Below are 225,869 nucleotides of genomic sequence, written 5' to 3' on the forward strand. Positions count from 1 at the left end.
CCACCATCAACTTTTGAAACTAACGAACCAAGCCCGTTTATTATAACCACAGCATAAAGCAATAAGATTTCATCTGTGACTGAAGATAACATTGCAAGTTTTTGCCGTTTAACAACTCAGGCTGAAGGACCACGAATATTATATAAAGAGAACAGAATCTGAGAGAAAATGGAAGCCTGAAAAATCTGCTTTACATTTAAACCTCTGTAATATCATACCATTTAAAAAAATAAGTATTACACCAAGTATGTTACTAGCGTGACTTTAAAATATTTTTCTACCCAATGTTCCATAATTGCCAACTGAAACTGACCAAGCGCCCCATTTCCAATCTTCTGAAGTCCAATCCACCTCTACCCAACCCTATAAGTCTGCAGTAAAATTGCCAGACCAAAGACCACCCTACAAATATGTTTGTTTACATTATTCCATAATTAAGCACAGAAGACACAATAAGGCAGGAGTGAGTGTATTCATAGCTCGCCAATTTGGAGCCAGTACGTTATAGTTCACCCCAGTGAACGAGGGTCCCCAGGCATTGACTTTGAATCGGAGGATGAGCTCTGACTGTTGTCTGTGTGTACACGCCAAACACCAGTTAAGAGAATCAGGCTTTGTGGAGACTTGAGCAGGGTGTTAGAAGGCGACTCTCTGGGGAGGCCATTGTTCTACTGGGGGACTTTAAAGCTCAAATGGGTAATGACAGTGAAACCTGGAAGGAGGATCTCTGTTAGCTTCCGAGACTCCAAAAGTATCTGACAGGTACCAGCAGGCTAAGGCAGCTTTGGCAGCTCCGGAAAACGGAAAGTGTGGGACAAGGTTGGTGCAGCCGTCGACTTTGTCAGCCACGAAAAGATTCCAGCAAAGTGTCAGGCGGCTCAGGATGGAAAAGCCGGGCTTTATCGATACTGTTTACAGCATGGATGGAACGGTGTTCACCTCAGATGGGAACATCGTCAGGCATGTGTATGGAGAACTTCGAGGACTTCCTGAAACTCTCCGACATGCCTTCCTTGGATGGAAGTGGAGGAGGAAGTCTCAGAGGAAGACCTACCCACCATTAGGGCGGAGGTCACTGAAGTAAGGTGGTAAGGGTCCAGGGGAGGATGAGATTCACCTGGAGTTCTTCAAGACTCTGTTTTTAGGCTGTCTTGGCTTCACGACTCTTCAACATCGCATGGACGTTGGAGACAGTGCCTTTGGACTGGCAGACAGAGGTGGTCCTACTCTGGGACCCAAAGACGTATACCAAACTCAGCGGGATCACAAACCTCAGCCTCCCGGAGGTCGTCTATGCCGGGATTCTGGAGAGGAGGGTCCATCTGCTGGTTGAACCTCAAATGCAGGTGGAGCAATGTGGAGTCCATCCTGGTCGTGGAACAATGGATCAGGTCTTCACCCTCACGAAGATACTGAGAGTTCATGGGAGGTTTCTCACTGAAGCTACATGCGTTTTGTGGACTTGGAAAAAGCATACAACCGTGTCCCTCGGGGGGTCCAGGGGGGCTGCTTTGGGAGTGTGAGGTATGGGGTCCATTGTTACAGGCTATCATGCTCCTGTATAACTGGAGCGAGAGTTTGGTTCACGTTACCAGTTGTAAGTCAGACTCGTCCCCGGTTGGTGTTGGACTGAGGGCTGCAATCTGTCACCAATTCTGTTCCCAACTTTTACAAGCATAATTATTAGGAGCAACGAAGAGGTGGAAGGGGTCCAGTTCAGTGACCTCAGGGTTACGTCTTTGCTTTTTATATGTCGTCCTGTTGGCTTCATCGTGCTGTGGCATGCAGCATGCACTGGGTCGGTTTTGTCGCCGAGTTTGAAGCAGTGGGGACGGGAATCAGCACCAAATCTGAGGTCATGGTTCTGCCCTGGGAACACCTTGGTACCCACCAGAACAAGCTGGAGGAGGTGGATGGTGAGAGGGAGGTCTGGGCATCCCTGCTTAGACTGCTGCCCCCACGACCCGACCCCGGATAAGCGGCAGAGAATCAATGGATGGATGAATGTTTATTAACAAATGGTTAGTATCTACAGGTACAACATATGTCCAAGACATAGAAACAAAATGCCCGTGCATTCTTGCCAGAAGTTCAAATAATCTTGTCTTCATCTCTCTGAACTCATACAACTGTGGGTCAAAAATAAAAATCCATTAAACGAGAGCGTCGTTTCCTCAACACAGACCAGAGAGACGAATTATAACACTCCTTTTCACCTAACAAAACAAAACAGAAATTTGACTTTACTTCAATGGGTGAAATGCTAGTCTATGCCAGCCTTCCGAGCCCATAGAGACTGAGCCCTGTCACATATACATCAGATGTTATGTAGAGACCTATGGCTCACTGGATCCACATCCAAAGCAAGCCTTATATCTTCCTTTTACCAAAAAGCCATCACTCCGCCTCTATGGTCATGTGACATTTAAGCCACGCCCACCTGAGGATCTGGGAGCCAGCCGAAACACTGACTCCAAGACTGTTCATGATTAAAAGAATGCTGGGAAATCTCAAAGGAGGGGGGAGGGAGGCTGGAGTTCAAGTGGTTTCAGGATACACCCCATCATGTGTCTTCGTAGGCCCAATCAGCAAAGAGAGTTCTGCGACCAGGTTAGAGAGGGCACCTAACACCACAAACACGAGAGAGGGGGAGTATCTTAAATGGACAACCTCAGAACCCAGTCCTGCCCCGCGTCCATCCTGAAAGACGCCCTTCTCAGAGGTGGCTGTCCAGCGGGTGTCGCTCGAAGTTGAAGAGGTCGCTGATCCCCTTGTCGTCCTCCAGGATGGGGAGGTACTGTGTGCTGTTGGGCGCTGAAAGCGTGACAAACAGCCCTTCAGAGCTGACGGGGGGGACACCAGGACCCCCCCGCATCTGCCGGGTGGAGCAGTCTGACTCTGCAGGGTGGGATGGATGAAAGAGTACACACTGTTACACAAACTGTAGCAAACTCTTACTAAAGGATGCCTACTAGTTACTAGATTGTTAAACATGCAGAACTGGTTCACTTTTTAGGTTGGACAAGAACAAGTGACCTGTTTAGCTTTATTGACACTATTTCTTTGTTGCAGTTTAGTGTGCCTTCCCATCCACCCATCCATCCCCACTTTCCCAGCAAAAGGCAGTGTGGGGGTCTGGAGGTGGGACACCCTGGATGGTATGCCAGTCCATCAGAGGGCTCACACAGACCCATACTGTCATACTATGGGTGACACATGCACCATTTCACTTAGCTCCATACTTTTTGACTGCAGGAGGAAACTTCTGAAAACATGGAGGACACCATGGGGGGGGGGGGGCATGACCCCCTTAACCCTGTATATACACCCCAAAACAGGCAGTGGCAGGCTGTTCTTAAACTACAGAATTCCATTTAAAGAAAAAGAGCATAACCAAATAATCACAGAATTTCTGTTAAAAGCCTTGGCTGAACCCACTCATTGTTGTGATTGTTTGAATTATGTCGTATTATGTTATTCCTTTTGTGTATTCTGTATTGTATTCATCTATATTGGTGTATTATATCTACATATAGTTACTGTCCTAAGTTCTACCCTGGACCAAGTCTGGGAGCGCACTACCCACAAAAGGGATTGCGGAGTGATGTTCATGTGAGGCAGGTGGGTTTTTCAGCTTCAGTGAAGCGGTTTGCAGCAGGGAGCTGACCTTCCGGGGCCGGTACATTCCCGTTCACGACACCCTCCGGGAGACTGTTGGCCGTAATCTCATCCGGGCACAAGAACACATTAATGGGCCCCTTGGTGCTGGTTAGGTGAATCTGAAATCTCTAATAGGAAATTGCAGCATCAGCAGCATTTACCGCCACTCAAACCAAGCTTTGCGTGGGGCCCCTGAGGTTTGAGGCCCCCTGCTGGTCACAAACAGTCACTACTCTAAATATTAAATAGACACATTCCATATTTAGGAGGTGCAGCATGCTCTGCTAACCAGCTAGCTTGGCTATGATCTGACGCTACTCGCTAGCTATTTATTTAGTTTCTGAAACATCTGAGAACCAGCAGGGGGAGCCCTAAGTGGATTATTGAATGGGGCACCAGAAACAACAAAACCTCCCCTGGGCATCGGCGTATCTCGTCAATGTCGGCGCACCTCGGGCATGGCGGGTAACTCCAGCTTGGTCTCGTAGGGAGCTTTCACCACCAGCACAGTCTGATCTCCAAGGCTTCCGATCAGCCGGATGTCCTGGGAGGTCACATACGCCAATGTCACAAGGATTAAAGAAAAGAATGAAGAAAAAACAGAGAGCGCAGGACTCTGACCAGAGATTTAAAGCTCACCACTTCCCAGCTAAGCGTCACTCATTTTTGTATGTTCATTTAAATCAGTGGTTCTCAGTCCTGTTCCTGGCAGCCCCCCCCCACCAGAATGTTTTCATCCCAAGCCTTAATCATGCTATTATGGTGCTAAATAGGCTAATAATTAACATGGCAGGTAGAAAGTAGTGTGGGTTGGAATGAAAACATTCTGGCAGGGTGGGCGCGAGGAACAGGATTAAGAGCAACTGATCCAATTCTTCATTTCTCTCAAATATGTAATTATATACATATACACACATATGGATGGTGTGACAGCAAAGCCCAGTTTACTGATCTGCCCGGGCATCGTGAGTCCCTGAGGACAGCAGCGCCGGCTCGGCGATCGGCACCGAAACGTGACGGAAACGGAGGTCAGACCCTGAAGGATATTTCTGGAGGTTGGTGTTCTCAGCCATCTGCCTGATGCTCCGGACGCTGCCCTGGATGAGATGGTCCAGCGTCGCCTCCTGCTGGACAAGCAACCCCAGCTCTCGCCTCAGGGCGTGACAGCGGCTCAGCACACCCCGGGCCCCCGGCGCTCTGCGGCCGCTACGGGCGGAGGGGGCAGAGCTAAAGCGGGATCGCCATGGCACGCGGACTCCCAGGCCACTGAGTGCCCTCCACCCTTTATTAATAAACCACATCTTTAAACTTAGGTTGGACTATACCACCATCCCACCCCCCCACCACGGCCTGGACACGCACACCCACTGGACCTTGTTCTTCAGCGTCTTCTTAATGAGGTGGATGCCCGTCAGCACATTAGTGATGTCATACAGGCGTCTCTTCTTGACCTCGAGCGTCTCCGCAGCCTGGTTCAGATCCACCTCTCCGTCCGCAGACCGGTCCATCATCTGGAAGAACTTCTGGGTCAGAATGCCCAGAGACGTGTCATGGCGACTCCCTGCCGGTCGCACCGGCGAGACAGCTGCAGGGGACATGACCGCCTTCGTGACAAACGCGCTCACGGCTTCACCCAGAGCTGAAGGCAAATGTCAAGGACTGGCACACACTCTGACGGCAATACTGCTGCAAAACAGCGTGAATGACAGGTGATTGGTCACCTTCAGAGCCAATTGCAGGACTCGGAGCTGTAACATCGCCCTTCTGCCGTTTGGACCCGCGATTCCCACTCTCTCTGTCAGACTCGTCCATCTCCAGCTGCCGTTTTGCCTGTGGGGGGCATTAATGGGAATAAGGTGGGGGCATTTGGCTAATTTTGTCCCCCCCTTGGTCCACATCCCACATATCTGACCAAATGCTTGCTTCAGGGGCTGCAAACAGAGGTTCACCCTAAAATTCCAGCAGGTGATGTCTGAGGAGTTCAGGAGCTCATCTCTACAGTCCCACATATAAAACAATCCCCCACCGGCCCCAAACTCCAAAGCTGGTAGATATTTCACTTCTTTGGACTCGTTGTTTTTGGCCTATAGTGAAGAGTCAAAACAATTCAAGCTGAATTCAACATTTTATACTCTGGACAGACAAAGCTCACAAGGAACAACCGGCGATATTCACCAGTCTTGCATCCAAGCCCAACAAAGCTTCATGAATAAGTCAAGCCAATTTAAAATTTGTAAAAACACCATCTCTGTCCTTCCTGAAAACTCCGGCCTCAATGATGCATTGGGAAAATCGCCGCCGTTACCGTTCTAGTCATGGCTGTCCAGTCTGCTGCTTTTTCATCGGTTGTTAAGTCAGTTAGTACTCAGAATGAACAACGAATCCTTTTCCCTCATTCCTAAAAGCACTTAAAACAGAAACAAAACATAGACTAAAGCGCCTAAAGTGAGCACAGCAGACTTAATGAAAATGCAGCGTAAACAGTCGACCACCATGTGACAGGAAGTGTGTCATCACCGCCCTCCAGCATGACGTAGCGGCTGAACAGATTGCTGTCACCGAGCCATTGACATTTGTGATAAAGGTCTCATATTAACAGGCAAAGCAGGGAGGTGTTCCACCAGGGAGGGGACGGGAAAGATTACTAATAAACAGCAGCTGGTAGGGGTGTAGGGGGCTGTTCCATCATTATGCAAGTGCACCCCTCCTTACTGGAATGCACCAACTCACTGCGGGTACAAGTTCCTGCTTCTGCACGTTCTCCTGACCTCAGTCCTGCAGCATGTTTCCCATCGCCTTACTAAAATAACTACCGAGGCACCTCCTGTAAGAGGCGCACCATGCAGTATGCAACAGGGGGAACCGGGGTGGGGGGGTGAATAAATAAACTATCACAGATAGGGAGATTAAATTGTAACACAGACAATACGCAGAAAAAAAAACATTAAATACATTTTCTGAAAATGTAATTCCAACTACAAATCGTTACAGGAGGTCATTCCTGCCACCATCTATAGCGAGGAGGAAGAGCCTCCTCCTCTAAAGCAATACATGGGACAATTTTACATTTATTTTGCACACATATTTATACATTTTGCATATTTGTATACATATTATATATACACAAACATTTGTAATTTGGCGTTACGTCTGCCCTTACGCCTCCCTCATGTTTTTGTGTTTCTGACATTTTCGCTACCGCAGCACGGAAACTTCCCCATGACGATAAATACGGTAATCGGAATCTGAATTTAATCATTGCCATTCAATACCAATGAGACTTCAACACATACATACCATTCCCTCACCATTATGATAGTGGACAAACAACATGTCCTTCATAAGAGCAAATCTGATGAAGGACTTCAAGGTAAACGCAGAGTGCAGTCTGCAAGCCGGGATGTAACCCACATTACGGCAAAACAGTCCAGTAAAATTATATAATGGTCTACAGATTCAGTTTCCATTTCTGATCTTCCTATTAACGGTGTGCGTCCATCTTTCACACCCAGACAGCTGCACATGATGTGTCGACCAACGGTGCAACAAGAGTTTAGATTGTCATTTCCAAAGGTAAATTCAGAACCGCACAAAGTATAGTTAAGAAAAAAGTTATGGCAAAGCAGTTCCTCTGCCTAATGACAATGTCATTATTAAAACAGCTATTCATTACCGGCTGGCGTCTTAAGGCGGGTCCCGGCGCAGGATCGGTATAGATCGGATTCGGGTGACTCCTGCCGGCTGCCAGGTCCGACACACAAACTGGCTTTGTGAGGCATGATGTCGACGTAGTAATTTCTTTACGAGCAGAGCTGGAGAGGACAGACCTAACGCGACGTGACGACCTAGTTACAGGCCTACATTTACCAGCTTTAGATCCCCCACCATTTTTTAGTATCGCTCTTTTGGGGCCTGATGAGATCCGTTTTCTCATCTTCATAGATTTGAGGCTAACAGCCCTTCGCTTCTTCTTTACACCGAAGTCGTGTTTTCCTGTAATACAAATACCTGCAGCAAGTGTAACATGCAGATCTAATATGCCGATATTTTTTCAGCTTAATGTTATATGACTTGTTAGATGCATTAGATTGAGCTAACTAACACTACACCCTCCTGGGATTTTCAAAAATTGCCCCAGGAAGCAACACAGCGAACTGACACATAGTTGAATGCTGATTACGCACTGAAGTCCCTCCCGCGAAGCTCAAATTTCCCGGGAAAGGCTCTAATTAGCATAAACACGCTCATTGAAAAACCAGAAGCCAGCCCCGCCTTCTTTTAGCTGTAACACTAACTAGCATGAATACATTCATTGGCTCCGCTTTCAATTGACCCTAACTATAATTAGCATAAACACTGTCATAAAGCCATCCAATATACCGGAATATGCAGGGCCAGGGTAGTTAGATCGTGAAAAGATGACAGATTTAATTATGTGATATATTTATGAATTAAATATTGTATGGCAAAAGGCAAATGACATTGTCACCATTTACAAATTAACTCTGAGAATAGTAATGGTTAAAATGGTCCTTTCTATAGGACTATACATGTACTCTAATTGTGTGTAGACGTGTTGATTGATTGGTTTGAGGACTCGAAAACTGAGTGATTAGTTCCAGCCTCAGAATCATTAATAATTAAATCTCAATTATTTCATTTATACCATGTCTTGAAAGGTGTGTTACATGCATATCTCTGGGAAGATGAGACTGGCTTCTATGAAATCTTATTACGGCGTGGTTTGTGATTGTCTTTATTTCAATAAATCAAGGCTTCTTCAAAAATGGTTTACTTTCTAAAGCCTACATTAACGAAAAAGGACCCAGGCCAAAAAGTAATAAAATATCAAGCTGCACTTTCAAAACTTGTCAGCAGGTGGCAGTCAGGTACAATTGTGGTGAACAGTAATGAATGCTTTATATTTATTTAACATACAGACCACTCAAAATATGCAGTTCCGCCAACACAGCAGAAAAAACACGTGCTTTGATGCGTGTTGCTCATTAAAACAAGCCTATAGCTGAGATTAACTGCAGTTGAGTCTGACACACATTCAGTCACTGAAAGAGAGACGCCGCATGTAGCTTAAACCATCCCCTACAGATTACGCGCTTGCGTCTGTCTCTCAATGTACTTAATTGCACTGATTTTAAAAAAGTTGTACAAAAAATACACGTAAACGTGAAGCACTAATTTCCTCATTATTAAGACAGAATGAAACATTGCTGAAATACGCTTATCCCCGAGCTTGAACTGAATTAAAAACTCTCTTGTGCTTATAAAAATAGGCCTAATGCTAAAACTTTTGTGCTGATCGTCAGTACTTTGCTCAGTCGTCAAATCACATCCATGATCCAATAATTTGGCGGCCCATTTCATCCAAAGCGGCGTATATAGGGAAAGCGGGGTCAGACAGTCCCTAAAGCAGCTGGGGTTAAGGGCCTTGCCCAAGGGCCCAATGGTGACTCAGCCGGTATTACTTCTGGTCCTTCTTTCTGGTGTATAATCAAAGCAAAGTTTATTTATCAAATGCGCACTACAGCATAGAGCAGCAGAAGCAGGCAATGAAATGGATTTACTGTAAGCCCCTTGTAAGGCTCAGGCTCTGTCCCGGTTCTGGAAGCAAAGGCAGCGTTACGTGTTTCATTCTTGTCTGACCTACGGGTGTCGTCTTCCTGCATGGTAACAATTCTCCGCGATGACAGCAATTAACAGAAAAAAAACGAAGCAGAATAAGAAGTCTGTGCAGGCGCGCCCGGGGTTGCGAAAAGCGGGAATTCGCAGTGCGCTTTAATTCATTTAAAGAATCACCACGATCACCAACTTCAACACGGATTCCGTCTAAAATAGTCAGCTTTCAACGAAACTGACACAAGCCTGATAAAGGATCAGTGAACACGAACAACGATGAAAGAATCGAATGCAATATCTTTATCGTCATTGGAAATGTACGGAATGTGCTTCCTCCACCAATGCTACACATCGTTTTAAAAAACAACTATAGTAGTAGTAGTAGGACATTAATAATAATAATAATGATGGTAATAATATAGAGATACAGTATAGGCCTATGGCTGAATAGTGAACCAACAAATGCAGTAGTGAAATTTGCAACATCAAACGTAGCCGTGACGATTTGGCGGAAATGGGAATGAGTAGGTTGAACAGGAATTTGACAGTTGACATACAGGCTTGCGGGGAATGACAGCGGGATGGTGGTGACCCATCCCAAAACAGAGGAGTGAGATCGCTCAGACTTCCGCAAACAGGCGCCGAAAGGTGACTGTTAGTTTCTGACAGACCGATTTTCAATTCAATGGGGGGCGTATTATGTTTCATACAAATCAGAGGGACAGCAGAGGTGTGGTTGCTTTTTCTTTTTCTCTTAGATCGGTCGGCTGGTCTAACCTGACCACCCAGGAAAATTCATGACCGCATTGTGTTTAACTTGGAAACTAAGCTAGCGATCATCGGTCGAGATAAACCATTGACACTATAATACACATACTTGTCTCAAAATAAACACAGGTTTTACGAAAGAGCCTTGCATTTTTGTACCACTGGTTTCTACAACTGAACAGACAGACGGAGATAATGACAGCAGAGGGACAATAAAATGCCATATAGCATGAATTAAATATCTTGGCAGTTAAACAGAATTTGATTTTAGCGCTGACTTAAATTCGATCAGTTATCAAACTTTAAGTTAACACTGCTTACTGTTTGTCGGGGGAGGGGGGAGCATGTATCCTAATGAATCAGTGCATTTATAGGCTACTTGCTCTCTGTATGTACTAGCATATTTATGAATCAGTTTTGCTTATGTTATTGCACAATAAGTCATCAGTTCGTCCCAAGTTACTTTGACCTGAAAGCAGAGTAAAGCCAGGGATCCCATTATAATGAGAATTAGGGTGTAGCTTGGGTTAAAGTGAGGTCCGAGTAGCGCTGTGAAGCGTCAGTCCTGAAAAGGCAGTTATCTCGCCTTGACGACTCCGCACCGACGCCGCACTGGTCCGTGCGCGCCCCGCCTTTGCGAGGCACCACCTCGCCTGCGATAAGGCGGTGCCAGGCGCCCTGCCTGGTCTCTCCCAGGCTTTTTCAGCCGGCGCAGGACACCATACCCAGTAAATTTAAACAGCACGCCATGGACACCGACTTTCAGGGATGGACGGGGAAGGGTTTCTATCGCTTCGCGAATGAATGAAAGATTCGGGCGGCGGTGGATCGGATCGGTCTCGGCCAGCTGCCTATAGTCCCGACACCGAAGAGTTGCTCTGCTCCCTCGGTCGCTTCTTTCCCATGCATCGGCAATGGAACAGACAGGCATTAAGTACAAGACGACGGGCTGCACTTGGCTACAAAGTGTCAGCGAAGTCGTGGGGTTCCCTTTGGACCAGGTAGGCGAGCGGTCGCACTTTTAATAAGGGGGGGGGGACTCTCAGTATTTTAAATAAATCTTTTACCGATCCTCGCAGATCGGTGACGCCTTATCTCTGGGAAAGAGCGACACGTTTCAGAGGCAACAGTTGCCGTGATGTTTGTAATGAGATGCTTCATGCTTTGATCTGCACTCCAGTATGTAGATGGAACTTTATGACAGGTGACAGCCTGCGACCACGCCAGGAAACTCGAATCTGGGCAGGTCTGCTGGTGCTGGTGTAAAGAGCCGTAAAGTTAAGCACATTGAAACACAATATCGTGATCGGCTCGCTAAACAAAGGACAACTCCTTTAATTTATTTAAGATTTTATTGTAACACGCACCCTAACCATTTAAACTGTTAAACTTTTAATGAGGCGTATGGGGAAATAAATCAAAATGGTCTGAAAGCCCGAGCAGCCTGTCCTACCCACCATAATATTAAATACTTTTTAAATAGTTTTTTATAAAATAATAATAAAAAAACATTTCGTCTCGTAAATAATGCATAAAGGTTGCCAGCGCTGTAAGGGAATGTATTCTGTATTTATAAACGCGTTTAGAAACAATTAAAGTCCGGTTATTATTTTCGGTATTTCTGACTCTGCTAGCCTCCTCCGAAGTTGTGGTTTCCCCTTTTAGACATGAATTAAAGTAGATAGTAACTGGCCTCCTATGTTTTGTTTGATTTCAGGGTGGATTTAGTTGTGCGCAGCCCACCTTCACCGGGTTGGGCTGACTGCGTGAATCACGGCCCAGTTATACCTAAGTAACAGATTTTTTTTTTTTTAACTCAATGGCCTGTATTATCATAGATTTACTCGTGCTTTTCTTTGCTTAAACATGCTGGGTTAGGAGATCGGCCAGACGAAGTTAAGCTTCTTCGTCACATGGTTCCGGTCATAATGTCGTTTGGGCCAAAAGAATGTAAATGAATGAAACGTGGACAGAAAGACCCCAGCTGCCCTTATAATGGGCTGCATTCATATCTCCCTAAGAGTATTCAAAGGCATCCAGCTATTTGTGGTATGCATTTCAAACAATATCTTTCAAACAATGTGGATGTTGTGGTGGTATCCAGGAGTATTGTCTCAAATGCCCATTCCACATAGGGGGCAGTCTTAGGATTTCATGTTGCCCTTTCCATTCCTAATTAAGGTCCAGATAACCCCCACCCCTCTATTTTCACAGGTGAACTTCCTGGCCTGTCAGTCTCTCGCCCTCCTGGCTGCCTTCTGGTTCCGCTTGTACCTGAGCCCCCAGCATGTCAGCCCCCTGGTCCGGCACGCCGTCGCCGCCCTGCTGGGCATGTCTTTCATCGTATTTTGCTTTGGCTGGTAAGGCACCTCTCGCCACCCTGGACGCCTGTGTGCCCCTGGGGACGCTTAGCTCACAGGTGTCCGGCTGACCCTCCCCGGTGTGTCATCTTCCAGTTACCGCCGGTCTTGGCAAACGGCACACTGGCATCTCCGCTGAGTTCTCTTCTTGCAGAGCTTCCCCCCTCCAGAGTAACCCGATAATGGCGACTTTGTGGCCAAACAAAATGAGCGTGTTTATCCCGGGCCGCACAATGTAGGAGGGAAAGAATTAATCTTGTCAGACGGGAATGTAGCCACACATGACTCCGGCGGTATTGAGAAAGCTGCGATGCGAGTTTCCCTGTCAGCCTCGGAGCTCGCACTCCGAAGCAGGCAGAGCTCAGCCGGTGCCCCCCATTCTGATCCACTTTACAGCGGTGTTTATGTAACCATTTGTAAAGCACAACAACAAATCCCGGCTAGGGTAAATACTGCCTTCTTTTCACGATTGCAGAAATATCGCTAGACAAAACAATGTGTCCAGATCTCAAAATTTGTTGCACATTTCCTTACAGGAAATTGTACAAAAACACAGCCAGGTTTTGCCTTTAGTTTAATAAGAGTCACTTTGGATTGCTGCTCTGAGGCCCTGCTGATTACTAAACAACAGAAGATGTCGTATAGCATGACTACTTTGGAAACTAGCTAAGTGTGCAGCTTTTGGGTGCCCGTCAATGGTTCAAACCACCATTCTCTTGGACAGTGTTTGCCAATGTGGTCTGAAAGGAACCCATAGAAATTCCATGTTTTTGCTCCCTCCCTGGAAGGGAGCAAAAATGTGGACTTTATGGCAGGGAGCTGAGAAGGAGCGAAAACGTTGGCCGCCTGTGGGTCCCCGAGGGCCGGGTAGGGAAACACTATTCCCGGAGGGTATCGTCTGATATCCCTGCTGTAACAGGAGGCGAGAGCTCTCCGCAAACATGCCATAATATCACGGCTCCATTGCTTGCGTTTTGAAAATAATAAATCATATTCTGACGAACAGTGCCAGGACGGATGGCTAACCTTAAGGCGGTTAATGCACGGCCACTCTCGGGAAATCCAAAACACTCTCAACACTGGATTCAATGGTAAAGGTAGCACTAATGATTGCGTTGATCAAGGTCATTGGATTGCAATTAATTTCTCCTTATCTTTTACTCCGCAGGTACTCATTACATATTTTTATGCTGGTGTTCTCCTGCTACTGCATCATGATCAAAGCAAACGCAGACAACATCCACAGGTAACCATGGTGAGACACTGTCACTAGGGGTATTATTTTAAAAAAAAATAAAAAAAAAGAGGATCTTTAGCTGGAGTGAAAAAAGAGTAACACATTTAACGTGAAGTGATATCTTTACTTATGTCTTTGGATTAGATCTCATTTCCTGTTTGATGCTTGTGAAGTGTAGGTCTTTAAATATCACGTTTGTGAAGGAGTTCTGTGATCCTCAGTCCCACTGGGAACTGTCTATTATATCCCAGCCTTGATTACACAGTTTTAGCCCTGAAAAGCAGAACTGAAGAAAAAAAAAAAAAAGTATGATTCAGCTGCCCTGGGAGGTGTTTAATAATGAATGATGTATTAACCAGTTGTTCCAAATTTACTCAGACATCAGAAATACTCAGCAGTGTTTTGGGTGCATGACTTCATGTGAGAGTCACCGGCATCTGTCCAAAGAACCTTTGGCAAATTTTCAGGGTAGTTTTGTTCACAATGTCTTAAATCTGCTTGGTTCACCAAAAGGCCAGGTGGCTTTAAACCTTAAATCAGACCCTCCCTTCCCCCCCCCTCCCTCCAGACTTACGACATCACCTCAGTTTAAAATACTGTGTGACCCACATTGATGACGAATGGGACAGGGGGATAGAACTCATCAGCCGTGAGTCATGTTCTCCAGAACGTCCAGAGACAAACCCAGAATCTCCTCTCGGCTCTGTGATGGAAACTCAGCCTTGCAGACAGAACTCCCCTGCACTCAAACGGCAGTGATTTCGACACTGACGTACTCTGACAAACCAGCCGTTTGCCCGTCACTGTTAATCCGAACCAGTACGGCTCAGTTCTTTCATTCCCTCACACTTGTTACATACATCAGCATCATGGCCACAAACTCAAAATTCTAAATCTCAAGCCAGGAAATATAATCTGATAAAAATTCTCCACAGTGACAAGAAAGGTTAGAACGTGGGTGTCTGTGCGGGGGGGGGATGGCAGTTCTATTCACCTAAAATTCAGATTACGGAGTTATTTCTGCGCTCGCAGACAGACCAGACAGGAAAGGCCTGTTTGTGCGTCTTCAGGTGACAGCATGTTTCATTCAGGGTTTGTCTGGTTACCCCGGTATTATATTCATAGCCTGAACTTCTGTTTGGTGTGTTAGCTTTTTATTGCCTGATAAATCGCACTGCTGTTTTAAGGTTAAGATGAAGCATCATTGCTGTTGAACTGAAAGTAAACCTGGATTAGGCAACGACTCATATAAAAAGGTCTGACAAACGTGGGAACCTGCATCAGCTGTTACTGCTTTCCAGCATAGTTGTCGCTCAGGAGGTTAGACTCTGGTATGAAGCCCATCCTGAGGAGAAGAGTCACATCACATAAGGGCCTTTGAGTAAGGTTGTTAACCTCCCCCCCCCCCAAAAAAAAAATGCTCCAAGGGCAGTGGATAAATGGCCAATCCTGTTCTCAGACGCCGGGCTTCTATCTCACCTGTGGGTCGTGTGTATATATTATTTTGTGGGGTCCCCACAATGTGATAAAAACTTGTTATGACGCTGTGGGGATATTTTTTTCAGTCCTCATAAGGGCAAAGTCATTAAATTTAATAATAAAAAAAAAACTAACTGTAATCAAAAAATTAAAAATGTCTTGTATTTTGTTTGGTTACTTATGGGTAAGGTTAGGGCTGGGTAGGGGTTAAGGTTGTCGTTGTTGGGATTAGAGTTTTTCTTATAGAAATGAATGGAGAGTCCACACAAAGATATGAATACAAATGTTTGTGTGTGTGTGTGTGTGTGTGTGTGTGTGCGTGCGTGCGTATGTGAGAGAGACAAAAGAGTCACACAGAATAAGTGGTAACTAAAGAATTCCAATGTACTTGTAGTCTTGCTCGTGCAAATGTCAAAGAAAGCGTAATTTGATTTGCGTTTCAGATACTCTTTGATGGTGGCGATGGGCTACCTCACAATCTGCCAGATCAGCCGTGCCTACATCTTCAGCTATGGCATCCTGTCCACCGACTTCTCCGGGTGAGTCTGGGAAGCCGGCTGCAGAAATGGAGACGTGGAGACCAGCAACTGCTGAGATTCACACTCAAGGGGATATAAAGGTGGATATGCGGTGCCTATAGAGGATGACAGTTCACGGCTGAGACAAATCAGTCAGTTAGCCTGGAGACATAGATATTTTGTTCTAGATTTGCCTCAGACAGCAGACAAAGATCTTTGCTTGTTTCAGCTTGTGGACAGTTAATGGTTTGCTTCTCTTTTCTACATTTCTGTAGAGATCTATGTCCCCTATTCAACACAAAAGAACAAGTGTCACCTTTCACTATCTGCTTGGGTAAAATAAAAAAAATAAAAAAATCTGAATAACCGAAATCACATCCAAAACAAAGAAAATCAGCAAAGCAGCCCCCCCGCCCACCAAGACTCGGAGAGGAGAGCGTTTGAGTGTGGGAAGGAGAAGATGATTAGTTAAAATACCCTTTGAGTCTTTAATTCAGGGATCCTCATTCACAGGTTAAGTAGTTGCTCAAATGTACTGGGAGGTTCACTGGTGTTTTTATGGTTGGTGAGACTTTCTTTCCTATCTGCTGTTTTGCCAGTTCCCCCCGTTAAGAACACGCCCTTAATTAAATACAGAATTAATAAAAAACCTGACCACTGTTGACTCAGCGTCAGCCAGCCTATCGCAGAGCCTGTGTAGACAAAGGGGCTTTTCTGCAATCTGTGCCACAGAGGAACACAGCTGAGGGCAATTTCAGGTGGTGGAGTGCAGGGGCCATCAGCTGAAACATATTATGTTGTCGAGCCCCGATGATGATGATGATGATGATGATGGTCATGTGACAGCTGTCCTCCAATTACACTTCATATCTCTGACTCACATTAAACTGATTCTTCCACTCCTATCCTTGAGCCCAATTACCCATAGTGCACCACAGCTGTACGGATGAGCCAGTTAGGCTCCAGGATACATCCTCTTTTCCTCTGGGTACTCCGGTTTCCTCCCACAGTCCAAAGACATGCTGCAGCTTATTGGAATTATTAAATTGCCCATAGGTGCGCATGTGTGAGTGAATGGTGTGTGAGTGAATGGTGTGTGTGTGTGCCCTGCGATGGGCTGGCCTCCCATCCTGGGGTCTTCCCTGCATCGTGCCCATAGCTTCCGGAATAGGCTCCGATCCGCCCGCGACCCAGAAGGATAAGTAGTTTGGAAAATGGATGGATACATCCCGTTGCTGTCATGAGCTTGTCAGAGTTCTGCCATAGTTGACCTCACTTGAACCTCAGGGTTGTTTATGTGAATCTTGGTATATTACTCAGCATGTAAACAATAAACACATTTATGTTGTAGCTTTGTAGCCTCATAGTGTTGAAGAAATGTATTCAAGGTTACATACATAAGGTCCATGCGATTATGGTGAAGATGAAACCCTGCCCAGTCACACTATGGACCGCAAATAGCATCACCTGCAGATCCCAGCAGAATCACGGATTTCTATGGCAGTGTTACCCAACCTGGGAGGAGCTGGGATGGAGCAAAAACGTGGACTGTCTGGCAGGGAGCTGGGAGGGAGCAAAAACGTGGACTGTCTGGCAGGGGGCTGGGAGGGAGCAAAAACGTGGACTGTCTGGCAGGGGGCTGGGAGGGAGCAAAAAACGTGGACTGTCTGGCAGAGAGCTGGGAGGGAGCAAAAACGTGGACTGTCTGGCAGGGAGCTGGGAGGGAGCAAAAACGTGGACTGTCTGGCAGAGAGCTGGGAGGGAGCAAAAACGTGGACTGTCTGGCAGGGAGCTGGGAGGGAGCAAAAACGTGGACTGTCTGGCAGGGTGCTGGGAGGGAGCAAAAACGTGGACTGTCTGGCAGGGTGCTGGGAGGGAGCAAAAACGTGGACTGTCTGGCAGGGAGCTGGGAGGGAGCAAAAACGTGGACTGTCTGGCAGGGTGCTGGGAGTGAACAAAAACGTGGACTGTCTGGCAGGGTGCTGGGAGGGAGCAAAAACGTGGACTGTCTGGCGGGAGCTGGGAGGGAGCAAAAACGTGGACTGTCTGTGGGTATTGAAGCCCGGACTGAGAAACACTGCTCTGTGGCACAGTTACGGCTGAACCTCTGATTGCAGGCCCCTGATGATCCTGACCCAGAAGATCACCATGCTGGCCTTTCAGGTGCATGACGGTGAGCAGAGACCTTCTACACATGCTGTACGTCACCTTGGGGGTTCATTCATGCAGACTGAAGTCCTCCTACTTCCTACCTTCTTATAGGGATGTGTGGAAACCCTGGGGAGCTCACGGCGGAGCAGAAGCGTCTGGCTGTGCCGTATGTACCTGCTGATGCACCCCATACTACACTTTCTGGATGCATGAAGTTCTCCCAGCCTTGGTTATTTGCAAACAAAGCAGACAGAAGATGACAGACATAGGTTTAGCATGGCTTTTGGTCTGACTTGGATAAACCAATCATATGAACACCTGACTCTGCCTGGGGGGGGTAGGGGGGGGCACTGGCAGGTCTGAACTGACATAATTAATCTGTTACACAAACCCTTGTGTAAGTCGGTTTTACCTTTGTATATCGTTGAAGACACTTCAAAGCAAAAAAACAAACAACACATAAGCCAAAAACATACTAGTGGTGCCTGCTGAGATGCATGTAAATTTACTTACAGGAGTATGTTACCTTTTTGCATTAGTGCTTCCGTAAACTAACTTACGTCGGTTTAAGTACGTGGAGAGCTGTCTGTAGACTGGATGGGCCCCTTATTGTTGGGTGGAAATGTTTGCACTTATAGGAGAATGTACTCTGCCGGTGTGCAGGACCAGTTGTGTGCCATTTTCTCGGTTGTTGGTTGTCCATTCATTTAGTGGTTGATTCCAGTGCATCAGAAGCAGAAGTTCTCAGGTGTGATGTTTACACCGCCGAGTTTCCAGAAGGGAAAAATAAACAAGAAACGACCCTTTAAGTAGTTTGGGAGGGAAAAAATTGAATTCCTGCCCCATTAAATGGGAGAGATTATTCTGCTTATTCTAGAAGGTCCATACAGGGATCATTGAAGGTGTAAGGGCAAGCCAACATCAGCTCAGATTATTAGAGATATTAAATTACTTGTTTACGAACTGAAACAGACACAAACATTTCATGTTCTGAAGTCAGCTAGAATGAGCTTGAATGTAACCATATAAAGAAATGTTATGCAGTGTAGGGCAGAATAGCGAATGCTATGGGGTGAGTGATTTACCTGAGCTGGGGAGCAGCAAATCAGAGGCCCCGATGTCCTCTAGGGCTGCCTCTACAGGAGCTACGAGAGGCTGTGCTCCCCTTTGTGGCTGGAGGCGGAGGCATAAATCATAGTGAAGGCTGCCAGGCGACTTGACGGGGGGGGGGTGAGGCACTAGAGGAGGCTGGCTATGGAAGCAGAACATTTGCTCAAGCATCTCTGAAATCCGAGGGGAAGAAAAAGGCATTTACAAGTGTTTCCTCACCCTCCCAGTATGAGTACCGCTCTAACACATCACAAGGCAGTGTTTCAGGAGCACGACCAGGCTGGGATATTTTCGGATCGCATTCATCACAGGCAAAATTTTAAATGGTGTAATTAACACCATTAAATTGTCACACGGGCTGAGGGGGTGGAGTTTCCAGGCCAGTAAGCAGAAATAGGCGCTGGTACCCAGAAGGAGGCACCAGCATACAGCAACGGTGTTTACCACTACTGAAACCATGTGTTTCTGTGAGGCCCCCCAAGGTTTAGGTGCCCCCTGCTGGCCATGAGCAGTAATACACTCAGGGGGGTGGGGACTTTTTGAGTGAAAAAACAACAAACTCGCCCTGGACCGGATATCCCTAACAAATGTGTGAAATCACACTGCAGCTCCAAGCCGTGCCTGCTGGAATACCTCAGCTACAACCTCAACTTCCTGAGCGTCCTGGTTGGGCCCTGCAGCAGCTATAAGGACTACGTGGAGTTCATCGAAGGAAGACACATCCGGGGAAGACTGTCGCTGGCCAACGGCAAGCAGAGTGGTCAGGACTCGTGGCCGGAGCCGTCCCCGATGGTAGGTCAAGGCCCGATTAACTCAGTTGAACTGCTGAACGGAAGCTGCAGAGTCGAGTGGAAACCACAATGCTAACTGCTGCATTTTTATGGAGAATGAATGGAGCCGTTAATGGTGCAATGTTTTGTTTGTTTTCTTTCCCCCAGAGGGCTGTCACTCATAAATTACTGGTCTGTCTCGTCTGTTTATTCCTGTTTCTGACCCTCACAAGAGCCCTCCCCATCGCCCACAACATTGACCCCCAATTTCTCAGCGAAGCATCCTTTATGTCAAGGCTGACATACGCCTTCATCTCTGTTCAAGCTGCTAGACCAAAGTTCTACTTCGCATGGACCTTATGTACGTAACCGTGAATGAACTTTCATGAATTCATTTTCCGTGCTCCAGGTCCACGTTTATGTCTGAAGGTCCTCATCAGATTGGGTGAAAATGGGCAACGCTGGCAGATCTCTTGCTAGTGTTCTGTCCTGTAGCACCATGCTAGCTGACACCTTGTAGCGAGTGTGTCCCCTACAGTGGACTGGGGTCCCATCCAGGGTGTCTCTTCCCTTATTCAATGTCCATCCTGGATGAGGCACTAGGGTCACCCTGACCCTGTACTAGATAAGTCATTATAGAATAATAATAATAATAGTAGTTGCAGGTGAATACCTTAGCGCTATAATACAGGATAAGTAGCTCACTTGAGGGGTTGCCCAACAGAGTACTTGTTGGGACTTGAATAGATTGCAAATATATGTCCTTATACACTTATTCTTGTCAAATGAACCAATTTGTTCCACCCAGGCTTATATATTCTGTGTCCATGAACTCATGCATTCCAGTGTTTAACATGAGGGCGTCTTCAGAACATGATCAGTGATGTCCTGTAGAAGGTGGCCACATGGCTGCGTTTTAAATGACATTTCCTCGCCCCCTTTCTAAGCTGACGCCATCAACAATGCTGCTGGTTATGGCTTCAAAGGAGTGGATAAAAATGGACTGGAGTCGTGGGATCTCATTTCCAACCTGAATATCTTGGGGATTGAGGTGAGATCTCTGTTACAAGCAAATTAAATGGAAAAAAATTAATGGATTTTATACCGCTGGGGATTTTGTGACAGTGGTCTCTATTCATCCAGATGGCAACAAGTTTCAAAACGTTTATCGACAACTGGAACATTCAGACAGGAGTCTGGTTGAAGTGGTACGTCCCAATCACCGTTCATCGCCCTCGGCATGCAGGAGGAGGTCGAACTTCAAACAGTCACACGATGCCTAGAGTGCACGTTACTTTGGCAACGCTTATGCTTATATCTGTTAGGCTCAGCTAATGCAAATAGTCATTCAAATGTTAACATTAGTTCTAGTGAATAGTCATTAGTGAATAGTCATTGGACACACCTGGTGACACTGTATAATGTCTGTGTGAATAAATGTAATCAGCTGTTGTGCCTTTAACTGTAAACTACACTATGTTTTTAAATTTAAATTTTATGCACGCGGCTCGGTCCATTGTAAGCTGGGGTTTGTTGTTGTCTCGCGCCCCAGCGTGTGCTACGACCGGGCCCCACGGAACCGCATGGCGCTCACCTTCCTGTTGTCGGCCGTTTGGCATGGCGTCTATCCTGGATACTACTTCACCTTTCTCACCGGCATACCCATCACCCAGGCAGCACGGATCGTGAGTGCAGCCGTTCTACCCTGGAAGAAACAAAGTTCAACTCAAGATTCACGAAAGCCGACCTCTATCCCCATGCCGTAATCAGTCTGCATTAGCGACACTCTCACACTAAGTATATTAAAGGTATGCATGATAATCTCCCCGCTGATCGTTTTGGAACACCAGGTGAGGAGGAACTTCCGACATCACTTCCTGTCCTCTGCGGCGCTGAAGCTTGGCTACGACGTGCTGACCTGGGCAGCAACGCAACTGGCCATCAGCTACACGGTGATGCCCTTCCTGCTGCTGGCGACTGAGCCCTCCATGCGCTTCTACAGGTAGGCTCTGATTTCAGTTGCATGCATTTAATGCAACAACCATCACGTTTACATAACAGGGATATGGCCAGAACGAGAGAAGGGATTTATTTTGTGAGACATCTGTGCTCTCTGTAGACTGATGGGTTGCTGTCCGTTTTGGGTTTAATTTTGATCACAGTGCGATAAGATAAGTTGAACTTTATTGATCCCCGGAGGAAATTCTGTTGCATACAGCAATGAGGTGCGTAAAGTTCAGAAAAACAGACATAAAATACAGTACTCCTAGTGCAGACAGGCGAACAACTGAAGTGATCAAAATCTTAAAATAATTTGGATGCAGGCGCAGCACCGGTGAAATGTGACTTTTTATATCCTGACAAAGTGATGGTGACGTCACGTAGGTGGAGAGCTTGTTCTGGCCGTGGTATGTCCAGGATTCCCCAAGACCAGGGGTGTGTTTCCAAAAAGCTCCCTTTAGCAACTCAAATGGTTGGACCCATTAAGTTGCATGGTTCCAACTATGTTAGTTGCTAATGCGCTAATGCTATGCTAAAGTTGCTAATGCTATGCTCTACGCGAAACGCACCCCTGGGTGGGCTTGCACGTCTTCTAGTGAACAAGTTTGTCTGGTGCACACTGGATTTACGCCTCTCCCCCCACCCCCCCCACAGCTCCATGTACTTTCACTTTCACATCATCAGCATTCTGGTCGTGATTTCCGGGCACCTCGTCGCGGGGGCCACCAAGCGGCACTCGTACCAGGCCCACCACTCCAACAACAACGTGAAAGAGAACTGACACGGAGCCCCGCGCCCACCACCGCCGCCGCCACGCCACACAAAGCCATCTGTGTGCAAAGCAACAAAGAGCATTCAGCGGGACCTGCAGCTAACGGCCACGGGCCCTGCGAAACTCCCAGAAATCCCAGCTGGTCAAGGGGCGTTTGAGACCCTGGGACCACACAGAACTGGGCGCCGGGGGGTGGGGGGGGGGCTGGGGGCTGATGGATACCAAGCTTCAGAACGGAACTGAAGGAGATACTGTTGGCTGACTTGAACATCTGGGTTCGCCCGAAATGAAGATCTCAGACATCCCCATGTTTACGTATCATGATTACAAGGAACCCGTCCTTAAGTCAGCCTTGCCTTAACATGGACTGATGTTATTTGAGGGCTGATGGACTTTTAAACACTGGATAACAAGCAAACAGGTCTTTAACCACTTATTTGATATGTTTTATACAGTATGTGTGAAGAAGTGACGCAGGTATAAACGTTTGATTTGGTGTTATTTTCATGACAGACTACTTGAAAGTGAAAATGTGCTGTATTTTCAGATGAGGTAAATGCTATAATTACCAATGACGTCTGAGAATCGTATTAATGAGTACTCGTTTAAACACGTCCTTCACGTTGTAATAAAATTCTTTTTTTTTTTCCATCACTGACTACTATCACAGATTCATTAAGTAACATTATTCACTCAGAAGTCACTTGGTGAAATTTACTGTGTTTAGTCCTCGAATGGAGAAAGTTCATTTAATATCCTTCTGATGTGTCAACATTTTGATGTAAATAGGTTATGGGATACCTGAACAGCTGAGGTAAACAAGGTTAAAACACTGTGCGACGCGTTACATTGTAATACTCGTCTTACTTGTACTGAAGCTGATATTAATAGCTTATGGTAGAATGTGAAACAGAACCTGGCATTACATCATCACCGTTTTAATGGAAAAAACATGGGCGTTGCACAGCCAATGTTTACCTGACTCATTTCACGTAGTACTGTAGGCCCATGACCCACATCCTCAACGTGTTTAGAAACACCAACACTCAAATAATATTTGACACCAACCATATAGGTTATTTGCAGACACTGCTCGAAGGAGCTAATCATATAATTAATTTTATGATCGCTACCACTATCTTAATCATTGTACGTACTGTTAAAACTCAATCGGAGACCACTATTTCTTTGTGTTTTCTCAAGAGTCAGTGAATGTTAATATACACTGCCTGGCCAAAAAAAAGTCACACTTTAATATTTCATTGGACCACTTTTAGCTTTGATTATGGTGCACATTTGTCAATGCATTGTTCCCACCTGCTTATGCAATTTGTCAACATTTTTTTTGCATTTGCATTAATTTCTCATCAAGATCTTGTATTGAGGATAGATGAATTGAACCATAAAGTTTTCTTCAACACATCTCAAAGACATTCAGTGGGATTAAGGTCAAAACTATGTGGTGGCCAATTCAAGTGTGAAAATAATTCCTCGTGATCCCTGAACCACTTTTTGACCGGATGAATCTTGTCACTATCGTCCTGGAATGTTCCCATGCCACTAGGAAAAAAAATCCATTGATGGGATAACCTGGCCATTCAGTAGATCCAGGTGCTCAGCTGATTTCACGTTATTGTTGCATAACGTTGCTGTAATAATGATTCGGTCATTGGCTCTTAAGTGATTGTTGATTTAAATTCAAACGGGGATTTTTTATTCAGGCTGTATTAACCTCTCCAGGTTTTTAATGTCAAATCCTGCAAATGCTGCTTGTGGTCTGCAGGGGGCGTCGTGGTCCATATCAGCTCCAAACTTACTTGTTTGGAGAGAAAAATGTGCTTTATCTGCACTGAACAGTCATTTGATCACAGTCTGCTCTCCCGCGTAATCCTAGTCGCTGAAGGACAAGATTTGGCAAGTGCTCCGAGTCTATTTTTTATCATTTACGTTTGTACCAGATGGAGTCCATTTACATTCACGCGATTCATAAACAGGTTTAACCTGACAACGCATCGCAGAGAACTAATTACACATAACCAAAACCATTGTTGTTCCTTTGAAACATGTACTACTAATCTTGTTTTGCTCCAGTGCCCTGTCAGCGTGTTAATGCAATATGCTTGCAAATTAAAGCAATGTGCTGCAATACCAAGAATTAAGATCGTAATTTCAAAAATGAGCCAGTCACGCGACCGGAAGTTTTGCCGCCAGTAAAGCAGTGGGGGGTGTTTACTGTTCCATTTTGGGGACAAGATCGTTCGTCGTTTTCGTCGTAACGAAATCCTATTTATACGCACCTCGCAGCATTTTAAATGCCAGGAAAAAGGCGAAAGACAAATATTCACGGAGTATCTGTTTCTCCGCTTTTAGAGAAGCCCTGTGATATTGCAGTGGATTATAATCTATTCTGGATTATATATCGATTTCTGCTCAAGCACAGTAAGAAACGATGAAGGGCATCTTCAGTGGGAATATTAGTATTTGCAAGTTTCAGCTTGTGTTTAAATACCCAACAAAAAGGTGATTATGTGAAAAAAAAATTCACAGGTATGCACAATCTCCATAACTGCTTACCAACTGATAAAGATATAAAATCACATTACAAAAGAAGACTCGTGTTTTTGTAAAACACTGATATCTGCGGGCAGAATTTGCATATTCAAAAAGGCAACCAGCCAAACTAGCAGTTATTTAAATGTGTACAATTGACTGTGTTGAACAAGGAATCAGTGGCAGAGTGACAGGACAGAAAGGGCAGGCAGTGGCCTGGGGACCCGAGCTGGGAGGGGCTCCCTGAGGGCCGCTGATTATATAGTATACATTGCAGCAACAAATTTGCTTTGTTTGTGTATTCTGTTTTTCACAAAAGTGAAAATAATGGTGTTGTGTTTATTAAATTCTCTTTGTTGATATTATTAATTTACACTTCACAGTAAAATAAAAGTAATACATTTTACCTTGCCGGGGGAGGGGGAACTGGAGGGCACCCAGAGTCACTAGAATCACCTCTGCAAGGAATACATGATTAAAGGGGGAAAAAACATGACTTCATAATTCAAACAGATAGGCCTATTGGGACATTAGATAATTAATTTAAAAACGACACCTTCCTGATCTGATCTTCTCATCTCCTGCCCGCCAATTTCTACTCTTATCAAAGCCAACAGCACTTTAATTGCATGCTAAGTCTCATTAAAATTAAAACAGGGCTTTATTGCAGCAGGCTCCTGTTTTATCATTGGATACAAGTCCCTTTACAGAGTAAAGTATTACTTTGTGTAATTACTTTTTAAATGAGATTAAACTCCTTCCTTCCCAGATGTTTCAAAAGCTAAATACATAGCTAGCTAGCTGAGTCCTAAGATTGTAAATAGTTAGCTGGGTATTAGAGCATGCTGCTTTAGTGTCTCATAACATGCTTATTTAATATTTAGTGTAGTGCCTGTTTGCCCCAGGCCAGTGCCACTGGATTCACCCACAGGAACCCACTGGATGAACCCACAGGAACCCACTGGATTCACCCACAGGAACCCACTGGATGACGCGATTAAACACCTCAGCTGCACGCAGCTGTGTGCCAGTGTTCCTTCTTCGTTGTATTAATTTCAATTATAAGAATTCCCCCCTGGGGCCAAAGAAGTTCACCTTCTCTTAAATGCTGAACAACCTAAAATGAGAATAACTGGTGCCTGGTTGCTTTTAATCTTCCCCACCAGCACGGATGTCCGTCTGGAAAGCTTCTGAAGAACATTTTTAGCACATGATACCAACAGGAGATCATAACTGCAGGAATGCAGACATTATGACGTTTACATGAATGCTCAGTGGGGGGCACTGTGGCCACATACCTCTGGGGTTGGGGGTTCGAATGCTCTCCCCAGGTTTCCTCTCAGTCCAAAAATAGCAAGGGGGGTGGGGGCTTTAATTCCAGCTGGAATATACTGGCTATCGCTGCCTCCTGGTGGCCTCTTGTGAAGCCTGCAGAGATTGATACTCTGTCCTCAGACTGATGCAGGAGAGGTGTGAGGTGTAGAAGAGCTCAAAGTGGGGGGCAGGTTGGCTTGGTGTGGGTTTACTGGAGAATTCACTGTATTTACTGTGTACCTGCCTTCAGGTCATCTACTGGGAATGAAGCTAATGCGAGATCGGTTACTCTAAAGTAAACATAAACAGAACTGTTTTGGATCCAGCCACTGGCTGAATGTGTGGGCTGTGGTGACAGTCGTGTTTAAAATACGGGTGCCGCGTGGGGTGACTTTGGCAAACTATGCAGGGGGACGAGCAAGTCCCTGTCACCGTCACGCCTCAGCGAGCCAGCTACCAGAGGAGAATGGTTCTGGGGGAATTACGATCGGGTCTGACGGACTGTCACCCACAACGATACAGTGACCCTATGGCACAGAGCTCTACTGAATCACGCTGACTTCTGGTGGAGGACTGACTGAAGGCTACGTAAAGGTCATGCAGTGCGGTACGAAACAATAAAAGCCTCAGCCTTGTCACATCTGGGAGGCCATGATTGTGCTATAATTCAAGAGCCCTGCAGTACCACCAAGATCACTTGCCTCTGTAGCACCCAACAATGCCCCCTTTGGGTGACTTTAGGGCAACCCACTGGTCCCGTCCCAGAGGGATGTCCAATCCAGTTGGTGTTATGGTGTGTAAGCACACAAACCTTGAGCAGAAAAAAGGTGCATCTCGCACACTCCTGCTAAAAATCCAGCGATGGAGAGGGAGGGATGATGGAGGGGGGAGAAACAGAGACATGGAGAGAGGGATGTAGGGGAGGGAGAGTGACAGAGAGGGATGGAGGAATGAGTGGAGAAGGGGGTTCGAGAGGGAGATGTAGGGGAGATGGAGGGATGGATGGAGGAGTTGGATAGAGAGAGAAATGGAGAAAGTAGACAATGGAGGGGGAGAGGGATGGAGAGATAAGGGAGCAGGTGGGAGTGAAAGAGGGATGGAGTGGGAGAGGCACAGGGAGAGGGATAGAAAGAGGGAGGGAGTGACAGAGACATGGAGAGAGGGATGGAGAGGGGGGTGGAGAGAGGGGAGGCAGCAGGACCCATCTTGAGCATTTACATTTCAAAGATGATCAGAGGAAAAATGGTTTGTTTTGGAAGAAAATCTCCGTAAGAAGAAAGTCTTCAGAAGAAGTGGATCCTGCTGAGTTCTGAAAGCACAGACATATTTCTGAGAAAATGCATCATTATCAATTTTCTGTTTTAACCGCAGTACATTTTTCATTTAAAAACATTATGGAGACACAAGTGAAATGCTTAGTGCTGATGTTCTGGAAAATAAAGGATACATTTTCTATTCTGAAAGTAAACGAAAAATATTTTGATCTACATACATAAGAATTAAATCTTCTATCGATATAACAGCCAAACTGTTTAGCATGCGAGACGCATTGTGTGGCTCAGCGGGTTAGTTTGCCGTGTCTGAGCAGAAGGTCACCGCTCCAAATCCCAGCGTTAGCATGCGTGGCTTCACTACCGGGCCCTAGAACGACGCCCGTAACCCCCAAGTGGGGTAGGAACCGTCTGGCCAAGTCAACTCAAAGCATCTCCTGAATAAATAAAACGCAATGAGAAAGTGCAGCAGGCTGCTTTTAATTATTAACTGGAAGTTTAACAGAAACACGCAAAATACCTCCCTGTCCTCAAACAGAGGGAACAGAACCGCTGCACCCCGACGCCCTCGGGAGTAACACACAGCCTCCTCCATTCGTACAGCCAGGTAATAAATCACAAGTGAGGAGGGGGGCTTGCCCCTCCCCCCAAATCATCCCCACTATCCCCACCTTCCCAACCACAGCTTTGCCTAGAATTGCTATAAAGTCGTGTAACATTTATCATTATTCTCTGGGCATCACAAAAACAGGACAGAGTAGCATTCTGAAAGGGCACCCAGTTCCGTTCCATATTCACCCCCCCTAACAGCTATCCGGACGTGGCCAGACACGGCCACACCTGACTGGGCCTGAGCCAAGTGCGACTGGACACACTGGGAAAGAGTAGGCGCACCTGTAAGCAGATAATCAGCTCTTCTGTTGAATTTAGAACCAAAACACAAGCGATTTCAGACAAACATACAACATACTTATATAAACACAGTAATCAGAGACACGCTGGGGGGGTTGGGGGGGAGGTGCCTGGCCCTTTTACGTGAACAACTGAAGTACCTCTTTTGAGGTCCTCAGTACCCATGTTCGATTTCCAACAATCACTAAATCAGCAAACTGCAACCCAGTCAGCAAAATTTACCACACCCCCCCCCTCCCCGTCCATTGAGATCCTGCCCCTTGAAAAGACTCTGCACAGCCCTGATAGTTATTACGCCCCCAAAACGGCTTAACGCATTTCCCATAAGAAAGTCAGAGGGTTTTACACTGGGAGGTGTCTCTCCTGGATTTGGATGGAGCTGCGGGATTTCTGTGCCAATGAGGACAGCGGCTGAGAGCTCCTACATACCACACCGCCAGGACCAGGCTGCCAGGAGAGGAGATGTTTCTACAGCTAGGGTGATCGCACGGCTTCTCACCTTCGCACGAACATCACTCATCTCCACCACACTGATGACGGAGGGATGAAATAATGTTCTCTCTGTACTTACCCTCGTGTGTTAATGGAGGATGCAGCATCTTCGAAACCTTGATTTTGCTCCTTTACACACAAGCGCACACACACACGGATTCACCACAGCTTTGACGGCCGCAGAAAGCTTGAATCCACCTCTGTCCTGCTCGCTTTCATGTCACCCTTTGGGCGTCTTGGGACAAAGGGGGCACCTTACAGTTAATCAGGACCAGGAAGAAGCCGCCCAAGGAATGAGCTTAGCTTTCCGCAGCTAATAAGCTATCGAGCGACAAACAAAGTGAAGACAGACTTTGGACGGCAGTTGCTCTCACCTGGGAGAGGTAATAGGGGAACCTGTTAATCATTTGATATCACAAACAGGTTCTAACAATGTCTGGGGATTTTTTTTAACATTGTGATGAGCTTTAAAACCAAGGTGTTGGTCTAGTTTTATCACTAATACAAGAATTATGATTCCTTTCCAAACTGCATTATTAAAAACCTGTAGAAGTAGAATGACTGCAAACAAATTATAACAGTAACAAAATTAACAATGAATAGTCCCAAATGAAGATGGTATCAAACACTACATTATAATCAATGGCCCCATATCTTTCAGATACAAATGGGCCAGACAGTGAGAATCACTCCTTGCCCCCCCCCCCATTCTCTGAAGAAAATCTCGTTAGAGATTCATCAAGTCCATTTCCTGTCATCACGTGTCATTTGGAGATTCTATCACCGCTATGCTAATTGCCGAGCTGCTGTGGAATTCGCCTCGAGGGCCCGATGCTGGCGAAGCGAGGAGCCGCTGAATACCGTCACCTCTCAGAAACGCAGCGTGGGACGGCGATTAGGAACAGCTTCATTGTCGATAGGGTTTCTACCGGGAATCCATGACGTGAAGCTACTTTAAAAATCTCAAACTGCCAGCGTCACGCTTCCAGTCATTATTCCTCACGATAAACGCAGTCTCACCCTGCTCTCTCAACACCGCACAAAACAAGCCGCCGATAAATTTGCAGGCAAACACAGCGACCTAACAAATAAAGACACACGATAGTACTTTAAATAGACCTCACACCTCTGTATATTCTTGCTGGTCTTCTCAAAACTACGTAGTCTTGTTTTTCAAAGTTCTGGTTCTTCCAAGTAAATGGGGTAGGGCCCAGAACCAGTCCCAGCAAGTCCGGGACACATCTGAGTGCCTCTTTGGTCACAATTACTGAGCCACATAGCAAATCTCGAACAAAAGGAATAATCACATTTTCCAGGGCTCCGCCCTAGGTAACAACCCAGAATTCAAATAAAAAGTATCCAGATAGAAATTGTTAAAGGTTGAATGATGCACATCTTTATGCGATTCCCTTCGTTGTACATTATACTCCCCAATATACGATTAATGGCATGTTATTACCAGTCTTTTATAGGTTGGTTGCTTCCCCGACAGAATCTTTATACTTGAAGATGGGTGTGTTTCCAGTTTAACCCTGAAGCCATGGACTCTGGGTCTAAGCATGTGTGTGTTTTACTGTGCACCTGTAAACCACCGCCCCGCCACCACCCCCCCACCTCAGAGACTTACGTAACACACACAAGACGAGAAAGGTCTCATCCAAAGCTGGAGGCAAAAACAAAAATAAAATAACAAGGGCTTCTTTATTTTAGTCTTTAATGGGGAGGACAAAGAAAGAACTGGAAAACCAGTGGGGGGAAAGAAATAAACTTAAACTTAAAACATTTAAGGCATGATACATTCTGTTGGTTTTGTGTTACTGTTCTCTCATAGCACAATGAATTTAACTAACGTACATAAACATCCCCTCAAATCTGCCACTCTTGTGTTTATGAGAAACAAAAAAAAAAAAAACTTTACTTCAACAAACCTTAATTTAGCAGCCTCAAATCCCTTCTAGAAAGTTCTCTTGAGTGTGACTGCACATACATCGGTGTGTAAGGCTTCGGTTTTTACAAAGCTTTCGCACATTTCTGTTGTTTCACGACTAGAATGACCTCACCACGAGCACGGCACTTCTGGAAACACAGGGCATCAAGAAAAGAGAAGGAGAATGTCATCTGTGACTCGGATGACACATGGTCATGCTCGTGGCAGCTGGGAAGACAGACTGGGGGCTGTCCAATGTGAGAAGCTCCAGTCCAGACAGAACTCCCACACACCTGAGGATCATGCAGGAATTTTAAGTTAAAAGCACGATCATGTGAGCCAAACGTCAATGAGCCTGTGACAGAGTGAGAGCTGCATGTCCCTGGGACCAGACTGAGCCGATAAACATGCTAGACTTCACTGGGAAAAAAAATAATAATAGGAACTGCTATAGTCAAGCTGAGCAGGGCTCTGTGGACCCCAGACATCAACTGATGAACTAATACCCCAATGCTGATTGGCTAACAATGGAAAAACACCGTAGGCCAATGAGGGCAAGGGTGACGGCTGCAAACTGGCAGCTGAATGGTCCAAGCGACCCATGCAGAATGAGCGAACGAGCGTCATCTTGGCTTAATAGAGAATGAAGACACTCGGACATGCGGTCCCATTTCGAGGCAGTAGGGGACATGGTTTGGTTAATGAAGCAAACGCTTTGCAGGCGACCCAGTCCACAACGAACCAAAACACAGAAACGTTAATATAACATATAAATCACTTCATATGTAACGGAAACCTAAAAACAGCAAAATGAGGTTAAATTAAAAATTAAATAGTGACAGCAACATTTTTTAAAACTATATATAAATACAAGTTGTAGCTGAGCCTTGACAGGGTTACTGAACAGCTTCAATATTTGTTCTAATACTCTAATATTGTTCTAGGATACAGTCTGTTACTCTACAGAGTACAGATACTCTAAGAACCAAGAGAGAAGCTAAGCATGCATTTTCAGAGGAACTCAGAGGCTCAGAAGCGCCCCCTAATGGCGGGGCCAGCTGAGCGGTTTTGCATTCGTCAAGCAAAGCCGTTCAGCAGTGGCCCAGGTGCCCTCCCAGTCCTGGTCCGGTCCGGCCCGGCTCAGAGTTTGTGCAAGTGAGATGGCTCCAACCTTGGCCGCGGAAAGGGATTTGGGTTTTCCCAACAACAAACGTGGGTTACGGGCCGATTTCCAGGCAGCTGAGATCCCGAGGTCACAGTCACCGGGTCATGAAATCACTCCTCTGCAGCGACAGATCAGAGCCTGCAGTCAGTGCCACACACTACAGGCATCCAAGAGATGGTTTAATCCAGTGCAACAGATACAGACTCTTCATAAGACATGCATATGCAGGCTGGACCTTAACACATTAGGGGACGTCAAGGGAGCAAGCTGGCTTTTGTAGGCGAGTGTTAGCACAGCACAGAACGTGTGTATAAAACCTGGAAAAATGGTAACATGCTGCATAACGGCCAAGGGGCTGTCAATTCCGTCCCGACCTTGGTCTTCAGTCAAAGGTCAAACAGCATGATGTGAAACTACATCAGTCCTACTCTTGCAAAAAAATCCCCTGCTTTCTAGCCCCTGTAACTCTTCCGCTAGTCCACCTTTTAAGATATGGCTTTGTTCAAGTTCGAAATACTAGGAACCAAGAAGTATTTCGCCCCAGATCAAGACACAGCTCAGAACATAATAATGTCTGCGCACTCAGTCACTGGCCGCTCCACGCGAAATCCCAGATGCGACGGTGCATTCGGAGCCTCATCCTTTGCCAGAGTACCAGCAATAAGACCTAAGCGATAACCTACAGCTGTTTCAGCTTCTGAAGACAAAGCGTGGGACTCCAGCCCCTGAGATCTGGTTTACTTTCATTCATGGGATGCTTCTTCAGGGCTCTCTCACGGAGATACGGCGGCGATGCGTGCAAAATTAACAAAATAGTGTCTCTGCCAGCGTGAGTTTTCTTCTTCTCTGATTGTTGGCTGTTTTTATTATGAATAGTATATGCAGGGGGAGGACAAAGTAATGAAAACACCACATGAAAAAAGACTGGGGGGGGGGGGACATGTGTGGCCCAGCGGGTTAGTTCTGTGCCAGTGACCGTTAGGTCATTGGTTCAAATCCCAGAGCTGGCAGACTGATGCTGCAGTTAGACCCTTAACCCCCAGCTCCGGGGGCGCTGCCTGCTGGCTGACCCTGTGCTGCGACCCCCCCAAGCTCTCACCTGCATATGTGTCTCTCTCTCTCTCTCTCTCTCTCAAGGGGAGCAAGATGGGGTAGGTGAAAAGAGAATTTCTCCATGGGGATAAATGAAGCATCGCTGTTCTGTTCTATACTAAACACTGAAATAACCATATCTCAATATAAGGGTGGGGGAAATTACACTGAATACTGGGTAGTAGTGTGTGTCTGCCGTAAAACTGTGGGTGTAGGTTCAAGGTCCCTAAGAGGAAGAGAGGATGCTACACAGTGCATCAGTATGACCTCACAGGACCGGATCAGCACCACTGTGACCCAAAGGTGCAAAACCTGGACCCATAAGGAAACGGAAAAGGCGGGATTATCTGACAAGCCATCTCACGCACTTTTTTTCTCTTAAATAGCTTGGGGACGAGTAATGTGAGCAGCTACATCATGGCAGGAATGAGGTCCAGTCTATGCTCTGCATGGTCATGTAAGAATTTCCCTGCAGGATTAATAAAGTATCACAATTCTATTCTATTCTATTCTATTCTATTCTAAACAGCCATTTTAAAGGTACAGGAGGGTTCTAAACCCTCCACCCTAATAACGCTCCCATTCTCCTGTGACATTAACGCACTGTTCTTAAGCGTTTTCCTTATTTTGTCCGTCCCCTGCACATTCCGTGCTTATATAGTCTTCCGAAAGCATCTTTACGTTTTAATTTGACAAAGCTAAGCTGGGAAGTGCTGATGTCCGAGCCAGGCGGCCATAGGCTGTAAACCATTTCTGAAATATGTGGACATCATGCTTAGTGTTAAACACAAAGAGAATAAAGAACTCAAAGGCAGTGTCAGTGAGCAACCGAGTCTGCAGACCACTGCTCTGGCCTTATAGCATAAGGCAGAAAGCAGGATGGGCCATAAAAGGGGAATACGGAGTATACAGGCCATGAAATGGTTTACAGCCTCGAATAAGCTGCCGGGCAGAATCAGAGCCACTAGTGGCAAGGAGAAGTGGCACAATGGTTTGGGCACAGAGTCCCACTAGTAAGCGCAGAGGCCTGTCACCCCCTCAAGTACAGGAAGGTGGCAAGGGCCTTACGGGTCACACAGCGGCCTCTAGTGGTGGGGGGTATGAAATACAAGGGAGCCACATAGCTCAGATATTTGGGGGGGGGAGTGTTTAATTCTGCTTAATTCTGCAAACATGTTGCAAATTTATTGGTCTCATAACAAAAGTCAATTGACAAGCGATGTTTAACATCTCCGCACAGACACTCTCTTTTTTTTGTCATTTTTCTGACTGACTCATTCAGTTCTGTTCTTGCCATTTTGCTTAATTGCAGTTGTAGTCACTGGCTCCCAAAGGGAAACTAAACAGAAATATATGGTATTTTATGTCACTGCAAAGGTGTCACTAATTAAAAAGCACCCAGTGAGGATGCTTGTCAAGGAACTTTTTAACAGCTCTTTTAAAACTATAATTCATTTCAATTCATTACTACTTGAAATGAACGTTTTACTTAAAACTGCTGCCTATTTCTAGTGTTATGTCTTTTTATTGTAAGCAAATGAATAAAGTAATATTTTTTGTTATAAAAACCAATAAATTTGCAATATTTTGAATTAAGCAGGCGACCCGTGACTTTCTGTGAGGACTGTGTGTCAGAAAGCAGGGACGCCATTGCCCCCTACAGGCAAGCAGCAGTCCCCAGTGTGCTCCCAGGGGCTTCCTGAAGGCTAGAGAGACATCACCAGGTGGAGAACACAAGGCATGACATCAAACAGGCAGGGGGGGGGGGGGTCAGCGGCCGCCGGGACCGGGCCAGGGGTCCGGCCGAGGACGGGTCTTCATTGCAGGAGGTTATGCTCATGGTGTTAGTGTCCTAATGCAGTGCAGGTTCCCCTGCAGGAGCCCAGCAGTGTGTCCGGACACTAGTCTGTCAGTCCAGGTGAATCCTTGTGCCAACGTGTTTGTTTTCCTGGGGGGCGGGGTGGGGGGGGGGCAGGGGAGGCTCACTTGGAGTCCTGCAGTGGCTGCTTGGGTCCGTCACCCCCTTTCGTGTCCTGCTCGTCGTCGTCCTTGAAGAAGAGTAAGGGGAACATCCCCAGCACACAGCCAATACCGACCCCTATGGCTTTTCCCTGGGGGGGGGCACAGAAGAGGGAGGGAGGGGTCAGTCTAGGTGACCCAAGCACAGGTATCTGTGACTAACTTCCTCTGAGCCAATCACCAAGAGACAACAGAGGTCAGCTCAATACTGAATGTCACAGGTAATGATATCAGCGTTAAGGATAATCTGTCCGCATTCCCCTCTACCCTCCCCCCAGCCCGTCCATCGTAAAGGTGCACAACGGCACCGGGCTTCTCGAACCCGCAGCCGGATGGGTCTGGCTCATCCCAGACAGAGCTGTGCAATCATGCGCACAGCGAGCGAGAGCCCAGGCAGAGGCAGACAGGACAGCCATCTTTTTCAGTCAGATTTACGTACATGAGCTTCTGCTTATTCATTATTACTGCCTCAGCACACGGGAACTGAGAAACGCCTCAAACACCCGCAACCAATTTTGTCACTTGGTGGATTCTAATTGGATAATTAACGTGTGAGAACCTCGGGAATCCGATAGCTGACGACGGGCATGAGGTATGTAAATTACAGGCTACACTCCGAGGGGGGGGAGGCTCTGGCGTTCTGCTGCACCGTGCCACGGTGCCATCAATCCGCCCGGCAGCGGCCCTGCTGCACGGAGCCACTTACCGCGTGTGAGCTGACCCTGGTCTGCCACATGTCCGCCTGCTTAGGCGACAGGTCGGGGATCTGCATGCCCAGTCGGCTGGCCAAGGCCTCTACGTACCCGGCAAGGCTGGAAGGGCGGGGCAGAGGGAGAACACAGCTCACACACCAACTCAGGCATGCACACAGATACACACACATAGTGGTAAATAAGCAGAGCAGGGAGGCCGGCTGTCTCTGGCAACCCAGAGTCATGGCGATGAGGGACAGACGCCCCAGCCGACAGGAGGCACTGCAGGGGCACGGCCGAGCAGACCGCGGGTGCAGTGGAGGCGCAGATGGCCCGCATTTCCCATAATGCCCTTTTCCGTTTCACAGGCAATTGGACAAGCCTGGCAGGTACCACAGTCGTCTCATAACGGCACACGGTTCTATCCTCGCATGGGCGGTGCCTGGGGGAAAGTGCTCCACTCACTGCAGCTGGGCTGGAAGGTTCCTGCTGACGTCACACCTCCCTGAAGGTCATTCAGAGCCCGTGGAAAGATTTGGAGAAACCCAGGACACCAAATGTTTGCAGCAGCGTATAAATGTGTAACACTGGAAATTATATCAGTCGTTGCCAGAAGAATAAAAAGGACGGAAATGTTAACAGTGAACAGAAAGCGATAAAAAAAAATTAAATAAAATGAAATAAAACATCAAACAAAAGCACGAACGCGGTCAGAAACACGACGCGGAGAGCGTACGCGAGCGCGGTCAGAAACACGACGCGGAGAGCGTACACCAGCGCGGTCAGAGACACGACGCGGAGAGCGTACACGAACGCGGTCAGAAACACGACGCGGAGAGCGTACACCAGCGCGGTCAGAGACACGACGCGGAGAGCGTACACGAACGCGGTCAGAAACACGACGCGGAGAGCGTTCACGAACGCGGTCAGAAACACGACGCGGAGAGCGTACACGAGCGCGGTCAGAAACACGACGCGGAGAGCGTACACGAGCGCGGTCAGAAACACGACGCGGAGAGCGTACACCAGCGCGGTCAGAAACACGACGCGGAGAGCGTACGCGAGCGCGGTCAGAAACACAACCTCAGTCAGACAGTACAGAGAGGAAATGACACCCCAGGGATAAACAGGAGAAATCATGCACTTCACAAGCGTCCTGAGGAGTATCACTTTACAGCATTAGAGCCTGTCGATATCTGTGAGGAAAGATGGAGCTCCGTTCAAGGCGAGACCAGACTCCATACCAGTCACACGGCACCTTCTGCTGAAGAAGCACCTTAACGGGTAAAGACAATGACACTTTGGGGTGGGAGGTATGCGGGGGGGGGGGGGGGGGGTAATGGCTTTGGTAATGGAATCCGTTCAGAGATGTACATCTGGCAGAATTAACATCGCTCACAGCTCCAGTCCTGTGCAATAAGTCGGGCCGGGGAGACAGAGACAACCTCACATTCCCTCCCCTAACACACGGGAAATCACGCAGCTGTTCCCCCATTAGAGTAATGAAGCAGGCCAGAGGCAGTCTGTCTGTGAGGAAGGAGTTTATTTACAGATGATGTTCTCTGATGCAGATGGTGTGAGTTAGCAGCCTTTTTCACAGAGTCAAAGGCAATAAGCGAAGTTTGATCATGGCCAGTCAGAGATCGGGACCCAGAATATGACGATGAGCGTTGTTGTTTCATGACCGTCCTGCCCTGCTTGCTGCCAGCGTATCTGCATGGTGCAGCACCTCGCCATTTGGTCACCGTGGGAGGCGAGGACTGGTTAGCTTCCTAATTATCGTAACTATCACTGGCTTGATTACAGGAGGTCACACAAGCTGCGATATCCGTGTTACAAAGTAATATAACAAGAAGTAATATAACCAAGTAATATAAGAGAAGCCCGCAGTGCCCAGGACGTGCCGGCATGTTTGCTTACCCGAGTCCGGCCAGATCTGACACCAGATTCCCCAAGGCTGCGGCTGAAACGACAGAGACAGACACGGGTGCGTAAGACCGAGCAACGTAGCCGTACCCTCTGGGAGCTTTGGGGGGGCATCGGACAAAGGGCTGTTTTAGGCGATAGTCAAAGACAGAAATTCAGATGAGATACACAACTACCTTCAGTGAAACAAGGACACACAAAGCTGGAATCCGCTAGGAATAAAAAAAACCTGTTTACTGGCTGGTGAAATTACACGCAACGACCATCCCTCTCTCTCTCTGGGTAACATGGTGAATTAATCATGACTTCCTAATGACTTCCTGTTCTAATTTGGTTACTTGCAGCTTAAACCTAATTGAGGTAAAGAAGGAAATGCATCATGTGGGTTTATACTTAGCCAGTCATGGGATTTGAACCCACAACCTTCCAGACACAGATGAAGGAAATGCATTATGGGGATTTATACTTGGCTCACCACGGCATTTGAACCCACAACCTTCCAAACACAGATGAAGGAAATGCATTATGGGGGTTTATACTTAGCCAACCATGGGATTTGAACCCACAACCTTACAGACACAGATGAAGGAAATTCATTATGGGGGTTTATACTTAGCCCACCAAGGGATTCGAACCAACAACCTTCCAGACACCGATAATTGAAATGCATCATGGGGGTATACACTTAGCCAGCCATGGGATTTGAACCCACAACAAGCCACACACTAGGCCAAACAGACAAAAACTGTGTCACATACAGTCACATACAGCTAACCGAAAAGTTAGTTTCGATAACTGCTAATCTGCTAACTCCAAAGCTTAATTGAAGAACACTAAACCAATAAACCACTAAAAAAATGTAGCGGAAGCTAATGATAACTGCTAGCCGCTAACTTTATTACATGAATTCAGCTTTAGTATGGCTTTGGGTTCTGAAACCCTTAAACATACCAAGTTAGTTGAGATTCTACCCTGTTTAGTAATTTATTTCCAAAGGGCTGGAGTGATTACCTGGGGATATTACGGATTTACCCACCTGGGAAGTGTAGGATTCTGTAGAGTCTCTGGAATAAATGTTCTTTTAATGATATTCCCTTTGCGAGACATAAGCATTTTTGTCAGAGGAGCCCTATTCCGCCACTGGCTCATGCTGACATTTTGCCCTCAGTGAAGCCACTTGGGGACTAAAAACATAGCGCCGTTTACCTGGAACTAGGAAGGAGGGTCTCAACTCCTTTTTGGTCTATCAGTCATCTAGCTCTGTCAATCAGAGCCAGGAAAATAACCAGGGGCCAAAGCAAGATATCTTGCTTAGCTGGAATAACTTGTCCATTTAAACTAGGGTACCTGAAATCCGACACGTTATGCAACTAAACAAGAAACCCAGCTTTGAAATACCCCAGTTCTCCGCCTAGTTCAGGGTGTCCCAGGTTCATAGCTAGAACAGCACAAGGAGCTGCGAGTCATGCTACGGGGACCGGGGTCTGATCATCACGCCTTTCATCAGGAAGAAGGGCGCGCTGCATCGAGACGATTTAACAAGGCGACGCGTGTCCTTCACCTCAAGAGGAGTTATGAGTGTCAGGCAGCCGGACCATGAATCACAGAGCTGCTAGATGACAGGTGCTGAGCCAGTCCATCCGTCTGCCTGGGCAGTAATTCACTTATAGGGAAATGAGCTCAGAAAAGCAGGTATCTACCACTGGCACAGACACACGCATGCACACACGCATGCACACACGCATGCACACAGGAACGTGTTCCTATCCCAACAATGACGACATTAATTCCTACCCAGCCCTAACCTCAATTAATCCAGCCAATTCTCTCAAAAACTCTCAAAAAAAGCTGTCTCTGCAACTACAGGCACCCGTGCATCAGCCACAACAGACAGGACGCATTCACCAGCGCAGTTAAAATTTACACATGCCTACTTGGATTTACAACCTGAACACTGATTAGCAGAGCTGGCACGACATATCATACTCAATTAAAAAATATACGCTGCTTTACAAAGGGCTCTTTGCATCTACATAAACGCATTAATGATGGAATTACAGCGGTTTCTGATGGAGCACCTGCTCGTCAGAGAACCCCGCGGGGGTATCCGGAGATGAGATAAACTAACGTGCCCTCCAACCCCCCCAGCTGGTGCCAGCGGGCAGCAGCACCACACAGTACATGTGCACGCACCTGGTCTACAGGCCCCACCCCCCCCAGATCCCAGCAGTTGCACCCAGGAAACGTCACATGGACACAGAAGTGTCTCTGCACCTGCTCAACTGTCAGGTTCTCCCACATTTCAACCTCCTGGAATTTCACTGTAGCTGAAACTACAGCAGACTGCAGGCAGTAGGTAAGACAGCCCACATGGTGTCAGGGGTCCTTCAGGGTCCTTAGTTCACCTATTGCATCACACTCCTCTAACAGAGGGGCTCCGCTTACCGTCTGTCACCCAGAAGCCTAAGGCTATTACTATGACTAGCATACATCATGTTCTGTCTTCTTGTAATACGTCTCAGGTGTAGCCCACGCAACGACTGCTGTCATTGTGATGCTACGGTCTTTAAACGATGTGCCCTGTAAACATTTATTTACCATTTACATTAATTATTTAGCAGATGCTTTTAGCCAAAGCAACGCACAGTTGAGAAAGCAGAGTCAGACAGTCTCTGGAGCAATTGGGGATTAAGGGCCTGGCTCAAGGGCCCAACGGTGACATCACTCTGCCTGGGATTTGAACCAACAACCTTCTGGCTACAACAGAGCCAGAATGCGACCCACTGAGCCCCAGACCACCCCCCTTATCAAACTGCACTGGAATGACTGTGGCTTCATCACTGGTCACCTATTCTTCCTCAGAGGACAGCTCGGCCAATCAGCTTGCTAGAAAACACTGCAACACTGTTGACAGAACCTGGAGGTTAATGACTAAAGCAGGGGTGGGCAAACTGATCCGCAAAGGGCCAGTGTGTGCAGGTTTTTGGGTCAGCTGTTCAAACCCAGGTGTGAGGACTTCAGCCAATCAGTCCGTAATTAGTAATCAAATTGGGACACTGCAGCAAAATGCCACATACCCAACAGCCCTCTCTGAATAAGACTGGGGTTGTGTTACTAACCACTACAGCACCTGCTGGAATTGGGCAAAATGTGTCTCAAACAATCATGTGGGAAGGGAAAAAAAGACGATGAGAAAGAGCACAGATTTACATACCTGCCATAGTGGAGATCCCCAAAATGACCCCTATGGACAGCTCAATCTGCGTCCCCTGTAAACGGAAACAACGTTCACTCAGCCTTTGATTAACAGACTTACAGAGCAGCTAAGGCATCATCTCTGCCCACTCACAGGCCAGAATAATACGCAGATGGATAATCTGTTATCATCAGGCCTGAATAATCGATAATGGAACAGTAGCATGAGATCTCAGAACAGTGATCAATAAAGGAAACGCTTCATTTCAAACGCAATGGTATTATGATGACTGAAAACATTTCAAGAATAATTAACAATGAAATAAAACAGCGACAACTACAGCATATCGGCAAAGTACTTTTAATTACAGACTTAAAGTGCAGCTTATAAACTCACAGCCACGATCATGATGGCGTTGTCCAGAAAGCCAAATCCAACAAAGGGGATGGCGTTGTGCAGGAGTACTGGGAACGCAAAGGGTTAAACAGACGACAGGCACAGTTAGCGACGCTCTGCCAGAGACGCGTCTGACAAGAAGATTCCGGAAGGTGGCCTGATGAATCTGTCACCGCCGTCAACCCGAATCTCCTCAGAGCTTCTATAGCATCTCGAAACGTCCGTAACTCCAGCTTTGCCAGGTTGTAATGAAATAAAATGTTCCTGTGCCAGAAAATATCTAATAAATCTACAGCGACCTGGACAAACCGAATCAATGGGCCAGTTCCTTCATTCAGGGTGAACAACAACTGGGCATGAGCCAATAAAACGTAACTGGCAGATAGCTGAACATTCGGGGGAAAATAGAGCATCAACAAACGCAATAAATTTTGCCACCAGAATATTTCAGCCGAGTTCATTTCATTTTTACTTAGCACCCTTCCTGACCTATGAATGCACACGGCAATAGAAAAATCCAGAAGGCAGCTGAGGACAAGAACTATGCAGGTTCTCAGGCAGCATATCAGGCGTGCATGCCGAACACCTGGATCTGCGAACCCCTGCATGGAAGCAGGTAGAACATCACACATAAGCTATAAAAAAAACTGAGCAGCGGAGATAGATTATGGCCATTTTATGAAGTACAGTACGGCAGAACACCAAGAGTGTCGAGATGCTGGACCTGGCGCACAAATGGAAGTCGGCTCGCAGATGTTAGCTGCCAATTGCATTAGCTTTAGCATTAGCAGCAAGAGCATCTGCGTAATGCTGCCTGAGAGGCGGATTTCCCAGAAGAAAACGTCTTAGGAGATCGGGCACTCTTACCGTATCTCAGCTGAGCTGCTGTTGGAGGGGCCATTTCCAGTTTCTCTGAAAGAAAAAAAAGGGGGGGGGGGGGAGTGATGCAAATGAATTACAGGCCTTCTTGAGCATGACAGGAGGGCAGGAGATACGGGCCCGACTGAAGCCGGCTTGAGACTTCGAGGGAGCGGAGTCAGAGCGGGACAGGCGGTGGTGGAGTCCTGCCGGGCCGCAGATAAACCCTCCCCGCTGTCTGAGACCAGCCCAGCACCCAGGAGATCATTCCCTGGGCCATCTGCTTACGTCAGCGCTATCAGACTTATTCAGCAAGACCTTCAAGTGACTCGGGGAAAGTTCAAACTGGAGAATGGGCTTGTCGACACTGGGAGAACCATAAAGAACCTGGCAGAGTGCTTGTTACCTTCAGTAAAGAACAATAAAAAATAGAGAACCATAAAGAAGAGAGAAGCTGGCAGAGCGCTTCTTACCTTCAAGAAAGAATCATAAAGAATAGAGAACCATAATGAACAGAGAACCTGACAGAACACTTGTTACCTTCAATAAAGAACCATAAAGAATAGAGAACCATAAAGAATAGAGAACCATAAAGAGAGAACCTGGCAGAGCACTTGTTACCTTCAAACAATGGAGAGAACCATCCACCATGAAACCCAGAAAATCCCTTGAAGCCATTCCATTATTTACCAGTGCTGTTTTTGTCGTTTTTAATGATAATTTATCATAATTTTCACAGAATACTTTCAGATAAGGCTCCTTTCACAGGAGGCGCTCCTATGGGAGTTAACCCCACAACCCCGCTGGATGGGAGAATGAACTTTTTCATACATTTATTATTCTGTGATTTATTATGCTTGGGGTCAATAAACTCAGTCGGGAGTCCTGGAACAACTGCAGTTAAGGGCCGCGCTCAAGGGCCCAACAGGGAAATGAATACACTCTTCCAGGTAGGGGATTTGAAACTGCTGAGCAAGAAAATTTCACTGGCCAATGCCTCACTGACTAAAAACTGAATGAAGGTACAACACACACACCGAGTGTAATCGTAAACTTATTCACATATGGCTGCACATTTGAAGATCAGTCTGCCGGATCACGACCTCCCTCATCATGGCGTTTTGTTTAATCTCTGGAGGTATGTGTAGTGTCCAGAGTGTGACTACACAGTCAGATTAATGACGGCCAGAGGCCTCACCGCTAACGCCGGTGGCACCTAAGTTCTCTCTCCAGGCAGGTCTGGGCCAGGGAGGTGCAGATGCAGTTTAGATGCAGTCCTTTTGTAGACCATGACTGCTATGCTGCTATGCATTCTGGGAATGTATCCAGGTCAAAGCTAGAAATTTATACTGGACAACTGCCCTGGGAAACAAACTGAGAGCTGGAACTAGCATACCACGGTGTGATAATCGGTGCCTGAAAGCACGGTCAGTCACGGTCGACCGTGGTAAAAGGGGGGGTCACATGACAGCAGATGCCGTCAGCTCAGAGGTGCAGCCGCATGCATCTCCACGCCCATCAGGAGGTACACAGAAGGTTCGAGGACGAGCCGGTTAAAGACCCGGGAGCTAAACTGATCAGGCAGGGGAGATGCCGTAAACAGCAGTCAGAAGGGACGGGGGTACGGGGCTGGGAATCCGGTCTCCATGACGACAGGCCAGCAGGAGCGAGGTGGTGCTGGCCGCAGTCCAGCTTCTGTCTGAGCGTACGGGAGCCGGGGAGGGCTGACCCCACGGTCGATATCCCTGAGGGGAAATACGAGCAGAGACGCTGGGGGGCCGAGACAGACTGGCCAGCTCCTACGGGCCCCACTGCCATTCAGAACATATGGCTCTTAACACTAATATAGGCAATTAGTATTTGACTTGGACATTATTGGAAAAGGGGCTTAAAAAGAAGTCCTTGTTAATGCTCATCTCACCACGGTGTGCTAGGGGGCGCTATGGGGGGTCTTTTCTACCTGCTGCCATTGTTATAGTACGACGTTACCCCCCCCCCATACTCGCAACCATGACATGCATGGAAAGACAGATAGACACCATAGATTACCACATATTATGATGCCTATCTCATGTATGCATTTCTTTATGCATTTTTACAGAACCTTTTTCGCACATCAATTCTTCTGTCCGTCTTCTGTCCGCCTGACGGAATCGCATCTTGTAAAGGGCATTTTTGAGAAGCATTCTGGCCAATCTGGCTTCCCCTCCAGCAGTGAAGTGTGATTTCAATCCAGCCAACACATGCAGACTGGATTTCGAAAACACTTTCAGCCCCGCGCCCCCTAAGGCAGTAACACAGGCCGCGGAGTATCCCCACCCCCCCAGCGTACGATCCATCCCTGTCTTCCAAGAACCCCTATGATAGTTTAAGTCTGGAACGCATGAGGAGAATTATGAAAAGCATGAGCACCTTCTGGAATGTTCTCCTCCCTCAGCTGTCACGGAGGATGATCTCAAAACTCCCGAACTTCCAAAGGTGGGTGAGTGTGTGTGAAGTGGAGTGTTTACACAGGAAGGGGATCATCTAAGGTCTGGATCGAGTTGGGTTTGCGGCACTGCTAACAATCACTGCTATTACAGCTGAGCGTTATGACGTCTTAAGGTGCTGCACAACATAGGCTTTTAGGGCCACCGGGAGCTCCGCCTTCTCCGCTCGCCCCATGTCTCCGCCTCCTTCATAGTCTCCATATTGGCGCTAAGCAAAACATCAACACCAACTTTGTGATCATGAAGCATCTTGTTCGGGCTAGAAGGGGCACGTAAGGTAACGATCAAGGGGGTCGCTAGTAGGGTTGGGTATTGCCAGCAACCTCGCGATACGATACGGGGCAACGATACGATACGTATCACGATACAAACACCACCTGCATTTACAAAAAAACACCTAGGATTAATATATCTCATTATATAAGTTAAAGTTTTTCTCTAACAGTTTTTATTTGGAGAACCCTAACCTCCGTTAAAATGGTTTATTCTAGACTCCCGCTCCGGCTTGCAGACGCTCATTTCCAAACCCGCAAGTAACGCACTTAAATTACCATATTAGTAAAAATGAATAACAGTAAAATGGAAAGATATACATTTCACTTCATATATTGTAAGTATAACAGCAATAGTTTACGGGAAAAATGAACTGTACACAGCATGACCACTGAATCGCCTTATAAGGCGACGTGACGCCACACCTCTGACCCCGATGTACCCGCCCCCCCCCCAATGTTAATATCAAACCTATGCTCCTAGCTGGCACCCTGCAGCTGCACTGCGCACTGCACTTTCACAACTGCCGTTGCACCACTGCAACACGTCTGTATCGATGCGTGTATTGTCTAAGAGTCTGTCACAATATTTTGCCGTATTGACTTTTTGAGTATCGACCTAGTCGCTAGTAAACCAAAGGTACGCGCTTACAGCCCAGGACAGACCCCCCCCCCCCCCCCCCACTGTGTCACAGATCGTGCATCACTGCCATCAATTAGCAATCCAGGGCGTAACTTCTTTAATGAGTCGGCAGCCAGGTTCAGTGGAGCTGCGGGGCCACACTGATGGATGCAGACAGACGGGGGTCGATGCCCCCAGCCCTCCCCAGTGGGTATCGGCTCTGCCTATCCAGCTTCACGGGGAGGGAGGCTCCATCCTTTCATCCATTCTTTCACTATCTGTGTCTGATTTCATGTATTAAAAAAAAAAAAAACACAGATCAGCGTCACAGTTTTCAGACCATCCAGCAATCGGGGGTCATTCGGCAGGTATTAAAATTGACAGCGAAGGTTTCTGCCGGCTTCAAGAGAGGTGACCTTCTGCTCTCAGCATCCAACCGCAACCCCGCCTCGGATTCTGGTCTGTTAAATCCGCAAAAGGGCGGGGACACGGCTTTGGCACCATGGAAACGCCCAGTGCACCAGTCACACCTCCCAGCAACAGCGGCGAACACGACTCCATCCGGGCAAAGGTCCCCCAGTGTTAGTCATGCCCAGCTAGACATGAACGTCTCGTGAAATCCAACACAGCCACGTTTGAGGTGGCCAACAGCGCCCCCTGCACTGTGCTACACCCACAGAAGGTGTCCTTTCTGGCGTCAGCTCAACGTCCGAAAAGTTTCTACATACAGATGAAGACCAGCCTGCGGGGGCAGCGAGGAGCTCAGCGACATCCACAGCATTCCAGTCGATTAGAGCAGAGCTTTATCAAACATCTCACCGGGAAGGGGGGGGGGTCACTCAGAGGCTCAGGTCTAAATTTAAACAGGGAGCTGCAAAGCCAATCGCTTATTCCCTGCCTGCCCCCACGCCCCCACGCCCCCCGAGGAGGACTCTCCTGGCATTAAATGAATCTTCCTCATGTAAACAGTGTGGAAGGCTGTCTCTTCAATCCACGGACTGAACGATGAGAAATGTCCGAACTCTTTAAACGCCACGGCACCTGCACAGTCTTGCATAAGACAGCAGCCACAAAACTGAGAAGCAACAGGACAACAGATGCTGTTATTTCACACATCGCGTGCAGTATGACCTTCTGCACCCTCCAGCATGCAGAGTGACACAACGCAGCCATGTCAAGATGGCTATTAGCTAGCCAAATGCTAACAGATCTGACGCATCATCGTGTAAGGCACACAGACGCACTGGAAGAACAGCCGTCCATCTAACGAGACAAAGCCATGTCGGGACGAATGTTTGCTAGCCAAATGTTAAGAGATCTCACACATCACCGTGGAGCTAAGAGATCTCACAAATCACAGTGGAGCTAAGAGATCTCACACATCTCCGTGGAGCTAAGAGATCTCACACATCACCGTGGAGCTAAGAGATCTCACACATCACCGTGGAGCTAAGAGATCTCACACATCACCGTGGAGCTAAGAGATCTCACACATCACCGTGAAAGGCCGGGTTTCTCAACCCAGCCCTCGAGGAGCCAAGCTTTTGCTCCCGTAGCAGCTTGAAGGGAGCAAAAATGTGGACTGTCTTGGCAGGAGCCACACTGATGTAGGGGCATGCAGACACAATGAACACCCATCCATTCATCCATCCAACCTAGTCCAGCTTGCAGGGAGGGCCGGACCCTCTCCCATGCAGCTACAACCTGGATGGGATTCCAGTCCATCGCAGACAGACAGAGCGCAAACATCCACTATCTCAGACTCCTCCTTAACAAGACCATTGCCTACGATGATGATCATCATCCGAGTTATTCCTGCGCTCCCACCGCCCCCGGCACTGGCACCACACCGCCTTTACAAAGTACAAGAATCACCAGCGGACAAGCTAAGGGCAGGGAGGCCTCGTGCTCTTTAAGAACACATATGTACATCAGGACATAACGGTGGTCGTCAGGATTGACAGGGCCGAGGAGGTAATGACGTGGATGAGCAGACAGTCTTTCACACAACACTGACACATCAGTCTATCCAAAACAAATAGGTCCCAGAGACACAGCAGTGCCCATCGATTCAGCGTTCCTTATCTAGCAGTCAGAGTTCCAGATGACCCAGCACTTCACAGCTGGTGAACTGACAGTCCCCAAACATGTGGTAATCTCTGCCTCACGGGCCCCCAGAGACGCCGGGTGTGATTCACACCCCATTCCTGCGAAGGCGGTGTGTTAGCCTGCCCCTGTGGGGATATCCGCTCCGCTCTCTGGGCAGTGCTAATCAAAGTCGTCTCGTATAATCGAGGGCTCCCCACCCACCAGCGGAAGCTTAGCCCAGGGCTTAAACCCAACACCCAGCGCGGCAATTAAAGCCCGAGCCCACAAAGGCAGGGGAAACAAGCCGATAACAGTGATATCCCAGGGAGCTCTGGGTGCTCGAGGGCAGCCAGGCAGGGCCTGCTTCCAGCGGAGGATGCACCAGAACCGCAGCCAGCCTGCACCTCCAGCCCCGCAGGAGAGAGATCTCCGGTCCATGCGCTCCTTCCGCTTGCTGGCTTTCGCAGGTGGCTCAGAGACGGTCACCATTCCAGGCAGGAAACAGGGATAACCTGCTTCATTTTCAGTACTGGCTTCATACCTCCAGGGTTGTGGGTTCGAATCCCATACATCACTGGGTAGGGCAGTGCTTCTCAATCTGCTCCTCGGGGACCCCCAGACGGTCCATGTTTTTGCTCTCTTCCAGCTGCCTGCCTGACAGCCCACATTTTTTAATGGAGTTGGGAGGGAGCAAAAACCTGGTCTGGGGGGTCGCCGAGGACTGGGCTGGGAAACACACTATGTGCGTGAAGCTTCAATGTTATCCCAATGTCACATGGCGCCCCCCGCCTTCCGCCCCTGACTGAGAGAGGGCGCCCCCCCCTGGTTGCCTCGGGTAGGCTCACCGTGACGTCCCGCATGAGTCATTGGAAGATGGACGGATGAATCAGGGCCGATTCAAATGTCATTATGAACAAGAAGTTCCACCCCGCATCATGTGTCCAGGTCGTACTGTACAAGTCCTTTTTGAGGGACATAGACTTGGGCCAGGAAGACAGACAAACCAGAATGGCAGGGTGGCGACAGAGTGATCCGGCACTTTATCGACAGGAATCAATCGTGCAGCGAGGGTGGGGGGCAGCTTTTAAGCGGTCCTGTTACCATTTTGCTGTGAATCAGGCCTTTATCCCGCAGTTAATCAATCGGCTTAAGTGTGCTATCTGACAAGTCATTTGAGTCATTAATTTCAGAGAATTTCAGTATGTTTGTGCAGATTAAGTTTAACAAAAACCCCAACACAATTTTGTCAACACTGCAAGCCAACTGATTCCTGTTATCTGGGTCCATATTTTGGTTCATCTAAATAAACATGGGAACCAGCAGACACCTTAAAACGGCAGAAATATTATTCTCCACTCAGCTATAAATTATCGCAGAATTTCCATAGCTCACAGCACTGCACAAATAAGTCAAGCAACTTGTGTTTGCCAATTTCCAGTAGTATGTACTGCAAAGGTCACAGCAAGATCGAAAGCATTTTAGATTAAAAAAAAAAAAAAAACACAGAAAAACAAATAATGTCTTTTAGCAGAACATCTAAACATTCATTCATGAGTTAAGCCTCAGGTTAAAACCCGTAAACACTCCGGTTGATCTGTGAGCCATTCTCTCACAACGTGATGGGCCAAAACAGTGAGAAGACATCACTGAGGAATCATCACTGTGGAATCGTCACTGAAGAACATCAAGAGACGACGAGACCTCAATAAAAGTCACCTAGTCCTCTTAAAACACAGGGACTTATACAGAGAACGATCAGCATCCCAGGTAGAATTCATTCTGGGATTAAGGAAATCCTGCCAGACATTTAGCTGCTGAAGCAGCCAGGAATAGCAGCCTAATAACTCACAGATGCACATGACAGAGGAGTATTCACCTCAATGTATGGTCACGTGACGGTAACCATGGCAACCACAGAATAAAACCAACACGGCGACTACATGAGAACTGAACTGAAATCAACTGCAATTTAACGGTCCTGGTTCAAGCAAGCAACCCAATTACTATACGCCTTCGGCTTGCGGTTCTGAGAGGAGATAAAAATGTACACAGCAGGCATCTGGATGACCCCCCCCCCCCATCTAACTGCCTCGGCAGGTGCAGGGGTGATTCTACTTTAACCATAAAATCTGCTTTTCACGGCAAATCATCAGCGATCCAGTGAAACAAATACGGTGAAAATTCCGTCTTGAATATTAACAAATCAGATTATAGGGGCAGATTTAACCTTAAAGAACCGCCTGAGACAGACAGGAAAACGGACTTCTACCATGACCACTGGACCATGACCACTGGACCATGCAGCATTTCAAGTGCTGAAATACATTTAACTTCGGAAAAATGCTGTATACATTTAAGAGGCCAGACTGAAGAACTCATGATACAGAACTCATATAGAAAAACTCATATGATATCAGTTCTGACAAGACAGCGATTACGGGAGGAACATGAACACTAATTCATTAATACTTACCAGGTAAGAACAAAAAGAAACACACACTGATTACAGGTTTGTCAGGTACGTCTCTCTACCTCCTGCCAAAAACCTTAAGACACGGAGGCAGCAAGCAGAGGAGCGTTGAGAGCACAGGGTCCACAGAGGAGATACAGGAGGGGGATGGGTGGGGACACTGAGCTCGGCGCGGGGAACCCTGCACTCCGGAACCGGAGCGGAACACGGCCGGCCGCGTCTGCCAGCAAAGGCAGGAGCGCAACGCAGGGGGACCTCAAAAGAGTCTGCGGGCTTCTGGCTGGCTGGGGTGAAACTGAGCCCATGGGGGCTTAAAAACAGAAATCAGCCACCGGCGGGGGTGGGGGGGGGCATCAAAAAGGCTGGCAGGCGGAGAGCATGTGCATGTAATCATTTAGCCTGTAAAACTCCACAATGGTCGGGTTAATTTCACCTTTCCGTTGAACCCTGAATTGCTTATTCCGGAACCCTAATCCTTTTATCTAATTACTATGGCAACGACGGTAATTAAACCGGTACTAATGGGATTCAGGCTGGGTGTAGCACACTGCCTTGTTCGAAACGGATTTCGTTAAACACACTTGGAAAAGTGCACTGAATACAAGCAAGCAGCATTATGTTATAGGCGAGAACACATCAGCTAACCCTGGTCAGGGTCCCAGGAGGACTGGAGGCTATGCAAGGGCAGCACAGGGCACAGGTAGGGTGGGGGTACAGCCTGGACAGGGTGCCAGTGCTTCACAGGGCTGGGGTACACGCTGGATAGGCGACCAGTTCGTGACAGGACTCACACACTGTTACACTATGACAAACTAAGAGTCACCAATTACCTAAACCGTCCTTGGACTGCAGGAAAAGACCAGAGTACCAGAGGAAACAAGAAGAACAAAACGTGGAGAATAGGCAAATTCCATGCACGCAAGGTGAGGACAGGATTCGAACCTCCCACCCTGGAGGTGTGAAGCAGCTCTGCTACCCACCAAACCCCCGACACGCCCCTCCAAAGTCTATAATATAAAGGTTATCAGTCGAAGTAAATACTTTGAAATGATGCGACAGTGAGCAGCTCAGCAAACAGACATGGCGGAAAATAATTACTGCATCATCCCCCAGACTCTAAGCTTCATCAGGCGCTAAAAATACACACCAACCTCGGTGCTCCGACTGGGAGGACAAGTAGGACGGCAGTGCGGCGGTTTAACGGGGACATGATGACGGCGGGATTCTTCAGCCAGCAAACCGCTACCTGCCCGCTGCTTTAGCACCAGGAAACAGAAGATCTGTGTACAACTGCTAACATTTGGAGACCATATATTATGTTATTTTAGCCTGGATGAATAACAGTTAACTGCACATATCTATAAAACTTCACATACAGCGTTTCACATTTTTTATAATTCCTAATGTAACGCTGACTTCACCTGATGTCACAGGTGAACATTATCAATCCTGCATTTTACTCCAACTACAGGTATCCCTCACTTGACAAACGTTCACTTTGTGCCACTTCGCTTTTACGAAAAACCTACATTAGCACCTATTTTCTCTAATCCAAAGAAATCCCAAGAAAATATTCACTCACACAGACACCCCTACGCTGTAGGAAATTCGGAGTCATCACAATCGGCAAAATTCCTCTTTCCAAAGCCAGGACACACTATGGGCGTTTTTGCACAGCATCAGGTTCCGAACTTTTGGTACGGTACTTTTCGGTACTTTCCTTTTCCATCGACATCTGGTTGAGTACCAGCACCAAATGTTCCTGTATCTAAAGTGCCAAACCAACTCGGGTACTTTTTTGGTACTTCGGGGTGGGACTTAAAACGCTTTCTTCGTCGATTGGTTACGCAAATAGCCTGTCTCTGAAACACAATACAACCGCTGTCGTGAAAAAAAGATATCAACTCAGAAAACAACTATAAACGAAGTAAAAAAAAGGAAAGTAATAATAATGAATGCATGGACAAATGAAGTAACACAACCTTTAAATTACAATCTGGTCGGACGAACAGATATAACGAGATCAGGACGACACGACAAGAAAGAAATAAAATAGGCCTATTTTGTATAATATATTACGTAGGGCTGCCACTAATGACTGTTTTTCTATGGGTTAATCTATCGACTATTTCATTGCAGGGCTTTACAAAACGGACATCGGCGTTTCCGCACTATACCGACATTACTTACGCACACTATTCCATAAGCAGATTGCCTGCCTAAATGAGTAATATGATGTGTATTGTGACACCCAAAAGTTAGTAATCTGTATAAAATGCTTATTAAATCCATTTAGCGGGGCGTGCCACATGCTACTGTCTTGGTACATCACGGAAGCGATAAGCACTGAAGTGGCGATGAAAAGAGGGACAGCTCAGCAGCCGTTACATCTTTTACAAGAGGAGATACTGTAGTAATACAAGGTAAAAGACGTTGGTGGTGTGGCGATACCTATTGCAGATTCACGTCCGTCACATTGTTTTGGTAAATATACTTTTCTTTTTTATTTCATGAATTCTTTTCTTTTTTTTTCGTGTCCGTTTGTTTTAGTTTTACCTTATGATAACAAGTCTAGTCCCTACAAGCCCAACACACATAAACACACACAGGCACCGTCAATCAGAGTAGAATAAGCTCAGAATCTAACCTAAACATTTTCACAGACACTTTATTCAATGGAGATTCCAAGGTAGCAAGTAGACAACTTTACTCATTATTAAAGCCACAGATTTAGCAGCTATAAGGACAAACGATATTCCAAAGCCTTTCGCCTTTTCCGGTGGTCCATCATCCAGAATAGCACCTGTGTGTTTTCTCTTCTGGTGCTCGTACACAGCTCTAGTACTGCTGTGCTATGCCATCGAAACTTTGCACAGTGTAAAACCATCTTTTTCGCTTTGTGATCATTTGAACAACTCCCATAATTACATAAAATTAAAGGAAAACATTTGTTATAATGAATGGAAGTGTTTTAGAAATAATGAAGGTGTTTTTTTTTTTTGTTATTTTAATAAAATTACCAGTGGAAAACAAACACCTTGAAGTACCGAACTTTTGGTACTTTCCTGAAGTACCAAAGTTCATACCTGTGCAGTGGAAAAGCGCCCCAACACAGCTAGGAAGCATTCCACAGATTCCGTTTTTGAGGAAATCTTGGGAAGAAAGGCTGTGTCCTTTGGTACACACCACAGGAAACAGGAAGTATGCAGTCAGAGGCGCGCAGAGCTCTGAATAAAGCATGAAAGAGAGGCGGGGGTGGAGTCACATGACCCCCCGCAGGTGGTCTGACCCACTCGGTATTCACTCATCACAACATTCAGGCTGCTAATTCATCTGTCTTCTAACCACTTATCCTGGTTGGGAGAAATACTCAGAATGTAAATTTGTGTCTCACTCAGATAGAATGAGCTTGTAACCTTTATTAGGAATCTGGAAAAATACTGACATCATTTGATGAGTATCACCCCTTCACATAAAAATAAAAACACCATTCTCTCCATTTTTTATGCTTTATTCATAAGTTATAAGTATCACTGCTAGTCAGCATGTTAAGTCTCCTCCACTACTGCCTTCATCATCTCCAGCACTGGCTTGATCTCCTCCATCAACACTGCCTTCAGGTCATGCTCCATCTCCTACACAGTATTTAACACCTCTTATCTCCTCCAACAACACCTCAGTCTCCAACTGCCGCAGCTCTGCCTTATCCTCATTCCTATCCGCTTTCACCTCCACCGGTGCCATATTCACTGTAATCTCTTTCTCTGTTGCTCTCGTGTCCTCATCATTCTTTTCCTCCACCACAAACATGGCTCTCCTCTCTCTCCCACCACAAACATGGCTCTCCACTCTCTCCCACCACAACGTGGCTTTCCTCTCTCGCTTTTCAGGTTCTTCCCCTGCTTCCTCTGCCACCATTGGGTTAGTTATACAACAAAGTGTATTATTAAATTATAGCAGCAATTCATATTGAAAATACACCATCTCTCATGCTATAAATAAATGGATATGATCAAAAACGTCATGTGAGCATATAAAGCAAAAGTTCACGAACACCGAGGCATCTGAAACAGGACCCATCGTAATTTAAACATAAGCTCATCTGATGTAGGACTGTTATGCAGCAAATGAAATAAGAATAATTAAAAGTTAAGCAATACATAATAATAATGTATACCAAACAAATCGCGATTAACGCCGGCGATTTTCCCAGGCTTATCGGGGCTCTCAATCTGCAGCTTCCAGCAGTTTCTCACTGCCAGCATCTATCTAATGCGATGACCGATTACAGCAGAAAAAACTCCAGAGAAAGCAGCTGAAGAATGGGCGGTAGAAATGTATTCATTTAAAAAATAATACTGTATTTCAATCTAGGTGTCTCAGATGATGCATAAACTAATTGTTATGAATGCAAGTGGCTATTAATGCTGAGTAATACTGAATGGCGAGGAACCGAAAGTCAGAGAGACATATGATACACGGAAAGCTGGGCTGGCGGCTCTCACGCATCTGGCGTGACAGTCACGCCTTCAGGCTCTTAAGCAAGCAATCTTACGGCAAATATATATTATTCCATTGTGAATCCAAAATTAGCTACAACAGAAGCGTTGGGGTAGTTTGCAAACCCTACAGTTTAAATTTTAAATGTGATCAACATGCAAAATACTGGTTTATTTCTCTGACATACAGTATACTGGGATTTCAAATACTGGGCTAGTTTCAACTTCCGCTGGGCGGATTTTAAGCAGACCTTGGGCTGGAGATTTTTGCTGGACCTGGCAACACGGCACCGAGGGAATTAGCGTGTCCGACTAAAACACAGGAAAAAGCAGGGCGGCACTGGCTACATGGCATTCCGGACATTTTCCCGATGGGTCTGTGGATCCCAAATCCCAGGGCCGACTTGTAATCTTAGCCCAGCCCTGTTGAAAAGTACATCTAATGCATTAACTAAGTATTAATGACAGGCAGCATTAAAAGGTAACTGTCAAACAAGCTGGAAACGCCCTACAATCATGACTAAGTAGACATGCATCTAGCAATCCGTTGCTGGATTTGCGGGAAATAATACTAGTCCATAAAATCCATAATATCCAACAGGCGCGGGGCTTTTCACCTCAGCCTGAGATCACTAGTATTGTTTCTGTTCATAACTGATATAACGCCCATATTACTGCGCAATTAAATAAGACAGAAAGGCGGCGGCCGGGTGCTTAAAGGGTGGGTATGTGTGTGTGTGTGTGTGTACACTTGCATTTCTTAACACGTTAAACAGTTTCTCAACTGGGGGAGCACGCACTCATTACAGAGCACATGTGCACATAAGTCCCAAAGTGAAAGGCGCAGAGACGATGTCGCAACATCCTGGTGCCAAGTTTAGCGTCCCGGCTGCAGGCGCCGGTCACAGGCGTTGCTATCGACGTCTCTCACCTTGTGCTATAGCTATGGACTCGAAGCGGTGTAGCTCCCGCAGCAGGCACGTCCGCTCCGTGGGATGCAGGCTGTAGATGAACTCCCGTGCGCCCTGCGGCGAGTTCAGCGGCTCCATCGGTTCCTTGTGGGGGTGCGTGCCCAAGCCGCGACTGTGCACGGGGGTCGGCGTCTTGGGCGCCGTGCGGAGGTCGCTGCCGCGGGGAGCTCTGCAAGCTAGCCCGGATCGAAGGGCAAGGGCGGGTCGCAGGGCTCTCTGCAGGCGGGGCAGCATCGTATTGGGGTTGGGGATCCTGCAGGATGGGACATAAGCCAGATAAATCAAAAGCGCCTGATAAGCTGGTCTAAACGCATCTGTCCGTAACTTTCTTGATTAGAATACAACTTACAGGGTGGCATTAAAACCATTATATTTATCTCTTATTCATCTAATTAAAGATAAATCGGGCTCTGCTAAATATTTATATATATAAAAACACATGAATGTGACTAAATGCGAAGTAGCAATGACTGGTTACGAAAATATGCATGCTATGGCCGTTCCGTTACCCAAGCAGATACCAGCAGCGAGGACTTGACATGACCTTACTGCGTCTCTTACTACGAAAAGTTCATCTCTAATAAGTGTTTGCTCAAGAGATAATAAACCCTCCCAATGTCAAAAACTACTTCCGAATTTATTATTATGCCAGTGACCTGGCAACAGCACTCAGACTTACTGGCTGTCAGCAAGATATCGCCGGTTGTTTGTTATCTATGCTTTGTCGCCGGGCATTTAGCTCCTCGGGAGCGTTTTCACAAAGTCTCCCCCGTCCTAAAAATCCGCGATCGGGGTAAGAAAAAGGAACCGATCCGACACATTTCCTATAATGACCATCAGCTATAGTTTCCACTCGCCGGGATGAACGCTTTCCCTCTGGATGAGCCGTTTAAATCGCCGTCTGGTGTCTCTCCTCAGCGCATCCGCCTTTTACATAAACCTGCAAAAGAGTGTTGTCGATTATTTCCTCCCGAGATCTGCTTTTGCCCTCGCCGTTCCCGAATATCATCTTCTCAAGGTAACGTTCTTCCAGTATACCCACCACTGGTCCCCGTAACCCTAACCATCAGTGAGTATTGCAGGGCATCGAAATACGCCCTCTCCAGTAGAGGGGTTATGGGAAACGTAGTTCCGAGCAGCAGTCTAACTCTAATGTGGGATGGAATGCATCCGTGTTAGACTACAATTCCCACAATGTCGCTGAAAAAAGGTTGTGCGTCACTTCCTGTTACCGGCGCGACTGGTGTATGTTTATACAAGAAGAAAAAGACGTTGTAAAACATTTGGGCGTGTTTGGATTCTATAGATTTTGTCATTATTTTCTGTCTAATATAGTTAGTATAGTAGTTGTTAAATAGTTTCAAAATAACCCCTTGGACAGAGGTAGCAGCATGCATGCTATAAAAACTTAAAATACATATTACCATCCATTGTCCACCTTAATAAAACCCAGTGTACTTGATTTATATGTTTCAAAACATATTAATGGAAAATGTATTTTAAAAGCCATTCTGTCATCACCGAGACGTTGCTACGAGCTGTATAATTTTTTTAATTAATCAAATAGGCCTTTAGTACGTAATATTACTTGTTTGTCCTACAGTTACTGTCACAACCTACACTTTCTTTAATCTTACACTTAATTTTACACTTTAATCTATCTATTCGATGACAGAGACAGTGGCATTCAAGTCAATTCACAAAATAATCGCTGTGCATAGTATCTAGTACAGACAATAACACAAAACAGATTAAGTGTATATATTTGCAGATGTGAATACATAATTCTAATAGTGTGAATATAACGAAAATGAAACTACTCAGAATATTCACTCATGTGTCCCTAACTTTTCGTTATTTAAAATGGTTATGCGGTCTAGAAATGGAACATAATTATACATATTTAGCCTTAGAAAGTGACTCATTTCGTTTTCTTAGACACTGTCATCCCCGACAAAAACATCATCTGAGTAAAATAACACAAGCTTTAAAAAGACATGGAGACCGGTATGTTTTATGATACATATTATTATCAGACCTGTTTTTGAGCCGCTTCGTCGAGGAGAAACTGGGACGAATCATTTTACACCGAACTATTAAGTAACAGCATCCAGACAAGATACATATATCTGATTTGAATGACCCAATATATACAACTATTAGGTTAAGTAAGCGTTTTTGTGTTTGTCCTCATCGCAGACTTTAACAACGATTTTGTCGTCAGTTTAACTACGTTTTAAATTACCGATAGGCCATATTCTTTACCCGTAGTGAAAGCCTGATTGGAAAAATTGAGCACGTACCGAATATTTTTTATTTAGTAAGCCCGAGTTTCATCAGCAGTGCGTCTACGAGAAAGACGGTACATTTTAGGTACATATTTTAACGTGGTTCTATACGCGTATACCTTCAATGGGAACCTTCCTATTAGGAAACACCACCACCTAGCGGGAGACATACTCAACTGTACACACTCAGAAGTTCATAGAAACGGGTCTTAATCCAGCTACTAATGGGAGACGCCACCGATTTTCTTTTCGCTCCGATTCGATCCATTGCCAAGGTCTGTCTCGCTGATATCGAACCCGATGGGGGGGGGGGAGCAGCGGATTGATCATTACATTTCCTTGGTCGGCAGTTAAAATCGGCAGGCCTATTTTGTCGTCAGAAACAATTCTCAGAATGAAACATTTAATATCGAAACAATCGATATTTCAGCATCCATTCAGTCGCGTTCGCGGTCTCTGCATTGATTAATAAAAATTCATGTGAAATACACGTAAATTTTGCTTAGCTCTCTCCTGTTTTTGATTTTACCGCATTCACACACTGAGGTACCAGGTGTGATGTGTGACACCCCGGATCATACTCGAACCTGGCTCACTTACATCTTCAATAATAACAAAGAAGGTATCCTAACAAATCATCTGGAAATAGGGAGACCAGATAATCCATGTCAGGGAGGACACTGAGTCATTTCAGTTTTTACAAACTATTTTAAAGCTGAAAGGTTCCTACATGTGCTTGATCTCAATTTGTTCGCAAGGGCTGGTCGTAACTCAAGACTATTTTTCTCATAAGAATTAATAATGGAAATACCCATTATGTGTTCCGAACCTCCCAAAGCACGTTACCTAACCTTTTCATAATAATAAAGGGTTGTACTATGTGCGATGTGTGTTTTGCTTACAACTGCACAAGCGGATACACGTTTTGGCCTCGACCGGGATTCGGGTCCTAACTCAAGACTTTGGTCATAAGTCAAAACTAAAATTTTGGTCATTACCCAAGTTGTTCGTACGTCAGGTCAGTCGTAACTCGAGGGTCCAGTGTAGTTCAATTTTTATTGTGTTTTGACTGGTTTGTTACCTTGGCTGAAAAACTCATCCAGCTGTTTTACATCAACATTAGTGACACATGCCTGATTATAGGAGACTGACCAATCAGCACACAGAAATAACTCAGCGCTTAAGTGAAAACTAAATTTTAGTGTCCTTCCTGACATGGATTATCTGGTCACCGTAATGGAAACACTTAGTGACAAAGAGAAGGGCTGGGTATCTTTCAGCAACTACACAGTGAACAGGTCAGATAAGCAGGTGCTGAGTAAGGAGAGCAGTGCAAACATGCTGTTCTATATCCAACAGGTAAATAGAGAAACACTGAATATACTCTGCCATATTACATCCAGCAGCTAAATACAGATATGGTGAATACATCTTCCCCACTCAAAACAGTTACACACCTCATTGCAATATGCCAAACCGTCATAAATATACAACAGAGTGTTTTGTATTTCATGCTACACTATGAAACACAGGATGCCATGGTGGGGCAATGGTTAGCGACCGGGACTTCAAGTCTCTGCTATGGCTCTCTGTGTACTCTGGGTACTCCAGTTAAACACGCTGAGATTAATTGGAGCTACCAAATTGCCTGTAGGTGTGAATGGTGTGTGTTGGTGCTCCATCCTGGGTTGTTCCCTGCCTTATGTCCCCCACAACCCTGAATAGGACATGCAGTTATTGAAAATGGATGGATGGACTATTAAAGGCTGCAGGTTAGACTTCTTGATGCATGTGTAAAGTAATGCCAGTAATGGCATCCCGTAGGGGAGTCTGTCCCAGAGGCTAAGGGTACAAGGCGGGGAACAACCCAGGATGGGGCGCCAACCCATCACAGAGCACACTCACACGCCACACACACACAATAATGTGTTATTTTGTAAGAATTCTTATTCTGATGCCTCCATTTTGGTGATTAATACTTACAAAGTAGCTGTATACCAATGAGTGTCAAATTACAGGTACAGAGGGTGATGGAGGAGCTTCAGAGACACACACTCTCTGCATGTACCTGCATCGGATGTCACTATCGACTGGGGAGAATGAATTTCAACAAAGGAAATAAAGAGGAATAGATTTATAAGGACAGAAGTGTGTGTTCTCTTATTAAAGCGGTTATACTGTTTTTTAATTAGCATTAAATTACTTGCATGGCAGTATAAATGGAATAGGAAATACTGAGTGACTGGATGAAATAACAGCTATGGGCAAGTTAGTACGCTTCCAAATGAGCTGACAATGAAATTTGCGGTGCAGGCAGATTGACCATCATATTTCCCTTGTCACCCATGTCGGGGCCCCAGAAAGTGCTCACCTTTCTCGACACTTGAACACTTAAGGGCGGTATACCTTACTCACACACGTGCCGTTGCAGTTGTGAATTCTGCTTCTGTTGTCGTTGACGCAACTGCAGCGTAGATGTTGAACATTTCTTGGTGGTGATGTTAATGAGCCTTACCATTTCTTAGCCTTGCATTTCTCTCCCCACGTCGGCAACTTCTCTGCCACTGGTACATGCAGAGCCTAACACTTTCTGAGGTAATACGCCTTTTATAAAGTTTGCAAAGCACCTGTGACATGTTTTTAGATGCCGATCCTTCGCTCTCCACAGACATTAACAAATGATGATCAGCACCACTAATCAACAGATTCAACACTGGCAATATTTTTAAGTGCTCTACTCGGTGCCGTGTACTTGTTTTTAATTAAATTATTTTTTGGACATCGCCCAGCCATAAATTACACCAGTAACTAACAACAAGGATCAGGCTAATCATAGTTAAATATCACATATACAAGGTCCTAACATGAGAATTTAAAAATATGTGAAAAATATCAGTTTCCAGAACCCAGTAAGTAAAAAGGCTAGAAAATGTGAAAAGCCAGTTTGAAATGAGAAATTTAGAAATATTATACGGTTATATCATATTTGTCATTTAAACATATGATCTGGCTGTCAAGTTTAGTTGATCACCATATATCCTTCCTGTTCCACACATCACCCATTCACACAGTAAAAACCATATATTTAACTAATTTTGACACAGTATTCTTCTCTAAGGCATAATAGCAATGTCCATTCCAAGGGCTAGCATCACAAAGATCGAATCCTTGCTTAGCCGGATAACTGATCAGCTCAGACTACCTCAAATCCAACAAATTAAGTTATCCGGCTAAGAATGAAATCTTGCTTCATGATACAGGCCCCAGGATGGAACTAGCAATGCTACAATTAGAAGTGAAATACTTTAACTTGTAATTGACCTTATCATAGCATTTTAACTGAAGTTTAACATATTGTATTCACCAAAATCAATCCTTCATTTTGTTTACTGACAATCAATAGTATTTTTAGGAAGGATGAGTTAACCAAAGCTTCCCTTGCTTTGGTAATACATTAAATACCTGCTAGATCTGACTGAATACCAAAACCAAATAAAGGCTAATATGAATGTAACGGATTGTGTTTTTCAGTCAACACAAACCATTAACCTGGAACAGACATTTCCAATGCAGCATTTTAAAGGAAAATCCATTTTATTGCATGTACAATAACGTACACAATTCCAGTAAGGTCACACAAGAGACCAGTAACGACGATCAGAGGTATATCTGTGGTTACAGCAGCCCGTCACATTAAATTAATTCTTTCTGCTTGTCACAGGACTGTCTTGGACGAGTCACCTTCATGATAATCCTTAACGGGGATTTGTATTAGGATGTTCTGCTTTCTCTAAATATTTAACCTGAATAGTTGAACAAAATAAATAAAATGAACTTAATATTACTGAGAAATAAACAAATACAAACAATCATATTTTTCTTTAAAATATATATTATTCAGTCATTTTACACCGAACTATTAAGTAACAGCTGGCAGCCTGCTTGGATTCCTCCCCTTTTCTTTTTAGGTAATATCGCTCGGAACACTGTACCACAACCTTCGCCTTTACTGCGTGAGCCCTTGAAGGGGGAAAAAAAGAACGCCCCTGATTTTGCCATAAATGAAAGTCAAATTACGTTTGGGTCATTCCCCGCTGGAGTCCGTCTCATCATCGACGTAGTCTTCCTCTACGGGAATTCCCCTGTTTTGCATTTCCCACTCATCCTCATCATACTCTATGCTGTCGTTGTCCTCCAGAAATTCGTCCTCGAGGTCTGTGGCAACGGGATCCCCCCCCTCGGCAGCGTCCGGCTCGACCGCATCCTCGTTGGGGGCGACATACCCATTATTGTTGGAGAAGGCGAAGCTGTCCTGGACATCCTCCTCGATGTAGACCCTCTGGTGGCACATGGGACAGGTTTCCTGGATGTATAGCCACTTGCGCAGGCAGAGGGTGTGGAAGTAGTGCCGGCAAGGCGTGAGGCGCGCCGAGGAGCTGAACTCCTGGTAGCAGATGGCACAGACGTCCTCGATGTTTCTCAGCTGGCTGCCCTTAACCTCTGGCAGGGAGTTGATCTTTTTGACGGCGGTCCGGCGGTTCATAAACGTCTTCCACCCGTTCTTGGCCTGCAGGTAAATGTTGAAGTAGGCATGGAGGCACATCATGCAAGCGCGGATCTTGCTGCCGGACTCAAACACCATGGTGTAGGCCCCATTCCCGAACATGACGACCCCAAAGATGAACTCGATAATGTTTCCTGCAGAGCGCACATAGTACACGTAGTCGTCCAGCTTCTCCCAGAGCACACCATAGTAGCCATCAACCATGAAGAGCACGTAGACTGTCAGTGACACGACAACCTTGAGGCAAAGCTCCACGCAGAAGGCCGTGACGGCGAACAGCCAGGTGTTGAGGGCGTAGAACTGCCAGAGGGCATAGCTCAGCACCACAGGCAGGACGAAGAGCAAGAGCGACACCAGCAGGACGGGAAAGTGCCTGCGGAAGGACGACACGTGAGAGGCACTCAAGGACATGAGGACCGGGTCGGTCATCCCGTGAATGAAATGCAAGATGGCGGTCAGCAGAAGGCACAGGTTACGGCTGAGCCGCACCAGTCTTTCCTCGGGATTTAGCCCGCTCAACCCTGTCTGCAAAGCCAAGATGAAGAATAGGACCGGGGCAACGAAGCCAAGTCGCTTGTCCTCCTCTTCCGTGGAGCCGATGAATGCCAAAATCCCCAGGCCAAGGTAATGCGCAATGGAGGAGATCACTGCACTCATACCCAGCACCGTCAGCGTGGAGTCGCAGCCACTGATGATGAGGTTACTGAACAAGTCCCAGAAGACGTCCCCAGTGAGATAACTCTGGCTGCCATCCCGGTTCCCTGTCGCCCCAACCACGTAGAGCAGGATAACGGCCTGCGCGGTCATACGGGTGAGCCAGAAGACCCGGAGCACGTCAGGAAAGCGGATCCTCTTCCAGGTGTCCTCCAGCAGCATCTGGACACCGTAGACCCGGTGCAGGTGCCGGATAAGCAGGTAGACATAGCGACAGGAGAAGCAGAACCACTTGACTTTCAGGGTCAGATATGCAAGTGTGTGGGCGGCCAGCACCAGGCCCGAGGCCGCGGCCACTAGCTGCCGCGCCTCCGGCGGTAATCCGACTGCCAAAGTCCCGATGGGCAGCATCGCGGCCAAAACCACGAGGGCTGCCAAGGCCGGCCGCAGGCCGAGCAGCATCACATAGCCGGCCCCCAGTGCCAGCTGGACCGTGGCCATCCCGAGCCAAAGGGTGGGTCTGTCGCCAGGGAAGACATGCAGACCGAAAGCATCATATCCGCCGTACGGGTTTGCATGCCAAGCCACGTAGCAGTTCAGCCAGACGGCCATGGCTCCCAGGAGGACGGCGAGGAACAAGGCGTAGAACCGGAAGAGTGCCCGCTGTGACAGAACCAGGACCATGCTGGAAAGCAGGACACCTGCATGGGAAACAGGGTGGCCGATTACAAGTGTCACACACAAGGGTCACAAACGCTGCACGGCCCAACCAGCCAGACAGAGCAATGAAGCAATGAAAAACTATTATTAATTATTACAAATTATTTCAGTATTATAAATACTTTTATTTTAATGTTCCATGAGCAGGGTGTTTCGGGTTCACTTGAACTAACTAAATGAATGCAAGACCTCTGATTAATAATGAGAAATTATATTCATCTAAGGTATTATTCCATGCACCCATATTCCATTATTGCTTATCAGCTTTGCCTTTAATTCCTGGCCCGCTTTACTAAATGCTGGGGAAACAAAGAAGAAAAAATGTGAGGCTGGGAAACAGAAATGAAATCGAATTTAAGATTTAACTTTGAAATTAAATCCCTGATAGAGAATGTTATAAAAGCAAAGTATTAGTAAACAGATAAGAACACACCTTTAATCAGGAGACAGTAAAGATTTAAACACAACTTGACTTCCTTGGTACTGATAGGGTGTCAGCCTCGCATCCGTGAAGATCTGAGGGACCACCCACCCGCACACCAGCCCTGACTTTCCTAGGTCTGGTCTATTTTTAGTTTGTCAGTCTGGTTCAAAAATAAAAAGTTTAAATCTCCTGCTATAGAACATAAGTGGCATTTATACCACTGGAAAGTGCACTATTACCTGACTGTTTTGGTCAAATGTTAACTGCATGTAATTGGCACTGTACTTGCACTCTGCATGATGACAGTAAACTGAATCTTAAAACGATGTATGAAAGAGTTACAATTATAAATTTTAATCGGAAAACTGCATTTAAAAATACAATTATTTTAACGGGGTAATTGGGATGGCGGCACCATCACAGAAGCAGACAGATACGTCCGAAAGTGTAAAATATTTAGCACTAGTAATTGATTAGTGTATAGAGAAAGATTTAAAGGAAAGACTTTGTGGGGCGGATTCATCATGCGTATTATATTGCTTTATAAGACAATGCGAGACTCAGATCAGTATTGGAAGGCAATAGAAGTACTGTATGTACAAGTGAAGAATCTGGATGCTGAAGCAACGGCCTGGCATCTGAATAAGAGGCTTTACCGGTACTAAGAGGATGAAGGAAATTTCGTAACGAAGGGTAAAATGTACCATTAGGGACAGGCGAATTAAGCGATCGTGATGCCATTATTGCAGCACACCCTGGAAGTGTCAGTGTATGGGAGGACAATGGATTTGAATGGGTACATCCTAGTTGACAGGTGACACAGACAGATAGGCAGGTACTGTCACACACTGATTTACCTAGCAAACTGACAGCCCGTATACGCTGCGGGCCACACAGGACCGGGCAGTGCAGAAGCCGTGCGCGACCTTACCTAATACTCTGATCAAAATCCTCCCGACAGCCTCGCACAATCCGCCTCCCAGATGAGCTTCGGTGTGAGAGGAGTTAAAAATGGCGTCGATGATAAAGATGCAGGGAACCCGGAATATCACGTCCACTACAGCTAAGGCCTGCTGGCCGATCCGAGCTGGCGGGGACGCCATGGGTTACTGGGGAGGGGAGGAAGGACACGCGGAGATCAACACATGCCTAAAAAACTCGTAAAGTTATACTGCAGGGGGCCCAACACTCAGCCATCTTCTCCGCGGCGTTGCTATGCAAGGAACGCGGAAGTAACTGTCCGGCTCGAGCGGTTCAAAGGGACGTAAAGTGCTTTGCAGCATGACGCAATACGCTTTACTACAGGACATAAAGTGACGTGCTCCTCAGTTTCAGTGACGCTCGCTGCTCTTTGGTAGATACTGACATGGTTAACATGCAATTAAATAGGTGTGTGCGCACTACGTATTTACCACATAAATACATAATCTGAATCATAAAAAACATATAACACTGCTTTTCAAGCAACTCTAAATAAAATAGGATTATGTACCGTTTTTTATTTCAAAGTATATATGTTCTGTGTGTATTACTGTTATGCTTATTTCAGAAATGTATGTGTAAAATATTGCATATATATGCAATTATCATAATAAATACTAAATACTACCAATTTCTATGAAAAGATCATATAGAAATTGCTAAATACAAAGTAGCAGAAGCTTAGTATTTCTATATATAGCTGCACGTCTGTACATCAGGGCAGTTTTATGATACCGCATTATTTTTTATTATTATTTATGTCACGGGTTGCAACAGAGCACAACACTGGCAGCCTATACCGAATATACGCTATTGTTGATGCTCTATACAGACAAGCCATGCAGAGCCAAAAAATAAATAAAAACGCAATTTTACTGTTTTAAATAATGTCAAAAAATTACCTTTCCCTGGCTTACTTCAATTACAGCAGACTACAATGACATTGACTGCAAACAGTGAGAAACATAATACATATAAAAATATTATAAATGACAGATATCATAAAGATTATGAAAAATAGCAGACTTTGCCACGCCAGTTACCATAGATGGTGCTGGGGCCAGTGGGGTTTGGGTCACAGATGATGGGTCACAGCATCGTTTACAAATGGGTCTGAGTATATTTAAGGGAGGCGAGGTTAAGTGACCATATTTCGCTGCACGAAAAGACGACCCCGGGGGCGGCACGCAAAGAGACGAGTCAAAGAACACAAATATGCACAGAGGAAATATTCTGACTGTAGAAAGCAAACGTCAACATGAAACAAAGCGAAATCAAGGAGATTTCAGGCATCTTAGGTCCCAGAAAAATCCGGGAAAAGGAGGACGTATGGTCACAGAGGACATCATCCCTAGCAGCAGGGACAAAAGGAGAATTTGGTTAAGAAATTTCATAACACAGTATAGATAACACAACTGAACGTTTCTTCCTCACCTGCCCCGTAGGGGGAAGCAGAGCTCCCGAGGGCTGGGAGCGCGTCAAGGAGAAGAAGGGCGCATGCGTGAGCGAGAGACGTAGAAGGACGCATGCGTGAGCGAGAGACGTAGAAGGGCGCATGCGTATGGGAGAGAAGGTGATCCCGGTCGGGGGGCCTGCCGGACGAAATGGCCTCTGCGTATCTCACTCATCAGCAGAAAGTGCTCAGGCTTTACAAGAAGGCTCTGCGGCACCTTGAGTCCTGGTGCATATTCAGGTAAGGGCAGCATATTAACGGAGATGCTTGGTGGTGTGGGGACCTACCGCTTTATTTTACGTTTTATGCAGTGAAGGCCCGAACCCGTTAGCTAGCGCAGGTCAGGAGACGTCAGTGTCAGCGGGTTACTTCGGTGTAAAGGTCTATACGGAACACAGCGTGTATCAAGCGTTTTGTGCAGCAGTGCCATCACGCTTGTTGATTAGTAGTTATAAGGCGGTTATTTCTGGCTGTTCTGGTTAATGTTAGAGGCTTGCTTCGCTGTCTGTAGCCTCTTATGCCGTGGTTTTTCTAGATTAAATTAATTGATCTTCTGATTAGCCGTGTGTCTATAGATACTATAAACACCAAAGAATAGTAATGAAAGTTTCACGGCGTATTATTGACTTAAACTAGAGAATTTCGATACACGAGTACACGTACATTATGGAGACCCAGTGATTAGCCTTCCAGTGCCCCCATGAGGACAGCACGAGTCATTGCTACCTTTTAAATATATGCCTGCATGTAGTGACCAGGTGTCTTGGGCTTGATGTGATTGACACTTTGGAGCGTGTGCCTCTAGGATAGTATAGTACCTAATGATCTAGTGCATGAGGGGTATTGTATTATCATCTTAGTTTTGCAAGACTTCCTGTGGAGCAGTTCGTTCTTGGTCATTAGATATATTACCCTGGACTATGATGTGAAGATAGGGGTCACAGTGTCGAATAGAGGATTTTTGCTTTATTAGGCTTTTTATTGCTGCTCCTTCGCTATAGAAAAATTACTATAAAGAGTCCATGGTGAACAGCCTGCTTCAATACAGCATACACTGTCTGCTGTTGTTGTTTCCCCCCCCTGCCCCTGGTGTAATTTTATTGCAGTCTATTTCTGTCAGAATCTACGATTCAGATGGTCACACCATTAGTGTTATGTCGCACAATGAACGCCTTTGGGTCAACAGGGATAAGTACCGCTTCTATGCCTGTGTGCTGCGATCCCGCTTCGACGAGAACAAGAATGAGAAGGACATGGTGAAAGCCACGCTGATGCTGAAAGCTGGAGAGGAGGAGTTCTGGGCAAATCAACACCCTCAGCCCTACCTCTTCCCAGACTCCCCTGGGGGCACCTCCTACGAGCGATACGAGTGTTACAAGGTAGGGGACCCTCCCTCTCTGAGCCGATCATTGGGCGTTTAAAGGGGTGGTTTGGCCACCAGTGCCCAACGCCGTTGTTTCTGTACTCAGGTCCCCGAATGGTGTCTGGATTACTGGCATCCCTCGGAGAAGGCCGTGTACCCGGATTACTTCTCCAAGCGGGAGCAGTGGAAAATGCTCCGGGAGAAGAGCTGGGATCGGGAGGTCAGTGCGAATCCGTTTCATTTTTCGTGAATTCAAAAGTATAAGTTTTATAGTAAATCAGCGATCGAGAATGGTCACTTTGTTCGGTTGCACTTCGCAGGTGCAACAACTGCAGGAAGAGACTCCTGCGGGGGGCCCCAAGACTGAGGCCCTGCCCCCGGCCCGCAGGGAGGGCGATCTCCCCCCTCTGTGGTGGCAGTACGTCACTAGGCCCAGGGAGCGGCCAGTCTGAGCGCCCCCACTACAAAGGGGAAGTTGAACATGCCTGGATGTACATAGAACATGGGTATTCAGTTTCAGGAACTGACCCCCTAAACACATTAAAGTACCGTTATGATGCCATCCTGCGAGCAGCTCGTGTGTTCCTCACCTGTCACGAATACCTTTAATGTGTGATGTTTAACGAACAATTACCTGATCTATCCTTCACTCATGGTAGGGAAGGTTGTGGAAGACAGAACTCTGAGTGAAAGATGTTTTCCACTAGGATCAAAAGTGACAGGCTGGAAAAAAAATGGATTTGCATAATCTTTAATACAGGGCTGAAGCAGTTACACAAAAAAAGGAAATTGGGGGATTTACAGCCTGTTTGAACAACTGTACAGGGAAAGAGGTCAACTGAGTACAAACTAGCAACTAAATTATTAGGAACAAAATCTAGTATTCATCTGACAGTCTGCTTTTACAATATGCAAAAACACATTTTCTTTTAAAGTACTTAAATTGGTTTTACACATTCTTACAGAAAATTTGGCAACTTTAAGAAGAAGAAAAAAAACCTCTAGATATGCTCTGATGTTAAATATCTAAACAGCTGATTCACAGACAATATCAAAACTTCGGTAATGAGGGGGAACCACCAATACGGTTTTAGCATCATTTGCACATTGCATCAGCTGCAGATTCCACATTTTTAAAGCATTCTTAAAACGGGGCCTTTGCCCGCTACAACATCTCAGGCCTGCAACTGAGAAGGAAAACCTACAGGCGGCTGAGCATTTGAAGTTACCTATGTAATATAGACTATACAGCTTTTATATTATATTCACATTGAATAGATAGGCTGAGCTCCTACTCTCCAAGTATCACCACAAGTAGCAATGGTGTGGAAACTTGTAGATCTTCAATTTGCAAATCCAAAAAAAAAATGTACAAAAAGTAATCGGTAAAAGATGAGCATTAAAGCTAGAGGTAATGGGTGTTTGAAATGCTTAAATTAATGATGGTAAGGTAATTACTGCTAGTTCATCCTTTATAATCGCGCGTGATCCGCTTGTTCGAGGTACAAAGAACAGTTCATTTCGGCACCGTCGTAGCGGATCGCTGCTTCGTACCCGGGTGGCTGGGGTGCATGTGAAGGACCACTGGGACTGTCTGGCCCTTTTCTGTCCAAATACCCCCCCAAATCAGAGAGTTCTGGGAAAACACGGCGGGATGCTATGACTCAATGGAAAGCATGCAAAATTATAAAAACAGAATAATAATAATAATAATAATAAACGCATGTACAAAATCAAGAATCCCACACCCTGCAGGAAAGACTGCAAGGCAGCCCACACTCCCTCTGCTAGGATTAAACGTCTAACAACTCTCTACATTGGGGGTTAGTGGTGGCTCTATGACAACTGACTCCACTGGTCGGTAGCGGGTACGACGGCGGACATTAGGGAAAGCTACGTACGAGTGTGTAAACGGCTAACTACAGGAACTAGCTACAACGTTCTGTGCTGCCACGATACAATACTGTAGGTGTGCTTCTGGGAGTAACCATGACTGGGTCATGTGTGCAGACAGCGTGTGACATGCAAGGTATGTAGAGTTTGTGGGTCTACACACACTCCGGTCATACAGAACTCCGAACAAGAGGCCGATAACAGAATAATAATAATGATAAAAAAAATAAAAAATTTACAGCTTCGGTGAAATACGCTCCATTTAATGGCTTGCATAATTAAATGCTCACCTGGGCACTGAACTCTGTTGCCCTCTAGAGGGCATTAAGAGAAAGAGTCAGAAATGACCCGTACAGGGAGGTGCGTAGCTGTACACAGATAAACAAAAAAACAAGCAGCTGGCCGCAGAACTTAACTGTGCTGTGTTAATTTCACAGCAAAAGGCCTCAAGACTCCAACAGGTTTATATATATTAATATAACATAAACAGAACATATGAGAAAGCATTAATTCAGCTGTAAGGATTAAGGTTTAAACCAAAGAGAATAAATTAATCCCAAAAATTTCGACTGTTAAGTATTTACAGTGTTGCTAGGCTTTGTTGCCACTGCCGAGTATCCAGTTCAGGACAGTATTAGAGATAATGACAACAATAGTGCATGTTTTTGTGAAGAGAAGCTTGTGTGTATCATGAATTTTACAACTTCTTTACAAGAGCAAACCAGTTAGAGTGGTCAGGCTGCATGCATGTCAGACTCAATTAAAATAGAAAAAAACTACAAATGAAAAACAATAAAAGCAAAGCAGCCTCTTCTAAAGCATTTTAACATATTTATAAAGCGTATACATTTGGATTTTTCTCAAGAGCTGGCTATATTTTTTATATATTTTTTTTAAATATCTGAGTTTATAACCGTATATCTGTATCACGGGAGTCGGTAGTATTTGGTGAATTACCCGCAATGCACCTGCTCGCCATTAACTGGCATGTGCTCTGAGAATTATGCCACCGCTACTGAGTACATGGTCTATCTGAAGTGGCCTTCTGGAGAATGTAGAAATAAAACTTAAAAATAAAAAGCAAATAAAAAGAAAAACATTCGTAGGCTACATTCTCTGCGCCGAACCGGCCTTAAGAATTGAGGTTCACAAAGAACATCCTGTGTGGAAAATGTGGGAACCTTGAACTGGGATACAGAGGCATTGAGGCGACAGAATGATCAGACACTTGCTTTCTACAGCTGATGAAAACGAACAGAAGTGACGTCAGCCTCTTAAAAGGATAAATTGTTCCTCTCCCTACCTTCAAAGCGAAAATCAAAAGTTGAACTTTATATAATAATTATTATTATTATCATGACCGTAATAATTACTTTGCCTCCTCCAAACCACACTGGAATGGACGATGCCTCAGGATGGCCTGTGAATACTGTGGAATTCTGGAGTCTGGCTCGCTGGTGCCCCCTACGCGATGCGCGGCGCAGAGCGGTCATTGGTTGTTGTCCTCTTCAGCCTGACACCCCGGCGGATAGCCAGAAGCATGTCATCTCCCTGAACGTCAAAAGAGTCCGCCTCCTCCAACTGCTCATCTGGATCCTCTGGTGTCCCTGCATCTCCTGGGGGGGTGGTGGGCTGGGGCAGGGCTCCCGGGGGGTTGGTGGAGGCCTGGCCGCTCCAGGAGGCCGAGGGCAGGACCCCCAGCTGGTCGCTCTCCCCTCCGGGTTCCGGTGACCCGGGGCTGGCTGCTTCCTCCCCTTCCTCAGATCCCCCGCCCAGGCTGGAAAAGCCGGGACTTGGAAGGTCAGGCACCGTGGGTGTTTTTACCGGAATGACCGGTGTCTTAATGGGGATGGGGCCCCCAGCACTGGGCGCCCGCCTCACCGACGGCTTGGTGGAGGGCGTGCGCCGGATGGTGGCCACACCCGGGGTGACGATGACGGGGCCCCCCGTGGAGGGCAGCCCAGCGGTGGAGGCCGGTCGCTTGGCCTGGAACAGCTTGCGGTAGGACTGGCTGATGTCGCTGTTGCGTGGGATGGTGGAGGACTTGTCAAAGTCCGGCTGGTCCACCTCCTGCTCGCTGCCCACGGAGAAGTAATCGTAGTCAGACACTGGAAGAAAGACAGACAGGCTTGTTTGGGGACATTACCATGGGCATCAGGTCACATGGCTGCAGTCATGTGACCTTGGATGGTGGTTTCACAGGGTAGATTTTTCTCACTCCACACAAACTCATATCTTTCACTTAAGACCCACATCAAAACAGGTCAACTATGCTCATAAAGTTCTACCATTACTAAGTATTTAAAATAATCAGAAAGGGGTTAACGCCCTTTCCTTGTTAATGGTGTTCTGATTGTATGTCTGTAAGATTGTAACTAGCTAGCTGGTTAGCAGAACCCGCTGCTTCAGCTTCTCATTAATAAGAAACATGTTTAATTTTTAGTGCAGTGACTGTTTGTGGCCCACATTGCAGTGACTGTTTGTGGCCCACATTGCAGTGACTGTTTGTGGCCCACATTGCAGTGACTGTTTGTGGCACACATGAATGCATGGTTTGAGTTGCGCTCTGTGTGGGTGACTGAGTGGGACCGCTTACCCTGGGAGGGGATGGTGTCCTCGGAGCAGCAGGGCGTGGTGCTCTGGGTGCTGTAGCCACTGGAGCCCTGCAGGGAGTCCCGGCTGGAGCGCTGGGGGTCCAGCTGGAGGCCGCGGGACAGGGCCAGGGCCAGCTCCTCGTGGGCCTCGGTCTCCTCTGCCTGGGACGCGGGGAATATGGGGTAGGGCGCATTAGCAAGGCTGCCCACTTACACAGCTAAAGATGGGAGATGATACCAACAACCAGCCATGGGGATGTGAGGAACACTCTCTTAAACACCCATAAAGGTATAGGGCTAGCTAAACTTGTTTTATTTGCTATACTCTGATTAGACACCCGATCAAGGTCAAACGGTCTCCGCATTACCTTGGGTGTGGTGGGCGCAGCCACACTCCTGGCCTTCTGGGGGTCCTCCGAGTGGGCTGGGCCCCCCGTGGCACCGGGCTCGCCGACATCCCGCTTCTCCTTGTTCCTCCTCAGGGTGTTTACCATGGGCTGGTCGTAAGGGCCCGGTTTGGCCCAGTCCTGCAGAAGTGCCAAGAGAGAGTAAGCCTGAGACGGGGAGTGCTTAGCGAGGAAGCAATGCTACCAGAAATACTCTCGCTATACTACTATACTCAAGCCTAGCAGTACACGCTACACCTGCCCTACAATACATTAAGCAATACCACAATAAATACTCACTATACTACTGCAGTCTACACCTGCCCTATTAACCTCAAACATTGAACTCTTAATTGTTACAAAATCTCCAGGACTAAAGACTTTGTGTTGCAAACGGCTACACTGCATTATACCCTCTGATTCAGCTTGAAAGACACTTTTCTTGTCGCTGAATGCACTAGACAAGGATAATAAAAACGAATTTCCTGCCCTTCCAGACTCATAAAAGCTCCCTGGGGAGCCTCGGCGTCTTCGCAATTCAGCTGCAATTAATTGAGCCGCACGCATTAATGCGGCGAAGCCAGCGTGTGCGACTTCATGCGCACATGGGATCTTAAGAAGCCGGAGAACACAGGAATAGGGGCCCAACTGTACAGTGAGGGAGAGGAAGGGAAGGAAGACGGGGGAAAATGCGCGTAAGGGAGCCTCGGACATCTGATAGAGGCTCACCGATCAGAGGCAGAGAGACTCAGAAAGAGGTGTTTAGGAAGCCTTTGTGTGGAGGTCCGAGAGGGACAGAGGAGGATGTGGAGGCTGAGCAGACAAACCTTCCAGGCGGGGATTTTGGAGGAGGGGATCATGCCCGAGGCCATGGTGCAATAGTGGGGGTAGTCCGGGAGCAGGGCGGAGCTGGGCCGGGACCACGAGCGGGTGGAGGCGGCCTGAGCGTGGGGGACTGAGGAAGAGTGGGCTGGGAAGTATGGGAAGGTGCCCCCCAACCCCACTCCGGCCAGGTAGGGGGCTTCACTGAGTGAGTGGTGATCATACCCATTTGACAACTACAATGTGGGATGGGAAAAAAATGTAAATAAATAAACACAAGAGAATGGAGAAATCATATACATAGCAAAACATAAAAATAACTAATACTGTATTAAGGTGGAACAAAACCAACAGAACTCAAGAATGAGAATGAACACTGATGATGGACCCCCTCCCCCCGCACCCGGCGCTCGCTTGTGGTTTGTAGGATGATCAGCGTATTCCTTTGTGCACCGTGTATAACGTGTGACCTTCTGTGGTTCCTCGAGGGGCACTGCGGAGCTCTGGGGTGGGATGGGGGGGGGGGGGCAATTCACCTTTTCGGCTGAGGCCAGGGCCCCGCCCATGGTGGAGCCCGAGCTGATGGAGGTGGGGGAGCTGCACTCGCTGACCGACTGGCAGGTCTCAGAGGCGTCCGAGGAAGGAGAGCTGGAGGAAGTCTGCAGGGTGTCACAGCCAGAGGGCGCACACGCACACATCGCCATGGGGACGCACACATCGCCATGGGGACACGCACAGGGCGAGTTAGTGAGGATGGGGAGAGATGTTAGGGAGGGCGTCGTTATGAACCCACGCACACACAGGCACACATGGGGTGGGGGGGGGGCAGAGGAGTGAAAAGATTGCAAATTAAGCCATTAGGAAGAGTCTAGAAGTGACTTATGAAAGCCTGCGGGGAAAACTGAGCAGTCGGCGATAAGGCTTAAGCAGGTTTCAAAGCTGAGCCTCGTTAGGGAGCCTCGTTAGGGAGCCGGAGAAGTGTGCGTTTAGATAGAGAGCCGAGATGTAGCCAGGGAAGAATTACCAGGGAGTGGATGCAATAAAACAGCATGGATTCTGTGTGGAAGCAAAGTGGCTGGGGCAGGAAGACTCTGAGACCGCAGCGGAACCCCCCCCCCCCCCATAAACCCAGGATGACCTCACAAGCCTTGGGGAATGTTTCTGAATTTGTGCACGGCTGTAAAACGATATCTGCTATTTAAATGTGGTCAGCTTTCGAACGCCAAGGCTACGGTCGACCGCAGGGAGGCCACTATCCTGCAGAGCTTGGGGTTCTGTAGAAAACCAACCCGCCACCCCCCCAATGTAGGAATGCCGGGTAGATGTGTCACACCCATTTAATGTGTCGCCTTACAAGATGGTTGGACACCATCATTAGGAACCTTCCTGGTGGATGTGGCCAGATTGAGTCATTCTATAATTTGGGGTACATTTCTCATCAAGTACAAAAACAATGTTCTTTCTCAAAAGAACGATCAGTGTTTCAAATTAGTGGAGTCCTTCAGTGCAACACATCTGCTAATTGCAAAGCTTAATTTTTTTATTCTTCAAGGGAAAGGATGTTTTCACTACTCAATTTGTCATCTATGTCATGGACAAAGTGGATGCCATTCCAGCCATTTGACTGAATCCTGCACTTCAAGTACAATACAATTTTAAGGGCTCTTGAGTCTATTTTGCTTTACACACAATGATGTTTGAAATGTATCCTCCAGATATACATGTGATATGTTCACCACTGTTAAGGACAGGAATATTTTTTATAATAAAACTACCATACTGGTAATTTTGATAGTTTTAAGAGACATGCAGAAAGCAACCTGAGTAGATACACAGTTTACTTTAAAGGACATCAGAATAACCATTTTAGCTATTTTAAATTTGAAAAAAAATTAGGTGCAACAAAAGAAATTAAATTCACAGATCATATACTGTGTATATATATGAATGGAAACCTTCTGTGTCACACAATTTTCCTGTTGAATACATTAACCTGTTTCTATCTTGCTATCATGAATCTCTACCTTCTTTCCTGAGGCTGATGGACGATTGGCTCTCTGGACTGTCTGCTGGTGTAGCTGAATGGCCAAGCCTGCACTTTTTCCCGCCTCTCCGCTGTGCTTTCCTCCAATAGACACTCTTGCTTTTTTTTCTTACCCTCACTGCCACAGTTCATCCTCCCTTAGAATTTTAGAATTTAGAGATCAGTGGTCACTGTTGACACACCACAGCACACAACAACGAAATGTGTCCTCTGCATTTAACTCATATGTGACGTCGTGACATATCAGGGGGCAGCTAATTCAGCGCCCGGGGGGCAGTGCTTGGGGGTGGTACCTTGCTCAGGGTATTAAGACCTAAGTTTATGAAATCCTCTCTACGCTTCTCCAAATATGCTGCCCTTTTTGCACGATCAGCGTCCCAATGAGCCCCCTGTCTCTGCCATTTCTCAACTGCTGACATTATTTAAAACAATTGGATTTTTAAAAAATATGTTGAGGGAGAACAGGAAAGTGTGCCCATATGAATGTTGTGCCATGTAGATTGATAACGGTACTGATGGCTGGTGATGTAGACTACTGGGTAGCTTAGCTGACAGATAGCACAGTTGACAATTTCCCTATTTTAAAATGTATCATTATTATTTTGACCCATAATTTCAATGGTAGGCCTTGCCTGGCAGAGCAGGTCGTTTTCTTGAAGCTTAATATCAAATTTAAACATGAAAATTTCATTAAATTTCATTCATATTTCATTCATATTTCATTAAAATAATTACAATATTGTAAACCATAACAATGTAACATAGTTGACAGTCAATTAATATACTCATTGACAATGTGCTATTATAGATGAAATATTGAAAAAAATGAGGATGTCTGTTCAAAATGTCCAGCAGAGAGCAAAATGACATCTAACCTTCTTACTGTACCTAAATACAGATTATCCTCTATGGGTGACAGGGCATTCTGCGTGACAGCGCCTACACTCTGCAATGCACTTCCTCACAGTCTGCCGGTGGTAAAGTCTGTTAACATCTTCAAGGGCCAAAAGAAAACTCATTTATTTCAGGAATGAGTAACGTTCTCATTGTAGTTGTTTTGCTGTTACAATACAATAAAGTATCTGTCTGTATTGTAAATCATCCTTGCGTGTGAGAAAGGCCCTATATAAATAAAACATTATTATTATTATTATTATTATTAAGTGATGCTGATTACATGGCACTGGGACAAATCATTTTTGAGTTACAGCGGGGAGTTCTGTTAGTAACAGCTGACAGAACCTTTGCGGACATAAAGATAAAATAAATATTATAAATTAAGATATTTATACAATTTAAATGAAATCAATTTTTAAAATAAAATTTTTCTTTAGTATTTAGACTTTTTGAAATTTAGTCATTGTCTTGGTTTCAAGATGCCCAGAACTCAAAAATGGACAACGGAAAAACTTCATTTCAGGAGCATCATGACAAATTTCAAGCTATGATCCACATAGTGTTTGTGTGATATTACAATATTCGTTCCATAAAGAGGCAAAATATAATATTGTTGAAGAAAATCGTCAGAATAAATTTATCTAAAAATCTCATTTGTCATCAATGGACATGGAATTAACCCCAAATTATAGAATGACTCTTATACATAGTTTATAATTTGAAAAGTATGAGTGAATCTACAGTAATATGTAGAGGCTTATATTTTGCATATGACAATTAAATTATAGACAATTAATATTTAGACATTAATCACCACAGATATCCAACCCAGCCCTCTGTGCATTAATTATTTAAAAACCCCCACCCCAGTCCATGTGTACAGTGTTCGGCTCACCTGCAGGGTGCTCTCGGGGGGCATGGGCGAGGGTGACTTGGACTGAAAGGCATCCTGGGACATGAAGCCCGAGTCATGGGAGGAGATGCTGGAGAGGCGGCCGGGGGCCTGCTGGGGCAGGGTGGAACTGCGGTAGCGATAGTGCGAGGAGGGTGAGTGAGAGTGAGAGCCGCTGGAGCGCGAGTCGCTGCTGTTTACGCTGTTCAGACTGCTGTTAGAGACAGGGGTGGGCGGGACAGGGGGCGGAGACAAGGGTGGGCGGGGCAGGGGGCAGGGACAGGCAGGGAGAGAGCGGGAGACCAGGGACCGTTAACACCCCGCATAGCATCCAAAATCAGAAATAATGAAAAAGCAAGCATGACGTTTAAAGGGTAAAATATCCCTTTAAAAGCAGCACTTAAAACCTCTAAACCCAAGTGCGTTATTTTAGTATATAAATTATAACACTTCACAGTGTTGTTTTTAGACGTAAAGTATCAAAATAATGTTAACCTGTAAAACTGGAGTTAAGACAGATATTTCATTTTACTGGTTACACGATATATCTAAACAACATGCAACAATCAATAGCTATTTGAAATCATCAATGACAACTTTTAAGACACTTTGTGTAATGAAACGCCGAGTTAGACGCTGTAATGCGGGGGTTAATCCTGATCCCTGGCCAGCGTTACTGCGAAATAGCGCGGCTCCTGCCAACAGTTAAGCGTGAAGAGAGCAGGCGAGCCAGAGAAGCTGCTGATGTTTCGGTCTGGGGGTCCCTCCCTCCCGCTCCCCCGCATTCCTCACCGGGTAGGGGCCCGGCTGCGCAGCGACCGGCAGCCGACCTCCCCACTCCGGTACCCCGACCGCAAGCGGTACTTTCCGCCAGTGTCTCTTATTAAAATAGGAATGAGTCTTCCTATTTGGATACGGGTTACCCGACAGAAACCAAAGTCTGTACGATGAATTTAAATTAACAGGCGATACCACATTCAAATGGCGAGGGGAAGGACGGAAATATGATTTTAAAATAATGATAAAATAAAACAAAAATGGGGAAGCGTAAAAGCATCGACAAGCGGCGCATCCATCATGCTCGGTACAGCTACAAGCGATTTAAGCGCAGCACCGACAGCCCCGCGTGGAAGGTGGGGGGTGGGACCACAAGTGACTAAAATATAGATAACAGTTGCTGGGACCGTCACACAGGAGGTGAGGGGGCTATGCAGTATGTTAAGGTCTGGTTTACATATCTCAACCCATTCGGACACCAAAACCAAGCGTTTCAGATTCAGTCCTGTCAATATTAGGCTGAAAGTATTAGACAATAAGTAAAGGCTGCATCTAATTCTTTACATACTTTAAAAAGGTTTCTATGCCATGTTTAAAGTGCTTCATAGATCCGATTTCTTTACATCTCCTAAATTACTGTTGACTAACCAGTTCACCTCTGAAATGCACCTGGCTTTTATGAGTGCATAGCAAAACTTCGTGGAAGTATCAAACATGAAAACAATATTTACTCAACTGCAGTTCACAGTATGTGCCACTGGGTGGCAGACTACAGCTAATGATGAGTGTAAGAAATAGACAGTGTGTGGAATTACCAAATCTGTCAATCACTGCCTTAATGGCATTCCATATGGTGATTGTGACTGATGGTGGGATGATAATCCCACCCATACTGGGTTTTCAAGCCATATTTTCTCCCATCACCAGGCAGGTCTGTGCAAGAGCGCTTCCTGCAGTGAGACCCCCGCAGCCGCGCCTGCACCTACCTGCACATGCTGGACTTTCTGGACATAGTGGTGCTGGGAGAAGAGGGAGGCGTTTGGTAACTCCAGTTGTAGTCTGAGCCTTTGAGATCAAGAATGACCTGGGAGGCAAAAAGAACAATCAGGCAGGTTATGGACTGTGAGCCTTCGGAGAGCTGCCCACGCACCTGAATGGCCCCGCAATCCCTCCAGGGGGGGGGGGAAACTGGACACCCCTATGACTGAAAGACCCAAACACATCTTTCCAGCCCCCTGGCAATAATGTCGTAATGCTGGAAACCAAGCAGAATGCAAATTGCTGTCTGACACGGAACTGCCTTCCCATGGGCTTACAGCTAGCTTCAGTTGGAGGTGCAGGAGGTAGCCGAAGCTGCAGCACCGTGGGAAACAAGACTCAGTGACCACCCCCCCCCCCCCTTTGAATCTCCCCACTGACCGGGAGCGAAAACACAGACGGCGTTTGCCGTAATGGGAACAGCCAAGCTATAAACACAGCGAGGGGTCCTAACCGTATTAGTGGGGTATGACCAACCCCTTTCCTGGAAGCTGTCGGTGTTTTTTTGTGGTGGTTTTTCAGTTTTCGGTGGGAGGGGGGGGGGGGGTGGCACCCAAAACCACAGAGCTGGTCCCCTCGGATCCTGGTTTAGTGAGCACTGACCTGCTCACTAGCTGGGGGTAGCTTGTGGGGGTCCATGGTGAGGGCTTTCAGGTCGTCAGCGATGGCCTGCAGGTGTGTGATTTCACTCAGCATGCCGATCTCCTCATCCTAGCAGCCGGGAAGAGATATGGCTGTTATTGCGGCAATAACCTGACCAGCAGGGGGCGGCATATACACACAGGGCGGGGAGAAGCTCACCACGACAGGCCGCAGCATGGACACGAAGGTGCAGAAGCGGCCACGCTCCTCGATCAGTGCCTTCCTCACTGCCTGCTTCTCAGTCTCCTCCAGCAGCAGGTATTTATCATTGACATCTTGCATGGCGCAATTGAGCTGGGGCTGTATGTCACCCCTCCCTGAAACAGGTGGGGGCATGGTCACTAGTGGTCTCCTGTAGCCTCCCCTGAAACCTACACCATACTTCCATGCTATAAAAATAAAGTTATGCTAGCTAAAACTAACCAGAAATGCCATAACTGTGGCCCACAAAAGACGTCTTTTCCTCATAGCTCCCCCTACTGGCCAGGTGGTGAAAGACCTGTCCTCCCTATCCTTGCACTGTTCCCTCCACTGTCCACTGCCAGTGAATGGGGACCTGGCACACGGTTCCGGTTACGGCAGGTTCCCCACTGGCTGAAGCCTGGGCTGTAGAGAGGCAGCCCACTTCCTGACAGGACTGGAAATGTGACCCGATACTGCTCGCTCAGAACAATAAGAGCAGGATGTTCGGCAGAATCGGGGCACGTGTATGAGCACGCGTCACTGAACACGGCCAAGTCAGAGCAGTGTGGTTCCTAGCACAGCAGAAGGCATTAGCAAAATAAGCAGATATTCATATTTTGTGAATCACAAACGCTGCCAATTTGGTATCGATGATGCACCATCTGAATGTGATTATTTTTGGACTGCAGTCATCTCCCATCTGCGGTTTCTGAAAATGACAGGAACCGGAAGCTGACTGAAGAATGAATGATAGAGTGATATACATTCGGCATAGATTTTCACAAATGATTTCAAGTCAAGAAAGAAGAATTTTTTTTTGTCCTTGCTAAATGTTCAGGTTTTCAGCTTTTCAGGAAGCAAACTCAGGGTCAGAAAATGGTTGTGGGGGGGGGGGAGGGGGCTCCATCCAGCAGTGACACACCCACTCCACTCTTCCTCAGCAGACCGATCATTTTGCACATCCTCTATAACACATCATCCCAAATACTGGAGTTTGCCCCCCCCCAAATGACAGGCTGTATTCCCTCTATAGCGCTCAGGCACTGAGTGATTATGCACAGGACAGTCGCTTAGCTCAGTTATCTTACAAGGTTCCTCATGGACCAGCTTTTGGTCCCATTAAATTGTTCCTTGTGTCAAATATGCATAACCATTTTCATACTGTTCCCATCTACACAGCAATAAGGCATATTTGACTTGATTTTCTATTTTTAAAAATAGAATTTTACAGAATTCTTGATCTGTATCTTAATTATAACTACTTGTTAAGTATTAATAAAGCATATAAAATGTATCAATCAGCCCACACAAGAGCAGGCCTAATTGTTTTATTTCTTACACATTTTGTAACCTTTATGGTTAAGAATCATAATCCGACGTGAGAAAAGCACAACCCCCTCCCCTCACCAGAAGTTCTTAAGACGACGACTGCCCATGGCATGCCAGAAGGAACAAGACAGATTAAGGCCTCATGTTTGGCAAGACAACACCGTACAAAGACAGCTGGGTGGGAAGCCTCTGCTATGACCTCGTCAGGGGGCTGGGTGGGATGCGGAGCTGTGTACTTGCACCCGAACCTTACCCCCCCCCCCCCAACAAGGCGTCCTGTGACACAGCAGGGGAAAAGAAAATGAAAAATCAAACCACTTAGTATTTCCCGAAATACTGCACAAGACGACACAGAACACAGTGCCAGAGTTTATAGACGTGAATTTTTTTTTTTGGGGGGGGTGGGGGGAAGACGGCACTGAAGTCAGGTTAACAGAGGTCAACAAGCATCAATGAGACTGGGGAGCTTTGCTTGAGAAACCCCATTAAATCCAGGATTGACGTAAACCGTCACCGGGACGACAGGAATGCGAGCGTCAGAAAAGACTCGCTCGTCCACCTGTCAGGACCATGGTGTCTTTGGCGGAGCTCACGCGGACTTACCACCGCCCCAGCGTGCATGTGCCTCGCAGATATAGGTCAGGAAGCACAGATCGCCGCTCTAGAAATCGGAGCGATTAAGCTGTGCCCTTCACAAGATGAAAATAGGGCAGCAGGCAGCTTTTAATCAGCGGAAAGCAGCGAGAGCAAGCGAGCGGGAAGCCGTGGTTCACACTGCACCGTGACCGCGCTCTTAGTTTCCGCGGAAATCCACCAGGCGCTCCTTTACGTCACACGACCACCTCCATGCCGCTCTCTTTGCTCGCATGACGGGGTAAAAGGTCCTGAAAACACGTGCCCCGCCCACCGGGACTCTCTCACCCTCCAAAGGACTCCCTACCTGGGATTCTCAAGCAAAAATCTAAGCCATGCATTTGATAGCAAAATGCGCGCCCGGTCTTGGAAACAAAACAGTCTCGAAATCCCGGCAGGCTGCGCAGGTTGGGGTGGGGGGGTGGGGGTCGGGTTCGGTACAGCGATACAGTCAAGACCGTTTTCATTTGCCTCTGACTGATTTGCATAAAGCAAATAGTTCATCGCGAGCCGGTCGGAGAGGATTGTGTACACCCACAGAACAGCCAAAATATTTAATCAGCAATAAATGCAACCCTGTGCTTATAAAATTAAGAAACAACACATTATAAGGAATGAGTCTTTGAGACAGAGGGTCCCCGATGTGGCGAGATCCAGCAAAGGCCTAAATTGGGTAATAACTGTTAATGAATGTCATGATTCTTTTACTGACACTCCCACCCCCTGTCGTTACAGAAATAGCATCACCACCGAAAGCACGGGGGGTGTAAAATTTAAACACTGCCAGAAGGCGGCGCCGTGCCCTGCTAGTGTAGGACACAGGCGGAGAAGGGATTTTAAAATACAAGTTATAAAAATAGATTTTTCTTCTTAATTGTGCAATTTTGGCTCCATTTCCGGAGGTCACCGGACTCGGAGCATGAGGCAAATACAAAACAAACCGCGATGGTGGAGGAAGAGGAAGGTGACCCCTGGACCACAGATGGATGAACGGGGACTGAAGAGAAGGAAGAGGGTGCAGATAGACAGAGAGAGAGAGAGAGAGAGAGCGAGAGAGAGAGAGAGAGAGAGAGGGAGACTTACCCAGAGCATCAGCTGGCAAGAAGGGAACAGGATGGGATAAGGAAGAGAGAGATGAAGAGAACATGGCGGTTAGGGCCCTGAAACAGTGTGGGGGGGGGGGGGGGGTCGTCTGGTACGCATCAGGAATTCCCCTGACCTTACAAACAACCTGAATGCTTTTAGAGAGGCGACAAGTAGTCAGACATAAATACGCCCCCCTCCACATAAACAAGCAGACTATGCAACGGGATCATGCCTGGGGAGGCTTCACTGATATTTAATACACTAAACACCCCTCACGGTCCAAAGGGGGTACAAGAATTCAGGAACATGTTACCGATGATTCTGACAAAAATACGGAGAAACTGGGAAGACACCCCCCCCCCCCACGCCCATTCTGGAGGACAATACAATTCATTGTTTTTACCCCCAAGGGAATGAAGTACACAAAGAAAATGCAGTTCATCACTGCTGTCTTCGTGGAAGCCTCTGAGAGCATGAGGAGCAAAGAGCTACACACCTCAACGGGAGTAATATGCAATTAAAAAATAATAAAAGCAACAAATCACTCCCTCCCATTTATTACAGCAGAAATGCGCCTAAGAGCCTCGACAGGTCACCTTCAGGAGCACCTCTGCTTACACGTAACGAGTCAGCCTGGGTAGGCAAGGACCCCTGTCCTAATTAATAGAGCCGTTATTAAATATTCTTTCTAAAATAATGACTTGCGTACAACAGGACAGAGACAAGAAATTTCATATGTGGGGGCAGGTTTATGAGATGCCAGTGTGGAAAGTGGACAGTGGAGTGACGTTTCAGAGTCTGAGTTGCGTTTATAAAGTCTTAAGATCTGTACCACTGACAGCAAACGGAATTCATCACGGTTTTCCCTGCTGGCGACGGAGCAGTAGTCACGCCATTTTTGTTCTGGAGCTGATATGAAAGGTCCTGCTGTGCTGGCGATTACAGATCCGGGGCAAAGCCTGAGTGTACACAACATATCGCGGGGCGTGCGACGGAGCGGGACTGCCGCCCCGCGTGGGGGGGTGGGGCAGCTTACCTTTCTTGGCCTTCTTTTGTAGCTTCAGGGTGTCGGACGACTTCTTCTTGATTTCCTGCCGGGCTTTCTTGTACTCTGCATTAGACAGACGGTAAGATGATGCGAGCTCTCCGACCTGCCGAAGGCACCCATGGGGGGGGGGGGGCGCCCATGGGGGGGGGGGCACCCATGGGGGGGGGGGCGCCCTTGGCATGGCCGACAGGAGCGTTTTTTTTCCCCTAGACCCTAAACTAATCCCCTTCTAATACGTCAGGCCTTAGGAATCGCTCATCACCTCCTAAATCCTCTGTGGAGCCCCCACTCCAAATGGACCACTGTCTCAATTCTGTACTTTGACTTCTTACTCTTCTCTAAATATTCATGAAATGTGTTAACATTCTTTGAGATGCGTATTGAGATCTTTTTTTTGTGTGTTTGTTTGAATGGGGGGGGGGGGGTGGGAGGCAAACTTGGCCAGTATGAAAGTAGAGCAGAGCAAGACAAGGGGCGGGGAGGGGGGACACAGAGGTAATGAGACCTCCATGCCAGCAGGGGCCGACCTTTGGCGTGGTCTTTGTCCAGCGCGTTTGCCCCCTTCTTCCATTCCTCAATTTGGTCCTGTAGAGGATTTATCAGGCAGTCCAAAAACACCCTACAGGGGAGGAGAAAATGAAAAAATAGGAAATAAAAAAAAGTAATAAAATTACTTAATTAAAAAAAAAAAGAAAAGAAACAAGTGGTCAGATTAAAGCTCAGTGTCTGCCGGAGTCTGACACGTGACAGAGCCTCTCTGTGAAACGTGCTTCACTTCGGAGACGACACAGCTGTACGTGTCTAAAATTAGCGCAAGGGCCACACAGGCCTTTTCCAGGCAGAGACGGCCCAGGCGCGCAGGCTGCTGATTTACTGCATGGCTCGAGAGGAATGTTTTCCTCCAGATCGCCCCTCGAAATTAGAGGCTTAACTCCCAGCGGCGGGGCGGTGGAGCTGGCGTCAAGGGCTACTGCAGCGGGTTGGACGGCTTCCCTTAAGTAACCCCCCCCACCCCCGCCTTTAAGATGGATCGTCCCAGATGACAGATGGAGGCATTACATGGAGAACTGCCGCAGCTTTCCTTCGATGCCCCGGTGCCGCATGCACATCCTGGTGAGGGCGGAGCCTATGTCACGGGTGCCACCTGAAAGAGAGGCCAGACGGCATGGTTACCCACAAGGCCACACTTGTGATTCGCATATTGTCACCTAAAGGTGACAAATAATGACCCCCAACATCAGACAAAACCAAGGGCGGGTGTTCCACTGTGAGGAAATGCCCACATCTTTCATTTTCCAGCATTTTTCTTTTCTGCGGATATTTTTTTTTAAGTCACAAACACCCAAACTATACAACACTCATCGAATTTTGGGGGTGGGTTGACAATTAAATGAAATTCCCAACAGAGCAAGGCCTGATGGGAAATATATTCATTATAAACATAACACTGCAAGAACAAAGCAATTAACGGCAGCTTGACTGCCCGTGTATGGGAATATCACACCTTAAATGGTAACAAACAGCGGGATTCGGACCACTCTGGAGAAAGGGCTGTACTTGTGGCATTTTCCCATAATACCACTAGTTTTAACAAACACACACGTCCTGTTTGGCAGGGGAGTGCGGAGGTAAAGACGCCGGGGGGGGGGGGGGGGATTCAAACACAGCTGATGACCTCATTCTCTGACAGGGGAGTGGGGCCAGGACGGATGGGATGATTCCTAACACACCTCCATAAAGATGACCGAGCTCCATGAGAACAGAAAGCAAGGCCTCCATCCAGCGTCACAGACCCAACCCGCCCCCCCAACAAGGCTCCCATCCAGGTACACTCTCCCCATTAACCCCCCCCCTTACACGACTCCTTATTACCGCGCTCTCTCTAAACATGCATGTTTACATCACAAGCTGAGAAGAAAAGCGGGCTGGCAGGGGGGTCACTTGAGATGCAGGGGGGTCGGCATGGGGCTCCTAGAGGAGGGGCCCCGCTCCTTATGGGGAGAAGGAGGCTCAGCACTCTGCCGCTTTGTTTTTCCTTTATTTAATTTTTTTTGTCAGCAGGGGTGGTGGACAGGGGTGGGGGGGGGGGGGGGGGAGTGTGAAACACTTGCTGTGTCCGTGTCTGGGACGAACGCCGCTTCACCCGGGGGATGAATAGCCTGTCCCCACAGGAAGTGACATGTAATGTCATCCCAGAATGACAAACGCCTTTTGTGCTGCAGGTTTCAGTTGCTTGATAGGGAGGAGGGAGGGTGGTGGGGGCAGTGGTGGGGGGGTGGGGTGTCATTTCACCAAGCCAGAGTTGGTCCTCTGTGCCAAAAAACCGGGCAAGAAGTTTTTTGCACCCCCCCCCCCCATGAATAAGTGAGGCCATGGAAGCTTGTGAAGGGAGTCAGGACAGTAATTGCATTGGTATGGCACTGGACCATACCACTTCCAAACAGAGGGAGCTAATGAACAAACTATTCAACCAACTAACTCGCAATAGGGATGGGGTCTCTCCTTTAGGTACATAGATAGTGCTTATACTGTTTTATTATAAAGGGAAAATCGGTAACAACCTAAAGCAGCGTTTCCCAATGCAGTCGTCGTTGGACCCACAGACAGTCCACATGGACCGGACTGGGAAACACCGACCTAAGGAGCATAAGGTCTTATGGGGCCAAATGTAACCAGACTAGGGGTCACAGAGGGTCACAGGAAAAAAAAAAAAAAAAAAAAAACAGTGACATGTGACACTCCCCCCCCTCCCCCTCCAAAGGATTCTCCATTTTGCATTTGCCCCCCCCCCCAATCTCAAAACTCAACTCCGAAGGATGTGTGGACTATATGAAATATGATCAACTACCCCCCCCCCCCCATGCATGTCCTTAACACATTAGCTCCTCGCTAGGACTCTTTGGGGATGGGGGGGGGGGGTCATTACAGCCTGGCCCCCTCTCAGGTTAGCCCCAAACAATGCCTCTGGTAAGCCGCGAGTCTTTTCCACGCAATAATGATGTCTGACCCGTCTCTGTTAAATAAAAGAGCTTTGCATTTTTAAAAAACTCGTGGGGGGGGGTGTCACATGCTACTGGTGAAACACCATACCACATAAAGAGCACCGGCCCCATTCTCCCGCAGTTACACACCTCAGAGCCCCAGAACAAGCTCCTAGTTTATTAATTTCTCTCCTATCCATCTTTCTTCTGCCCCCCCCCACAAACTGGGCAGAATTTTCCACTGGGTCAAGGTTGTGCTACTGTTGTCATGGCGTCCTTCGGTAACCGGGTAACGGGAGAGCAAGGCCGGGGCCGTCACCCAACACTGAGCACGGGCCGCACCCCTGCCTTTCAGAGCCGCGGCCTTGAGTTACATCCCCACCCCCTGCAGGGGGGCTCCTTTTCACTCTGCTCCCGGGTCCGAGACCAGGCCTGGATTGTTTGCCCAAGGGCGGACATCGTGGGTTTCAGGGCCGGGAGCATCATGTTCTGAACTGAGCGACTGGCACATGGAGGACTGGGTTACCGTTTCTAAGTTTCGCTTCTTGTCGTTTTTCTTTTTTTTATATCGGCGTATCCTATCCTGCATCTTCGCGCGCAGAAGCGAGGTCGACCGTGGGGCCAAAGCTGAGGATGAAGAGGAGCCATTTATCCGAGGGGCGAAAGCAGGAAGAGTCAGTCGGGGGCAAGTCAAACGGCTCCTTCCTCGGCGCGAAAACAAGCACCTCATTCAGTGATGGAGGGGCGCCGGGGCAGCTGTCGGCGAGGCGGACGGGGGCCTCCGGGGCCAGCCCCGAGGTGCCAACTGATGACATCATGACAACGGCACTTGCCACGAGATTTGGGCACCCCCCCCCCCGGAGTCTCCGAAGCAGAAGCTTGGAGTAAGAAGCATCCTAAAGAGGGTCATTAAAAGAGCAGCAGGAACGACAAACACGCTACAAAGGACTGGACACAAGCGTTTGCTAAGCAACCGGGTAACGAGGAATGCGGCCAGGCTGCGCAGCGCCCAGAGCCCCCCCGAGTCAGTGACAGGCCCAGACGGGCAGGATGCAGGACAGCCCAGGGGCCTCGTTTATTCCTAGCCAGCAACCATGACAATAAAAAAAGAAAAAATATAACCACAGGTAGCTAATGACTCCCCCCTCCCGTCCGCTTTAATAAGCAAATATTTCTATAGTGCAATAATTCAGGCCTCCGTGGAACTCTGAACAGACAGCAGAGAAATATGTTTTTAATTGTGCCAACCCCCCCCCCCCCCCCCCCGGCGACGCTCTAGCCACGGCCGACGAGGCGGTAGGAAGAAGAGCTTGTTACCGCTTACGGCTGACGGCTCGTTGCCATGGAGACAGATGCAGCCCCTGCAGATGTGCGCCTCGCCTCGGTCTTTTACGGTTTTATGAGCGTTGCGTGGAGACGAGGCCGGGGGCCGCTTCCCGCCGCGCCACTTTTCAGAAAGAGCAAACAAACAAGACCCCTCCCTCCTTCGCGTGGAAGGACCGACGGACCGACCGACCGACCGACCGACCGAACGACCCACCCACCCAAGCACCCACCCACCCGCAAGCCGCCGTCGTCAGTGACAGCGCTGCCTTCAGCGACGCCCGACGCCGCGACACGTCGAGCCGCAGGAGCACGCAGGCCAGAGCCTCCTCAGCAATCACCCTGATAGACCCCACAGCCCAAAACCTGGGTTTTAACCCCAGTCACAAGACACAGTGCTCTGTCCCTGTGCCCCCCCCCCCCCCCCCAGGTCTATAAATAACCACAGCTGGTGGGGCGGGGGGGCATTATCAAAAGCCGTGACACCGGTGCCTGTGAATGTTGCTGCATTGCAGTACTGCTCCAGACCTCCTCAGTGTCAGCCAGGCTGCCCTATCCCTCTCTCCCTCTGTCTCTATCCTCCCTCTGTCTCTATCCCTCTCTCCCTCTATCCCTCTCTCTCTCCGTTTCTCTCTTGCTTGCCCTGTCTAGCATCAGTACCAGACAGAAGCAGCCATCCATTAATCACCCCAGGAAGATCCAGACCAATGATGGATGCAGTGCCTGTGATCAGAAGGTCGCTGGTTCAAATCCCAGGGTTGGCAGAGCAGCCACTTCTCTGCTGGGCCCTTGAGTAAGACCCTAAACCCCTAACTGCTCCTGGGACTGGATGACCCCGCTTTCTCAAATGTACTTTGCTTTGGATAAAAGCGTCTACAAAATAATTTGAAAAAGAAAAAGAAAAAACTATGAAAGACTGAAGATTGATTCTTGGGTATATTCCTTTATAGGCAGGCAGATCATATCCATTATTTCTCTTAAGTGAAAAACACAGTGAGCCCACCTCCTGAGGGTCCCTTAAAGGCAGTGCAAGTTATTAACCTGGACGTGATTCAAAAGCCGCAGGAACGCATGGGAACCGAGGCTGAACTTTACAGATTCAGAAAACTAAGGCCGTACCAATAAAAAGAGCCCCACAGACATCTGCCAAAAAAAGAAGAGTGTACACTTTTTTTCCTCTTTTAATATGGGTGTTTTTACTCTGCATGTTGCCTGGATCCTTACCTAAAGGATCACACTTTATTTTTCTAGGTTCCCATTTTTTCCTGTAACGAGAAGAGCGGCCCGGGCACAGAACCCGGCAGCCAGGCTCTCCCTGCGACCCTCAGAACCGCTAAGGAGGTCCTCTCGCGTTACGCTGTCAACCCACCGTCAGCAAAGGAGGACATTACAGATGAGGACGGGCGACACGGCTCCAGGTGACAGCTAGCCGTTAGAATTCAGTGTTTGCACTCAGGGCTGATTGACCGAAGTCTCTGAATGCTTTACAAACATTCTCCCAACTTCTCAAGGGGTTTCAAAGGGCCGAACAGCCCTGCAATATCCACACTATCTGCTCTACCTTGCAGTAAACCGTGAAACTAACTTCAAACTGGGACACTGCGATTACCTCAACACCACAGAGACTTTGCAGAGTTACATCATGATAACTTTATTTAAAAAATCACTGGATCTATTGACATAAACTACTCCCAGAATTCCCATTTCACATTTTTTTTTTTTACAATAAGCAATACATTTTTTAAACTAATTGTTGGACATTTATGCTATGTTTTTAATAATTGAATACAACAATGTCGGGTGGTCCTGTCGGCATGAAAACTTACAAAACATGGTCTCAGAGCGCCAGTGAAAGTCTCATATATTTGGAATTGCAATGATATATTTTTGGGGACAACTGTGATTATAGTCCCAGGACCCACATTTTTCTCATATCTGACCCAGATGTAGCGCATTTCAACCCTCAAAGAGCACATTTCATGCAGGATGTAGTGCATTTCAGGCAAGATGGAGCCCATTTTAGCCCAGATCGAACAAACTTCAGGCTGATGGAGCGTAATTCAGGCTCTTTTTGAGCTGGTCTTAAGCACACTGATGCGCGCATATATTATATATATAGGCAAATAAATATTTATGAAACACAGAATCCCGCTGCTTATTGTTTAATGCACGAAAGTAAACGGAAAGTCCTTGGGGGTTGTGCTGGACGTGGCATCAGTCTGCAGAGTGGTTTTGCTGTTTGACATGTAACGGTGGACTGTGACATCACAGCGGTCGCAACAGAAGCAACCAGTAAACAGTTAACACTTTTAATAAAGTGTATTACAACAAAAGATATCAAGCACTTACCTCTCCCCCCTAACATCATACACAGTACTGTCTGCCTTTTCAAGGTACATTATCTTCTAAATCAAGCCCATGTTTTATGTGAACTGTGGTTCTGGAAGATGCCTTTATGGTACAGTCTCACCAGAGCGGTGCTATGAGAAAGACCACGTTACTGCAGAGCTCTGGGTGATTATGGGGGGGGCAAAGGTACCCCCCACCCCCGTTGGACAGCCCTTCAGAACACCTGGTGACTCAAGCACCCCAGGTCAGGTCCCAGAAAGCCCCCAGGCACGTGACAGAACTTGACACCAGAACGAGCAACTGGTGAGGCAGCTGGTGCTGACCACCGCACCCAGAACCCCCCCAGGGCCGAGGCACATTCCTGTCCACACAGCCTATGCCAAATGATCACTGATGCGGGGGGGGGGATTACTTCACATACCTCTGTACAGTACTATGGCTGGAATTTCAGAAATGGGGGAGGGAGCAGGCACAGCAGACACTTAAGCAATGTGACAAGTGGATGAGTAGGATAGAACCCCCCCCCCATTCCCCTGCCCGCCCCTCCCCCATGGAACACTACCATGCATCACCCTGTGACCAGAACAAGGACACGGCCCGAAATAACCAGGTCTGTGTGTCTGTCAGTCGCGGTGCTGCGGGGACCTGAGGAGCCACGTGCATGGGAGGATGGGCTTGGAGGAGAGAGAGAGGGGAGGATGGGATCGAAGGACAGAGAGAGAGGGGAGGATGGGGCTGGGGGACAGAGAGAAGAAAGGATAGCTTTGGAGGACAGAGAGAGAGGGGAGGATGGGATCGGAGGACAGAGAGAGAGGGGAGGATGGGGCTGGGGGACAAGGAGAGAGGGGAGGATGGGATCGGAGGACAGAGAGAGATGGGAGGATGGGGCTGGGGGACAAGGAGAGAGGGGAGGATGGGATCGGAGGACAGAGAGAGAGGGGAGGATGGGGCTGGGGGACAAGGAGAGAGGGGAGGATGGGATCGGAGGACAGAGAGAGAGGGGAGGATGGGGCTGGGGGACAAGGAGAGAGGGGAGGATGGTATCGGAGGACAGAGAGAGAGGGGAGGATAGCTTTGGAGGACAAGGAGAGAGGGGAGGATGGGATCGGAGGACAGAGAGAGAGGGGAGGATGGGGCTGGGGGACAAGGAGAGAGGGGAGGATGGGATCGGAGGACAGAGAGAGATGGGAGGATGGGGCTGGGGGACAAGGAGAGAGGGGAGGATGGGATCGGAGGACAGAGAGAGAGGGGAGGATGGGGCTAGGGGACAAGGAGAGAGGGGAGGATGGGATCGGAGGACAGAGAGAGAGGGGAGGATGGGGCTGGGGGACAAGGAGAGAGGGGAGGATGGGATCGGAGGACAGAGAGAGAGGGGAGGATGGGGCTGGGGGACAAGGAGAGATGGATTAATAATGTGTAATAACACATCTTCTTTAGTGCTGACTGGTATATTTAGCAGCCTGAGCCTTGCTTGGCTATAGGTTAAAAAATAGGCCTCGACATAATTACCCATAAGTCTGCGGTATGGGGAACAGGGTGAGCACAGGAGGATGTCACTATTTTAGTGTCACAATCCAATTACAACTAATTAAAGTGTAGTTTGAGATTCTCCCAGACCAGTTTGGGGGGGGGGAGGGGCAAGGGCCTGCCGGGGTAAACCGGCGTCCCACGTGATGAGACGGAGTGAGCGCGGTGTGTTTCTAATCATGAGGAAGGTGCCGATGGGGGAACGAGGATGCACTACGGTGCCGCACAGTGGAAGCCAATCAAGCGACAGGAGGCGGGGCCAGCCAGCTGGGACAGCCACACAGACGACAGGCCGCCCTCGCGGGCGGTCACGCGTGTTCAGGTCAACACGCTTCACTTAACCCCCCCCCCCCATCTCCAGCAGAGCGGGGAGCAGGCTGCCAAATCAGGCGAACAGCCGTGATGCTGGTACGATTGTAGGGCCCCTCCCATCCCATCCCATCCCATCCCATCCCATCCCATCCCATCCCATCCCATCCCATCACATCTCCAATCACACTCAGCCAAATGCAAACAGGACACAGAGCTTGAGATGCCAATTAGCCTTTTTAAAAAATAATAAATAAAAACACCAAGCAATAAGAACCTGCAATTCCTGCTCTAAAAACAGGCAGAGCCGGCTGCAGTCGTGTGCATGACTCAGCCATGCTTCATTTGGATGTTTCTCTGCCCCCCCACCCCACCCCCCACTTCAGAAGGCAGACAGTTCATGACAAGATCGCTCCGACATCCATGACAAATTAGGTTATATTTGCCCCAGAGACTGCGATGTTCATTTAGGTCCAATTAAAGCACCAGCATGACCCCCCCCCCCCCCCAAAAAAGGAGAGGGAGTTGGTTTTCTCCATTTTCTCACTGCTGGGAAACAGAAGCATCACCCAAATCCTAAACTCATCCTTTGCGTCGCAGACCATGACCAAAGACTCTTGTAGCTCTGTGATCTGACAATATTTATCGGAAGCGTGTTCTATCAATAAAGATTCAGTATCATGCCCCCCCCCCCGAATGTATATATTCAAATCTTGCGAAAATCATTGAAACACTTTGCAGGAATTATATTGATAACTTGTTTTCAAAACTGTGTTTCACAAAACTTAGACTGACAGCATGATCTAAGCTGGATCCCATGACGATTACGGGTTAAAATTGTATTACGTTACCCATCCATCCATTTTCCAGACTGTGAGATGAAACCCCATCATGAAATGGAGAGAACATGCAGACTCCACAAACACAGAGATCCAGGCAGAGACTCGAACTCTGGCCCAAGACGTAAAACAACATAAGACATGCCAGCCCTATAATATTTTATATGAATTTTTATTTATAATAACAGAAACCTTTCTGCAGCTGGCCACACAAAAGCACAACCTTAAGATTTCAAACTGTCTGGGAACTGGACCTTACAAAGCAGCGTCAGCCCATTAAAAACCAGGAAAGGGCTTTGTGTCTTTTTTGCTCCGCCCCTCCTCCACCTCGGTCTGGAGCTGGGGACAGATAACATTCCCAACAATGACTACTCAGCGTTTACCTCGTGTCACAGACATCGCAAGACGTGGGACGGCCACAGAGCTGACAGGCAGGTCACAGACAGACACACACACCGGCTGGTTAAAGCTTAGCCTGACAGGTGGGTGTGGCACCTGAGAGGCGGCCAAAGTGAAGGCCTCGCCTGCAGGTTTGGGCCTATCTTCATAAACATGGTGTGAGAGGCGGCCAAAGTGAAAAGGATGCTTTTGAACGCAATACAAGCTGCAATTTTGAGTTCAATAAAATATATCTTCAAGCTGTCACTGGTTTCCTATCCTTGCTATGCCACAGTGCTCTCAGACTGGGACTGTTTATTCTGATTCCGGTTGCCCCTCATTCCAAGTTACGGGCTTTGAGGTACTTCCCATTTCGCTTTGCAGTGATTGGTTAAAAATAAACCAATCAGAATCGAATCAGAATTCCCCAATGACATATGAACAGGCTGCGATGCAGCCTTAGACGCTACATTGCTTATATACAAAATTTCAATTTCATTTAATTTATTCAAAGCAAGTCTGGGGGGGTTCAAATCTGACCCTGCAGGCTTAAGACCTTAATAGTGTTGCTATGCTGACAGGCTGAAACTGCATTTTAATTGGCTCAAAAGAGCCTGCCAATATAAAACAATGTCATCCTTTAATCATCAAATGGCACCCGTACTCCTGGTAATAGACGGGCAGAGCTTGGTGCTGATGCGTTATTGGAACATGTGATCATCACATGGCAACGTGGATGACACCGATTACTCAAAACCGGAATGTGACGCACAATGTTTGTTCATACACTGGTGCGGGTGGCTTTCCATGCCCTGCGTGCCAATAGCGTGGAGCACAGAGGCCATCGGATCTAAGGCTCGTGCCAGGAGAACGTAATGCCGACGTATCAGATGTCAGGCGTGCCATGGCTACACCGTGAGAGCCTAACGAGCCAGGGAAGCGCTCTCACCAGCACTTCCCAAAGCTACTCAAACACTGCCTAATGAACCTGCATGACAGGTACATGCAGAAGACCCCGTGTTCAGCATAAAGTGGGGCTTATCTCGCCTCCATCGAGAACCCTACAAACAATGGGTGACGCAAACAAGGACTTATCGTCACTGCCGTCGCTGGCAGACTGGTGGGACGTTATCTACCTGAGCTTCTGAAACAACATCACGGCAGATAATCATCAAGCCACTCCTCTAACAATAAAACATCTCGCTTAAGGGCACCCCCGCCCCCCCGCCTCCCCCTTGCCTGGAGAGGTGGAATTTGACCCTGCCGTGGAGATTTTTGCAGGACAGACTTTTCTCGGATATACGCGCTCCGCTCTACCGTGGTGAGGAGCGACGAGCAAATGGGCGACTGGTCCACCTGCATTCTCAAACGCTACAGCGGCTGGATTCAGACCAGATATAACCTTATGAATTTAGGGCACCATGAGCTGGAATCATGCCAGGGGGATGCCAGTCTCTGCAAGCTACTGGTTTATCCAGCACCACAGCAAAGACACCAAATAACCAACACGTGTTGCTGTGGGTTTATGAGCTCATATAACTGCTAATTATACCAGGCTGTAAAAGAACCACCCCCCCTTTATGACTTCATCTCCTGGAGGAATGTACGCTCCAAACCTACTGAGGAGGTAGGTCTGTTTGTGGGAAAACGTTAAAACCCCCACCCCTGGCTGCCCCAAGGACAGACCCCCACAATCCTCATCACGACTTCAAATCCACACCCCCTCCTACCTACGAATCAACTTCCTTTCCAGGTGGCAGAGTTAGCATTTAGCGCACATTTCAGGTCGGTGACTGTGTTGGGTATTTCCATGGCAGAGCTAGCATTTAGCGCATGATTCTGCTTGGTGGTTGTGTTGGGCATTTCCATGGCAGAGCTAGCATTTAGCGCATGATTCTGCTTGGTGGTTGTGTTGGGTATTTCCATGGCAGAGCTAGCATTTAGCGCATGATTCTGCTTGGTGGTTGTGTTGGGTATTTCTATGGCAGAGCTAGCATTTAGCACATGTTTCTTCCTGGGAGGGTGCCGTGCCTCAATAATGCACCTTATTCTGTTCCCTTTCCTCAACCAAATCAGGAACAGTCATTCATTTTAAAATATATAGACAGAGTTGGGTAATTCAGGTCCAGAGTAAAAGTCCAGACTAGGATTTTGTTTCAACCTTCCAGTTGAGTTCTCTGTGACTGTGACTCTATGCTCAACTGGTTGGTTGAAACAAATTCTTGGTCTGGACTTTTACTCTCTGGACCCAAATTACCCAACTCTGTATATCGATATGTTTCGGGAACATTCATTAAAAAACACAGATAACTGGGGAAAGACAACCGATAAACTGTCATACCCAAGAAGACAGTCACCGATTCCAGTGCATAAAGAGTAACACTGTATAAGACAGCACACAAATATGACACATAGGAATGCTACCTACTAGATAACAAGTATTATAACAAACCGCAAACTGTTAATAGATTCAAGAATGACACACCGTCTTTCTTTTCATGTTAAAAATGTGCTGATACGCCACGCACTCACTGTGTCATTAATTAGTGAAGTCAGATACCAATGAGACACGTTAGAAATCAGACCCTTGAACAGAGAGGACAGAGGTGTATCTTCAAGGGCAGAGCTAAGATAAGGGCAGAGCTGAGGGGGCCCACAGATAAGGAGATGGCCAAGGCGCCAAGGACGGCACCCAAAATCATAACTACACACTGGGTAGAGCCAGTCAGCCCCCCCCCCCCCCCCAAGTGCAGCTAGTGAGGGCAAAGCCATGGTTTTAGAGTGGAAGATGGGAGGTAACAGAGAAGCACATCCCCCTGCCCATTAGCATCAGTTAGCGTCCATCCCTCAGGCGGGCTGTAGGTGGCGCTCTGCTTTTGTTATACCGATCCGGCACTTCGATCCATCAGTGTATTCAAATTAAACCTGCCACAACTCGGGTCCACATTTACAAACACTTGCAGGCACGTCGATGCATGAGGGTCCATCGTATCATTCCAAGTGCGGGTGCAGAAATGAGCGGTGAGGTGGGTGCTTGCCTGAAGATCACGGGATAACCCCGGGTTTGATCTCTCCGCATCAATCGGCTCTCTTGCCGCCACAAAAGGCCCTCCCCTCTACAGACACATCAACAGATACCGTATCACAGTATCATCAAGTCTCAGTTAGCTTATACCATCACGCCAGCAAGAGGAACGTGACACCAAACAAAGACCACAGTGTTTTCTGTTCCCTTCGAGTTCTCCAGACCACAGCCAGCTAAAACAGCTCGTTCACAATAACAACAGCCGCGGTAACTTGCGTATGATCTCTCCGCTACAACAGGATGTGCCTGTTTCTCCTTGGGAGATTCTTATGAGCTTTCCTGTTATTCATCTCTCAGTAACATGGGTTTTCCCTCTTTTATACATAATATTTGTCTAATTTTCTAAAATGCATTTTCATAGACTATTGTTAAGTCACAGAGGAGTCTTCTGTCAGTGTTCAGACGCCTCTTTGGTGTCTAGTAAATATCTGTAAATTTCCATAAAACCGCCAAGGTGCTTGAATACGTTACAGTAAACAGATATGCGTGGCCCGCCAGCCAGCCGCTCACGCACACACGTGCGCCTTTAAGGGGCCAGAGAATCTGACCTTTTGCAATTTGAAATTGAACCACCGAGATGACTGAAGATCAGCGGAGCAAATATTTATGACAGTTTAACACGGTCACTCACATCCCTGAACAAGGAACTTACTCGGATTACGTGTGAATTATAAATGGACAAAACTCACTTTTTAATTTTGACTGCAGAGAGATAGGAGTTCGCTGTGGGCAGCGGACCGGGACTGAGAGCAGCAAAGCGACGCAGGGGGAGGGGGAGGGGGGGGGCAGTGTACCCTACGCTTCGGTTCACAAACACAGCCGTGTATGGACACGTCCGTCAGACAGAGCCATCAAAACGACGAAGGTGACTCCAGACCGGAGGGATGAGCGATTCTGTTCATGCCTGCCTGTCCCAGCAGAAAAAACAAAACAAATCCCGCTCGACCGCGGAGGCTTTCTGATGTCATAATTAGCGATTTACACGGAAAGCGATCTTGTACGCGACGTGAAACGACTGGCGCTACGTGGATGAGCGCTTTTAAAAAGGTCAAAAACAAATTACAGGAGCATCCAAAATAAAGTATTAATTATGGTCAGTCTAGATTTTATTAGGATGGCTTGGTATGCTGATTCTGATAGCTATGACAGTTGACCGACATACACTCAGAGGTCATTTTCAAACATAAAAACAAGCCCCTTAAAAATGCATTGAAGAACAAAAATAACTTCAGAGTATAATGATGGGCTATTAACTCCATGAATGGGTTGCAACCACATCCCCCCCCAAAATAAGTGAAGGGGGTGTTTATTATGGGCTATGGATTACAGCCAGAGGTGGATGTTGTCGGTTCTGGGGCCCCACTCAAAAGTGAGGCCCCCAGGCCAACTCCCAGTGTAATAACTGTTTGGGGCCAATGGGGGCCCCCATACCCCATAGGATGGTGGTTTGAGTTGGAAATCCCCTCCCTAGCATGATGGTATAAGCTAACTGAGACATGATGATACTGTGATACGGTATCTGTTGATGTGTCTGTAGAGGGGAGGGCCTTTTGTGGCGGCAAGAAAGCCGATTGATGCGGGGAGATCAAACCCGGGGTTATGCCTCACGGCTCATTTCTGCACCCGCCCTTGGTGCTTTTGTCACCAGGTAACGCCATGGTAACAGTGGGAAAGACACGGATGGGCTGAGGCCCTAACTTTGTGGATGGGTCCCGCGAGCCGTGAAGGCCTCTCTCCCTCGCGGCAGATGGCAGGCCCAGGTGAGCCGCGGACAGTCTGGCCCCTCACCGCGCCCTGGAGGGGGTTGGGGACGGGGGGGGCAAATCTGTTCCGGGCCCTGTCCTCCTCCCAGCCAAGCCGCTTCCTTTCTGCTCCTGTCTCGCTCTCCCCCGACTTCGTCCTTGAGGGTGAAACAGTTTCTTCCACGCATTTACATTAAAGTTCCCGTCAACATAAATTAAAAACGAACGCCGCTACCCCCATAATTCCCTGCTGCAGCAACAGTCCAGCTGCTGGCGGCAAAACAGCGGCGTTCAGTGACCGTGACAGATGCCTGTCCTTGTGGAGAACGTGGGCAGAGCCCCCCGCAGGTCAAAGGCTATATATACACGCTCTTTGCGACCACAAAACCCAATCGCGGTGCACACAGCAAGACCACACCAGCCTTCGACAGCAGAGAAAAAAAACCCTCCCTCATTCTTCTGCCCATTAAGTTGCCCTACCACCCTTGACGACAAACTACCAGGCATCAACGTGAAAATCACGCATACATCCGAACAGGACGTGCACTTTCTGGAAGATGGGGCGTTGGGGGCGGGTGGGATGAGACAGGCTGTTCACTCATGACTGGATATTGGGGAACTGGCAGTATCCCACTAAAGCTGTTAACGAACCAGAGAGAGGGGGGGCGTGACTCAGAGGCACCATCGCCGTCCCAGTGCGGAGTGTGACACGATGTGGTCAAAAACCGAACTACCCCGCCGACCCACCAAAACTCCCCTAGGAGGTCAGAGTAGGAACACCGAGTATAACGAGTATTTATCGTTACTCTTAACGTTGCGGTCATTTGGGGGCTAGCTGTCTCAAAGATCCCACGATTCGCCGGGCTGAACAAAGGCCGCGCTGTACTTCCCCTGCTGCACTAAACACAGGCGGAGGCTGGCTGAGAAGCTGAGGGCTCGTCACTGCACTCGAAGCGGGAGAAGCGACCTGCAGCGCCCCGCCAATTATGCTGAGCTACTGGCACCACACGAAGGCCGGAGGTCCGTAAAACCTGCCAAGGGTCTCCCTCTCCTCCACGACGGCCCATTAACGGTTTAATTGACCAGTCTCACTGGTTCCCGCTTCCCCCACGATGACCGGAGGCACGGCTTGCCAATGTGGGCGGGGCTCAAAGGTGGAGAGAGGGGATGGGGGTGGACAGGATCTTTCATAGCATCCCCCCCCACCATCAGACACAGACAGAGGAGAAGGCATCATCTTCCTTTACAGTGTGCCGGCTGAGATTACTTGGCCCGGCCCAGATTCTGCGTTCCAGTTCCCGTCCCCTCCCCCCTCCCGTTGGCCTTCTGGACTGGGCCGTGGTCCAGCTCTCGCAGTGCCCCAGAATCACCCTCCACAAGCCGCACGCTTATGAGTCCTCTGGTCACCCATCTCGTGCCCCGTGACTTTCAACAGTACGGCGTATCTGCGTTAGATCTTTCTTGCGCATTTTAAAACCGGAACCTGTGTGTGTGCACTTGCCGGCGGTGGGTGTATGACATCATCAGCAAAAACAATGCAATTCTCTAACACAGCAAAAAAAAAATTGTCCCGCTCCATCAAATGGTCCTATGGGACACTAAACGGTTTTAAAAAAAAAACCCAAATGTAGTTGTATCATTATTCACCATTACACACATAGTAGTACGCATTGTAGCCATTTTTAACTAAACACTTTTAGGATAGATCCACAAATTGCTACCACATGTTTTCCCGCGAAATACCAGGCTTTACGACTTTATTACCTCCAGGTCTGCTACACTGCTAATGCTAACACGTGTCCTTCTAATCCCTCACTGCCTCTGTTGCATAACCTACTGACTCGCGTTGGCTACAAACAGACAGGCTTTGTGACAGGGGTCGCGGGGTTAACGCTACGGATCCTCACCCTCTTCCTGACACAACAGCGGTTAAAAATGGATGCAACTAAAATATCTCCAATTAGACAGGCCTGAAAGTGGGACACCAGTTGACTGTTTAAATATTTGCAGCAGGTATCTGTCCCGTGTCATCGCAAGGACTCTTTTTTTAATCAAGGTTACTTAAAAAAAAAAAAAAATACAAAGTTGAGTTGAGGTGAATAAAATCTGGAAACGGTCCACAGCTCCAACAGCTCAAGCTGGTACCGGGAGTGAGAAGGCTTGGAAAGTCACTGGTGGGTGGGATCTTTCAGCTCGGCCAATCACTGTCTGGATAAACGCAACCAACCAATCGACATACAGATGGGATCACTAAGGCCTTTGGTGACTGGCTGAATTTGATGATCGTGCCTCCTGAGGATTTTTGAGGCCTCATTACTCCAATTACAAACCTAAACCTTCAGATTTTCCCTCGACTGGGTGGCTCCATGAGGTTTGAACGAGTCTGCGTCTCTCAAAGAAACCAGAAGCAAGAATGAGCATGATACGGGGGTGGGGGGGGGCACAGCGATGAAGATACTGCCGATGGCGTGCTGCTAATGGCCGAGCGACCTGACCTGAACCCCTGTGGATTACCGCTACGGCAGTCCGGAAACCATCGAGCCAGGGTTAAAGTAAAGAAGGCTTAACGAAAAATAAATAATGAAAATATCTGACAAATAGGGCAGCAGGTGGCATACTTAAAGTCTGGATTAGTAAGCAACATGGCTGCCGGTTCACATTCCAAGATGGGCCGCCCCGCTATAAGCCCCGCCCAGGCATTTGCATTGACCTCCTCCGGCAGAAACACCGAGGTCCACTTTTTTGCTTTTTAAAAACAGACATGGAAGCCACACCCCCCCCCGAGCCCTGGCAGGGTCCGGACGTGCCCGCCGCCCGTGTCCAGAAGGACCAGAATCACGTTACGGCCGGGTCGCCGTGACCCTGGGGGCCAGCTGGCCGCGGCTGGCAGTGACGCATGGCAGTGATGCATCTCGCAGGCTTCTGCGTCGTGTTGGTGTTTGGCAAACACGCCTTTTAGTTCGCCAACAAAGCGAAACTTTCATACGACTAGGTTTTTTTTTTGTAGCTGAAAGGCCGGTGAGCTTTGTACTCAGCCGGTAGGATTCCTTGTGCAAGTGAAAGTTCTACAAAGGGGACGTGGAGAGACAGCTCCCTCTGAAAGGCCTCTGAAGAGCGGCTTTGTTTACTGAAAGGATGTTTTCCAGGTGGCTGACGGTCTTCCTTTTGGCCTCGTGTTTTCCTTGCGCATGAAGTCATGCGGCTCGATTAGCATTTTAATAGGCACAAGTCGGCACCTTATTCTGATTAAAATGGGGAAACCCCAAAGGTACGGAAGGCCAGAAGGCCCAAAAAGCACAGCGCTCCACTCCAGTTATGAATCGGTTGAAAGTTAATAGACAATCTGTAGCGAGCAGCTTGCCGCTCCTGAGTGAAACAGAAGATAGCCCTCAGGAGAAAGTGACCCCCCCCCCCCCCCCAAGACAAACAGGAATTCACCCGGTTTATCCCTTAGTGCTTCACAAACAAACAGAGCTCAAAAATGCTGAGATGTACCTTCCATACGTTTCAGAATGACAGGAGTAGTTCTTCCTTATTAACACTGTATTTGGAAGGTTGACGCTCAATTCTCCAGCAATCGCACAAAATGGTGACTCTCTCAGCTGGCCCTGCTTAGAAATGTATGTGTAGCAGCTGGGGACAGGCGCGCGCATCCAGTTTAAAAATAGAGATAACTCAATTCGGAGTGACTCCATTTAAAAAACAAGGTCAGAATGACGGTCTCTCAGTTCACGGAGCTTAAAGGACGACAGTGATGATCTGTTTTTAAAAGCTGCTGAATTTATGATGATCCACTCACCCCCCCGGGCCATACATTCACAACACGAGACCCCACTGATAATAAATTTAAAGGCAGGAATGACATACAGCTGTGTGCCCAACAGGAGCAGCAGGGCCTGTGCGTGAAACTGGGGGCGGCACAATAACTAACCCCAACCTTTACCTCATTTAACCCAACCCCCCCAACGTTTACGTGGAACAACCTGTGATTATTTCAGAGAATTGCAAAAGGACATGGAAACAATATTTGCACTTTTCGGAGAACATGGCCAAACATTTTCCCATGCGAATCGACGGCTCCGAGCTGCAGGCGATAATTCAGCAAAGCACTAAATTTGGGACCGAATTGTTTCCAGAGACGCAGCCTCTGTACTGTCCGTTCGGGGGTTTAACCGCAGGACCCTGTCCTCCTTTTTGCGTTAAAAACAGACCACCGCCTCACAGACAAACGAGGCCGCCAGCTTCATGCGCCGGATGGACTCGTGTCCTGGAAAGAGAAAGTGGGGGACGACCCCGCGGGGGTGCGGAGGGGTGGTGGGGAGTGCGGCAGCCCCCCCATGGAGGTCTCCAGAGCAACGCAGAGCGATGTACTCGGGAAGCAGCCCCCCCCCCGTGGGCACCCAAAATAAAACCAGCCCGTGCGTGGCTGGCCCGCTCCCCAGTGCTGACGCCCGTCTGGCTCTTGTTCGCGGAGCGTGCAGACGGACTTCATCAGCTGCCATTAATGGCAGAGCAGGGAGCCGCCGAGAGTCCAACAAAGATCTCAGTGTTCCAGCCTTACAGCGGCACTGAACAGGCAGCCAGCAGCCGCTGTCCACTCACAATGGTACATAATTACGCACAAGTGCACGCACCCGCCACTCATAAACAGCACCATTGACCATTAACACAGGAAAGAATTTGATATTTTGAGGGAACCGAAAAGTAGATTCATATCAAAGAGAAAAAAATGAGCTACGGTCATTCAGAGGGGACACGAGGCCCGGCATGTACTGAGGCCTTTTTCAGCTCACAGTGCTACATCTGTGTGAAACGCTGAACTTTTAAGAGGTTGGGGGGTGGGTAGCGCCCACGCAGGCTGCACTGCCTGGAACACTGACGAGACACAGCTTAATTATTTAACGAAATCTGGGGAGATCAAACGGGATAATTCATAAGCAGGCAGTAAACAGAACGGCACAAAGCCCGGATCCAGGATTTGGGGGAGGAAAAGATGCAGGTAATTAAAGCATTAGGGCTCACGCACGTTTAAGAATAAGGTGAGTGAGCAGGAAGGATCAAGGATTGTTAAAGGGCTGAAAAGCAGCTGGACGAAAAGTGAAAACCACAGAGATCATTCTGTAGAAAAACTGGAGAAACCATTTCGGAAATAAGATTCCAGCCTCTGTCAGCCGGTGTCTGGGGAACGTCTCAGGCCGATGGCGGGGGCCTGGAGGTGAGTCACACCCCCCCGCCGCGCAGCTTCCTACCGCCTGGCTGACGTGGGGGGGGGGGGGGGTGCAGGTACACCTTGGGGCTACGAACCAAAGCAGCAATAAAAAGCAAGGCTGCCCCCGACGGTGCCAAGGGGCGGTTAGCCCCCCGCCCTGTTCTCGCTGGAGGGTTTCCCGGCCACACGCAGCCAGACTCAAACTGCAGACACGGTGCAACCCCAGTCTAAGGCTCCCCAGTCACGGTCACACTGGGGTTCTTCATTACCCCCACCCCCCGTGGAGGAAATGGCCTGTTTCCACAACCCTCACTGGCATGGGATGGATCCCCATGAGGGGGGGGTGGGGTCACACAGACAGAGGTTTGTGACATTAGATTGGCCCGCACCCCGCTACAGTCAAACAACACAGAGGAATAAATATACAAGCCTGGCTTGGCCTGGCGAGCCTCAGCTGAAGGCAACGACTGAGGAGGATGTGAAGAAGGAGAAATGGTGCATGGTGCATTTCCACAGCCCCCTCAGGTGCTGTATCCTCCCCCATTAAGCTGCTCGCGGATGCTAACGATTCATCGTGCTGCATGCAAGTGAGGCATCTTCTCTGTGCCATAGATGGGAATCATTCTGGTAATAACAATATTACCAACAACACACACATGACTCTCTGTCAAAGGCAAATCATGGTTCTCAGCAAACTGGTTGACCGGCTCAGTGCCTATCGCCATGGAAACCTCCCAGGAAAGGACATTTTACTTCCTGTTGCAGTCGTCAAGGTGACGCCATGGTGTCACATACAAACACACACACACACACACACACGCACACGCACATTTGACCCCTCCCTACAAAGCTTGGTCCTCCTGCGTCACCGGTGACGACTAGCACAGATGTCTGGCATGCGGAACATCCGTGGCACGTGTCCATGGCAACGAGCCGGAGCCAGCACTAGAATTAGCGTTCGGTTTATCCGTGTTGAACGCTGAGGTTCCGGGAACAAGTATCCCGGGAAAGGCATTCCGGTGGGGGTCCGTCAGACTGATAGGGAATGAGAGCTGCTGTGAGGAATCCATCATCACCACGTGGAAGAGGACACAAACGAGAAAACAACCTACTCCCCCAAATTAATGTGGTGTGGGGCGGGGGGGGGGGGGGGTGACAGGGTGTATGGCCAACGACTCCAAGCGCATTGAATCATGTTATTTCCTGTGACTGGGCTCTAAAATGGCAGAAGGATGACTGAGGTGCATCACGGGTTAAGACAGGACCCTCCCCCCCCCCCCCCCGTGCAGATTCTCATTCCGTTGCCATGGACACAGCACCGCCGGCAATGGGGAGGCGAGGGTGGGGGCCGCACCTTGTTAACATCACCCTCTGGAGCAGGGCTGCGACGGAGCTGAGCCGTGACCGTGCGTGTGTGTGTTGGGGGGGGGGGGTTGCACCCTTAATAAGAGGACAGGGCTCCATTTTAAGCCGACCTTTCTGTAATTTTCCAGGACCTGCTCAGAAGTAGAGCTACCTGATAACACACCCATCCAATTTGGAGATATGCAAACACAGACATTTAAATGGGGATTTAAAAAAAAAAAACTGACTTGGGACGGCAGGAAGGAGCAGGATAACGACAGTGATTGTGGTCTGATTCCTGCCACAGGCTGCAGTTCCGTAAACGTCAGACAGCCCTCTGAGGGAAAGTGGTCAGATAAACACAGATGCCCCAGTGTTCTGATGCAAACGTCTCTGCGTTCGGCGCGATATGGAGCGATATGGAGCGATACGGCGGCCCTGAGCGGGACCCTGTGATTAACAGTGGAGAAAATGAGCCACAGATCCGACATACCCCCCAATGTCCCCCCCCCCACCCCACCGTTGACCGTCACCGAACCGATAAGAGATTACTAGCACATGGCATCGTTAAGAAAGCCATTAGTGGCGGCTGACATCAGATTATTATGGGCTTTCAATCACTGTGGTGGGGGGGGGTCATTACAGCCCAAAAAAACAGCATATCGCTCCAGAGCCCGGACCACTGCCACGCACCATTACATACAAGATGGGGGACAAGTCCGTCTCACCATTTACACAGTAAATGCTGCATTTTTGCTTCCATTTCCTAAAAAAATCCCCCCAGACTCCCCGCATGTAAAATGTGGCCCCCACGTTCCCCCGGCAACAAGCGATTAGGGTTCGCGGTTGTAAGCGTATGAATTGGAGCAAAGGCGGCCCATGTGAGATCGGCCCCCGCTACGAGTACCACCCCCGAAAGCCTTGTGCCGATTGGCCCATTGAGAGACGATGGGCAAAACCCAGGCTGACAGGCAGGCAAGCTGACGAATCAGTGGCCAGAGCAGGCCTAAGCGGCGTGCCTATGTGCGGATACTTTTCGTGACCCCTCCCTCCGGTGAACGGGCCCCATGTCCGGTAGGAGGGGGCCGGCTGGGTACACAGACCAAGGCGAGAAGTGAGCTTCCAGCTGGGCAGAGGGTTCGAGGCGAAGCCAGAGGAGTAAGAATCGAGGATGGGGAGGTGCCTGTATTTATTCGCAGTTCCAGGAACTATAGGTCTGAGCTGCTGCGCTGTGTCAGACGAGCGGCCGTCCCGCAGATGGATTGTTGAGTGACGGCCGTGGCTATCCAGTAGGTACAGAAAGCCGCTCTACACCGGCGCCATCTTAGTCCACCCCCAAACCACATCCCTTCGCCTACGTGCAGATGGGATACATTCATCGCCCGCTTCTTTGGCAGCCCGTCTGACCTCCTGGGGGTCCTGGAGGCTCCAGTCACTGATCCGCTCACTTCAGGTCTTAGAAGTGCGATGTTAAGGCCCTTGGAAGCAACTAAATCCTTTTGCTCTGTTCTATGTCGATAACAGGCCATAAACCTGCGCCCCTTCACCAAACCCCCACACCTTGCACATCACGCACACATCACGCACACATCACGCAGAGGCCCTGCCTGGCAGCAGGGGCATGGAGACAGGGTTCTCTGTACAGGGTTGATAACATAGACCCTCTGATTTGGGAAAAGGGGATGGGGTTTGGTGGGGGGGGGAGAGTACACCTTCGGCAAACAAAGATAGAGTGACAGACAACACCGCCTGGGATACATCCACTTGGCATTTGAAGACCAGAGAAAGGGGGCAGCCAGTCGAGCAAGAGAGCATCAGGACCGACATCCAGCGGTTTTGGGAGAGGAGTCGCCCCCAGAGCGCCAGCTTAGACTCGCCGCCCCCAGAGCGCCAGCTTAGAGTCGCCCCCAGAGCGCCAGCTTAGAGTCGACGCCCCCAGAGCGCCAGCTTAGAGTCGACGCCCCCAGCGCCAGCTTAGAGTCGCCCCCAGCGCCAGCTTAGAGTCGCCCCCAGAGCGGCAGCTTAGAGTCGACGCCCCCAGAGCGCCAGCTTAGAGTCGACGCCCCCAGAGCGCCAGCTTAGAGTCGACGCCCCCAGAGCGCCAGCTTAGAGTCGCCCCCAGAGCGCCAGCTTAGAGTCGACGCCCCCAGAGCGCCAGCTTAGAGTCGACGCCCCCAGCGCCAGCTTAGAGTCGCCCCCAGAGCGCCAGCTTAGAGTCGACGCCCCCAGAGCGCCAGCTTAGAGTCGACGCCCCCAGAGCGCCAGCTTAGAGTCGACGCCCCCAGAGCGCCAGCTTAGAGTCGACGCCCCCAGAGCGCCAGCTTAGAGTCGCCCCCAGAGCGCCAGCTTACCTCGTGTCCCGGTGGCCAGGTCAGCCACCTTCTGAAAGGCATCCAGGAAGGCGGCAGCGGCCACCAGCGTCGTCCTGAAACAGAAGCCGGGCAGCTGGTCACTATCTGATACTCGACCGGCACCCCGGCAGACAGACCCCCCCCCCCGACCAAGTTCAAGAGCTCAGCGGCCTGTGATGGTCGACTGAGAACAGGTGAGTGCCGGGGGGGGGGGGGGGATCCACCCCTGTGTGGTGTTGCTCTGGCCCAGGACGGGTGGGATTATTCCAAGAACAGCGGCTGCGTTTACGGCTACAAGGCCGTGACCTCGAGGACACAGAGCCCGTGTGAGGTAATGAACAGCTAGAGTAAACAAGCCTTTTCACGGCCTTTGTGCCGCGGTACTGTAAACACCGCGCTCATTTTCGCACGCAACAGTAGCCTTCTAAAATTGGCTCTCTTTTGTTTACTTTCAACATAAGCAAACAAGTCTGGAACATTTAGTGCGACATGATAAAGCGGAACCAAGAGTGAAAACGTAGCCGATTGGTATTAAGATGCCCGGCTGGATACGGCGGCATGCTTCCCCAAAGCAACTGCCATGTTCAAGGGCCAAACAGGGGCTCCCCTTCAACCAAATGGTTCCAAGGGTTAAAATCCCTTCACTGCTACCCTGCTCAAGAACGAAAATCGAACCCAGGTCGGCCCTCGTCCAGCCAAACACGAAGGTCAGGTCCAGCGCGCCGGCCCAGTTTATAGCCTGATGACACCGATCAATAGAGCCGTTTGCTTAGATTAACGCCACGGCAGGAGAGTGGGTTATGATGTTCTGTTTAGTTAAAATAAACTGGAAAAGTACACCGGTGTGCTTCAAGTGGGTAACAGGCTGATCACACACAACCAGAAGCCTCTCACGCTTCCCTACTCTTTCTAATGAGTGTCGAATTTTATTAGTGAAAAACCATTTCCAGAACAAGTTCACCACCGCTCAGAGGAGTGCGTCTTCTGAGGCAGCGCACACACCAGAGGCCAGACCTACACACACATGGGTCTATTAAAATCCCACACTGTGCTAAAACGGGGAAATGTGGCCAACTCCGCCTAGAACATCCATGCCAGATTTATTTATATGGCTCCCTCAACACATAAAGGGACCAACCTTATCATTAGCCAATGATATAAGTTGAATCTGTGAGTGACAAGGGAGGGGGCACTCCGAGGGCCAATCAGCTTCCAGCTGGGGCGACTGTCCCTGTGGTCCCGCCCCAATATAGACCTCTGGCGCGAAAACCACCCAGAGACGTTACTAGGAGGCCCCTCTGTGCTCCACCCTTCCCGCTTTCAGCAGCAACCATATAAACGCCGCCGAGGTTGTGTCACATGACCCAGCCGATTGCTCCCTGCATCTCGCCAGTCCAACGTGGGCCGACCGAACAGAAATTCACCCACAATATCAGGGCTGGGGCCCGTGTCATGTGGTCTTTAAGAACCCCAAGATGATCATCTGTGTAGTTGCCGGGAAAGACAAAAATTAGTCGAAGCCGAAAAGAGGCCATGATATCTCTGCCACTTGAAAGGCGAGTTGATCAAAAAAGAAGCTTCTGCAGTTAGAGGGGTCCTTAGGCAGATTCGGAAGGGGCAACCTAAATTACAGGGCGAGGATCTCTGGAGTTCATTAAAGGCATCCCCATAGCCTTCCGCTGAGATTACAGGCACTTCAGTTTGGGGGGCTTGCGGGGGGGGGGGGGGGGCATCGGGGTCCACATAGGGCATGTTCTGCCTTATTACCCCCAAGCTTTCCGTCAACTGCCCGGCCTTCGAGGTCTGTGCCTCAGGCACTGACTTTAGGAGGTTCCACCACAGGGGGGCGTCTTCACCCAATCTGGACGAGGAACCATCCAGAAAATAGCAGCCGTCAGGAGTGCCAGTAAAATATAACTGGAACCAGTCTGATCCAGATGCGGAAGCAAATACCACTGGGGACACAGAGAGACGGGAGCAGCGGAAGGGACCGTACGGCCGTCCATAACGTCAGCCCCCCTCTCGAGGCACTGACTTTTGGAGGTTCCACCACTGTCGGAACGCAGATCGCGCCCAGTACCTCTGGAGCCTTCGAGGAACACGACTCATTCAGGTTCTACCACCTGCAACACAGTGTAGGCCATCGCCCACAAACCACAGGGACGAGTCCCCCACTCAGACCCCTGCTTTGTATCCGGCATTTCCCATAATCCCTCAGTGAGGAGGGCTGACGGGCTCGTTCCACCGGAGGAAATCAAACCACAATGACTGTATTTATAAATCACCGGATATCAGCTACACCTCTTAGCAGCTGACATTCAGAGCAACATTAAAATCATTCAGTAATAACTTTTAAAAGCCCAATCTGTAATGTTAGTCTATTAGTAGACAGTAGAGATGTATTTATGAGCATAACCAAGCCTGTTATACTCCCAAAGCACTTTAACAAAACTTAATAAAATATTTATGGTAACTCCAATGATATTAATTGAGGTCTTCCATGACCTCAAACAATAAACCCTGACTGGATATATTGACGATACTTATTTAACCACATAATTTGGCTTTGAAAACCAACCAGCAAAGAACTAGCTCATTAACCCCAACAATAAACATTAGCTACACTCCAGGATTCTTTATTTAAATATGTCTGCCTTCCCTGTGACACATAGGACGCTATGATTAATCGGAGTTTACAAAAATCCATCTATTTCAGAGCCTGAGGAGGTGTGAGACTCGGCACGTTCCAGCGAGCCGGGGGCACAGGCACGCTGGTACCATGCATGGCAGTCTGGGACAGACAGGAAGTCTCCCCAGGATGAAGGTGTAGTGAGAATCGAACAGGAGAAACAGAGGCGGCGGGGTGGGGGGGCAGCTGACTCACCTGAGTTGTGACTGCAGCTTGGCGGCCTTGCTGATGAAGTCTTCCCAGATCGGGTAACTGCTCTGTGGGGACACAGAACAGCCTTTTGAGACAGGACCACGCTTCACTCTGCTTCTGTGATAATACTCTTCTACCATCCGGGCTTTGGGGGGGGGGGGGGGGGGAAATAATCTAATTTTGCCCATCTACAGCTCAGCGTGACCACAGCTCGCCACACGTGATGTTTGAGGGAAGTGGGTTAACTGCCATGCCACAGCGGGGGGAGGGGGGGGCAAAGAAAGATCTGTGGGTCTTTGTTTAAGTGCACTGATTAAATAATAAAAAAAAATTCAAATGACTCAGAATAAGGTATCTGATTTTGCAAAGTAAATTATGAAGCCAGCCAGAGAGGGACGAAAATTATTTTCAGCTGAAGACTCGGAATTACTTTCAATTCCAAAGAATGGCTCATATTAATCGATTAAGAGCCACGGACCCGCCATAGTCCTGGTATGACATTACCAGACACCACTGATAGAGAAATTGCCCAAAAACAAGAACTGCGTGGGGTGACGTTCACAACTGAAATGTTCTATTCAAATGGAATGATTGTGATATTTGAGGAAGTGGCTGCCCCAGGACAATGACCAGTGTGTTCCAGCCGACCCGCGTGGGGCACTTCCCGTCCGGGCAGCCCTGGCTGGGGCCCGGCAGGACAAGGAAGCGCCGCAGTTAGCCTTTAGCTACAAGTAACGGCTGCTGCAATTACAGGGCAGCTTTAAAAAAATCGGATTATCCTCAAAACGGCTGGGATGAGCGGAAACGGAATGGAACCCAAAAGCGGTTCGCAATCCAGGCCCAAACCGGTTTTAAGATATAAAAATCTGAGCTGGGTGCTGAGAACAGAGAAGAGAAACAGGAGGTTGGATTCCCGAGTCCTTGGAAACACACGAAAGGTCCCAAAAGAGGGTTTGCCCCCCTACGACCGCGGAGCACAATCACCACCTCCATCGCAGGTCGCATGCAGCGATTCTCCTCCCAAGGACGTCCGGTCTGGGGTTCTCCCAGTCCACGTTCTCTTCTTCTCTGGGGGTATTTTCAGCTTGTTACCACACCAGTGAGGGGCATTTCACAGTTTAAAAAGAGGCCAGCGGGGCCAATGGCGACAGGAGGCGTTCCTCGCGGGAATGGGAGCATGAATCACGCCCACTCCTACAAACATCGTTTGGGTGAGCTAACGAGCAGGTAAGCACACAGGCGGCACTGGGAGCACACTGGGAGCGGCACTGGGAGCGCCACAGGGACTGGGGAAGGATTCCGGTTACCAGCTGCCTTTGGCTACCCAGGATTTGGCATTCCGACACACAGTTCCCGGCGACCATAAAGGAAAACATTCCAAAAGTTTTTCAGTATTTCCCCAAAACTCAAAGCTTTACCATTTGTTTCATCTTCCATAGTAATAAACACAGTTAGAGGAATGTTTGTAGTGGAATTTCAAGTAAATTCACATCAACCAACCCTTGACATTGGTAGTTTTCCCGTATCTGAGTTGCAGAATATGAGACTCTATACAGGTACACAGTACTCACTGGGGACATTTTCTCAATAAGTCACCTGCCTTTAAAAAAAATACACTGTACATTAACACCTACATTTGCAAATCTAAGCATCAATAAATTTGCGAAGCAGCACACATAATTTGGTAACGTCATCAGTGGCTTTATTAAGCAATCTAAGGCGTAAACGCATTTTATTAACCTATCCGGGCCCGTTTATTGAGCAGAACCCCGCGTCGGCGTGTTTACATCCCGAAAAGCTGCGCTTGGGGGCCCTAGACGACCCACCCCCACTCCCCCTGGGGGTCAGCATTCCTCCGGCCCCGGAGCAGGTGTGAAAGCAGCCCGGGAGCTGCCAAGACAAATCTCCGCATTTTAATTTATAATTCCCAGGCAGGGAATTACAATCTGAATAAATCCCGTATTTAGACATTCACTACAGTGGAGGGATTAACGGCGAGATGGCAGCTCCTTCATACAACCCAGACGTTTACACATGGCATAACAAAGTAGCATGATTCCCGTTTGCTGCTTATGTTATTTATTCAGAAAAATACCCAGGAAAGCCACAGGATCTGAGATCAAAGAATCATTAACCAGATCGTCGGTCTGCCAGGTTCTGTTAATGAGAAACAAGATCTGATTTCCCGTCTTATTCCGACGCTATTGTTCATAACAAGGCAATAAAAATGCAGGTAGTTCAGACGGTTGTGGACCCTGTCACAGTCACCCACCTACCCACAACTGCAACATCTCAAGGCCAGACAGACGCTCCTCCGGATCAGCAAAGTGAGTGGGAAGCGCGCTGTACCGCTTTCGGTCTCATCACCCCAGTAAATTTCAATGAGACACAAATAGAAAGATGCCACAAGTACTTCTTCTTGAACCCTTGAATCCTTGCGGATCCCGCCGCAAAGATGCCCGCTTCTCCTTATAAACACGGGCGCGCTAATGTCGGATGTTTTTATCTTGTGGCACGGACACATAGAAAGCAAATGCAACATTTTCCCCCAAAGTCCACAATTAATCAATAATTGACTTAACTAGGGAAACGTTTGAGAAACGCAAATTAAGAGTTACTCGTGTCAGCAGGGTTTGATCTAATCTGCCCCCCTTTATCAGATAGTTCAGAAAAACTTGGTCAGAGATCGGCTGGATTTGCAAGAATAAAAAAGCACCGGAGATGGCGACCTGAAGCCCCATGCATGATGCAGGAGTCAGTATTAATAATGCGATCCTACTATCAGAATCAGAATCAATTATTCGCCCTGTAGTCCATACTGAAAGTACGAAGAATTTGTTTTGGCGCAGGTAGTGGCTTGAGAATACGATTTAAACATACTGTCAAGACAAAAATACACAAAACAATATATATAGGGTAATAAAAATAAAACTGATAGAATAAATAACGTGGTATTAATAAACAAATATGTTAACGCATAAATAAGGGTGAGACGATCAGATGTAGGCTACAGTTTTGGGGGCATGTGCAAATAAGTCCATACCCCATAAAGAGATAATAAGTGTCTACAATTTTGACAGTGGGTGAGTAAATATGACTTACCTTCATGTCGCTAATCACGGTCTGGAAAAGTCCTCCAAGCGCGCTGCACTCCTTCTCCATAACAGCCTCCATTTTCCAGAAGGTGAACCTGGGGCTCGGAAGGTAGATCGCCGGCCAGCTCCGGCAAACGACTCGCTCAGCGGTGCCGGACGGCGGTAATTCAGGGCGACCGATGCAATGAAATGCGATCGTGTTATTAATGGTCCATCGATTGGGGGAAATTCGAAGTAGACTGGAGGTTGTCGGGGGGGGGGGGGGGTGGTCTCCCCGGCGGCGATTCAGCGCAGCTCTTCGGAGCAGGGGCTGCAACGGCGCTCAGCAGTGCGATTTAAAGCCCACTTTCTGCTGGAAATTAAAACGCCTTCCATGTTCCTCCGGCACGAATCATACCTAAAAACTCCAAAACCGGTCGCCCTCCTGTAATGTAAATCGCCTAAACGGACGTAGTAAAACGGACTGAAAATATGAAGCGGATTCCAGGGGAGTAGCTTCGGCGGCCGCAGCGTTACAATGCAACTCCTCGCAGCTGACTGGGGATGGACGCTCGGCCCCGTGCGCGTCCCCGAACACCTGGAGCGCGCCCGCGCCCGGCTCCGCCTCTCACAGAAGCTATAATCTTTATTATTACTTGGTTTGACTGGAAGCTGTGCCATGTCCACTACTGCATGCAGAAAATTAAATACTCAGCTTTCAGTGTGCATTAAGCATGTGAATGTGTTGCCAGGATAGTGTATTTGTGTGTGTATTGTAATGCAAAATGATTTATTAGTGAAATTCCTCATAAACTTATTTGACAATGTACAAACACGTACAGTTATCTGTGAAAAACGAAAAAAGGGATAATTCCCAGTTTGTATCCCCAACACAGTGAAAAATGCATCCGAATACCGATGGCAGTCCAATTCAACGATGCGAATCACTTAAAGATGAAACAATTACATTGCTGTTTACAGTACATTCGCACGTAAAAACATTAAACCTCCACACATAAGGGCACTGAGGACACCTAGTGGCTGACGAGTAACCTACACATTTCATACCCGTGTCATGGCTGAACATTTTATATGCTCACTAACTCGAATTTGACGAAGGAATGGTTACCTAAACGTTTAGATACAAAATACAGCAGTCTAATAATATGATGAAGGCGAAATAATAAATCATAAGTAATTGATGAAAAATCAATCATTTTCTATAACTTTCTTTTAAAACTAGTTGACATAATTTGCTGGAAGACAGGCGCACGATAGCGATATATCAAATCTCCGTCAGCTGACTTCCTGGAAGGACAGCTGTGTGTAATTTAAAGATAATTTCCAGTCATTTGTATTTAAAAAAGCGTCAATACGGAGATTTTGTTAGGTTGTTACATGATGAAGAAGGGAAATTGATGAGAACGGAATTTCAGTTTTTAATATTAACGTTACATATGAAAATGGTACATAAAAGACATATTAGACCAAACATATAGCACATACATAGACCTACATACATACATTGACCTACATACATCTCATTTTAAAATCAGGATTTTCCAGGTGTACAGTAACGATCATTGTGGAATTACACCCATGTCCGAGGGCCCGGAATTCAGTATAATGAAACCAAAAAATTGACGTTGCTTGGCTGACAATTATAAACTAGGACAATTCCAAATTTTTGAATGTTCGGAAAAAACGAACAAGCATTTGATGGACAAGGGTAATAATTACAAAACCTACAAACCAATATAACACAAACAAAAATAAAATAACATTTTTATATGCATAGCATAATAATAATTAGATATATTTTTTTGGTTATGGTCTTGCGATAACGTTTAGATTTGTAGGGCATAAAATAGCCACAAGGGGTCGCTTCAAGAACAAACGTATTGATTTCATGTAAATTTCCAAACTGGCATAGATGTCCGTCAGATAATGAATCTTGATCTCATCAATATGTAATACGCACAATACATCCAGTTTCCCCGTCCTGCTTCTGTACTCTTTCAACCATTATCTCCTCCATTCGGCCTCACAGCACATTCTATTGTTCTCCTGCACGCTTCGCTGTAGAAAAACTATGTTGCTCTACGACAAACATTCAGGTGAGAGACCTGTATCATGAAGCGAGATTTGTTGATTAGATGCCTTAAACCCGACAAGTTATCGACAAGCAAGAAATTCCCCTTTGTGATACTTGCCCCAGCTATCAATCTATAGGTGGAGAGTCTTCAGCGTAACACGTACGTGCTTAACAAATTAACGTATGTATCCCTCCTGCATTTTTTATTATTATTTAACAGATGTGTTTTCCTGCTGTTGTTAGCGTAGTGTGAGAAGCTATATGAACAGAGTCGTTTAGAATTATGCATAATTATATTTGGAAGTGACAACAAATTAAGAGTAAAACCGTTTGCACAGGAAACAGATGTTTTTCTCTTTTGTCAGTGCCCTTCCTGACACGAAGGATATTACATATTTATGGAATATTAACGGACTCCAATCCGCAGTCACGCGAATTAACAGCCGCTGACGATCTGCACGCGTTTTATGCCCGTTTTCCGCTGCCAAACAAAGGTCTCCCGCCGCGAAACTCCCGCCGCATGACGTCACTTTTACACACGCTATGGAGGACGTGAAAAAGATTTTTAACCTAGTCGACATCTTCAAAGTTGCCCGTCTAGACGGAATTTCAGGACACGTTTTAAAAATATGCAATAAACAATTGGCTGCTGTCTTCTCGGACATATTTAACGTCTCACTGAATAACTCAACTCCAACTACCCCAGCAACACCACTATTATTTCCGTCCCAAACTGCCAAAGGCACTTAAAAAGACTTACCAACTCTCGCGCATCCGGCGTGACACTCACGCAAGAAGTCTTACGGTAAATCTATGTTATTCCATCATACACCTAAAAATTCGCTATATCAAATGCGTTGGAATCCAACAGACTATTTTACAAGGCAATAAAACTGTTACATACATGTAAATATGTAAATGCAAACGAATGTGCATGCAGACCTGTCTCAAACTGAATATCTCACACCAGCCAGCTGATCAAAGTTGGCATCCCTGCAGTGGGACGAACCCCTTTGCAACAGTGTACCTTTAGTGACTGGTGCTGAGCCACATTAAGGACACGATGCCAGACAGTTTGGACCCTCTGCAGTTTGTCTACCGGCACAACAGATCCACCGAGGACACCATTTCACACACTCCACACCACCCTGGCCTACCTAGACAACAGCTATGCCAGGCTGGTATTTGTGGATTACAGCTTGGCTTTCAACACTCACGCCAACCAAGCTCACCCACAAAATGTTTGATCAGAGACCTCAGTGCCACTATGTGTACCTGGATCCTGGATTTCCTCGCCAACAGACCCCACTGCGTGTGGATTGGCAGAAACGCCTCCTTGACCCTGATCCTCAGCACTGGTGCTGCACATGGCAGTGGTCTGAGCCACTGTATTCCCTATTCACACTGCACAACCAGATAGAGATACATTTTAGATGTCGGCGTGCATAGCTGCAGCACTGTTTATGGTGTTATTATGTTATGTCCTGTGTGGTGTCTTATGCACCAACTTCATCATAACATTTGCTGAGCATTGTGGGCCTGATCACCAACAATGAGGAGATGGCCTACAGAGAGGAGGTGAGGCTCCTGGCAGAGGGGTTCCATGACAGTAACCTGTCTCTCTACATCAGCAACACGTCAGTATTGAAGTCGTAGTGAAGAAAGGGACACCTCAGCAATCAGCATCTTTTAAATGAGATATTAATAAACGGTAAAAGATGGCGCTTTTTTTTGGTAAATATAGTTGTCATTTTTATTTAATTTCCAGAATTATTATTATTTTTTACTCTACGTTTTCTTTTAGCTAAAGATAAGACAGGTCCCAACAAACCCAACGCACACGAACACACACTGGCGTCGTCGATAAACGTAGAATAAGACGTAGAAAAACACGAATAAACAACATTTAGGGTAGTTTTACCTTTTCTGTTGGTCCATCATCCAGAATAATTGCTGTGTGTTTTCTCTTCAGATACTCGTGTATAACGCTAGTGGCCACACTTTGCAGTGTAAACCACCTTTTTGTTTTGTGATAATTTGAAATGTTCTCACAATTACATGTAGTGACATTGAAAGAAAACATTTGTCACAATAAACTGAAGTGTTTTAGAAATAAAAAAAATGTAATTTCATTGAAATAATATTTAAAAAACGATGTAACATGTTGAAGTCGACGCATTTTCAGCGTAGACGTCATCGACTACGGCAACTAATCGCGGCAGCCCAGTGGCCTGTACTACGAAGCGGGGTTACTGGCTTATCTAGGTAACTTGTCGGATTTAAGATACCACAGTTTAAATGGACTTAATATTCGTTCACTTACATTTTGCCCAGACTACCTTAAATCCGACAAGCTACCCCGATAACCCAGTAACCCCGCTTCGTAGTACAGGCCACCGGTTTCCTTCCTGTGTTGTCGAGGCGACTGATTTTACCCGTTTGTGTGCTTAGTTCTGGCTATAATAAATGGGTTAAGTGGTGGTTACTTTCACAAACCGTCACCTAACATGCAACGATAAACGATAAAGCCTGCGGAAGTTTTTTTTTATTATAGTCTGATTTCATGTATGCAACAAGTATTAATCAGCTGTGTGTAACATTTGTAAAGTCTTACGCCCGCCCTCCCCCAGTCGCCTCCCTGAATAAACATCAATGCATATGCGCGGCATAGATATAAGTGTCCTAAGAAGCTGCACCCCCGTTCTCAGAAATATTTATCATTAATCATGGCGGATGGACACGGGCTGAATGCTACTGAGATGGTTCCCCGTCATAGTTTAATTTCCTTCTGCCCAAGAACGGCACGCGCTGGCCATTTAGCATGCCACCCAAGCTTTATTAGAATATCAGCTCCCCTCATTAGCGACAGGTACTTTATTTATACGATAATGCAGCCTTGCTGTCCCGCTGTGCCAGAGCCCATAGATCAAGCTATCAAACTAAACCACTTATTAAAGAAAAAAATATTTGTAGTCTGTACTTATTCTCCTCTGTAAAATTATGGCTTCTTAATTTTCAACTCTAGGGGACGTTATAGTAATAATTACAAATATAAACCTGAAACCAGAATTCTAGTATAACATTTCTAATAAAACCTAGTTTTAAATTTCTAATATTTCCATAAGATTTAAAATATTATCAAACTACCCGGTTTTTTGGTTTGGGTTAGAAGTAGTTCCTGGTTTCATACTGGTTTCAACAGGATTTTTCCTTATTATTATTTTTCCGTTATTTTGTAAACATATGACAACTTCAAGTGAACTTGCCCCCAGGGGATCGTCACAGTTTAACCAGACCCAAGGTAAACAGGAAATGTTAGTCAGACATTCTGTCAAATGTCTGATCCACTTTCAGATTTGTTTGGGTTAAACTCTGAATTGACATTTTTATTGTTGGTAGCTAGAACGTAGTGCTGGTAAGAGAGGTAAGGAGTTGGAGCTGTTACAGCACACCCCCCACACGATAAACCACCTCAGGGATGAGAACCCAAGTGCACCCGTGCAGCAGGTGGTACCTCAGCACCAGGTTAGTCCGAATGGAACAGTATGAGTTTCTTCTGGAGGCAGGAGTGCCAGTCCTGCCCCCAACCTCAAGTGTTCCTTGTAAGCTGGAGGACCTCCTTACAGGGCTGGATGTAGAGTAACGTCATACCCAGGGCCCAATGGGGTACGATCACTTCTGTTATTCACAGGATTGGAACCAGCAACCTTCCACTGGCTTGCTGGCACAGATCCCTAACCTCAGCCACCATTTTGCCCTAGTTCTGGTATATATATGTTACATATTTGATTGGCAACGTTTTTTTAGGGTGAAAAAGCCATATATCATGCAAAGACACTCGGTGCAAAGATAGGGTCACTTACATGGGGTTTCATTAATCTATAGAAAAGACTTTCGATACTTTGTTCATCCCCATTTGGAATGGGGTCATTTTCCAGGAAAGTTCAGGTTCAGAAAGTACAAATCCAGATCAAGATTTTGTTTCAACTAGTCAGCTGAGTATAAAAAGCTACATTCACATAGTACTCAACTGATTGGTTGAAATAAAATCTTGGTCTGGATTTTTACTTTCTGAACCCAAATTTTCCATCTATCATTTTCCATGTATCCCATCATGCTCTCCAAACAGACACACATATATACAGAAGACGGAGGTTCAGAAGTTTATTTTGAACTGAGAGCCTTGCTTCCCTTATGGAAGCTGAGCTCAGAGGAGCAGGTTAATGTTCAGTAAAGCCACACATGGCCAACGGGATCTTCCTGGTATGGAGAACCGTCAACAGGTAACATCAACACTGCACTGTGTGACCATCTGCCTCCATTATCTCATTGGCATTCATGCTTTCACCCAAAGGGCAACTGGGCAGGTTGGTTGGGCTTGATGTATTGTTACCATGTAGTAAAACAGCATTTGCAAGATGATCACTGTTTGTGCTTTAATGTGACTGCTCATGTAGTCACGTATGTGGGACCTTTCCAGACCATTAGTATGAGAAAAAAAAAGATCATAAAACAAGCAAACGAAGAGCCCATCAACACAACAGCTTTATGAAAAGGGCAGAGGTTTGCTTTCAACACTGGAAGGGATCAAATCAGCCCCGAATCCCCAGCCACCCTAAACACACGCAGAACTCCGACAATATCGGAAGGGGCGTGTCACTACAGTGCATATCCACATCTGTGCCCTTGTGCAACAGACTGTGTTCAGAACAACACAAACCATGTAGCAACAGCCAGCTGAATTGTTTTGTTTTACAGTATCTGTAGCTCATAATATACGTCTTTGATGGTAAGTCCAGATTCTGCTGGAACTACTTAGAAATTCACCCACATACTTTGGCCAAACATTAGATGAGTCATCATGAAGACAGTCAGTATTTGCAGATTGAAAAAGTTCAACTGATGTAAGACCATATACAGTAGGTCTTTTGAATGCTGTGTAGTTCTGAACCTTTGCAGCAAAAGTTAATCTAGTGTAGAGACATCGGCCAGTTAAGTCTTTTCACAGTGTTGGGTGATGTTCCTAAATATCAAGAATAGATTACATAAGACATGCTTTATGAGATCCTTTATGCAATGTCAACTTCATTGGACCGTCTTTGTGATTAACGACATTGGACGGAAAAAAAAATACAACTGGGACGCATTAGAAGCAAACAATGAAAGGTCACTGAATGGTCATGTGACCTGTCCTGCAGCCTGGTTTTTAGCAGGAGGCTAATGGGGTCCTTAAGTGCACCAGATCCCTGCATAGATTAGCAGTATGCGCCCATCTTTGAGGATCTACGTTTCCACCTATTACCTCCTGGTTCTCCTCCACCCCAGCTGCTGCACAGATCCGTACTGCGGTTTAGAGTAACTCTCTCTGCCACATCTAATTCTTTCCAAAATCCAGACCTGCTGCTGGATGTGTCCAACCTTTCTGATTTCTGCAGCCTACTCAGTTTGTCGATGGACGCTTTCACTTTTCAAACAATACTGACAAAGTCAACTAAGACACACTGAGTTTTCAGCAAACATGTATGAATATATGAGCATCCAGGGCTGTAGCTGGGATATTGTACACACATCAGTACAGACATCAGTAAGAGTTTCCATGAATCTAGGACTGGATAGGCCATCTGGAATACCAGGAGGCCGATTGGTATGTGGGCCAGCAAAATTTATTGTGAACCGCCCCCCCCCTCAGAAAAATTGACTGTGAGGGACTACAAAAGACAGCTATTAGGTCAATTGAAGGCCAAGGTGAGCGGTTTCAACTGTAAACTTTAACCTGTCTTCAGTTCAACCTATTCATTGTATGTCTTGTTTATTAATAATAAATTACTTAAGTAATGGGTATCATTCACACTGATGTCATTCTACCCAAGACTCCCCAAAACCACACACGAAATTTGATGATAAAAATGTAAAACTGACGAACATCTTTAACAGAGGAACGTGGAAGAGATGTAGTCACACTTTCGGAGGATTCAGGGCATAGAGTAAAACACATTTAATTACTTTTCCTCCAGTGAATCTTCATTTCCAGTACAGGCATGTAATCTAGAACTGTGCCCAAATCCCCCCACCCCCCTGACCAAGATAAGCGGCCAGAAACTGGCTTTCAAATTCAAATTCAAATTCAAAAAACTTTATTTGTCCCCGAGGGGCTGGACTGATGGACGATTCCCACATACCTAAAGAGAGGCGCAACAGAAAAAAACTAAGACAACTGCATTGCAACATGGGAATATTTCAGTTTTTATTTTAAAAGATACAGGTCTGACACATCTAGCTTTGCGGTTTCTGTATCTCAGAAGTTGTGGCACACATTTCCGCCCCATCCCTACAGCACATCTCCATTATCCAGCTGAGAAAGCACTTGCTTTAGTAACAGGAAGAGTAGAGTTTTACAGCAGTACCAGCACACACACACTGTCACAAATCCACAGGTTAAGAGTCACGTGTCAGGGCTATGGGTCCTGCTCTTGGTCCCCAAACACACACTTAAGCAAATTAAAAGTCACACCACTGGGTAAAGTATGGTCTTGTGATGATGGCAGCTTTTCTTTAAACTTCACCCCCCCACCATCAGCTTAAGGCTTGACCTTTATGCCCAGGCATAGAGCCAGCTCGCTCTTCTGGATCTTTCCATCGCGGTTCATGTCGCAGTGGCATAGCAGAACCTGGCGGAACTTGTCCAAGTCTGTGGCGCCGATACTGGGCTGAAGATGGGAAACAAGGTGGAACTTAGTACCTTCAGAACCTTCAGACTCTGAGAAGGATGAGTTATTTTGATGATTAAAATGTGGAATTTCAGGAATTTCACACCAAACCTGGTGGGGCACAAGGAACAGAGCCCCTTAACATCTTCACGGTGAAGAGAAGGAACCTGAGGTTCCTAAAGATCCGGACATTCAGACCACAGCTCAAAGGCTTCTGCAGGTTTGTAGTCTGCACTCATCGACTATCATGTCACTATCATGTGTATAAACACAGAATGTGTGTCTAACCCCCCCTCCCCACCCACCGACATACCTTAACCAGTTCCATCATATCTTTCACAAAACCATCCACCTCTGGACCCTCCAAAGCTCCCGTTTTACTCTGGAATAACAAGAGACTCATGAATACAACTGAGGAACGGCAACAGTAAGTCCTTTTACTTCATACTAGGTATACAACTGAAGAAGTCTGTCCATCCATCGATTCATCACCCATCAAGAGATTCAACTAAAACAGAACCATCTTTCATATTTTTTAGTGTCAACAACAAACCCATTATCTCCAGTGCTTGAGAATGGAATACTGGACTGACAGTAGGGTTTTTATTTCACTATGAAGAGACATACTGTTCTTTACCAGTGATTATTAAAAGGCCATTCAAGTTAGTTTCACATTACTGAGGACTTCTGAACAGAGTGAGGAGGAAGACTATAGCAGAGTAAAAGCTTTAGTTAACTGCAGTCTATAAAACTGTCATTGGCAAGGCGACTTTCAGTGAGATCCACTGCATGTATATTACATTAATGTGAATATGATACATAATGCATTTTCATTTAGCCTTGCCGACGCAATCTTTACAAAACCGAGCAAGTTTTAGGACATTTATGAGAACAATCAGAATTTACAGCAAATATGATGAGTTAATTAATGGTTCATCACACACTTGGAACTCTTCAAAAGTTGATTAGTTTATGCTGATTGAGCTCAGATAGAGAAGGTGCCTCTTAATCCTTCTGCAGAACTTCCAAGAGCTGATTTGAAAAAAAGTGTATGACTCATAACATTATGAAGATCTGCCCTATGGGTTCTCCTTCATTTTATTCATAATTCTTAATCTCTCTTAGAAAATACATATTTTGGCTCTATTGCATTAGAGATGGGTGGGAGCTGGACTGGAGTACACAGACTTGAGAGTAATCATCTACCCCAAGGGTGTAGTGAACCAATGGGCTACCAGCACACCCTATAAACATCGGCTGCTGCCTCAGAATGGCCTCTATACTCACAACGTCGTAGTGAGCGAATATTTTCTCAAAGTCTCGTTTCCTCTCTTCTTGACTGGATGCCTGGAACAGAGGTTTATTGTACTGAGGAATGAACTGCACCGACCGCAGGAAAAGACTGGAGCTTAGATTAAAAGAAATACTTTGACTTACGTCTATTTTAAACTGCAGCAGGAAGTTCTCCTGAAGAGCAAGGATTCTGGTAGGAGCAGCACAATGGTTAGCTTAGCAACCATTAACATTTTTGAAACCGCATTTCTTTTTAAAATGTTTTCTTCCTTCACTATTTAGACAAAAGGGTTACCCTTGATTTAAAGCAACATGAATAATATAGTAGTACATGCTTACTTGATGCATTAATTAACCAGTAACTAAGTGTTAGTTACATACTGATACCATGCTTGTACATCCTTAATCAATCATGATAGTTCATATATTCCATTCAGGTAGTATATTAGTTAACAGTTAACCAATTAGTTAATAATAGTAAGACTTCACTTGAGGGCAAAAATACTTAACTGATTTACTACTCAAGAACAAATCATGAAGTAATATAGGTTTCCCCATGAAATACATGAACTGTCATGATTGATTAATGATGAATGGACATGGGATCAGTATTTAAACACAGGCATTAGTATGGAGCTGGTCCCCCATTTACAACTATAACAGCTACCAATGTTCTGGGAAGGCTTTCCACAAGACTTTGGAGTGTGTCTGTGAGAATTTTTGCCCATTCATCCAGGAGAGCATTTGTGAGGTCAGGCGCTGATGTTGTGAAGATCTGACTTGCAATCTCTGTTCAGGTTCATCCCAAAGGTATTTGATGGGTTGAGGTCAGGGTTCTGTGTGGGCCTGTGAAGTTCTTCCACACCAGACCACACCTTTTCTGCTACAGTCATGCTGTAGCAGAAAAGGGCCTTCCCCAAACTATCCTTACAAAGTTAGAACCATAGACTTGTCCAAAATGTCTTGGTATGCATATAGCTACAAAGGGGGAACCAACTCCACGTTGATGCCTATGGATTTAGAATAGGATGTCATAAAAGTTCTGTGGGTGTAATGGCCAGGTGCCCCAATACTTTTGTCCATTTATGCTCAATGCTTGGTACAGGGTGAGACCTCCACTGACCATCAGATCACTGACGGTATTTTTATCAAGCCACTACCTGGCTAAGTCATTCAGATCCAGCTGGCCATCCTTATTCCTGTCAAAAATGTTCATCTGCAAGAAAAAGCAGAAATAAAACAAAGAAGTATCAATATTTTCCTTTTTACACACAAACAAGCAGAAGGCCAAAAAAAAATAAAAAATCAACCAGAAAGCGTTCTACAATCGTCCTACCAAACACAAACACCGGGGTTTCATTTATGAACTGGGGCCACATGTGGTGAAAACTGAGCTGATATTAAACGCTTCATCCTGCACGGATGTCAGATACCGGCATCCTGCTGATCAGGCAAAATGACATGATTGCTTCAAAGGACAGAATAATCAGTCACTCTAAATGCCTGCCTCAGAGTCATCAACATTAGGAAGTTACTTGTGATCGAGTGGTGATGGAAATACCTTATCCTATAAGTCAGCTTTCCCAACCTGGTCGTCGGGGATGCACAGACAGTCCACATTTTTGCTCCCTCTCAGCTCTCTGCCAAAAAGTCCACATTTTCGCTCCCTCCCAGCAGTAGGGAGCTGGGAGGGAGGACCAGGTAGGGAAACACTGCTATAAGTCGTCGCAGTTGGAAAGCACGATTACAACACAGGCTTTCCATAAGGACTGACTCTTCAGCTCCGCGTAGGACACCCTGTGTCAGATTTGTACAGCTTTCAAGTGTTTTGTATGTGGCTGACTAAAGCCAACCAGATCTGGCTATAAATATCCACCTCACACTGCAGTCAAATCAGTGCTGCATTTTAATTTATCACTGTATCACTGTAATGACATGATTTAATAATGTGCAGTTAAAACTATCATGACCTGAGCATTTTTTTGATGGTGTTACCTCAGACTCACACATAACTTACAGATAATTTTTGGGGAGGTCTGCTATGTTAATACAATTCATCATTTACCTTTCCTCTGATTTGATTTAGTGTGGCACCAAATTAGCTTTGTATGTTTATTTGATATGTATTTTTGAGGGCCATTTATCCTCAAGAAAGAAGCCAGGAGATCTAACCAAGACCCAAACGGCATGTTATGACTGTGCTCAGGAGGCTCTTAGGTAATTACTTCTGGTGCTGAACTGATCTCATTGTGCAGTACTTGGGGGATCAGGCTCCAGAATCAACCACAACCAGCAGAAGAGTTTGGAGGGGAGAGGGGGGGGGGTTGTTACCATGGTTTCTGTGTATTTGTCTAGCTTCCTGGGGGAAACAGCCTTCTTATGCTGGACGATCAGGTCCTTCAGGAAGCTCTTAAAAAGTGAAGAAGAGAAATCAAGCAAAGTCCCATTTCAGTGACTACTCAAATACTGGTCACTGAATATTCTGTGACAAAATATTTATGGACGTGAGAGCTCTGCGCTTCTATTTACTTGGTCATATATGTGCAGCCCGCTGCTAATTTTGCCAGAGCAATGATATCGGAGCTGGTGATTCACTCTTAGCTTGCTTCACCTGTTACAGGTCTAGCAGCCATGGAAAGAATCCAGAATAGGTGGAGGAAGTAGTGAAAAATGGTCCTATAGACTGGACAGAGTGACTGACAAAGTGTGAAACCCACTCAAGGCTCATATGAAAGGAAGACGTCAGCATTCCTGATGCTCAGGGACACCCCTGCAAGGTGCTCTTTTCATAGATTTTTTCCATTCTATCTCCCAGAAGGACACCGCCTCCCCCTGGGACGTCACAGAAGCACAGATCACCGTGGACACCGAGAAAGGCTATAGACAAATATGGGTCCTCTTCTGGGAAACGACATGCCTCGGCAAACAGAGCAGATGTAGGTCTGCCGCTGACCACTATGTACACAACAGCCTGTGTGTTTTCCCCTGATAGGCCTTAGCGGTTGCTACAGAACTGAGCTTGCAAATAAATAAAAATCAATGCAAGTGAGGAGATCGAAGGAGCAGAAATTGCAGCCACACTGTGGTTCAGCCATCGGGGAGCAGACAGCCGACGGTATGAGGCCGCATACCTTGAGTTCCACAGCTGAGATGAATCCACTCCTATCCATGTCATATTTTCTCCAGATCTGTGGGATGATAAAGAGAAGATGGTAGCAGCAAATCTGGACAGAGACCGGCTGTATCGCAACGGACATACTGATGCCGAGATCGTCTCAATGTTAGAAAATGTTTAGGTGGTATATTTCCATGGAAAATGATTGGATATTACATAGTTAGAACCATGCAGTTGAATGGGTTATATAAGATGCCGATGGGAGCTTTTGGGAAACGTATCCCTCAATAAGCAGAGGAGTACTGAACTGTGGGATGGAGAGAGTGCATGGATGGGTGGAGCTCACCTTCATGAACTCCACACTGTTGTCCAGGGGAGTCTCCCTCCGGAAGAGCAGGAGGAAGTTCTCGTCCTCGGGTAGGATCATATTGGCCAGCTAGGAATCCCGGATACAAAGGGAATCTGGGTACACCAGCATCTCGCACAACATTCCTGCTCCTCTGAACTCAGCACCATAGCAACACCATTGTCAGCCAACATCGAGACGTGTGGTGAAGTTTTACAATACCCTACATGACTCAGATTAGCACATTGCTCCATGTAGATTCTCCAGACATCAAAAATGCATCCTTAATAATAATAATAATATTAATAATAATAATAATGCCTTAAAGAATGAGTTGAACTCTGGACAACAAAATCCATCATGGTGGATGGTAGAATTACTGATGGAAGACGCTTTGAAACTCAGGGTGGGTGGGGTTACCTTCCAACCTCAATCACTGTCAGGTTTAACCCGCTGGGGTGTGTTATGCCCACTGGACGCCGACGAGGCGGTAAACCCAGCCACTGTCAATCTGTAGGCCAGTTTCTCGTGCCGCACCAGGAGAATTGTGAAAGGCTCATTTTCAGAACAATTTGGAGAAGAGGTCACATCGTGAGGGCGGAGTAAAACGAAAGACACAGGCTGTAGTCTGGGCGCATACATCTCGGGGCAAACGGCACACGCTCCATCCGCAAAGATTTATTGTAGCTGGTCCCATTAGTGGAACATTCCCAGTGCCAGCGTCTGGGCCAGAGCCAAGCCGAGCTCCCCAGGAGATCTGTAACTCAGCCGTTATTAAAGGGCGCTGCTTTTAGGAATGTTTATCGATTCTTTTTTTCTGCAAAAACCTTATGGATCATCATGGAAAAAGCACACTGTTCGATGATATATCATGTCACAAAGCGAAAGAATCGATCTTCACACTGGCCAAAAATGGCTAGGAGTCATTCTCAAACGAACACAACTTTTTCCTGTTCAGACTCTGGTTTAGAGGGGTGCCTAAAGGTGTCTCAGGGCACCTAAGGGTGCCTCAGGGCACCTAAGGATGCTTAAGGGTGTCTCAGGGTGCCTCAGGGCGCCTAAGGGTGTGTCAGGGTGTCTCAGGGTGCCTCAGGGCATCTAAGAGTGCCTCAGGGCGCCTAAGGATGCTTAAGGGTGTCTCAGGGTGCCTAAGGGTGTCTCAGGGCGCCTAAGGGTGCCTCAGGGCACCTAAGGATGCTTAAGGGTGCCTCAGGGCGCCTAAGGGTGTGTCAGGGTGTCTCAGGGTGCCTCAGGGCGCCTAAGGGTGTGTCAGGGTGTCTCAGGGTGCCTCAGGGCACCTAAGGATGCTTAAGGGTGTCTCAGGGTGCCTCAGGGCGCCTAAGGGTGTGTCAGGGTGTCTCAGGGTGCCTCAGGGCACCTAAGAGTGCCTCAGGGCGCCTAAGGATGCTTAAGGGTGTCTCAGGGTGCCTAAGGGTGTCTCAGGGCACCTAAGGGTGCCTCAGGGCACCTAAGGATGCTTAAGGGTGCCTCAGGGCGCCTAGCATCCTCAAATGAATAATGTGACCCCTCAGGTGGGAATCAAGTAGGGTATGACTGTGACATAGTGGTGAGGTTGTACCCCATCACTAATTTCAGATGCACACTTTGTGATTTTGTCCTAGACCCGGCAGCAGTGCTGCTTGAACTCTTGGCTTGTCTTCCTGTATTGGCAATCAAGTCCCTTTAGGAGAGAACTGCATCATGGTGGAGCCCAGAAGAGCCTATTCTGTACAAATAACAAGATCACGCACATGCAGTGACATGAAAAAATGGTCTATTCCCAAAAGGACCTTAAGTGCTAATACGATGAAAGTACTACCTCTTGGGTTTTACTGGAACTCATTATATCTATGGATACACCCTTAATGGCAGTCAGATGGATCAACACGCCCATTCAATTTGATCTGATTGCTGGTTCAGATGCAGGCATTGACCATTACCAACAATGCATGAAAATACAGGGCAGTAGCATTATTCTTGATCAGATCGTAATCAGATTCACTATGATGTTTGCCTTGTACGTCAGGTGTCTTTCCCTGTTTTGGAGCAGATGGTCCACAAACCGCCAGAGTGATGACTGAGACGTACCTCATGTATCTGGAGTCGCCCATCAGCCGTGAGATCGTAAGCGGACATAAACCTTCTCTTCAACTGCTGAACTTTATCTTCTGTTATCTCCTCCTAGAAGGAACGGCACAGCAAGACGTCTGCCCGATTATGTGTCTGTGAGCTCTGAGACATCATGTCGGACCACGTCAAACAGTCGCTGCTCCTGTCTGGTTCCAATGGATATTAAAACGGACATGATGGAGGCGATTTACGATTTCATGCCAACAAAAACAGTAGCATCACAAATAATCAGTAATTTAATATCAAAAATTCAAAAAGACTACCATAAAAACTTTTTCTTTTTCAGTTTAAGAAATTTTTGACTTATTATAAATGAAGCTTATCTTCACTAAGGAAGTTCACTGCTCATCAAGTCACAATACTCTGTTTTACATAATACACCAGTTTTCCTTCTTAACAAACTGAGTGAATAAACAAAACAAAATACCCTGATAGAACATGCATGTTTCATTATATCTGTTCATTCTTTCTATATATTTGCAATGAATGTAACAGTTTGAAGGAAAAACTGCAGGCCATTGATGTCCCTGATGGGTTTACTGTGAGTTACATCATCACTGAAATGGAACCATTGGATTCGGTGCACCCAGGTGAAGCAGGGGATTGGCTCGTGTTTTTACACCCCCAGACTCCACCCCTATTGCTTTAAATCAACCAATAAAAGGCAGGAGGGGGGCTGATGAGGGACGGGCTGCTGAAATCGCTCTTTTGAGCAATCATATATTAGTCATCACATCAGGAAAAGCCAATAAAGTCACGTCAGGTATCACAGATGAAAAGAGAATTCTAAAGGCTATTCAATTTAGTATTTCTAATAAAAATCCTACATTACCTCCTTAGTTATCCGTAAAGCTAGGGCAACGGGTAACCCACTTGTATACTGCAGGCGTACCAGGATTATTGGCAGGCAAACACGGAGGTTACACACTAGACGGGAAGGCTGACACGGTAGACGGTTACGCAACACTAAAGCACATCAGCATGACAGATATAACACAGGTAAGGGCACATGTGTTACTCAGGAGCACCAATATTCACACTAAGAAATACACACGCTAATTCCAGTAGTGCTACAAAGAATATATTTCCGAGACATAAAAATCAGATGATTATCTAGATAGATAAATAGATGGATGTACGGAAGGATGATACTTTATTAATCCTGAAGGAAATTTAGGAAATTAGAATACTATTAAGGCCTTCTATTTAAACTATAATTTAGAAATGTCAAAAGTTGATTCTGGTCCTAGACCTAGCGACGCGCCGGCAAATGGAAAACTATCCAACTTAATGAGCACAAGAAATGAGAGGAGTTAATATGGTAATGAGGTGCGGGTGATGCCTTAAATTGTTAATTTTCTTGGTGGTTTATAATTGGAAAGAGAAGTTCACCTGATCGTGATCTTTGTTAAACAGGCAGAACGTTTCCCGGGTCTTAAAGACTCCTCCGCCCTCAGGGCAGTAACAGCCCCCGCTGACATAAAGCAGGGATTCCCGATTACAGCGGCGTTCACGCTACAATGCCATTACAGCTGACCCGTCCCGGAAACAGGCCGACTATATTCGATTCTGTATGGAACCATGAACCTAATTTTTTATGAAAATGATAACAGAAACCACCCTAAAGTGGTTTCTGCTGTCGGTTTTTTTTTTTTAAATAATTATAAGCTGAGGCCTAAACCCCCCCCCCCCCCCCCCCACAATAACTAATGAATGTATTAAGGAAAAATATCTTCATTTGTAAGCAAAACAAGCAAATAAACCAAGAAGAAGTTACCAAAATATAAACTACCAGCTCCTTTTAACAACATAAAACTTCAGACGAGATATTAGTCTTTACGAATTATAATAACAATGCATCTCCCATCAGCGTGCGAAAAAAAGGCTTAAGAGGTGCGTTAAGAACTAGACGGGCTGCTCCCTCTGCTAAAGTGCTTCATTGGCTGGATATGTTGTCTAAAATTAAACTTATTATTACCTTTTTGAGGGACAAATGGCCCCGGCAAATGCTGGGATCGATAAGAAATGCATGCATAGTGCCTTAATGGAATAATGCGTTGTTTGCTCGCCGCAGGGACAATGATGAGGCTTTTTCGAGTAAATTTTTTTATTAATAACAACTTGTGGTCGATTTTTTTTAAAGGGTGACGATGTGTGAAAGCGGTTATTTACTCACGCCCGGTCGCAGTTTCATCATCATGTGGCGGAAAAAGTCATCCAGCTCTTTGCCTTCGATGTAGCCATTATCTGTTAGAAATACACACTTGCACAGTCTTTCGAGTCTAAAACTAATTAAACTCAATCAATCAAAAGATGAATAAAACATAGACCTTTATACTTTGAAAAGATAGGCATATCTTTTGAAGTCTGAAAGTTATAAACGTATTTATGGATTTAAACACTCCCTATAAACCATTATTATTTACTGTATTATCGCCTTACCGTCAGCATCAAAGCGCCGCCAGATAAGGAGGAAATCGCCGGCGTTCAGATTGTCAAACTCGATGTCCATGATACGAGCGAATAAGGCAGAGTCTGATGCTGATGCCGCGCGATGTTGTTCTTCACAATAATACTGTATTTCTTTGGTTTTTGGCAGGCAGCAGTAACCCCACCTCCTGGGTGCGGGGTCATGTGCAGCCTGCCTACACATATGGGACGCGGGGTGCTTCTGGCGAAAGCGCAAATGAAGTAACAGGTGGCACGATCCTGAATGCTGAAGTCATTTAATTTGCAGCCAGGTGAAACTGACGATAAAAAGCAGAATCATTATATTTCTGCCAACTGGTCAGGGATGCAGCATTATATTGCACCACATACACAGTCCCCGGTAGAACGTCCGACTTACGGACAACTCGTACATACGAAATGACCGTCATAAAGCCCATTATATAAAAAAATTCTGGTTAAATACAATGGTTCGTAATAACGAACGCACATACTACTATTTGTGACGCTCGTGAAAACATTGCGCAGCTTCAGTGGTGCAGTACAGTAACGTATGTCTTGACTATTGTTATTACTGTATAATTATTATTATTAGTACTGTAGGCCTATTATTTTTCCAACTTACCTATAAATTCGACTTTAAGACACTTAGCTAACGGATCTCGTTCGTAACCTGGAGACTTCCTGTAATCGAATATTTTTATATATTTTTTAGTTCTTTATAAATTATTGTCATTAAAATGAATAATTAAATTTAAAAAATGTTATGCAATAACAATGAAAAAATTAGAAGAATTAAGGCAACCTTTGTATGATTTTAGGATTTGATGGAAGTTTAAAAACAGGATCTAGCTAATTTTATGTGTAAGGCTCCATTTTATACACTAAACAGGGCTCTCAGCTGACTTTACAGCACTGGGAGGTAAGTGTCAGATAGCAAACACGTTATTGCCGGTCTTTGGTGCGACTTTTTGTCGCCTTTCCAAGTGAACACTGCCACCGTGTGGCTCTTTAGTGAATTGCATGGATACCGCTTTCCAGCTGCATTAACACGCAAGGTCGTTCCAAACTTCGGAGGAAGAGCGACGGAACAGGCAAAGCAGGCAACTACTTGGTGCCCGAGCCGGTTACACAGCACATGGCAACGACATCTGCTTTATTTGTCTATTCTGCTTTTCACAAAAATGAAAATAAAGTATAAGTTGTGTGTATTAGTTTCTTTATTGATATTATTTAGACCACGCTAAAATAATTTATGTGAGGGAAGGGTGAGTTGGAGGGTGACATTAAGTTTTTTGCTTAAGGCCCCCAAGGTCCCTAGAAGGGCCTCAGCCACCATCCATCCATCCATCCATCAATCCTCTAACCACTTAGCCTGGTCAGGGTCACCAGGATAATAATAATTCTCAACATTAAAATAAATAATGTATACTATTCACCAAGTGTATCACTTTACATTTCCAAAAAAGAGGACAGTCAAATCTCTCTTTCTGCATGTATATTTTGTTACTTTACTAAAGGAGGCAAACATTTAAAGAAACAGTAGTTGATTTTCAGTCTGCAAAAATGTTTTAATTGGTATAAATATGCACATAAAGAAATAACCACAGCCTATATAACAGTTTAGTGAAACAATTTACATGACCAAAAATTGCATAATAAAAATCTGAGAAGCAAAACAAACAAAAAACCATTTACCAATAAAAGTGTTTCCAGTATGTCAGAAGTGATGGATGTGAATTTAGTGTAACATTACATTTCCCTTTCTGCATGTAAATTTACATTTATTGTGCTTAATGTGCAATAAGAAACCTAAAAGTCGTTTTGTGTTATTAACACAATATACATACTTTTTTTTATTAAATAAAAAAGAAAGCATTGTTTAGAATTAAAAAAATCACTAAGCACTTTATTTTTAATAAATTACATATATATAAAAATTTCATTTAGCGGTGTGCTTAGTTCAGTACCATAGCAATATAAGATCTGTGTACACAATGTGTGTGTAAATACATTGTGTACATACATGTATTAATACATGTTTCATGTATGTACATAAACTCCACATGCATGTCCGGCAGAATTCAAGGAACCAATGTGTTATTCAGTCTGTAACAGGCAAGAGCCCGTCACCTATTTTTTCATTACTTAAGGTAACTGCAAACATTTTTATGGTGAAAACATGAGACAGAAATAAGACGGCTTGAGAATCACAGAGTATAAGGGATGTCCTGTTGGAACACGTTGCACGGTATTGGGGATGTTAGTAGTGCAGTATTTTCAAGACAAAGGTATGAAACAAAACTCGGCAGATTTAATGACAACAGTGCTGAGGTTTTCTTCCGTAGATTGAGAGTATAGGCAAACGGCGTTTCAGAACACCACTGCACGTTAAGTTACGTAACGCGCAACAATGCGTTCCCAGCCTCATGCATTTCCTGGGTGCGCAAAACTGTCACAGCGGTCAGTGAAAATCGGAGGTGCAGCATACCGGCCAAAGTAACCATTAAGTGGATCGCTAACGGAAATTCTGTTTTAAGACAGCAGAAACGGTAAATCACAGTGACCGCGGGCACTGTCCCACATGCAGCACGATCCATGGCTTGTCTCCCTTTGCAGTTACAGGGATCAAAAGAGGGTTGCAAGTCCTCTTTATGGATTACAATTTATAAGATTACTCCACCTGTTCAACTGACATGAGCACGCACGAACATACTCCTTCGATTTGGTCCTGAATATTATTGTAGATGTACGCTGTCCTGAATACTTTGATTTTTGATTCCTGATTAGAGACTGTGACGGACACACGAGGGTCCTATTTGCCATATTCAATCAGAGCTTCATGTTCCCTCATATAAAAATAAATTCTTTGTCGGGGTCCTCGCCCGCATCCTGTGACTTCCCACCCTGGCCCCGGTCCTTGCTGGGCAGTTTGTCCTTGGCTCTGGAGCCGCTGTCCTCGCACCCTTGCCGGTTGAGATTTTGGTGCTGTGAAGAATCAGCTGCAGAGGCTGTCCTCGCTGTCGGTGAAGAGGGAACGATACAACAATATGAATGAGCACCAGGGGGCGCTACTGGCCACCAGCGACAAACCTCTGGTTACATTTAGGTCAATTAAAAAGAAATTGAATTTACCTTAAACCTGAAATACATTTTTTTCCCCACATAAAAACTCCTCAGTGAACAGTTATATTCTTTTTAGAAACTTACAAAAATAAGTTGATGACATTAAAATCAAATCATGAAGCGAAGAAACATTTAAGACAAAAAATGTGCACATTCCAACTGACACCATTTAAAACTGGATTAACGCAATTCCTTTTTTAAATGATACATTAATTGCGTTATAATAGATCGTTTCACAGGTACAGCCTCTGGAAGCAAAATGTTTTGGTGTCATTTGGAACAGGTCAGAGTGTATCCAGATTCATTAACAGCAGCTTTCCTGGATCAATATTTCTAGTCAAACCAAAAACATACATGTTATTCTTGAGCAAGTTTTAACATGAGAAAGCTTCTGAAATGAACCGTGTTACACTGTGACATTTACACTGTGACACTGACCAATGGGATAAATTAAGCTGAAAAGTATTAGATGAAGGTGGAACGGGATAGGTCTAACCAGGTTCGGGGCGGGACATCCTGTGCTCCTGCTCGCCCACTTCCTCAGCAGTGCTGGCACTGTATTGGTGGGCAGGTCTGACTCTCACGGCAGCCACAGGCTTATCAGGCTCTTGACAGAAATCAAACACGCTACCATCTCCCGCGTGATCCACTGAGGAAGAGGAGTCTGGTCTTTAGCTTCTATTCGTCAAAGGACCCCACTAATTAGCCTCATGCTACATTATCTGCTAACTGGTGAATCAACATCTTCTCTGATAAGACTGTCAGTGATAACCCTCGTTGCTCAGCATCACAGCACAGAGAGCATGAGATGATATGAAATATTGTCTCGCTGTTTTCCATGCCTTCCAAGCAATCCTCCCAAGTTAATGCATGAGACACGGTTAATAATTTCATGCTGTCATCAAGCATGAATTAGTCTCCATAAAGTTAGAAAGTCTCTGGGTTTAATGTTATTTTAAAAATATGTTTAAAACTTCATGGGGCTCGTGAAAAGTCTGAGAAGTCATTGCCTTACACTGACTCTGTGGGGCTGGTTAGTTACATAACATGTGACATCATGGGGACATCAGCGCCACCTGAAGGCCAGCTGGCAGATTGCGAAATTCAAACCTCCATTGAGTTTTTCTAGAAACCGCAGCTGCTAATTGATAAATGGGCCGGAATAATTACTTCCTAAAATTAGATGTCATCAAACCTAAAATTAGGTGTGATGAGGATTTTATTTTAAGGGCGCTTTTTTTAAACTGTGAGCCCAGAGCACATGAGGGAGGGTGGAATGAACGGGGAGCTTCGGAGTCTAACAGAATTGTCAGATTGGGACGTCCTGTTTGGGTGATCCGTCTGAGAGAGAATAGTCAAGCTGTGATTGGGGAGAATTCACACTCAAATCAAAACAATGCATGGAGTGACAGAAAGACTAAAGGTGAGGACACACAGGGCAATGCTGCCGGGCAGCTGGCAACCAGGTGAGACAAAGGGCAACTCATCTGGACCTGGATGATCACGAAATGTTGCCCACTGCCGATTAAAGTTTGTCAAATAGAAATTTGTTGCCCAGTGCCCGAGCAACAATTGTCAGCAACATTGCCCAGAAATAAGTTCACTATGTATCGTTACGAACCAACGACATAAAATGGCCAACAGACCAACAGACATGACATGAAAAAATACACTCGAAATCTCAAAAAAAAAAAACAGGTTGATCGTAATAGCAGTGCAGGGTGGGCGGGGCTTGCAGATGCAGGTCACATGACATTGCCATTAACGGTGGTTCTACTGACTACTTCCTTAACTGTACAGCAATGCTGATTAAACCAAGACATGAACTCCTGAGCGAACCTACCTTCTTCAGCAGACCCTTTGCTCCCAGATACCCCAAGCAGGGGGCCTCCCTGGCCCTCCCTCTCCTTGTCCGAGGACTTCCTTATAGGGAGAGGGATCAAAATCCCCTTGGGGGATGCATTCCCGCCGGGCAACTCCGAGCTTTCATCTTCGGATGGGCAGAAGGAAATGTAATGACACGGGAAGCCAAGACAACAAGAGCAGACAGATGTCACCATCTGTGTTGGCTGATAATATAACAGTACTTTGAGCCATTTTGTAGACAAAGAGGCCTGGAGCTCCCCCTGGTGGCTGGTCATACCCGCACGTACCTGTGCTCCGACTGTTGCTAGTGCGTGGTTTCTGGGGTATGGCAGGGCGGGCAGCAACGGCGGGCTTGGGGCCCTGGGGCGGGGGCTTGGGGCTGGCCGGGGGTGGGTTGGAAGCGGAGCCTCGGGGCTTGGGAGCTGCCTCTGGTTTGCCCTCGCTCCTTGGGTTCTTCTCGGGGGAGTTGACGTCACCCTCGCCCTTTGGGGCTCCAGCCGTCCGGCTCTCTGCCCGGGATGAGTTTCCCCTCACTGTCGGTAAAAAAAAACCAGCAGGTGGCGTAGTGGTTAAGGGACTGCACTCCACACCAAGACGACACATATGCAAGGAGAGCTCCAGTAAGTAATTGTAATTAAAAATGTCAAAGAACTAAATTCCTATGCATTCATACATAAATTCCTTTGCAATTAAATGCATGCATGCATCTTTGAACTGTTATCCCTGTGGTGAACCTGGAGCCTAAGACGCACAAGGCAGGGGACACCCTTAATGGGATGTGAGTCTGTCGCAGAGCTCACACACTGAGACACCACAGGGAATTTAGAGATGCTGTTTGGCTTAACTGTACATCCATATATGGAGGAGGAAACTGGCATACTGGAGGAAGCCTATGCCACAATAGGTGAGCATGCAAACTCCACACAGAAATGCAGAGTGGAGACGGGATTCGAACCCACAACGCACTGAGCCATCCATATTCAATACCAGGTACTGAGCAACCTTCTTCCCCCCCATAAGGCCTTGCTCACATAAGCCTCCCCCCTCCCCTCCCTAGCCCTGTCCGGTAAACTCACCTGGCCCGCTGCCATCGGGCCTGTCTGGACCAGACGAGACGTCGGGGGCCTGTAAGAGACCACAAAGCAGCCATCTGTCACTGGCTACAGGAGTCATTAGTCTTCACGGCGTCTCCCATGGAGAAAACCAGAGGATGCCTGTGTTTACATTCGACAGCCGTATCATGTAGTCTGCTGCTGCTACCTTTGTCATGTGACATCGTGTTTATCCTGCAAGCCCAATTGTGTCACGCGGCAAACATGATGTTTGGTCACAGAACCGGGGGAGTTCTTTTGCCCCCCCCCCCCCTGAGCATCATGACCTGCTGGGCTCAGCCCCCGCTGCATATTTAAAAAAAATCTGAGCTTAATTCTGCCTGGCATAACGACACCTTCCCCACATCCTAACCCCAGCTTTCAAATCCTTTCCATGACCCCATTTTATGCTTTGACACAAGATAAAATCACACGAGCTTTCTGTGGGGGAGGGGGAGCTTTCTGCGTAGCCCCCCATGAGCAAATACCATAAAGCCTCTTACAGGGGTCTGTCACATTCCCCACTGACGAGGGAATCCCCCCCAGAGCAAACACCCATATAATAAAGGCGGGTTGCCTTTGCTGAACGCGCACACCATGTGGAAAGGTCACATTTGAGTGTTGGGTCACGCAGCCATGCAGAACGCCCCCCCACCACCACTAAGCATGGCCCCAGACTGACCTGAAATCTCACAGACCCTTGGCAGATTTGAGGCTGCATGGATCCTTTTGGATCACACAAAGAATGATCCAGAATAAAGGACAATGGAGCTGTTTCCTATTTGACTTTAAGTTCAGAGCTGACAGTCCTGTATAACCCCGAAGTCCTGAAAACCAGTTAATGGCCACCAGAGGGCACTACATTTACACAGAACTGTCTTAGGAAGCCTATGTAGTACAAGTTAAATTCCCTAGAACAGGCTCTCTTAAGCCGGACCTCGGGGACCCCGGGCGGTCCACGTTTTTGCTCCCTCCCAGGGACCATTTTAAGAAACTGCCCTAGAACATCTACTCAGGGGCAGCACTTACACACAAGACAAAGGTCATCCTCACGTAGGAGATGAAAGATCCCGCTGCTTACAGGTTCAGCTCTCAGAGCGTGGAGCAAACGCTACAAGAGCCACAGAGTATCTTTCCCAACAAGACCGTCACATGACTGGCGTAGACATTCAAATAAAATCAATTGTTCAATTAAATGATAACCGAGTTGCAGAAAAATAAAAACGACTTCATTTTAACTAGGTCAGTATGATATTTCATTATTTGTTGAACAGATAAATCGTTCAGTTAGCAGTGAATCAATCCTTAATTGTTCAAATTCTAAAAATAAACATGCAAACACCATTGGATATTTAAATAATGAACATATTGATGTTAAAGAAAAAACATAAATGTTTCCATTAGTTATTCCTAATAAAAATTAATGGAAAAAAAACACCCAGAGCATAAACCAGCCCTGCTGTGCTGCATTAAATCTCTGCAATCTGTGCTTTTTAAAAATTATTTCTCAAAGCATAAGTGTGAATCGCCTCCGGTTAAGAAATTCTGATGGCAAAGTGTCTGGACGGAATCCCAGACCCATGTCACGCTCACGACGGCGTAGTAAACAATCCCCCCTCTCCCACAGTGTCGTGTTGGTGGGGGGGGGTGGGCTCGCCTCAGACTACGATACCGTGGAGAGTGACATGCAACCCAAGGAGGGTCACGTGATCAGAGGGCGAACTGAACGAGGAAGCAGAAGAAACCCATATGGTCTGGCTTGCCTTCGGGACGCAGGACCAGGCGGACAGGAACTCGCCTCCTACCTTCAATCATCTCCAGTGCAAGAAATGCATACATACTCATAAGGACTATGGCTTTGTTCATGATGCAATATTGTGCAAATTAATGCAACATCAACACGGAAAATGACAATAGCAGTGATGCTCCAAACGGTGAGCACATAAAGGCAGGAGAGAAGAAGGTAGTGGGCGAGACTGAGGCCCATATGGATGGGCTCGCCTTCCAGGCACTGGGATCTGGGAGAAGCGAACCCACCCCCTACCGTCACAGCAAGCGCCGCTAGCACAGAGACAGCTGGTGTGTGGACACAGACCTTCTGGGCACCGGCTGCCCTCCTCTCCTGCTTGGCTTTCATCTCGGCCAGCAGGCCGCTGCCCATGACCTGGACCCCATAGCGCCTGCTGCCTTGGGGGCTTCCTTTGCCGTCACCCTCCGAGGGCTCGTCCACCGAGTCGGGGGTTTTCAGCTCCTCTGAGCGGTCCGAACTGCTGCTGTAGTCCGTCGCCGCGCCCTTGGTCTCCTTGCTCTTGGCCGGATCCGGCGCAGTACTCCTGTGCTGGCTGCTCTTGGGGGAGGGGGGCTGTTCCGCTCCCGCCGAGGCTGGGGCGGAGTTTGCTGGAGTAGTCGTCGCTGGGGTGACCGTCGCCGGGGCGGTCGTCGCCGAAGCGACCGTCGTCGGAGCAGCGGCCGCCTGGCCTTTGTCGGACTTGGAGGAGCGGGACTTGATGAGGTTGAGGAAGCCGCCCTTACGCGAGTCCCGCCTCTTCTCGCCGTCTTGAGATTCGGAGGACTTCAGGTGGGGCTTCCTGGGAAAGAGAAAGCGAGAGTGCAGCGACCACAGGCGGCGACGTGAAGCATCTGACAGGACAGGCCAAAAAAATCTCAGCGTGGCAAAAAAAAAAACATTAAAAAAAACTTACTTCACATGTGATTTCAGAGACATTCCCATCAACAGGAATAATCATTACAAGTTTGATTTACCCTTATCTAAATCAAGATCACATGATTTGCACTGCAACATAAAACATGGATGATATGAGGAACACATCCCAAATCATTCACAGATTTATGAACTGTGTGCACCATTCAGGCCCTTACTTAGTCTCCAGTTTCGTGACCTTCTTGGAGAAGAATTCATCCACGCCCTCATCCACCCGCCCCATGAGGCCGTTCTGCTCCCCTTCCTGCGGCTGGGCCGTGCTGATCTGCAAGAGGAGACTCAGGCTATCAGTAAGTCAAGCTCAGCTGACCAGCTAAACAGGGAGGACCAAAGGCTGCCCTTACCGGCACTTTACTGGAGCGCACTTTCTTGCTCCGCTTGGGCCGCAGTTTCGTGTAGTGCTGCAGCTTCTTGCCCTCCTCCGAGGGCAGCTCCCCCATCGCCGCAGACGACTTCTTTTCTGCTTTGGTGGAAAGGGGCGTGTCCTCAACATGAATGGGAACATCCTCCAATGCCTTATCCAGGTCAAATTCCATCTCTGACGGACACACAACAACAACCAATCAGAGGCCACTCGATAGGACTGATGCCCACCTCTTAATAAAATTCTATGTGGGGCTTTTCAATTTCATAATGGCAAACAATTACAGAATTGCATCTGTAAGCTAGCCCCCAGCCATGACAGCCCAGTCTGGTTAATCGCATTGAGCGGCTGTGGAGGGGTATAGAGGTGAACTTACCAAAGGCTCTGGACACAGGGCGAAGCATCCGACTGTGAATACTCTTCCTCTTCGACTTGGGGGTCATCTGCAAGGAGAGACACGTGGGCTGTGAGCGAGTGACCGGTCACGCTGCAGAGGAAGGGCAAAGTGACAGACCTGCCTCTAGATGGCGCTGTTGCCACCGAGGTGGATCGCGCCGGGAAGGAGTGACCACGCAGAGACCTAACACCGATCTGACCACCAGTCAGAACTGAGTCATTATAAAACAAGCAGGAGAGATTCTCTGTAAAATTTGCTGTGTGCCAACAGCCTCATTAAAACTTTACCAACTGTGATACTGAGACCCACAGCATTAGAATTACCTGCCCAACAGCAATTTCACAAACACTGCAAAGGCTTAAAATCAAGTTTTTCACGAGGCCCTGATTCAGCCAGTTGACCCAAAACAAACCAAAGCGAGTTTCTGTCAGACACATGACTGGAAAAAGTATCCTGTCCTTGGACTTTTACAGCAAAATTCCCACACGGATGTCAGCACTGAAACACCAAGTGTTGAGTATGTGCTGGGTTGCTAGGAGATGTCCCCCTTTTCCCTCCCTCTCCCTTTGCCTAAAGTAATTTCTAAAACGGGCACTGGATCCCTAGACGGCGCCCCCTTGAGGACATGTTTTATTTAGCAAGCGCTAACCTTGCCTTGACTCACATCAGATGGTCATGCCCTTAATCTAGTTAGCTTGCTGCTCAGCGTAACCTCCGTCTCCCTCCCCTGCAACCCACTGGTTGTCTCCGCGGGATGGAAACCCATCACCCTGAACAGTCACACTGCTGAGATAATCGCAAAAACTAGAGCAGCCATCTTTAGTGTAGCATAATCGCCTGCGTGGTATCCAGTTTAAAAAGAAAAATAAAAAATTGCTAAAAACGTCTCAGCATGGACTCTGCTGTTCTAATTGTTAAATAGGAATTAACTGACGAATGAAATTTGTTTTCACTTTTTTTTAACCATGCACTTCATTTCGTTACTCCAAAATAAAAATTAATGCAAAGCAACCATTACAGCTGTTACAGAAATAAGTGATAAGATCAAATGCGGGCGCTTTTCCACTGCACCAGGTACTGTACTTTTGGGATTAAAAATCTAGTAATTTCCCTTTTCTACTGATTTCCGGTCCAGTAGCAGAGGTAAGGAGCTCCTTACCAGTAGCCTACATGGACCAGAGGTGAAAAAGTGTAATTATAGGGATTCAGAAAATGACTATAAATGAAGTAAAAATCTAAGCAATAATAGTGGATGTGTGGACAAATGGAGACTCAAGCTTTATTTGCAATCCGGTCAGAAAAAAGGTTCAACGAGTTTTGGATGGCATGACGAGAAATTATATGTTATAATATGCTGAGAAAAATGTTAAGAATCGCGATGAATTTAAATACTGTGATATTTATGAAGCAAAAAGGAGTTCAAAATCTATCCAAAATAAACTACAGCCAAACAGAATTTATTCTACCAATCTACCGACAGAGTCTGTTAAATAAGTTGGTGGTTTTACTGCGAGTTATGCCAACAAACGACTTGCTTTTCCTCAGTATTATCTCTACGGAATCCAAACTATTTGCATACAACGGAAAGCGAATAGCTTTTAGTGACCATTTCTTGTTTGATTTTGTCCACCCCACTCATTTTGTTAAATCTTTCACAGAAGTGTCTGCGAGTGATTTATACAGCTCGGGAGCGCGTGCAGAGCTTGTGCAAAAGCAGCGGCAGTAAAAAAAAACGTTTTAGTGAAACGTAACTCCCTGCACTCGTAGTTTAATGTCCAGACAGTATGAAGGTGTGAGAAAACCTGATCTCAATCCACCTGACTATCGCACTCCTCGCATTGTGAGAATTGCATGTGCATAACATGCGATGTCGATATTATAATCACACATCGCCCAGTCTTATAATACACTAAAATTTGAATTCAGTTTAAAACACCCTGCCTCTGTTTTAATGATGTCTTTGTGCACCCGGACCAGTCTTTCGCCGCCAATGGAAAACGAACACTGGAAGTGCAGTACTTTTTTTTAAATAACCAGTGCAGTGGAAAAGCGCCTTTAGAGTGAAATGTGTACAAATGTACTCTTATGCGGACAGTTAATGGCAAACAGCTAATGTTAAGATCTAGTACATCAGCCAGAAGCAGCCTAATCACGCATATCATTAGGGTGGGGGTAATGGACAGCAAGCGTAATGTAGAGAGCGGACTGATTTAATGCTGGTCAGGAAGCGGATTCGGCACGCCATCCCACACGTTTCCGGTGTGATTCCAAATCGGAAAAGCGTTTAGAGGACAGACGCTTCTCAAATTGAGGGATTTCCACCCCCCTGACCAGGAGCTACTGCAGAACAGATGGAACAGCGATGTACACCCTCTGCATAGATAGTCTGCATCCCAGTCAAGAAGACCAAGTTGATGGTTCATTAGCCCAAGCGAGGGGCTCGTGGGTTTTTCAATCTGTTGTCAAGCCAGTGAGTCCAGCCCAATCTTTCGGTGTCTGCCAGGAATGAGCAGTGGGGTTCGGATCAGGCTTTACCGAGAAGATGGGGGGTGGGGGTGACGTTGTGCGCGAAGCGACAGCGAGGAAGGAAGGTGGCAAAGCGGAGAGACGGATCCTACTTACACTCGAGCAGCACAGAGTCTCCATGGGGCGAAGGGGTGAGAGAGAAGGACAGAAGAGAGAGAGAGAGAGCAGAACGAGAAGAACAGGGAGAAGAGAGGACACTGTGAGGAAGCGGAGGATAATCAAAAAGGACAGAAGGCCCTGTGGGCGCAGCGGCGCCACCATGTGGTCACGAGCAGCCCTGCGGCAAGACGCGGGGAACTAGTTATGTTCCTGCACAGACACTTCAGCTAATAAAGAGCTTCCTGAGTATTTAATTACGTAATTACTCAGCTGGACGCGCTGTTAGCGGAACATGACAAACGGGCCGAACAGTTGGGCTTCTCTGAGGGAATTTCTGAGAACCGCTTATGTACAGTACAGTATACGGGCTGTATGAATGATATACAGGCACAGATAGATACAGTACTTTATATACGAATAAAATGCATATATAGGAAAGACAGAGGAAGATACGGTAAGAGAAACATGAATGAGGGAAGAGGAAGAGGAGAAGGATATTTGTCCTCACTCAGGTCATTTCAAAGTCTTAAGGCTAATCAGCAATCCCCATCTCTTTGTCTTCTAGAATCTTCAGTTAGGGATTGTAAATCATTCCATAAATGGACAAACACGTCCATGGCAAGGCTGGTCGGTGTCCATGGAAAAATGTTTTTACCGAGATAAAAAACTACGCAGGTTGCATTTTTTAAATACCATATGCGTGGTAAAAAGTGCACTTTAATCACACCGTCCAGCTGAATTCGCCGTGGTGTCGATCCCTGCCTTCAGCGTTAGAGCGTCAATAGTTTAGGTGCCGAAGTCAAACGTACTGTGCTGTTATCAAGCCTGCTACAGTACGTGCCTCCTGGGGAAATACCCCCCCCCCCCCCCCCGGGAGGCTGACAGCTGAGCTGGGGGGGGGGGGGGGCGTAACCCTCCCCCAGGTCGTAATCTCAAAGGTAAGCCCGTAGTTCAACCTGTGAGGACTGAACGTTGTCTTTACACAAGCTGAGCCCTCATGGTCCTTCAGCTCAGGCAGAGAGAGATGAACTACATGCTGACTGGCCAGGTCCTGTGTCATGCTTCGTCGACAGGCTAAATACCATCAGACCCAATATGGCTCCTCTCTGGGGGAACGGGTTGCCGCACACTCAAGTGCCTTGTGCTGACTCTGCTGTGAAGGGCGGTATATAAAAATAACTTTAATAGAAATGAAAATGTGACCCATGTGGAATTATTTCTGAAAACCTGCCATAGGCCTTCAGACTTTTGGGGTTTTGCGAACACACTCTTCAGGATATTCAGAGATGGGGACGACATCCAGAAACGGGAGAACTATATGGAAATAAGGAAAACACTCTACACGCAAACCTTTTCACGGTGGAAGATCGAAGGCTGTATGAAAAAGTAAAATCCCAAAGCCGCCAAAGCAATGGAGTCGACAGGGAGATAACAGAAACCCTGAGCTGATGTACGTGATGAGATTCCTGCACTTGGGATCGTGATGCCCTCCCAGTATTCATCGCTTCACTGGTCTGACATGGGTTTAGCCGCAGAGCTACGGCCCTGTGCTGACTGACGGCTTTCGGTGATCCTTAGCCAAAGAAGAATGTTGCAGTGACTAGGGCTGTCGTGACGTGATCGCAATTAAATGCCGCATGCGCAGTTATCACCAGGGCTTCAGATGACACTTGTAATCATTTGTCCGGACACCGGCTTTTTGGTACGACATGGACGTTTACTTACGCCCACAGTTTGGTAAGCAGATTAATAGTGTGCGTAAGATCTTCATGAGATGCATAGTGTGAGACCCAAAAGTTAGTAATCCGTATAAATCCAAAGTATCGTAATATTTAATCAACGTGTCGGATTTTAAACTGCAAGACGCACCACCGACATCTTTTTACCTCGTTTACCCACAATATCTCCTCTTTAAAAGATGTTCTAGCTGCTGAGCTGTTCCTTTCCTCACTGCCTGTCGCTTCCTTGATTTACTAAAACAATGATGCGACATGCTCTGCAAACTGACTTTTGGGCTTCACAATATGCACCTCATTAATATCTTAGGCACACTAGAGATCTGCTTACCAAATTGTATATGTAAGTAAATGTCCATAAAAGTACAGAAAAGTCGGCGACCGGACAAATGTTTCACCTGTCATCAAAAGCCCTGGTGATTATTGCACATGTGACATATAATTGTGATTACATCGTGACGTGAAGGCATCAGCCCTAGTAGTGACTGTAGTAGTATAGTAGTTATAAAACACCCTCCAGTCTCTTAGCCTGGACCAAAAAGGCTTTCTGTCCAGTCAGGTGAAAATAAAATACGACCTTAAAGAATCCCTGGCAGATACAATAGGCCAAGCTGACAGACTCCTACCTGCATGATTGTAAATTACAGATTCAGTAAATATACCACATTTAAACTGACATACGGGGAAACTGATCTGATAACACTGATCTGCCTGTAGGACCCAATAAATGAACCAATAAATTACAACAGCAAACTCTGTCAGCGATGCACAAAAGGCCTGTAAACCACCCTTCCCCAATCCTGGTCCTGGAGGGTCAGTTTTCAACACAGTTTGCGGATTTCCCTGATCAAGAACATCTTAATCAGCTAATTGCCAGGTCTAGTAGGTGTATCTGAGCAGGGAAATCTCCAGACTGTGCTGAAAACTGACCCTCCAGCACCGGAATTGGGAAACCCTGCCATAAACAATATGAGCTAAACAGCTGACACCTCAATTCATGGGTAATGCTTCTCTCTCCAAAGCGATTACCGCAGCACTTCTCAGTCGTGATAATCTTTTCCATTTTTTTTTCCACAATAAAACCCAACAAATACAAGTAACTACAGTGAAAAAACAGAACGAGCTAAATTTCTCAGCTGATTCTCTTTCGGAATGTTTTTCACTCTCTGGAAACACAATGCGGCTCGGTTTCCGTGACAACGGGCGGGCTTCTGTCCCAGCCAGGAATTTAATCATCTGTCTAACCTCGTAATTCACCTAATCAGGCCTATTGAGTACTTGCCGTGTTGTTTACTATTTGAAAAACTCAGAGATGTCTTTCGTGGCTACAGTTTCACCAGCAGGGTGCGGAATAAGCTTTACCATGCAAGCTTCCGGGTCGTCCAGCCGCTCCACTTCTGCCAGCCCTGAGGCAGCCCGCTTGGGGGTCCGTTCTTCCGAGGCATCCAGCTCCAGCGACTCCTGGTGCACCAGGGGTTGACCCTTCCTGGTCAGGTGGTCTGCCTGGGGGAGGGAAATAGCCAGGAGATTTTATTATGCTTGTCGATATTCAACCATTGTAAAGGTGGACCGCTTCAACAAAATCAGGATCATGCGGGTGCAGGGAGGGCGGCCATATTGTCCCTGAGGCTCACCAGAGCTTGCTGTGAGCTGGAGAGGGCGTCCAGGATCTCGTCCACGATACGGTCAGAGAGGAACGAGGCCAATCCCAGCTTCACCTCACTGGGAGCACAAACAAAAGGAAAGGGAAAGGTAAGAAGAAGGGAATGCCATTGTGGGGAAGAGGGCAAGGTCACCGCTGACACGGCGCTTAGGGGGCCCCTGTGACCTGTGACCTCCCCAACATCCACTCTCAGCACTGTCAAGCTTGAAGAACATGGACCAGGAAGGGGGTGGGATGGCAAGAACAAAAACACACCTTGGTGTGACATTACCCATAATGCTGTGAAAGGAAGCAGCCAATAAAACTGTTCCCTCAGAAGATAAACCAATTTCATCAGTATGGCCACCATGGTTCACAGAGAACTTCAGGGTGATGTGCCATCAGGATCAGGATCTGATCTAATTTGGATATCAACTTCCTTCCAGAACCATCTGCAAATAGTCGGCATCACCTGATCTTATTGATGATGTCGACGCCAGACTCTTCCAGGAGGGTGTCCCTGACGAAGCTGCGGGGCACGACCGCCTTGCCCACGCCGGCCAACCTCAGCTCCTGCCGCAGGTCTGGCCTCTTCATCACATGTGGGCAGAGACCTTCGGCTGCGCCCACCATGGACTCCAGAAGGCTCTGAGAGAAGAGAGAGACCACAGATTCCAACCGAATGCAAGGTGCCTTTGGGCCTCTACTGCCTTTGTTCTAAAACAACAGTGTAACGATGTATTTAATCATACATAAATATTTAATTACTCCAACAGATGCTTAACAGTAACAACGTAGCTTTCACCTGCATTAAAAGAACTGAAGGTGGAAGCATATTAACATATATAAGCCTTACCATATTAGCGCTACGCTATTAGCATTAGCTTTATCATATTAGCCATCAATATGTACCAAATGATTCCCTAAAAACTAAACCTTCTAACAAAGAAATTCAATGCGTGCGTATTGTGGAGTGCAATGCCAGAGGGTCCAAAACTCAACAATGGAATTACCTGGAATGACCTGCTTTCGATTTTTCTCTGAGTTGGCCACACATCTGTTATCCTGTCACTGAGATATACTTAACGGTACGAATAGATACTGGTAGCACCAACGCAGACAATCCGCATCTCATTTGCATATCACCCAGTAAAATGTCTCAGTGAGAAAATAAAATACATAATGTAGAAAACATCTGCAGTTATGTTTACGTTCTACGCGGCTGTTGGTTTTATTGCAATTATCGAGGTTGAGCGAGCTGCAGGGACATACGCCTTTCCGAGCTCCTACACATAGCCCGTTTCATAGCCATAATTTAAGGTAATTACGCCTGAAAGGGGAAGACAAAATGACTGGCATCCGGCCCGCAGAAATTAAGAGCTGTAAATTTTGCACATTCACCGCAACCCAGTAGTTCAGTTTATAGGCTTCTAGTTAAATGATTTGGGGCAGCTCTGTTGTGCAGCAATCAGATGAATGATAAAATACGAACAGCAGGGAAATTCCCAGTGGACTTGCACACCACGTCATTGTGGAGCTGCAGTTCGGCCTGAGGTCTCACACCTGCAAGCTGACGTAGATGTGGGTTATGGCCCATTAGCTGGGCTGGGTCCTGCGAAGCCCACCCACCCACCCATGTCCTGAGGGGTCACTGCGCTCCTGTCCTTACCTGCAGCTGCTCGTCCATCACCTGGGCCACCTCCCCAGCCATGGACTCCAGCTTCTCCTGGATGGGGTTGGCAGAGGAGCCGCTGATCTCACTCCTCGAGGAAGCGCCCAGGTGGTACAGGTTTGGCAGGAGCTGCAGGAGGATGGGGGGGGGCAGGAAGATGGGGGGGATCAGCAATACTTACTGGCAGATGCTTTTATCCAAAACAATGTACCGAGAAAGAGGGGTCAGACAGTCCCTGGAACAACCGGGAGGGAGGAGCCGTGCTGGGGGGCCCAACGGTAGGGTGACCAGATAATCCACGTCATCCCGGGCACTCTGACCTAGGACAGCTTTTATAAACTAGCGTTTCAATTAAAAGGACCTGGATTTCACTTAAGCGCCGAGTTCTTGCTGTGGGACTGATGCTGATTGGTCAGTCTCCTATAATCATGCATGTGTCACTAATATGAAACGTCTATGTGTCTATTAGTTAAGGAAACAAATCAGTCAAAGTACAAGAAAAATTAAAGAAAAAAGTATTTAGCCAAGCACAGGAGCCTTTCAGTTTTAAAGTAGCTTGTAAAACCTGAAGTAGCTCAAAGTGTCCTCCCTGACATGGTCACCCTACCCAACAATGACATCACTCTGCCAACCGTGGGATTCGAACACCTTCTGATTACAGGCACAGCGTGAGCAACACACTGCCCATGTTGGTATGTCCCACAGAAGGAGCCTTGGAGAACTCTACCCACTGCCACCCGCTGTCAGTTCCAATTAACCCAAATAACTTCTTATTTACTGGGCGATACCAGCAGCTTCTCTCACCGTCTTGGAGTTCCTGGCATCCTTCATCAAGTTCTCGGCCATCTTCATGTCCTCCAGGATGGTGTCCGTCTCGGTGTACCTCAGCGAATTGAGGTGGTCTTGGACCTTCACGCAGATTCTGTCAATCATCTTAGAGGAACCGGAACAAGGGACTGATGGTTACCGGGGCGATTTGCTCAACTCCTCAGATATTACCTAGAAATGAAGCCCTTACTACCCCGATAAATCTCTTTGAAAGGCTGCAGCCATTTTGCCTTGGTCTGTAAGTGCTGTGAAGCAGCACAGCCCAGAAGCAGGAGATCCTGCTGATGCTGACCTGCTGTGTGGTCGTCGTGACGATGCCCTGCTGGAGCCGGTAGGCCTGCTCCTGCTGGTACTTCCGGGTCTTGTGGTTCCGGAAGAGGTAGCTCTCAATCTGGACCGGGAACGGGAGCACGCCATGTTCAGGTCCCTCCCCCGGAGGGCGCTGTTATGCCACGGCTCATAAAAAACGTTGGGGCGGGGGGGGTGGGGGGTGGGGGATGGCTCACCTTGAGCAGGGCATCCTCGGTCTTCTCGGGGCTGGCTTTGAGGGCCTGGGAAGCGTCGATGATGGGGATCGGCATGAATCTGATGGTGAAGTTTCTGTCGATGACATGAGTCCCTCCATTACAGGTTTGTTCCACTCATGTACTCATCATCCAATAAGATACTAGCAATGGAAACACCCTGGATAACCAAGTATACATATTACAAAAATTCACGTTAGATGAGTAGATTGTGAGACCTTAATGCAGAGGTATTTAAGCCTTTTTTGACAGGGACCCCTAGGGTTGATGTATTTGCGGTTCAAGGATGTGTCGCTATTTTTAATATTTCTAAAGGTTGTAGTTTCTCTCACCAGCACACTTCCACTAGGGGGCGTGCATCACATACTAATATCTCTGCTCTGATGCACGTATTTTTATATATCGAAAATGTGCTGAAGCCACAGAGCACCGGTGAGCAGGAGACACTGCTCAGCTTCCAGGAAGATACTGGCCGATTGGTGGAGCATTGGAGTACGATTCCCATTTTGGATACAGAACGGAAAATCAGGAATAAGGCCTACAAAAAAGAGCAGTAGAAAAAGCATGTAATGGTACTGTAGACTTGGAGCAGAATTTATCATGGGTGCACTGGCCAACTGAAGGCTCGGTGTCCTCCCAAAAAACAGGCGGGACATGCCCGCCACAGAGCGGAGGTGGGCTATTGGCAGACACTCAAACTTGCTGGATCACCCTCTTTCCCAGGCCTCCCCGTTGCCATGGTACCCAGCTGCCAATCAGCAACCACCATGGAAGTGTCACTCGATGAGAGATGATCTCTGGGGGCTTTAGCAGAGTGTGTCACCGTCATGGAAATGGTACTGAATCGAGCGTCAGTGGAAAGAGACGCGCCGGACGACGGGCTGTGTGTTTTTAGGCATATAATAAAATCAAGGCAGCTTCCTGCCTCTCCGCTGCTGCTCTCTCACCCTGACAAGTGCGAAAACACAAAGAGAGAGCAAACAAAGGCAGCTCCCAGAGAAGCAGGGAAATTAAAAAACAACAACACATAATTTCAGCCTCCTCCTCTTTTTGGGTCCGCCCACGGCACCTCGGTGTCTGGGGGTCTTTCAGCAGCGCTCGTCCGGCCCCATGCTCCTCTCCGAGTTCAAAAGCCAAAGCCCCGCCCCCCCCCAGCCCAGTCTGGCTTCATCTCATGCCTCTGAGAACTCATTAGACCCCCGGTGCACTGTGGGTAAGAAAAGGTGCCCAGGGGGAGTCAGCGAATATTTGAGCAGACTCCTAACACACAGTTCATTGGGGCCAGATCTGCAGACAGGATGCTTTGAGCCCCCGCACCAGCCAAAGGGGGCCATCTGTCCCTGGACACGTCGAGTCACGTGACCACGTAGACACACGGCTGCCCGTAGCCGCACAGAGGAACGAGCGTGTGCACCTACACGGCAAACAAAGAGCGTGAGATACTCACTTCTCCAGAGCCGCCGCTACGTCCTGGAGTCCCTGGGGGCTGACGCTGTTCTTGTCCCAGATGACTGTGCTGTTGAGAAGGACAAGGCAGGTCCCCTTATGGTCAGTTATTAAAAAGAGACAGTGGGAGAAGGATATACGACCAAAACAGGGGACTAGATGCCGGTCTTTGTTTACTTTAGTTATATATAAATATATAATTATATAAAACTGAAAAAGCAGGTCAACCAGACCCTGGAGCAACTGGGGATTAAGGGTCTTGCTCAAGGGCTCAACAGTGAAATTACTCTGCTGACCCTGGGTTTTGACCTGGAAACCTTCTGATCACAGCCACACCCCCCAGCCCCATTCTGAACAGCCAACCCCGTCATCCCTCCTCGTTAAGTACCAGGAAAACCGCTCACCGGAGTTTGCTGTTGATCTGCAGGGCTTTGGCCAGCATCTTGGCCCCCATGTCCCCCATCGCGTTGCCGCTGATGTCCACCTTGGTGAGGGAGGTGTTGCTGCCCAGCGCGTTCAACACGATGCTCAGGTCGCCCTTCAGCTTGGAGTCCGCCAGTGAGAGGGACGTCAGCGGCTGGGTGGGGAGGCCGATGGGGAAACGGTTCAGTCCAGTCACACCAGTTATTTAATCTACATAAGTAATCAATATGGTGATGTGCAATTCTCTTATGGTGATGTGTATTTCTCACATCATAGTCAGCTGGATTGAAATAATTTTTTATACCTTCATTCTGTCCGCACAGATGTTTCTCTGAAACATTTTTACTCTGTCATAGGAAACAAACAGATTCTTCCTTTTCAAGGTTATCTAGCGTATGTAAAAAAAATCAGTTTAAAGTTTCCCACTTCAGCATTTGCACGAGCTCTGCATGAGTTCCCTGAGGGGTTTAACACTCTTACATGCATTTGTGAGAGATTTAACAATGTAGAGGGGAGAAAATCGAACAAGAAATGGTCACTAAAAGCCAACCACCTTCCATTGTATGGAAATATTTTGGATTCAAAAAGCAAGTGATTTGTCAGCACACCTCATGGTAACTACCAGCTTATTTGATGGACTCTATTGGTGGATAATAAATTCTATTTGGCTATAGTTTATAGGTAAATTTTGAACTCCTTCTTGCTTTATAAATATCGTAATATTTATTGCATGAAAATCACATCACAGTCCTTGACATTTTTCCAGTACTGTTCAGCACGACTTTTTCGTAATTAACTGATTTATGGGCAGGTTTTCGATGAAGATACAGGAATCGAGGCGCAGCAAAGGAGCTGCGGACAGGTCTTACAGTGGCTGTCATTTTCGTTCATATTTATTCTACACCAGTATTTTAGGATTAGTATTTTAGGCCCAGAATCCACAGCTGAAGCAGCCAAGCTTCATACTTCATGTTTTGGGTGAATTCCATTCCTTATGATTCATGTCCCTCCCAAAATCCTGTTTCATTTGTATTGGAATTTTAATTCAGACAGGTAAAATGCTGATATTAAGACATTTCCAGCCTCTTTGAGAAATAATTAAATTAAAGGAGTCTCTAGTATGATAAGTTTGGGGCAAGAAGAATTGTATAAGATCCAAAAATACAAAGTATTTGAAGGAGATCGAGAGATTAATGTCATGGTTTGGAGCAGCAGTCTGCGAACATGCATTATTGATTTGGGCTGGATTTGAGGGAGGGGGGATGGGGGATTACCTAAGATCGAAGAGTTCAAAGGGCAGCCCCCCCCCATCCCCTCGACACCCTGCTGACGCAGGCAGTACATGTGCAATTTGATAGGCTGATGACCCCTGACTTTAGCCACTGAGACTCCTGCTCTCTGGCTCCTCAAATTCACCTGCTGACCTCCAGGTGTCTCCATGGCAGCAGGTGACCACGGTAACCACCAGCAGGTGACCACGGTAACCACCAGCAGGTGAGCGTGGGTGATTACTGCAGGTCATGCGTGGGCCTCTAATGCCAACTGGAGGGATTCTACATGATCCTAAAGGCGGCAGGTGCTCCTGTCTGGCTGGTGACCAAGTGACGGGGCAGATTTTTAAATCTACAGCAAAAGGAAAGATCTCCGACTGACATTTAATCCCATTTCACACGTTCCACGCGCTTTACCCTAGAAACGCCGCACAATGGGACTCAGAGGCCCAATAACATAACATCAAATCACCATAATAACTCTTTTAATTAGCAAATAGCGATTAAGAGCAAGCTGCACGGGTCTATTTTGATTAAAAACGCACAGACACACTGGGCACTCTGATGAGTTTCTGAGCACCTGAATAGCCCCCACAGTCAGAAACACGTGAGAGGGGGGCAGCGGTTTTACCATGTGACTAATAAAGCAAATGGAGGGCTTCTTTAGGGGGGGGTCCTGATTGACACCAAGGTCACTTGGAGGCGGCTATGGCAATGCCTTAATGAAAATGATGGATTTCAGGTTTTTAAACTATTGATTTTCTGAGCTGAGCCGTTTTTAATGCAAGCCAGCGCAACTTAGCAGCTAAGAGTTAATTTTCTATTAAGCATTATTTTTTACAGGTGCTGGATAAATATCTTTTCAAAAGCATCCTTCGAACAATAATCTACTTCCATCCATCCATCCATCCTTTGCTAGCCCCTGTTCAGGAACAGAAACCCAGTTTTATGGTGACTGATTTTACAGAATAAACCAGAATAACCCCAGAATCTGGGCCCAGTCCCCAGTTCCTCAGTGGTGGTATCAAAGATGCCCATGACCTCGATGTACGTTTTGTTCTGGAAAGATCAAGTCACTGACTCTGAAAGAGGTGCCCCGGGAGAGAGACCTGGCAAAATGAAAGCGATCTCTGCATCCTGAGATCATTGCGTTTGCTCTCCATTGCCCCCCCCCACAGGTCCCCTTTGATGGGGGTGACAAATGCAGACCCCAACGTTCCAGCTACCCGAGTCCCCCCCGTGAACGACCCGCTTTGATGTGCCTCAAAGACCTGAGCTGCATCAGCTATCATTTGGGCTTCTGTTCTCCAGGGTTTCAAGTTAAAAATAAATAAGTTGAAATCTATTCCCCTTCACTTTCTTAGGCAGCCCAAGAAAAGATCTAAAGAGTCAATCGGATAGAAAGAAAATCAATCCCCATTGCCTGGAAGAGGCTGTGATAGCTTAGAGGCTGAAATCCTGCCGGAAGCGGATGAAGGATTTACAAACATCAGCATTCAATCGGGATTTACATAAGTAAATGTGTTTTTAATTATTTTTCATGTTAATGCAACTCATACAGAAACCTGGGACGGACAAGTACATTTCCTTCCCCATCATTGTAGTTATGCTGGGATTTCTGTTGTTGTCTTATGTCACAATCATGAGATACAGTCACATTGTATCATATATAAAAATCATAAGGTTACCTGAGAAAAATCAATGACGCTAATGCTAATTAGGAAATCACGTACATGCATCTCTTTGGTATGACTAAAATATAACATGAATAACTGTCGCTAGGCTGTAGGCCACATGAAAGCTCACTGTTCTGCAAAGACCCACTGAACCTTAAACAATATTTACGATTCATCTCATTAAACAGACGTCTGTTTAATGTCATGATCCTGAATTCCGGATTTCATATTATTAATTGTAACATCACAAAGGAATTCCGTAAGCCGACCCTAAGTGTCCCTAATTCTCCAGTGGCCTGCCCTTATTCCCAGTGTTTCCTGGAACTCAGAATCAGCATTTTGGGAAATCAGATGAATGGATGATGGGTGCACTACTCCACACTTTAAAAACACGACTGAAACTCTTCAAGTGAGAAAGTTATCCAGACTGTTTCTCACACAAAATACAGGCTGAGTCAGCAACACAGCTCCTGTCTGCGCCTGTTTGTCAGCAAAGCGACAGATTTGGGGGGGAAACTCACAGACTCCTCGTCCTGTATCATGTGCACCAGGGTGTCCAGGATAGGAGCCAGATTTCTGTGCAAAAACAAACAAGGGTGACACTGAATCAATAGCAGACACGACACGGCCGTCCGCTTTCATGCCTGATGAGGCAGACAGCAGTGTCCTTACGCCGGGGGGGGGGGGGCAGATCTAGCACAGAGTGCCCCCTGCTGAGGTCCTTACTTTGACTTGATGTTGTTGAAGTTCTTGCCCAGTGAGAGATGTCGGATGGATCGATTTTTGGACAGCCACACCAGCAGGGTTGCGAGGTCAGAGTCCAGACCTTTGGAAAAAAACGAAAACAAAATCACAGCTATAAATTAAGCACCAGATATAGCTTTCTTAGGGTCAAACAGCTCAATAAACACCAGCTGAATGACTGAGGCAAGTGTATCACCAGATACAGTGAATAGATAAGGAAAATGAATTTGTCGTTTTCCTGGCTTAATTCAGATGAAACAGCTTGACAATTTCAATAATGAAAAAATAGCATTCTTTTTTTCTATGAAATATTATGCAGCAGAAAATTTCAAATGTAGTGGCATAAAAAGTATAAAGCAAACCACAAAAACTTCATCTTTGCAATAACTGCAATGTGGAATTACCATGTTATGCTCCACCCTTAATTCAACCCTTAAGTCATAATCGTACTAAAAATGGAACCATGATAATCGCCAAATGCGGCTTTGCATTTATGAAAGGATTACATAGCTGTGCAAATGTGCAGGAGAAATGTATAAGGTTTCTATATGAAATAAACCTGCAGTTAAAATCTGAACTACCTGATAACTAGAATGACTGCAAAAACATGAGAGTCCATTTAGATGGAGCAAAATTGCAATAAACAAGATAAAGACGTACTGTCAGGGATATACTTCCAACGTTCCTGTCCTCTGTTTTCAACTAATAATGAGTGTACTAATTTGTTTTTGACTTTCAAAGCCCCTGTGATTGCCTGTAAATCCCCACCTTACCATTGTCAGAGACGTCCAGGCTGGACACGTTGGGGATCTCGGCAATGCAGCCCTCCAGCACCTGAGAGCCAGCCGACCGCAGCTACGGGGCGAACAGAGCGCGTGAGCGGACTCGCCGGCACGAGTGCTGGACGCGCACCCGCAGGAAACCGCCGTAAAGCACACGCCTGGCATTTTTAGCTCTCGCAATAAATTACACTGCGGCAAATTAGCAGGAAATCAGACTCATTCTAATTACATTCATACAGGACTATCAATTACAGAAAAAAATTACATCAAAACATTGCAACTCTATATGCACTGTTAATGTATGAGGGAAAATGAATAATGAAGTAAAAATAAATTGAAATTCTAGCAGTTCTGAACAAATAGCCTTTATAAACATTCTACAAGTCTTTACTAATTCAGATAACTTATAATTAATGTACAGATTTATAACTATACATGTATAAGGCCTATAGAGGTGATTGTCTATAACTAAGCAGAGTATATCCTGTGGTATATTCCAGGGGGGGAGATGGGGGGGGAGAAATGAGGGGCTCAGCGGAATAAGTGCCTGTGATTAGAAAGACCTCAGTTTGAGCCCCGGCCTCAGCAGAACAGTCACACGTCTATTGGCCTTTGAGCAGGGCCCTTAACCCCCAGCTCAAGGGGCCCCTCCTGCTGGCTGACCCTGTGCTGTGGCCCCCCAAGCCTGCTCTCACCTGTCTGTCTGTCTGTCTCAAGGAGAGCAAGATGGGGTTGGCAAAGAAAAGCATTGCAGTGTACCTGTACTCATGCTTGTGCAAATGGCAAATAAAGGATTCAATCTATATTTAAATTTAACCAACATTAATAAAAAGGTAACCAAAGTTAATGATGTGACTGGTAAGCCATGTAACCAGTGCACCACGTGGACTCTAATGTGGGCTATCAGACACTGGTAAGCCATGTAACCAGTGCACCACGTGGACTCTAATGTGGGCTATCAGACACTGGTAAGCCATGTAACCAGTGCACCATGTGGACTCTAAAGTGGGCTATCAGACACTGCGGCTCGGAAATAACTGGGGGTAGTAAAATGTGGTAGCTCCAGTTTGGCTGAGAAAATGTTCAAATGGGCTTGAAAACTCCCAAACTGGTACCGAGCTGAAAAGATTAAATGTCAGCCAAGTGCGGCCATTTCTTCCCGTAACAAAGGCGGCCTTGTTGGCTGAGAACGCGTTGCCATTCGAGGCATCTTACAGTGTCTGTGTTTGGACGTCTTTGATGGAAAGCAAAACTTCAACTGAACCTTCGTGACCCTAAATACAAACAAAAAAACCATGACAACGAGAGCAGAAGTAAACAAAAAGGGAGTGAAATAAGAGTGGGTTTGTTAGGTGGTTCGGGTGATACGGGCGGGGGGGGGAGGGGGGGGGCAGCCGGATGGCACGCGGAGCAAAGCTGTACTTACACAATGTCCGAGCTTAGGAGAGCAGAGGGAAGGAAACGGGAAAACATCAGAGCAGCAGAATCGGTTAAGCGCAACGAGAGCCAGTCTGATTACACATTAGAGCAGGATTTGAGGGGAAAAAGCACAGAAAAACAATAGTTTAAAAACCTGAGGCACTGCACAGTTTGCAGCTGGCGGGCTGGATATGGCAGTTAGGGGATGGTAATGGTGTTACTGGCATATTAAATCAATTTGAAGATCCATAGCAGTGCGGCTGAATGCGGATATGGACAGCAGTCAAACATGCCTAAAAGTCATGATGCCTGTTTATTATTAATCATTATTATTGTTGCTGCCATTTTGTTTCACTGAAGAAAAGTGACCAGGTGTCCTGGAAGGATGGCAGTTTTGTCCAGAATTCCTAACTGTGCCAAGGACGATGAACCCTGGCTTTGGCGCGGCACTGCACAGCACGGCACTGCACAGCACGGCACGGCACTGCACGGCAGCCCCCGTTAGCTTTTCACAGCTCGCTCTCCCTGACCGTATTTCCTCATCCACCCACTTCAGGAACTCACCCCCCAAACCCTTTAATCTCCAGCTCCAAATACAGACACCAGTGATCAGAAGTGAGAGCTCAGTTTGAGGGGAACTCGTCATGTCATGTACAAACAAGTTCAGTTTAAAAGAAACACAAATCAAAACATCCAAAAAAGGAAAATACTGTAAAAATGAGCATCTCTGGGGAAAAAAGCAAACAGGGAGGAAGCTGACATTCATCTTGCAACCTTTAAATCAATAACCTAATCTGCAGTAAAAGAAAAAATGATTAAAATGAGGTCAAGACGATCCAGACGTTACCATTTTCTGACATATTTGTGAATTTGTAGACCTCTCAATTCACAAAATATTATCATCTCACACCACGATGATTTTATCTGCATGATGAAAAACGGTCTCCGAAATCAGAGCTTCTATTAACCGAAATCAGCCAATCAAAGTGAAATTGCTGGGGATTGGCCTCGTTCAGCAGAGGGGTTAGTCGCCATAGCGCTAGGGGCGACGCTCGTGAAACGCAGCCCGGATCCTCTCTTACCTCACAGCAGCTGAGGTCCAAGGAGACGTCTCTGAGGTTGGGATTGCTAGCAAGTCCAAGCAAAAGGGCTCTGAGGACAGACGTATTAATGAGCAATCGATGAGCGCTTGAAACGACATAAAAAGGTCACGTCGAGATTTAATCGGCAGAACAAATGAAAACGAATGGAGGCCGTATAGTGTGAACGATGTTCTGCGGGTCACTTAGACGCAATTAACGCAATTAGCACACTCACTTGAGGGCATCGGGAGGCAGCTTGGTCCCAGAAACGCTGATGGTGCTGAGGGCGAAGACGCTGCTGAAGAACTGCTTAAAGGGGGGGGGGATGTCCTTGCCTTTCCTGTGAGGGTCGCAAAACGAATCAACATCTACATATTAGACACGGCTTCATGACAGCTTTGTCCTAAGCAATTTGGCCAAGCTGGATGTTTCACTGGAGATATTAAACTTAGATTTGTTAATCTCTAGGGCAGAACTGGCCCTTCAGGGAACCGGTAACCAGGTCCTCACATTACTGAAAGCCACAATGTTACTCCGTTAGTCCTATTTATTTTAAAATAGTTAATTGCTCTTCATTTTTAGACGTGGGGCCTATGTGCTATTTAAGGTAACCTGCAGGTCGACGGAAACCCAGGCCGTTCTAATGAGAGAAATCAGAAAACCTGAAAGGGCAAATAGTCAACATGCAGTAACCCAGGCCGCCAGAAGAGGGCACTCTGAATTACGCTGTTCATTCCAAAAGCTGCCAGCATTGGCGATTTCATTCAAAACGCGTTAAATTTATGGTAAACCGCGCGGGGGCGATTCAGTAGGCAGCCAAAGATTAAAATCCGGCATGGGGCGGCTAGGTGGTGACTAAAGGAAGGTCTGTTTGGTGCGTCAGTCGAAAAAAACAGACACCACAGAAAATATCCACGGTGTCAGCAGCTGCCTCAGAGTGAAAAGATGAGACAGTAAAAGAGAGAGAATAAATACACGGCAGGTTAGGCTCCTCCAGACATCAGTAAAACCAGAAATTCAAGCCAGGATACCTGACAATAGGAAAAAGGTGCATGACGGACAAATGAGAGGTCACACTCAGCGGGACACAGCGCTGGTGATGAACAATCCATTAAAGCTCGGTTCAGCTGGCCGAGCCCAGCGAGGCTCCCACTGAACAAGGACGGACCAGGATTTATCTGTTTGTGTTACAATCGGAAGCCGCAGCCAGAGCGGTGATGCAGTGGAACTACCCGTGTTTAAATAATTAATCTAGCAACATGGTATTGGAACACTGCCACAACAAAAACAACAAAGGAATATGAATCCAAATTTTTTATTTATTATATTATATATATATATATATATATATATATATATATATATATATATATATATATATATATATATATATATATATACACACACACACATATATATATACACATATATATATATATATATGCGCAAGCAGCAACCAGATTTAGAAGCTTCAGCTGACTCAATAGCACTGTACCTGAAAGACTGCCAGGCTTCACTTCAGCCAAGAAGCCATCTTGTTTTTAATTCATAAAATAGATATCTGGCTAAGATAACAGAGTCATAAAGACTGTGGACTGCAAGCATAAAGCTCATTTTAAACTGACACCCCCAGGTCCCGCTGGGTAAGCTCGTGACAGTGACAAATGGCTGCTTTTTTATCCAATTGGAGAGATAATGATTAATTAATCAATCACTTGAATTTCATCCATTAACTAATTGCTTCTTCTGGCCTGGAGCTGATCCCAGGCAGCACAGGGCATAAGGCTGGGGTACACCCTGGACGGGGTGCCAGTCCATCACAGGGCATAAGGCTGGGGTACACCCAGGATGGGGTGCCAGTCCATCACAGGACATAAGGCTGGGGTACACCCTGGACGGGGTGCCAGTCCATCACAGGGCATAAGGCTGGGGTACACCCAGGACGGGGTGCCAGTCCATCACAGGACATAAGGCTGGGGTACACCCTGGACGGTGTGCCAGTCCATCACAGGGCATAAGGCTGGGGTACACCTTGGACGGGGTGCCAGTCCATCACAGGGCATAAGGCTGGGGTACACCCTGGACGGGGTGCCAGTCCATCACAGGACATAAGGCTGGGGTACACCCTGGACGGGGTGCCAGTCCATCGCAGGGCATAAGGCTGGGGTACACCCTGGACGGGGTGCCAGTCCATCGCAGGGCATAAGGCTGGGGTACACCCTGGACGGGGTGCCAGTCCATCGCAGGACATAAGGCTGGGGTACACCCTGAATGGGGTGCCAGTCCATCGCAGGACATAAGGCTGGGGTACACCCTGGACGGGGTGCCAGTCCATCGCAGGACATAAGGCTGGGGTACACCCTGGACGGGGTGCCAGTCCATCGCAGGACATAAGGCTGGGGTACACCCTGGTTGGAGTGCCAATCCAGCACAGGGCATAAGGCTGGGGTACACCCTGGATGGGGTGCCAGTCCATCACAGGGCATAAGGCTGGGGTACACCCTGGACGGAGTGCCAATCCAGCACAGGGCATAAGGCTGGGGTACACCCTGGACGGGGTGCCAGTCCAGCACAGGGCATAAGGCTGGGGTACACCCTGGACGGGGTGCCAGTCCATCACAGGGCATAAGGCTGGGGTACACCCTGGACGGGGTACCAGTACATCGCAGGGCATAAGGCTGGGGTACACCCTGGACGGGGTGCCAGTCCATCACAGGGTATAAGGCTGGGGTACACCCTGGACGGGGTGCCAGTCCATCACAGGACATAAGGCTGGGGTACACCCTGGACGGGGTGCCAGTCCATCACAGGGTATAAGGCTGGGGTACACCCTGGACGGGGTACCAGTACATCGCAGGGCATAAGGCTGGGGTACACCCTGGACGGGGTGCCAGTACATCGCAGGGCATAAGGCTGGGGTACACCCTGGACGGGGTACCAGTACATCGCAGGGCATAAGGCTGGGGTACACCCTGGACGGGGTACCAGTACATCGCAGGGCATAAGGCTGGGGTACACCCTGGACGGGGTACCAGTACATCGCAGGGCATAAGGCTGGGGTACACCCTGGACGGGGTGCCAGTCCATCACAGGGCATAAGGCTGGGGTACACCCTGGACGGGGTGCCAGTCCATCACAGGGTATAAGGCTGGGGTACACCCTGGACGGGGTGCCAGTCCATCACAGGGCATAAGGCTGGGGTACACCCTGGACGGGGTGCCAGTCCATCACAGGGTATAAGGCTGGGGTACACCCTGGACGGGGTACCAGTACATCGCAGGGCATAAGGCTGGGGTACACCCTGGACGGGGTGCCAGTACATCGCAGGGCATAAGGCTGGGGTACACCCTGGACGGGGTACCAGTACATCGCAGGGCATAAGGCTGGGGTACACCCTGGACGGGGTACCAGTACATCGCAGGGCATAAGGCTGGGGTACACCCTGGACGGGGTACCAGTACATCGCAGGGTATAAGGCTGGGGTACACCCTGGACGGGGTACCAGTACATCGCAGGGCATAAGGCTGGGGTACACCCTGGACGGGGTGCCAGTACATCGCAGGGCATAAGGCTGGGGTACACCCTGGACGGGGTACCAGTACATCGCAGGGCATAAGGCTGGGGTACACCCTGGACGGGGTACCAGTACATCGCAGGGCATAAGGCTGGGGTACACCCTGGACGGGGTGCCAGTACATCGCAGGGCATAAGGCTGGGGTACACCCTGGACGGGGTACCAGTACATCGCAGGGCATAAGGCTGGGGTACACCCTGGACGGGGTACCAGTACATCGCAGGGCATAAGGCTGGGGTACACCCTGGACGGGGTACCAGTACATCGCAGGGCATAAGGCTGGGGTACACCCTGTTAAGAGCTTTTCAGACTGATGAAATGCACAAGGTAGGTTCTGAAGGTTCTTGATGGTCTCACTGGGCCTCGTTTTAGTGGCGACTCAGGCGCCTTTCCACTCGGCAGGCCGTGTTCAGTCGCTCGGAGCGTGAACGCAGCACTCGCAATAATCACACCGCTCCTCGAGATCACTCACTCCCCGGGGAATCTTTGGGAAGCCACTAACCTTTTCAGAATATCTACATCAAAAACCCACGCGGCTACACGGTTAACGGTGAAAACCACACACACGTGTGGCAAGCGGGACAGCTTTCCTAAGCATGAAAACACCACGTGTTTAACAGCCACATCAAACACCAAGAGCAGGATGCACATCGGTCGAACCCGACGCCTTAATCACTTGAGGGGGGGGCCAGGCTGCAACTCCAAGGCAATCAAGCTGCCCGACTGGACATTTAAACTGCTCTTTCACACTCGATAAAGCCCCCCCCCCCCAAAGCTTTCTATTGATGATTGCATTTTCCCAATAATGAAAAGATCACATCTTCCCAAAGTCTTCTCAAAAACAAAGATCTACAGATTTGTACCACTGATGGGAGTCGCCGTTCCTGCTAAAATAATGACTATGCAGAAAGACATATATCGATGTTTTTTTTTAATGAATGCGGTGTTTCATCAGATTGGGCCGCAGCAACTCCAATAATCTTTAATTCACTCCCTGACGTTTTATTTCCCGATCACTAATTAGCTGGAGGTCACCTGGGACTTCATAGCAATCGTCCGTGTGAAACAGCCCAGGTCAGATCTTCTAAGTCTCAGTTTTCTGCGGAGGGGATGGGGGGGGGTGGGGGTAGTGACGGATGACCTCACCTGTGGGCGAAGACGCTCTTTGACATGTTCAGGACGGACAGATGTTGGGCTGAGCCACGGAGCAGAGCGGGGCAGACCTGAAACACAGGCTAACACCAGTTAATGCCAAGAGGGGGCGCTATTGACCACACCCCGCCGCGTCTGGGATAGCAGCCCAACTTGCATCTTTTAATCACGACTCACATCCTTTGGATGAATCTATGCACACAGAAAGTCAAGATGGTCCAAAATCTCCTGGCATAAATTCTAAGATGGATAGTTATAATTGTTTTAATACCTGTGACTTTGTTATACAAAAGCTATAGAAAAGAATAGCCCCACTTGATCTTATACACACGGATATCTAACAACAGCATAGTATTGAAAAAAAGTATATAAAACTATTATTTATTTATCTATTTATTTATTTCAAATAGTTCTTTTGCCCCTGTTAACAGCCTAGCACAATCACATCTTTGAATGACATCACTCATTTATATACCCCTTCAGTATATTTAAATACAAAAGTCCGTCTGCAGCTAGCAGATTGTCACCTGGTTATAACCAGGTGACCCCATTAAAATAAGGGAGCCTAGAGCTGGACACGGTCGATGGTCACGGGCCGCTCACGCACCAGATCCAGGGCGCAGTCCGTGTTGGACAGGTCCAGGACACTCAGGCTATTCGGCTGACCCAGGAAGGTGTACAGATTCTGCGAGGGGGGAGGGAAACGAGAGGACGTCACATGACACGGGGGCGGGTGCATCCTTGGGGGACACAGCAGACGGGCCGCAAGAGCAATGAGGTCATTAGACTCGGGTTTCCTCGCGGGAAGCGTCAGTCAGGCTGAGAAACCCGCAGCCTGTCAAAAGGCCGGGTCGTCGGTCACATGGTCGGTGAGGGAGTGAGCCAATCACAACACTTCACTCCTAAACAAGCGCACGTTACCATGCTTGCAGTTTATAGCGTGTGGGCTGTTGAGTTAGCAAAACCGGCATGGCAAACAGGGTCGACCGATTCAATTTACGGGCAAACGTGACAAGCCCAGAAAGACAGAGAGGGGACGTCAATACTGGGCTGTGTACTGAGCACAATCAATACGGGGTTACTGATGTTAGAGTGCGTGTGTGTGAGGTGGGGTGGGGGGGGTGGGTCGGGGGGGGCAGGTTTGAGGCAGCAGCTCTGATGGTTCCCTGCAAAGACAAATTCATCCTACTGAGAATATTACCTCACAGCATGCATATGACCAGCTGACGTGTCCCTGGGGGTGTGTATGTGGTCATGTATATATTACATCGTGGGGACCAAATAAAAACCTGTTGTTCACAGGTTGTGGGGACCATATTTTTTTTTGAGGGGGGGACATTTTCTAAAAATCAGCGACTGCAATCAAAAAACTAAAAATATCCAAAATGTTGTATTTTGTTTGGTTACTTATAGTTAAGGTTACGGCTGGGTAGGGGTTAAGGTTGTCATTGCTAGGATTAGGATTTTTCCCACAGAAATGAATGGACAGTCCCCACAAAGATATGAATACAAATGTGCGTTGTCTGTGTGAGTGTGTACCTGTGTGTGTATACCTGGGGTGTGACTCGTTTTGGAGTGGGGGGGCACTCCCACTGGGTTTTTCATTAATTGGCATGAGACAGCAAGTAAAACGCAGGCCAACCTTCCTGTCCCGATAAAGATGACGGTGCAAAGGAACAGGACACCTTCTAAAGGGCATCGATCGATACGGGGACACTTGAGAATCACTGCAGCAGTGATGCAAACTGTGTCATCAGGGTGCACTGCGTTTCACAGCTGCGAACGATTCCTCAGAAAAAGAATCTCACTCCACTGTCTGCCCACACAGACTTAGACAGAAAAATGACACAGAAATTCATGCAGTTGAGAGTTTTTTTTAGATGTTTCCTGTATTTTGGGGACAGTGAGAGGTACATACCCCAAGGTCGTCTCCTCGAAGAATGTTTCCTGAGAGGTCAAGGTGTGTGAGGCTGCAGGGGATAGACTGGTTGGCACTCAGTGACTGGGCAAGGCAGTTCACCCCTGAAACAGGAAACGGAAACGTCACACATCCAGAAGAAATCAGCAAGAGGGCATCTCATAAGTCTTTTACAGGAAGAGCCAAGAAGCAGTTGTTACCATGCGTCATAATGTTAACATGAATGACGTCATAAACGAACGCCATCTAATCACCTGCAACATATTAAAAAAACAGCAAAAAAACACTTTTTTCTTTTCTTCTCACTGAGCTGTTTATCATAGCAAAAACAATGGGTTCGGACCAGGTCCCACTGCCCGTTTTTGCATTCTGGAGATAAAACGGCTGACTACCTGTGAGGAAATGTTATAGCAGAGATGGCAGCGTGTTTACAGTGACGGTACGGGGCCAAGTGAAGGCCTGCTGAGCTCATTATCACTCTCAGAAGCGAAGCTCCAGCACCTGCAGGCCAGATACCCCAGAAAGTATGAAAAACAAAGGAGAATAATCAGGTCTTCTGCTCCCCGTCAGCTGGACCTGGAGCAGTCGTGAGGCAGGGCTGGCTGCCACGGGAAATCGATGGATCTATCGCGGGTTTGACCATCCCTCTCGATCCGGCAGCAGGTTCAGACAGCGTCAGACGGCCCCAGGCCCCGACAGGAAGCTGCCCCGCGGCCATTAATATTTCAGGCTGCCGGCAGGACGGCCCCACGATCTGCCTGCTGCTCCTGACATTTGTTTGAAGACACGGCTTTCATCAGCGTAGCCGACATGCTCTCCATGTGCCTCATTAGCGTGGGCGACACAGCAATTATTAACAGCTACCACACAACTGTGAGCGTTAACAAACAAACTGGACATATGGGGAGTTTTTTTTTCCCAAATAACTTCTCTTTCATATGGGATTACAGCGCTAATTTCTCTGTGAAATGTTAGAGCTTGTAATGTAAAAGGTCAGGATCCTGAGGCGACGGGGGAAATCCCACACAACTTGATTAAATCATTGACCGAAAACTCTGGACACTTAGTACGTGACTGTAAACCTAATCTGTGAGCCTACGTCAGAGTCAGGGAGGATATTCATAGGACAGTAGTGCACGGCATTGTGATGACAGAATATAAATGTGCTAACTAGGAGATAACTGGGGGCTTACCCATATAATCAGGCTAACCACGGCAAACCAGTAACCATAAACAAGCTAACCAGCAGCAAACCAGTAACCAGTATAAACACTAACCAGCGGCTAACCAGGAACCAGTATAAAGGCTAACTAGGGGCAAACCAGTAACCAGTATAAACAGGCTAACCAGGGGCTAACCAGGAACCAGTATAAACAGGCTAACTAGGGGCTAACCAGGAACCAGTAGAAACAGGGTTTGGTGTAGGATACCAGCGGGCAGGTTACACTGAGGTGTGGTTCACGTAGAGTGATGTCCTGTGATCTCGATGCACACATACGACCCCAGGTGGAGAAGTTCAAAGCACAACCTTTCAAATGTGACCTTTCATTGATTACAGTTGGGGTTCGCATGCTGTCAGTGACCGGGTGCATGGTTCAGGGGGCTTTTGGGCTGGGGCAGGGGGCAGGGAGGGGTGGGGGTGGCAGAGGGGGCTCTGGAGGGCTGTTCCAGGTAAAGGGCTCATGTGCCCCTCGCTCACCCTCCCTCCCTCCAACGCCGTGCATCATCCACCCCACAGAAGTGCTCCATGACCCAGTTAAAAGGCTAATTTCCCCCCTTTTTGACAGAGGGCTGCCACAGCGGGGTTGCGGGGGCGAGGGATCAGAGACACTTCTTTCAAAATAAAAAGCAGCAGCAGAACAAATTGAGATTAATTGAAAAGATTTTTCTGACACTTTCATATGGGAGCCTGACGCTGAGCTTTTTAACTTCAGCGGATCCACCATCCAACAACCTTCCGCAAAGACTGAACGAGAGCGAGAGATCAGGCAGCTCAGAAACAGAAATATCCATCTGTGTCTGAGAGAAGGAGGAGAGGCGTCCGGGAAGCGGCCTGGCAGGGAGACAGGGTCCGGCCATTAGGGACGTGGGCTCAGAACTGAAGCCCAGAAAAAGGGAAAAGGATTAATGACCATCGATTCATTAAATGGACCACTGAGTACAAGAATCTGTTTGGCTTAAGCGAAGCAGGAAACTTTGTGGCTCTTCAGGCATTTTTTGAAGGCAAAAGCCCTCAGTCCACATCTATTCCCTGTGTTGTGTCTTATGTCCAAAATTGTTCATATGTCAATTAGTTATACCTCTGTTTACATTTCTAATTACTTGTTATATGTGAATGCCCCATTGGGTTGCTGCAAAAATGTAATCGTACAATGACAATAAAGGAATCTTATCTAATCTAAAGCATCGTTTCATCGTCATTTCCCAGATTCCCAACACGGGCACCAAGGAAGAGGGACTAAGAGTTTCAGAAGCCATGAATATCTGAACGGTGCAGAGCACAGGAGTGTCTGACACCTGTGGCCCAGGTAAGTATGCCTGCGCGGCGACGCACGGCAGAACAAAGTGTGTTTACGCAGCGCGGCAGAGGAAGAGCAGGTAATTAGCGCTCTTATCACCCATGCTGACACTCTGTGTGGGAACTAATAAGTCTGAAGTGTCAAGCAGAAAGCCTCATTAAATCCGTCTCACGGGGCTACGCTGTTTTCCGCCGCAAATCCCCATCAGACACACGTTTGCCAATAACATTTGTAGCGTGTATAATTATAACACAGAGAATCATCACACAGATCAAAAACCAGGGGGCCAGCGATGGCACAGTGACGCCGACCAGAGTGGCTCCATTTCTGAGCCTGTGCTGCTGATGCAGAGGTTGTGAAGTCGTGGGTCTTACCTTTGGGCGATAAGGAGGTCTTCGAAAAATTCAAGTGCTTGAGCCCCCTGCGGAGTTTAGCAAACTGGGCCCCCAGCGAGGCGATACCTGTGTGAAAGCAAAAGTCCAAACTTAGGGTGTTTCTCAGTGCCAAGAGCACAAAGATCATACATTTCAAGACCAGTCTTCCTAACTTGCCTCCCAGGAACAAATTTAAGGCACAATGAACCATGGGATTGGTCTCGTTCGGTGAGGATGCGACTGATGCATCCTTGAAATTTGGGGCAAGGACGACATCAGCGGATTTTTACCGCCCTCAATACTTCCGTTCTAAGTACTGGGACTGCTGATTGGTGGAGACGATCAAAAGCCATCCAATGAAGTTCCTTGCAGTGGCAGTAAGCCGTAAGGTTAGCATGACGCTAAGAGGGTTAGCTGCTCTTATGGAGCCAGTCACTTCCGTCTTCCGTGATAGAAGATGATGGAAAACAGGCACGTGAGAACACAAGTACGGTCAAGCAGGCATATTGAGGAACACCCTAAGACAGCTGTCACAGTGAGGGGGAACTTGATAAAAAGGGCCACCTGAACACCATTAGGTCAAACCAACGAAAGTAGTTACATCTAGAGATGAAACTCAGACGCTTTTGCGGAATCTTATCGTGTCGTTCTTGCTTATACACAATTCATCATCAGCTGTATTGTGCAAACTTGTGATTCAAAAACAGTTTAAGACTTAATGAAAGAAAGTATTTTTCATTGTTATTTTTACTGAAGGACAATCAGATCTCAAAGGGACAGCGTTCATATTTACTGAATAGAGCAAAATGGTGAGTATACAGTTGCAGTCGCACCCAGTGGTTTGAGCGCCCGTACCTCTGTCTTCAAGAGGGTTGTTTGCAAGGTTGATGGTGTGCAGTGCTGATGCGGCATTCTGACTGAGGGCGCTGGCCAGCTTCTGTGCAAAATCACTGGGGGGGGGGGCAAGGGGAGAGCAGTTGCTGTGAATTTCTGTTAGGCCCGACGGTATGTGCGGAAGGGAAAACCCCAAACCCCCCCCCATTCCTAGAGCAGAGTGGATCTGATTGGCCGCCTCACGTTTTGAGACCCGCGTTGTCCAGGACCAGCTCCTCCAGACGACTGGACCGGGAAACGACTCGAAGGATCTGATCACACACATCAGATGGCTGCAATAGAGATGCAAGCGATCAGACCAAACACTCTGTGCAGGCAGGGAGCAGACCGACAATCTGACATCAGTTTGTGAGGACGGCAGAGAACGTTCTGACATACAGCCATGGGGTCAAACCCAAGCTGTACTGGGTACAATGAAGGGGATGGGGGTCCCCTGTAGGGCAGAGACCCTACAGGCACTTGGGTTATGGGGGGACACCAGGAAATCAAGAAACCAGAGGGGGAATTAATTCTAGTTCCCCTCATGCATAGCTGGGCGGGGGGGTGGAATCAAACCCACAACCCTGAAAGCATGAGGCTGGAGAACTGTCCTGCCCCCTAAGCCACCATGCCCCCTACAGTCTAACGTGACAAACTGCCCTGCCCTTCAAACACAAACTCAGTGATACCATCTGTACTGCCCTCAGCCCTCAGGATGGGTCGCCTTCCTGTCTCCCTATGCTCTCCGCTCCCACATGCATCTCCTCTCTGCACTGAGCAGATGCGTTAAATTACACCCAAAAGTATCTTTATTTCTGCACTCTGCTAAACTTTTAATGCTAATTACCTTAACAGTCAATACCTCTCTATTGATCTAGATGTTCAAACCCTTAATGGCTAATGGTTTACTGAGCCTGAGGCCCATGGAGGTATTCCAGAGTAATGGTGACAGTCGGTGATGAAAACTGTGTCAGTTCCGCCCATGACGGAATGTGCTTCTTCCCGGCTGAGGCGATTAAAGCAGAATGGCTCCTCTTCCAGGTTTTATCAGAACATCCCCATTGTATCAGACAGCAATCTGGATCCCATGTGTGAGCATCAAGACTCTTTAACTGTCCCTTGCTTCATCTGCTATCTGCTTACGCACGCACACACACACACACACACACACACACACACACACACACACACACCCAACACCCCCAGGGGCCTTCTTCCCAGTGGGACCTGTCTCCTGAGAATCTGTCAAGCTGCGGGAGGGGTGGGGTGGGTGGGTTCAGAAAAAGCATCTCACATCACGAGCCCCCCCCGACAGTTCCACAATGGAACGTTCTGTTGAGATGATGAACAGCCCTTTTGTGTAGGGACACGTGCCAAGCTGGGCCATCTGATGGCCGGGGGGAGGGGTGGTTGCTGCTGAGTCCAGAGATACATAATAAATCGTTCCAATTAAAAAGTTAAACAGCTACAAAAGTCATCAATGATCTGACCCATTTTCCCCCGATTTGGGCCAGACTCCTATTTCACATGTAGATAGATACCTTTACAATGGTCAGTACAACCCATTATACTTATGAAGGTATTTATAGTATATTATAGATGAGAGCTTCATAGAGCATTCATAATGCATTATAAACATGGCTATAATATGTTATGCCTTTTTATAACTATTTATAGCCATGTTTATAATACTTTATGAATGCATTATAATGCGTCATGAGGGTATCTATGATGCATTATACGTTGATGCTTTAAAGTGGAAAAGATGTCATTGCAGGGTGGCTTGGAGCTTATTGGTAAATCCCCAGGGTTAGGGGTTTGAGTCCCTGGGTTTGGTGTCCTCCCGCACACCAAAAACATGCACCCGGCTGAATAACAGTCTCTAAATTGCCCACAGCGTGTACACGTGTGCCCTGTGATGGATCGGCATCCTGTCCCCTGCTTTCTGGGCTCCTGTCAGCCTGTGATTCTATACTGGATAAATGCTGGATAGATGGATGACAGCCTGTGTTACTAAAGGGAACAAAATGTCAAAATCTCTTTCAAATCCTGGTCCCCCAGCAGAGGCAAAAAAAGAAAAAAGTGAACTTCCAGGCAGAATTTTTGTGTACAGTTACGGAAGTCCTATACAGCATGACACTGACATAACCCTGCTTAAGATTAAGCACCATAGCGCTGACATGGACAATGCATATGAGTCTTTTGGCATTCTCATTGCTTTTGTGGAAAAAAAGCAGATCTGGGTCACATGACACCACCGTGGGAGCAATCTGGAATGTAATCTGTGAAAGAATTCCAGCGGGAATGCAAGCTGCTCTGTGTAACTGTGGCTTTCTGTTCTGGGTGTGTCGTGTGTGGAGGGGGGGGGGGGGACTCTCCAGCAGCCTGGCCAAGAGACCCAGGGCTCAACATGCATGTGGTACATCCCTCCACCCCCCCACCAGAGTCAAATATTTGTTCCCATCAGAAAAACTAAGCCGATCCCTTGAGCCTAACCCAGTTCTTCCCTGATTGTTTACTCCTCATTGTCCCCCGATGGGATCCATGACTGTACCACCTGATTCTCAGAGCCAATCAACTGGTGCAATTTCTGCTTAGCATTAGCACGCATGCTAACCTTAACAATACTTGCTGGCAATAGTAATGACACCCTCTGCATCACCGATGGTGATCGTGCTAATGGAGGATGTTTCCCTTCCGTCGGCTCAGACCCTCCACCGCGACAGTACGCTAAGCTAATCGACACTGTCTCTACCCCTGTTCTCTTTCCAGGCTCCGGGCCTGATTGCTCATACAGTTACTCAACTGCAATTACAAAATGAGCACTTTGGCAGAGCCCTTAAAACGAAGCCACAGAGTCAAACACAATCCGCTAAGTATCGTCTTTGCAATTAATTATCCACAATTCCAGTGGCACGCGTCCAGACAAAGGGACCGTCTTGAGATCGATGCAGCTCTGTAACATCTACGATCCCTGCTCTGTTGCAGGCCGTCTCAGTGACAATTCCGGGCACATTTGTCGCAGGAATGCGAAAAGCATTCATCGTTATTGCGATGCAGGGCCCCGTTTACTGCGACTGGGTGAAATGCGAGATCACTGCACTCTCGAGCACTGGCTCATCGCTCATCAGCACTCATTTACTCAACTGTGATCATGGTCATCAGCAGGTGATAACGGAGAATAGAAAGAGAGGATTTTACACGACAGGAAAAACCCTGAAGAGCCAGTATACAGGTTTGACAGACATATTCTTTCAATGAAAGAAAATTCACATAAAAATTCATAGCTTTTCCTTTTGGAAAGGTAACTCACCAGTTTATAATCCTTTGTGGAGAGTTTTATAAACCACTGATTATACTCCAGAACAGCGATGATAGCCACCAAATCCCTAGAACATCAAAAAAAAAAACAAAAATAAAACAATGTCTTCAAATAACGTTGAACAGATTGATGGCAATATGGCCAATTCAAATCCCAAATGGTCTCCGTTACACTGTTTTCTTTGGACTTTGAATTTCTGTTATTTTTTTGGAATGAGTGTCACTACATGTTAAAAAATGAAAATGTGAGATTCTGTTTCCCCCCCGGCTTGATCACCGAGGCGTGAAGGCAGCCTCAACAGCTGTTCAGGTGGCACAGTGCACACCTACCTGTTTTCCAGATGGCTGAAATCCTGCAGGTTCAGTTCCCTCGTATCCTGCGTCAGATATATTGTGTCCACGTCCTGTTGAGGGAATCAGAAGGCAGTTTTTAGTCCTGTCTTCATTTCCTGTGCAGGAAACGCTGACAGCTGGACTCTAGCGCACCTTGGCACAGCTCAGAAGATGTACCCAGACTGAAGGAACATTCATAAAAATTTTATTAAGCGTACTTTAAATGAAAATATGTGGCAGACAGAAATATGCCATTATGAAATACTGTCAGAATGAGGCTTGATTTTTTTTTAACAAGATTAAAACAATCTTTCTAAAAGCAATGAATATTTGCTATCCAAATGCTATTTGCGTTTTGAATTACCTGGAAAATCCCATGAATTTGCTCTTCACTTAAAGGCCAGAGTCTGTTCTTAAATGAACAGGGATGCACTGACCTGAAGAGCGTTTGTTCGCGGATCTTATTGGCGGACGGCATAAACGAGGCCGACCAGGCGCTTGTATACTGACCCACTGCACCTCCTCGCGGTACGGCTGGCCCAGGAAGTCACAGATGCACTTGTACGTCTGGGAGAAGCCGCCTGAGCAGAAGAGGGCAAATAGGGCCTTTGGTGAAGCAAAAAGCAGAGCTGACTGACCCCATGAACCTCCATTTGACTGGGCAATGCTTCATCAGGAAGGTGCATTGTGATGTTTTAACCTGCACTCAAATTCTATGTGTCCCATTTCCAATGTGACAACAGACTGATGGATTTTTTCTGCACTTTATCAATACTACTTGCTGTACTGTGGTCTATTTGCACACCGTTGCATTGTATTTAACATTTATTGTTGTCATATAATAAGTCTCTCCACATCGTGTCTTTTATAGCATTACTCTCCTGTATTGTACTGTTGTTGTCCTACTGTTCCTCTGAACACGTGACAATAAAACTTGAAACTTCATGAACCAGAGTTGAGTTTCCTAAACTTCTTTCACACACATGAAGCAAACCCGGGCGTGATTTGCATGTTGGCCGATTCTGGTAATGGTGGCGTGTTCTCTAGCATCCTATTTACCACAAGGTCCAGGATCTACCACTGTCTGTTTCTCCCAAAGGGCTTGCAGGTTCGAGATCCTCTCGGGGGGCTCCATCGACACCTTCTTCATCATCTTCCTACAGGGTTCAGAGACACAAAGAGGCGCCCAAATTATCACACACTGCTTTTATCGGTTCTCGCTCAGGTCCCAAGAGAAAGAACATGCTGTCTTGATGGAATACATCCAGGGTTCCTTATAAAACACCTTATCTAAAGTTTGCCCCAGGAGATCTCCATGTACTATATAGTCTGCTTTTGTGAACGAGGAGTTCAGACACCAAAAAAACAAAACAAGTCATAACAATAGATAAATTCTATCCAATTAGGTTGGATGTTATGACCTGAACAGAATAGTAATATTTTATGGAAGTCCATGCAAACGGAAGACCAGTCAGAGAATTTGGGGAGAGTCTTGGAACCTACAGGGGGGGCAGGCCGGGACATATCCTCTGTAGGCTGTGTCCGATGTGGGCCACCACGTCGTTCACATCCTCGGGGGATGCCAGCTTCATGGACATCGAGCCCCGGTCATACTCCAGCGCTAGCTGCCACGGGGGAGACGCGCCAAAGAGTCGGTCACGTTTCACGGCAGAAGCAGCAAATGCAAAAGAAGAGAACAGAGGGACAGAGAACATGGTGTTTAGATCAATGTTCAGAACAATGTCTATGATGTGTCAAAATCATCTTACTAAGTCATTTAACCACTTTGAGTTTCAGACTTCACGTTTGGCACATGGTCTGCTTTGGTCTCTCATAGTTTCTTTTAAAAAAATAATCAAGAGACTGGTAACACTTAATGAGACACATAACTTAGTTACTCAAGAACAAATCATGAATCCCCATGATTGATTAATAATGAATGAACATGAGATCAACACATACCCAACACTTAGTTACTGGTTAATTAATACATTAAGTAAGAATGTACTATTACATTAATTGTGTCCCCTCAAGTAAAGTGTTACCAACAAACCTTTTGTAAAGCATGAACAGCAATGATTCGGCTTGAGATGATTTTCTTTCACTCAAGTTCTGACATATGGTAATTTCCATTGCATTAATGCTGGAGACGTCACTTGAAACCCCGTCAGATTAACACCCGACACCATGATCTGCTAAAACGACAGGCTGACAGATGTGAAAGAGATTTCCCATCTTTTCAAGCACCATTAACAGACTAAAGGATTTTCGAGTGGGTTTAGTGGAAGATTAGGAATGCTACCCGCTAATGCGTTACCGTCAGTCAGAGGAGACCGCGACGCCTTTAAAATGATCCTACGTCGCGTGCCTATAAGTCAATTACTGTGGCATTTTCATTTCAAAAAAGCATTCAGCTTTCATGAAAAGGCATTTTTCTTCCATAAAAAACATTGAGTTCAAATGGTTGGCTTGCAGGCCGGAGAGGTCAAGCGGTGTTACTCAAACGGGACGGTAAGCTGAGAATCAGATGATAAACTCAAAGATATAGTACTTTATATTGATTTGATGTATGATGATAGAGGTATGACTGGGGGAGGAACAGGTTTGCACTGGCCTGCATTCCCCCCAAAAATCGAAGGCCTTATGGCTACAAAGCAGCCAGCTAGCTCCCGTTAGCATCAAAGCTAGCCATCTTCCAGAGAAAAGTGGCCCGACGTTGTTACCTGCACCGGCTTGTTGCAGGCGATCCCTTGTATCTCCAGGTAATTGAAGGACTGCTCCACCTAACAGAGGGCAGAGAGGCCAGGGGATCAGCAGGAAAACAGCTACTGAGAAAAGACAGCTTGTGCATTAAAGACTGACCCCAGGTCAGCATCGCAAACATCCCTGATGTTGACAAAGGCGCTGGAAGAGCAGAGTTAGCAGAATAAAAGCACAGAGAGGAAAGCTGTAAAGATGATGTTTGATAGTTTTAAAAAGAGGTGCTTCATAAACAATGCATGACAGTGTGCTAATTGCTCATTCCTTAGCTATGAAATTATAGTCACGTTTTAACCAGTTCTGAAGAACGTCTTTGTTTTAGAGATGTAAACAAAACCCTTCCTCCTTTATTGCCTTTTCTGTCATTTATTAGATGTGATAAAAATATGACTTTCTATGCTTTTCAGAGACACAGACACTGATAGGATCGTCCTCACTCACATACACAAATACACAATGTCCCCACAGCTATATTTATGGGGGCGCCTCAATAACTTTTAATGATAACCCTGCCCCTCCTCAGTGCTAATAACTGGAGCAAGCAATAAACAATGACTTATCTTGTTCAAAAACAAACTGTGATGTAGTAACGTCCACCAGTGTGTTTTTTGGGACACAAATTTTATGCACACATACACAAGACACATTATTAAAGAAATCACTGGGGTCTTCAAAAGCATGCCGTGGATTGACAGACATGCAGTGGACTGATGGGCATGCAGTGGACTGATGGATATACAGTGGACTGACGGACATGCAGTGGATTGACGGACATGCAGTGGATTGACGGACATGCAGTGGATTGATGGACATGCAGTGGATTGATGGACATGCAGTGGATTGATGGACATGCAGTGGACTGATGGCACCTCGCTGATGATCCACATGCAAGCTCTTCCTTTATGCAGCTGCCTGACTTCCATATCATATCTTGCAGAAAAGCTGTATTCTGGCATGTGATTTACCACCTCAGTGATGCTTGGCTGACTCGTGAAAAATTCATGAATCTTGCATTTTCAGTTACAATCTTTTTAAATTATACTTCTAAAGCATAAGAGGTCAGCCCAAGGTGTCTGCTATCAAGATTAACAAAAGATATGAAAGTCTGACATCCAGATTCAAAACAGAAGTTTGCAAGATATACTCTGAATAAATTAAGATTAGCATCTCTGATAAATCAGAGTGGTGTTGAGTCAAGTTCCTTTTTTAATCTGTTAGTAGGTTAAAACCTCACTATGCACGTATAAACTTAAAACAGCTAAACAGACACATTAGTTTGGGCCCAGTGTGACAAATGGGGATTAAAAATGGGGAGGATGAGAAGGATTAGGAGGATGAAGAGGTCTGTGGCGTCACATTCTGACAGCGTCCAGACCTCAAAACAAATGCTGGACTCACTAGGATATGTTATATGTTAGGGCAACCGTCAGTTGTTTTGCTGAAGTGACCATTCGGCAATGAGGAAGGAACATATATATAGACCCTGCTTGATGATGAGTGAAATACCACTGAGCACGTGAGCGCTCACCTACGCCCGATTGTTTGGCGCGTGGGTAAGAGGAACTAAACTCTTAGCTGGTGACACCTGCGTCCTCAAGCCAAAAACACGGAACCTGAAAGCATTTCAACATCGCGTCTCAGATAAAAAGCAGGAAGTGGGCAAAATGCCAAGAGGACACCTTCGGTAACAAAGGAGGAGGGCAGGCTCAGAAGAGTGCCCACAGAGATAAGTGAAGGCCGCAGGGAACAAGTGACAGGCTGATGAGCTGCTCTCCAAAAAAATTATTTGGGAAAACAGGCATGGTAGACGATCCACCTATGTCATGGATATGGGAGGGAGCCGGCTGGTTCTTGTGAAAGGATTTATTTAACTTGAACAGCATAGAGCAGAGACGTGTGAATCGCAAAACAAACACCTGCCATTTCAGATTAAGTTCATAATAATATCATAAGGAACCAAACATTTCAGAAGGCCCACGGGGAGTTGAGCTGCCGTGCCCATGCCCGCTGTCACGCTGTGAAAGCCCGTTCCAGGCCTGGCTTACCTTGGCTGGGATGCGGGCGGTTAGAAGGTAGGTCCGATGGGCCGAAAGTGCCTGCAGAACAACAGAGAGGGAAGAGCAACATCATGAGAGACGAACCGAACCAGCATTAACAAGCATGCTGTATTCATCCATTGGCCTGTTCACCATTCTGCACAAGGCATACATTACACAACATGGAGGGAAGGCAATCATTTCTGCTTCTTCATTCCCTTCTAAATCTCATCTCATCTTTTCCTGGCTTCTCCTGGTGAAGAGCACAGTGGTGTCAGGTTGAGCAGGTCAGACCAGACCTCTCTCTGCATGCATACAGACTTTAGCCAGTTCTGATGGATCCTTAGACATTCCCAGGTCAGCTGGGATATAATACAGTCTCCCCAGTATGTTATAGGATGCTCCAACCACCTAAGTTGACTCTTCTTAATCTGAAGAGGCAACACCTCTATTTTGTGGTCCATCCAGATCTCCAAACTCCTCATGCTGTCACAGAGCAAGCACGATAATCTTTCAGAGAAACTTAATTTTCCTATAAATAATGCTTAAAGAACTGCCTTAGAATGAAAAAAACCTTATCCACAAACCCAACACCGCAAAGACAAACACCAGCACTAAGAATTCATGCTTGACACGGAATCCCCTCATCCGAGATCTGTAATGTAAATGGTTTAGGGAGCATGTACACGACATCGCAGGGACTAATCCTGGAAAGTCACAGGAAGAGGATTAAATGAGAGGCTGGTTGCCTGCCTGCAGTGAGAGCAATGCGGTATAGGGCTGATGCAAATGAAGGTGATAACGGGAATCAGGCGAAACGAACATAACAGCCACAGAAAAGCACTTCATTAAGAGTGCAATTCAATTTCAGAGAGGGAAATTGCTTTACGCTCCTGTGGAGGCTAGACACAGATTAAAGCAGCAATGACCTGAACACTCTGATCAGGAATTTGCGTTTTTAATATGTAGAGACAACACCTTAGGGGAAGAACGAGACCAGGTGAGAGAGTAAACCATGAGACAGAGACAATGGAGGGGATTAGCAAGTCACATGGGTATCTTCATACAATCTATCCCCACTTGAGACCACCCAGTCACAGGTCACATGGGTATCTTCATACAATCTATCCCCGCTTGGGACCACCCAGTCACAGGTCACATGGGTATCTTCATACAATCTATCCCCGCTAGGGACCACCCAGTCACAGGTCACATGGGTATCTTCATACAATCTATCCCCGCTTGAGACCACCCAGTCACAGGTCACATGGGTATCTTCATACAATCTATCCCCGCTTGGGACCACCCAGTCACAGGTCACATGGGTATCTTCATACAATCTATCCCCACTTGAGACCACCCAGTCACAGGTCACATGGGTATCTTCATATAATCTATCCCCGCTAGGGACCACCCAGTCACAGGTCACATGGGTATCTTCATACAATCTATCCCCGCTTGAGACCACCCAGTCACAGGTCACATGGGTATCTTCATACAATCTATCCCCGCTTGGGACCACCCAGTCACAGGTCACATGGGTATCTTCATACAATCTATCCCCGCTTGGGACCACCCAGTCACAGGTCACACGGGTATCTTCATACAATCTATCCCCACTTGAGACCACCCAGTCACAGGTCACATGAGTATCTTCATACAATCTATCCCCGCTAGGGACCACACAGTCACAGGTCACATGGGTATCTTCATACAATCTATCCCCGCCTGGGACCACCCAGTCACAGGTCACACGGGTATCTTCATACATCATTCAAACACGGTTGCCTGCCTATACCAGGGCCGTCCTGTCTGTAAGCGTGTCGAGAGCCTTTTTAGGCCAAGGTCCAGTAACGTCAACAGCAGGTGAGACTCTCAGCAGAACCAGTGGCCTCTAAATACAGAGTAAAGCCTGATTTTAGCTGAACGAATAGCCTGCTGTGATAAAACAACCTCTGAGAGATTATCTGGGTTTCTCTGAGAGGCCAGGGGCTATACTGAGGGCAGCAGCCACTGGGCAGTACAGGGATCTGGGTTAGAGCTGCACGATGTGCGATGCTAATATCGACATCGCATGCCATGCACACGACAATCATCACATCAGAAGAACCGTGATAGTCGGCTGGGTTGAGATTAAGCTTAGGTGGCGTCTAATTTTTCATACCATCCGGGCAATATCTGAATTGTACAAAAACCCAAGGTATTACTATAATAACTGAATGAGATTATCAATAAGTTTTACTAAAACATTTTTACTTTGCAATAGGAAACAAAGCTTAGCAAGCTTGCCAATTTTAATGATTGTTCCTTTTCAAGATTATCTAGTGTATGTTAAAAAAATCAGTGTAAAGTTTGCTGCCGCCTTTGCATGAGCTCTGCATGCGCTCTCCAGGAAAATCATTTTCATCTGTGCCGTCACTCATAGACACTGTGGCGCATTTATAAGAAATTTAACAAAAAGGAGTGAGGACGAGAAAAGCGAATGAGAATTGGCCTTCGACTGAGACGATACTGAGCAAAAGCACTTATCCACCAACTTATCTGACTCTGCTGGTGGATAAGCTCCACTTGGCTATAGTTTATTTTGGGTGAATATTCATCTCCAGTTTTGCTTTAGAAATATCGCAATATTTATTGCAAAAAATCCATATCATGATATTTTAAGTTCTTCTAATATTGTGCAGCCCCCACAGGGCTATAAGCAGGCTTTCATCCCAGTACATACTCAGTGTCTAACTGGTTTAAACAGCAGTTCATCATACATACTATTTACCTTCCTTAAATCAATCGAGCCAGATACAATCAGACTGAGGTTTATTAGAGTTCGAATCAGATATAGATCATTATTTGGAAAAAAGACATAAAGCGTCATATGTGACACACGGGGTCGATTTGAAATGTGAAACGTTTCCCTCCAGGGAGCGAGTTTCAAAGAGGACCTGGGTCTGTTGGCTTGTAAAGTCAGTATTAATGTACAGACATACAGTTTACACTCAAGCACAGGGCCGCTTTGGTGGGGAAATATTCACAGTGACACTTTGTTTTCCCGCCTGGAGGGCAGTGAGACCAATCACACCCCACACAGGCCGAGAGCCATTTCAGCGCAGCGCTCGTAAAAATCAGCCCCCACGGTCACACTCGGCGGCGCAGCGAGGGACCCGGGGACTCCTCGCCGTTTACTGCCCGGAGAGGAACTGAAAAGCACCAGCGTGAGGCCTCCATCAGACAGCCGCCCGTCCCTCACCAGGACAGCTCTCCGCAGCATCTGCTGCCGGCAGTCACCTCCAGATGGCGACAGAGAGGCACCCCAGGGGACAAGCACTGCAGCGTGGTGTGGTACAAAGGGAACCCCCCCCCCCTCCTCCCACCCCTCACTCCCACGTTACCTGGCCCATGCTCACGTCTACACGGCCACGCACACGCTGGTGCTCAAACATACACGCGCGCACCATCCGGGAAAAAAAAAGACGACCGAGAACAAAAGACGTCTACCCCATACCTCAGCTTGTGCCCCAGGAAATTGTCTGCGCTTGTCAAACAAGGCCTCACATCAACATCCACCCCCCACTGTTACCATGGCGACGAATCCCCCCCCCCACACATATGAGAGTAGCATGTTTTTGCAGTGTCGAATGGGTGCTCCAGGCTCCGCGGATAAGAAAAACGAGATGTGTGTGTATGTCTGCAGCCGCTGACTAAGATTGATCACATAAAGGGAGCCCCATTCCTACCACGTGCACTGTGCATTTAAAAGAACCAATTAAAATATTTCAGATGCAATCTGGAATCCTCTGATAAGCTTAATTTTTTATACGAGAGTCAGCTTAAATATTTCCTCCATTTTTGATAAATATTATTACATACTGAAACATAAATGGTGCAGGAAATAAAAACTCAGCATGATGAAGGGTCGATTTCAAAAACATTTTCTGGTTTCCCCAGATTTTACGTGATGGAAGAAGGAAAGAAATGGAGAACTGGGGACTGAAATCATGGCTGCCAGCTTCCTCATCCTGTCCACTCAATGCACCCTGAATTTACCAGTGGGGGGTGGGGAGTGTTGACATTTCAGTGCAGCGGAGCACATCTCATTGTCTGGATTGGCCAGTGACATAACCTCATCAGCCAATCAGATCATGCATGTATATAATTTCAGGAATTTTGTCCCTAGGTCTTTCAGTAACATTTCACTGCAACAAGCATTAACACAATGAACCACCTATCTGCCCCGATCCAGCACATCTGTCTTCCATAACTGCTTATCCAGTCACAGGGTCCTGGAGCCTATCTTAGGAAACACATGGTACCTAGTTGCAGAAAGCAGAATGGACTGGATGGGAAGCCAGTCCATCGCAGGGCACACACTGACACTCCGCAGATAATTTAGATCAAGTACTCGCAGTCTGAGGACTGTGGAAGGAAACTAGAGTACCTGAAGAAGCCAGAGGCAACATGGGAACCTGCACAGGGTTACGTACTGACCCACCGTGTTTTGCCCATCTATGCACCTATATCTACAACCAGGGCAGATCCCAGGCGACCTGGTGGGGTCCGCATGCCCCCACACAAGCGGAGCGCCTTGGGGCCACTCAAGCACGCGATATATCACGTCATACCCAATAAATCCCAAGCGCTAACGCGTTACATCTGTGCACCACATTAACGGATTAAATAACCAGTTATAATACGCGATACCATAAATCCTATGGGCTGGCAAACGTGCGATTAGCCTTAATGTATGTGTGTGGTTTTGGCGTTCGTCTACTGGAAAGCGAAGGAGTTACAGGGAGCATCAATCACTCCGTTTTATATGACGACTACCACAGCGAGCCGGTAAATGCGAGGAGTGATTTACTTCAACACAATGGAAAAACAGCACAATCCGTCCAAAAGAACCGATAAATGGAAAAAAGCGGCATTATCAAAATGTGAAAGAACAATTATGCCAACAATAATTAACTAAATGCCACACTATACTTAGTAATATTCCTGTTATTGGGAAGTAATGAGAAATTACCTAAAAATAAAGAGTTATTCTCCTTTAAGCTGCTCTGCCGTGTAGCAAACATAAAAACCTTGGCCCTGTACAATAAGAGCACGGGGTGCCCGCTGTAGAGGCGTACATTACTGTCCACAGGACAACAATGGGTTTGTTTTAATAGAGACACTGACCGGTCAAAAGACTCAGTGTTACACACCGGGTCAGAACAATCAGTGGTTACACGGTCTGGCATTGGCTCTGGGGGGGGGGGGGGTGGGGGGGGTCAATGGTCACACACAGCAACATGGCAGCCACCCAAGAGCAGGTCAGCCAATGACACCCAGACTCGCAGCAGGACCGGGCAGCCAATCAGGAGCCAAAGTACGACCACAGGGCAAAACGCCGGTCTCTCCTCCGTCCCGACGCTGGCCGGCCCCAGGACAACATCACGAGGAGGGATGTGGGAAAGAACGGATTGGCGGAGAAGAAAAGAGCATATTTCTGGAGATGCCCACACTCAGCCCCCCCCCCAGTGCCATTATAATGGAGCCCCCACCACGCTGAAGTTGTCCTGATGCATCGTTCTAAACAAAACATAATCAAACAAAATATGTAGGTGAGATGATGGGGCAAAATTAGATGTGAGATATGATCAGGGATGCCATTCATTTACACCCCCCCCCCCCCCCCAACAATGCTTTCAAGAAGAATGTCTCTGTTTCATTCTCATTCTCACTCCGGCAGGGAGCTGGAGGGTTTGTGTCTTCGTAAATGAGTCACGCCGTTCCTTCTTCTGCCCGAAATTCAGGCTCGGGGCTCCGTTTCCCCCCCACATCGGAGATAAACACCAGAACGAATGCCAATCCAAGGACAGAGACCCCACGACGTAAGACGACGTAAGACTTCAGAAACATTTCAATGTCACACATGAACTCCTGAATGACGGAACAGCCAATACCCCCCCCCCCACCCCATTCTGGTAACCTGCACTCTGTCAGTGATGCAGCTCACAGCCACTGAACCCCCCCCCCCACCCTGGAAATCTACAACACGCTGTAACACACACAACCAAGCTGGCGTCCCAGCCAGGAACCCTTACATACTCGCTCGCTGCCTCACTCCTCACGCTGACATCCAGCGGTGACCTCAGCTGACCCCTGTGCCACTCCACCTCGAGAGGCCAAGCTAATTATGCGGCACGCAGAACGTCAACCCCATCATCCTCCCTCCTGCCGAGACCCTCGCATCGCTGTGCGTGTCCCCGCCTGTGACGCCGCATTTACATCATTCAGACACCATCACTACAGCTCAGCAAATGCCGGCAAATACAGAGGAGGACAACGGCTGCAGGCCTGCTGTTAATGCCGGGACCATCCCGTCTCACCTGCAGCCCGACTTCCTCCTTAATCATGCTTCCGCTGTTCAATCCCACATCAACTCTCCTGATGACATTTTGGAGCTGCAGCACTGACACATACATGGATAATACAGACAGAGCTTAAATTGCTCTTACACTCCAAAGACACACGGTTAGGGGATTCGTGTCTGTGAAGAGCTCACAGCGTGCAATCGTATCTACACTGCCCAAAGCACGAGCGTTTCCCCTTAAAACTGGCATTTTGCAAAGCCACAATTCACCTCTGTAACATCAGCAGAGAAACACTATCAACTCTAAACATGAGAAAAAATACTCTGAACGTTGCCACAGGCCAAACGCTTACATGACACCTCTTTCAGCTGATCTGAGATCAGTCGTGTACGAAAGAACTACCTCGGGAATAGAGGAATTAATATAGATAAATAAAAGCCAATAGGATGGGGTCATTATCCACGTCCACGGGGCCCTGTCTCACATATACAGGTGCAGGAGCATGAGGAGCTCTGGAGACGTCTGATACACTGAGTTCATTTGTTTTTATACAGTTTTTCCCCATAATTGTGAAAGATACATATTCTCAGTGCTGCAGGATACACCCATGCTGTAGTGAGCTGGACGGGGTGCGAGGCAGGGCTGATTATTCACTCCCTGAGGAGTGTGGGTGGGCACGCTCGCTCGCTCGGGAGAGAGCCTGTGATCACAGGCCAACACACACCCACAGACGCAAACATGCGTTACTCTGCACACCAATACACACACAGGCATAATCACACACATTCAGTACACAAATACACAGACAAAAACATCTCACTCTGCGCACAATTACACACACATATTCAATAACACAAATACACAATCAGATGCAAACACAAAAAGACATAAAAGCAGAAATGCACAAAAATACACACGGGTCGATTTGAAATGTGAAGACTGGCTTCCCGCCCATGATGCCCCAAATCTCACTGTGACCCAGAACTCGGTATGTGGTTATGGAAGATGGATGGATTAATGTAAATTAAAAGAAATACATTATAGATATCTTTTTAACAAATGCTTTTATCAAGAGCAATGTACAATTGAGTAAGCAGAGTCAGTCAGTCCCAAGAGCAATTAAGAGCCTTGTACCAGGGCCCAGTGGGAATATCTGCCTCCCAACTCTGGGATTTGAGCCAACAACCTTCCGATCACAGACAAATTGCCCTACCCCACTGAGCCACACACCTCCCCCAGCAGCAAGATATACTTACAAGACAGAAAAAAATCACTTATTGGGCCGTATCCATTAAAATTGCTTTCAAGTAAAATTTGTGCACTCTCAACTCACAGGGGAATTCTTTTTAATTACTGTCCCAATCAACACTTAGATGTAAAAAACATGCCCCATGTCAGGTCCAAACGAGGATTGGGGCGGGGGGGCACGATTCCCACCCACAGCAACTTCCAAGTCAAATATGCATGCAAGCATTCACAAGCAAATTCTCCAAGTTCGCCATAACCTTGCTTAAAAATTAACCGTGACATACAAGTCTTTCCATCAACAGACGGAAGTCAGCAAGGGCCTGGACCGTGACGGAGACGAGTGTGTCCTGCAGCTCCCCGTGAGCTGATGCTGACAGGCGCTAGCAGACTCTGCCGGGCTGCCGACTCGCTCGCTATTCAGAGATGGAGATAATCACCGAGCTTTACTGCAGCTCTGCGTCCCCGACACTTCATGTCAGCAAAAACATCCAGGGTGATTTAGCCCAGTGAATGACAGGAACAAGTTCAATAAAAACAAAATATTATGCTTTATTTATTTAGGACAGGGTTTCCCAATTCCAGTCCACGGCAGTGTGCAGATTTCCCTGCTCAGACACGCCTTATTCAGCTCACCAGTCAATCGCCAGCTTTGGCAGGTGTGTCTGAGCATGGAAATCTGCAAACTGCGTCACAGAGTGACCATCCAGGACCGGAACTGGGAAGCCCTGATTTAACAGATGCTTTAATCCAGAATGAGTCGCTATCAATATTTCAAGTGGAAGCAGGTGGCACAGTGACTAAAGATCCTCAATTGTACCACTCAGTAAATCTTCGACTTAAGGGATCAAAGACTTAATCAATAGACTGCAGAGGCATTGAAAATAAACCAGCAAGCTGGGACACCCTGCAGATAAAAGACCTGCCCCTGAATGAGTAATGACATAATGCATTAATATCCTTCTGTGATGCTACCTTAGCAGAGCTGAGCTTCAGCCTGCATAGTGTCCGGCTCTCCTGGACCTCAGGCTCCCTCTGTGACCTCAGGGCTTCTCGATGACCGTCACCAAGTCCTGTAGGGTCACTAAGGCTACCAAGAGCCTGACAACGGACACCTTCTGGGGTGGTCATCAGGTCAACACTCACACTCAGACTCAAATTGTTCTACCCAAGCTAATGATTTCAACACACGCACCTCATACACATGCGTGCACCTCACCAGCGTTACTTATGAATTATTGATTCCAGTAACCTATGACCTGTCAGACATGCAATTTAGCATAAATTTGATTTATAAAGGGGGTTTCATTCCTGTATCTTCATTCCCTAGTGAACATTATCAAACATTTAGGTGGTTTTCAGACGACTGATACATAGTTCACAATGAAAGCTATTAAGATAGCAAATCCAGGTCAGAATGATTATAGCTGAAAACGTAACGCGTATGTGACAAGTGACCACACCACAGCAGCCAGCACTCATCCCGAGAGTCCCTTGACTTGTGGGGGGGGGGGGGAGGTCATTGTTAAAGCTCAGAGTTTCAGAACCAAGCACAAATTCAACAAGTTACCCGAGGGCCACCATTCATTTCCAATGTCACACATGACCTCAGGACAGAAGGACTATCAGGTGCTGCCCACGTGAACAAAAACGCTCTCAGTGCTAAGCGGCATTGATAATAAGATAAAGGGCGGTGGGACACCAAGGACCTCAGGAGCACTTTGGGGGTTGGAGAGCTGCAGCTGTGGGGCTCTCAGGCTATAGACTGGCCTCTGAAAGGGGGAGCTGACCTAGTTCCGCTCAAGTCACAGTAACCAGTACTGGGGGGGGGGGGGGGGGTATAGGGGTATCTGCTCCCTGGGTCAGCAAAGTTTAATTAATAAACGCCCTCTCTGGCTGTCGCCCCCCCCTGCTATGAGACGCTCCCTGTGACACTGACAGTGAACATGGTCACTTACACACGGCCCACCGGCCCACTGGGGGATTAAACGATCTCAGTTGGAGATCAGGAAAGATTACGTTCACGGACAAATCGGTAGTGTAGCTCAGAATGGCACGATGCTGAAGGAGGGCAGCTAGATCCTACCTTTCCACACCCCACTGAAATTCGAAGGTGGGCGTCTGAGGTCTGTCTACTGCCACTCGAGAGCCCCTGAGACTAGGAGGTGAGGGGTCCCAGCAGGGAGCAGGAAGGTCAGTATCACAGCACCTTTCAGCCTGACGCTACATTCGCTTCACCTTGCTTAAGTCACATGATTTCCTCACAATTAAAGCAGAGGAAAAATTTTATGCATTTCTTTTTCCCCGCACTTACAGCCCAATCCCCAGAACCATGACGACATGTTGACCTGTCTTGTTCCTTGTGTCAGACGGAAGAAGCCCAAAACCTGAACACAGAGTGTCGAGACAATGTGGAGTCAGAGGTCAAGGCATTGTTTTCTAAGCAGTTCCTTAAATACGGATCTCAGCACCATTCAGCTTAATCTGATCTGCCAGCGAGCCTCTTCACTTCACCCGCACCAACTCCATAATCCCCTTAAACTGTTAGACTGGCTCTTGTGGACGAAATGGTCCCCCTCAGAGGGGGGGCTCTCGGATAATTCACTAGGATAACAGAAAGGGGCACCGAGGACCGATGGGAGGGGGATATGTGCAGTAAACTAAGGTAACAGAACAGAAAACTGCGATTCAGTCCTAGATGCATCTGGTTTTACATTTAGCAGACTTCTTTGAACAAAGTGACATACAAGTGAGGCAAATAGGACATTACAAACAAAAGAAAAACACGACCCCCCCCCACCAGATATACTGACGTGTCCCTCTAGCAGTCCTGCAGCCTGGGACAGGTTTAGCGCTTGGTCGCTGCTGTCGCGCAGGGAAAAGCAGGTGACTATGCATCACAGGTACAGCGCACATGCAACCATGCAGCATGCGCATTCAGTGACGGGACGTGACAGGTCAAAGCCACAGTGCGTCACAGGTGAGAGGTTTGCTTCTGTAGGCGTGGCGTTAACCACAAAACGCATCTTCCAACAATAAGCGGCTGAAATTTGACATACAGCAGTGGGCAGCCCGGCTCGAGAAAACACTGAGCAAAATCCTTTTCCAGAATGTTCCCTGCGCTCAGACCCCAAAGAGCTTCGCCCTCACCTCTGTTTGCACAGGTGTTCCTCAGTAAAGGAGAGCAGGATAGGGTATGTGAAAACAAACACATCCCTATCAAGCTGTAATGCAATGGAGAATAAAGCTGCATTTCAATGCATTTTAGCTAAAACCATCAAACTCCCCAAAGCCCAGCCTTACAAAACGTTATCATCCTATTACCATGTCAGTATGGTAGTACTGGATCGTACTTTCAGTTTTTATTTTATTTTATTTTGTACATTACATGTATGCTATGATGACATACATATGGTTAGTGTTCCTAGTATTTGAACGGTGTTTTATTTTACACTATGGTACGTTGTTCTGAAATCATAGTATTCTGTTATGCCCCATGGTATTTATTTCCAACCTGTATTGGTACTGTGGTATTTAGTACTCATGGTATTGCCAAGAAGCACTATAATATAGCTCCCTTACAAAAAAGTAACTGCATTCTAAACACTGACCTGCGATCATTTCAATTGTACTGGATTTAGCGATGGAATCTGAAAATTTCACTTAAGTAACTTACAGAAACCAGTAATTAAGATGCTGCATTTTATTTTTGTCATTTCAAATAAATGCACAATTTAAAATATGAGGTTTCTGTTTATTTGAGCATGTGTTTTGGTAAAAAATGTTTCCTTCAGTTTTTGCCATTTATATTGTTAAGTGGTTAATTGGTATGATGCATGCAGTCATTAAACTATTAAAGTGTTTTTTTCACTAAGCCAAAAACAGATACATTTAATGTATGGTATTTTTAATGTAATTATGATGTCTATTTTCAGTGCTGTCTCCTTACAATACTATGGCAGACATTATGTAAAATAATACTGAAAATATGCTCATATTACCACAGTATAGCGTATTTAAAACACATGTTATCACCATGGTACAATACACAAAGCTTAATGGATTACCATCGTATTTTAACCTAAGATACATTGTAATACTATGTAGTACACCATGGTATATAGATAGTCACACTACAGCACTATTACTTTGATGATAATAGCACAGCACAGCCATCAGTCTGTCTGATGGTGTCTGCGCCCTCCTGCAGTATTTAACCTGCAGCTAATCAATCACACAGGTGCAATCTCCTTTTATCCACTTATCTCACAACAAACATGTCCGACCAAGTAATAAGAAGTTGATTTGAAGACAAGCGACTGGACTGCAATTGCTACACAAAAGGTTTCTCGTTTCAACCTCTGAAAAAGGACGTCATAAATAATGTACGCTGAATTCGTACAACCTGAAACCGTAAGAAAAATAAGGAGCACACTGCACATTTGTGCAATTATTAATTTAAAAAAAATCTAAGCGTAAATTCTAAAAGCCCAAATTAAAATTACATTTAGCGATTAAAATCTAATCCATCACCATGATTTGTGATAACTTCCTGTTCCCATTATACATCTTCCAGGACCGAATTAGCTTCCCGTCAGATAACCGCTACATCGGCTTCGCTTCCCTGGATTATTCACAGCGGCTGCATGAATACGTAACGTAATTAACGATTTCGTTAATGTGACAGCTCAGATAGCGATCGGATATGTAACAGAGCTCCTGAGAGCAGCGGGGATATTTACAGACAGTTTTATAAATTTGAACCCCAGAAATTTCAGTATTTAACATGCTGAGGAAAACAAAGAAAGATAATCTGTACCCATCGCTTCTGTTACGGCTTTGAGGCTCCACAGTGTCTCTCAGACTATTTTCATTAGCGGCATATCTACACACATCTCGAAAGGTAAACTGCGCTGCCTCGGAGCCACTTTAGTGGGCGATTACGCCCCAAGGTGAGTGTGTTTATCCGGCGGCCGAGGCAGACAATTGAAATTGATTTTTCCCCAGAGCCAACGGCTGGGGTTGAATTAACCGGGCGCCTCTGGGCTGGAGAAACTAGCGGGCAACTGAAAGCGTTTGCAGTCAGGCACTACTAACGTGACACCGGGCCTGAATGCAAACGGCGAAATGTGCAAATCCCGTTTTCTGCGAAAAAATTAAGCCACTGTGTTTGCTGACAGAATGAATTAAACATTCAATCAAAACACAAGTACAAAAAACAATAAATAGAATTGAAGTAAGATAGATAGAAATAACATCACCCATATAAAGAAATATGTAAATGTATAAATAAAAGTGGAACATCAAGATTTAGGGTACAAACAAACAGCTTTGGGTGTGCAAATAAGCTTATGAAGTCAATTATTTAATGTAAGGTATATAATGGCTAAATTTTCATGTGTCTGGATGCCTGGAATATTTTAAAATGCTGTGTGATTGGACTTTGTATGCCATCCCGTATTGCAAGGGTTTCTTCCAACATTTCCAAAATTTGTGGTTAGGCAAATAGGCATCTCTAAAGTACACAACATATGTGCAGCGGTGGGTAATTCAGGTCTAGAGAGTGAAAGTACAGAAGAGAATTTTGTTTTAACTGACCTGTTGATTATAAAGAGTCAAAGAGTACTCAACTGGTTGGTTGAAACAAAGTCCTGGTCTGAACTGGTCTACTCTCTGGACCTGAACAACCCATCTCTGCATGTGTGCGCCCAGTGATGGAATGGCATCCCATACGGCAGGGGTCTCCAACTCCGGTCCTGAGAGCTACTATCCAGTAGGTTTTCTGTCCCACTTGGCTTCTGATGAGCCACACCTGTTCCTGGTATTTACCTTAGAACAGGTGTGGCTCATCAGAAGCCGGGTATGATAGAAAACCTACTGGACAGTAGCTCTCCAGGACCGGAGTTGGAGACCCCTGCCATACGGGGTGTTCGTGGGATAGGCTCCAGGCCCACCATGACCCTATAGCGCAGTGTTTCCCAATCCGGTCCTCCGGGACCTACAGACAGTCCACGTTTTTGCTCCCTCCCAGCTCCCGAGCAAAAATGTGGACTGACTGTGGGTCCCTGAGGACTGGACTGGATAAGGGGTTACAAGGAAAACTGCTGCCACAATAGCCAACTAAAAGAATATAACTTCAAAAAAGTGACTGGCGGTGTCCTATGGGAGCCCAGTGTCATTTTTCACAGCGAACTCCAGATTTATGTAGGTGGAGAGCAGAGTCATAAATGCTCGTCTAGACTGTCTCCCAACTCTGCACAGGATTCAGTCCCAGTTGTTGAGGGATCTATGGAAGACTGTGAACTCATTCTGCTTGCATCCGAGATGACTATTTGAACAACACACTCCTGGTCGTTCAGGAACCTGTTTGCCTTGGACCACACAGTCCCGGTAGGAGAGAATCCCTGCAGATGTCAGAGATGAATGCTGATAGGAAGAGAATACAAACATCTTTACAGATTCCGGCTGGGAATGGAAAGAGGACCGCTTGGCTTCGCTGGGAAACATACCCTGTGTTCTTAAGACCCGACTATAAGCATTTACTCTTCACAATGATAGTCCAGGTCTATGTATATTTGTGAGATCCAAACTACGTGATGCTGGGATTATGGGAAGACTCATGGCTTTATTATGGGATTCCCTTTTCAGGGTTAAATGGGAGGAGGGAGGATATGGAGGAAACCACCGCCATTTAAGTAAACAGACATAAACACGGACACTTCAACAGAGATTAAATGATATCGGGTGCATTGGTTAGCCCTGTTGCCTCAAACTTCGGCAACCCCATACTGAGTCTCTGCCCCAGCTTTGTGTGTGTGGAGTGTGCAGCATGCCATGGTCAACTGGAGTTGACAATGTCTTGTATTTTGTTTGACTACTTATGGTTGACGTTAGGGCTGAGTAGTGGTTAAGGTTGTCATTGTTGGGATTAGGGTTTTCCAATAGAAATGAATGGACGGTCCCCACACAGATATGAAAATAAAAGTGTTTGCATGTGCGCATGCCCTATCATGGCATGTTGGCCCCCCATCCTCCCTTGTGCTCGTAGTTTCCAGGCTCTTGACCCCTGTGGCCCTGCATAAGACTGGGTGGATGGGTGGATTTTGCTCTTGCCAGCTGATTTCCAGGAGCGCAGTTGGCTCATTAGTAGGGGAAGCCGACAACATTGTATATCAAATACAGAGAGGTTAACCTGGCTGAATCCCGGACAGCTGAATGTTGGTAATGTGCTATCTGCCTCACTTATGTGTTGGTTTGGATTTGGAAGAGAAGCAGACGTATCAGCGGTAGAGACGACCAGTGCACCCCGCCCTGGAGTGAATGCAAGAAGAACAAAAATAAACCTCACCTAGACTTATTCAAGGTGTGAAGCCATTTTTGAATAGTTAAGTTGGAAGAGTTTCAGAGATACAGACTCCAGCAATGCCAGATTGTAAAAAGTGGACTTCCAGACAGCTGAAACTGCAAGGTCAGAAGATTTCCAGTGGGGGGCTAAGAGTAGCTTAGCTGCAATGGATGCTGATATCAGAAAACCTTGCTGGATGTGAGAGAGAAAAAGAGAGGAGATCCAGGAGGAGGACTTTGGGGAATAAAGAAATAAGGAAGGAGAGAATCATGGAGGGACGAAAGTGTCTGCTAAATAGAATGTAATGTGGGTGGGGCTGCTCCCTTCCTCGGCTCCCTTCCTCGGCTCCCTTCCTCTGCACCCTTCCTCTGCTCCCTTCCTCTGCTCCCTTCCTCTGCTCCCTTCCTCTGCACCCTTCCTCTGCACCCTTCGTCGGCTCCCTTCCTCTGCACCCTTCCTCTGCCCCCTTCCTCTGCACCCTTCCTCTGCCCCCTTCCTCTGCACCCTTCCTCTGCTCCCTTTGTCGGCACCCTTCCTCAGCACCCTTCCTCGGCTCCCTTCCTCTGCTCCCTTCCTCGGCTCCCTTCCTCTGCTCCCTTCCTCTGCTCCCTTTGTCGGCACCCTTCCTCGGCTCCCTTCCTCTGCTCCCTTCCTCGGCTCCCTTCCTCTGCTCCCTTCCTCGGCTCCCTTCCTCTGCTCCCTGGGACTCACACCTGACTGCTGCATCATTTCTTCAGAGAGCCCAGTTGTAAACTTGGGAGTCCCACTGAACTTTCACACATCATTTGCATGCTGTTTACAAAATGCTGGAATGGTGACCTTTCCGAGGTCACTTCCTCTTTCGGTACGGCCCTGGTGTGCACACATACAGAACACCTTCTGCATACATTATACTCACGGATCAGTCAGTTCTCCATTTTGAGTCGATACACATTGACGGCATCCAAAACAGAATCTAATTCAGAGTAGTTACCATTGGCATTTCAGGTTACGCTCTGCTTCTCTTGAGGTTCCTACCTCTTGCCATATCAATGGGGGGCGGAGCAAAACAGCAGTGTTCTACTTCCATAGGCTGTCTCATGGCTGACTGACTCATAGACCTCACTCCCTTGAGTGACTAACATTCACAGGCCACACCCCCAAGTACATTAAAATGTATCAGAAGCTGGTTTAATATAATCTCACTGAAGAATTTCAGCGAGGAGTGTATTCTGAGCTCATAATGGTTTACACTAACAGAAGGTAGAAAATTGATTAAACTACACACAGAAGACTGCGAGTACTAAAGCAGTGTGACTTGAGCAAATGGATCCTAAATTGCACATGTATAACTTTGGTGGAAGAAAACTAAGCTGCTTTTCACCAAACAAAAATTTTTATTACATTGCTCTCTTTGGCTAGATAAAACCAACACGGCATAACCAGCTTAAAAAAAAATGCAAACAAATTAATCTCCCTGTCAAGGATACAGTCCAAACACAAAACACCACTTCACCCACGAACGATGGAACAGCAACAGGACTAAAACACTATTATTCTACTAGTGAAAAACAAAGACAGGGTCTTTAGAGTATCTTGTTCAATCAGTAAGATCCAGCACATCTCTCTGAGGAAGATGAGACTCGAGAGGGCAAGAGAACACACAGGCGATCGTGCTCTATTAAAAGAGAAGCTCCCACCTTCAGCTGGAAAATACACCTGAAAAATCATCGCGGCTCTCAGGCGGCTGCTATAGGAGATCCTTAATCGCCTGTAGCTAACAGGCTGTCCAGCCCTTTCTCTGAAATGTTACCGGGGCTCCCACTAAGACCACGCCTTCACACGCCACCTCGGCACAGACCGGCGCTTTAAAGACAAATGAGTTTGAAAATGAGCTGCTCTGTGGCCACATGCCACTGAGGTCCAGACACCACAAAAGGACAAAGCAACCCTGAAACCTAAAAAGGAATACGCCAGGGTGCCTGAAGAAGATAAAATATGACCCTTCGGCAAGTTTTTTCAGAGATTTATATAAGAGATTATTTACTGGCTCGCAAAATTGAAGTGCTTGAAGTACAATCTTAAGCACTATACAAAGGGCAGGCTGATGAGTGTAATGACGGTATAAACCCCTCGTTGTCTCAGCAAATAAATGCTTTGTGTCGCAGGGGCGTGGAGGAAGAGGTGTCTATCACATTGCTAGGAAATTATGGCTTTTACGGTCATAGGAGGCCAAGGTGCTGGGCGAGTTTTTATCATCGCTTTGTCTCAGTGGCGCAGAGGAGGCGACGAGGACGGCCTCCAGAGAGGAGGTGCTGCGGGGCTGGAAGTCCAGGCTCCCCTGATGCACCGCAGCCCTGAAGCGGCACAGCCAACAGCCTTAGGCTGGGGGGGCAGGTAGGGGGGAAGGTCACTAGTGAAGCTTTTCAAAGCCAGCAGGCTTAAAGTGTAACAGGAGGGAAGCAGGAAGTTAGTGAAAACAGGCGAGGACAAGAGTTGCGATAAAGTGCAATTTCATTACACGTTACGAAATCGTATTCGCCCCCATAGGCTGTACAAGCCAGTGCTAATGTACATTAGCACTGTGGTATGAAATCACATCAAAGGCAAAGCTACAATTCATCTCTGTAACGTCAGCAGAGAAGCACAACCAACTCTATACAGGAGAAAAAATACTCTGAACGTTGCCACAGGCCAAACGCTAACATGGCACCTCTTTCAGCTGATGTGAGATCAGTCGTGTACGAAAGAACTACCTCGGGAATAGAGGAATTAATATAGTTAAATAAAAGCCAATAGGATGGGGTCATTATCCACGTCCACGGGGCCCTGCCTCACATATACAGGTGCAGGAGCATGAGGAGCTCTGGAGACGTCTGATACACTGAGTTCATTTGTTTTTATACAGTTTTTCCCCATAATTGTGAAAGATACATATTCTCAGTGCTGCAGGATACACCCATGCTGTAGTGAGCTGGACGGGGTGCGAGGCAGGGCTGATTATTCACTCCCTGAGGAGTGTGGGCGGGCACGCTCGCTCGCTCGGGAGAGAGCCTGTGATCACAGGCCAACACACACCCACAGACGCAAACATGCGTTACTCTGCACACCAATACACACACAGGCATAATCACACACATTCAGTACACAAATACACAGACACAGACAAAAACACGTTAATTTGTGCACAATTACACACACAGACAAACACACATATTCAATACACAATCAGACGTAAACACATTACTCTGTACACAAATGCACAAGCACATCAATACACAGACACAAAGCTCAACCACAACACAGGCGAACACAGTGCTGGGTTCAGGTGCAGGCTGCCAGTCTGACTCACATCACACACGTCTTGGCTATACAAACATTCAGGTTAAGGTGGGCTGTGAAGGTCCTGCCTTTCTGAGCGACAGTCAAATGAATTCATGTGGCATTGCCCTCTCATTGGTGCTTCCAAAGTCTCCACTGTTAACCATGTGGTCGTATCTACTTCATACGTGTGAAAATACCATTATTATTATTATTTTATTATTTGTGATTATTTGTCATTGTTGACACACCACAGCACACAGTGCACAACAACGAAATGTGTCCTCTGCATTTAACCCATATGTGACTTTTTGTGACATAGCAGGGGGCAGCTAATTCAGCGCCCGGGGAGCAGTGCTTGGGGGCGGTACCTTGCTCAGGGTACCTCAGTGGTGTCTTGCTGGTCGGGGATTTGAACCTGCAATCTTCCGATTACGAGTGCGCTTCCCTAACCATTAAGCCACCACTGCCACATTACAAACACATCAAGTAGATTTATGCAACTTAACCTACATTCCACCAATCATGCATGGACAATTATAACCATCCACAGGGAGCTACGAATTATAATGGAGGCCATGCAGAGTGACTAAAGGAGAAGTTAGGGTTAGGGTCAGCATTAGGACCCAGGGGATGAGGCAAGCCAGCAGGTATTACCCCTTCTGCTGTCCTGTCAGGACAAGTGGGAGTCAAGCTGATGATGGCGAGGGGGGGGTGTCATTTTGCGGAAAGACCCGGCGTGCGAAAGCGGCTGGTGCACTTTCCATCACGTGGCAGGTGACAGACCTCAGGCTGGCGGTCTACCCGCAAATGAGACGCCTCTTCAGAAGCTCTCTGTCGGGCCCGAGACACGCGCTCACCGGGTACCTACGGATCCCGTCACAGGTTCAGAGAGGACATGGCAAGAGTGACAGCCCTTAGGGCTCATTTTCAGGAGCTGCAGAAAGTTGGCATGCCTCTTAAGCTAAGGGGTGGCGGGAAAGATGAGCCATCGAGGAGGGAGGGGAGGAAATCAACGCCAGAGAACTGGATCCTACAGCCCTGAAGAGCCGCTCACCAAGAGGCATGTTGCTATTCCAGCCCAAGCTTACGTACAACTCCACTGACGTGGATGCAGATCAGTAACATTTAGGATGTGTGCTGTTATCGTGCACATTATTCACTTTGCCATGGGTGTCTAAAGACATCAATCACTGATGTAGAGCAGGTTTGCTATTTATTGCATACAGTTTTTAACCTTAATATGACTTCAGCCAAACGTACCCTTTAACAGCCCAGCCATCTATCCATCAAGGGACGCCGTGGCATCATGCCAATCTGGTCAGACCACACCTCAGGTTCTATTTTTGTGAGATTTCCAGACAATCCCGAACCAGGTTGGACACACAATCCCTCTGACCTGTCCTGGGTGGCGTTTTGCTGTCCTGTCCAAAGGAATGACATTGACAGGTGTAGACAAGATGGATCATTCCTGGAGGCCAACATCTACTCTAAACAGCTCTGCATTTGTACAAAGCATGTGGATGTAGCTCTAATTAGCTTCCCCGGGAAAGCTGGGGCTGGAGAAGAGACTTGGTCCAGATTCTGACCTGGCATTGGATCGGTGCACTAGCTCTATTCCCTGGCATAGCTGGGTACATGAGAATATGCCCAATCTCCATGTGCTATGTGGATCTAGGGAATGGTTCCGACCGTGCGCCTCAACATATACCGTGGGAGAACAGGGTTCCACTGTGTGCTATTCAGTCATTCAATGAGTTTAGAGACAATCTTGGCAGCGGTGCGGAAATGGCGCTCAAGGTGACAGTTTTAAGGTTTCACGGTGATTCATCCCTATGGCAACAGCAAGACCGGCACAAACAGGGTGGACATGATGTACACCAGCTCACAATCATCAGACTACACGACACCTTTCAATATCTCAGTAGCTGAAGTGTCAAATCCCTGGAACAACCGGGGTTAAGGGCCTTGCTCAAGGATTCAATGACAGTTACTGTACTCAACTGCAGGGATTTGACCCAGCAACCTTCTGATCACAGGCACAATCTGCTGATACCCACCATCACCTCCCTTTTCAAATAATTTATTGACAGAAATAATAGGACTGTGAGATAATAAAACAGCCACTGGCTGCTTATATAGAGCAGCTACATTTTGAACTTTCCTTCCATTAAGGTATGAGGTCACGTCGGCAGTGATTATATGTGAATTTCCGGCTCTTTCTTCCGCGCAATCAATGTTGCGTAATATTACGTTAACCATTACTACTATCAGACGCTAACCCTGGTCTCTCAGGACGAAAAGGCAAACACAGCCAGACACACCCAGCGCTGTAAAATCTGTTTACTCAAAGATTTCAGAGAGGCATAGCTTTAAAAGAGAAAAAAAACTTGTAGATAAAGTCTTTTACATGGAAGCAGGGAAGCTTCCGGAAGCTGGCCCGTTCTGGGGTCCTGCCCCGGGGAGTTTGGTGAAAACACTGACCCTCGGAAGCAGAGAAATATGCCAGCATGAGAAAAGTCACCACAGCGGCGACTCTGCTGACCTGTTTCATTTTCCGGCATTCGGAGTTCAGCACTATTTTCAGTCACTTAAATTTAGCAGGAAAGCGCTTATTGATGCCAGAGGGAAGCAATGTGCCTTCTGCTGCTGCTGCTACGCTCTACAAAGCGACTCAGAGTAAAACACGCTGTCTGCTGAAATCCGGGGGCGGCACAATGCAGCGGCGCAGCCGAGTCGCGAGCGGGCGTCAGGAATGCTGGCTCTGTTCCAGCCTCCACGTTATTCAGGAATGTGCTCCCGTTCGCCGGGCCAGGCCAGACCGCAGGACCCAGACACGGGCTCCCCAGCTCCCATATCCCAGCAGCCTGGACATGGCCCCTGGAGGGCAGCCCCGCCACCGGGGACTCCCTCCCTGTTCTGGAGCTCTCTCACCACTGCGTCTCCTTGAATAAGGTTTATGAAACACAATGGTGCTTTATTTGCCTTTTGTAGAAGTGTGAGTACAGGTACATTGGAATGCCTCTTTCTGCATATCGCATCATGCTCTTGAGGTTTATTTTGGATATTTGGACACACACACACACACACACACCACAGGCAAAAGTAAAGCTTAGGGTTTATGCCGAGGATCAGCTGTCCATGAAGTGTGTAAGAGAAAGGAGTCTAAGGAGAGTTTAAAACACATTTTTCCCACGCTTCCCCAAGTGATGTTTAGCTCCTGACCTTGCAGTTCTTTTCACCTTATGTAAGGGGTCTTGGTCTTCTGCAAGGTTCTGGTACTGTAGCGAATGATTTTCGGGCTTCACCTTCCACAAAACTATCGGCCAATTAGTTTAATTTACATAACTGGAAAAGTAATGGAAGCTATAATCCAAGCAAAAATAGTAGATTACCTGGATTCAAATAACATTCTGAGGGATAGCCAACATGGATTTAGGAGAGGAAGGTCCTGTTTAACTAATCTTCTTGAGTTCTTTGAGGAAGCAACAAGAGAAATTGATCACAAAAAGGCCTACGATAGGGCTATTCAATTCAGGCCCTCGATTCCAAATCCAGGCCTTGTTATCAGGTCTCCCAGGTAGTTAGTTTAAAAATTACTGATTCTGATTGGTCAGAGGCTTCACACCTGGCTCACAGGTGAAGGAAAGCTGGAAAATCAGCAGGACTCGGCCCTTGAGGACCGTGAGTTGAATAGCCCTGGCCTACGATGTGATCTACTTAGATTTCCAGAAGGCCTTTGATTTTGTCTCCCACAAACAACTCCTGTTTAAGCTAAAAGCAGACAGGAAGCAGCGGGTGGTTATTAGATGTACAATGTCACAGTGGGCCGATGTTCATAGTGGGGTACCGCAGGGTTCAATTTTAGGACCATTATTGTTCCTAATTTACATTAATCATATTGACACAATATATACAGTAAACTGGTTAAATATGCAGATTTAATTACTGACTGGGCTGATATCTGAAATTTAATGTAGACAAATGTAAGATAATCCATGCAGGGAGCAGAAATATAAAGTACAGACATTTTATGGGTTCCACTGAAATAAAGGTAGCTGATTATGAGAAAGTCCTCGGTGTGTATGTTGATGCTTCCATGTCCCACTCTCGTCAGTATAGGGAAGCAATAAAAAAGGCCAATAGAATGTTGGGTTATATCTCTAGGTGTGTGGAGTTTAAGTCAAGGGAGATGATGCTAAGATTAGCTGAGCTGAATCTGTTCAGCCTCGAGCAAAGGAGACTAAAGGGGAGTATGATCCAGGTATATATAGATTCTAATACGTCTGGATGCTGTTCAACCAAATAGTTACTTCAATATTAGTTCAAATACAAGAACTCATGGCCATAAGCGAAAATTAGCAGGAGAACATTTTAATAAAAGAAACATTTTTCATTTTTGATAAAGCACTTCTTTACACAGCGTGTGGTTAGAGTATGGGATAGTCCTCCTGTTAGTGTAGCACAAGCTAAAACATTGGGTTCCTTTAAATCAGAGCTAGATAAGATTTTAACAACTCTGAGCTATTAGCTGATTTCTGTGTCCCGGTGCCATTTCCTGTTTTTTATAATCCTGGAACAGCAAATCAAATGAATCTCTCTATTAATTGAAAGATGAGGTGGCTATTTCATTCCCACAGCTCAGGTCTGTGGCTGACCCCGCCCTCAGTGCAGAAGCCTATTACCGCTTTGAAAGCCCTATCGGAGCGGCCTTTTGGGCTCAGTATGTGATACTCTAACCATTTTACAGGTTCTGTCTGCCAGCTGATGCTGCATCCATTATTTACTGCAGAACCAAAACGTCTCTGATCAGATGATACAATACAGGGATGCTCTGTTTCAACACGACTGACTGGCAGTCGACCTCAGGGAAAAGGCTTGTACCACAATGGGGTCTCAACAGTCAGATACTTAGATTAACTTTGTAAAAACCTTCACTGACCCAGGTCTGGCTTTTGCACATTAAAAACTTCAGCAGTCCAGCTGAACACAGGTAAGGTTGTATGCAGAGACCTAAACTGTTTATGTTGATGCTTAGAGTGGAAAATAGAGAGAAAATCTCTAATAAAAATGCTAACCTGATGCAATTGAAATGCAGAGGGGGGGCAGTGACTTAACCCAAAATAATTACACACTCTGCACACACTTTACGATTATTAAACAAGTGCATCATTACAGCACACACATACACTAACACACATACACTAACAGATCAACAACCCCCAGGAAACACGTACCATCCATCCACACACCATCACGCTGCTCTGCCAAAGTCGTTTTTCTGGCTTGCCTGTATTGACCTAAGCAGCTGGTTGGTCAGTGCGCTGGTTAGTCAGTGCGCTGGTTAATACGCCAGTCCCAGTGTCCTCTACTGCGGGGTTATTTTTAACCCTTTTTTGGATCTCAATTTTGTCTGCTAACAGCTAGGTAACAAACTAATGTACCTACTTGAAATACCGTGGCAAAGTTGCCAACTTGGCGTCACACAACACACAACCCAACCCAACATTCTTATGCCGCATTAGTGCACAGTCACCCACACAACCAGTCAAACGGATTTCAGAGGATTTGAAAATGTGCGTTAGAACGTGACTTTGATTTTAGTGAATTATGCCGGGCTGAATTATGTATTATGAATTAGTATTTCAAAGTGAAAAAAAAAATTAAAATAATTAAAATTAGGCCTTAATCTTCACTGAGGGAGCAGGATAGTCCATCTGAGGGGACGATGGCCCTTTATGTTCCCCCCTGCCCCGTGCCACCAGGTTCCACGACTGGGGGTTTAATTCTTGCCCCAGCTTCTGCGTAAAGCATCCATCTCCTATCTGCTGCTGTGCAGGGTCCTTCTCACTGTCTGAAGACACATGAATTAGGATAAATTTTTGCATCTGTAAATTCCAATATTGGGTTTATATCATAAACTACATGGACAGAAGTATTGGGACACCTAGCCATTACACCCACAGGAACTTTTATGACATTCCATTCTAAATCCATAGGTGTCAATATGTAGCTGGTCCCCCCTTTGCAGCTATGGGGATGGTGGCCTGTGGATCAGAAGGTCGCTGGGTCAAATCCCAGCAAAGAGAACAAGGCTCCGAACCCCAGTTGCTCCAGGGACTGGCTGACCCATCTTTCACAAGTGCGAGTTGATTTAGATAAAACTGTCTGATAAATAAATAAATGAAAATGTTCTTAAAACTAGACGGATGGATATATTATTGCAGCAGCATCTTCAGAAATTAGTCCAGCTGTACCTTTAAGGGTAACGTTCTGCATTTCACTCAGCCCTAACTGCCTTAATTATTTCTAAGTAATTATTTGGATGTTAAATCATCTCACCTAGATGCTAACTTCATTACCTTAAACCTGCAGGGAATCGGCCCTTTGAGGACCAGGGATGAGAAAGGGTGAAGCATTAGCTTAGCGAAAAGTGGGCTGCAATGCTGGGCAGGTTATTTCTGACATCATATTGTAATGCCTTCCCCAGGTGGGATGGCGAAAAAGTCACATGACCGGGAAATGTGGGGGAGGGGGAGTAAAGGGAGTGAAGACAAGGCTAACAAAAATGGGGGTCAAGGGAAGAATGAAAATGATACAAAAAGACAAAATGAAAGGGCTGCTTCAGGCTGCAGAGTTCAGCACCTGGTTCATGGAGAATTTTCTGGGAGTTGAACAAAATGCTTACGTGGCTACAAGCAGTTCAAAGTCTATAAAACAGATTAAAATAAATGTAGATTTAAAAACAAGCTTCAAGCTTTGTGTACTTGGTGTCTAATTGACTTAACCATCATCTTCGGCCCCCACTCAGGTGATTTATCAGAGCGAGCCGGACCGAGTCCCACCCCAGCGCTAAGAAAGGCTCCCATTGCCGATCATACTGTATCCGCACATCGAGTCGCGAACAGACGCTCAAGCGCACGACGCACCACAGAGGCTCGTACAGAACGAGCCAGCGACAAAAATGCGAGGTCAGTGGAGATGTTTATGACCTCGTTTCATAGGAGCCCCCCCCCCCCACACACACATACATGCACACGTGGCCTGTAGTCTCACTGTCCACTCATCAGTAGGTCTGCTTTCCTGTTCCTTACAGCCATTTCCTATTCCCCACTTCCTCTTTGGGCAGCGAGCACGCTTCTCGAAAGCAGGTACTAAATAAATACAGGGTTCAGTTTTTGTTTTTTTACTGCCCCCCCCCCCCCCCTCACAGGTTCTGTAGAGGCTCGACGAGGCCCTTGCTTTTGACCCTCACAGCCAGTGGGGCCGACCACATCCATCACAGTCAGCGGCTCGTCATTCGAACGACAGAGCTGTCTGATTCAGCTGCCGTCTCATCTCTCTGCGCCTGATAACCCGCAGGGAAACCGGGCAGCTTCCATTCCGTACCCCCCACGCTGACGGTCCCGATTTTACTCCACGGAAAGTGTGAAAGCTCCATTTCATGTTCACCTGCGGTGAGCAGAATTCCCCGCTGCCTTGTTTTGCTGCACATTTATTTCTCAGAATAGAACAGTAAGAGTGACAGGGGCCCAAAGTTACAGTCAGACTTCATTAAAGGTGATGAAAAAGCCTGAGTCACGATGCAAAGCCCCACAAATACTTAAAAAGAAGAAGAAATACTCCAACTGTACTCAATGACCTTACTCTACTCCAGAGGAGTGCAAACGTTACTAAGCTTAACCCTGCTGTCATTAGGGGCCTCTGCTTTGTTGTTGTATGTCGTGAACCATGCGACTCATATGGTTTAAAGCCACACTGTTTTTATGTTGTGTAAAGTGACAGTGAATTCCCTAATGTTGAGAAAGGACTTTGAATCAGTGAAGTAACATCAACCCAATAGGCTTCAGTTAATGTATTAATTAGTGTTTGTTAGACACTTCAATTTAAAATCCAGTGATTGAATATCCAGGTTTATGGAGGTGGGCAGGGGGGGTCCAGAGCCTCTTCCATACGCCCTGACAGGATGCCAACCCCCCAGCAGTGGAGGCAGAAGGCAACAGCGCTACCCAATGAACCACCATTAAAATTTGCTGGATCTCTAACTGAGAATGATATTCTCTTAAAGGCATATTCAGAGGTGGACATTTTAGGTCCAGCAAGCAAACATACAGACCAAGATTTCATTTCAACCAACCAGTTGTGTAAGTTTGTCAACATGCTGAGGGACACAAATATATGAGATGTACTTATTTATGTACTTATGAAGGCCTATATTCACTAAGAAAAATAATGAAGCCCTTAATCTGTCCACGGAATGGAGTAGCTGTACCAATGAATCCGCCGCCAGAATGGATGAGAGACCATGTGACCGCCAGAGGCTTTCAGCCGCCTGACTGCATTTAAGGAGCCGCTTTCCTGCTCTCCTCGTCAGCTGCATGCTCAGAACATCTCATTCACCCTTCCCCACATGTAAAATTCATTCCAAGAAAGGCCGGGTTTGGACAGAGAGCCCGATCAAAGCCCTGGTCAAACCATGAGGGAAGGAGGAGGAAGATTGTGAATTATATTATACTACATCGTAACTAGTGGTGTAACTTTCAAAAATGCTATAATCATCCCAGGCTGGACACTTTTTTGGCACTTCATGCTCTGATCTCTTGTATACACAGTAAACATTGTTTTAGCATAATTTGGATTATTAGGGTTACACAGGTCACATAAACAGCTTCCCAATTACGTCAGCCCATCATGGGGCATAACCCACTGAAGTGGCTCATGTGCTCCTTCACAGTTCGCTTTGACACGCTCTTTCTGGTTCGGCCTCACCAGCCTCTGTCCGGCCCGCAGGTCAGGCAGAACCTCACACCAGCAAGCCCAGGAAGAAACGTGCTTGGGATGTACGAGACACCAACATGCCACACTACACCGCCCACCCAGACGAAGAAAAAACCCAAGTGGGGCAGAGGAGCACCCCCGGCAGACTCACCAGGACGCGGTTCTCAACTTTATCGCCCTTGATCTCCAGCTTGACTTTCTTCTTCAGAGTCAGTTTGACCCTCCTGCCCACGGCATCCTTAATGCTCTCTGTAAGGAAAACGGGCACATGGAGATCAGGAAGACCGGCCAGACGGGAAAGACGCTGTCATTCACTTCGAAAATCCGCAGACTGACCACAGACGACTTAGCATCTTATAAACTGTATGCAGAACTCACTCACAAAAACTCCACACAGCCCAATCAAGGATCCTCATAACTTTAAAACCATCTTCAAAACACAAAGGGTCATGAGACATTTACAAGGAAAAGAGGAAGATTAAGGAGGTCTTACACTGTCAGATAGAAGGGTGCAGCCCTGGTACAGTCATGCTCTCCAAGGTACAAACAACATTAATGTGCCCCCAATGGTACAAAATTGTTAGTCAGAGTCCATTACTGTACCTTAAAAGGTACATTTACCTACAGCTAGTGTACAACTGGCAGAGCCTTGAGGGTACTAGTACAAGTGATTGTACCCTCAAAGGTACTAATTGGTATTTTTTCTGTAACAGCTGAAAAAAATCTGAGTTTTCCAAGCATTTTAAACTACTGATGGGCAAAATGATTCATTCAACCCAAAGTCAGGCAGAATTATCAACCACTAGTAATTAATGCCTGAATTTAACCTCAAAGGGAACCTACAAAGTGAAGTGGGTTTATTCTGACATTTTCTGGAAATACTATGAGCAGTTACCAAAACTGTTTGTATAATAATCACAGAAACAAACAGTGAGGCTTATATTCCAGAAGGCTGATGGCAAAAGCAGCTCTGCGACTCCGATTTCACCCTGGCTCCTCCTGTCCAAACGGTTCATAGAGTCCCACACTTTTTGGACACGTAATCTGGAAGTGGAATTTGGCCCTTGAAGTACAGACCAGTTCTGCAAACTGCAGTGTTCAGCCAGTGCGCAGTGACAAACCTGGCAGGAGTGCCAGACGTGATTTAATGGATCCACCTCCTTCGCAAGATCCCATGAAAGAGAACATTGAAGTAGTCAAACTCCAGCCAGCCATTAAGAAACCATCTACCAGTTTTTTTTCCCCTGATAAATAAAATATCAGCTTATTGTGAAGACTGACTCGTGATGTAGCTAAAACCTCCAACCAGCAACCTCAACACAACACCTAGAAGTCTCCAGATTTAGCTTCCAGTAACTCAAGTGTGAATAGAAAATCTGTCTGGTGACCACCCATGAAACAGCACAGATCTACAATAAAGACATAGTGCCATATGACGGGCAAACACACGCCACAATTTCACTTTCTTTTCTAAGCGACCCTGAATAGATTCTGCTGCTGCCTGAGCCTGAAAACAAAGGGACAAGTTGCTCACACTGGCTCTTCTTTAGTTTTCTCCCTCTTCCTGCAGGCCCTCTCTCGCCCTTTCTCTCTCTCTCCCTCCCTCCATCCAGGTAACAGCCAAAACCTATTCGCCGAGCCGAGAAACAACAATAAGCTCCAGCGCAGCCGGTTCGCTGAGGCCAACGGGACAATGCGGTGTCTTTCTTCTCTTCCTCACCTGTTTACCACATGGCCGTTTGTCTTATATGGACTTAACTGCTCTGCAAAGAAACGACAGCAGATACAGAAGCTGTGACATCGTGCGGTGACTAATTTACCAGCTGCGCCATACGAATCAGCCGTCCGGTTTAATTATCATAATATTCACATGTTCTCACAACATCAGCATGTTGATTTTATCTCACAATGTTCGCCTGATTTTGGCTTTGCAGTACAGCGATTTCACATCGCAGAAAACTTCAAAACAAAACCCCAAGTTTGGTACACAGGTACAAGAAAAATATCTTGCCCTTTTCTTTTTAGATTAGTGTAGACGAGTTTTGACACAGTACCACCTAGGCACGCACATGATTTACAACTGATTTTTTTATGTACCGATAGGTACCGATTTACTGTCCTGTCAGCAGTTTGTCCCTTTGGTGTCACAGCAAACGGCAGCAACACGTTGGCCCCTCTGCAGCAAAGCTATACGTGCGCGCGGAAATGCCTGCGCTCTACTGCACACTGAATAAATTCTCCAAACACGATTATCTTAGGAAATTACTCTCCTTAAGGTAAATGATGCACCGATGCATGAAGCGCTTGAAATGTCATCGCTAGTAGTGGTGATTGAGAGATATACTACTACCACTAGTTCAAGACCTAGACCGCTTAACCAGCACAAATAGTAGGATTTGGTAAGGTAGTTAATTACAAGGGGCTGTGCAGATCGAGGCTAATAAATAACAATAATAATATAATTCTGTTTCAGCAAAATTCCAACCAGCAGGCGTTAGGCGCACTACTGCGGTCGATAATGAAATGAGTAATTATCGAGTAATGAAAGGATAAACAAATATTTAAAAGCCTAATATTCCATCAAGGAAGAATCCGATAAACACTTCCTCGGGCAAATTCTGGAAATTGTCAATTATTTGTGATTTACATCCAGCTCTTCATCAGGATCACACATAGAGGGACGCGTGTATGTGAATTGCATATAACAGTATATCCACGACATTTTCATAATAAAACTGACAAATGCACTGCTTGTACAACATTCTTCCACTGGGTAAAAACTGCAACAATAGCGATAAGCGCTGTATGCATGAACACGGGCGATAAGCACCGCGGAGTCTTTACCAAAATAAACGAATCAAGTGTAAAATTGTTAAAAAATAAAATAAAATAAAAATCTTTTTCTTACCAAGCAGGTCTTTGGGAATATCGGATGTCTCCTCGCTCATTATGTCAATTCTGTCCCGCAGATTATGTCCAAATTAATGGTATCCAAAGAACAAAAAATACAGTCGGACTACATAAAATGTAGGTGACAAAAACGGGGCAGAAATACTGGTGCTGTATTTTCAGGCTGCGTTACATGTTTCCTTCCCTGCGAGATGTTGGGACGCGGTCTCCGCACACGCCTCGGCGCATCTCTCCTCACTCCCGGGCACCTTACAATGAGCACAGCGGCAGATGTCGCGCATGGAGCAGGAGCTGGGCGGAAGACTGGAGCCCACTTACAAAAAAGGAGAGAAAGGGAAAGCAGAGGGCTCACCTCGCGAGAATGAGCCGGCGGAAGGATCACACACCCTCGGCGGACCCCACGGCACCGCGACACGGGGCTGATAGAGGAGCCCCTCCTCGCACGACGCCTTTCTGAGCCGTAAGCGGTGGGGCGCAAAGCCGAAGCTCTACAACAGAGGGATGGTGACATCTACTGGTAGGACCGTTAAGTACGCGTCTATTCCAGTATCCATCCATCCATCTTCTTTATTATTATTTCTAGTACTACTACACAAAACAAAAATGGCATGGCATGAGAAATTGCTTTCCAAATATAATATGAGACAAGAAGATTCTTACAAGGAGGTAAACATAAGCCTATAATTGTGATAATTTGTTTTTAAAATATTTGCAAGCATATTGTGCACGAGTATAAGTGACTGAACCACAGGTATAATAACAATAATAATAATAACATTAGCACGAATAAAATAGTTATTACAGGACATATGAATTGTTTATGTATGGTCTGTTTTTACATTGTTGATTGCATTCAGTCTAGCCTTTGCAACAATTTCGCTGGAGAAATATCACACATTTGCACTTTTATTTTAATACAGGAAAAGACATGTGCGAGTAATTGGACCCTTGAAATGACATGAAAAGACAAAGTACAGTAATAATACTGTAAGCAGTCACATACAATAAGCACAAATAAATATATACACACACACACACACACATACATACACACACACACACACACAGTGGTACCTCATAACTCGAACTTAATCCGTTCAGATCAAACTCCAGATCAAAAAATTACACCTAAATATGTTTTTTTTTGCATTTAAACACTAAATGAACCGGATAAAACAGAAGAGCATATACTTTACTAAACACATCTAAGCACATTTATCAAAACAATAGTTTGTAAAGTAAGAAAATAAATGTATCCAAACAATGAATCCTGCCCCGATCGTCCGCTCCTTCCGTGTGCCACGCCCCCTCGTTAACCACGTTTGGAATCCCCGTGTGATCAGCTGTTTCTGGTTGTTGTCATTATACCCTATTCCTCAGAGTAACTGCATTTCCGTAATAAACGCCGCAATGGCTCTTGGGATCGGTTCGCAAACCGTTTGATTCACCGACCGAGTGTGAGGTAGGAGTGTTGATACATCACTCCTATCTCGGTTAGAAGATTGTCTGTTAGATATCCGGTGCTGGATGGCAAAAAAATTCCTAATGTTAAACACAGAAAAAACAGAAGTACTGGTGATTGGTCCCAAGGCTGCAAGAAATAAGTTTCACCACCTCAGCATTAGTGGCCTTCCTACACAACCTAACACAGTGGTTAGAAATCTTGGTCTTCTAGTAGATTCAGATCTATGTTTTGATGCTCACATAAGAAGTATTACTAGAACTGCGTTTTATCATCTACGAAACATAGCCAAGCTTCGTAAGATGCTCTCACTTCGTGATGCAGAAAAATTAATACATGCCTTCGTAACTTCCAGACTGGACTACTGTAATGCCCTCCTTTCTGGTTGCCCGTCTGGTTCCTTACATAAACTTCAGCTGGTACAAAATGCAGCAGCCAGAGTTCTCACAAACACTAAAAAAAATTTGATCACATCACACCAGTCTTATCCTCCCTTCATTGGTTACCAGTTAAGTCTCGGATTGACTATAAAATACTGCTATTAACCTATAAAGCACTGAATGGCCTTGCACCAGAATACCTTAGTGATCTGCTGACCACATACAATCCCCCACGCTTGCTTCGTTCTCAAGGTGCGGGATATCTGTTAGTACCTAAGGTAGAAAAAGCTACGGCAGGCTGCAGAGCTTTCTCCTATAGAGCTCCTCAGCTGTGGAACGGTCTTCCACCGGATGTGCGGGTTTCAGGCTCACTCTCAATATTCAAGTCTAGACTAAAAACACACCTGTTTAGTTTAGCTTATAGGGACACTAGTTCTAGCTCTAGCTAGCTTCTCACTCCCAGTTAAACCTATAGTGTGAGGTGTAGAGCTGGGTGGGGATCGGTGCCATTGGCTTTGGATAAACTGAATTGACAGCGCTGTCACTCTAGCTTCACAATTGCTTGTGGGATTGGAGTGCTGACATTTCAGGGACTCCCCATGCCTGCATTCCCACCTGCCTCTCCCTCCTACTTATGCTGCCATAGCCATATCTGCCGGAGCTTGCACATTGCACTTCATATTGCACTCATCTAGCTTTTAGCACTGCCTATAGTCTCCCTTACTTTGACTAATTGCATTTATTTCCCCTACTTCTCCTGGGGGGTGCTGCCTGGAGACCTCAATATATCAAGATGTCCAGCACACCCTGCAACATGTGACGTCGCCTCTAGCAATGACGTCCGTGCATCCAGCTCGTCGTTCTGCCAGTGTCATCTTCCTTGTATGACCCGCTCCCTGCCTTCTGGCTGCCTGGCGATTGGAGGGAGCGTTGGCACCGGCTTGCCATCTCCCCCCTGCTCCCCGTTTGTGTCTCAGATTTAACTGTATTTGACTCTCCCTGCCGGCCCCTGGAGGATGGGCTCCCCCTTTGAGTCTGGTCCCTCCCAAGGTTTCTTCCTTCTAGGGAGTTTTTCCTTGCCACTGTCGCCTATGGCTTACTCACTGGGGGCTTTGGGTGGGGATGCTGTAAAGCGCTTTGAGACAATGTAATGTTGTGATAATGCGCTATACAAAAATAAATTTGTTGTTGTTGATAGTTTTAACAGCTTTTCTGTTTTTTTTAAGTTCATCCAACGTGTTAAAATAAAATTTCAATTCCAATTTAAACTGGCATATATTAGGCTTCTTTGAGGACCATTTGCATTTGTGAACATAAAATTTACCATATAAAATAAACAGATTTAAAATAAAAACATAATTACCATTTAAGTTGTTTTTCCCATAATAGAATAGGAAATCTTTCCTATCTAAAATTTTTTTACAGCCAGACAATGTTTTAAACAGATGTTCTATCTCAATCCAAAAGTATCTGACATGTAAACAATCATAAAACAAGTGCGGGATGGTTTCTGTACAGATTCCACAAAAGGAACAAAGATCAGATATTTCATTTCTGTATTTCTTTTCGGACAAGATTTTGTTGTCCGAGTTGCCCCAGTGACGTAATTTCAACATGGCGGCTTACACACTCAACAGTAATTCTATTTTATAAATCTTTAAAAATGTTTATTTTGTTAAATGTATTGTTATAAATGTAATTGCACGTGTTCGATTTAGAGAATATCATATCATAACAGTATCCTAGCATGCAATATCAGATTTTTACCAGACTTGTTAGTGTCTTTGGTTTGTTTGTAGTTTGTTTGCCTCTCGAAAAAAAAATATCACTATGAATGTACTAAAATACTATAAAGCTTTTAATGCGGTTTGACTAGTTCGTGTTTCTTGTTTGTTTGTCTCTCGGAAAAAATAATCTCACTCCAAATCTGCTAAAATATAAAGCAACAACACACAGCAGCATGTTCATGGAGGCAGCCATGTTTGTTCTGAGATGTGGGATTGTGGGTAGCTCGAACGGGAGATTGTCGAACGTGAGATTGTCGAACGTGATGTCACTCAACTCTGAATTCCGAGAGAAAAACGGGTAATGCACCAAATAGTTGTTTGTCAGCCGCCATAAAACAGCAAGTAGAAGAAGAATAAGAAAAACGAACGCACCATAATTTGCAGTTGGTGTCGCCATTTTGTCAAGAAACGCGCATAAGATTCTGAAAAAATATTTAGACATTTTTTTTTATTCCAAGGTAAGATTATACAGTAATTCTTTCACGTTCGCGCGTTTGATATTCGCAGTTTTTGTTATCCGCGAGCAATTAAACGGGAATTATCCGAAAGATCGTAGAAACTCCCTACGACGACATGTACATGATGTAGAGTGACGGAGGCGTATTTCGAAATGGTGGCCTTTATCGCCATGTTATTAAAATTGGTCTAAAGAAAAAAAGGTTAAAATACTCTAGCAAAATTTGACTGTTGCAATAACATATTATTGTCCTGGTACTATTTAACGCTTTACTACTTTACTATTTTTGTGTGACATTGGTTGTTGTTGGAGCACGGCGTCTCCACCGGGTCCGTGGATGAGAAGAGATTCACAGCTGACACGGGGAGAAGTTGCAAATCACCGGTTTATTGTCTGACAGATTGCAATCCGGGAGCGGCCATCTGACATACATTCAGCATGTACAGGAGGAGGCTCTGCCATATGTATCAGCTGTATCCCTTTTAAAGCCCTTTGGGCATCTCCCCCCCCCTTTCTCAGTACCTTCTGTCTACGTGACAACCACATGTGTGACTCCAGCTGGCTCGTAGTTGTCCTTCTGGAAGGCTAAAAGATAAGTAGGGGCCGCTGATATTCTCTGTCGCCCCCCCTATCTGTTCCGATTAGGTAGCCTTGCCTTGCCGGCGCGCCAGTCAGTTCTCGTTTTGATTAATTACAGCCTTATAGAATCATTCCCTTTATTTTATTAATTATTCCCTCATTGTCTAAAATAAAATTTAAATGATGCATAATCCCCGCTTACAATTTTTCGTTCTAGCAACGTTTACCTAACGTAAAGATCAAGGTATGAAAACGTGCAAAGTATCCAGTTTTCCTGAACCGACCAGGGCGGCGTGGAAGAGAGTGCGTCACGATCATGGTTCCCGTACAAACTAATATGGAGTTTGACATGCAAACATGCAGAACAGACACTCTCAAAAACATTCAACTGACAAACACGTATTTATACAGATTACTAACTTGCTGTATGAGGAGGGCTGTTGGTACCTGCGTATCTGGTTTTTCGTACTGTCTAGACATTATACCAAGGTATACGGTATTTTAAAAAGCAGGGGGAAAGGGATTTACTCATCAATCCAGACACTAACTTCTGGAGGCAAATTTGCTTGAATACCTTTCGAATGAATCGGAACTCCAACCTGCAGCTATTACAGTACAAAATTTTACACAGAACACACTACACAGGGCAGAGGATGTTCCAGATGGGTATCAGAGATACTGACATATGCCTAACTTGTAAGACGGATGCACCAGATAATTACCTGCATGCTTTCTGGTATTGCACACCGGTCAACGAATTCTGGCAAAGGATTTGTGAAGACTTATCGACACACCTAGGGCATCCCATCCCACCCTCGCCCTCACTCTGCCTGCTTGGGGACCTCACTAACACTAACATGGACACGAATAAATCTTGCATGCTTCTCACAGTACGAACCGTTGCTAAGAAAACAATCCTTCTGAACTGGAAGTCAAAAGAGAATTTAAACATAAATCTGTTCAAAAATCTACTCTTGGATTATGTTTCCATGGAGAGGATGTCTGCCTGTAAGAAAAATCATTTGATCGATTTTGAAGACAGTTGGACTCCAATAATTAATTTTTTAATGTAATGTCGTCAGGGGTGGTGGGGCCTTGCCGTCACCGTCCCGGGTTGGGGGCTGGGTTGTTGGGGTCCTCTGGTGTTTCTCTTGGCTGAGGGTGTGTGGTCAGTGTCTCTGGGTGGCCGATGGCCTGGCCTGTTGGGGGCGGTGCGGGGGGTGGGTGGTTCTTGTGGGGCAGTTTTTGTCCTAAGGATTTAAAAATACTGTGGTATGCGTTATTACTGTAATACCGCCCAAGCCATGGCTAATAACTTTAGAACTGTCCATAAAAGTTTACCCGTTTTACTTCACTGCTTGTATTTGTGTTTGTTGCGATACAGCTGCCCTCTCCTGGGGTCTCATTTATAAAACAGTGCGTACACACTTAAAAGCAACGTTCGCTTTACAAATCACACTCTACCTGGAATTATGTGTACATGGATCCGCCTCATCTTCCACCCTCTACACACCCACATCCAACCATAAATGGTCAATGCAAAACACATCATGAATATTTAGGCATACAAGTTAAGTCCGATAAATATTTACTTATAATGGCAACCGAGAGGAAGTGCGAGAAACTTTTCTGAAACAGAAATCGAGGTGCTTGTTGGTCATATGGAGACTAGAACATTTTTGTTCATGGTCACTGCCGTGCGGTAACAAAAAATGCAGCGGAAGGCAAGAAGTGGCAGATGCTGTTAATCAAGTGAGCGCAGCAAACAGGACAGTACCCAGTTAAAAAAAAAAATAAATGGTCCGATCTGAAGGTGATTGCAAAAAAAGACGGATTTTAACCCATCACCAGTCATGTCCACCACTAATATATTTACATTTAAACAACTGCAGTGCAAGACTGCGCTGGTGAAATATTTCAAGTGGTCCGGATCAGCACAAAAATGAGAAAGAAGAGAGGAAAAAGAAGAACTGTTTCTGAAATGAGCTCTACTGTGGAGGGTAAAACAAAGAGGTAAGACAGAACCCTTGTGTGTCGTCACCTTTTTACAAGCAGACAAAAGAGGTAATTATTACAGAACTTATTACATTTTCTTGAGACTTCGGTGATTATTTTATTAAATTTAATTTCCTTCAAAAATCTGCATTTCTTTGTATTCCCTGGATGCTAGGACTGAATGATTTATTGATTTCAAACCGAAATCGCGATTTCAAACAACACGATTAATAAATCGCAAAGACTGCGATTTAGGAAATGAATTATACGACTTGTCTGACCCAGGGTTTAACTTTGTTTTATAAAGATTGGAAATCACTGTGAACTAGTTGCTGTTAAAAGCATAAAAAAGTTCCAGATCGCCACCTTCTTATCTGATGTTCTTACGCTCCTCGTATTGTGAAGGGACACACACAAACATACAACACAGATATATACATGTCCATCTTAGACAGACACATAGGACAGACACAAACATACAGGTCATACACAACACACACACACACACACACACCTGTGTGAAATTGTATGTGGAATTGGTTCCAGGAAAAAGAGGATACAAATTGCAAATCGGTTAAGAGATCTGCAGGCAGACATTGTCCTTCTTCAAGAGACTCATATGGCCAAAACATCTAACACATACATACCTTCCCACAGTACCCTCACATGTACTCAGCCTGCTACAATTCAAAACAAAGAGGCGTAACCCTATTGATTAATAAAAGTATAAACTTCACTGTTAACAATACTATAACAGATACAGAAGGTAGATTTATTATACTTAATTTATCTATTCAAAATATGGATTTCTGCATTGCTAGTGTTTATGGACCAATTGTTGATGACCCCTCCTTTTTTCATGCTTTCTTCACTTCACTTTCTGTTCACTCGGACTCCACACTTATAATAGGAGGAGATTTCAACTTGGTATTGAACACAGAAATTGACAGGCTCAGCACGGCAGTGAGTCAAAGGAGCTGGCAGTCTGCAGATATTCTTAAACAATACATGAATGATTTTGGTCTTTGCGATGCCTGGCGGTCACATCATCCCACTTCCAGGGATTACACCTTCTTCTCACCAGTACACCACTCACACTCTCGCTTAGATTACTTTCTAATGAGCAGCTCCATGATGAGGAACATCACAGAAACCCAGATACACTCCATCGTTATCAGTGATACATTATTTCTTATGGGGAAAATTCAATCACAACTCGAACTTTTTAGGATTCGATCCGGAGTTCTGAACGGATTAAATTCGAGTTCTGAGGTACCACTGTATTTAGCCCGACTAAAGTTATTCGGCTAATTAAGAAATCTAGCTTTCTGAAACAGTCCCCTGTTGTAATTGGATTAATTGTTAGCCATTTTTAGTAACATCAATTGATAACACATTATGCGGTTTTTAGGGTTACTGTTCACCTACGTCATAATAGGAGTCCTAGGTCTCAGTAGGACATCATGTCCTGTTGTCAGCTGTTCCGTTTCTAATAATGCCCAATTACACGCCAAAAGTTGTTTTTCAAAGGGAGTATATTATCGTTTCAGATATCTCCTGCTACCCTCCGGAAATTCGGTATCACTACAATTTCACTACCTTATTTGAAGAGGTATGGGGAAAGGTTGCATCTTCACCTTCCCCACCAATACCGGTCACACTGTCACCGTACCTCCAAATTTAAATTGTCCATCCTCCTCCTGAGTCCCATTCATGCTTTTGCTACATGTATCACATTATATGAATTATATTTATATTATGAGGATTTGTTTCCTCTCGCTGCCCACAGGGCCCCGATGGAGAGAGCAGGCTCACCTGCACCCAGCTGTGTTTCCATGAAGAGCGACTGGTCAATGGAGCATCCACCCAAATTCAGTGAGGGACCTTTTCCTCCAGATCAAAGGTAAACGTGCATTTAAACAAACACTGTTTGAAACACTCAGTGTCTCATTCGGAAGGCATACAGACACACGCAAGCTATGAGGAATAACCTTTATCATGAATTCATCATTTTTAACTTTTGCAAATCCCATCGTCTTTGAGAATTTAAACAGAAGTTCTATTTGTATAACTGTCTATATTCTATGTATCACATCTGAGGCAGGAGGATGAGGATTACTGTAAAGACTGACTTCCTGTGAGCTGGACTTGGAAACCTATTAATTGAAAAGTGCATTTTAAATTGCAATCCTCAGCATACAGCTGGAAAAAGCAGGTTCACCTGCACACTGCTGTATATCCAATAAGGACGAGTAGACAGTAGCTTGTCTTTCCTGGGATGGATGTTTCTGTTTTGATAACAAATAAATACATTCTCATGGACTCATGAGATCATGGTCAGACTAAGGCTTCAGTTTGAACACGTTCAGTGGAAAGGTGCCTGTTAATGAACTAGTTAATATCTTAAGTCATGATAAATGTATGAGTCAGTCATCTCAATGCATGATCGTAATAGTACTTAATTCCTAATATCATGCATGGTGGGTCAGTCATCTCACTTAGTGTATGGTGATAGTAATCTTTTTTACTTATTTTTTACTTTGAAACTATTTATACAGCACTTCTAGAATACGCAGTAGCTCCGTTTTAATGTGTCTATACTTTATAGTCTCTTCAGTGTGTTTTTCAAGAAGAGACATGCAGCAGCGCTAACCACTGCACCACCATGCATGCATGGTGCATCCTGTTAAGTCATGAGTCAGAAATAAACAAACAATTGCTGTCTTTGGCAAAAGACATATTTAAATTGTTGTTGATCCAGATCTGAATAAATGCGACATTTATGTGATAAACACGGGAACTTAAGTAAAGGATTTCATTTATCTAAATTAAAGCTAAACGCCTGAGACACGAAACCTAAACTGAAATTAAAACAACAAACTCCACATAATTGAAATAAAATTAATTTGTGGTTTCCATTTTTTAACTTCTGCTTTTGAGCTTAAAAGCCCACCTGAAGGTTATCAGCCTATATTGCTTTACTAGACATCCTGGCTCTAAATAGGTGGTCAACATAGCCCACGCTAAGCGTGTCAAATTGACCAAATCACTTACGCTCTCACGATATTAAACCATATTTCACAGAAAGGGTTTAGGTCCCTGTTTCTTAACCCAGACCTTGGGGACCCCCAAACAGTCCACGTTTTTGCTCCCTCCCAGGACACAGTCAATCAAGTACACTGAATACCTGGCAATTCTTAAATTAGTTGAGCCAGTCAAAATGGCGGAAACGAGTGAATTATTGTGTGAATTGGAAGAAGCATTACAGCAACTCTAAAAATCTGAATTTTTTGTTAAGTTCATCGTGAAGTGTTGAGTACTAGATATTGTGTGTGTATGTATGTATGTATGTATGTATGTATGTATCTGTTTATCCTTCGTGTTCACAGAGACCCCAGCAGGAGTCATCTGGTCCAGATGGAAAAGAAAGGAAGACAAAGAGGAGCTGCTTCTGAAATGAGCCCCTCTGTGGAGGATAAAACAGAGAGAGCTGAGAGGTAAGACAGAACCTGTGTGTGTTTGCATTTCTCTACAAGCAGACAAAAGACGCAGTAATTACAGAACTTAGTACATTCCATTGAGACTTCAGTGATTCAGCTCTATGGGTTAGATCAGGGCTGGGCAATCTTATCTGCAAAGGGCCGGTGTGTATGCAGGTTTTTGGGATAACCTGTAGGTAGAGGTGGGCGATACATCAATTTTATTGATTAATTCGAATTTACAGTTCAGGACGATGTGTTTTTATGAAAATTGAGTACCAAAAGCGGAACTAATGCAACGCGCGGTTCTTCACGAGTAAATTAGCGCGGCGCACCCAAACACTCTAGCGGATTTACAAACCAACAGGAGAAGTGCAGCTCCCAGCGAAATGAAAATACCTGCAGCACCAGCAAAACATCCAAAGTTAAGCAAGCAACCGTCCCTGACACGTTTTCGAACTGTGTGCCATATAAGAACGGGGCACGGTGGAAGGCGATAACAGACGCTGTCTTGCAAAAGACATGGTGTCCATACATACTGTGGAAAAGCCGGGATTCATTAACATGCTAAAAGTTTTTACAAGTTTCTAAAAGTGTTTACAATGGTGTGGTCTGCCATCTCACAAGCATTTTTTTTTGGTTAGTCAGATTTGACTTTAACCCTAAAACAAAAAAAAAAACAAAGTTAAAACTTGTTTTGAACCATTTATTTGTCATCTGTAGTTTGATTTTGAGTAGGGGAGGGGAAAATTGATTAAAGTCAAATCGGATTTATTGTGAAAAAATCTGAGATTTTACTTTTAGGTCATATCACCTAGCTATACCTGTAGGTCAGCTGTTCAAACCCAGGTGTAAGAACTCGTCAACCAATCAGTACTCTAATTAGTAATTTAATTAGGAAATTGCAGCAAAGCTACTTTGGGAAGTTCATTCCACAGCTTGCTACACTGCTGAAGCCTCTGCATGAGCCACTGAAGGAGAGCAAGTTGTGGTCAGAAGAGTCTGAAGCTGCAGTGAAGTGGGCAAAAATGGCACTAATGAGCAAGAGCGTGTCGCACATTTTGACTCGTCTTTCCCACTCCAGTTTGTCTGTGATGCTTCCCCATATGGATTGGGAGCTGTGGTGTCCCATATTACACCATCAGGAGAAGAGAAACCAGTAGCTTTTGCTTCAAGAACACTGAGCAGAGCCAAAATGTAATATCCACAAATTGACAAAGAAGAATTGCACAGTGATTGGGTCGGAATTCAAAAGTTCCGCACTTTCAGAGAGATGTTCACCCTAGTGATGGACCATCGACCCCGACATCCAGAATCGGTCAATATTCAGGAACAGCAGCCCTGGCTGTAAGACCCATACAGCACTAGATGGTACAGCTGGGTGCCCACAATTATGACAGCAGGTAGAGGCGGTCAGAGGCTTATGCCAATGTAGATATGCTTGTCCTGCCTTCCACTTCCTGATTGGCCAAAGGATAAGGGACAAAAGATCCTTTATTTCAGCATGGTGCCCCTGTGACAGCTCATCAGGTGAAGGGAAAGGCAAAGAGAGACCCTGTCCTGTCCAGGGTGTTGGACAGCATCATGAAGGGTGATGTGGGCGATGCATCCAATTGGATTTCGCAGGATCAGTCGAAGGTGCCATGGTACTGGTGGCTGTGGACATTCCTTCACAGTGGCCAGAGGTTGCTGTTATGTCCACCATCACCTCTGGAGAGACTATCCAGACACCGAGGGAGATGTTTTGCTACTTTGGCCTGTCTGAGCAGATTGTCAGTGACAGTGGGCCATCATTCGTATCTAAGGAGATGGAGGAGCTCCTGAAAGGCAGTTGCATACCCTCGAGTCCATACCACCCCTCCAGCAATCGATTGGCTGAGAGAATGGTTCAAGCCATAAAACATACTCACAAAGCATCCAGAATACAGTAGAATAGCCTTTATTGTCAATGCACAGCATACGGTGATGTTTAAAAATTGCTACTCCACTGAAGCATCGCATTGGTGCTTTCCTTCTGAAATAAAGCCATAGGTCACATGCAACCACAGCCACATCCCCACTGTATCTCAGTGCTGTCGCGGCACATCCCCAGTGTATGTCAGTGCTGTCGCGGCACGTCCCCAGTGTATCTCAGTGCTGTCGCGGCACATCCCCAGTGTGTATCAGTGCTGTCGCTGCACATCCCCACTGTATCTCAGTGCTGTCGCTGCACATCCCCAGTGCTGGAGGCTGAGTCCCCTGTCTGTCTGCAGCTGCACGCTCTCCCTCTACCGCATCGATTTCCACCTGAATCCCCTGCAGGGTGACCCCGTGTCTTAGACCTTGTGCAGTCTGAAATAGAGACCCCCACCCTGCCCCGTCCTGCCCCCAGACCAGAATAAATGGTTAGAGGATGGATGGATTAATGGATGGATGTTTGTGTTTTATTCACAGAGACCAAGTGAAAAGATGTAAAAATCCACATGAAGGAGATTTATCATCCGTCTTCAAGGTCTGTATTTCCTGCTGAATTTTAATTTCTTAAATTCAGCAGACATCTACAGATGGGGAATTAGTTCATCCTGTCAGATAGGGGTGGGCGATATACCGGTAGACTCGACAAACCGGTAGAAATTTGTCAACCGATAGAGATTTTGGTCTATCGTCTTAATCGCGATTGAGATCACGTGACGTTACACGTTGGGTAACCACGCAATACACATTCACTTCGACAATGGAAGAAGACGGTGAAGCGGTGAGTTTGCTTACATGTGACGAAACCAACAAGGAGGAGATTGTAAAGAAAAAAAGTGCATCGTCTGTGGTGTGGAACAGAGCGTGTGAGCGGAGCGTGAGCGAGGAGCGGAGCGGGCGGAATTTGGTCAGAGCGCGGAGCGGGTTTTCTAATTAAGACTGGAGCGGTCGCTTTGTCTCGCTCCAATTTCGCTCCGATAGCGCTCACACTACAATTCTGAGGCGTGCCCAAATCTACGCAGAATTCATCTGTACAATTATCAAGACTGTTACACAAATTGGCCGAGATGGAATTCGCAAAGTATTTCACAAAGGAAACTGATAAATCATACAAGTGTACTATTCTTATCAAACATATAGATGACAAGAATGTACAGCAAGAACAACAATGTGGTGAAACTGTTTCAGTGAGTAAAGATTCACTTTGGAATCACTTTTCTCAGAAACATGAGTGTGCTACGCGAACAAGCGGAAGCCAGAGCAAAACGCGTGCAAGTTTTATATGGTTGTAACTTGTAGCATATCAAGTCTATAAAGTATAAAAGCCTATAAAGTAAATATTGGTAATCAAATAAATTCGTTTTGTCATTCAAAGTAGGTCTAATAAGATTTTTTTTTAAATTTCACGTAACGTAAAATTTTATTTTAGAGACGTGCTGCATAAACAGAAAAAAATTGAGGAATTTAAAACGTGTCTGTATATTCTTTAGGCTATTAAACCCACTGATTCCTTTATTTTTAAGCCTATTTTTGTGTGGAATGCCATTTCCAAACCTGTCCGTTGTTGCCGATACGTTGCTTAAAAATAAATATTTTCTGTTCTGACTGGCAATGTTGCCGTTGCTCATATTTCTTTATGACATAAGGCTTCGGTTTAAGGTGACATTTGTTAGGCATGCAGATTATTTGTCCCTCTTTTAAATTGGAGCGAGCGTGGAGCGATTTGACTGGAGCGGGAGGACATTTTAGTGGAGCGAGGAGCGGTGTTGAGCGGAGCGGCGTAGTGCGAATTAGAGCGGAGGAGCGGGCGGAGCCAACAGCCTCGTGAGCGAGGAGCGGAAATTCTCACCGCTCCGCTCCGCTCATATGCTCTGGTGTGGAATTGGTTTGAGTATAGGAAAAGTGAATACGAATGAGACGAACGTGATTTGCAAGGTATGCAAGAGCACTGTTTTAGCAAGCGGTGGAAACACGTCAAACCTTTTCTATCATCTCAAATCCAAGCATCCAAACGAATATGTCAAAAAATGCAGTACAATACATTGCAGTAAACAGTATGGTTGTTTTTTTTTACTTAAAGTAATGCTGCAATTTTAAATAAAATTACATTATATAAAACAGTTTCTTTGTGTTTGAATTTTTTTTATGCATTTCCAGATACAAATTGCTATATTGTGATATATATCGTTATCGAGGTAGAAAATTGCTTCTACCGTGATAGAAGATTTTGGTTATATCAATATATAACAATATATAATTTCACTTGTTAATTTGCAAATATCTTCCATCTGACAGTAGGGGTTACTGTCAGATGGAAGATATTTGCAAATTAACAAGTGAAATTATAAATAGACATGAATGTAATGGGCCACGTGTGGGCTCAGTGGGCTAAGCCTCTGTGCCTGTGATCAGAAGGCCACTGGTTCGAGCCTGACTTTGGCATGTCTAAGTGTCCCTGAGCAGGGCCCTTAATTGGCTGCCCTTCTCTTACCTACAGAGAGCAAGTTGGGGGAGGTGTAAAGACAATTTCCCCATGGGGATCAATAAAGTATCAATTATTATTGTTGTTATTAATAATGCCGGAAGTAATACTAATTACACTGTGAATGGTTTTTATAGGTACTAGAGGAAAAAGCCCAAATGTTTCTGAAGGATGAGCTGAGGAGATTCAGAAGGTCCCTAGATCAGAATGACCCAGAATGCCCTGAGCCTCAGCTGGAGGAGGACAATGACCTGGACAGTGATGGTCAGATGCAGAAGACCTGTGGTAGAGAGGCAGCTCTGAAGATCACACTGTACATCCTGAGGACCATGGAGCAAAATGATCTCGCTGACAGGCTGGAGAAGAGTAAGAGCTTAATATCATTCTGTGTGTGTTTGCCACAGAAAAATTATGTATGATAAACTGGACTTTAATACATGTTTTTATCATCAATCAATTTAATTTCATTTAGGTTTGCTTGTATGGTAAAAATGCATGTTTTTTTTAAAGTTTGTGTATTTACCTCTCATTTCTTTTCAGGGCTTCTTCTGTCACGATGTCAGCGCAGAATCAAATGTAACCTGAAGAAGAAATATGAGTGTGTATTTGAAGGGAAAGCTAAGGAAGGTCAGGCAATACTTCTCAGTGAGATTTACACAGAACTCTACATAACTGAAGGTGGGACTGGAGGAGTCAATGATGAACATGAAGTGAGACAGATTGAAACAGCATCCAAGAAAAGGTCAACAGAAGATACTACAGTCAAGTGTAATGATATATTCAAACCCTTATGTGGGCGTGAGAAACCTATCAGCACTGTACTCACTAAAGGGGTGGCAGGTGTCGGGAAAACAGTCTCTGTGCAGAAATTTATCCTAGACTGGGCAGAAGGAAAAGCAAACCAGGATGTTCACTTAATATTCACTCTTCCTTTCCGGGACCTGAATTTGATTAAACATGAATACAGTCTGGTTGAACTGCTTCACCACTTTGTCCCAGAACTGAAATCATTTGAACCTTCTGAGCTGTTTAAGTACAAAGTCTTGTTCATCTTCGATGGTCTGGATGAGTGTCGCCTTCCTCTAGATTTTCAGAACAATGAGAGCTGGTTTGATGTTACAAAAAGAATGTCGCTGGATGTGCTGTTGACTAACCTCATTAAGGGGAATCTGCTTCCATCTGCTCTGCTCTGGATAACCTCCCGGCCAGCAGCAGCCAATCAGATTCCTCCTTAGTGTGTCCACCAGGTGACAGAGATACGAGGGTTCAATGATGCCCAGAAGGAGGAGTATTTCAGGAGGAAATTTACTGATCAGAGCCTGGCTAGCAGGATTATCACACATGTGAAATTATCAAGGAGCCTCTTCATCATGTGCCACATACCTGTGTTCTGCTGGATGTCAGCCACAGTCCTTGAGAGGCTTTTTGATAGTGGAGAAATGCCAAGGACTCTGACTGAAATGTACACACACTTCCTGATCTTTCAGACAAGTTTAAAAAATGAAAAGTATATGAAAAATGATGACATCAAGCTTAATGAATTCAACAAGGAATTCCTTTTAAAACTTAGTAAACTGGCTTTTGACGACCTTGAGAAAGGCAATCTCATATTTTATGAGCAAGATCTGACAGAGAATGACATTGATGTCACTGAAGCTTCAGTTTACTCTGGAGTGTGCACAGAAGTCTTTAAAGAGGAATATGGGTTGTATCAGGAGAAGGTGTACTGCTTTGTGCATCTGAGCATCCAGGAGTATCTCGCTGCTTTATACATGTTTCTATCAAACACATCAGCTGACCTGCTGAAGACTGCAGTGGATCAGGCATTAAAGAGCAAGAATGGACACTTGGACCTCTACCTCCGCTTCCTCCTGGGCCTCTCAACAGACTCCAGTCAGAATCTGTTACAGCGGCTAGTGGGACAGACAAGAACCAGCTCACATAACATTAAGGAAACATCCCAATACATCAAAAAGAAAATACAAGATAATTTATCTACAGAAAGGACAATCAACCTGTTCCACTGTCTGAATGAACTGGGTGACAATTCCCTAGTAGAGGAAGTACAAAGATACCTTAATTCAGGACGTCTGTCAGCAGAAGACCTCTCACCTGCACAGTATTCAGCTCTGGCCTTTGTGTTACTGATGTCAGATGAGGAGCTGGATGTGTTTGATCTGAAGAAATTCATCAGATCAGATAAAAACCATGTTTTGTTTGGGTGATTTTCTGTGTAGATCCAATGTGACGAGTGCATGTTGTGGACACGTGAAATGCACAGACCTCACAGAACAGGAAATTGACACCATCAGTAACCCAAACAAAACATGGTTTTGTATATGTTGTACATAATATGTAAAAACTAACATTGTGAATTTTATTAAGTTATTGTTTTATTGTTTATTAATAATTGTAATTTGTTAAATATTATGTTACTGTTCTATTTGATGTAATGTTTAAACTACACTAATAGTTCATTGTAATAAAATGATGTTGAACTTTCAACATAACATTTTTGAACTTTCACAACCCAGAGAAGTTCATGTATCATTGTTGTAATATCTGTTGTGGCTCTCTGTTGTGTCAAGGAGCACACATGGACTTCAGAGATGTTCATCACAACTGAATTTCCATGTACTGTTGTGCTTATTTCATGTCATAGGATTTCAGTCATTACTATTATAAATATTTCATAACTCATAAAATATGACTTGTGAAAACTTTCACAAATGAGGGTGAGTCCTTCTGGGGTAGATGAAGGTGTGAAAGTTTTGATTTGGTCAGTCAGAGGTCATCTTGGTCATTTTTAGGGCCTTTAAATTCACCTAGGTTGAGACCTTGATCCGCCATAAATACTACTGCACTTTAATCAGTCATAACTCCTGAAATATGACTTGTGAAAACTTTCACAAATCAGGGTGAGTCCTCCTGGGGTAGATGAAGGTGTGAAAGTTTTGATTTGGTCAGTCAGAGGTCATCTTGGTCATTTTTAGGGCCTTTGAATTCACCTAGGTTGAGACCTTGATCCGCCATAAATACTACTGCACTTTAGTCAGTCATAACTCCTGAAATATGACTTGTGAAAACTTTCACAAATCAGGGTGAGTCCTTCTAGGATAGATGAAGGTGTGAAAGTTTTGATTTGGTCAGTCA

At 46.4% G+C, this 225,869-nt stretch overlaps 9 protein-coding genes and 1 long non-coding RNA gene across 28 annotated transcripts; 4 read left to right on the top strand and 6 right to left on the bottom strand.

Moving 5' to 3' along the window:
• Positions 1-1,993: 1,993 nt before the first annotated feature.
• LOC111844317 (transcription factor E2F3-like) lies at positions 1,994-7,894 on the bottom strand. 3 transcript variants are annotated; one of them, XM_072715916.1, is made up of 8 exons: positions 7,334-7,894; positions 5,382-5,490; positions 5,023-5,245; positions 4,706-4,866; positions 4,112-4,224; positions 3,668-3,788; positions 2,671-2,898; positions 1,994-2,129 (listed from the first exon to the last, which is right to left on the bottom strand). In XM_072715916.1, the coding sequence occupies exons 1-7, from the start codon at positions 7,598-7,600 to the stop codon at positions 2,717-2,719; spliced, it is 1,176 nt and encodes a 391-aa protein (XP_072572017.1). In that variant the 5' UTR covers positions 7,601-7,894; the 3' UTR covers positions 1,994-2,129; positions 2,671-2,716. The 3 variants fall into 3 exon arrangements, with proteins under 3 accessions (XP_072572017.1, XP_072572016.1, XP_072572018.1); XM_072715915.1 differs by having other exon boundaries at positions 1,994-2,898; XM_072715917.1 differs by lacking the exon at positions 7,334-7,894 and adding an exon at positions 5,966-6,131 and having other exon boundaries at positions 1,994-2,898.
• A 2,719-nt stretch (positions 7,895-10,613) lies between these two features.
• On the top strand, positions 10,614-23,111 carry mboat1 (membrane bound O-acyltransferase domain containing 1). The gene is made up of 13 exons (XM_023814692.2): positions 10,614-11,063; positions 12,277-12,422; positions 13,591-13,668; positions 15,582-15,677; positions 17,774-17,829; positions 17,919-17,973; positions 19,526-19,709; positions 19,856-20,048; positions 20,635-20,738; positions 20,831-20,895; positions 21,240-21,372; positions 21,538-21,689; positions 22,343-23,111. The coding sequence occupies exons 1-13, from the start codon at positions 10,977-10,979 to the stop codon at positions 22,467-22,469; spliced, it is 1,476 nt and encodes a 491-aa protein (XP_023670460.2). The 5' UTR covers positions 10,614-10,976; the 3' UTR covers positions 22,470-23,111.
• Positions 23,112-30,681: 7,570 nt separating this feature from the next.
• Positions 30,682-56,800, bottom strand: LOC111845238 (transmembrane protein 65-like). 2 transcript variants are annotated; one of them, XM_023814520.2, is made up of 10 exons: positions 56,724-56,800; positions 56,361-56,621; positions 55,642-55,934; positions 42,280-42,324; positions 41,413-41,480; positions 41,035-41,089; positions 37,815-37,857; positions 35,909-36,014; positions 35,170-35,294; positions 30,682-32,209 (listed from the first exon to the last, which is right to left on the bottom strand). In XM_023814520.2, the coding sequence occupies exons 3-10, from the start codon at positions 55,913-55,915 to the stop codon at positions 32,194-32,196; spliced, it is 732 nt and encodes a 243-aa protein (XP_023670288.1). In that variant the 5' UTR covers positions 55,916-55,934; positions 56,361-56,621; positions 56,724-56,800; the 3' UTR covers positions 30,682-32,193. The 2 variants fall into 2 exon arrangements, with proteins under 2 accessions (XP_023670288.1, XP_023670317.1); XM_023814549.2 differs by having other exon boundaries at positions 56,539-56,621; positions 56,724-56,779.
• A 4,744-nt stretch (positions 56,801-61,544) lies between these two features.
• Positions 61,545-66,851, bottom strand: LOC111844136 (E3 ubiquitin-protein ligase RNF139-like). 2 transcript variants are annotated; one of them, XM_023812334.2, is made up of 3 exons: positions 66,747-66,851; positions 65,263-65,440; positions 61,545-63,888 (listed from the first exon to the last, which is right to left on the bottom strand). In XM_023812334.2, exons 2-3 carry the CDS (start codon positions 65,432-65,434, stop codon positions 62,054-62,056), a joined length of 2,007 nt encoding a protein of 668 aa, XP_023668102.2. In that variant the 5' UTR covers positions 65,435-65,440; positions 66,747-66,851; the 3' UTR covers positions 61,545-62,053. The 2 variants fall into 2 exon arrangements, with proteins under 2 accessions (XP_023668102.2, XP_023668084.2); XM_023812316.2 differs by lacking the exon at positions 66,747-66,851 and adding an exon at positions 66,215-66,709.
• ndufb9 (NADH:ubiquinone oxidoreductase subunit B9) lies at positions 66,846-68,690 on the top strand. The gene is made up of 4 exons (XM_023812349.2): positions 66,846-67,005; positions 67,952-68,144; positions 68,235-68,348; positions 68,449-68,690. The coding sequence occupies exons 1-4, from the start codon at positions 66,917-66,919 to the stop codon at positions 68,578-68,580; spliced, it is 528 nt and encodes a 175-aa protein (XP_023668117.1). The 5' UTR covers positions 66,846-66,916; the 3' UTR covers positions 68,581-68,690.
• Positions 68,691-68,863: 173 nt separating this feature from the next.
• On the bottom strand, positions 68,864-114,658 carry LOC111844252 (protein MTSS 1-like). 6 transcript variants are annotated; one of them, XM_072716758.1, is made up of 15 exons: positions 113,813-114,658; positions 110,714-110,775; positions 107,830-107,903; positions 85,452-85,536; positions 84,920-85,011; positions 84,381-84,455; positions 80,273-80,430; positions 80,075-80,182; positions 79,420-79,517; positions 77,660-77,867; positions 74,360-74,482; positions 73,829-74,059; positions 72,984-73,142; positions 72,618-72,777; positions 68,864-72,129 (listed from the first exon to the last, which is right to left on the bottom strand). In XM_072716758.1, exons 1-15 carry the CDS (start codon positions 113,882-113,884, stop codon positions 71,486-71,488), a joined length of 2,349 nt encoding a protein of 782 aa, XP_072572859.1. In that variant the 5' UTR covers positions 113,885-114,658; the 3' UTR covers positions 68,864-71,485. The 6 variants fall into 6 exon arrangements, with proteins under 6 accessions (XP_072572859.1, XP_072572860.1, XP_072572858.1 ...); XM_072716759.1 differs by having other exon boundaries at positions 77,660-77,786; positions 113,813-114,657; XM_072716757.1 differs by having other exon boundaries at positions 77,660-77,870; positions 113,813-114,651.
• A 7,444-nt stretch (positions 114,659-122,102) lies between these two features.
• On the bottom strand, positions 122,103-132,204 carry scgn (secretagogin, EF-hand calcium binding protein). The gene is made up of 11 exons (XM_023811610.2): positions 131,913-132,204; positions 131,647-131,717; positions 129,429-129,521; positions 127,341-127,430; positions 127,011-127,067; positions 126,211-126,288; positions 125,040-125,095; positions 124,024-124,069; positions 123,874-123,933; positions 122,900-122,968; positions 122,103-122,586 (listed from the first exon to the last, which is right to left on the bottom strand). Exons 1-11 carry the CDS (start codon positions 132,121-132,123, stop codon positions 122,458-122,460), a joined length of 960 nt encoding a protein of 319 aa, XP_023667378.1. The 5' UTR covers positions 132,124-132,204; the 3' UTR covers positions 122,103-122,457.
• Positions 132,205-133,468: 1,264 nt separating this feature from the next.
• LOC111844975 (F-actin-uncapping protein LRRC16A-like) lies at positions 133,469-208,618 on the bottom strand. 10 transcript variants are annotated; one of them, XM_023813997.2, is made up of 40 exons: positions 208,141-208,618; positions 205,384-205,481; positions 178,224-178,274; positions 176,142-176,201; positions 174,922-175,043; positions 174,478-174,575; positions 173,929-173,999; positions 173,416-173,489; positions 173,078-173,153; positions 169,969-170,057; positions 169,747-169,841; positions 168,892-168,978; positions 165,999-166,102; positions 164,688-164,765; positions 164,075-164,151; positions 159,590-159,694; positions 159,355-159,424; positions 158,280-158,291; positions 156,845-156,926; positions 156,054-156,153; positions 155,849-155,903; positions 152,362-152,534; positions 151,959-152,027; positions 150,494-150,587; positions 150,280-150,378; positions 149,964-150,092; positions 149,157-149,288; positions 147,960-148,135; positions 147,480-147,567; positions 147,208-147,348; positions 144,107-144,124; positions 141,464-141,530; positions 141,068-141,183; positions 140,882-140,988; positions 140,097-140,589; positions 137,987-138,035; positions 137,198-137,443; positions 136,888-137,034; positions 135,541-135,693; positions 133,469-134,938 (listed from the first exon to the last, which is right to left on the bottom strand). In XM_023813997.2, exons 1-40 carry the CDS (start codon positions 208,178-208,180, stop codon positions 134,769-134,771), a joined length of 4,311 nt encoding a protein of 1,436 aa, XP_023669765.2. In that variant the 5' UTR covers positions 208,181-208,618; the 3' UTR covers positions 133,469-134,768. The 10 variants fall into 10 exon arrangements, with proteins under 10 accessions (XP_023669765.2, XP_023669758.2, XP_023669721.2 ...); XM_023813990.2 differs by having other exon boundaries at positions 141,068-141,186; XM_023813953.2 differs by having other exon boundaries at positions 141,068-141,261; positions 208,141-208,617.
• On the top strand, positions 195,425-204,278 carry LOC111845010 (uncharacterized). The gene is made up of 3 exons (XR_002838531.2): positions 195,425-195,530; positions 203,266-203,425; positions 203,668-204,278. It is a non-coding gene; the product is annotated as an uncharacterized lncRNA (long non-coding RNA).
• Positions 208,619-211,995: 3,377 nt separating the features above from the next.
• LOC140577609 (NACHT, LRR and PYD domains-containing protein 3-like) lies at positions 211,996-225,226 on the top strand. The gene is made up of 7 exons (XM_072716764.1): positions 211,996-212,229; positions 214,700-214,820; positions 216,592-216,705; positions 218,192-218,299; positions 220,715-220,772; positions 222,854-223,082; positions 223,257-225,226. Exons 2-7 carry the CDS (start codon positions 214,750-214,752, stop codon positions 223,949-223,951), a joined length of 1,275 nt encoding a protein of 424 aa, XP_072572865.1. The 5' UTR covers positions 211,996-212,229; positions 214,700-214,749; the 3' UTR covers positions 223,952-225,226.
• Positions 225,227-225,869: the final 643 nt, after the last annotated feature.

The sequence above is a fragment of the Paramormyrops kingsleyae genome, chromosome 9, assembly GCF_048594095.1.
Source record: "Paramormyrops kingsleyae isolate MSU_618 chromosome 9, PKINGS_0.4, whole genome shotgun sequence".
In the NCBI taxonomy this organism is placed as follows: Eukaryota; Metazoa; Chordata; class Actinopteri; order Osteoglossiformes; family Mormyridae; genus Paramormyrops; species Paramormyrops kingsleyae.

Coding starts and splice junctions, on each gene's coding strand:
- LOC111844252 (XM_072716757.1), bottom strand. CDS start 113,884: ATGGAGGCTGTTATGGAGAAGGAGTGCAGCGCGCTTGGAGGACTTTTC. Junction 110,776..113,812: donor CCGTGATTAGCGACATGAAG/GTAAGTCATATT, acceptor GTGTCCCCACAG/AGCAGTTACCCGATCTGGGA. Junction 79,518..80,074: donor TACCCCCAGCTAGTGAGCAG/GTCAGTGCTCAC, acceptor TTTGCCTCCCAG/GTCATTCTTGATCTCAAAGG.
- mboat1 (XM_023814692.2), top strand. CDS start 10,977: ATGGAACAGACAGGCATTAAGTACAAGACGACGGGCTGCACTTGGCTA. Junction 11,064..12,276: donor TGGGGTTCCCTTTGGACCAG/GTAGGCGAGCGG, acceptor CTATTTTCACAG/GTGAACTTCCTGGCCTGTCA. Junction 13,669..15,581: donor AACGCAGACAACATCCACAG/GTAACCATGGTG, acceptor TTTGCGTTTCAG/ATACTCTTTGATGGTGGCGA.
- LOC111844975 (XM_023813953.2), bottom strand. CDS start 208,180: ATGAGCGAGGAGACATCCGATATTCCCAAAGACCTGCTTG. Junction 170,058..173,077: donor CCACAAAGGATTATAAACTG/GTGAGTTACCTT, acceptor TCTCTATTGCAG/CCATCTGATGTGTGTGATCA. Junction 155,904..156,053: donor TTCAACAACATCAAGTCAAA/GTAAGGACCTCA, acceptor GTTTTTGCACAG/AAATCTGGCTCCTATCCTGG.
- LOC140577609 (XM_072716764.1), top strand. CDS start 214,750: ATGAGAAAGAAGAGAGGAAAAAGAAGAACTGTTTCTGAAATGAGCTCT. Junction 216,706..218,191: donor CCTTTTCCTCCAGATCAAAG/GTAAACGTGCAT, acceptor TCGTGTTCACAG/AGACCCCAGCAGGAGTCATC. Junction 218,300..220,714: donor AAAACAGAGAGAGCTGAGAG/GTAAGACAGAAC, acceptor TTTTATTCACAG/AGACCAAGTGAAAAGATGTA.
- LOC111844317 (XM_072715916.1), bottom strand. CDS start 7,600: ATGAAGATGAGAAAACGGATCTCATCAGGCCCCAAAAGAGCGATACTA. Junction 5,246..5,381: donor TCCTGCAATTGGCTCTGAAG/GTGACCAATCAC, acceptor TGTCCCCTGCAG/CTGTCTCGCCGGTGCGACCG. Junction 4,867..5,022: donor AAGAACAAGGTCCAGTGGGT/GTGCGTGTCCAG, acceptor CTCCGCCCGTAG/CGGCCGCAGAGCGCCGGGGG.
- LOC111844136 (XM_023812334.2), bottom strand. CDS start 65,434: ATGGCGTCCCCGCCAGCTCGGATCGGCCAGCAGGCCTTAGCTGTAGTG. Junction 63,889..65,262: donor GATTTTGATCAGAGTATTAG/GTAAGGTCGCGC, acceptor TTTCCCATGCAG/GTGTCCTGCTTTCCAGCATG.
- ndufb9 (XM_023812349.2), top strand. CDS start 66,917: ATGGCCTCTGCGTATCTCACTCATCAGCAGAAAGTGCTCAGGCTTTAC. Junction 67,006..67,951: donor GAGTCCTGGTGCATATTCAG/GTAAGGGCAGCA, acceptor TTGGGTCAACAG/GGATAAGTACCGCTTCTATG. Junction 68,145..68,234: donor AGCGATACGAGTGTTACAAG/GTAGGGGACCCT, acceptor TTCTGTACTCAG/GTCCCCGAATGGTGTCTGGA.
- scgn (XM_023811610.2), bottom strand. CDS start 132,123: ATGTGTAGGCAGGCTGCACATGACCCCGCACCCAGGAGGTGGGGTTAC. Junction 129,522..131,646: donor TGATGAAACTGCGACCGGGC/GTGAGTAAATAA, acceptor CGTTCCTTCTAG/GAGGAGATAACAGAAGATAA. Junction 122,587..122,899: donor ATATGATGGAACTGGTTAAG/GTATGTCGGTGG, acceptor TCCCATCTTCAG/CCCAGTATCGGCGCCACAGA.
- LOC111845238 (XM_023814520.2), bottom strand. CDS start 55,915: ATGCTGCCCCGCCTGCAGAGAGCCCTGCGACCCGCCCTTGCCCTTCGA. Junction 41,090..41,412: donor ACGCCATCATGATCGTGGCT/GTGAGTTTATAA, acceptor TTCCGTTTACAG/GGGACGCAGATTGAGCTGTC. Junction 35,295..35,908: donor CCAGGGTCAGCTCACACGCG/GTAAGTGGCTCC, acceptor GCCCCCCCCCAG/GGAAAAGCCATAGGGGTCGG.